This window comes from Rhinopithecus roxellana, chromosome 14 (genome assembly GCF_007565055.1).
Source record: "Rhinopithecus roxellana isolate Shanxi Qingling chromosome 14, ASM756505v1, whole genome shotgun sequence".
In the NCBI taxonomy this organism is placed as follows: Eukaryota; Metazoa; Chordata; class Mammalia; order Primates; family Cercopithecidae; genus Rhinopithecus; species Rhinopithecus roxellana.
The window spans coordinates 73,626,155-73,879,646 of record NC_044562.1 but is presented as its reverse complement, the minus strand read 5'-3'; the positions used below and the strand labels follow the sequence as shown (position 1 = coordinate 73,879,646).

General features: G+C 40.9%; 4 protein-coding genes, 1 long non-coding RNA gene and 4 pseudogenes across 10 annotated transcripts; 5 read left to right on the top strand and 4 right to left on the bottom strand.

The window, feature by feature from the left end:
• Window positions 1-16,781: 16,781 nt before the first annotated feature.
• Window positions 16,782-18,422, bottom strand: LOC104658428 (annotated as a pseudogene).
• Window positions 18,423-24,507: 6,085 nt separating this feature from the next.
• Window positions 24,508-25,394, top strand: LOC115893231 (annotated as a pseudogene).
• A 3,340-nt stretch (window positions 25,395-28,734) lies between these two features.
• LOC104658427 lies at window positions 28,735-29,697 on the bottom strand (annotated as a pseudogene).
• Window positions 29,698-44,984: 15,287 nt separating this feature from the next.
• Window positions 44,985-49,575, top strand: LOC104658418. Of its 2 annotated transcripts, XR_004053302.1 has the most exons (3): window positions 44,985-46,369; window positions 47,396-47,775; window positions 48,226-49,575. It is a non-coding gene; the product is annotated as an uncharacterized LOC104658418 (long non-coding RNA). The 2 variants fall into 2 exon arrangements; XR_747431.2 differs by lacking the exon at window positions 44,985-46,369 and having other exon boundaries at window positions 47,668-47,775; window positions 47,912-49,462.
• Window positions 49,576-53,872: 4,297 nt separating this feature from the next.
• On the top strand, window positions 53,873-57,412 carry SP9 (Sp9 transcription factor). The gene is made up of 2 exons (XM_010352959.2): window positions 53,873-54,026; window positions 55,028-57,412. Exons 1-2 carry the CDS (start codon window positions 54,006-54,008, stop codon window positions 56,456-56,458), a joined length of 1,452 nt encoding a protein of 483 aa, XP_010351261.2. The 5' UTR covers window positions 53,873-54,005; the 3' UTR covers window positions 56,459-57,412.
• Window positions 57,413-66,977: 9,565 nt separating this feature from the next.
• Window positions 66,978-115,142, bottom strand: CIR1 (corepressor interacting with RBPJ, 1). Its single transcript, XM_010358464.2, has 10 exons — window positions 114,986-115,142; window positions 107,068-107,162; window positions 100,997-101,070; window positions 100,104-100,114; window positions 99,951-100,015; window positions 99,503-99,551; window positions 98,227-98,344; window positions 70,870-70,976; window positions 69,914-69,999; window positions 66,978-68,109 (listed from the first exon to the last, which is right to left on the bottom strand). Exons 1-10 carry the CDS (start codon window positions 115,055-115,057, stop codon window positions 67,479-67,481), a joined length of 1,308 nt encoding a protein of 435 aa, XP_010356766.2. The 5' UTR covers window positions 115,058-115,142; the 3' UTR covers window positions 66,978-67,478.
• On the top strand, window positions 115,133-142,401 carry SCRN3 (secernin 3). 3 transcript variants are annotated; one of them, XM_010358462.2, is made up of 8 exons: window positions 115,133-115,251; window positions 117,691-117,857; window positions 119,421-119,602; window positions 120,489-120,688; window positions 122,617-122,829; window positions 135,603-135,765; window positions 137,343-137,517; window positions 140,563-142,401. In XM_010358462.2, the coding sequence occupies exons 2-8, from the start codon at window positions 117,699-117,701 to the stop codon at window positions 140,731-140,733; spliced, it is 1,263 nt and encodes a 420-aa protein (XP_010356764.2). In that variant the 5' UTR covers window positions 115,133-115,251; window positions 117,691-117,698; the 3' UTR covers window positions 140,734-142,401. The 3 variants fall into 3 exon arrangements, with proteins under 3 accessions (XP_010356764.2, XP_030772094.1, XP_010356765.2); XM_010358463.2 differs by lacking the exon at window positions 115,133-115,251 and adding an exon at window positions 116,253-116,558; XM_030916234.1 differs by lacking the exon at window positions 117,691-117,857 and having other exon boundaries at window positions 115,164-115,251; window positions 140,563-141,829.
• Window positions 142,402-145,005: 2,604 nt separating this feature from the next.
• Window positions 145,006-205,295, bottom strand: GPR155 (G protein-coupled receptor 155). 3 transcript variants are annotated; one of them, XM_010358460.2, is made up of 17 exons: window positions 205,083-205,287; window positions 201,224-201,372; window positions 199,731-200,227; window positions 191,236-191,635; window positions 188,673-188,838; window positions 187,227-187,382; window positions 184,893-184,976; window positions 184,133-184,250; window positions 179,973-180,057; window positions 179,787-179,877; window positions 178,258-178,468; window positions 165,630-165,734; window positions 159,138-159,274; window positions 157,623-157,718; window positions 154,655-154,719; window positions 152,981-153,118; window positions 145,006-149,162 (listed from the first exon to the last, which is right to left on the bottom strand). In XM_010358460.2, exons 3-17 carry the CDS (start codon window positions 200,194-200,196, stop codon window positions 148,862-148,864), a joined length of 2,619 nt encoding a protein of 872 aa, XP_010356762.1. In that variant the 5' UTR covers window positions 200,197-200,227; window positions 201,224-201,372; window positions 205,083-205,287; the 3' UTR covers window positions 145,006-148,861. The 3 variants fall into 3 exon arrangements, with proteins under 3 accessions (XP_010356762.1, XP_010356761.1, XP_030772264.1); XM_010358459.2 differs by lacking the exon at window positions 201,224-201,372 and having other exon boundaries at window positions 205,083-205,295; XM_030916404.1 differs by lacking the exons at window positions 201,224-201,372; window positions 205,083-205,287 and adding an exon at window positions 201,082-201,196.
• A 15,300-nt stretch (window positions 205,296-220,595) lies between these two features.
• On the top strand, window positions 220,596-220,961 carry LOC104658413 (annotated as a pseudogene).
• Window positions 220,962-253,492: the final 32,531 nt, after the last annotated feature.

The following is a 253,492-nucleotide window of genomic DNA, read 5'->3' as shown; positions in this document are numbered from 1 at the left end:
CTTGGCTCACTGTAACTTCCACCTCCCAGGTTCAAGCGATTCTCCTGCTTCAGCCTCCAGAGTAGCTGGGACTACAGGCGTGCACAAAGACGCCCAGCTCATTTTTTTGTAATTTCAGTAGAGACGGGGTTTCGCCATGTTGGCCAGGCTGGTCTCAAACTCCTGACCTCAGGTAATCCACCCGCCTTGGCCTCCCAAAGTGCTGGGATTACAGGCATGAGCCACCGCGCCCAGCAGATCTTTTTGTTGAGGTATAAATGACATACGATGAACTATATTTAAAATGTGCAACTCGATAAGTATACACACATTCATTGTTTTGCATATGGATATATGATTTCCAGCACCACTTGTTGGAAAGATTATCTTGAATTACATTTATACTTTTGCCAAAAAATCTGTTGTCCATATAGTGTGGGCCTATATATCTTAACTCTTTTCTATTTCGTTTGTCTATATTTGTGCCAATATGCCTGAACGTATATCTCAAAATACACTCAAATAATTGTCTTGGTTACTGAAGCTTTATAAAGCCTTGAAATCAGATAGCATAAGTCTTTCAACTTTGTTCTTTTCTGGTTGTTTTGGCTATTCTAGTTCTTTTGCATTTTCATGTAAATTTTAGTATCAGTCTGTCAATTTCTACAAAACAGCCTGCAGAGTTTTTTTTTATTGTGATTGCATTGAATCTATAGATCAACTGGGGAGAATTGACATCTTAGCAATGTTGCATTTCCAACTCCATGAACAAAGTATAACTTTTCTTTATTTAGATCTTCTTTAATTCCTTTCAACAGTGTTATGTCATTTTTAGTGTACTTGTTTTGTGGGTCTTTAGACAAAAACATAGTTTTGATGCTATTATAAATGCTTCTTTTTCTTAAAAAGTCAGATCTTTAAATTGTATTAAGTCATCTTTAACTATAGAATATTTGAGTATATAAGAGTATGGCTGTGGCCGGGGACAGCAGCTCACGCCTGTAATCCCAGTACTTTGGGAGGCCGAGGCAGGTGGATCACTTGAGGTCGAGAGTTCGAGACCAGCCTGGCCAACATGGTGAAAACCCATCTCTACTAAAAATACAAAAATTAGCCGGGCATCGTGGTGCGTGCCTGTAATCCCAGCTACTCAGGAGGCTGAGGCGGGAGAATCACTTGAACCTGGGAGGCAGGGGTTGCAATGAGCTGAGATTGTGCCACTGCACTCCAGCCTAGATGACAGAGAGGGACTCCATCACACACACACACACACAAGAAAAACAGAAAAAAAAAAAAAAAAGAATATGGCTGTATGTTGTGGGTGTGGATGTGTTATGTGTTTTAATGTCAGGAATCTGTAAAAATTTCCATACTTCTGGTTCTTTTTTTTTTTTTTTCCAAGACAGGGTCTGGCTCTGCCGCCCAGGCTGGCGTACAGTGGTACAATCGTGGCTCACTGCAACCTCTGCCTCCTAGGCTCAAGCGATCCTCCTCCCTTCTGAGCCTTCTGAGTAGCTGGGGTTACAGGCACATACCACCATGCCTGGCTAATTGTTGTGTGTGTATGTGTGTGTGTGTATTTTGTGTGTGTGTGTATGTATGTGAAGACAGGGTCTCACCATGTTGCCCAGACTGGTTTTAAACTCCTGAGCTCAAGTAATCTGACCGCCTCAGCCTCCCAAAGTGCTGGGATTACAGACGTGAGCCACCATACCCAGCCTGGTTTTGTTTGTTAGGGCTAAGAAGTAGAATAAATAGTTTTGGTGGAAAGGCTTCATCCAAATAGCTAAGCATTCAGACCTTATTTATAGTTATACCTTCCCAAGTATAAAGAAAACTTAATTCTCTTTGCTGTCTCTCTCTCTCCTTCTTCTTCTTTTTTTTTTTTTTTTTTTTTTTTTTTTTTTTTGAGACAGGGTCTTGCTCTGTCACCCAGGTTGGAGTACAGTGGCATGATCATAGCTCACAGCAGCTGACAACTCATGAGCTCAAGTTACCCTCTTGACTTATCCTTTCAAGTAGCTGGGACTACAGGCACACCACCATGCCCGTCTAAGAAGAAAAAGGTCTCCTTATGTTGCTTAGGCTGGTCTTGACTTCCTGGACTCAAACGATCCTCCCATCTTGGCCTCCCAAAGTACTACGATTATAGGTGTGTGCCACCAATGCACCCGGCCTTCTTTCTTTTTCTAACTAAGAAACTCATGAACAATATATGTATATTTCAGTGGGAATTTTGGAGCCAACTTCTATTTTCTATTTTTTGGTTGAATAAAAACATTTCCAGCTTTCCATCCCAATCCTGGAAGGTGCTTAACAAATATTTGTTTTGAAGGAATGTATCATTAGCACATGAAGTGCAAAGGCTCTCTGGGAAGATGCTTTCTGCAGTTGGAGGAGTCAAGTTTTTTTATCAAAGCTCTGCCTGGGTTTTATAATTTCACACAATTTAGTTGTACTCGCTACTTGGTATTTCAAAGAACCTTTAAAATGAGAGACACTTGAAGATGCTTAAATTTTGACGGAAAGGAGCCAGTAGAGAGGGATTAAAGTTAAGAAAAGGAAAAAGCAGTAACAGTTCAAGTTCTCTGAGAAAACAGAGGAGAATGGAATCCAGGGTACCAATGGAGGGGTTGGCATTACATGGGAGGGGAGTGAAGTTGAAGGAACGTGGTTATAGATGCAGTGTAGGCTGTAAGTGTGTTGCCAAAACATTGATAGACCCAGACTAATGGTGTCTCCTTTCTCTGAGAATGAGGAATGGGGTGGTAACGCAGGAGAACAGGAAAGTTCTGTAGGGAGAGTCCAATAGAGAAAAATAGCATCATATTCTACACTATTAATGAGAAGTTTATGTTTAGACGACAAAATCATTCTGTTTTCTTCTCCCCACCGCTATCCAAAACCTTTGCCAAGATGTTGGCCAGAGCTAAAGTCATCTAAAGCTTGCCTGGAGCTAGAGGATGGCTCATTCATACGGTTCTTGACAGAAGGCCTCACTTACTCCTGTGGGAGGTTTCAGTTCCTCACCCAGGAGGGCCTCTCCATAGGACTGCTTGAGTGTCCTCACGAGATGGCAACTGCTTTCCCCAGAGTCAGTGTTTCAAGGGAGAGCAAGGATGAAGACACAGTGACTTTTATGACCCAGTCTCTAACAGCAGGACCCATCATTTTCATCATATGCTATTTGTCATTAAGTCCAGCAAGCTATCAAGGAGAGGGGAATTAAATGACACCTCCTAAAGGGAAGAATTCCAAAGAATCTGTGAAGATATTTTAATATCACCACAGAACTAATATTATTTCCTTACGGTAGTGCAGAGAGCAAAGCTTTGTAAAAGGACTTCTAGTGGCCAGGCGTGGTGGCTCATGCCTGTAATCCCAGCACTTTGGGAGGCCGAGGGGGGCAGATGACCTGAGGTCAGGAGTTCGAGACCTGCCTGGCCAACATGGTGAAGCCCTGTATCCACTCAAAATACAAAAATTAGCCGGGCGTGGTGGTGGGCACCTATAATCCCAGCTACTCAGGAGGCTGAGACAGGAGAATCGCTTGAACCCTGGAGGTGAAAGTTGCAGTGAGCTGAGATCGCGCCACTGCACTCCAGCCTGGGCAACAAAGAGCAAAACTGTCTCAAAAAAAAGGACTTCCTCATTTAAGTTCCTCAGAAATGCCCATAACTTCCCACCTATCTTTTCTGGGGAAGATAGTGAAGAAACTGGCCTTACAGGTAAGGGCTGTTTTGTGCCAGACATGACTTGCTTTTCTACTTGTGAATAGGGAGTAATCCTCACTATGCTCCTCCTTCCCCTCCAAACAGGCTGTGGCTCAGCTAGTGGTTAAAATAGCTCAACAACCTGCAATCGTAAATGTTGTAGAGCTATAGGAAGAGAGAAAAAGCTTGAAGTGGGTGTTATTTTCTCCCTCTGTGGTATACACAGCAATGGAAATGCCAAGTGGAATTACCAGAAGACATTGCTGCATGGCTCCAGGACCTGTTCAACCAGAGGCCAGCACTCCATGGCCCCACAGCCAATGGGCATATGAGCATTCATGTTTTAATAAAAACACCTTCATTTTATAAAACTTTGGACTGTAGCATCCCTTTAAGTAGCCAGAACTATTCGCATATTTAAACTATTTATTTTAAAATTTGATTTATAGGGATACATGAGAGAGATATCGGCAGAACTCTAAGAGCCCATCAAAGTTATACAGCTTCCTACAGCATCTGGTTTATAAGCAGCAAGTAGTTTAAGTAGTGAAAGCATTGGGCTGATTCCAGGGCTGCCTTAGCTGACAATCTGAAGGGAAATTGAGTGCAGTACAAGATGGAGTCAAATTCTGATCTTTCTTCGAATGCCTATTGTCCGTTTTATCAAAGACATTCGATATTGACAGTGCAGGCTCTTGAGTCTCAATAAAATCTATTATTCACTTTCTTCTACCTCATCTGCAGACTGTTGACATTTTCTTTTATTTCAACACTGATGTTTTTCTTTTACATGGGAGATTTTAGCACTGATGTTGTAATTGCTTATCACACAGCTGGCCCCGTTATGATGTTCTCGTGAATGTCCCTTCATTTTCCTGATGGTCCTGTGATCCAATCTACAATCCATTTAAAAACAAAACATGTGCCATTTTATGCGATGACTCTTTTGGAGTTCCATTTCAGCTTCATTAATATTGATGCGGTCTGTCTCCTTGCTTATTTCAGAAGATTCTTTTAAATTAATCTTCAGAATTTGCTGTGATTTGTTGCTGTTTTGTGCGTCAGCCCCAGAACAGCTTGTCTCTCGTTAATTTTGTTTTTCTTTATTTTTATGCGTCTGCTATGACTGTTCTCCTACTTGTACTACTGATGTGTGTCAGGTCCTTTATGGAATCCCGGTTTCGTCTCTGCCTTTCACGGTGATTTTCCATCATTAGGGACCTCTTGAATAAAAATGTAGCCCTTGTTTCTGACAGAGTCCATGTTCCTTTTCTTTTCTTTCTGTGTGATTTTCCATCATTATGGTTCTTAAATTTCTTGAATAGTGATATATACATGAACAAATGGACAGAGCAGTAATGGCTTCATCAGTGTTTTCTAAAACGTATCTGCAACTTTGAGAGCACACAGTGCCACATTAGAATCTACTATGTATGTAAAAGAATTTTAAAGATAGATTTTGTGGTCTGTTGGTGACAGTGCTATGGTGCATTAATAATTCACATTCTTGCTTACAGCATCTGCTTGTTAGAATGCCAGTTCCATGGCAGCCAGATTGGAGATTAGCCTTAGGTCTGAAAGTCTTTGAGGAAAATAGGTACAACACTATCTCTGCTTTTCTTTCTATAACATTTTCAAAGGTAGCCAATATTTCCTTGACCAAGAGTGCTAAACTGGCAATTGTACTAATTTCAAAAAATGAGGTAGATGAAGTCAGCCTTTCCTAATTTGAGATATTTTGTCTGTTGGGTCAGTTAATTTCATTGACCACTTCTGAATAAAATAACTTCCTACCTTCAGTTACAAAGAGGCAAGGGAATATTATAAGTGATAGAAGAACAGGATTTAGATCTAACAACTACTATTGACTAAATCCAAGTCAATAAATGCAATGAAATAAGAGGGTAAAGCTCAAGTATTGGCTGTCCAATCATTGTTATAAAAATGAGAAGAGAAAGTAATACTAAAATAAGACATGTAAAATACGCTTTTTACCATTGGTTAAATATGCTTTCTTCATGTTCAGAAAACCAATTACCAAGTGAAGAATTCAGACTCAGCTCAAGCAGTTTGCTCTTTGAAAATGCCCTGTTTAAACTGTAAAAACCTAGAGCCAGCAGGTCATTCAGAGAGTTATACAACTCTATGATGCTCAAGTGATTACAATTTAAGTGAAAAAGATTTAGTGGTTTCCCTTAGATGAAAACCAGTGTAACTTGGACTTGAACCTAGAAACCAGAAAATTCTGAATCTTCAGTTTTATTATTAATACTGTATTTCATTACAATTATATTAGTTCTTTTATCAATACTTTTCATATTTTAAATAGAAGCAAAAATACAAAAAATTAGCCAGGCGTGTAGTCCCAGCTACTCAGGAGGCTGAGGCAGGAGAATCGTGTGAACCCTGGAGGCAGAGCTTGCAGTGAGCTGAGATCACACCACTGCACTCCAGCCTCGGTGACAGTGCGAGACTCTGTCTCAAAAAAAAAAAAAAAAAAAAGAAGAAGAAGAAGAAGCAGCAAAAATGCCTAGAAAACAAATAGATGTTCAAATGCAAAATAACAAGTTGGATCCTTGTCTTACAAGACATAAAACAATTAATTCAAAATGAATCGAAGACCTAACTGTAAGAGCTGACACTATAAAAGTCTTAGAAGAAAACATAAAGTAAATCTTCATGATCTTGGGTTAGGCAATGACTTCTTAGCTATGACACATAAAGTACTAGCAACAAGAAAAAGTAGATAAATTAGACCTCAACAAAATTAAAAACAATTACGTTTCAAAGGACATCATCAAGAAAGTGAAAAGACAAACCAAAAAAATAGAAGAAAGTATTTACAAACCATATACGTGATAAAGGTCTAGTATTTAGAATATATAAAGAACTCTCACAGCTCAGTAATCAAAAGACAGCCCAATTTTTTTTTCTTTTTTATTTTCTTGAGACGGAATTTCACTCTTAATGCCCAGGCTGGAGTGCAATGGCGCAATCTCGGCTCACTGCAACCTCCGCCTCCCAAGTTCAAGCAATTCTCCTGCCTCAGCCTCCCAAATAGCTAGAATTACAAGCATGTACCACCAACCCCGGCTAATTTTGTATTTTTAGTAGAGACGGGCTATCTCCATGTTGGTCAGGCTGGTCTCGAACTCCCGACCTCAGGTGATCTGCCCACCTTGGCCTCCCAAAGTGCTGGGATTACAGGCATGAGCCACCACACCCGGCTGACAGCCGGTGGACAGAGGAATGGACAGAGGAATCAATAAACTTTTCTCCAAAAAAAATATACAAAAGGGCAAAAAGCACATAAATGATGTTTAACTTTTTATTTTTTAGTTTTTTTTTTGAGACGGAATCTGGCTCTGTCGCCCGGGCTGGAGTGCAGTGGCCGGATCTCAGCTCACTGCAAGCTCCGCCTCCCGGGTTTACGCCATTCTCCTGCCTCAGCCTCCCGAGTAGCTGGGACTACAGGCGCCCGCCACCTCGCCCGGCTAGTTTTTTGTATAATGATGTTTAACTTTAATTGTTAGGGAACTTCAAATCAAAACCACAATGAGACACCACTTCACAACTACAAGAATGGCTATAATAAAAAAGATGGACAATAACAAGTGCTGACAAGGATGTGAAGAAATTGGATCTTTCATACATTGATGGTGGCAATGTAAAATAATATGTCTACTTTGAAAAACACTGGCAATTTCAAACAGTTAAACATAGAACTACCATATAAGCCAGCAATTTCACTTTTAGGTAGATACCTAAACTAATTAAAACATATCTTCACACAAAAACTTGTACCTTGAATGCTTACTTGAAGTAATAACTTTTTTTGAGAATTCTTAAATTATGTGATAAATCAGACATAAGGAATCAGAAAGTGGTGAATACTCTCAGTTCATAGTCCTCCTTTGAAGTTCCCAGGAATGCTCTCAATTCAGTGCTGCAATTCATTTCTTCTGCTCCCAACAGACAAGGCCATCAAATTAGCAGAACAATTTCTGGTGAGCAGCTGAATTCTAGGGCTACCATCTGGGCTTCTGGCTCTTGGCACAAGGTGACAGATTCCTGATGGAGATGCCTCCAATGATCCTAACAGCTCCTCATTGTGGTAGCCTCCATTACTATAGTCCACCGCTAAGTCTGAAGGCCTGAAAATGGGTCTCATACAGCACTCTTCATGTTACCACCCTTTTTTTCACCATTATAACTTAAGGGTCACCTTCCCACCGATGCAGATTTGCTCCTTATATGGGGAGGGTCTGAACAGTAAAGTGACTTACGTGATACTGATCCTTTCGTCTACTGCAAAATAGGCTGCAGAAGGCCAGCAGCAGACAAATTGCAGTCCTGTGTGGAACTTCAAAGGAGACAGGATAGTTGGGTGCAACTTCCAGAAATTCATCCAAATTAATTTGTAGTATTCACCAATCTTCAAATGGATCTTCTAGAATCAAATGCCTCCTGGATATTATCTTTGTGACAGCAGAAATAGAGAACGTGAAGGAAGCAATATATATTCATTATCCTTTAAAAGAAAAAGTCTGCTGGGATAGGAAGGACTGTGGAACAGCTGTTTTCTCCCCAGTTTTACACATAAAAGAATTCTATATGTAAAACGCCTGTAGAGCATGGATTATCTAGTATGTTTACTATAGATCCACTACCCAACATATTGTTTATCCTATCATGAGCCTGAGCAAACACTTACAACATATGAAACCTACCATCTGTAGACCTGGAATCTGGCCACCACTGGAAACATTTGGTAGCTCTGAAAATATTGCCTTTTATTCTTTGATATTGCCTATGCAAGAGTGAATTAATTCTCCCCAACCAATAGAATGAAGTCAGATTAGGAACAGGTTCAGGTTGGTGTATCTAGTTTATAGAAATTTCCAGGCCACAATAATTTTTTTTAATGGGGTCTCATTCTGTCGCCCAGGCTGGAGTGCAGTGACATGATCTCGGTTCACTGCAACCTCCATCTCCCAGACTCAAGCAATCCTCCCACCTCAGCTTCTTGAGTATTTGGGACCACAGGTGCACATTACCACACCTGGCTAATTTTTTGTATTTTTGGTTGAGATGGGGTTTTGCCATGTTTCCCAGGCTGGTCTCGAATTTCTGAGCTCAGGTGGTCCACCTGCTTCGGCTTCCCAAAGTGCTAGGATTACAGGCATGAGCCGCTGCGTCCACCTAAGAAAGACTTTTTAAACTTCTTAAACATGCAAGTAATTTTACCTGGACCAAGCAAGAATACTTAACCCAGAAACTAAAGTATCTAATGAAAAAGGACAGAGAGAAAGATTACCCATCCTTCCCCAAGGAGGCAGACTTGAGCTCATTTATCCCGAGTGAAGAGAAAGTACCCCAAAAAAGCAAAATGTCTATTTGGAGCAGAAGGTCCTATCATGGTACAAAAGCAAGGAAAATAAAAACTTTCATGTCTTTAATCACAGTGACACCTGCCCACAAAATATTGTGATCTAGTAAGTTGCTCAGAGTCTGGCTAAAGTATCAACTCCTTCTCCCTGGAGAAAGGGGCAGGAGATTTCCCTTGCCCTTTTAAGAGTTTGGAGGCCAGGAACGGTGGCTCATACCTGTAAACCCAGAACTTTGGGAAGCTGAGGTAGCCCGACCACTTGAGGCCAGGAGTTCGAGGTCAGCCTGGCCAACATGGAGAAACCCCGTCTCTACTAAAACACACACACACACACACACACACAAAGCTGGGCGTGGTGGTGTGTGCCTGTAATACCAGCTACTTGGGAGGCTGAGACACAAGAATCATTTGAGCCTAGGAGGCAGAGGTTGCAGTGAGCCGAGATCCCACCACTGCACTTCAGCCTGGGCCACGAAGTGAGATTCTGTCTCAAAAAATAAAAAAAAAAAAAAAAAAAAAGTTTATAAAACACAAATTCCTTATCGAAAAGACTAGCTTTCAACCCAGGTTGGCTTTGACTAACACAGCCCTTCTTCCATGCTTTGCTCCTGCCCAGTCTTAGTTAGATACTTGGTGAAACGGCTCAGACAGCTAGCCAGTGCAAGATCTGGCCAGGTACCAATACCAGAACTGACAGAAATTTCTGTCTCTTCCAGAAATTACCTGCTGGTTCTTATCACAAGGTGTAGGTCCAAGGCCCTAGCCAGTTTCACCAGCCGCCTTGTCTCTTGAGTGCTGCCTTTTGCCAATCCCTAGAAAAGGAAGGGAGAAAATTCCTTCTCTGGTTTCAAAATTTCTTGTTTGAGTTGATTTTTGTGTATGGCATTTGATAAGGATCTAATTTCATAATTTTGCACATGGACATCCAGTTTTCTCAATACCACGTATTGAAGAGACTATCCTTTCTTCATTGTGTATCCTTGGCACTGTTGTCAAAAATCGTACATATAAAGTTGAACAGAAAAAATTTACATGTATGAAATACATGTAAATTTACAAAGTTTATATGTATGAAATAAGTTCATACATATAAAGTTGATTTTGTATGTGATTTTATATGTATGAATTTATTTCTTGACTTTTTTTGAGATGGAGTCTCGCTTTGTCACCCAGGCTGGAGTGCAGTGGTGCAATCTCGGCTCACTGCAAGCTCTGCCTCCTGGGTTCATGCCATTCTCCTGCTTCAGCCTCCTGAGTAGCTGGGAAAACAGATGCCCACCACCACGTTCAGCTAATTTTTTTGTATTTTTAGTGGAGATGGGGTTTCACTGTGTTACCCAGGATGGTCTCATTCTCCTGACCCTGTGATCCACCCACCTCAGCCTCCCAAAGTGCTGGGATTACAGGCTTGAACCACTGCGTCCGCCCTCTTGACTCTTTATTCTTTCCATTGGTCTATGTCTGGCTTTAGGCCAGTACCATACTGTTTTGATTACTGTAGCTTTGTAATATATCTTGAAATCAGAAAATGTGAGGCCTCTGGCTTTGTTTTTGTCACCCAAGATTGCTTGGTTATTCAGAGTCTTTTGTGATTCCATACGAATTTTAGGATTTTTTTTTCCTATTTCTGTAAAAATAAAAGCCACTGGGATTTTTTTTTTTTTTTCTTCTGAGATGGAGTTTCACTCTGTTGCCCAGCTGGAGTGAAGTGGGATGATCTTGACTCACTGCAACCTTCACCTACCAGGTTCAAGCGATTCTCATGCCTCAGCCTCTGGAGTAGCTGGGATTACAGGCATGTGCCAGCACACCTGGCTAATTTTTGTATTTTTAGTAGAGATGAGGTTTCGCCCTGTTGGCTAGGCTGGTCTCAAACTCCTGACCTCAGGTGATCCACCTGCCTTGGCCTGCCAAAGTGCTGGGATTACAGTCGTGAGCCACCATGCCCGGCTGCCATTGGGATTTTGACAGGGATTTCAATTAATTTATAGATTGCTTGACTAGCATTGACATTTTAATAACATTAATTCTTCCAGTCTCTAAACACAAGATATCTTTTCATTTATTTGTGTCTTCTTTAATTTCTTTCATCAATGTGTTATAGTTTTTGGTGTACAAAGTTTTCATCTCCTTAGCTAAGTTTATTTCCAAGTATTTTATTCTTTTGATGCTATTGTAAATGGAATTGTTCTCTTAATTTCCTTTGTGAATAGTTCATTGTTAGTGTATAGAAATGCAACTGATTTTTGCATGTTGATTTTGCATCTTGTAAATTTCCCAAATTCATCTATTAGTTTCAATAGATTTTTTGTGGTCTTTAGGTCTTTAGTGCCTACTATATATAAGATCATGTCATCTGCAAACAGAAATTGTTTTACTTCTTCATTTCCAATTTGGATGCCTTTTATTTCTTTTTCTTTTTCTTGCATAATTGCTGTGACTAGGACTTCTAGTACTGGTAAACTTTACTGTAACTCTTCTATTAATAGTACTATTCCAGTACTCTCCCACTATGGTGAGAGTGGGCATCTGAAACAATAATACTTCTAGAAGAAAGCATAGGGGAAAAGCTTTTGGACGTTGTTCTTGGCAATGTTTTCTTGGATATGACACCGAAAGCACAGGCAATAAAAGCCAAAACATACAAGTGGAATTACATCAAACTAAAAAGCTTTTTCACAACAAAGGAAACAATCAACAAAATGACAAGGCAACCTACAAAAAGAAAAAAAGTATTTGCAAACCATATATCTGATAAGGGGTTAATATTTAAAATATATAAGGAACACCTACAACTTAACAGCAAAAACAAAAACTAAAAACAATTCATCTTTAAAATGGGCAAAAGATCTGAATAGCTATTTCTCCAAAGAAGACATACAAATGGCCAACAGATATATGAAAAGGTATTTAACTTAACTAACCATCAGGGAAATGCAAATCAAAACCACAATAAGATATTACTCACACATATTAGAATGATCATTATAAAACAAAACAAAACAAAAAAACAAAGGTGTTGGTGAAATAGAGAGAAAAGAAGACCCCCATACATTGTTAGTGGGAATGTAAATTGGTATAACCACTGTGGAAGACAGTATGGAAATTCCTAAAAATATTAAAGAAAGAACTACCATATGATCCAACAATCCTACTTCTGAGTATATATTTCTAAAGGAACTGAAATCAGTATGTCAAAAAATCTGCAAATATGTACATATTACCATATATCCAAAAAATATATATGGAAGTAACCTAAATATCCATCAGTGGATAAACGGATAAAGAAAGTATGGTATACGCATAAAATAGGACATTATTCAGCCTTAAAAAATAAAGAAACCCTGCCATTTGCAATAATATGGATGAACCTGGGGCATATTATGCTAAGTGAAATAAGCCAGACATGGAAAAACAAATAACTGCCTGATCCCACTTATATGAGGAATCTTGGATAGGAACGCTCATCGGAGCAGAAAGCAGCATGGTGGTTCACAGAAACTGGTAAAAGGGGAAATGTGAAGTTGTTGGTCAAAGGGTACAAATTTTCAGTTACACAACATGAATAAATTCTGGAGATGTACTATACAGCACAGCGCCTATAGTTAACAGTACTGTAATGTATACTTCGATATTTGCTAGGAGGGTATGTCTTATGTTAACTGTACTTAGCACAAACAATAATAATAAATAAATAAAGGGAGAGGAAGAAAACTTTTGGAGGTGATAGATATGTTTATGGCCTGGATTGTGATGATGGTTTCATAAGCGTATACATATTTCCAAATTAATTATTATATACATTTAGTATGTACAGTTTTTGTGTCTCAATCATACCTCCATAAAGTGATTTTTAAAAAATCCTTAGAGGAATCCTGTATTGACTGGCTAGTCAGTCCTTTCACGCTGATGAAAATGGGCTGTACCTTTGTCATTTGACCCTCTTTCTCCTTCCCTTTTGGGGTTTCTGAAGCCCTTTGCTGGTGTATTGTGGAGTCTTTTAAGGAACATTTGCTTCCTCAGCAATGTCATTCATCCAAGTTTCCATAGTGAGTGTTCCATCTTATGTCAGCATCCCACCAATGCAAGCAGAAGAATTTATGACCCTTCAAGTTCAAAGTTTATGCCTCTGTGTTGGTTCATCCACTCAGTTCCTCATTTTTATCTCTCGGAAACCTCAAACTCTTCACTCATGTGCCTGGGAGAGATCAGAGGCAAGTTCTTAAGCCCAAAGAACAATCTCACCTTTACCTACTATATCAGGTCTACCTATTACCCGGAATCTCTTTGATGACTCATCTCACCCAATAATAATGATTGACACTTTTCTCTCTAAAGTTAACATGAGAGTTTGGGAAGTGGTTCTCCCATATGCACTAAAAAACAAAATTAAGCAACAGTATCAGAAAGTTCATCATATCATAACGGAAACTGAAAAACAGGGTGCCATCAAGCAACAGATGAAAATTAAGGTATTTAAAACTACGGTGGGGCTCAATCTCTTTCAAAAACATATAAAATCTGATATCATACCAAAATTCTTGAAGCACAAATGAAAACTTAGGCAATCTGTGTGGTGGCCAGGTGCAATGGCTCACGCCTATAATGCCAGCACTTTGGGAAGCTGAGGTGGGCGAATCACTTGAGGTCAGGAGTTCGAGACTAGCCTGGGCAACATGGTGAAACTCCGTTTCTACTAAAAATACAAAAATTAGCCAGGAGTGGTGGTGGCCGCCTGCAATCCCAGTTACTTGGGAGGCTCAGGCGGGAGAATCGCTTGAACCTGGGAGGCAGAGATTGCAGTGAGCCAAGGTAGTGCCACTGCACACCAGCCTGGGCAACAGAGTGAGACTCAGTCTCAAAAAACAAACAAAAAATCTGTGTGGTAGCTGAGCTCATCAAAAACAGTTCCAGCTGGGCACAGTGGCTCATACTTGTAATCTTTGGGAGGCTGTGATGGGAGATTGCTTGGGCCTAGGAGTTTGGGAAGAGCCTGGGAAACACAGGAAGACTCCATCTGTCCAAAAAATTTGAAAATTAGCCAGGTGTGGTGGTGTGCACCTGTAGTCCCAGCCACTCAGGAGGTTGAGGTGGGAAGATTGCCTGAGCCTGGGAGGTTGTGGCTGTAGTAAACCATGATGGCTCCACTGCCCTCCAGCCTGAGCAACAGAGCAAGACCCTGTCTCAAAAGAAAACCAAACAGGCCGAGTGTGGCGGCTCATGTCTGTAATCCCAGCAGTTTGGGAGGCCAAGGCAGGTGGATCACTTAAGGTCAGGAGTTCGAGACCAGCCTGGCCAACATGGTGAAACCCCATCTCTAACTAAAATCACAAAAATTAGCTGGGCGTGGTAGTGTGCACCTGTAATCCCAGCTCCTCAGGAGGGTGAGGCAGGGGAATCACTTGAACATGGGAGACAGAGGTTGCAGTGAGCTGAGATTGCACCATGGCACTCCAGCCTGGGCAACAGAGCGAGACTCCATCTAAAAAAAAAAAAAAAAAAAAAAGACAACCAAACAGCTGGCCACAGTGGCTCAAGCCTTTAATCCCAGCACTTTGGGAGGCCAAGGTGGGTGGACCACTTGAAGTCAGGAGTTAAAGACCAGCTTGGCCCAACATGGTGAAACCCCGTTTCCACTAAAAATACAAAAAAAAAAAAATTACCCAGGTGTGGGGGTGCACACCTATAGTCCCAGCTACTGGGGAGGGTGAGGCAAGAGAATCACTCAAACCTCGGATGCAGAGGCTGCAATGAGCTGAGAACACACCACAACTCTGCAGCGTGGGCAAGAGAGCAAAACTCTGTCTCAAAAAAAGAAAAAAAAAGACAACCAACCAAACAAAAAACAGTTCTCTGCCCAAGACATGAGATGTGTGTGGCATCAGGGTAACAGCTAGCTCCTGTCTGATAAGCTAAAGTGGGGGTGCGGGATGATTACACCCAGAAGAATTGCTATAAGGATATAAACTGGCATTCTGCTTCAAGATGGCATCTCAGCAGAACAGTGGAAAAACATCAGTGACAGTGCTTCCTGAGAAAAGACTTGGAGTGGAGGATAAATATTAAGGGACAAAGTTACAAATAGTAATAAGGACTGTGAAGGGTGGTGACTGCTATACATTTTAAAAAGAACATGTGAGCCATATGTGGGAAGAAATGCTTTGAGCATTGCTGTTATAGAGAATGGTCATTTCTTTGGCAGAACTAGTGATTGGTCCTGTTAAGGAGGCTTTTCTCCCCTATCTTTCCACCTAAAAAACACCATAGCACCGAATAGCAAGGGTTTGTATTTCACTATAAGATGCATGATTCTGAAATTGAAAGCACGGTGATAAAATCTGAAAGGATATTACATAGACCACCAGGTTGGTCTTATTTGAATGCTGGGATCAGAACAGTCTATTGAATTATTTCTTCATTCAATGTGTCTCTTTTAATAACTGTGGAAGATTGCATTTTTGTTCTTGATTATTCCCCACACTTCCCGTAAGAGAATTTTATATCCTACATATTTCCATGTGAATTGCAGTGCCTTCCTACAGGTGCGGACTTCCCCACTCTCTTAACGTTAGGTTTACCCACGCGATTTCCTTCAGCCAGTGAAATGTGAGGCATAAGCCACGTGTACCATCTAAACAGGAGTTAAAGAGACATTGCGTGGCTTAGCCGTTGTACTCTTTTCCTTCTGTCACGGTAACAAATGTCTTTAATCGGTGTTATTCTGTCGACCTAGATTCTGAAATGAATACCCATTGAGACAAGCTGCAGCTGACATGTACCAAGAGGGAGAAATAAACCTTTGTTGTCATAAACCACTGAGATTTGGGGGTGTTTCTTATTGCCACATAAACTAGCAAGAGCTCATTAATACAATAATCTTACAAATTAGCACAGGAGCCATCCACTCACAGTAGTTATCAAGTATACAATATACATATTCCAGATGAAGTGCCAGAGTCCAAATTGCTAAGATAAAAACATGCCTCACAAAGAAATGTAATTGATATTAATCTTAATTTTCCACCTAGGACTTTTTTTCACCTATTTGGTAGGTTGATAACAGGTTGTAGAGTATAATATTTCCAGCTTCTCCATGTTCATTAAAAAAGATCTCCATTGGACTCCATCAAATTAAGACTGTAATTAACCTAACACGTCTCCAAATAAAAACCAACTTTTTCTGCTAACTTTTAAGGAAATTTTCACTTACATTCAAAGATTCCTAATTCTAGAGGTGAGAAAACAATTTGCATTTATGACTTTGAATAAACAATTCAGTTGACCTCCAACCTTCCCAACAGTTTCAAAAGCAAAATCATATATTAGAATACAACACAAAAGCACTAGGAGCCAGACAACATTCCATAGGTTTTAACAGCCAATGAAACTCCAGACCATAATTAGTCCCTCTCTCAGTATTTTATCCTAAGAGCCTAAGAAATTTTTACAATTTCTAGGCTTGACATCTTTTAAGGCCAAATAATGTAGCCTCATTTATTTTTACTTTTATTTTTTTATTTTTTTGGAGGGAGGTATTCATATAGTTGACATTTGAAAATCACTTTTCTTAACAACTATGATAGTGGTTTCTAGACTTTGTCCTTAAGCACAAGCCATTCTTCCTACATGACATGACCCGTAACACAAAAACTGAAAGCTCCACAGAATAGTGAGATTTTGCTGTCTTCTGATGGATAATATCAAAGTTGAAGGCTAAAAGACCCTTTGGTGGTACAGCTTGGGAAGATTCTCTTTCCTTAAGATCTTCAATATAGGCTTTCATACATTCTTGTTTCTTTCAAGACGGAGCCTCACTCTGTCACCTGGACTGGAGTGTGGAGGCACAATCTCGACTCCCTACAACCTTTGCCTTCTGGGTTCAAGTGATTCTCCTGCCTCAGCCTCCAGAGTAGCTGGGATTACAGGCGTGTGCCATCACACCCCACTAATTTTTTTATTTTTAGTAGAGACGGGGGTCTCACCATGTTGGCCAAGCTGGTCTCGAACTCCTGACCTCAAACGATCCGCCCACCTTGGCTTCCCAAAGTGCTGGGAATTACAGGCGTTAACCACCGCACCCACCCTCATAAATTCTTTATCAAGGCTCACGCTTGTATTTCTAACACTTTGGGAGGCTGAGGTGGGCGGATCCCTTGAGTCCAGGAGTTCGAGACTAGCCTGGCCAACATGGCAAAACCCTGTCTCTACTAAAAATACAAAAATTAGCTGGGTGTAGTGGTGCACACCTCTGGTCCCAACTACTCAGGAGACTGAGGTGGAAGAATCACTTGAACTCAGGAGGTGGAGGTTGCAGTGAGCTGAGATCGTGCCACTGCACTCAAGCCTTGGTGACAGAGGAAGACTCTGTCAAAAAAAAAAAAAGGTGGGGGGGGGATTGTTTGTAAGGCTCACAAATTTTAAAGATGTGGAGGAGTCACAAAGGGCAGTTGAAAGCTCCACTAAGTGGTCCCCATTGACGACTAACAAAGCGCACTTCTTCAGGTTAAGCAAGGGGTAAGGAAGGTAGGTCAACTTGCTTTTATACAGGAGAAAGCCCTGCAGCTCTCCCAGCCTGTCTTGCGGTGGGTCGGTCAGGTTATTGTTGCTGATATCCAACCACTGCAAATGGACATCCTCAGGACACAGATTGGGACACTGGAAAACTTGTTTGCTGAGATACCTACAAATGCAACTAGCTTCCAATTACTTAATTCAAAAGGCAGCTCTGTGAATTCTAGATTTCCAGAACAATCCAGTCCCTCTGGATTTCACAGTCTCCCAGCTCTGGAGGAATGCTCTTCAGATAGTTGAAACTCACGCTGAGTTATTTCAAGTTCTTCAAACAACTGATTTTAGCTGGAAAATGTGAGATTTGTTTCTTTGGCAGATCCTGAATTCTCATCGCTTGAAACAGCTCAATATATGTAGGAGTGATTTGAATCGGGGTGTCCATACATGCCATTCTCTCAGGTGCGTCTGCTCCTTCAACAAATCTGGCAGCTCCATCCAGTGCTCCCCAGAAAGTCCAAACACAAATGCACTGCTCCTTTTGCCTCTGTCCTTGGGAAGTGAACTCTGCCTTGTGAGAGCCTTCCTTTCTATCTTTTCAAGAAGCCACATGCTGTGAATGTCTATGAAGCCATTCTCCCAGCCAGTACTCAGCCTGGGAGATGACTTTCCTCCTGCACTTGGCCTCGAGGGGCCACTCCTCCTTTGTCTTTTCCGATGCATTCTTCTCAAGACTTTCTTCCTCCTTCTTCTGCCAAACTTGTGCTTCTTGACACAATTTTCCCACAAGGCTCTGACAACAGAATGTCAAATATGACCACTTTGTGTCCCATTTTGGGAGCATGAAATTACCTGTGGGGAATGCGGATCTTTTCGGTGGGTTCTGGTCCTTGGGTGAGATGGGTTTTTTTGTGGCTGAAAGGCTAGGCTGAAAGGCTAGCACCCTGGAGTTCTGGGCTGTCCTCAGCCCAACCAATACCAACATCACCAGACTGAGGGCCTCGGTTCCCTTCTCTCTTCTTTCTTTTTTAGAGACAGGATCTTGCTCTGTCACCTAGGCTGGAGTACAGTGGTGCGATCATATCTCACTGTAGTCTCAAACTCCTGGCCTCAAGTGATCCTCCTGCCTCGGCCTCGCAAAACACTGGGATTACGGGTGTGAGCCACTGCACCTGGCCACTCAATTTTTAAAGAAAGAATTTATTTTAAATCCTGTATCTATGCAATATCCAAACAATTCATCAAATCAATGAAAATGTTAGGCAATTCAGTTGTTTGATGCAACGTTGGCACAAAGTGAGTCTCCAACTCCTGCCTTCAAGCGATCCTCCCACCTTGGCCCCCCAAAGCACTGGGATTATAGGTGTGAACCACTGTTCCTAGCTCTTTTTGTTTTCTTTAGGAAAAAACAAACAAAACAAACAAAAATGGCTTGGTTTTATAACTACCAAATTGGAAAATTGGCTTGGCCTCTAGGCCAGACAGGTGTTATAATACTTCTACTGAGTTTAGTGTACTATTCAGTCACAGGTAGAGATCCTGGGGAATGCTGAACCCCCTTAGCATCCCCTCCAAACAAACCAATGCTTTGTCCTATTGGTGTCTCACATTTTACTTCCATATATGCTGTAAACCTCATACTCTATTATTACTTTTGTTTAAACAATCATTTTTTTTATTTTGGGTTTTCTTTGCTTTTATTATTATTTTAAATGGACACATAGTAACTGTACACATTTATGAGGTTCAGTGTGATATTTAGATACATGTATACAATGTATAATGACTAGGTAATTAGTGTATCCATCACTTCAAATATCTATCATTTCTTTGTTTTGGGAACATTCAAAATCTGCTCTTGTAGCTATTTGAAAATATACAATAAATCATTGTTAATTATAGACTCCCTGTAGTGTTATAGAACACCAGGAATTATTCCTCCTACCTCGTTGTAATTTTACTTCTGTCAACCAACTTTTGCCTATCTTCCCCTCCCCACCTACCCATCTCTGCCTCTAGTAACCACTATTCTACTTTCTACCTCTAAGAGATCAACTTTGTAGCTTCCACATATGACGAAGAACACACAGTATTTATCTTTCTGTGTCTGGATTATTTCACTTAACCTAATGTCCTCCAAGTTCATTCAGGTTGCTGTGAATGACAGAATTCTTTAACTTGTTATGGCAGTATTCCATTGTGCATATATACCATGCTTTCTTTCTTCTGTCTTTTTTTTTTTTTTTTTTTTTTTTTTTTTTTTTTTTGAGACAGAGTTTTGCTCTTGTTGCCCAGGCTGGAGTGCAGTGGTCCGATCTCGGCTCACCGAAGACTTCACCTCCCAGATTCAAGTGATTCTCCTGCCTCAGGCTCCGAGCAGCTGGGATTACAGGCATCCACCATCACGCGCGGCTAATTTTTTGTATTTTTAGTAGAGATGGGGTTTCACTATGTTGGCCAGGCTGCTCTCGAACTCCTGACCTCAGGTGATCCACCTGCCTCAGCCTCCCAAAGTGCTAGGATTACAGGCATGAGCCACCACCCCTGGCCCTATACCATGCTTTATTTATTTTTATTTTTATATGAGACGGAGTCTCACCCTGTCACCAGGCTGGAGTGCCATGGCCCAATCTTGGCCCACTGCAACCTTCACCTCCCAGGTTCAAGTGATTCTCCTGCTTCAGCCTCCTGAGTAGCTGGGATTACAGGCGCCTGCCACCATGGCTGGCTAATTCTGCATTTTTAGTAGAGATGGGGTTTCTCCATGTTGGTCAGGCTGATCTCGAACTCCTGACCTCAGGTGATCTGCCCGCCTCAGCCTCCCAAAGTGCTGGAATTACAGGTGTGAGCCACTGCGCCCCGCCTGTACCATGCTTTCTTTATCCATTCATCTGTTGATGGGTATCTAGGTGGATTCCATGTCTTAACCATTGTGAATACTGTTGCAGTAAAACATGGGAGTGCAGATACCTCTCTGACATATCAATGTCCTTTCCTTTGGATATATACCTAGATGTGGGATTGCTGGATCGTATGGATCATATATGGTAGTTCTATTTTTAGGGATTTTTGTTTTGTTTTGTTTTTGTTTTTGAGACGGCGTCTCGCTCTGTTGCCCAGGCTGGAGTGCAGTGGCGCAATCTTGGCGCACTGCACCCTCTGCCTCCTGGGTTCAAGCTATTCTCCTGCCTCAGCCTCCTGGGTAGCTGGAATCACAGGCATCCACCACCACGACTTTTTGTATTTTTAGTAGAGATGGGATTTCACCATTTTGACCAGGCTGGTCTGGAACTCCTGACCTCAAGTGATCCACCTGCCTTGGCCTCTCAAACTTCTGAGATTACAGGCATGAACCACTGTGCCTGGCCTATTGTTAGTTTTTTGAGGAACCTACATAATATTTCCCATAATGACTGCTAATTTATATGGCTACCAACAGGGCATAAGAGTTCTCCTTTCTCGCCGGGCGCGGTGGCTCACGCCTGTAATCACAGAACTTTGGGAGGCCAAGGCGGGTGGATCACGAGGTCAGAAGATCGAGACCATCTTGGCTAATACAGTGAAACCCCGTCTCTACTAAAAATACCAAAAAAATTAGCCGGGCGTTGTGGTGGGCGCCTGTAGTCCCAGCTACTCGGGAGGCTGAGGCAGGAGAATGGCGTGAACCCGGGAGGCGGAGCTTGCAGTGAGCTGAGATCGCGCCACTGCACTCCAGCCTGGGCGACAGAGCGAGACTCCGTCTGAAAAAAAAAAAAAAAGGTGAGGTGTCCTTTCTCCACCTCCTTACAAGCATTTGTCAGGTATTTTTTTGTTTTTGTGTTTTTGTTTTTAATAGCCTTTCCAACTGGGGTGAGAGAACTTACTTTGGTTTTGATTTGCATTTCTCTGATGATTAGTAATGTTGAACATTTTTTCATATACCTGTGGGCCATTTGTATATCTTCTTGTATGAGATATATCAATTCAACTCATTTGCCTATTTTTAAATTTTTGTTGTTGTTATTGTTGTTGTTGCTGCTGTTAAGTTGTTTGAGTTCCTTGTATATTCTGGCTATTAATCCCTGGTTGGATAAATAGCTTGCAAATATTTTCTGCCATTCTGTAAGTTGTCTCTTCACTCTGTTCATTGTTTTCTTTGCTGTGCAGAAGCTTTTTCATTTGATAGAATTCCATTTGTCTGTTTTGGCCTTTATTGCCTATACTTACGAGGATTTTTCCATAAAACTCTTTGAGCAGGCCAATGTCCTGAAACATTTCTCCTATCTTTATAGTTTTTGGTCTTACATTTAAATCTTTTTTTTTTTTTTTTGAAACGGAGTTCCACTCTTGTTGCCCAGGCTGGATTGCAGTTGCAATGGCGTGATCTCGGCTCGCTGCAACCTCTGCCTCCTGAGTTTGAGCAATTCTCCTGACTCAGCCTCCTGAGTTGCTGGCATTACAGGCACCCACCACCATGCCTGGCTAATTTTTTTATATTTTTAGTACAGACAGGGTTTCACCATGTTGGTCAGGCTGGTCTTGAACTCCTGTCCTCAAGTGATCCACCTGCCTCGGCCTCCCAAAGTTCTGGGATTACAAGCATGAGCCACTGCGCCCAGCCTACATTTAAATCTTTAATCCATTTTGAGGTTTGTTTGTTTGGGTTTTTTTGAGATGGAGTTTCGTTATTTTTGCCCAGGCTGGAGTGCAATGGCATGGTCTTGGCTCACTGCAACCTCTGCCTCCTGGATTCAAGTAATTCTCCTGCCTCAGCCTCCTGAGTAGCTGGGATTCCAGGCAGGTGCCACATGCCTGGCTAATTTTGTATTTTTAGTAGAGATGGGGTTTCTCCATGTTGGTGAGGCTGGTCTTGAACTCCTGACTTCAGGTGATCCACCCACCTCGGCCTCCCAAAGTGCTGGGATTATAGGTGTGAGCCACCGTGCCTGGCATTTTTTTTTTTTTTTAATATGGTGAGAGACAGGGGTCTAGTTTTATTTTTTCACATACAAATACTCAGTTTTCCAGTACCATTTATTGAAAAGACTGCCCCTTCCGCAATAAATGTTCTTGGCATCTTTGTTGAAAATAAGCTAACTGCAAATATGTGGATTTATTTTTGGGCTCTCTATTCTGTCCCATTCATCTGTGTGCCTGTTTTTGTGCCAGTGCCATGCTGTTTTGTTACTATAGCTCTGTAATATAATTTGAAGTCCAGTAGTGTGATGCCTCCAATTTTGTTCTTTTTGCTCACGATTGCTTTGGCCATTCAGGGCTTTTTGTGGTTCCATAGAAATTTTAAGATTGTTGTTTTTCTATTTCTGTGAAGAGTGTCATTAATATTTTGATAGGGATGGTATTAAATCTGCAGATCACTTTTAGTAGTATGGTCATTTTCACAATATTCTTCCAAGTATATTGGAGACATGAATATGGGATATCTTTCCATTTTTGAGTGTGTCCTTTTCAATTTCTTTCATCAGTGTTTTATAGTTTTCCTGTAGTTTATAGAGAAAGATCTTTAGCTTTCACCTTCTTTATTAAATTTATTCCTATGAATTTTTTTGGTAGCTATTATAAATTAGATTGCTTTCTTGATTCCTTCTTCTGCTTGCTCATTGTTGATGTATAAAAGTGCTACTGATTTTTGTATGTTGATTTTGTATCCTGCAACATTACTAAATTTTTTAAATCAATTCTAAGAGTTTTTGGTGGAACTTTTAGGGTTTTCTATACATAAGACCATGTCATTTGCAACAGGGACAATTTGACTTTGACATTCTCCTTCCCAACTTGGATGCCCTTCATTTCTGATTGCTCTGGCTAGGCAATTATCTTCTTTTTTTTTCTTTTCTTTTTTTCTTTCTTTTCTTTTTTTTTTTTTTTTTTTGAGATGGAATCTCACTCTGTTGCTCAAGCTGGAGTGCAATGGCGCAATCTCGGCTCACTGCAAGCTCCGCCTCCCGGGTTCAAGTGATTCTCCTGCCTCAGCCTCCTGAGTAGCTGGGACTACAGGTGAGTGCCACCAGGCCCAGCTAATTTTTTGTATTTTTAGCACAGACGTGGTTTCACCGTGTTAGCCAAGACGGTCTCGAACTCCTGACCTCATGATCCACCTGCCTCAGCCTCCCAGAGTGCTGGGATTACAGGTGTGAGCCACTGTGCCCAGCTTATCTTTTTAAAATATTGAAATAATAAGATAAAAATTGTGTATATTTACTTACATAGTTACCATTTTCAATGCTCTTTATTCCTTTAGGTAGATTTGTATTTCCAATGTTCTTTCTGCCTAAAAGATTTCCTTTAGTATTTTCTGTAATGTGGATATGCTGGTGAGTCCTTTCAGCTTTTTAATATCTAAAAAGGTCTCTATTTTGTCTTCTTTTTTTTTTTTTTTTTGAGACGGAGTCTCGCTCTGTCACCCAAGCTGGAGTGCAGTGGTCGGATCTCAGCTCACTGCAAGCTCCGCCTCCCGGGTTTACCCCGTTCTCCTGCCTCAGCCTCCCGAGTAGCTGGGACTACAGGCGCCCGCCACCTCGCCTGGCTAGTTTTTTGTATTTTTAGTAGAGACGGGGTTTCACCGTGTTAGCCAGGATGGTCTTGATCTCCTGACCTCATGATCCGCCCGTCTCGGCCTCCCAAAGTGTTGAGATTACAGGCTTGAGCCACCGCGCCCAGCCTTTTGGCTTCATTTTTAAGATATATTTATTTATTTAGAGATGGGGTCTAACTATGTTGCCCAGGCTGAACTCAAATTCCTGGGCTCAAGTGATCCTCCTATGTCAGCCTCCTGGATAGCTGGGACTACAGGCATGCACCACCATGCCTGGCTTAAAAGATATCTTAATATACAATTGTAGGCTTTTCCGTGCTACCTACAGAGGGGTCCATACGGCGTTATTGTGGATTCCCATCCCAACTTAAAGTGAAACTTCCACAATGTCTGGAGCCCTTGATGTCCTGCAAATGAAGGAGGAGGATGTCCTTAAGTTCCTTGCAGCAGGAACCCACTTAGGTGGCACCAATCTTGACTTCCAGATGGAACAATACATCTATAAAAGGAAAAGTGATGGCATCTGCATCATAAATCTGAAGAGGACCTGGGAGAAGCTTCTGCTGGCAGCTCGTGCCATTGTTGCCATTGAAAACTCTGCTGATGTCAGTGTTATATCTTCCAGGAATACTGGCCAGAGGGCCGTGCTGAAGTTTGCTGCTGCCACTGGAGCCACTCCAATTGCTGGCCGCTTCACTCCTGGAACCTTCACTAACCAGATCCAGGCAGTCTTCCGGGAGCCACGGCTTCTTGTGGTTACTGACCCCAGGGCTGACCACCAGCCTCTGATGGAGGCATCTTATGTTAACCTACCTACCATTGCTCTGTGTAACACAGATTCTCCTCTGCACTATGTGGACATTGCCATTCCACGCAACAACAAGGGAGCTCACTCAGTGGGTTTGATGTGGTGGATGCTGGCTCAGGAAGTTCTGCACATGCGTGGCACCATTTCCTGTGAACACCTGTGGGAGGTCATGGCTGAGCTCTACTTCTACAGAGATCCTGAAGAGATTGAAAAAGAAGAGCAGGCTGCTGCTGAAAAGGCAGTGACCAAGGAGGAATTTCAGGGTGAACAGACTGTGCCAGCTCCTGAGTTCTCCGCTACTCAGCCTGAGGGTGCAGACTGGTCTGAAGGTGGCAGGTGCCCTCTGTGCCTATTCAGCAGCTCCCTACGGAAGACTGGAGTGCTCAGCCTGCCACGGGAGACTGGTGTGCAGCTCCCACTGCTCAGGCCACTGAATGGGTAGGAGCAACCACTGACTGGTCTTAAGCTGTTCTTGCATGGGCTCTTAAGTAACATGGAAAAATGGTTGATGGAAAATAAACATCAGTTTCCAAAAAAAAAAAAAATTTAGGTGGACAGCTTTTTCTTTTTAAGTACTTTAAAGATGTTGTTCCACTATTTTCTTTTGTTTACCTTGTCTCTAACAAGAAATGTTCTGTCATCATTATCTCCATTCTTCTGTACACATCATATCTTCTTTCTCCTCTGGCTGCTTTTTCCTTTTTCTTTTTTTTTGAGATGGAGTCTCACTCTGTCACCCAGGCTGGAGTGCAGTGGTGCGATCTCGGCTCACTGCAACCTCCGCCTCCCGGGTTCAAGCAATTCTTCTGCCTCAGCCTCCCTAGTAACTGGGATTACAGGCGCCCACCATCACACCCAGCTAATTTTTGCATTTTCGGTAAAGACAGGGTTTCACCCTGTTGGTCAGGTTGGTCTTGAACTTCTTACCTCAGTTCATCTGCCCACCTCAGCCTCCCAAAGTGCTAGGATTATAGGTGTGAGCCACCGCACCCAGCCCTCTGGCTACTTTTAATATTTTTTATTTATAATTTATTTTAAGTGACTTGATTATGATTTTGCCTTGGTGTAGTTTTCTTCACATTTCTTGTGCTTATGGTTTGTTAAGCTTCTTGGATCTGTTGGTTTATAGCTTTTATCAAATTTGTAAATGTCATGGCTTTTATTTCTTTCGAGATTTTTTTTCCGTCACCCCTTTTCTTCAGGACTCCAACAACATATATGTTAGGCCACTTGACGTTGTCCCACAGTTTACTGATGATCTGTTTCTTTTTTCTTATACCCCAGACTTATATTTTGAGTTTCATTTTGCATGGCTTATATTGCATGTTTTAAAGTTCACTCATGTTTTTCTGCAATGTCTAACCTGCTATTGATCCTATCCAGTGTATTTTTAATCTCAGTCATTGTCATTTTTATCTCCAAAAGTTCAATTTGTATCTTTTTCATATTTCCTGTGTCTTTACTTAACATATTCAATCATGCCTCTAGATCAGAGTTTCTCAACCTCAGCACTTCTGACAATTTGGGCTAGATAATTTTTTGTCATGGGGGGCTGTTCCTGTGCATGAAGAATGTTTAGCAACATTCCTGGATTCTACCTACATTATGCCAGTGGCACCACTACCCCCAAATTGTGACAATCAAACTGTCTCCAGACATTGCCAAATGTCACCAGGGATGGGGAATCATGCTTCTACTGAAAACTATTACTCTAGATTTTCAGATATAAGGAATACATTTATAATTGCTGTTTTAATGTCCTTGTCTACTTTTTTTTTTTTTTCACACAGGGTCTTACCCGTGATAGAGTGTAGTAATGCGATCTTAGCTCGCTGCAGCCTCGCTGAACCTCCTCAGGCTCAGGTGATTCTCTCACCTCAGGGACTACAGGCATGTGCCATCACACTTGGCTAATTTTTGCATTTTTTGTAGAGACGGGGTTTCACCGTGTTGCCCAGGCTGGTCTCAAGCTCCTGGGCTCAAGGGATCTGTCCATATTATCCTCCCAAAGTACTAGAGTTACAGGTGTGAGCCACCACGTCCAGCCCTTGTCTACTAATGCTATCATCTATGTCCATTTTATGCAGTTTTGATTGATTAATTTTTTTCTCCTTATAATTTTCCTGCTTCTTTGCATGCCTTAGAGTTGTCTTTTTTAAATTAAATGTCAGACATTATAAATTTTACTTTGTTGGGTGCTGGATATTTTTATATACCTGTAAACATCCTTGAGCTTTGTTCTGAGACGCAACTAAGTTAACCTGGAAAAAGTTTGATCCTTTCGGTTCTTGCTTTTAAGCCTCATTAGGTGAGATCAGAGTAACATTTAATCTAGGGCTAACTTTCCCCCACTATGGAGGCAACAGCCTTCCGAGTACTCTACCCTAATACCTCATGAATTACGAGGTTTTCAAGTCTGGGTGGGGGAATTGGCACTATTCCTGGCCCCACACGAGCTTCTTATGTTCTTCTTTAGTTATTTCCATGTGTCGTTTTCTCCTGTGCATGTGCTGATAAGCAGTCAGCTGAGTACGTGAGGGAGAACCTCTGGACATTTTGGTGATTCTGTCTTTCTCTGAGACCCTTTCTCCTCTCCGGTGCTTTGTTCTGCAAGCTCCAACAGCTTTAGTCTTTTTGATCTTCCCCAGCTTCATCTCTTCAACTCTCAGCTCTTCTCCTTAAGTCTGGGAGGTCGCTGCATCTTGCCTGGGTTCCCCTTAACTTCTGGTGCACTGCAGCCTGGAAATTCTCCTCAGGCACTAAGCCCAGACCATCACTTGACTAGCTTCTCATTTCTCAGGGATCACTCTTCTTCACTGTGTCATGTCCAGTGCCTTAAAAACCATTGTTTCATAGATTTTGTCTTATTTTTTCAGTGATTTCAGGCCGAAAAGTAAATCTGGTCTCTGTGACTCCATCTGGGCTGGAAACAAATCTGTACCACACTTAAGTTTTTAATTTACCTGGAATTTATATGACTGTTAAATCTTCTGAGTTATTAAATTTCTGAGAATAACTGTGCTTTTACTCTCACTCTGGATTGAAAAGTTTGAATGGAAATAAAATTTTACTCTTAAAATAACTTTCACTCTAAACTTTGAAGGTATCTTTTCTGTTTTTGAGCATCCAATGTTGATAGGAAATCTGATGTTTGTTTGATTCTTGCTCCTTTTTTTTCCAACATAATTAAATTGTTTATTGATTACACATGATAATGGATGATACACAAGCTTCATTCCCATCTATAATTTTATCTGGTACCATTAATCAATTTAGATATATTGCATAGGATGTGCCAACAATTATTTTTATAACCAACAATTCCATGATTTTGCTTGGGTAATCTCTTTTAATGGTGAACTTCAGGTCACAAGAGTAACTATCAGTTCAACTACACCAAGGTTTCCGAAGACAATGGCTTCTCCACCCAAGCAGGTTGTATATAAATTCCAAATAGAACCTGGCATCACCCTGAAGGGATTCTAACTTCACACTGTTGGGGGAAATTTACCAAGATGGCTTCAGAGTAGACTAACTTTAAACAGCACATTAAAAAAAAAAAAAAAGTCATTTATTCAGCGTCATGATCAGACTATTACATTTAGCAATCAACAGCATGGGTGCAAAAAAAATACAGTCCTCGAGTTTTTTGCCCATACACATGAGTATTTGTCTAAAACATGTCTTCTTTGTAGCAGCTAGGCCCTTCCACCACTGTGCTTGACTGAGTTCACACATCTGTTGTAACCTGTGGCTTCCCCGTCACTTCTCTGGCTCTCTTCTCCTGCTAAGCTTTGTGTCCTAATTAAAATCTTCTGCCACTGCCATAGTTACTGCTGCTAGTGGAACCGCCATAGCCACCTTGGCTTCGTGGTTTGGCAGAGTATTGGCCTCCACCGCCACAGGGGCCAGAGCTTCTGTCTCTGAAGTTTCCTCCCTTCATGGGTCCAAAATTTGAAGACTGATTGTTGTAATTGCCAAAATCACTGTAGCTTCCACCACCTCCAAAATTGCTTCCATCATCACCAAATGCATTATAGTCATCCCCACTGCCACCATATCCACCACCACCACGGCTGCCACCAAAGCCACCATGACGACTAAAGTTTCCTCCACGACCGAAGTTGCCATTCCCACCGAAACCACCTCCACGACCACCATCAAAGTTTCCAGAACCACTTCGACCTCTGTGGCTGGATGAAGCACTCGCCATCTCTTGCTTTGACAGGGCTTTCCTAACTTCACGGTTGTGGCCATTCACAGGATGGTATTTCTGAATGACAGTCTTATCCACGGAGTCATGGTCGTCAAAGGTTACAAAGGTAAAGCCCCTTTTCTTGCCACTGCCTCAGTCAGTCATGATTTCAGTCACTTCATTTTTTCCGCACTGTTCAGAATAATCTCTTGGGTGATGTTCTTCAGTGTCTTCTTTAATGCCACCAACGAATATCTTCTTCATAGTTAAGTGGGCACCTGGTCTTTGAGAATCTCCTCTTGAGACGGCTCTCTTGGTCTCCACAACTCTTCCATCCACCTTATGTGGTCTTGCATTCGTGGCTGCATCCACCTCCTCCACAGTGGCATACGTGACAAACCCACAGCCCCTGGAGCGCTTGGTGTTTGGATCTCTCCTTACCACACAGTCCCTGAGCGGTCCCTGTTGCTCAAAATGGCTCCTCAGGCTCTCATTGGTTGTTTCAAAGCTCAACCCTCCAATGAAGAGCTTCCTTAGGTGTTCGGGCTCTTTAGGAGACTCTGACTTAGACATGACGCCAAGGAGAAGAGAGACTTTAACGATGCTTCTTCAGAGGCGTCTGTGATTCTTGCTCCTTTGTAAGTAACTTTTTTTCTTTCTACAGGATTTTAGAATCATCTCTTATTTATAATGCTCTGAAATTTCAGTGATCTATCTAGGTAGAGGTTTTTAAAAAATAGTATCTGTGATATTATGAGTTTGACAGTCTAATTTTAATTTTATAACCTATTATAAAATAAACATGTTTATTAAGATAAAAGTATTTGTCCATGCCACCTAAAATCCAGTATCACCAGTGGTATGTTTATCACCTTTTGGGAAACTTTGGATTAAAGAATAGCATTAAGAAAAATTATAATAAATTATCAGGGAAAATTCCGAATGGGTGATGACTGGGTATCGTTTCAGTGGGGGTTGTATAAGAGATCCTTTGGAATTATCTGACTATATGGAGAATTGTAGTTTTCATCACAGACTGATGGTTATATGCAACTCTGTAAGTTGTTGAAAACTTATAGTAATGCAAGACCAGGGGCAGTGGCTTACATCTGTAATCCCAGCCCTTTGGGAGGCCGAGGCGGGTGGATCACTTGAGGCCAGGAGTTCAAGATCAACCTGGCTAACATGGTAAAACCCTGTCTCTACTAAAAATGCAAAAATTAGCCAGGCATGGTGGTACATGCTTTTAATCCCAGCTACTCGAGAGGCTGAGGCATGAGAATTGCTTGAACCCAGGAGGCGGAGGTTGCAGTGAGCCGATATGGCACCACTGCATTCTTGCCTGGACAACAGAGCAAGACTCTGTCTTAAAAAAACAAAAAACAAACTTTATAGTAATGCAAATGAGTCTTGTCCATAGACATGGGAATAAGCTGTGTCCAGTGAAGATGAAAGTGATGACCACTCTGTGGAAAAGATGATTCCAAGCATTATTCTATTTCTTGTAAATATTGATCAGTTTTTTCTATTGACAAATTCATTTTGGCATTCCTGGTTGCCTCTATATGTGTTTGTTCTTTTAATCCCCTTTGAACTGGTTTTAATGTATTGGTGTTTTCGTCACTAATTAGTGTGTTAAATAAAATCTTTGACTTTTTAAATTTTATTTTATTTTTGAGACAAAGTCTCACTCTGTCATCCAAGCTGGAGTGCAGTGGTGGGATCTTGGCTCACTGCAACCTCTGCCTCCCAGGTTCAAGTGATTCTCCTGCCTCAGCCTCCCAAGTAGCTGAGACTACAGTTGCAACCCCACGCCTGGCTAATTTTTGTATTTTTAGTAGAGACAAGGTTTCACCAGGTTGGCCAGGCTGGTCTCAAACTCCTGACCTTAAGTGATCCACCCCCTCAGCCTCCCAAAGTGTTGGGATTATAGGCGTGAGCCACCGCACCTGGTCAAATCTTTAACTTTTAAAAATATTTGTATGACAGTCACACTTTTGCCTTATTTAAAAAAAATTTTATTAGTAGCATATATTAATTATAATGTATATCATTATTATAATGTTGAGAGGATTTGGAGAACAGACTGGCCTTTGGAACAGAGTACATTTTAGGTAAGTCCTGGCTTCTTACCAAATCCTCTATGACAAATCTACCTGGTCACCTATTTCTATAAATAAAGTTGTGTTGGCACACAGCCAAACTCATTCATTACATATTTTCTCTGTTCTACAAAAACAAAACTGAGAGTTGCAACAAAGACCATATGACCCACAGGCCAGGGAGCAGAAGCTCCCTCTACCCCTGTAGAACATTGGAACCAAAACGTGACAAAAGGATTTTTGAGTCCCTACTGCCTCCTGTTTGGTAACAGTTGTTAATGGAACAAAGTCTGAGTGCTGCTAGAGAATGCACTGTTCCTTGGGACTGCAACAAGCAGTGATGTAATGATACTGTGGCATGATTTTCCTGAAGTAGCTAAAAAGAGAGCAACATTCTCCTGGAGTCTCTGCTGTTTCCCTTGTGATTTTGCAGATGACTGTGCCTTTATCTCCTCCACCATACTGGAACTCTACCACCTGTGTCGTGTTAAGTGAGTCCTTTAATTGCTCTGGGCTCAGTTTCCTCATACATAACATGAGGTTATTGGATGACTTCCCAGGTCTCTTCTGTCCTTACGAGTTCATGTCAGTTTCATATACTTTTTGTTTCTTAATTTTGTTCTCACTTATCAAACATTTATTTTATATCTATTATGTTCCAGGCATTTTACCAGTCACTAGAGATACAGCAGTGAATAATGCGACATGGACTCTGGCCTTACATTAATAAAAATGACAGCAAGCACATTATCAGCAATATCTGATATCACACTATATTATAGGTTCTGAAACACTTTCACAGGCATTTTTATACTTGGCCTTCAGTACAGTGCTGTTAACTGGTTAGGCCAGGTATTATTATTTGCATTTTACATATGAAGAAACTCAAACACAGAAACATTAAATTGGCCAAGGTTACATGGTACTGATATTACCAACTAAGATTTAGAAATTTTGATCCTGATTATTTACAAAAAAGTTTGTTTACTGGAACATTTCAGGCCAGGAGTGGTAGCTCATGTCTGTAATCCCAGCACTTTGGGAGGCCGAGGCGGGCGGATCACGAGGTCAGGAGATCGAGACCATCCTGGCTAACATGGTGAAACCCCATCTCTACTAAAAATATAAAAAATTAGCCGGGCGTAGTGGCAGGTGCCTGTCCTCCCAGCTACTCGGGAGGCTGAGGCAGGAGAATGCTGTGAACCCGGGAGGCGAAGCTTGCAGTGAGCCTACATCACGCCACTGCACTCCAGCCTGGGCGACAGAGTGAGACTCCGTCTCAAAAAAAAACCACCAAAAAACAAAAAAGGAACATTTCAAACATACTAAAAAAATAATAGTACAATCAATCCCATGTACTCATACCCCCAATTTAAAAAAATAATTTTTTTTTGAGACCAGGTCTCATTCTGTCACCCAGGCTGGGGTACAGTGGAATGATCCCACAGCTCACTGCAGCCTTGACCTCCTGGGCTTAGCTGATCCTCCCACCCCAGCCTCCCAAGTAGCCAGGAGCACAGGCATGCACCACCATGCCCAACTAATTTTTGTATTTTTTGTAGAGATGGGATTTTTGCCATGTTGCCCAGGTTGGTCTCGAACTCTTGGATTCAAGGGATCTGCCCATCTCAGCCTCTGAAAGTGCTAGGATTATAGGTGTGAGCCTCTGCCCCCAATCCCAAATTAGCAATGATCAAGATTTTGACTATTTTTTTCATCTTCCCCCTTTTCTCTTTGTAGAAGTTTTTTGTTTTTGTTTTGTTTGGGGTTGTTTGTTTGAGAGAAGGTCTTGCTCTGTCACTCAGGCTGGAATATAGTGGCTTGAGCACAACTCACTGCAGTCTCAACCTCCAGGGCTCAAGCAATCCTCCCACCTCAGCCTCCCCAGTAGCTTGAACTGACTAACGTGTGCCACCACGCCTGGTTAATTTTTAAATTTTTTGTGGAGACAGTGTCCCACTATGTTGCTCAGGCTGGTCTTGAACTTTAGGACTCAAGCGATCCTCCTGCCTCAGCCTTCCTAAGTGCTGGGATTACAGGCAAGAGCCATTGCCCTTGGCCTGTAGATGTATTTTAAGTAAATGCCAAAGATCATGTCATTTCACCCCTTTATCCTCAATGTAAATCTTTAAAAAGTAAGGGCATTTTCCTAACACCACCACAATGCCACTTTCACCCTTAATAACATCAAAAATAATTGTTTTGTCTAATTTAAATCTAATTCTTGAATTCTTGATGTTCATTTGGGTAGAATAAAGTTTAAAATCATTTTGCTATTTGGTCACACACTGACTAGCCAAGCATCATATAAATTTGTTTCACAACAGTTTTTTGGTTCCTAGATCATCTGTCCTTTCCTAAAAGACTTATTTTGTGTCGGGGAATATTATATGTTACCTCCCCTTTTTCCTTAGTGCCTTAGTCTATTTGTGCTGCTCTAACAGAACACCTGAGACTGGGGAACTTATAATAAACAGGTATATATTGTTCACAGTTCTGGAGGCTGAGAAGTCTGAGATCAAGGTGCCAGCAGTTTTGGCATCTGTTTAGGGTCCAGTCTCTGCCTCCATGATGGTGCCTTGAACTCTGCATCCTCCAGAGGAGGGGGAACCCTGTTCCTCACATAGCAGAAGAGCAGAAGAGAGAGAGCCCACTCCTGCAAGCTCTTTTTTTATAGCAGCATTAATCCACACACAAGGGTAGAGCCCTCATGACTGAAATGCCTTCCATTCAGCCCCCACCTCTCAACACTGTTGCAATGAGGATTAAGCTTCCAGCACATAAATTTGAGGGGAACAAAAACATTCAAACTGTAGTATTTGGTTATAGATTTTTTTAGATAGAAACACGGCCACAGGAAATAAAAACTGTACGTCCCAACCTTCCTCGCAGCTAGATATGGCTTCTGAGTAAATTCTAGTTCATGAGATGTTAACTGAATTGTTGAGTTTCTGGGAAGTGTTTGTAAGAGTAAACGGCATGTTTTCTTTGCCCTTTCTCCTTCCTGCTCATTAGAATAGAGAAACAGTACCTGGACCTGAAGCATCTTGACCTATGAGGCTGTGTACTAAGAAAAATAGGTAAGACATTAAGAGAGAAGCACTCAATGAGGATGCTAAGGCATAAAAATAATACAGTGCACTTTGGAGACTCAGGGGAAACGGTGGTAGGGGGTGAGAAATAAAAGACTACACGTTGGGTACAGTGTACACCGCTTGGGTGATGGGTGCACCAAAATCTCAGAAATCACCATTAAGAACTTATCTATGTAGCCGAATGCCGCCCATTCCCCCAAAACCTGCTGAAATAAAAAATAATTTTTTAAAAATCATAGATGACACAAGGAAATGGGAAAAAAGAGGGAGAGAAAAACACTCAGATCCCTGATGATCCATGGAGTCACCTTATCAGTTTAGAAGTAAACTTTTTTCTGCACTTCGAGCCAATGTTCTCTATTTTGGTTTCTGATTGCTTTCAAACCTGTAGCCAAACAAACCCTAACTTATACACATTACTGTATACTTCTTTCCCCATCACTCAATTATGGTAGAACTAGACACAGAGAAAGCTGGATTTGCTCTAAGCTAAGGCCTCCTCATCTAACATAACTGGTAACTGAGATGTATTCCATTAAACTTAATTTTTTTTTGTTTTTGGGTTTTGTTTTAGAGACAGGGTCTTGCTCTGTCACTCAGGCTGGAGTGCGGTGGGGCTATCACAGCTCACTGTACTCTGAAACTCCCGGGCTTCAGTGATCCTCCCACCTCAGCTTCCTGAGTAGCTGGGACTACAGGTGCACACCACCATATCACCCTAAATTTTTTAAAACTTTTTTTTTTTTTTTTTTGGTGGAGATGGGATCTCCCTACATAGCCCAAGCTGGTCGCGAACTCCTGGCCTCAAGTGATTCTCTTGTGATTTGCTGGGATTACAGACGTGAGCCACAGCACCCAGCCAAACTTATTGTTTTAAAATGAAAAATGTTCAACTTTCAAAATTCCTTTCCCTTGGGTCTGTCCTTGCTATATAATCGACATCTCTTCCGCCTTCTTAATTGATTGGCTACTCAAATATAGCAGTTTCTTGGTTCTTAAAAGTAGTGTCCTGGCCAGGTGCTGTAGTTCATGCCTGTAATTCTAGCACTTTAGAAGGCTGAGGCTGATCACTTGAGCCCAGGAGTTTGAGACCAGCCTGGGCAACATGGCAAAACTCCGACTCTAAAAAAAATTACAAAAATTAGCTGGGCATGGTGGTACGTGCCTGTAGTCCCAGCTACTTGGGAGGCTGAGGTGGGATGATCACTTGAGCCTGGGGAGGTTAAGGCTGCAGTGAGCTGTGATCACGCCACTGAGTGACACGCCAGCTTGAGTGACAGGATGAGAACTTGTCTCAAAAAAAAAAAAAAAAAGTAATGTTTTGTTCATACGGTTTGCAAAAAAGGATTTGGAGAAGGCTAGAAAAGACCTGAAATGTTGAATGAGTAACAATCACTGAATGCTGGAAAAAGCCCAGCCTTGTTACCTTCTCTGATCTTTGAAAATACATCAGCAATTGCAGAACTAGTGCTGGTGAGCTACAGTGAGCTGTCACAATTGATGTAGTCATTATTAGAAGATCACAGTATATGCACAGAAGTTCAAATATTGCTAACAGGTCTACATTTAAAAGGTTTCTTATGTAATTTTACAGCTGATAAACCAAGCCCTGATGACACAGTGAAATAGGACCAGGATATTAAAGCATTTAAACATAGGTTTTTAATGTATTAACCAAACATCAGGACAATTCCTCAGTCTCTTTTCATATTTAAAAAAAGGAAAAGAAAAAAATACTTGCAGTAACAAAGAAAAGCATTAAGGTTTCTTTCAAAGATGCAGGCTGATTTCCAATATTCCAAACCTTTGAATTACATAATGAAATGGGTGCTAATAAAAAAGAATGTACACCTGACAGATCGAATATTTTTTCTATGATCAATAATTCTCTATTAAAGCAATCTATTAAATTTTATTTTAAAGAGATGTGAGTGATCGAGTTATTAGATCAGCACCCTCAATTTTAGGCCAAATGAGAAACTCCTATAGATTTTGTAATTCCGAACATCTCGTGAGCTGCTGTTCATCTGCTCATGAGATGTTTAAAGAATTGCAATGCACTAAGTTGTACATGTAAAAGCAAGATGTTAATTAAAACACTGGCCAGACATGGTAGCTCATGCCTGTAATCCTAGTACTTTGGGAGGCCAAGGTGGGTGGATCACTTGAGGTCAGGAGTTCGAGACCAGCCTGGCCAACATGATGAAACCCCCCCTCTACTAAAAATACAAAAATTAGCCTGATGTGGTGGTATGCACCTGTAATCTCAGCTACTCAGGAGGCTAAGGCATGAGAACTGCTTGAACCTGGGAGGTGAGGTTGCAGTGAGCCAAGATCAAGCCACTGCACTCCAACCTGGGTGATGGAGTGAGACTCTGTCTCAAAAATAATAATAATAATAATAAAATAAAAATAAAGAACAAAAAAAAAAAAACCTCTGTAAATCTTACACTTTCAAGACATTTATGGAAAATAATTCCTAATAAAGAAGCCATAGGGGATATGTAAAATTCTTCCTTATATCTCAGTCTTTGAGGAAATACTTTAAATTTCAGCCACCATAGATGTGAAAAATAACTCTCAGATGCCTATTCTTTGCACTTTGTTAGATGCTCCCTTTATGTATTCATATATGTTTTATTGGAGATTGTATTTTCTCAAAGTGGCTGAAATAGTATCTCCTATTCCAAGTGCTCTTTTTATAATGTGACCTTAACATTTGTCTTATGGAGAAGTGGAGTTTATGTCTTTTCTCCTTAAACTTGGGCAAACATTTGTGACTGTCTCAATAAAAGAGGACTGGAGTGTGATGCTATGTAAATTTTGAGGCTAGATCACAAAAATGCCATGTTTCATTTTGCTGTCTTGGGACACTCAATACAGAAATTCAACTGTATGCTGTAAGGAAGCCCACACTCACTCATGCAGAGACCACATGGTAGGTGTCCTGGTTAAAAACCAGCATCCTTCTTGATGTGGTGACTCACACCTGTAATCCCAGCACTTTGGGAGGCCAAGGAGGGCAGATGACCTGAGGGCAGGAGTTTGAGACCAGCCTGGCTAACATGGTGAAACCTCATTTCTACTAAAAACGCAAAATTAGCTGGGCATGGTGACACATGCCTGTAACCCCAACTATTCGGGAGGCTGAGGCAGGAGATTTGCTTGAACCTGGGAGGCAGAGGTTGCAGTGAGCTGAGATCGTGCCATTGTACTCTAGCTTGGGCAACAAGAGCGAAATTCCACCTAAAAAAAAAAAAAGAAAAGCCGGCATCCTCTGCCAGATAAGTGAGTGAAGTCATATCCAGGTGATTCCAGCTCCCAGTCGCTGAGTTACCCACAGCCTTTGACTCTTCCTGACTGAGGCTTCAGATAGAGTGGAGTGAAGAATATCATCCATACCCACTGTACCCAATCTGAATTCCTGACCCAGAGAATCTGTGAGCATAATAAAGTGGTCATTTTATGCCACAAAGTTTTAGGGTAATTTGTTACACAACAATGGTAACTGGAACATATATGTTACCTACAAGCCATATTAATGACAATACTTTCAATTTCTTATAAATTTCCCCTGGATAAAACCATACAATAAGCCTCATGTATTTTCGAAGTAGTCTTCAAATGTGAAAGAAGAATAATAGCAAATGACTCTAAAGGGAAGTTACAATTCATATATTAATAGAATCACATGCCTTTTCACTGGCCGGAATTAAGACCTTTTGCCTTTCAGAATTAGGCTTTTCCTCAAAATCCATGTCCTCAAACAAATTAGTCCCACTTAATTTTTTCTTCTAATTGCTATCTTTCTGAGTAGTCTCTTTCTTGAGTTTTAGATCCTTGACTGTCAGTCTGCTGCGCTCTTTTTTTTTTGGTTTTTGTTTTTGTTTTCATTTTTGTTTTTGAGATGGAGTGTTGCTCTGTTGCCCAGGCTGGAGTGCAGTGGCATGACCTTGGCTCACTGAAGCCTCTGCCTCCCAGGTTCAAGCAATTTTCCCACCTCAGCCTCCTGATGAGCTGGGATTACAGGGGCACACCACCACACCCGGCTAATTTTTGTATTTTTAGTAGACAGGGTTTCACCATGTTGGCCAGGCTGGTCTTGAACTCCTGACCTCAGGTGATCCGCCCGCCTAGGCTTCCCAAAGTGCTGGGATTACAGGCATGAGCCACCGCACCCGGCCGAGCTTTTCTGCTCAGACATTCCACTTTTTTCTCAAACTTAGTTGATCTCAAACCAAACCCACGTCTTCTTTGAAAATCTGAGAATAGTATAAATAGAAGTGGCTGAAGTCCCTGCCTTTTACCCTTCTGGAGGACAGCAATCTTTGGGAACTAAGTCAGGAAGGGACTCTGCATCTTCAGAGCTGCTTCTCTTCCTCTTGCCTGTTCTGACTTCAGGACCTGGACCTACCTCAATTGCCTTTGCTGCTTGTTCTTTTGCTTCAAATTCCACAAACACAAATCCCTTTGGATCTCCAGTAGACTTATAATGTGGTTTACTTATATAAACAACATTGCCACATTTCCCAAAGACTCTTTCAATCCAGCTGTGATTAACATTTTTGGGAAGTAACTCCTATGATAAATTAAAAGCAATATTAAATAGTTTTTCACAATCCTTATATTTTCAGAATGTCAACAAATTTTTAAGTTAAAAAAAAGAAAATCTGAATCTTCTGAGAGAGTAACAAAGCAAATGATGCAAAATGTTAAAACCTGGCGAATCTGTTAAAAGATAAACAGGAATGTTTCTTTGTAAGATTCTAGCAACTTTTCTGTAAGCTTCTAATGATATTTCAAAATAAGGAGCATGTTAAAATAGAAAAGAAAAGGGATGAGGACTGGAAACAAGAACTGAATTTACTACACAGTTCTGTAATTCTGGTAGCAATGTCTGTTGTTACTGGTGCTTAAATACTTCAGAGTAATCCTTCATTCCAGATTTCCTCAGCTCTTCTGATTAATCAATATTAATTTGTCTTTCTTTTTTTGCTATCTGTAGTTAATATTTCTATTTCTCTCTTCCCAATATCCAGTACCCCTTCTTATGCTAAAAGTGTCAAGATTTTCCTTTGGATAGCCATTCTTCTCCAGTTTTAGATCTTACATAAGGGTGGGATTCAAGAATGAAAATGTAACCCAGGTACAGCATCTTGCAGATGGTCAACAAAGAAGGAGCAAGTTCCTTTAATAAAGTTTAAGTAGTTAAGAAAAAATCCTAACTGATCTTGCTGGTTTTGCTGTCTTTTACATTTTGCTTTTAAAAAAATGTGCTTATTAGGACTATATATATATGTGTGTGTACACACACAGAGGGAGACAGGGAGAAGGAGAGAGTGCAGGGTGAGTTTACTATAGAAAAATTACATTTTCTGCAAGAAGAGTTGATTCTCTTTCTGTTTTTTGAGTTCTCACCTTGGCTCAATATATAATTCCTCAAGTCAAAATATTATACTTAGGTAGGTAGGGCAATCTAAAATAAAATCCCAAGGATGAGAACCTTCATTCTTTCAAACTTTGTTGAACTGTTATATTGCAAAGGATAACCTCCTGTTTTGGATTTTGGCTTATTTTGGTCCTCTGCAGAATGACTACATAAATGAGCCCCAGGAGGCCCATGAAAGGCAGTATGTTACTAACAGGGGCAGAACCACCCCGTACTTCTTTTGCCATCTATTGATTTACCCACACTATAGCTCCAGGTCTTAAAACCTTCTATTCAAGAGAAAGGATGTGGATATTTTTATAAAATCAGTTTGTGTGTGTGTTTTAAGAAAAGAAACCTAGAACTGTCTGCATTACAAGCATGACTGTGAAAGGGATTTTGTTCAGAGGAAGTGAATATTTTCGGCAACATTCAGAGTCTAGTTGCTCCAAGAAGTCCTAATGTACATCTTTTTTGCCTTGCTGAATCTTATCTACTTCACCTCCTTAAAATGCCAACCCATGGGCTGGGTGCGTTGGCTCATGCCTGTAATCCCAGCACTTTGGGAGGCCAAGGGTGGCAGATCATGAGGTCAGAAGTTCGAGATCAGCCTTACCAACATGGTGAAACTCCATCTCTACTAAAAATACAAAAGTTAGCTGGGCGTGGTGGCGCGTGCCTGTAATCCCAGTACTCAGGAGGCTGAGGCAGGAGAATCGCTTGAACCCAGGAGGCAGAGGTTGCAATGAGCCAATGAGCCAAGGTCGCACCACTGCACTCCAGTGCTCCGATCTGGGCGACAGAGGAAGACTTCATCTCAAAAAAAAAAAAAAAAAAAAAAAAAAGCCAACCCATGGTTTATCAAATCTACAAAACTCAATGCAATGTGCATCACTCCCTTTCTTCTTCCTTTTTCTCATTAACTAGCATCATTGCCCTCTTTGGCAACTGCACAGTTAGCAGGTATTGCCAGAAAGATTCTATTATAGACTGTTGACTCTTCTGCTCCCTTTTTCGTCTTGCTAAGTTTTTTTTTTTTTTTTTTTTTTTTTTTTTTAGATGGAGTCTCACTCTGTTGCCCAGGCTGGAGTGCAGTGGCATGATCTCAGCTCACTGTAGCCTCCGTCTCCCAGGTTCAAGCAATTCTCCCACCTCAGCCTCCCGAGTAGCTGGAATTACAGGCGTGCACCACCACGCCTGGCTAATTTCTGTATTTTTAGTAGAGATGGGGTTTCACCATGTTGGCCAGGTTGGTCTTTAACTCCTGACCTCAGGTGATCTGCCACCCTTGGCCTCCCAAAGTGCTCAGATTATAGGCGTGAGCCACTGCGCCTGGCCTCTTGCTAAGTTTTTAGGGACTGTTCTAATACCCTTTAACCATCCCTCCTCTTTTTTTTCTCCCCTCCCTTTTTTTTTTTAAATAAATGAAGCCTTTAGATTGGTTTTAGTTTTTCTTCTTACCTACAAGTTCCACTGGCAGGTTGAGGCCCTTGTATGGTATCCAGTGATAGACGTTGAATCCATCCTTACTGGTATTTGCTCCTTGGAGGTGAAAAAAATAAATGTTTTATAAAGCTCAAATTGGCCTTATCAAACAAAACATCTGCTAGATCAGTGAATGACTGGTGACAGCAGGAGACAGCAGTGCTGGCCTCTCCAATAGAAGTCACTGCAGTTAATGGAAGCTATTATGGGAAAATTCTGGCACGAAGTTTTCTTTTTCTTTTTTTTTTTCTCCTTCAGACAGCTAAAATTTTTTAAAGAAAAAATGTATTCAGTTGCTAGGGTAACTGTGGTTTCAAAACTACCATTACAAAAGCCAGATATCACATATCAAACTACCAAATTGTTAATTTGACTGGTATTTTAAAATAATTGCTTGAAAGAGATGTTTTCTCCTTATCTTAGCTATAGAGAACAGAGGGAAAGGGAGATCAGGAAAAAAAGAAGAAAAAGGGAGAAAAAAACTGATAGATTTGTTTAAGAAATGTTTTTGCCTTGCTAAATATTTGTTGGAAATAAAAATTATTTTACGTTATGGATACATTTGCATGCAGGATTTATTTAGTCAGATTCAAAACATAAGGAGGATACTGGGTTATTGTGCTTTCAATTTCTCTTCCCGCATTTCAAGCCTTGCCTGGGTTTTAAGTGAACAGTTTTCCATGGGTACTTGGTAAAGGAACTGGTTACTTAGGGGAGTCGTGCATGTTCTGAAATCTTTTATGAGTGATTATGTTTTTTCTGTGTCTTGCTTTTCATCACTTGATTTAAAGTGAATATAATAAAGCCATTAAGTGCTTGGATTCTGGAATTGGTCATATCTTGGACTAAATTCCTTTTCTATCCCTTACTAAATTCCTTCAACCTCTCTGAGTTTCTTCATTTGTAAAAAGAATAAGGCCAGGCAAAGTGGCTTACACTCAACATTTTGGGAGGCTGAGGCGGGTGGATCGCTTGAGCCCAGGAGTTTGAGACCTGCCTGAGCAACATGGTGAAACCCTGTCTCTACTAAAAGTAAACAAATAAATAAATTGCTGGGCAAGGTGGCATGTTCCTGTAGTACCAGCCACCTGGGAGGCTGAGATGGGAGGATCCATTGAGCCCGGAAGGTCAAAGGTGCAGTGAGCTGTGATTGCACCACTGTTTTCCAGCCTGGGCGACAGAGTGAGACTTTGTCTCTAAATTAATTAATTAATTAATTAAACCTTTACATATAAAAGAATATCAGCTGAGGGCTGTGGTGTGCATCTGTAGTTCCAGCTACTGGGGAGGCTGAGGTAGGAGGATTCTTTGGGACCAGGAGTTTGAGCCTGTAGTGCATTATGATCCCACCTGTGAATAGCAACTGGAGTCTGGCCTGGAAAACGCAGTGGGACCCTGTCTCTTAAAAAAACAGGGTGGGGGTGGGGGGAGGATGATATCAGAACAGATAAATTGCAAGGAAAGGAAAAGAGAGAGAATAACATATAGATTGAAAGACACTTGGGAGGTATATTAACTAAATGCAATGTGTGCATGTTTAGATCTGATTTGAAAAAAAATAGTAACTAAAAAAATCATTTATGACACAACTGGGGAGACTTGAACATTGATTAGATATCTAATAATATTAAGGAATCATTTTAAATGTGTTTAGATATAATTATAGGAAAACATGGTATTGGTGGATTTTTGGTGTTTTTTCTTTGACATTTGGATGCATACCGTAATATTTACAAATAAAATAATATGATATCTGAAATTTGCCTCAAAATAAGGAAAAGGGAAATGGATGGGATAGAGATGAAACAAGTTTGGCCATGAGCTGAAAACTGTTGATACTGGGTGATGGAGATAGAAGGGCTCATTAAAATATTCTATTTCTAAATAAGTATTTGATTTTTTTTTCAATTTTCAGACAGGATCTTGCTCTGTCACCCAATCTGGAGTGCAATCATGGCTCACTTCAGCTTCGACCTCCCAGGCTCAATCTATCCTCCCATGTCAGCCTCCCCGGTAGCTGGGACCACAGGCACACACAACCACGCTCAGCTAATTTTTGTATTTTTTATAGAGACAGGGTTTTACCATGTTGTCTAGGCTGGTCTCAAACTCCTGGGCTCAAGGGATCTGCCCTGCCTTGGCCTCCCAAAGTGCTGGGATTATAGGCTTGAGCCACTGTGCCCAGCAGGTATTTTCTACAATAAAAATTTTTAAAAAGATATCAGTAAGACTCACCTGGTAAGGTTACTGTGGGGATTAAATGAGATGCTGTGTGTAAAGCACTTGGCAGAATTCCTGGTATATAATAATTGCTCAATAAATATTAGCTATTATTTTTAGAGACAAGGCCTCCTCTTCCCCTCCTGCAGAACTATGAAAGCCAGACCATGAAATTTGTGGCTGACTGGAGCAGCTAACCTTACTCCTTCCAAATCAGGCAGCTGCAGGCTGTCATTGCATTCATCCTCATCCAACCTTGCTTCTGTACTAGGCCCTGTGCTTCCCACACACACACTAAAATTCTGTTTTATAGCGGCTGTTGGCTTTGCCTTTAGTTTCACTGTAAGTTTTAGCTGGGAATGCTATTTCAGTGGGAAATGGAAGGCAAGAACTTTTTTAGCTCAACTATTAATAAGTATTGAGCACATTGTTAGGAATTTTCCTATATAGTTTTATTTAACCTTCATAACAATCCTTCAAAGTCGAAATTATTAGCTTCATTTTAGAGAGGAGGAAAGACAAGTTTCAAGGCCTGCCCAAGGTCACAGGGCCTTAAAGTGGTGGGTCTTAATTCACACCCAGCTCCTGAGACCTCCAAAGGGCTTGTGCTTACCCAGGAGCCCTGGCTATCAGCTCTCTTGCCTTTCTCTTCCTTATCCTAGCTTAAAAACAACTGCCATTCAGAAAAGGTTAAGTTGACATTCCTAATCAAAAGAGTCTGGACCAGGCGCAGTGGCTCACACCTATAATCCCAGCACTTTGGGAGGCTGAAGTGGGTGGATCACGAGGTCAGGAGTTCGAGACCAGCCTGGCCAAGATGGTGAAACCCCCGACTCTACTAAAAATACAAAAAATAAGCTAGGCGTGGTGGCGGGCGCCTGTAATCCCAGCTTCTCGGGAGGCTGAGGCAGGAGAGTCACTTGAACCCGGAAGGCGGAGGTTGCAGTCGGCCGAGATCGCGCGGCTGCACTCCAGCCTGGGCGACAGGGTGAGAGTCTGTCTCAAAAAAAAAAAAAAAAAAAAAGAGAGAGAGAGAGTCTGACATCATGTTTATCTGTACTGTAGAGGCAGAGGCAGCACTGGTTTGCAGCCCAGTGGTAAGAGGTCTGCCCAACTGATGGGGAGAGTTACAGGCTTAGGAATAGCTTAGGCCGGTCAGAGGGGAGGCTCTGAATGTAGAAATAGAAAGAAAAAGGTTTTCGGGATTGCACTGACATTTGTGTTTCATTTCCCTCTTGTTCCAAATGCTATTCAACTTAAGGGAAGAAGAAAGCAGGGAGAGATACCCTATACGAAAACTGTTCCATTCCGAAAATTAAAAACAGCCAGCTGCCATCAAATACCATGGGCCCTTATATTCAAATTTCAGCTGTAATTTAGTTGGGAGGTTGCAATGGCACCCTAAACTGTCAAATGATGAGTTGACCCCAGAATCCTGCTTACATAAAGCAGGATAATTCCATGCAAGGCGGGTATCTGGTTACAACTGAAGTTATTGGTTGTTTATGTCCGACTTGTCCAGGAATGGAGCAGAGAAAGAGGAACCAGAAGAAAGAGAAACTCGCGACAACAGAGTTGCCGAAAGAGAAGTGTTGGCGCCTCAAACTTGAGGATCAGCTTCTTGGGCCCCACTCCAAGGTGTCGCGGCGGTCGGGTTCTTTCCGCCGCCCCCGGGAAGATTCTCAGCTAACCCTTTCTCCGCCGAGACCCAGAGGGCCTCGCTCTGACACCACTCCGGGAGCCAAGCTACTGTAAGGAGCTGATACCACCCCTCGCCGGCGCGAACCGCCCATCTCCCCAGACCCGCCCACCCCCTGCTGCGCATCCCTGACGTTCTAGCCCGGCGAAGATCCTCTTAAATTAGGAAACAATAGCTAGTTAGGAAGAAGGGCAAATAACCCGCACTCTGCGCGCCCAATCGTGGCATTCTTGGGAGTTCCCCGCCGGCAAGGAACTCTGCTGCTCCCGGCAGCTGCGGAAGAGAAAAGGGAGCCTGCGTGCTGGGGCAGGGGCGTCGCGAACTTGGGGCAACCCACCTCCAGGGCCCCGCCCCCGCTTTCCCGCCTGCCGGGGACCCGCCGAATGGGGAACCACCCTCCTCCCTGAGGCAAATTTGGAAGGGGAGGGGTCCAGAAGCTGTAGAGCCGGGGCGCCAAGCGCCAGATTCTGCCGCTCAGAAGTCGGGGGCAGTCCCCAGTCCCGCCTGAGGCCCCCGCGCTCACAGCGCGCTCCGCCGAGGGCGCGGGCCAGGCGCGCGGTGTCACCGCCACGAAGTCTTTTACTTGCCCTTAAGGAGCCGGCCCTCGACCCCTTGGAGGGTGGACATTCCTCCCATTCCCTCCTCCCCCTCCCCCGGGTCAGCGAAGAGACGAGAAATTGAGCTGGAGCGATGATTCCGCGAGCTCTGTAATTACGCACACACTGAAATCTTCACCGTTGACTTAAGTTACTTGGCGCTGCGAGGACTGGGGCCCTGCATATTGATTAAATGCAGCCTCTATTTACCTAAACAATAAATGTAGAGATTAGCAACGTTCACTTGATCACAATAATGGGATTGACAATTAAGGGTCAATGCATCCCAGATGTAGCGGAGCCTATGGGCTGCGTGCAGCGGGCAGAGGGCTTCTCGGAGAGGGACGCTCGGGCAGTTGCGGCGGCGGAGGTGGTGCAGAACAGGAAGCGGCGCGGAAGCACAGCGGGAGGCGGAGGGGGACGCCCATCCTCGTCAAGGTCTTCAGCCACCCCGCCCGGGAGGCTCGAAACTGGCTTTGGGGTACCTGAATGCCCCAACTCCCAGGGAGACATCTGGAGCTCGGAGCCACCCTCCCTGCGGCGATGGCACCTGCCTCAAGGCGGTCTCGATGCTGATGCCTGGCTGGGAAGGAGGATGGACGCCGCTGGCATGTGCCCTGGTAAGTGTGTCTGCTTGTCATCAGTGTACATTCTGCATGTCGCAACGGGGCGAGGGAGAGGAGCACGTGTCTAAAGTGCACGGAGCCTTCCTCTACCCCTATGTATATACCCTTCAGTCAATGTTCCAAGAAGCGGGTCAGGACGGAGGGTATCCTTCTGGATTTGGAAGGGCGTGGGTTTGACATCGGTGGGTGTGACGGGAAAGTCCAGCCTGTCAGGGTTGGGCTCTACAGTGGCCGAAATCAAGAAAGCATGGACGTGTCGGCCCAGGGCTGGCCTGTTTCCGGACATGTCACGGGGGTGCTTCGGTCCTCGAGGGGAGTATTACGATCTATCTTTTTTTCTCACCCTCTCACTGAACTGTAGGGTTCTGAGAAGAGGTTCTAGGAAGGAGAGAGCTGAAAGGAACTAACTTAGAAAAGAACCCAGGAGAGTGGAACATGGGGTAATAAAAGACAGATGAGCACAGTTGGGTGTGTGTGCGAAATCATGATCCACCTGGAAGGGGTTCCAAACCCTGGACTGCCATCGCATACTGCCTGCAAAAGACACACGCATGTTGCTTCTCTGATATTTCCCTCTTCTCTCTGAGCCCCATTATCAACCTGGAAGGCTTCTCATTCCACATTTAGACACAAACAAAAGGATTTGTCCCAGACACTCAAGAACAAGCCAGGACGAAGCCCTTTCCCGCCAAACCACGAAGGCCTGGAAATAAACAGCGCCTGCCCAGGCTCTGGGCGCGCGAGTCCGAGAGAGGACTTGGGTGGGAAGAGGCTCTAGAAGATCGGAAGGGGTGGGGGGAGAAGCTTGGAAAGAGAAGAGGGAGGAGGAAGAGGAGGGACCAGCAGGGCAGAGTGGGACCTGGGGTTCTGTTATAACCGCCCTTCCCCGCCCACGGTCTTTCCATCCCCTGTTCCCCTCCCCCATTTCAGAGCTGAAGGCCGACTGTGGGAGGAGGAGGTTAAACAAAGGGAATCCTCCTCCTCTGGGACGGGTGAAGTGCGTTTGTCCTCTCCTTGCAGGCTCTGGAAAAACTGGCAGGAATTTCCTTGTCGTGAGAAGATGGACGAGTGTGTCTGCAGTCGAGGAGACAACTACAAACAGACTTTGGGCAGGGAAGGCGGGCGGGCGGGGGTGGGGGTGGGGGCGGGGGCCAGCTTTGATCACTCCAGCTCTGTTGTAATTTTGTCTTCGCCAGATAGATTAGCTGGAACCGCCAGCCCTAGCTTGGAGTTCCGTTCCACGGAGTACCCTCCCTCCCCACCCCCCGCGTCGTCTCGCGCCTGGAGCCGGGTCGCCGCTCCTTCCGAAGTCTCGCTGGAAACTTCAAGGGCTGATGGTTCTGTGTTCCTGACGTAATTAGGAGGCCACGCAGCTCCCCAACACTCCGTTAAACAAATATGTAAGTCGTCCTCCCTCTCTCTGGGGACAGACTCTAGGGAAGGAGGCAGCTGGGCCCGCTCCGGGTGGTGTCCTTGGCTAGCGGAGTGGCGTCGCTGTGACCTTCCGCCGCCCCTCGGGGCCTTGGCCTTTCTAAGTTCTTCCTTAGGAAGCGGAGAGAGAGAGGCAGAGAACGTGCACCTCGCCACCCACCGGACAAGCTGAGAGGACCTTGTCTTTGCTTGAAAAGTTTTCTAGATAAATCGCTCGGGTGGTTCTAAGCTATGATGAACCAGAGGCTGGGCCCGGTTCTTCTCCAGAACAGCGTGTGGATGTAAAGGAGATGAAATCGTCCTCCCCCATTGCTTTCTTTTTCTTCCCCATATAAATCAGTCATATAATTCATTCGCATTGTTTAAGGTACATTGATCAATCTAATGGCTTGTAATAGGCTCCTAATTGCCACTTGCAGAATCCTGCAGGCTCGCATTTGAACAGGGAAGGTTCCAGGCAAGTCCACCTGAAGCTTGAGTTTGGGCGATTACAGAACCCAGGAAGAAAGTCTAGATGGCACGGTCACTCCGGTCTCAGTTCTACAGGGGAGGGAAGAAAGGGGGTGTTAGTGGGGATATTTGCTGTTCATTTTTCCCCCAATCTCCCTTCCAAATCTGTCACGATTAATGAGCAAAGCCCATGCCACAATTTATAGATTATTGTGGACTGAGGATCATTTTGTTGATATCAGACAAGAAACTTTCCTTACTTGCATCCTTGTGTCTGTATTTACAGTAAAAACTTCCTTAGTCACAAACAGATATGCATTTAGCCATACCTTTTCTTTTTACTTACTTATTTTTAATAAAGCAACATCAGGAGTTGTGATAGGAAATAACATGGGGGAGGGTGTGTTAAAGGGAAGGAAGGAAAAGCCAATCTTTATCCCAGAGTGTCCTGGAGGTATGCCTACACTCCTGTTTAACATCTTGTGGTTGTAGTGCCTTCTCCAAGCCCTGGATGGAGGACGAAAGAGTTGGAAGCCTCCTCAAATCTGCCTATGAAAGGGTAAAACTGAGGAAACTGGTACTCTGGCTAGGAGAAACTGAGTAATGATCAGAATCCTGGCCTCTGGCTTTTCTTGATATTGGTTCAGGTCTATGTGAAAAGATTGCTTTAATGTCTCCAAAGGTGGCTCCATTAGAGTTGGCTGAGACAATACGTGTGCATTATTTTGGAAGAGATGCTCTTAAAAAGAAGAAAGTCGCTACAGAATGCCACATTTGTTTAGGTCTAAGACCCTTCTTTGGTAGTTGCTGAGGGAGGGAGGAAAGTAAAACCCCAAGCTGAATAGGCCCCCCATAGTTTCCGAGTGATGCAGTAAACAAATCTATGATGCTTGTTGAATAATCTTCCAATAATTGCAGTCATTAAAATCATCACACAGTCTACAGTCACCTTCCTTCCTTTGACACACCAGTCTTTCCCTTAATTGTTAATGCATTTTGGGCTCAGATAAACAGATCAAGGCAAGCTTAAAATATGTGGGCCAGATACATCTAACAGCAGAAAATTAGTTGTGTAACAAATGTTTGGACTATACTTAATAGACTAGGGGTTTTCAATTTCTTCAGCAGACCCTACAGAGGCAAGAAAGATTTGCATCTTCTACCACTGCTAAATAGCAGTGACGCCTCTGAGATACAAAAAAAAAAGAAAAGATGAAAGTCCCATTGGCCTATTGAATCTTCCTTGCTCTTTCATTTGCAAGGGTTGGGCTGGAATTAGGACATTACAGAACAAATATTAAAGGAAAGCTCAACAGAAACTGTGGGAGAGTTCCTCAATTCTTAATTAATTTTCTCCATCCATTTGATCTCAACAACTGGTCCTTTAAAAAATATAAATATGTGTTAACTATAAAAGATTCCCTGCTAATCAAAGGCTGTATTTCATTTTCACCCACCGCTGACAAGACTCCAACTGTGGAAAGGATTCACCCGACTCAACAGGCACTATGGACCTTCCTGGGCTTCCTTCTCCCTTGCTCATGACAGGCAACATTGGTACACAAGGGCAGCTTTTTCTTTTTTTAACTCAAGTTATTAATGTATCTCTGCAACTCCCACACTGTGCTGACCTGATAATCACTGCTCTAGTGAAGATCATGCAAATGAAAAGCATAATTAATTGCACAAATCATTTAAAAAGGAGCGCTGTGGCTTAGCAAATAAATAAAGGCAGTAGGGAGGACAGGTCAGATAAATGCTTTTTATAGGCTGGGCTCCCTTCACCCCCAACCCCTCCTCCTAGTCCCGGTGGTCCAGACTTTGACTGCAGCCAGCCTGGCCAAGGCGAGCACCTTCCGTTCCTCCTCCCCCAATGCCTCCCCTTCAACCATATTCCAGAGTCCCCCCAACTCCACCTCACCCCACCCCAACCTCATCCCACCCCAGTGGTGTATATCCACTGCTAAACTCTGTGCTAGGTCAAAGCTCCGGGGAGACTGGGCAGTCACTTAATATTTAACCAACTACTATATCTAGTTATTCAGAAAATAACTGGTCCTCCCAGTCGCCACTATGTTTTCTGCGCATCAGGGAGAAGCATTTTATCTGTGGCTTAGGAGGTCCAATCCTTCCTATCAGCGCTAATGACCGAATTGTTTCCCTGGCTTTGCCTTCTAAACACAGCAACTTGAGCAGTTGCTCAGATCAAAGCTCCCGGGAGAGGCTAGATGGGAGAAACAATATTTGTTCAAAGGAAGTGAACTCTTCCCTTTAATTACCCTATTCTTCTTTATTAGGATTCGTATTGAATTTTTTTTGCAAAAAAATTATGTTGATTTAACCATAGTGTATTTATGATGTAAATATATTCCAAGATGAAAACGTCACGGATCAATTGTAAAGGACCCGGATACATAATTTTAAAAAATCAGTTTCAGTGTATATGAGGTTCTCACCCCACTTTCGCTGCTCAGTCAGATTTGTTTATGCAGAATCGACATTTAATAGTGCTAATTGCACTCCAGTTAAATTGCCCTGATTGCAGAAAGGGAAGCAATTTTCGTGCTCTCTGTCTGGGTTTGGAAGAAATTGTTTTATATTCACCTCTTTATAAAGAAGTGGAGATAAGGCACCGGGGCCTTCGCACAAATTGCACTTAGGGGCTGACTGGCAGCATTCAGGCGCTATAATAGAGCATTATTTGGCCGTTTTGAATAATGTAAAGCGTTTGCTGAAAGCTATTCTCCTGAAAATTGCTTTAACTTTTAAAAGGGTGATGATTCACTCCAAACCAGGCCTTTGTTACATTGTCATTATTTCCCCAAATGTTTTAACAGTCAGCTCAACACTTTAGCATAACACATTGATCTTTGTTTAAAAACTAGATTTTTTTAGAGGATGAAAAAAATCTGTCAGACGAAAAAAATCTGGACTTCCTCCGAAAGATTTCCTTGGGGCCCCACCTTAGAGTTGAAGTGGCCCGGGTGTTTGCCTGCGTTCGTTTGGAAGATTTCCCTAACTTTTATTGTGATGCAGACGCGTGTATCTAAAGGAATATGCGAGTGCCCACGTCTACAGTCTGACAGCTGGAACTACGGGAAAACGGCGGGAGGGGGAGGGGAGGGGACCCGAGGGGAGGAGGAGAAGAGGAAGGCGAGCAGGGCGCCGGAGCCCGAGGTGTCTGCGAGAACTGTTTTAAATGGTTGGCTTGAAAATGTCACTAGTGCTAAGTGGCTTTTCGGATTGTCTTATTTATTACTTTGTCAGGTTTCCTTAAGGAGAGGGTGTGTTGGGGGTGGGGGAGGAGGTGGACGGGGGAAACCTCGGCGTTTCTCCTCCCCGGGCTGCACAGGGTGAGTCGGAAACGCCTCGCTGCCACTTAACAATCCCTCTATTAGTAAATCCACGCGGAGACTCTATGGGAAGCCGAGAACCACTGTCTTCTTCCAGGGCAGAAGTCACCTGTTGGGAACTGCCCCCGGGTCCCCCTGCTGGGCTTTCCGGCTCGTCTAGGCGGTCTGATTTCTCCTCAACCCTCCACCCCGCGTCCCCCAGGGACTTTTCACACCTCCCCACCCCCATTTCCACTACAGTCTCCCAGGGCACAGCACTTCATTGACAGCCACACGAGCCTTCTCGTTCTCTTCTCCTCTGTCCCTTCTCTTTCTCTGTCATAATTTCCTTGGTGCCTTCGCCACCTTAAACAAAAAAGAGAAAAAAATTAAAGAAGAAGAAGAAAAAAGAAAACATTCTGAGCCAAAGTATTTTAACAGGAATCCAAGAAAGCGACCCTCATAGCCCTCCCCACCCACGGAGTGCGCCAAGACGCACCCAGTCTCCATCACAGGGCCGAGAGCAGTGCCACTCTGGTCATACTTTTAGGTCAAGAGATCTTGCAAAAGAGAAGAGAAAACACGGGTGGCACAGTTCCACATCCTTGTCATTTGCACCCGCTCCGCGACAACTCATCGTTTGCACTCGAGGGTTTGGGGTTGGTAGTTTAATTTTTTTTTTTTCCTAAGAAGCAGGGTGTGGGTTTGGTGGGGAGTGTGCTGTGTTAAAACCAGCGCCCAGGTCTGCCCGAGGGCGCTGGTATTTCTGGTTCAGAAACAGCTTCTGGTTACCCTGGAGAAGAAAGAGAAAGCGGGGCCCAGAAAGAGAAAAACAAGCAGTTCAGCGGTTGCTGGGGGACTCGAAGACGCACCCTGGTCTGTTTGAGGACACCTCTTTTCACATTGACAAGGTCCAGGGAGGACTTCAGGATGCTTCCAGCCTGCAAAATGTGGGGGCGCCCACGTGTGGCCTGGTCCTCAGCCTTCCCGGGTGAAAATCCTGGAGAGATTTCTTGGGCACGTCCGTGAAAGCAGGGCACTAAGGTGGACCCCACCTCTTAACACGGCGCACTTGCCTTACAGACGAGACTCTAGGCCTTGGCAGTCTGGAGTGGGAGTGGGCTGGAGCTGGGACAAGAAAATTCCACTCCAGGATGAAACGCGACATGCAAATCTTCACCGGGTTAAACAAACAGCCCAGCAAGCCGCAGCTTCAGCGGAGGTGGAGGTGGGGGCGGACGCCGCTCGCTCGGGTCTCTGTTTCCAAAGTTGTTACAATGTGAAAATAAGCGGCTTCGTGCAGCGTGTTGTATGGGCTGATGCCTCCCACCCCCACGCCAGCCCCCAGCAAAACCCGGCAGATAATCAGCACATCCCACTGTTTAGTCATATTTGACAACTGGGTTAACCTGGTATCTTAGCGCTGGCGAAACCGTACAAAGGGTGCCCTCAATTACCACCAGAAGCCTCTAGCGTGAGTGGCACTTGTATTACCCCCCGGGTCAGAGGCCAGAGCGACAATTAGGAAGTCACTTATACCGCTGGGGGGAAATGGCGGGATACAGCAGGCTCCAGGCCCTCCCAACAAATCTGTGGATGTAGATCTGTACAGAGAGGCCTATTCCGCTCCTCTCGGAGGAACTGTCCCTTCGTGCCCACTCCCCAGTATAACCGTGAGAGTAACATTGAATCTAGTGGAATAAGGAATTGGGTAGAAGACACACGAAAATGATTTAAAAAAAAAAAAATCCCAAGCAAGAATGATAGATACAAGCTGAAGTTGTGTTCTGTAGGCAAGAGCCTGGACACACAAAGTGAGGGCTGACATTTCCGTCTCCACTTGGGCCCTGCTGGTGCGGGCTGTGCCTGGGTGTCTCCTCCTCTCCTGCCTCCTTTCCTACAAGTGGGGAGTCGAGTAGGACTGTCAGCCCTAACTTGCAACATCTCGGGGTGGTTTGTGTGTGGGGGGGTGCTTGTGGCCCGGTTTCATTGGTACTTAAACCTGGCTTGGTGCGTGTGTGCAAATTTTTAATTGCACTGTAATTTCTTCAGTCCCCAGCCCGCCCTCGCCCCCCACCCAAGTATTCCCCCCTTACTCCCCCCCACCCCCGCCGCCCTAGCTAGCAGACTTGACTGGCACGCGCCGGGAGCCCGGGCCCGGGCCCCTCGGCGCGTCTGATTGGCTGCGGGGCAGCTCCCGTCTGCTCTGCCTGCGCCCTCATTGGGTGAGAGGCGCAGCCAGCGGCACTTCAAAGCGGGTGCTCCTAGCACTTAGGCTGAGTTTAGCCGGCGGGAGCCCGGAGTCCGCTCGGCGCGAGCGCGGGGACGCGGGAGCCGCGCGGGACCCAAGCAGTTTTTCCGAGCAGCCGCCAGGCTCAGCCCCGCTCCCAGCCTCGCTGCGCAGCCAGAGACCTGCTATGGCCACGTCTATACTCGGGGTAAGTCGCAAGCGCGGCAATGCATTTGCTTGTTTTAACCGGAGTAATTTTTCGTTATGGCTTCTGGGGTCTGCGGCTCCCGAGAAACTGTTGCTGCTCGACTGCAGCTTCAGCTTCTATTAGCACTTTCCACATTTCTGGGACTGATTTTTTCCCAAGTTTTTGGAACCCAGCAGATGCCTTTGCAAGAAAAGGTCTTCTTAATGAGGTCCTTTTTTACTTGGTTTCAAAGAAAAGCTAGAGGTTTCTTTTCTTCCCCTCGTGATTTATACCCCACCCCCCGCCTTGCTTTGGGGATTTTGTTGCAATTATGCGACAGTGGTGTTTCCAGAAAACAGTCTTAATCGTTTTGCAGTCCATCTAGTCACGCTAATAAATATTTACATTTCTGCGGCTCCCCAGTTCGCCCGTGACTTTGAAAATACGTCTCTGGCCGCTTATCCTCGGATTGTTGTTTTCATAATCGCTGTGTTTGTGTGTGTGTAAACTTTAAAACCAAACGTTTTCTATTAATAAAGAAAAGTCAAGTCGTAGCCACCCTGGGAATGCTGCAAGTTTCGCCCGTCCCTGGCTGCTGTTTCGGCCGCCTCCGCCCTCGCCCGGTGTTTGTTGTCTCTGGTCTCTGTGTTTACCTTCGCGCTTCACCCCGAAGGGCGACTTGGGGTCTTCTGGGAGAGGAGCCGGTTTACCGCAACAACCCAAGTCCGGTTGTAGTCAGGGTTGCAGTGACTGAGGCAGGGAACACGGAGGCATCTTTGATTTACAGCCTCAGCGAAGAGCAACTTTCCGGCCCCCGGACCTTCGCCGCGGTGATGGCCACTGTCCCGCGCCCGGTGCAGTGACTCTTCCGCGGGCGCGTGGGGAGGAGGCGCGAGACGGGGAGCTAGGGCCCCCCGGGAGCAGCCGCAGGGGACGAGGCTGCTCACGGGTGCACTTTCTTTCTTCCCCACTTCCTCCTGCCCTCCTCCTCCTTGCTCCCTCCCCCATCCTACCCACTTTAGGAAGAGCCGCGCTTCGGAACGACCCCGTTGGCCATGCTAGCGGCGACCTGCAACAAGATCGGCAACACGAGCCCGCTGACGACGCTGCCGGAGTCGAGCGCCTTCGCCAAAGGCGGCTTTCACCCCTGGAAGCGCTCCTCGTCCAGCTGCAACCTCGGCTCTAGCCTCTCGGGCTTCGCGGTGGCCACCGGGGGCCGTGGCTCGGGCGGCCTGGCGGGCGGCTCGGGCGCCGCCAACAGCGCCTTCTGCCTGGCCTCCACGTCGCCCACGTCGTCCGCCTTCAGCAGCGACTACGGCGGCCTCTTCTCCAACTCCGCGGCTGCCGCGGCGGCAGCGGCCGGAGTGTCCCCGCAGGAGGCGGGTGGCCAGTCGGCCTTCATTTCCAAGGTGCACACGACGGCGGCCGACGGCCTGTACCCGCGTGTGGGCATGGCGCACCCGTACGAGTCGTGGTACAAGTCGGGCTTTCATTCGACGCTGGCGGCCGGCGAGGTGACCAACGGCGCGGCGTCGTCGTGGTGGGACGTGCACAGCAGCCCGGGGTCGTGGCTGGAAGTGCAGAACCCCGCTGGGGGGCTCCAGAGCTCGCTGCACTCGGGCGCCCCCCAGGCCTCGCTGCACTCGCAGCTGGGCACCTACAACCCCGACTTCAGTTCGCTCACGCACTCGGCCTTCAGCTCCACCGGTCTCGGCTCCTCCGCCGCCGCCGCCTCGCACCTGCTCTCCACCAGCCAGCACCTGCTGGCCCAGGACGGCTTCAAGCCGGTGTTGCCCTCCTATTCGGACTCCAGCGCCGCCGTGGCAGCCGCCGCCGCCAGCGCCATGATCTCGGGCGCCGCGGCCGCCGCCGCCGGGGGGAGCTCAGCACGCTCTGCCCGCCGCTACTCGGGCCGCGCCACCTGCGACTGCCCCAACTGCCAGGAGGCGGAGCGGCTGGGCCCGGCCGGGGCGAGCCTGCGGCGCAAGGGCCTGCACAGCTGCCACATCCCGGGCTGCGGCAAGGTGTATGGGAAGACGTCGCACCTGAAGGCGCACCTGCGCTGGCACACGGGCGAGCGGCCCTTCGTGTGCAACTGGCTCTTCTGCGGCAAGCGCTTCACGCGCTCGGACGAGCTGCAGCGGCACCTGCGGACTCACACGGGCGAGAAGCGCTTCGCCTGTCCTGTGTGCAACAAGCGCTTCATGCGCAGCGATCACCTGAGCAAACACATTAAGACGCACAACGGGGGCGGCGGGGGCAAAAAGGGCAGCGACAGTGACACGGACGCCAGCAACCTGGAGACGCCCCGTTCCGAATCCCCCGACCTCATCCTGCATGACTCCGGAGTCAGTGCAGCCCGGGCGGCGGCAGCGGCAGCAGCTGCGGCGGCGGCGGCGGCGGCGGCCTCCTCGGGAGGCAAGGAAGCAGCATCTGGCCCCAACGACTCTTAAGAGACCGGGCGAGAGGCGCGAGCACGCGAGCGAGTAGAGACACCGAGAACGAACGAGAGGTTCGGAGGGCGAGAGAGTGGGGGACGGGAGGGCAGGGGCTTCAGTGACGCCCCCGGGGCACCGGCTGGGCGCGAGGTGGAGCCGCTGAGGGTTCCCGGGCTGCGGTTCGCCCGCCGTGCGAGGAGCTCCCCTCGCCTTCCGCGCTCGGATGAGAATCGAATGCGTGGTCCGGAAACAAAAGCGAACCATCCTCCGACACAAACACTTTAAAAACTGTACTCCCAGACGTACACATACACCGGAGACCTGCAACCACAAGCACGCACACTCGCGCGCGCACACACATACCACTCGCCCAAACTTCTCGAGCGAAGAGCAATACATAGAAAGGCTCCCTCTTTGCCCACTATCCACCTCCCTCCAACACCCGTCTCTTTCCTTTTCTCAAAAACAAGCCACCACCCAGCCAAGGACTGTCAGAACATTTGAAAACAAACGGGACCGATAAAAACACCCTTTGTGTGGATTATATTATATATAAAATGCTCCAAGTCCTGCCTGATGTCTACTTACAATGAGACTTTTCCTAAAAAAGGAAGCATCGAAAGGCTTAAGGTGAGATATTAAACTGGAAGTCTAGCGACAGTTTCTCTGTATTTCATAACATCTGTATAAATAGGGTTCAAAATATTGTGTTCTCTTTTATTTTCTTGTAAATGTTCATTCGAATAGAGTTTTTTTGGGTGAATCCCTGAAATTCAGGGAGTTTTTTTAATTTTCTGATGCACTTTGTGAAAGTCAGTATATATGTAAAAGATATTTAAAATGTTGAGTTATCATTTCACTCACAAACACGTAAGTTAAGGTCATCTAAAGAAATTAAATGCGTTTATCTGTATGAAGAAAATCTTGACATATTTTCATTTTGGTATTATTAAAGGACTCTGAACAATACATTTCCTTTTTTAAAAATCCTGTTTCCCCCTCAATAACCTTTTCGTGGGTCGATATTTTTTTTTTTCGGTTGGGAAAAAATTCCCTTAATGTTAGTTGTAGGTAATGTAAAGTTTATGTGGGTTATAAAAGCCATACTACATATACGTTTTTGAGAAGTCAAAATTATTTATTTGTATATCAACAGCATAAATTAAATTGGGTTATAAGGACGTGTAGTAGCATTGCTTAATGTGAAGGCTCTCAAAAGGTGACATTTTAAAACTCTGGAGCGCCTAAAAAATGCAGAGGTCCTTGGCAGCTTTAACTGGGGAGGTGCCTAAACCTCTGGGAGGTGTCAGAGAAAATTCTGGTGGGTTTGTTTGTTTTTAAAAAGTGATTTAAAAACAATCTGTGAAAGGAAAACGCTTTAAAAAAAGAAGTCTTTAGCTCCCAAGGCCCTGTATGTTGGAAGGCAACTCAAGGGAATAAATCGCTAGAGTCAATACCCCGGAAAAGACATTTCATGCCTAAATGAAAATCTTGTTAAATGTTATTAATTTTGACTTAGAGCACACAGCAGCCCCCTGTGCCTTGTATTCCCTTATTAGGGATTCATGTCTTATCAAATATCTAATTAATCTCCTAGACATCATTTGTTCTGGCCAACTTTATCTCAGCTGGTCCGCGGGGAAAACTCCAAATATTCTCTGTGACAAAGCTCCCTTGAAGATCTTTTTAATTGTCTAAATTAACTGCACCAAATTTGCATGTCAAACGGTAAAGGGCAACCTGAGATAAAATGTAAACGTTTTAAAAGCTCCCAAACTAAGCACTTGATTTGATAACTAGGCTTTTTAATGTTATGGAAGACAACTGCTCCTTTCCTTTTCAAAGACGGCTGATCTATGCAAATAGTGAATTGGAAATGCCTAGGTCCCCGCGCCGTCAAATGGCCCTCGCAGGTTATTTGAATATCAGTGGCGCTGCTTCTGAAAAGGTTCAAGGATGCTCTCTGACTTCTTTGTGATTACTCAGTGCGGCGTCTTATTCTGAAGAAAAAAACTCAGGAATAATTAAAGGCTGGGATCAGGCCTGGGAACACATTTGGGACAGGAATCTCATTTAGACAGTCTCTTTCAAAATAAGGCACAGTTAAATTGACCAGAAGGCAATTATTGAAATGAAAATTATTTTCACTCTCTTTGTCTTCTGACCACCAACTTAACAGCCCTAGTTTAAAAGAGGGAGAAAAGAGGGAGAGACAAAAAGAAAATTGGTAAATGAGATAATTTCGCAATTCGAAAAAATGTTAATTTAGAAAATAAAGTACATATTTACAGAATAAAAAATATTTCTAAAAGACTTCCCACACAAGAGGAAGTACAAGCGAAGTCAGCACCAACATAATTTTTTTCCATTTTTGATTACTGTCCACCTTGGGAATTTGAGCGAAGGTTTTGATTTTTAGGAAAGAAAAAATAAATTCTTGTTATTAACAATCATCAAAATGTTTTCTCGGAAACTGTTCTGAAACACCAAGTCGCAAAGTAGCGATAAAACAGAACGAAGGTCCCCAGCAGGGAGTTTGCAGCGTGACATTCAATGGCTTCTTCCTTCTCCTTCTCGAGCTCCCCGCAGCCAGGCTGCCCCGCTCTTCTTCCTGGAGTTTTTCTTCACTTTGGCCTTTTTCTCTCCCGGATCAAGCTGTTCATAACCGGGAGCACCCCACTCCCAAAGCGCCTCTGGTCGGGAGATGGTCTTCTGGAGAGCCAGCTGGTAGGGGCGCGTTTCCTGGAGGGGCTTCGGGCCGGGGCACTGGAGGCCCAGAGGGTGCCTGGCGCGTTTGGGGGCCGCGGGCTGGCGGCGCGGGGTAAAGGGTGTGGTGGGTCTCCCCAGGAACGCGGGCGCCCGGGCGTCGGGCCCAAGCAGCTTTGTTTGTGGTTGATAATAAAGGCAGATCAAAGGGCCCGGCTGTGCAGGTCCCGCTGGCCGCGCGGCTCCCTCCGCAGGCCAGTGATCAAGGCCTGTGAGCGCTGCCTCTGCCCCGCGGGTCAGCGGACGTCCATCACCCAGGCTCCTGGGAGCGGCGGGCGGCTGCCCCGGCCCGAGCGTCCAGCCGGGAGATAGCAGTACACGGAACCTGAGCCCAGAGGGAGCGGGGCCCCGGGGCCCCGGCCGAAGCCAACAGGCGAAAAGAGGGCCTAGGCCCCCTGCCTGTCCTCCGCCCTGCCCTAGGCGCCCCTGGGGGCATCGGGAACCTTGACTTGAGCGGGTGGCGACCGGCCGGCCGGGGTTGACCAAATTGGAGACAGCGCGCGTGGGAGGCGAGAGCCCCCCAGTTAGAACACGAGTTCGGTCCCAATTGCGGTGGGTCCGCGCCTCCCCAGGGCCACTTCGGGGCCCCAGAGGCCTGTGCCTCTCCGGCTCAGGGGCCAGAAGGAGCTGGAGGCGGTGGCCAAGGGCCCAAACTCAGAGGTGGGTAGCGGCCTGGAGGTCCGCGCGGGCGGGGGCCGCGGCCTGGGGGCGCAGAGTCGCGCCTGGGCCCGGGTGAGGGCAGTGCGATTTCGAGTTCCCCAGTTTCCCTGGCGTTTCCTGTCCCATAGCTTCCAGCGCAACAGAGGAACGAAAAGCAAATTTTCCTCCGCCCTGCGCCCACCCAGCCACGATCCACACCATTCTCCGGCGTCTCCTTTTCTGACACCAGTTTTCTCCCCTTAGAATGAATTGGGTTCTACCTGACAAGGAAAAAGAAAAAGAAAAGAAAGAGATTTTCTTTCCTCGAGGCGGGAAACAACATTATTTTGATGAGATTAGATTGTGCACCTGAATGGCGTGTCTGGACCTTCCGTCAAATCGTTACAAGTCGTGTAAAATTGAATTTCTTTTTATTCGGATGGAAACTTTATTTATTTTAACTCTAATCTTATTTGCATCTATTATCTGTATTCACCAAGGCTCTCTTCCACTACAAAAATGCAGATGAAGTAAATCTCACATAAATCCCGCCCATTTGTGTAATTGGTATACTAAGTGTTTATTTTAAGTGAGAATAATTTAGCTACAAATTTTCTTAAGGAATAACATTCTTAACACATTAAAAAAACTGAAAACTCTGATTTGCTTTTATGTTTGACAGTAGCTCTTGATTCCCATAAGAGGAGCTTGGCGAGTGCGGCTCGCTGGCGCCACCTAGAGCTCCGAGGCGGGAAGGCCGCCGCCTGCCCGGCTTGCGGCTGTCAGCGTGTGGAGACCGGCTTTTGCCGCGAGCAGCAGCAATCAAGCGGATCCTGCGAAGAAACGCGAGGGTTTGCGTTCCAGCGGGGAACGAACCCTGCTATTGGGGGTGGGGAGCACTACTTGGCAGTGGCTTCTGGGCAAAAGGGTCGTTTCTGGAACGTGCTAACTGAAAATCCAAACAAAACAAAATAAGGACCGGTTGGCCCTGGTCTTAGAATTGTCGCATTTAACATCCTTTTCAAGGCAACTTCAGGGTCTTCCAATTTAAAGTTGAGAGCGCTGAAGCGTTATCGGCAGCGACGTGGACCCCAGGATGTGGGGATCCAGCTGTGGACGCAGACCCCTACGACTCTGCATCCGCGGCTCCCGGCCGGCAAGGCCCGCGTGGACTATCCGGGGCGGGCTGGAACCAGGCCGATTCAAACAGGTCACCAAACCATCCCACCCTACCACCCTCCCGTGGACCATCAGGGAGGCAAGGGACCCGCTGCTTTCGCAGCCCCAACCCGAGGCGGGCCAGAGCAGCCTTCTGCCTCGCCTTCGTCCTCCGACGGACACCCCAGCCAGAGTGGGGCGCGGGGGGCTGCTGGGCAGGCAGGAGTCGGGTCTGGCGCGCAAGGCCCCCGAGGCGGCGAGAAGCCCCCAGATGCCCCGCTCCAGGCCTCCCCGAAGGGTGCGCACATCCTCCCGGAGCAAAACGACCCCTTTTGTCCTCTCCTTTTCCCTTTGAAACCCAAATCTGAAATCGGGTAAGAGTTGGGGGCGTTGGCCAATTTTCTCTCCTCTCAGTGCATCGTCCTACCCCCGCCGCCCCTTTCCGTCCTCTTCCAGTCCACTGTCTCCCTGACCCCAACCTGTCTTCGGACTACGTGGAGTGACTTCCTCCTCCTCCATTTTTGTGCCCCCCACCTCCCCAGCGCGTATTTATTGTATTTTAATTTAAAAAGCGACACCTTCAAACCCTGCGCCCGAGGCGGCTGAGGCGCCGTCACCCGCAATCGAGAAAGCCCGGCCAAGGCGCCTGGGTGCTGGGCTCCCTGAACTCGCGCCGGGGAGCAGCAGCGCGTTTCCGGGGACTCGCAGCCACCTTTGCGGCGGGTAACTCGGCTGGGTTTGTATTTGCTGTTTTAATACAAACCCCGCCGCACTGCCTATTTCAAAGATGTGCTAATTACTACTTGGATAGCAGGGCGCAAAGTCCTTGTCCATTTCCCAGTACAAAGTAGGTTGCTAGAAAATTTGAAATTGCCTTTCAGCCTAAAGCTGCCTTACCTGAATGTCATAATTACAGTAATTATGTACATCCAAATTACATGCTAATTAAATTAGAATCAAATCGTTCTAAATCGAAATCAAATGAGGTAGTGAAGAATTAATCAATGACAACATAAATAGAGAGCTTCCTTCAGAGATATTTATTGTAACGATACAAGGAGGAATTTGATCTGAAAAAGTCACCTGTTTGTTTACTTTCAAATTAGTAATCAGTTATTATCCCTTCTCCATAATTTTAACCGTTCAGTGTTATTTACCCCCCACCCTTCCCAGACGCTGGAGTGTATAGAAATATGTATGAAGTAAATATATACAGACATGCCTCCCCCATATATTGTTGATACAAATATAGACTGTGTGTTTGCAACTCCAGTTAAGGAAAGGGTTTCCTTTCCTTAAATGTCCGTGGGGATGTCCGTGGGGACACGTCCCTCCAGGGCCGGCTGTCGAGGACCCGGAAAACCACAGCCCCTAAGAGTTCCAGATTTTCCAAGACCCTTATCTCTCTTCCTTTAGAATTTCACACTGGGGATTTTGCATTGTTTTGCCGGCGTGTAACGATTTCAGGGTGATTCATTTATTTATAAAGGAAATGCAAAGTGACAGGGTGTCTCCCCCAGTCTACATTCTGCTTGCAGATTGCTGACGAAAGTTGATATCTTCATGTTTGTCCCAAGAGCTTCAGAAAGCGCCCTCTTCACCTGTGGAGCGCGAGCGACCAGAACAATTCGCTCGCTTTCCTAACTGCTGAAGGCGAGTCCGACCCGCGCGGGGGACTGCGCCCGAGGCCCGGCAAGCTTAGGCGGGGACTGGCAGGGCGCTTGGCGGGCGGGCCCCCAGCGGAAAGGCCTGAGAATTGCTTCTAGGGGGTGGCTTGGGCCAACGTGGGGCCAGGGAGCCACGCAGAGGGCCGGCCCCGACCGTTCCCCGCCGCACCTTGTGGGTCGGGTGTCGGGCGGCCTCCTGGCGCCGGAGGCGCAACTGCTAAGGGAAGGGTGTGCGCCCCCTCATTCTCGGCCTCCTCATTTAGGTTTGGGGTGTTTTCGCAAGGTTGCCAGACGCGCATCCAGAGAAGGAAACCACCAGAGCACGCAGAGGGGCGTCGCCTCGGGATGGGAAGGGGCGACCCCAGCCAGTATTCATCCCGTCACCCTACTCCACCCCCCATTCTGGCTTCCTTTAGGTTTAGGGCGACGTCCTCCTGGGAAGCCCTGCTCTATCAGTCCAGGAACCCTCGGACCTCCACTTCTTCCACCCCCTCGCAAAGCCCTTCAAGCCGGAGGGACTGGAGAAAGGCGACTCCGGGGCAGCTTGGACGGGAGGGTGGGTTTCTTTTCATTCCAGGCAGTTCTCCGCGTTCATCCCGCACATTTTCGTCATTATTGTTACATTCTGGGCATTCTGGGGGTGATGTTAAGTGTGGCGTGAAGGGAGGAGAAACGGGGAAGGTGCTGTGGAGTTACCTCTTCCTTTCCCGTCATCAGGAACCGGATTTTAGGAGCCTCGATCAGGTAGGAGAGCTCTCAGCGGCCCCCGCTTTCCCAAACCTTAGTTTCCCCGGTCTGACTTGTTCCTCACAACTTTTTAAAGGCCTTTCGCCTTTTTATCAGAGAATGCTCCCAAGGCCTGCAGGTATTGCATGCTTTTATCTCTTTTCAAGAAATGACAACTATAGTAGAAGTTTTCTTTTTCAGAAAACCTAAATAAGATTTTTAAATATCATTCAGCTGCTGAAGCTAAAAGTGCTACTTTCTTCCTGGTCTTAGGACCGGAGGGTGGAGCTGCGGCCCTCCGGAGCCGCCTCCACCAGCGTCTTGGCCCAGTGGTCATTAGGTAAGGAGAAGAGTGAAATGGCTCAGGTGGATTTTGAACTGTTTGAGCTTCAATGCCAAAGCATACCAAATGTTCGGTGATTAAAACTGGGAAACGCCTGCTCCCAGCAGCGTGGAATGATTTGATTCACTATGAGCAAGCAGTCTCATGGAAGAACAGCAAGAAAGGTCTCTCCAAACCTTTCGGATGAAAAGCTTTCTTAAGATTACAGCCCTAAGGTTCAAAACAAGATCTCCGCTTCATAATGCAAGGTAAGCAGACCTGCCACTATGCTGCAGAAACCTCTGCCCATTTTGGCCTTTATTAAAATAAATTATGACTAATTTACCACAGAGACGTTCAGATAAACAAGTTCTAACCTAGCAACTTGATATTTCTTGGTTATTTATAAATCGACAGCACCTCCTACAGGAATTAATTTGCTAGTGTTATGTTAAATGTTAGGTTAGGAGAAAAGTCCCTGCGGAGGCAGAGGGAGAAATGCCTCCAAAATGTGTCCTATGCGCGTGCAGTTCCAGGCCCATGGATGAATAAGAAACATGTAAGTCTGCCAGCCTGGATGAATAAGAAACGTGTAAATCTGCCAAGATTTCTTTAAAGGAACTTCTCTATTAAGGGTAAGAATGACAAATTTCACCAGGCTGGTTTTCTAAAAAATATCCCCATTGAGGACTTTTGTTTGGGTTCTTAAGTCATAGATTCACTAACTGTGGAGGATTCTTCTTGGGTTTTAGGTACTGAGAGTAATCTCTACACATACTAGACATCCCTTTTATTATGAGGTTTATCTTATGAGGTTCATCTCCTTGGTTTCTACCTTATATTTCAAAAGGCAAAAGCAGAATTACATGTCCAATATTTTTATTTTAAAGAAACTTCCAATTATTTTACCCATCATTAGGGTATGTGGAACACATTAGCTAAGCCTCTTGAAAGCTCTTTGTTATCATGGTATGATTTTGTGTGAAAATGCCTCTCTTCCGTTTTTAAGTTTACAAAGTTAGAATGGTAGTTCATTAGGGCTGTTGAGCACCCTTGGGTGACCAAGGCTGAAAGCCAGACAGAAAATCAACATCTTCCATAACTACATGGAAATTTTTTCTCAGAATTAGATGGGTAAAAATATTGGAGCTTCTGGCAGTACTTTCTAGTTTCTCAATCCTAACAATAAGGATAATTAAATCAGAGACTAAAAAAATCTCACTTTATAAAGTTAAAAGTGGACCACATTGGCCAGGCATGGTGGTTCACGCCTATAATCCCAGCACTTTGGGAGGCTGAGGCAGGCAGATTGTTTGAGGTCTGGAGTTCAAGACCAGCCTGAGCAACCTCATCTGCATTAAAAAAGTGGACCACGGTGTGTGAGTCAAATGAGAAAAGTGTAAGAAATAACATATTTAATTCATTTTGAATTACAGGATGCATTTCAGCATTTCTCTTCATGAACACTATATTGCTTCAGAAACCCTTTAAGGTAGTATTGCATAGGTTTTGACATTATAAAAATTATAAAGCCTAAAAAGGCAGAAGATAGAAAATAATCACTGCAACACTGATGAACTCAAGGTGTAAATTAGCAGTCTTTATCAATTTCAAATGCATGCTTTTTTTTTAAGTGAAGAAGGGATCTTTGAGGTGCGCTATAGGTTATTAAACAATACTGTGGAAGGAATTGAAGTTCCTCCCCCCTTCGTCTTAAAAATCTAAATAATCAAGGGTTGTTTACCTCTTCACTTAGTTTTTCTTAGAGGACATTTGTTTTCTGTGTGTGCACAGACAAGGCAAAGACATATATATCAGATGATGTGGTTTTACTTCTTTAAAATGTTACTCTCTTACAGAATGTATGAAATTGTGACTGCCAACTATCGAAACCATCTAATCAATATTCGTTTTGTATTAATTAGCAGATGGTTAAAAAATATACAACACTGATAACAAAAATACTTGTGTCCAAGATGTGAAGTTTTTTGGAACTGTGTTACTGGTGATTTGTAACAGTTCTTTCTGTAGTTTTCCCTTACCACATCCTTTGAAACACAAGGGAAAATTTGCAGCTAAATTTAAATATGCCTTATATACCTATACTGGTGAAATATCAAAGCAGTTTGTTTCATTTGAAAATCTACCCCCTGCCCCCCCGCTGCCGGCCACTGGCAGGATCAACCAGGTATGAGGTAAAATCTTTAATAGTTGTAAGACAGTAATAGAAGGGCCATTTGTGGAAGGCACAGTAATAGTCCCTCATAGATGTACATATCCTAACCCCTGGAACCTGTGAATATGTTACATTATGAAGAAAAGGGGAATTAAAGTTGCAGATAGAATTAACATTGATCTTACAATTGGGAGATTATTGCATGATTCTTCAGGTGGGCCCGATGTAATCACAAGGTACTTAAAATTGGAAGAGGGATGCAGAATGTCAAAGTGTCAGAATGATTAGATTTGAGAAGGACTTGACTCCTCTTTGTTAGCTTTGAAAATGGAGGAAGGGGGCCAGGAGCCAAGAAATGCAGGCAGCATCTAGAAGCTGGAACAGGCAAGCAAACCTATTTTCCCCTTGAGCCTCTAAAAAAAACATAATTCTACTGACACCTTGACTTTAGCCCAGTGAGACCCATGTCAAACTTCTGACCTCTAGAACTGTTAAGCTACTACAGTTGGATTGTTTTTTGTTTTGTTTTTGAGATGGGAGTCTTGCTCCATCACCCAGGCTGGAGTGCAGTGGTGCGATCTTGGCTCACTGAAACCTCCTCCTCCCGGGTTCAAGCGGTTCTCCCACCTCAGCCTCCTGAGTAGCTGGGACTACAGGTGCATGCTGCCATGCTTGGCTAATTTTTTTTTTTCTTGAGATGGAGTCTCACTCTGTCGCCCGTGTTGGAGTGCAGTGGCATAATCTCGGCTCACTGCAACATCCAGCTCCCGGGTACAAGCGAATATCCTGCCTCAGACTCCCGAATAGCTGGGACTACAGCGAGTGCCACCATGCCCGGCTAATTTTTGGTATTTTTAGTAGACATGCAGTTTCACCATGTTGGCCAGGCTGGTCTCGAACTCCTGACCTCAGGTGATCTGCCCACCTGGGCCTCCTAAAGTGCTGGGATTACAGGCATAAGCCACCGTGCCTGGCCCAGCTGGACTGTTTTAAGTTTGAGGTAACTTGTATACCTGCACAAAAAACTAGTATTATCCAAATGTAAACAGCTTATTCTATAGAACAAAAGGTTAAGGGGGCTTAAAAGTCTTAAAGATTTATTAATCCATTGTTTAATTTATACTAGTGAATTTGGATAATGATTACAATTCACTTCAAGCAAATTCAAATCCTTGAATAACAAATTTGAATTGAAAAAATTAAATTATACCCATTCAATGTACTGTCATTCTTTTAACGATGTTTCAGAACAAAGAAAATGTCACAGAGTTATATGCAGTTTTTATCTGGTATGGGGCACAAGAAACAGTTACCAACAGAAAATATTTCTACAGCCCCAAAATAGCTTACTTACAAATATTTGCAAAATTCATTCTTATAGTACTCATGTAGTTTTGTACTTGAATTGACAGTTTACAGAGATGAAAAATTAAAACTGAGCTTTTTTATTAGAAAGACAATAGTACACAATTTAGCCCTTGCTGTAAGTATTCAATAAAAAAGTGGAGATATTTTTACTCCCAGGTAATTGTCACATACAGTCTTTCTTCTCTACTTCTGCCTCATTCTCTCTGTGTCACTTTAGTATGCGTATCTCCTGTACATTTTTTCTCCTCTGTACACATCTGTGCCATGGCTTCTGGTGTCATTTCTTCTGCTTTGCTCTGCACTGGGACTCCGCTGTGGCCGTTTTCTTATCTCCCTTTGCTTGTAACTACCAGGACTTCTGCTCCGGCTTCTGCTTCTTTCCTCCCTGCCATGGCTTCTGCTGCTCCCCTCCTTTCTTTCAGAGCCTCTCTTCTCTGGGCTATGATTACGGCTTCTGGACTTTTTGTCAGAATCAGAATGGCTCCATTTGCTGTTCTCCCTAGAACTCTCGCGTTTTAAGAACCTGGGCTTTTCCTTGGATTTTTCCTGGTTATGGTGACTGCTAGAAAGTTCTTCATGAAGTTTTCTCTTCTTAGACTTGTCCTTCTCTTCAGAATCACTGTTGTTATGCCCTGAACACTTGCTTTTCTTTCTTTTCTTCCTTTCTATTTTTTTTTCTTTATTGTCACTCTCACTCTCACTACTGCTTTCTGAAGTCTCAGTAGAGGAAGAGGAGGAGGAGGAAGAAGAGGACTTATGTCTTTTGTGCTTACTTCTGCTCTTCTGAAACTTTTTCTTTTTTCTATCTTTTTTCTTTTTTCTCTTCTCCAGTCGATCTAATTTCCTGTAATTGGGAAACAAATAGTAACAGACTGTGTGAAAAATAGCTATTTCATCAACTGTAAGTTATGAACAAACAATATATTTTCTTAGAAGTTATTAAAAATCGTATCCATGGCAGGGCGTGGTGGCTCACGCCTGTAATCCCAGCACTTTGGGAAGCCAAGGCGAGCAGATCACAAGGTCAGGAGTTCGAGATCAGACTAACATGGTGAAACCCCATCTCTAGTAAAAGTACAAAAATTATCGGGGAATGGTGGCACATGCCTGTAATCCCAGCTACTCAGAAGGCTGAGGCAGAAGAATCGCTTGAACCTGGGAGGCAGAGGTTGCAGTGAGTCAAAATCATGCCACTGCACTCCAGCATGGGCAACAGAGTGAGACTCTGTCTTAAAAACAAAACAAAACGAAACAAAACAAAAAACTCATATCCATATATGAATGCATTGTTTACTAAATGACAACTCATTTTCTTCCTTTAAAATTATTCAAAGCATGTATACATTAAATTTAAAAAAATGCATCAAGCCAATTTTCTGACTACACTTCAATAGTAATGACTACTTTTTTGTTAAATTCTTACTGATATGAAATTATATAGCACTCTAAATGGTCATCCTAAAGAAAGTCTGTGAAAGGTGTGTAACATCAGTTGGAACTACTATAAAAGCAAATACATAGCTATAATCAGATGAAAAATTAATTTTATGTACTATTTTATAGTATGTAAATATTAATCAACATTCCATTATCAAAATTCGAGAATATTCTCCAGAAATTCTAGGAGTACACATTAAACTTTTGAAATATTACTTTTATAAAATAATATAGTTAATACTTGTTTTCAACAATTCTTTAGTTTTTTTTTTTTTTTTGAGACGGAGTCTCACTGTGTCGCCCATGCTGGAGTGCAGTGGCCGGATCTCGGCTCATTGCAAGCTCCGCCTCCCGGGTTTACGCCATTCTCCTGCCTCAGCCTCCCGAGTAGCTGGGACTACAGGCGCCCGCCACCTCGCCCGGCTAGTTTTTTGTATTTTTTAGTAGAGACAGGGTTTCACCGTGTTAGCCAGGATGGTCTCGATCTCCTGACCTCGTGATCCACTCGTCTCGGCCTCCCAAAGTGCTGGGATTACAGGCTTGAGCCACCACACCCGGCAACTGTTTAGTTTTATAAATATTAGGACGATCCTATTAAAACGTTCTGAATTTCTAAAGAGTACTTCACATTCTCGGAGGAGTAACTTATTTATATGGTATGTTTGAGTTACTCTGAAAATAAGTCTCTAGGTTCTGTCTAGCCATTCTCAAAACTGTACATACTGAAAGCATCATGAGCTCCCTCTATTGGACTCAGCAGACATTTCTTGGATTCTTTAATTCGGAGGTAGTCTGTTTAACAAAATTCACGTTTACCTTAAATTTAAGTATTCTTTCTGCATTCTCATAAGATTTTACAAAACATTAAAAAAAAAAAGGCCAAAAATGTTTCCTAAGAACAAATTGTGTGTGAAGATACATACAAATCTATTTTGAAAAGTAAAAGTTATAAATAAGTATAATTCTAAAACGTTCTGAAAAGTGCAATAGTTTTGTGGTATAATCTGAGTATACAATCTTACATCTGAGTATACAATTTCCATGTTACTGAAAAGACAGACAAAATTGTATTAGCTATGGGTGAAGAATAATCAATAAATGTGATGCATGGTTTAAGTACCTTCATGAGCTCTTAGGATCAGAGTTGAATACGATACTGAGATGAATACTAAGGAAAAAATAAATCTATTAAATATACACTTTTAAATTACCTGAGAAGTTTCTGTTTTTGTTTGGTTGTTAGGGACTTTAAAAATTCAACTTCTGGATCTTCTTCACCCTCACTTGCAACATACTCCTGAGTCAACAAAGACATCATTAAATTGCTAGATTTCAAGACAATGTAGTTATCAGATAAAAAAGAAAACATTTATAAATAAGTTTTGTATCAGGAACACACTGTAGATGAATATGGTATTTTGGATTGGGAAATGGGAGGGAATTAAAAATTTTTCTTGTAGTCTCCCTGCCGAAGTGGATCATACGGCACTAAGAGGTTAACATGACTGCTTTGCCAGCATTAGGAAACTCTTCCAGGAAAAGGATGATAGACAAACACAGAAAAAATGTTTAGAGTGTGACTTCCATTCTCTATCTCTTGAATGTTAACACTTGCCAGTTTAAATACTTTATTTTTAATTTAATGAAATATAAAAAATAAGATTATGAATTTTAAAGGCAGGTCAAAATATCCACAGTTTTAGCCTTTATAATTTATCCAGCACATTATCAAATATATAATAATATAGCCCTTCAAACTCAATCATTTTCTGGACCTATGTATAGTTTAATAAAATGAATAAGTTTAAAATATTTTCTACAATTTTTAGGGGTTTTTACATACTTCTAACCATTGGTTCTATTTAATGTCATATCAGGGATAATTTAGCAGGAAGGAAAAAGCAACAGCCTCATCACCAGTTCAGTTAGATATTTTATCCACATAAACTCAGATGAGCAGTTTCATTTATTAAAATACAGGTTTGTAAACAATTTCTCATTTAGGTTAAAATAATAAAGCAAAATCAAAATACATTTTGGGTATTTGCTTTGCTCTATCTTACTTTCCTATGGATATATGCATATTGGAAAACATTAAGTAGCAATTCACAAGCAATCACATTTAGATTTATAGACATTTTCAGCTTACCGATAAAAAGATCATTACCTGTGATGGATCATTTGCGGTCAAGTTTCTCCCCAGCACATTTCGTTTCAGTGCAAACCCACTGTTTCTCATCTCCGCTATTAGCTCCGAGGGGTGCATCGATGGCCCTGTTCACAAAAATCACAGTTTGAATGTATCATTTATATCTCTCTACCTTTTTCGGACTCCACAGTAGGAATGCAGTTGAAGCTTTGTTAAGTAAAATCACAGCTAAATCAACTCAATAATCTTCTGCTGAGCAAATAATCAGATATGATTTTCTAAAATAGCAGTCTGGAGATTCAGAATAGAAAATAATTGCATTTTTCTTTACGTGCAAGGGGAGTCTTCTTATGTAACTTTGTCATATTGAAAAAGATACATTTAGATGTTATCTGGTTGGCAGTTTTTAGTATAAAATCAAAGTAAAATATTATAATAAAAAACTACAATTAAACTTTTAGTAGTTATTCTCTCAGTAAGAGTTCATTTAAAAGATATATTTTTAAAGGTACATGAGGAATTTATTATCCTCATTTCCAAATCAAAATTCCTTATCCTTATTTGTCAAATAACAATACTGAATACATTGCCATGTGGTTGCTAATCACACATGCACGCACGCGCGCACACACACACACACACACACACACACACACACACCCTATGGGTAACCACCAAGTACTTTAATTAATCTTGCTTTTATTCCCAGATTTTGAAATTTTTAATTACTAGCTTAGGCTGGTAACAGGCAGTTTTAGGCTGGCTATTAGTACGTATGTTTTATATTTTTTTATAAGACACTACACTTCCATTTTTGCAAAATGTCAGACTGAAAAGTGAGCTTTCTGGTCCCCAAATATGAACTAACAATAAATTTTTAAAATTTTCAGCTGGGAGTGCTGGCTTATGCCTGTTATCCCAGCATTTTGGGAGGCCAAGGTGGGAGGATCACTTGAGCCCGGGAGTTCAAGACCAGCTTAGCCAACATGGCAAAACCCTGTCTCTAAATAAATAAATTAATATACGTTTTTAAAGGTTTGCCCCCTACCCTCAAACATAAGGTTTATGTAAGGTAAGAGAGACTCTTCACCTCCTTTTGTATATTCCTGTTTCATTTTGTTTTCCCTGCCACTAGCAAACTAATGACAACATTTCATGGCAGCTATTGAAAGTTGCCACCCTAAATCACCTACACTGGCTTAAATGAACTACCCCAGCTGATGTGTCTGTCATTTACGGAAGAATAAGAAAGTTACTGCCAACAAGGAGTTCATAAGGGAGGGTAGGGGGATAGAAAAATATTCAGAAATGAGTTCTTTAGTTTGTTGGTTACTTTGTCTATTTCTTTGAACTGCTTCATTGGTCTTTTACCACTTATTTGCGCGCTCACCTGCATGTTATCATGGAAAGCAAAAGGCAATCAGTTCAAATTTGTTTACCTGTCAATAGCAGATGTGGTTAAAAATTTGGTGAGAAAAACTCAGTTACAATATATTTTACTGGACTTTTCAGGCTTTACCATTCCATTCATATTGTCAAGAACAACTGAAAGTTTGCTCTAGGTACAAGGGGAGATGATGGGAAAAAACTGTCTATTATCGGAGTATGGGGGAAGTTATTAATGATGTCATAGTTTTAGGGAAAAAAGGCTTATTTAGTTAAGAACAAACAAAAACACCTGTCTTACATTAATATTTCATTTCAAACCAAGAGGGTTTTTAATTTGATTTTTTTCTATACAAAATTTTTAATTCCTATATGTATTACTTTAATGGCCCTTTAATTATTCAGTCTGATTGCTAATGTTGATAATACAATCTTAAATAAAATTGAATTTTAAATATTAATACTGGTTGCCTCTAAATGGCATAAAAGTGCTCAACAATTAACAGCTTTTTTTTTTTTGAGATGGAGTCTCGCTCTGTCACCCAGACTGGAGTGCAGTGGTGTGATCTCGGCTCACTGCAACCTCTGCCACCTGGGTTCAAGCAATTCTCCTGCCTCAGCCTCCAGAGTAGCTGGGATTACAGGTGCCTGCCACCACACCCGGCTAAGTTTTGTATTCGTAGTAGAGACGGGGTTTCACCATGTTGGTCAGGTTGGTCTCACACTCCTGACCTCGTGATCTGCCCGCCTCAGCCTCCTAAAGTGCTGGGATTACAAGTATGAGCCACCGTGCCCAGCTCAATTAAGAGCTTTAAATGAATAACAAAATGTTTACTTTGGCGGCTTCTCAAATTTCACATGTAGGAACTTAATATTATAAAGTAGAAAATGTCACTTCTGACGTGTCAAAACTACATTTCCATGTCAACAATTTTATTAGATATCAAATGAATTCAGACACCAAACTTGTTAAGAATTAGAATAAAAACCACTCCAGTAAAGGGTCACAAAGCTTGGCCATCATGAGAGGTTATACTAATTTCATCAGTTTTCAACACAAGATGGGTAATTTTAATAAGATGTTATAGAAAGTGTGCCTTCTTTAAAAGTACTTCCAACTACTTCAAGAAAATGATGTATTTCCCCAGTGTTACAGAGATTATACAGATTATTAAACATTACTCTTCTAGCATTTACATTTTTCAAAAACCCCAACTAAAAACTCTGTGTAGTATATAAATTTAGCACACTTTCACAATGTATGACTGCAAATACAGTGCTTAGTAAAGTGCTTGACAAATAGTACTTAATAAAGACTATTATTTTTACCAGTAGCTATTCAACTTTCTTATATAAAGAAATTATGTCTTTTAATATATAACATATATATATATATGTAGAGATGGGGTTTTGCCATGTTGCCTAGGCTAGTCTTGAACTCCTCAGCTCAAACAATCCACCTGCCTCGGTCTCCCAAAATGCTGAGATTACAGGTGTGAGTCACTGTGCCTAGCCACTATCCAACTTCCATGACTATCTTATGGTACTTTTCATAATTCAAAAAAGTGCTCTCAGTAGTAATACTTTTCATAATCCAGTCTTATTCACATTTTTTTTTTTTTTTTTTGTACTTAAACCTTCTCCTATCAACCAAAGTTCTGGGCTTAAAGTTCTAGGTTTAGGAGATGAAACAAGTCAGGTTTAATTAAGATATATTTAGCAAGTATCTTTACACTTTCACATTATTATGACAGAGGCTATGTAGAGTTACATTGACAGAAATGACTCCAGATCATTTGAGAACTCAAAATTTAGTTGATACAATAATTACAGATATGTTGATAAAATAGGTTACACAAATATGTTCAAATGCAAAATACTTTTATGTATGGTGCCTTAATAATTTCAATTATAGCTGGAGTTGGATCTTAGAAATTGTTTGGCTTATTCTTAAATTTGCTATGGTAGAATAATACTAGAGAATTCAGAAAGAGGGCATTTGTTCTAAAATGCAGATTTGTGAGGGCCCCTTTCTAGATCATCTCAGCCAACCCTTCGCAGCATGCAAACCAACGTCCCAACTTAGAAAAGCAGGTCCGCTGAAGAAACTGCTTCCAACATTCATTTATTTTACAAACTTTTCTTTGCTGTGATATGGCTAAGTGTCAAAATACCAATTGTGTACAGTTCCATGTTCTGATTAGACCACAGGCTCTACTAGAAAAATACCATGAAATCAGAGTCTCAGGAAAGAAAAAATTCCTAGAAGGTAAATTATGCCATACAAAATTATGTGTGTAAAGCACTTAATCTAATCACTAAGAGTATTCATTTTTTTTTTTTTTTTTTTTTTTTTTTGGAGACAGAGTCTCGCTCTGTCGCCCAGGCTGGAGTGCAGTGGCGCGATCTCGGCTCACTGCAAGCTCCACCTCCCGGGTTCACGCCATTCTCCTGCCTCAGCCTCCCGAGTAGCTAGGACTACAGGCGCCCACCACCGCGCCCGGCTAATTTTTTGTATTTTTAGTAGAGACGGGTTTCACCGTGTTAGCCAGGATGGTCTCGATCTCTTGACCTCGTGATCCACCCGCCTCGGCCTCCCAAAGTGCTGGGATTCGGGCGTGAGCCACCACGCCTGGCCAAGAGTATTCATTTTTACAGAACAAAAACGATGAAAGGTAAAAAAAGAATGTCCTGTTGTAAAATAGGTATTTTATCAAAGAATAATATATAAACTCAAAAGTTCTGGCTATGAGGAAATGTCATACAACTGACTCCACAGTTATAGTATGGCAGTCCCAGGGGAACGCCACAAATGGCATACGAGGGAGACTAAAGCTGAAGGCAAAGACACTTGTGTTTCACTGCAAACACTAGGTCCATCTGCTCCATTCAAAGTTCATCATTCTTTTTTTTTTTTTTTTTTGAGACTTTGTCTCCCTCTGTCGCCCAGGCTGGAGTGCAGTGGAATGATCTCAGCTCACTACAAGCTCCGCCTCCCGGGTTCATGCCATTCTCCTACCTCAGCCTCCTGAGTAGCTGGGACTACAGGCGCCCGCACCACGCCTGGCCAATTTTTTGTATTTTTAGTAGAGACAGGGTTTCACTGTGTTAGCCAGGATGGTTTCGATCTCCTGACCTCGTGATCTGCCCGCCTCAGCCTCCCAAAGTGCTGGGATTACAGGCGTGAGCCAACCGGCCTGGCCCATCATTCTTTTCAAACAATGCATTATCACCTACAATTAAGTAGGAGAAAAGGGGGCAGTGAGTTGTAGGTTAAGGTAAGGCTGATTATAAATGCCTTTCCTGGCCAGGCGCAGTGGCTCATGCCTGTAGTCCCAGCACTTTGGGAGGCAGAGGCGGGTGGATCACCTGAGTCCAGGAGTTGAAGAGCAGTTTGGGCAACATGGTGAGACCCTGTCTCTACAAAAATTAGCTGGCCGTGGTGGCACACATGCCTATACTCCCAGCTACTAGACAGGCTGAGGTAGGAGGATCACTTGAACACAGGAGTTGAAGGTGCAGTGAGCTGTGATCTCACCACTGCACTCCAGCCTGAGCACCAGAAGTGAGATCCTGTCAAAAGACAGACAGAAAAAAAGACACACAGACGGTAAGAAAGAAAGAGAAAGAGAGAAAGGGAAGGGAAGGGGAAGGAAAAAAAGAAAGGACAGACCAACCGAACAGCCTCTCTCTCCTTCTCCCAAATTTAACACATTATGTACTTAATTTATAGAATGCCACTGTTGGCTGAAACTAAATGGCTACCCTAAAGTCAATATAGTTTTGCTTTCTATTACAGTGATGATCTATTTTTTTTCCCTTCTCATCGTGTGTGTTTTAGCTTTATATTATGGAAAACTGCAAACCTACATCACATAGCTTCAACAATTAATAATATTTTGCCATTCTTATCTATTACTTCCAAATTTATTTCTTTTTTCATAGAATACTGTAAATAAAATCTCAACCTCAATACCTTTATTATGCCTCTCAGCACTGATAATTTTAAAATGTCATCAAATAGTCAACGGATTTCTCAAACTGTCTCAAAAGTATCTTTTTACAGTTGGTTTGTTCAGATTAGGATACAAAGTCCACATATTGCATTTGTTTATAGATCTCTTAATCTAAAACATGTATCTAACTTCCCCTCCCTATTGTTATTCATTTGTTAAAGAAACTGGGTAATCTGTCCTGTAGATTTCCCACATTCTGGACAGTGATGCCATTTAACATGTTTCTCTAGCTCTTATATTTCCTATAAATTGGTAGTTAAGTCTAGAGGTTTATTATTAAATCATTTTGATATTTTATACAACATACTTTGGGGGAATATATGGCAAGTTTTGTAAAGTTTGGATTTAGGAAAATGACAGCTGAAAATACACTTCTGGCTAATGAAAACATGTTTCCAGCTAAAGAAAAAGGAGGCCAAGACTGCTTATATGTTCTTGTAATCACTTTCCCATGTATTTATTACAACCAAACTAACAGTAGTATAACCGTAAAAGGTTTTAAAATAAACCCCAAACATTATCACAAATTAAATATGATTATTTCCATGAAAATACAATCTTCTGTCCCTTTTTCTTTCCTAAAATTGGCTATATCTAGTGAATAAGCCAGTCTCTGTCACTAAATGTAAAAAGGACAGTTAGACACTTGAGTATGTGATCAAGAGGGAGATCTGTGTCTAATAAGACTTATCAAGAATTATCTTACACTTACATTTGATTCCTAATATTACCATAACCTTTCTGCTTTTAAGAAAGCTTAGAGAAAGTTATCTTTTAAAAAGACTAAAAAAAGGGGCTCAGTAGGAACATGCAGCATAACACCCAGGAAAAAAGTGAACAAAGCTATTAATAAAGTGTGTGGGTGATTTTTATTTATATAGATGAGAATGTTTTATGTATGATTTTCTAAAGGTTATGCAAGAACCAATTGTACTGAATTGTAATAAAACTGCTTCATACTGGGAATTTTCCTGACACACTGCCAGTTCATCTTAGTGGAGGGTGGAGACAATAGGGTTTCTTATTGCCCTTATCCCAAGTTCATACTGAAGACAGCTAATTGATGTCTATTGAAACACACAATGTAAAGGAAAAATTAAACATTTTGTTTTAGTCTATGTGTCTGCAAAGTACACAAAGGCAAAGAAATATGAAACTGTCTTTATTGTATGCTAGTAAAAAAAAATCGCTGTTTATTAGAAACTTTGCCTTACAGAATGAATAGATTTTATTTTTATTATTTTTATTTTGAGAGGGAGTCTTGCTCTGTCGCCCAGGCTGGAGTGCAATGACGCCATCTCAGCTCACTGCAACTTCCACCTCCTGGGTTCAAGCAATTCTCCTGCCTCAGCCTCCTGAGTAGCTATGATTACAGGTGCCAGCCACCAAACCCGGCTAAGTTTTGTATTTTAGTAGAGACGGGGGTTTCATCATGTTGGTCAGGCTGGTCTCGAACTCCTGACCTCAAATGATCCACCTGCCTTGGCCTCCCAAAGTGCTGGGATTACAAGCATAAGCCACCGTGCCTGGCCTAGAATGAATATAAAGATGTATGACTTATATGTAATTACTTATATTTTCTTTTTTTTTTTTCCGAGACAGAGTCTCGCTCTGTCACCCAGGCTGGAGTGCAGTGGCGCAATCTCAGCTCACTGCAAGCTCTGCCTCCCGGGTTCACACCATTCTCCTGCCTCAGCCTCCCGAGTAGCTGGGACTATAGGCGCCCGCCACCACGCCCGGCTAATTTTTTTGTATTTTTAGTAGATACAGGGTTTCACGGTATTAGCCAGGATGGTCTCAATCTCCTGACCTCGTGATCCGCCCGCCTCGGCCTCTCAAAGTGCTGGGATTACAGGCGTGAGCCACCGCGCCCGGCCTACTTATATTTTCAACTTAATTTATATGCAAATATTTTAATGATGATATATCTGGCAATAATAGGTAATTCACAGCCCTAGAAGACTACAAAAAATCATTTGTGCTGTGATGAACCTCAAGTATTAGAAGTCAGCATTATTATTACTATTAGTTTTTGAGACAGTCTCAGTCTGTTGCCTTGGCTGGAGTGCAGTGGCACAATCTCGGCTCACTGCAACCTCTGCCTCTCAGGTTCAAGCGATCCTCTCGCCTCAGTCTCCCAAGGAGCTGGGATAACAGGCGCACACCACCATGCCCAGCTAATTTTTGTATTTTTAGTAGAGACAAGGTTCACCATATGGCCAGGTTGGTCTCGAACTCCTAACCTCAGCCTCTCAAAGTGCTGGGATTATAGGCGTGGGCCACCGTGCCCAGCCCAGAAGTTAGCATTATGTTTTAAATGAGTTATGGGAATATTGATGCTCTTGAAAAGTTACGCATCCATGAGCCTCAAAAAATTGTTGAATCAAATAAATGAGATACAAAAGAGTACCTACTGTATGATTTCACTTACATGAAGCTCAAGAACAGATAAAATTAATACACTGGATTAGGAATTAAAAAATTGGTTGTGGGAGGAGAAGGCAGCCTGGAAAAGGATAGAAGGGCATTTTCTAGGGTGGTGGCAATGCTCTGTATCTTGTCAGGGATGTTGGTTACCTGGGAGTATACATTTATCAAATTCCAACTCTACATTTAAGACCAGTGCATTTTACTTAAAAAAAAAAAAAAAAAACACATGAGATTTTAAATCCATAAACAGTGATTACTGAGTAACTATGGTACTGTATCCACTCATTATATCTATACATTATATATCTCTCTATGAGAAGACCTCTCCAAAGGGAATTCAAACTTATATATCCCAAGTATATAACACAGAAAATCGTTTAAAAAATTAGTGTGTAATACCAGTCAGAATGGCGATGATTAAAAAGTGAGGAAACAACAGGTGCTGGACAGGATGTGGAGAAACAGGAACGCTTTTACATTGTTAGTCAGAATGTAAGGTAGTTCAACCACTGTGGAAGACAGTGTGGCAATTCCTCAAGGATCCAGAACTAGAAATACCATTTGACCCAGCAATTCCATTACTGGGTATATACCCAAAGGATTATAAATCATGCTACTATAAAGACACATGCACACATACGTTTATTGCAGCACTGTTCACAATAGCAAAGACTTGGAACCAACCCAAATGTCCATCAATGATAGACTGGATTAAGAAAACATGGCATATCTACACCATGGAATACTATAGAGTCATAAAAAAGGATGAGTTCATGTCCTTTGTAGAGACATGGATGAAGCTGGAAACCATCATTCTGAGAAACTATTGCAAGGAGAGAAAACCAAACACCGCACGTTCTCAGTCATAGGTGGAAATTGAACAATGAGAACGCTTGGACACAGGGTGGGGAACATCACACACTGGGGCCTGTCGTGGGGTGATAGAATAGGGGAGGGATAGCATTAGGAGAAATACCTAATGTAAATGACGAGTTGATGGGTGCAGCAAATCAGCATGGCACATGTATACATATGTAACAAACCTGCAAGTTGTGCACATGTACCCTAGAACTTAAATAAAATTAATTAAAAAAATTAGTGTGTAATATTGAGATTTTATTTTATCTCCTTAGTACTTCAGAGAGCTTGTTTTTTGCTTCAAGTTTATAATATTTTGGGGAAAATTTTTCATAGGAAAGAATTTAAATTGCAAATTTTAATTATACATTCAGAAGAGATGATAAATGGTAATGTTTAGAATAGTTAGCAAAGCCTTTCCATTCACTTACTCACTAAACCAGTTAGTGGAACACGGAGGTTTGTGTTAAATTCATTAAGAATGATTTGGGTAGAAGAATTAATATTTACTATGCGGACTAAATTTCATTGATTCTCCTTTTCTCAGGTAATCACAAGCTAATTTCTTCACTTGAAGCTGATAGACCTTGAGTAGATGAAATGATGGTAATAGGAAGAGTCATGTAAAAGAGAGTTATGACTGTGATTGGAGAATCATAATACCCCTTTGAGATTATGGGAGATGTAGCCTCCACTAGTACATGCCTTTAACCAAGCAGGTTCATTTACTGACAGAACAAGATTGTAATTAATTTGTTCAAGTCAATGAAATTTCATGGAACAGCCATTCTAACAACAAATTTAATTACAAACTTATCATAATGTGTATAAATAATTTGAAATGACTTAATCATTGGTAATACCTAAAATAAAATAGCCAAAATGTGAAGTACTAATAATGAGCATCATTTTGACCTTTGAAGCACTATGACTGGACAAGTTTTACTGAAATACCTTGTTAATAGGCCAGCATTTCTTTTCAACTAACTAGTTTCCTCTCGCATAAAAAAATTTCAAACATCAAATCACCTACATATTATAAAGGAGAGACTTACAATGAACTATAATCAAGTACAATCAAGTACGATCAACTGTGTATTATAAAAGAGGGAAATGGTGCCCAACTTCACTTCTTTATTTTGAGGTCAGTTCTTCACTTACTAGTTTCAGTATTTGCCTGTTTCAGGAGTTTAGCTTTAATAAAATTCTGGTAACACAAATGTTTTTCTGCAGTAGAATTATGTTGGAGGATTAAAAAGAAGTCTGCCATTAGATGCAGGGCCATGAGTAGCTATCTTGGGAGGACTTCACCACTCCAAGGAGTTGCATAAGGGAGCTGCTCCACAACAGATTCAGGTGGCGTTGCCAGAAGGGCCACTGAGTTTATCATCTTTCTTTCTACAGGAAGTTCCTCTGGTGTGCTCCTAGCTGTCTTCCTAGCAAAGATTATGATCAGACAATTATTTTGGTAAATTTCCCGAATGTGTTCCCAAGCAACAAAAATGTCTTCAACACAAAAGGCTTATGAAAAGATGGAGGAGGAGCATGTGCAGCGCTTGTTGCAGAAAACTTCTATCAGTACCATGGCTTAGTGCAGCATTCTTCAAGAAAAATTAAATCAAGAATTAGGAGAAATTAGGCAAGGAGAAGAACACTGATACGCAAAAAAATCTTTGCAGCAAGTGTAAAATAAAACTTCCTTAAACTGTTCATTTTCATATGGTTAGAACACAATAAAAACTACAGTGTAAACAAGATTGGATAGAAACATTTGAGATATTGAGTCCCTATCATATTTTACCCATTTGTGGTGTGTCTGGAACTCAGACTCAAGCAATTCTTACTTTTTTTTAAAAAGCAATTTTGTATATGTATAGTGTATCCAGTGACATTATTTTGATTTGAAATTTACTTTTATTCAAATCATGAAATTCACCATATTATCCTATCTACTCAGTCCCAAATATTTGAAAAAATTATCTAAATTTAAAAAAATTATGGCAGGGCTGGGCATTGTGGCTTATGCCTCTAATCCCAGCACTCTGGGAGGCCGAGGCCAGAGGAACGCTTGAACCTGGGAGTTTGAGACTAGCCTGGGTAACATAGTGAGATCCTGTAAATTTTTTTACAAAAAAATTTGAAAATGATCCAGGCATTGTGGTATGTGCCTGTGGTCCCAGCTACTCTGAAGGCTGAGGTGGGAGGACTACTTGAGCCCAAGAGGTCAAGGCTGCAGTGACCTGCGACTGTGCCACTGCACTCTGGCCTGGGAGACAAAGTGAGACCTTTTCTCAAAAAAAAAAAAAAAAAAAAAAAAAAAAAAAAATTATGGCAAAGTATAGATAGATAATAATTGAAAAATCCAAAACTCAATTAGTGAAATACAAAATAAATATTAACAAATTTGGAGTCAATGTTTATTCGCTTTTTGTTGCTTTTATAATTTCTGAGGTTCAGTCCAATACAGAGAGCTTGAAAGTCCTCTTATTCTCATAACAAGAAAAAAGCTGAAAAACAGAAAATTTAAAAATCTTAAATTTATCAGAGAATTGAGGTCTGAGGGCAAACCGCTGCCCTGAAAACTGGAGAGATAGGTGATACAGACTATTACAGTTTGCTGGTATCAGAAACTACTGCTAGAGCCAGCCATTGGTAGGAATACTTAGAGTAATTTGACTAATTGTTGGAGACTGAGCTGGACTAGCTTGACAGATAATATCTCCTAGAGGCCCAAGCATAGTAGAGCCCCCTTTCATGAGTTTTACTTCCAGAGTCTCCAGCAGGTTCTCATTGTGAACAGCAAAGCACAATCTCCGTGTGCTTCCCTTTCCCCAGTGCAAAGGGAAAAGTAACCATTTCCAAATATGCCCAGAGCATTTTGTTTTCCTTAACAAATGCTTACTCTCAAGGGAAACTATGTCACCATAGCCGAGCCTACATGGGAAAATAAAGCTGAGAAACACACGTGAAGGTTACAGACCACAGGCACAGGCTCACTAAAAGACTAAGACTTAATCATAGAATAAGAGAATGCTTCCTTCTCCCCCACATCTTACTACCACATGAGGAGCATTCCTGTATAATATCAGGGGATTAAAAAGGAAAGAACTGCAAAGCTCAGACTCTTAATACTCAAAGAGGAGTCTTTTGGGAAAGCTAAAGATAAGGGCAGACAAAAACAAGGACACTAGAGGAAATTTTAGTCTCTGACATCTACAGTGACAGCAAACAGTAGATACAGTCTAAGGCCTAGCCAGATAAACATAAAACCTCACCTTACAGGCCTGTTTACCTCAGTTCCTTTTACCTGATACACCATGTCCAGCTTTCAACAAAAAATTACAAGGTATGCTGCATTAGTCCGTTTTCATGCTGCTGATAAAGACATACCTAGACTGGGAAATTTACAAAAGAAAGAGGTTTAATTGGACTTACAGTTCCTCACAATCATGGCAGAAGGCAAGGAGGAGCAAGTCACATCTTACCTGGATGGCAGCAGGCAAAGAGAGAGCCTGTGCAGGGGAATTCCTCTTTTTAAAACCATCAGATCTCGTGAGACTTACTCACTATCACAAGAACAGCATGGGAAAGACTTGCCCCCATGATTCAATTACCTCCCACCGGGTCCCTCCCACAACACATGGGAATTCAAGATGAGATGTGGGTGGCGACACAGACAAACCATATCATTCCACCCCTGGCCCCTCCCCAATCTCACATCCTCACATTTCAAAACCAATTATGCCTTCCCAACAGTCCCCCAAAGTCCTAACTCATTTCAGCATCAACTCAAAAGTCCACAGTCCAAAGTTTCATCCAAGACAAAGCCAGCCTCTTCTGCCTATGAGCCTCTAAAATCAAAAGCAGATTAGTTACTTCCTAGATTCAGTGGGAGTACAGGTATTGGGTAAATTCAGCCATGCCAAATGAGAGAAGTTGGCCCCTTTGTTTCCAAAGGGGCTACAGACTCCATGAAAGTCCGAAATCCAGCAGGACAGTCAAATCTTAAAGTTCCAGAGTGATCTCCTTTGACTCCATGTCTCACATCCAGGTCATGCCAATGCAAAAGGTGGGTTCCCATGGCCCTGGGCAGCTCCACCCCTGTGGCTTTGCAGGGTATAGCCTCCCTCCTGGCTGCTTTCATGGGCTGGCATTGAGCGTCTGCAGCTTTTCCAGGCGCACTGTGCAAGCTGTCAGTGGATCTACCATTCTGGGGTCTGCAGGACAGTGGACCTCTTCTCACAGCTCTACTAAGCAGTGCCCCAGTAGGGACTCTGTGTGGGGGCTCCAACCCCACATTTCCCTTCTGCACTGGCCTAGCAGAGGTTCTCCATGAGGGTCCTGCCCCTGCAGCAAACTTCTGCCTGGACATCTGGGAGTTTCCACACATCTGAAATCTAGGTGGAGGTTCCAAAATCTCAATTCTTGACTTCTGTGCACTTATAGGCTCAACACCACATGGAAGCTGCCAAGGCTTGGGGCTTCCACTCTCTGAAGTCATGCCCGAGCTCTACGTTGGCCTTTTTCAGACACAGCTGGAGTGGCTGGGACACAGGGCACTGAGTCCCTAGGGTACACACAGCATGGAACCCTGGGCCTGGCACACAAAACCACTTTTTCCTCCTAGGCCTCTGGGCCTGTAATGGGAGGGGCTACCATGAAGACCTCTGACATGCCCTGTGGAAATTTTCCCCATTGTCTTGGGGATTAACATTTGGTTCCTTGTTACTCATGCAAATTTCTGTAGCCGGTTTGAATTTCTCCTCAGAAAATGGGATTTTCTTTTTTATTGTACTGTCAGGCTGCAAATTTTCTGAACTTTTATGCTCTGCTTCCTTTAAAAACCTGAATGCTTTTAATAGCACCCAAGTCACCTCTTGAATGCTTTGCTGCTTAGAAATTTCTTCTGCCAGATATCCTAAATCATCTCTCTCAAGTTCAAACTTCTACAAATCTCTAGGGCCAGAGCAAAATGCTGCCAGTCTCTTTGCTAAAACACAAGAGTCACCTTTGCTCCAGTTCCCAAGTTCCTCATCTCCATCTAAGACCACCTCAGCCTGGACCTTACTGTTCATATCACTATCAGTATTTCTGTCAAAGCTATTCAACAAGTCTCTAGGAAGTTCCAAAGTTTCCCACATTTTCCTGTCTTCTTCTGAGCCCTCCAAACTGTTCCAACCTCTGCTGTTACCCAGTTCCAAAGCTGCTTCCACATTTTCGGGTATCTTTTCAGCAATGCCTCACTCTATTGGTACCAATTTACTGTATTAGTCTGTTGTCACGTGCTGATAAAGATATACCCCAAAATTACAATTTACAAAAGAAAGAGATTTAATTGGACTTACAGTTCCATATCGCTGGGGAAGCCTCACAGTCATGGCGGAAGGCAAGGAGGAGCAACTCACGTCTTACATGGATGGCAGCAGGCAAAGAAAGCAAGCTTGTGAAGGGGAATTCCTCTTTTTAAAACCATCAGATCTCATGAGATGTATTCACTGTCACAAGAACAGTATGGGAAAGACTTCCCCATGATTCAATTACCTTCCACTGGGTCCTTCCCACAACACGTGGGGATTTAAGATGAGATCTGGGTGGGGACACAGCCAACTCATATCATATGCCAAAAGGCAAAAGCCACAGTCTAAAGAGAAAAGCAAGCATCAGAACCAGACTTAGATATGGCAGAGATTCTGGAAGTATCAGATTGGGAATTTAAAATAACTAAGATTAATATGTTAAGGACTCTAATGGAAAAACTGGACAACATGCAAGAACAGATGGATAATGTAAGCAAAGAGATGGAAGCTCTTAGAATCAAAGGAAATGCCAGAAATCAAAAACACTTATCAGACTTAGATTAGTTGTAAATTCATATTTACAATGCCTTTGATGGGCTCATCAGGAGGAAAGAACCAGTGAGCTTTAAGATATGTCAGTGGAAACTTCCCAAACTGAAAAGAGAGAAAAGAAAAAGAATATTCAAGAACTGTGGGACAATTATGAAAAGTGTTACATGTGTATAATGGAAATAATGGAGAATGAAAAGAGAAAGGAACAGAAGAAATATTTGAAATAACAACAGCTGAGGATTTCCCAAAACTAATGATATATGCCAAACCACATATCCATAGCTCAGAAAACACCAAGATAAATACCAAGAAATCCATACCTAAGCATATCACATTCATACTGTAAAAAAACAAAGATGAAGAAATTTAGTATCTAGTGCAAGTATCCTTCAAAAGTGAAGAAGAAATAAAGACCTTTTCAGACAACAAAAATGGAGGAAATTTTGCCAGTAGACTTGTCTTTAATGAAATATTGAAAGAAGTCACTTAGTGAGAAAGAAAATCATATAGGCCAGAAACTCAGATCTACTTAAAGAAAGGCAGAATGTTTGAGAAAGAAATGAAGTATGTCAAATACAATCTTTTATTTTTAATATTCTTAACTGACCTAAAAAGACAAGTTTGTTCAAAATAATGAAAACAACAATATACAGGGTATTATAGCTTAGATATGAATGAAATGTGTGGCAGCAATGTTATAAGAGATGCGAGGGAGCTATTCAGTTGTAGAACAGGGACTGGGTTACTCTGTTATGAGTTACTTGTACTAACCTTGAAGTTGTATAGTATTATTCAAGAGTGAACTTACATTAGTTGTAAATTTATATTTACAACTGTGGCATACACATACAAAAGTGGTTCTAGGGCAATCACTCAAAAAATTTTTAGAGTATAATTAATATGCTAAAAGAGGAGATAAAATGGATTCCTATAAAATGCTCTATTAAAACCAGAGAAAACAGAAACTAAGAGACAAAAAATGAAACAAAAAATTACAGCAATGAATAGAAAACAATTACAAATATAGTAGATATTAATCCAACTATTTCAATCATCGCTTTTGGTAAGAATGGTCTTAACATACCAATTAAAAGACAGAGGCTGGGTGTGGTGGCTCACACCTGTAATCCCAGTACTTTGGGAGGCCAAGACAGGAGGCCAGGAGTTGAAGACCAGCCTGCGCAACATAGTGAGAGTCTGTCTCTACAAAAAATATTTTTAAAAATTAGCTGGGCATTGGGCACGGTGGCTCATGCCTGTATTCCCAGCACTTTGGGAGGCCAAGGCGGGTGGATCATGAGGTCAAGAGATCCGAGACCATCTTGGCCAACATGGTGAAACTCGGTCACTACTAAAAATACAAAAATTAGCTGGGTATGGTGTTAGACGCCTGTAGTCCCAGCTACTTGGGATGCTGAGGCAGGAGAATCATTTGAACCTTGGAAGTAGAGGTTGCAGTAAGCCGAGATCACGCCACTGCACTCCAACTGGGCAAGAGAGCGAGACTCTGTCCTCACCCCCCAAAAACAAAAAATTTGGTGGGCATGATTGTGCATGCTTGTCATCCTAGTTACTTGGGAGGCTAAGGTGGGAGGATAGCTTAAGCCCAGGAGTTTGAGATCACAGTGAGCTATGACCTTGCCACTACACTCTGGCCTGGGCAAGTGAGAGAGATGCTGTCTCTTAAAAAAAAAAAAAAAGGGCTATTTGAGTAGATAAAAAAACAAGACCCAACTATAGGTTATTGGTGTCCACAAGAAACCCACTTTAGAAATAAAGACACAGATAAATTAAAAGGACAGAAAAAGATATACCATGCTAACACTAATTGATAAGGCTGGAGTAACTACATTAATGTCAGACAAGTAGATTTCAGAGCAAGGAAAATCATCAAGGATAAAGACAGACATTACATAAATTGTAAAGGGGTCAATTATCTAGGAAAGATACAACAATCCCATGTGTACATGCCTAACAATGGAGCATCAAAATATATGAGGCAAAAACAGATATAAATGTTTTTAGAAACAGACAAATCCGCTATAATAGTTGGAGATGTCAACACCCCTCTATCAGTAACTGACAGATCCAGCAAGCAGAAAATCAGCAGGATATACAACTGAATAGTACCATCCATCAACTGGATGTAATAACATTAACAGAATACTTCCTCTAACAACAGCAGAATATACATTCTTCTACCATTTGTATAGAACATTCACCAAATAGACCACATTCTGGGCCATATGAGACACTTTAACAAAGGTAAAAGAATAGAAATCATACAAAGTATGCTCTCAGACCATAATGGAATTCAACCAGAAATCAGTAATAGAAAGACAGCTGGAAAATCCCCAAATACTCAGAGATCTAAAAACACACTTATAAATAAACACAGGAGTCAAAAAAGTAGTTAAAAAGAAAGTTAAAAAAAATTTTTTGAACTAAAGAAAATGGCTGGGCGCGGTGGCTCATACCAGTAATCCCAGCACTTTGGGAGGCCAAGGCAGGAGGACTCCTTGAGCCCAGGAGTTTGAAGCTGCAGTGAGCTATGACTGTGCCATTGCGTTTCAGCTCGGGTAACAGAGACCCTGACTCTAAAAAAGAAAATGAAAATACAATTGCTGTGTAGTAAGTAATTTGGCTGGCCTTTGTCCCTAGAGTCTTGGGTCACTAGGTGCATAGTAAATAAGCAGTAAGATTTTAAAAGGCATCTTTTTTCCTGAGCAGCAATTCTCAACGATGGGCTTAAAATCTTCAGTAAATCATGCTGTAAACAGATGTGCTGTCATCTAGACTTTGTTCTTCCATTTACAGAGCACATGCAAAGTAGATTTAGCATAATTTTTAAGGGCCCTAGAATTTTCAGAATGATAAATGAACATTGGCTTCATAAATTACCAGCTACATCAGCCTCTAACAAGGGAGTCAGCTTGTCCTTTCAAGCTTTGAAGCCAGGTACTGACTTCTCTTTGCTAGCTATGAAAGTCGTAGATGGCATCTTTTTCCAACAGAAGGCTGTTTTATCTACATTGAAAATCTGTTGTTTAGTGTAACTACCGTCATCAATTATCTTAGCTATATTTTCTGGAGAACCTGCTGCAGCTTCTACACCAGCATTTGCTGCTTCACCTTGCAGTTTTGTTAGGGTTGTGGCTTCTTCCCTTAAACCTTATGAACCAATTTCTGCTAGCTTCCAACTTTTCTTCTGCAGCTTCCTCACCTCTATTAGCCTTCACAGAGTTGAAGAGAGTTTGGGGCCTTGCTTTGGCTTAAGGGAATGTTGTGGATGGTTCGATCTTCTATCCAGATTACTAAATTTTTCTCCGTATCAGCAGTAAGGCTGTTTCACTTTTTTCTCATTTGTGTGTTCATTGGAGTAGCACTTTTGACTTCCTTCAAGAACTTTCCCTTTGCATTCACAAGTTAGCTAACTGGTGTAGGAGGCTTACCTTTCTACCCATCTCAGCTTTCAATATGCTTTCCTTATTAAGCTTAATCATATCTAGCTTTTGATTAAAGTGAGAGATGTGTGATTCTTCCTTTCATTTGAACACGTAGAGGCCATTGTAGGGTTAATTGCCTAAGTTCAGTATCATTGTGTCTCAGAGAACAGGGAGGCCTGAAGAAAGGGAGAGAGATGAGGGAAGAGGCAGTGGGTAGAGCATTCAGAACACACAAAACGTTTATCCATTAAGTTTGCCGTCTTCTATAGGTGCAGTTTGCAGCGTCTCAAAACAATTACAATAGTAATGTCAAAGATCACTGAGCACAGACCACCATAATGATATAATAATAAAAGTTTGAAATACTGCAATAATTACCAAAAATGTGACCCAGAGACAAAGTAAGCACATACAGTTGGAAAACTGGTGCTGATAGATTTGCTCAGCACAGGCTTACCACAAACCTTCAGTTTGTAACACAGCATCTGCAAAGGGCAAGAAAGTGAAGCATGATCAAACAAGGCAAGCCTGCATTAGAGTTTCAGGGCTGCTTCATCCACTATCACTGCTGGTGCAGAGCTGAGTTCAATGGTGGGCATAATGGCTGGTTGAGAAGCAGGCTAAAGGAGAGCTAGCACTCCCAGCAACCCCAGGTCTAGTTTTCCTATACAGTAACTGTTGATTTATTTATAAAAAGTTTCTGTAGCAATAGGGTCTTGCTGTGTTGCCAAGGTTGGTCTCAAATGCTGGTCTTGAAGTATCCTCCCCTCTCAGCCTCCCAAAGTGAGGAGACTATGGGCGTGGGCCATCACACCTGGCCCAGAGTGACTGTTTAGTGTTACCTGTTTGCTTCCTGAAGAAATAAATCTGCAATTCAAACATGGAAAGATGTGCAAAATCTTTGTTTGCTTGGGAAAAAGAATTATTTAATTGATAGAATTTTGCTTTATACTTATTGTGACAATCTTACATTCATTTGCTTTATAGGTACCTATACACAAATTCTTATCCCCTTGGGGGTTAGAAGTTTTAATTATTATAAGGCTATGCATTCTTTTGTGTGTATGTTTAAGCATCATAGAAAAATACATTCCACGGGCTGGGTGCAGTGCTCACGCCTGTAATCCCAGCACTTTAGGAAGCTGAGACGGGCGAATCACGAGGTCAGGAGATGGAGACCATCCTGGCTAACACAGTGAAACCCAGTCTCTACTAAAAAAAAATATTAGCCAGGTGTGGTGGCAGGCGCCTGTAGTCCCAGTTACTCAGGAGGCTGAGGCGGAAGAATGGCGTGAACCCAGGAGGTGGAGCTTGCAGTGAGCCGAGATCCCGCCACTGCACTCCAGCCTGGGCGACAGAGCGAGACTCTGTCTCAAAAAAAAAGAAGAAAAAAGAAAAACACATTCCATGGACGAACGTGGGGCAAGTATCGGTGGTTTCAGTTGTATTACACTGTGAAATTCAAAGGCAAAGAAAATGGTATTAAAAGCACATTATTTACCCCATATTATATGATTCTATTTGTATAAAATGTCCAGACTAGGCAAATCTATAGAGACAGAAAAAAATTAGGTGGTTGCCTGATGCTGGGGCCTAGAGGGTGAGGGCTAAGGGATATCTTTCTTGGGTAACAAAAATATTCTAAAATTGACTGTGGTGATGGATGTATAACTCTGTGAATATACTAAAGGCCACTGAATTGTATGCTTCAAATAGGTAAATTGTATGGTATGCAAATTACAGCTCAAAAAAGTTGTTAAACTTGCTGTTGATATAGCCCACTGTGGATTTAAAAATGTTTAATTTCAATATACATTAAAAACACAAGTAGCTGACAGATGTTAAGAGTCAATGATAAGAATAAGGGCTATAGAATATAGATAAAATCCAGGTGGGCTGGCCATTTAATTGTATTCTAGTATAAAAATATTTTACAAAAATTCAGTCAGCACTGAAGCTTACAAGTTTTATATATAATTTTGAGTATCTGGAGTGGATGAAAACTTATAAAGTTAAGATGATCTTATCAGTAGAAAAGATATTCTAAACAATTTTAGCCCAAAGAAGCATTTTGATTGCCTAATTTATCTTTGTAAAGGAGAAGTAAATCTTATAGCTGGTCTCTGTAAACCTCACAGCTGGAACATTCTAACAGCACCTTGCAGTTTCCAGTGATCAAAGTAAGTTACTTTATATACTAAACTAAGAATTTCATAATAGAAATAATGCAACACCAGGGGATGCGGTTATCATGAAATAATTACACTCCTGAGAGATTACAGGCACAAGGCTGTACCCCAGGGGTGTGATTATCCCATGATAACCACATCCACTGAAATTGCCTTATTGCAAAAATAATCTCTATTCACTGGTGAGACATTATTCAATAGGTGATTTTTTTTTTTTAATGAAAAGGCTTTTTTTTTTTTTAGCTTGAATCAGCAAGTGGATTAGAAAATTGGTCAGTCTATTTTTCATTGCATTCAAATTCAGAACACAACATCATTATTATTTGCTTTCCTATTTGACACAGTAGAATTTTGATTTTGTTTTTGAGAAATCTTTCAGAGTTTCTATTTGCTTTAGTTAACTACTACTGCTAAATTTATGTCAAACTTTAAAGGCATTAATTGAGCAATTCAATTTTAAATAACTTACTTCTATGTACAGTTTTTAATTCTTCTAAAACAATGTTCATTTAAAAAACTTATAAATGCAATGTACCTTCACTAATGGAATTACAGGTAAGCCAAAAAGATGAAACCAAAAATCTCAAGTAATCCTACCACCCAGACACAACCACTGTTAATAATTGTCTATCTCCTTCCAATCCTTTTTCTAAAAGTATCTGTCTCTGTCTACATGTCTACCTAAAGATACAAAGAGAAACACAAACGTAACTACTCTGTTTTACAACCTGCTTTTCTTATTTGACCAGAGATTGTAAACAACGTCCATATCATTAAGAAATCTTCATATCACTTAAAATAGCTACAAGGGATAGTATTCCATTGTAACAATATTCTATAATTACTCACTTAATATCATTTTATTAGACATTTAGGTGTTCTTTATTTTTTTTCTCTGTAGTCCAGGATGGAGTGCAGTGGCACAACTTCGGCTCACTGGCAACCTCTGCCTCCCAGGTTTGAGCGATTCTCGTGCCTCAGCCTCCTGAGTAGCTGGGATTACAGGTGCACACCAGCACGCCCAGCTAATTTTTATTTTTTTAGTAGAGACGGGGTTTCTCAATGTTGTCCAGGCTGGTCTCAAACTCCTGACCTCAGGTGATTTGCCTGCCTCGGCCTCCCTCACCTGTTGGGATTAGAGGTGTGAGCCACCGAGCCCAGCCTCTCTTTTACTGTATACATAATCCTTTGTGACTAAATGTTTGAACATATCCATGATTATTTCCTTAGGGTAGATTCATGACTTTGTAATAAGTAAAACAAAGAAACAGAAAAAGGTACTTTGCTCCCAAATTGTCAATTGTTCTTACATACAGTTTAAGCTGATGGTTCTCAACCTTGATGATGCCTAAGAAATAGATCAGTAACTTTCATCATTTTATGTGGCATCACAGATGGTAAAAGTTACTGATTTTTTAAATCATAATTTTATCATAGAGTTCAGATATTCTAAGATACAAGATTTAAGAAATTAAAATATCCAATGTATTTACAAGTATTTGTTCTCATACCATGTCAGTTTGAATGGAAAAACTGGAAATGGAAATTTCCCTAACATCTTCTTTTATAAAGACTGAGGCAAAGAATTAATTCAGTCTGCTAGTTATTTCTCATCATGAACATAGCCTTTACAACACACCAGTAACTCTGCTTTTTTTAGCTGTTCCAATTATTCTGAAAATAAGTTTAATATGGGAGTACAAAGGAAAACATTAGCCTTCTGAAGAAAATCATGTGACATTCAATGTTTGAAAAGCCTAAATTTTAAGTTTCTTTTTAATCACACATTTTAATATAAAAATAAAATTATCTGTAATTTCACCTAATTAACATACTATTTTCATGTTTGTTTCCTTCCAGTCCTAATTTACATTCCCACAGATTTATATTAGAATCATAGCATAGATTCAATTGTATTACTTAGTTTACTTAAGATATCAACAGTTTACTTTGCCATTCCCCTAGTGCTGGATATTTAGACTGTTTACAATGGTGAAAAATTAGAAATGATGTTGAAAATGTCTTCACTCACCTTAAAAAAAAAAAAAAGCTCTTTCAACGCATTATCACCTTTCCTTTTCCTTAATACTATCCCCCTGTGTGTGTGTGTGTGTGTGTGTGTGTGTGTGTTTCTTCTTACATGCAAAACACACACCCACACAGCCTTCCATGGCATTAATTTTGCTTACAGTAGTTTCACCAAACTTTCAGATCATGAACATCATCTTGGAGAGTAAGATGCTCAGACTTCTCCCTCCTCTCAGGACTCTTCTTCAACAGCCCCTCTGCAACAGGGGCTTGGGAACCAACATTTACACAAAATACTTAAGTGAACCTTTCCATTAGGTAAGTTTGAGTAAACACTGGCTACAGCATTAGTGGCCAAACCCTTTCGGCCAGCTTTTTGAGAGCCATTTAAGTCTGTTGCTATCATTTAAAGTCATCCAAGTTAAAATCTTCTGTGCTTATGTTTTTCTTCTAATCTTTCTTCTTTGGTCAACCTTTCTTTCTACCTAAGTTTTAATTCTTCAAAGCTCATTTTAGTCCCACCTCCTCTATTAGCTACATAATTTAACATTCAGTTACTCTCTATTAAATAGAGCCTTACATAATACCATACTTTGTTTTCCTGACTAGGTTGTAAACTGGGATTACTCTATGTTAATTTGATGTGTCTGATTAGACTGTAAATCAGGCGTTGAGCCTGTATCTTCTATGAGAGCTTGGGTTCAAAAAACAAAACTTACTGGCTGATGTGCAAGATGTCAAATACAGAGTTGGCAAATACAATTATTTCACAAAGTAAGCAAAAAACTTCAGTTCTAAGAATTAAGCAAATGCAGGCAGAGAGATGTTAAGCAGCTTGCCTAAAGTTACACAGATACTAAGTAGCAAACACTTAGCTATGTATGGAGCTACACAGATGCCTGGCTGTAAACCTGGCTGCAAATGAGGCATCTGTGTAGCTCCACAGCTCCTCAGTCTGTGTGCTTAACCACTAAGTACATGGCTTCTCAGAACTGATGGTTTTCTCTATATGAAAGGTTATTCCTTTTGCCTAAGATACTCAATGCTCTTTTCCCATGTCTTGCATGCCATGCCAGCATCTTTCCTGTCATTTAGGTCTCAACTTAATGTTGCTTCCTTAGACGAGCCCTTCCTGACCACTTTTCTGAAGTAATGCCCCATTTAGTTCTTATCACAGTATCCAATTAAACATTCATCACAGAACTTATAAATACCCGATATTTTCTTATTTATTAGTTTACTGTGTGTCATTCCCAATATAATGAAAGGTTTTGGTATTGTGTTCCTAGAGCCTAGAACAAGGTCTGGCACAGAAAAAGGGCTCCATAAATGATGATTGAATAAACATGTTTATTTTACCAACCACTGATGAACATTTAGGGTTGCTGCCAATCTTTCACTACTATAACTCTTTGAAAATCTGCCTTATCACATTTTTATTATAAATTACTGGAAGGCAAATTTCTAGGTAAAAAGGTATGCATGTTTTTCAGGCTTTTGATATACATCAGCAAATATATAACCTTTCCAGAAAGGTTCCTCTAATTTATCAAGAGAGGGTTAAAATGTTCATTTTGTTTGGGTGCAGTGTCTCACACCTGTAATCCCAGCACTTTGGGAGGCTGAGGTGGGATGATCATGTGAGCTCAGGAGTTCAAGACCAGCCTGGGCAACATGATGAAACCCCATCTCTACAAAAAAAAAACAAAAATTAGCTGGGCATGGTGGCTTACGTCTGTAGTCCCAGCTACTCAGGAGGCTGAGGTGTAGGGATTGCTTGAGCCTGGGAAGCAGAGGTTGCAGTGAGCTGAGGCCCGCATCACTGCCCTCCAGTCTGGGCAACAGGATGACACCCTGTCCCAAAGAAAAACAAAACACAAAATAAAATGTCCATTTTACCACACTTGTGAAAATACTGGATGCATACCTTTTAAAATCTTTACTAAGGTTTGACAGGCAAAAAGGTAACATATTGTTTTAGTTTTCATTTCTTTGGTTATTAATGTTGTTGAAAATATTCTCACATGTTTAATGGTCATCTGAATTCCTCTTTTTGTAAACTATCTTTAGGTCCTTTGCTCCTTCATGTTTGTGTGTTCATCTTTTTCATATTGACTTGAAATAACACTTTTGTTTTTCAGACAGAGTCTCGCTTTGTCACCTGGGCTGGAGCACAATGGTACAAACCTGGCTCACTGCAGCCTCAACCTTCTGGGCTCAAATGATCCTCCTGCCTTGGCCTCTCGAGTAGCTGGGACTACAGGCGCAGACCACCAAGCCCAGCTAAATTTTTTTGTATTTTTTGTAGAGATGGGGTTTCATCATGTTGCCCAGGCTGGTCTCAAACTCCTGAACTCAAGTGATCCTCCTGCCTTGGCCTTTCAACATGCTGGGATTACAGGCATGAGCCACCATGCCCAGCCCTGAAAGAACATTTTATATATTGGGGTATCAGCCTCATGCAGAGAAACCATACTGTTTCCACAAAGGTAATGCTTCTCATCTTCTCCCACCCAGGTGCTCAATTCATTTAGATAGAGAAAGACTTCTTAAGCCTGGTTACATAAATGTTAAAAACTTGATAGGAACCAAATACTTGAGCATTTTTTCTACTTCATTAATTTGATCCTGAAAAAGTTCATTTTACTAAGGAACAGTACCACAGTAAAACCCCACCATAAGAGGGTTCCAAAAATGTTAATTGTATAGATTGGGTGACTGAGTTATTATAAGGTTAATGAATAGAAATGGAGGGCTGGAGGGCCGGGCACGGTGACTCGTGCCTGTAATCCCAGCAGTTTGGGAGGCCGAAGCAGGCAGATCATGAGGTCAGGAGATCGAGACCATCCTGGCTAACACAGTGAAACCCTGTCTCTACTAAAAATACAAAAAATTAGCCGGGCATGGTGGCGGACACCTGTAGTCCCAGCTACTCGGGAGGCTGAGGCAGGAGAATGGCATGAATCTGGGAGGAGGAGCTTGCAGTGAGCCAAGATCGCACCACTGCACTCCAGCCTGGGCGGCAAAGCGAGACTCTGTCTCAGAAGAAAAAAAAAGAAAGAAACGGGGGGCTGGAGAAGAGCCAATAACCAGCTTTGTTATATCTGAATTCACATAATTGTGGGCATGTTTTTTTGAGGTTTTCGTGTTTTCAACACTCTTAAAAACAGGTTAACTATTCAGTTAGCACAAGTTCTTTTGATTGTTAGCAGACTTTCTAATATAGACTTGAGAAATCAAGTCTATTGATTATTAAAAGAAAGCACTAAGTCTGGAGTCTATGCTACTCAGGATCAGAGTTAGACAAGGCTGAGGCATAAAGACAACTACTACTTCTGCCTGTCCCAAGTCAACCATGAGTCATGCAGTTGTAGGGGCACTATAAGGTTCGAGTGAAAGAAAAGATAAGATGCAACCCCTTCCAGAAAACAGGTTGTACTTCGATATAACAAAAAATCCCTGTGACTAAAAAAGAAGTGGTCAGAAATATTTGAGCCAACAGGTATATAACATACACCACTTCATTTCCTTTGGGGCTTTATTTCCTTTGAGGCCTTTCTCCCTTCTTCTACTAGTTAGCTGGGGGCAAGGGAGGAGGAGGCATTAGGTATATAAGTTTTTAAGGGTACCTGTACTGTGGTATCAGTGGGATGTTCTTTTGTCAGAGACTGCCAGACCTAAGTCCCTATCAGTATTGTCTCACCTAATTAATACTGAGCGAATAATTTCCTTCTACTTAAACTGTGCAGCTTCCTTCTACTTAAAAGGTGGTTACTGGCCAGGCATGGTGGCTCATGTCTGTAATCCCAGTACTTTGGGAGGCTGAGGCAGGTGGATCACTTTGAGCCCAGGAGTTGGAGACCAGCCTAGGCAACATGGCAAAACCCTAGCTCTATTAAAAAATACAAAAACTAGCCAGGCATGGTGGTGTGTGTTGGCAGTCTCAGCTAGCTACTCGGGGGGCTGAGGTGGGAAGAGAGCTTGAGCCCGGGAGCTGAAGGTTGCAGTGAGCCAAGATTGCGCCACTGCACTCCAGTCTGGGCAACAGAGCCAGACTTGGTCTCAAAAAACAAACAAACAAAAAAACCAAGCTTATCATTCAAATTCCTAAACTCCTAATAGGAAAACTGGCACTTTGAATCCTATAGCCTGAATCAGCTTGCTGAAGAATCTCTAGCTATCGAATAGAGGCTAAAGATTGTGTGTTGATTGAGGGTAAACCCTGGGGTCAGACTGAGGCAGCAGTGAAAGCCAAAGGGAGTCTAAGGAGGTGCATCACAGGCCTTGGTGGCCTGAGAGGACAGGGCTTCATGCCCAGAGCATCTGCTTCAATAGAGCAGCCCCGCTTTTATATGTTCTGTATACTGAGGTTTCATGTAAGATTTCTTAAAAGAGAAAAAAATGGTTCTCTAGCTGCTTTAAAAATGCAGAAAATCTCTGAGTTATACTATTATCCTTATTTTAAAATAACGAGCTGAAATTCATAAAAGTGAAAGGACTTGCTTAAGGTTACAGGATTAAACAGATTATTTCTATTATGATCTATTACAAGCTAGAGTTGGATTATTGTGCCTGTTTCAATAATATACTAACAAAGCACTGATAAATTTAAGTTAAAACTTCTCAGTTTAGTATCTCTTTAGAAAAAGAACCAAAATGATCTAAACCAAATTAGAGCAATTTTTTTGAAATAGACGGTAATATGCAGGACAGTAAGTGAACTTTAAGTAAAAAACAATTTTAACATACTCAGTTTTGTTTTTACCTCTGTACTAAAAAGAGATGGCTTCTGAGGCTTTCAGTACAGTCTATTTTTATAATTCAGGAGGATATGAATACGAGAAATAACTATTTTTTCCTTCCATTTTTAGGCTACTAGCCTGATAAACTATGTTTAATGTATTTTACTTTAAGATTTAGTTCATAGGGCCTTTGGCTGGAAAAATTTAACTTAATCCTATTACACAGTATTGCAATTCAACATATATGATCAGATTTTCCCATTAATCATATTTTGGGAATGGTCTTAGTCAAAAACAAATAAACAAACAAACAAAAATAAAAACCACACACACAAACCCAAATAAAACAATACCCAGAAAGAGCAAAGAAAAATGTTGTTTTATCTTTCCTTGTTTGTCCTCTCCCGAAACAAATCATGTCTAGTGCCTACCTGAGCCATCAGTAGGAACCGAACTTGCATTGATTCCAGAAAGACCAAACAAAGGACATTCTCGATCTGTGTTGACATGACCCCATTTGTGACATTTAATGCACCTCACATTTCGAACCTGAGAAATAATGAATGTGATTTTGGTTACTGAAAATGTAAGAATCTAACCAATGTTCAAATTCCCATTCCTTGATAGAATTTAAGTTAAATTACATTTTTAAAAGATCTCCAGGGAAAAAGACTCCAAACTATGTTTGGTAATTGAATACAAAGACTAAAATATTTCACTATAAATTTTGCCTAGAAACTAAGCTGAATCCCATTTCTTTTTACCTCTCACTTGGTGGCAATATAATGTCATCCAAAAAGAAATGGTAAAATACCAAAAAGAATTATGTCATTATGTGAAGAAATTAAGCTTAAATTCTCTCATTTTAATAAGTTAACCTTTAAAGTTTCAAATTTTGAAACCCAGAGCTGGTAAACATTTTCTGTAAAGGTCCAAATGTAGTAAATATTATTATAGGCTTTTTGGGACAGATGTTGTCTATTCTAACTACTCAACTCTGCTTCTGTAGTGGGAAAGCAGCCATAGCCAATAAGGAAATGAATAGGCAAAGCAGTGTTCCAACAAAACTTTCTTTACAACAAGGATTTGCCCTCTGCTGATAGTCTGCCCTGATTCTAAACCAATAATAGATTTAAATCTTTTCTTGACATTGAGCTGATTCTCCAAATTTTTTAAAAACTACAGAGACCAATATCATTGTAGCTCTCACTATAAAAGTTTGATTCCTGTCTCTTTTTTTTTTGTTTTTTGAGATAGAGTCTCACTCTATTGCCCAGGCTGGAGTGCAGTGGCGCAGTCACGGCTCACTGCAACCTCCACCTCCTGGGTTCCAGTGATTCTCCTGCCTCAGACTCCCGAGTAGCTGGGATTACAGGCACCTGCCACCATGCAGGCTAATTTTTTGTATTTTTAGTAGAGACAGGGTTTCACTATGTCAGCCTGGCTGGTCTCGAACTCCTGACCTCATGATCCGCCCACCTCGGCCTCCCAAAGCGCTGAAATTACAGGCATGAACCACCACACCCAGCCTGATTCCTGTCTTTTATCAGCCTATTACATTTTATGTTTTCTCCTCTATTCCTTATATTATCTCATACAAATCAAAACCATAGTGCCCCTTTTCAGCTTAAACACCTTTCAGACAACAATATAAAGATATATTTATTAAATAAAAATTATTCTTACAGAGTAAAATATGTTACTTGCCTGAATACCAAAGGGCTGATCTCTGATGTTCATGTCATCTTTCGCATATCTATTAAATAGAGGAAATGTACAAACACAATATTAAGAATAATTTAAAAATTAAACAGCAGTTAATCAGAAAAATAGTTTTACAGTTCTAAGAACATTATGAAATATATTACTTCAGTAAGAATACAGAACTGTAAAATCTATCTAGTATTTCCAAACACCATTTAGTTATTATGTGTCTAGTCTGATCATCTGTGATTTTAAAAAAATGAAAAAGTATATGAAACAAAAGACTATGATCAAGCAGATTAGTTGAATAAGACAGCTAATTAAAATCATTAAAAATAACTTTTCACATCAGTTGCCTCCTCTAATGACTGAAAAAGCAACATAAAATGGGATATCAGTAAATGTAAACTTAATGATACACATCTTGTCTTAAAAGTAAACCAGTCCTTACTTTTCTCGTGGGGCTCCTTTCTGCCATTCAAATTTGTATTCGGTCTCTCCTTCTGTTTCTTCTTTCTAAAAACATTCATTGAAAATTCTTTTAATTTTTCCATATAACACAATCAATTGCAAGTAAATTCAGACACAGAAAATAGTCCTTTACCTCTTTGTTTTCTTGATTGCATATCAAAAATATGGAAGAAAAAAGGTAAGACAAGTTAAAAACATCAATATAAAAATCTACTGTATTCACTATATCATGTTATTTAATTGTCACATAAGAATTCATTGGTTTGACTTTTTTTCTTCTTTCACAAGATAAAAATTCAGACCATTGCAGGATAAAGTACAAAATTAAAATTAATAAGCATGTTAATTCACAGTTTTTAAACTTTTTACTGTTCATTGACAGTGAATATTATGTTTTTTATTTACAAATGCATTAAATATTTAGTAAGAAGGACTAAAGATACATATACAAATTATGAAAGAATAAGTGTACTTTGGACATAAAGGTTTTTTTCCTCCTCAAGAGCACATTACGAAATATTACCAGATTAGAAAGATTTTTTTTAGTATTTATTCTGTTGTATGATTATAGTTTTTATTATCTTCACAGGATAATAGCAATTTTAAAAGATGGAGAGCAACTTTAAAAAAATATCTGTCATAGTACTTTTCAATCTTTCTTTAGCTGCAAACACATCCAAGACTTAAAAGAAAAGGAAGGAGGCCAGGCGAGGTAGTTCACGCTTATAATCCCAGCACTTTGGGAGGCTGAGGCCAGTGGATCAGGAGGTCAGGAGTTCAAGACCAGCTTGGCCAACATGGTGAAACTCTGTCTCTACTAAAGATACAAAAATTAGCTGGGTGTGGTGGCATGCTCTTGTAATCCCAGCTACCCGGGAGGCTGAGGCAGGAGAACTGCTTGAACCCAGGAGGTGGAGGTTGTAGTGTGCCGAGATGGCACCACTGCACTCCAGCCTGGATGACAGGGCAAGACTCCATCTCAAAAAAAAAAAAGAAAAAGAAAAAGAAAAGAAAGGAGGTAAGTACCTTTTTTAGCTCCTGGTGGGGCTTCATACATGAAATTAAGGCCATTCTTTACACGTTCATCTCCCATAAGCAATCTAAGTGAAATAAGACAAAGTTAACGATTTTATGTAGGACAAAAAAAAAAAAAAAAATTATAGAATAATCCACTCCCCACCAAAAAACCTAAGGGAATTAAGATGAAATATTTTTGTTAGGAACAGAGTTCCAAAACTTTACTCCACTAACTAGATTACATCTGAATGGAAATTAAACAGTGCTGCCTCTTTAGTAACTGGTTATAAGCTCTGAGACTTTCTTACTACCTGAGAGACCCTAGCCATCTTAACAAAAAAGAGGAAAAATAATATGGTTATTTTTCTTACAGGATTTTCTCAAACCCTGAAATGCTGTGGAAATTATGACAACTTTGAAATCCCATATGCCATCACAAATTTACAATTAAGTTAAATAATGCCAACACTTTTTCTTAATTGTAAGGGATCAGATGGTTTTGTTTTTTCCCAGCAAAAAAAGAAAAGGCAAAGGGATCAGTTTTGGAAAAAATGAGTCTCTCTGGGATTTCTTTAGGAAGTCAAATCCAACCAGGGCTTGTAAGAGTCACAGTAAATGAGAAAATAAAATTCTTTCATGAGGCCAGTGAAAAAAGAATAATTGAAAGAAAGTCTATGGCTGGGCACAGTGGCTCACACTTGTAATCCCAGCGCACTGGGAGGCCGAAGCAAGTGGATCACCTGAGGTCAGGAGTTTGAGACCAGCCTGGTCAACATGGAGAAACCCCATCTCTACCAAAAATACAAAAAATAGCCAGGCGTAGTGGTGTGTACCTGTAATCCCAGCTACTCGGGAGGCTGAGGCAGGAGAATCACTTGCACCTGGGAGGCAAAAGTTTCAGTGAGCCGAGATCGTGCCACTGCATTCCAGCCTGGGTGACAGAGCCAGGCTCTGTCTCAAAAACAACAACAGCAGCAAAAAAGTCTACACATGCCAATTAATATGATGGACTCAGTGTCTGGTGCATGACAAAAATCACATTATTTATAGTTCTGTTTTAACACTGAAAGTTCCCTGTTTGAGCTCTGTTTAAAAAAAGATACGCTAGGTTTTTTAGAACAAAAAGCTCTGTAATGAATGGAATGACTGGTTGAGTCAAAGTTCTAATTCATAAGATCCAAGTAAAAATAATAAAGAAGGAGGCTAAAGAGTGAACATAATTTTTCCTTATATTTGGAAAAGACAATCACAAAGGATATATGACATGATTATAATTCCTCTCCTTACAGCCACTGGATTCTATAAAGACCTGTAAAAAATTAGCAAAAGGCCGCAGGGATCTACATCCAATAGATATAGATATAGATAGACTGATATTCAGCAATAAAAGGGACTGAAATACTGATATATGCAATACCAAGGGTCAACTTCAAAAGCATTACGCTATGTGAAAGAAGCCAGTCATGAAAGACCACATGACATATGATCTAATTTATAGGACATGTCCAGAATAGACAAATCTATAGAGACAGCAAGGAAATTAGTGGCTGCTCAGCACTGAGAGGTAGAAGGGGGACAAGGCAGGGGAATGAGAAGTGACTGCTAAAAGGTAGAAGATTTCTTTTTTGGATAATGTAAATGTTCTGAAAATAGATTACAGTGATGGCTCCAAAAGTCTAAATATACTTAAAAACAACAAACCCTTTAAACAGGTGTATAAGTTATATCTTAAATTCACATCATTAAAAATATCAAAATTAGCCCGGCGCAGTGGCTCACGTCTGTAATCCCAGCACTGTGGGAGGCTGAGGCAGGTGGATCTTAAGGTCAGGAGTTCGAGACCAGCTTGGCCAACATAGTGAAACTATGTCTCTACTAAAACTACAAAAATTAGCTGAGCGTGGTGGCAGGCGCCTGTAGTCCCAGCTACTCGGGAGGCTGAAGCAGGAGAATCGCTTGAACCTGGGGGGCAGAGGTTGGAGTGAGCCAAGATCACGCCACTGCACTCCAGGCTGGGCGATAGAGTGAGACTCCATCTCAAATAAATAAATAAATAAATAAATAAATAAATAAATAAATAAATAAATAAAATCAAAATCAAATACACTGAAAGCCAAGCTCAGTATCACTAGTTATTAGGGAAATGCAAATCAAAATCACAATGAGATATCACCTTGCACCTATTAGATGTCTATCTTCTGGAAAAAAAAAAAAAGGAAGATAACAAATGTTAGAGAGGATATGGAGAAACTGAAACCCAAGTCCATTACTAGTAGGAAATGTAAAATGGTGCAGTCACTGTGACAACCAGTTTCGTGGTTCCTCAAAACGCTAAATATAAACCTACCATGTGATCCAGCAATTACACTCCTAGGTATATACCCAAAGGAACTAAAAACAAGGACTTGACCAGGTATTTCTATGCCAACATTTATAGCAGCATTATTCACAATAGCCAAAAGGTGGAAGCAACCCAAGACTCAAACAGATGGATAAACAAAATGTGGGATGTACATACAAAGGAGAATTATTCAGCCACCAAAAGGAATACAGTGCTGATACATATTACAATATATATGAACCTTGGACACATTATGTTAAGTGAAACAAGCCAGACACAAAGGAACAAATATATGATTCCATTTATATGAGGTATTTAGAATAGGCAAATTCATAGACAAAGAAAGTAGAATGGTGGTTGCCAGGGGCTGTGGGCCAAGGGGAATAGGGAATTATTCTTTAATGGTTTAATGGTTTCAAAGTTTCTGTTGGAGATAGTGAAAAAGTTTTGGAAATGATGATGGTTCACCACACTGAATTTAAGGGTACACTGAATTGCACACTTAAAATGGTAAATTTTATAAAATACGTATTTTACAAAAAACCCACAAACAATTTCATTTATATGTGCATTTTTTAATTTATTTCTCTCTCTTTCTTTCCTTGTTTCTTTTTGTTTTTTAGAGACAGTCTCACTATGTTGCCCAGGCTGGTCTCAAACTTCTGGACTCAAGCAATCCTGCCAAAGTGTTGGGATTATAGGCATGAGCCATCGTGCCCAGCCCAATTCATTTATATTGAAACAAAAATAATAATAAAACCCAAACTAAAAGATTGTTTCCCACTTTATGCAAAATTCAACAAGTATATAAAGTAAAAGGTATGGGTATAATATTGGTATTTTTGTTTTAACCTCAACTAAAAACTTACATAGTTTTTTTGACATCCCATAAATCTTTGTATTTACCTAGACAGAATAATAAATGTGATTTTCAGCTGGGCGTGGTGGCTCATGCCTGTAATCCCAGCACTTTGGGAGGCCAAGGCGGGAGGACTGCTTGAGTCCAGGAGTTCAAGATCAGACTGAGCAACACAGTGAGTGAGAGACCCTGTCTCTACAAAAAATAAAAAATCAGCCAGGTGTGTTGGTGTGTGCCTGTAGTTCCAGCTACTCAGGAGGTTGAAGCGGGAGGATCACTTGAACCCAGAAGTTTGAGGCTGCAGTGATACAACTGCACCACTGCACTCCAGCCTGGGCAACAGAGCAAGACCTTCCTCTCAAAAAAACTTTTTTTCATCTTAGGAAAAAAGTATAAAGTGACTAAAGTGATTGATATAATAAACATTAAGAAATCTCTAGGACAGTAAAAACTTAAAAGAGAAACAACAGATTACTGAAGAATGAAATTGGCTATCAAAAACAGCACTTTTCAAAGAGGAAGAAATATTGAGTACCTACTCCATGCATGGCAATAAGTGATATTATAGGGACCTACTGGCAAATGACCAATTACTCACAAATTTGCACTCAAATGACCAAACCTAGAAGTAATAACATCTTAGTGGCAATGAACACACTTAGTGCTCAGATCCTGGTTTCTAAATATCATTCACCAATGAAAGGAACCTGGGTGCCTTGGAAAACTGGTTGATTCCAGTGTTGCATCAGGGAAAATAAAAGACAAGTCTGACCATATCATGGGACCAGAAGCAGCATTAAAAAAAAAAAAACAAAAAAACAGGGTTGGTGCATGTTAAATGGATATATGAGCCAACCTAATGAAGCTCTCAATGGCCCAAACTGAAACAACTGGAGCAAGAAAATAAGTAACAATAGTATTATATTATAATCCAAAGAATAAATAAACAGCCATGAGTCCATATTGATAGAAAATAAATAACTAGATAAGGGAAATTCTTCCTTACAGAGGAATTCAAATTAATAAATGTAGAAGGAATGATAGAAATAGAAAATAACCATGAGAACATCCCAGAAATAAATAATTGATGCAGGCAAGATCTACTGATGAATACCAAAATTAGGCAAAAGTCCAAGGAGAAACAGGGTATTTGCAGGGCTTCAAATATTAATTAAAAGGGAAAATAGTATCTTTTTTTTAAGATAAAGAATAAACATGAACACTGTGATCTGTTTCAAACCTAGTTTTCCACCTCCAGTCTGTTTCTATCCCTCTAACTCAACAATTGTTTCCTGAACACCCTCTCCATTTTCCAATATGTTTCTACTATTAATAATATAAAAATTAGGTTTTTTGTTTGTTTGTTTATTTGAGACAGAGTTTTGCTCTTGTTGTCCAGGCTGGAGTGCAATGGCGTGATCTTGGCTCACCGTAACTTCTGCCTCCCAGGTTCAAGCGATTCTCCTGCCTCAGCCTCCCGAGTAGCTGGGATTACAGGCATGCACTACCACACTTGGCTAATTTTGTATTTCTTAGTAGAAATGGGGTTTCTCCATGTTGGTCAGGCTCGTATCGAACTCCCGAACTCAGGTCATCTGCCCGCCTTGGCCTCCCAAAGTGCTAGGCATGAGCCACCGCGCCCAACCAAATTAGGGTTTTTAAACAGTGATGCTATTGACATTTTGGACTAGATAGTTCTTTGTTGTATGGAGCCGTCCTGTGCTTTGTAAGCTGTTTTGCGGCATCCATAGTCTTCACCCACTAGATGTTGATAGCAGCCCAGTCCACAGTTGTGACAATCAAAACATTATCAAAACAATGTCTCCAAACATTGCCACATGTTCCCTGGGCAGGGTTGGGGGGTGAGGGGTGTGTGCAAAAAATGATGCTCAGTTGAGAACCACCTATCTAAATCCTTATCATTCTTCAGAGTTCAGCTTAAATGTCACCTCGTCCATAGTCTTTCGTTATCCTAAATGGAATTATTCTTTCCTATACTAACATGCTGTATTTTTAAAAGCAGTGTATGCTTTTAATATATCAGTTATTATATTTGGCCTTGAACTATATGTATGTATCTCTTACTAGGGTTTCTTAAGGGTAGAGAGAAACTACACTTCACACAGTTTCATAGGTCCCTATAATACCACTTACTGCCATGCATGGAGTAGGTACTCAATAAAAGTTAAAAGATTAAATAAAATTAGTGAGAAAGCTATTTAACTTTTATTTCTTTAACTTTCCTCTCAATATATTATATTTTAAAAAGTAGTAATAGTTTAGTATTACTTTGCTAAATTCCGTATTTTGATTGAAAACTGAACTTCATGGACAATTTACCAAAACACCACTATTCAGTTGCTTGATTAACCAAGAGAAACCAGTTTCAGTGTTAAATCTGCATATACAACACAATCGCTAAAGCCAGGTACCATGTTGGAAGACACCAATTAAGAACCCTAGCCACAATACAGCTTTTAACAGAACGATGACAGGCATGTCAAATAAAGTCACTTTACTTTTCCTCTTGAAAGTGTCCTGGGTATCTTCTCATTTGAGTGTGTTAAAGAAATAAGTATGTAAGAGGTCTCAGCAGTTCAAGTGTAGCCATGATTGTTCTTCTAAGTTTTGCCTAATTTGAGACTTGCCCAAAGACTGTATATGAGTCACATGAATCTATATTTTACATGAATTATGGGTAAAGCCGGAAAAAGTGGCCATCTACAGGTATGAGAGTAAAAGAGACAGCCCTCAGGGAAAGAAAAGAATCCTATAGTTGGGTATTCCATCCCAAAAAGCTGACTTAATATATCATTCGGTAGGAAATTATTCCCATGAAATTGATAATTCTAGATATATTGGCATAACAGAATTTCTTACCTATTATCATATGATTCTTGTTCTTTAAGATATTGCTGCATCAATTCTTCTTGTTTCTTCTTATCATATGATATTTTCTGTTCTGCCATCCATACCTAGATTAGTGAAGTAAAAATGCAAATTAAATTGTTGGATTTAAATTGTTAAACAAAGTTTGCTTTTCTTGTATAATAAAATATAAAATGCAATTGCTTAAAGTAGGAGTGCCCAATCTTTTGGCTTCCCTGGGCCACAGAAAACATACCAATACACAGTGGAAGAAGAATTGTCTTGGGCCACACAAAATACACTAACGATAGCCAATGAGCTAAAAAAAAAAAAAAAAAAAAAAAAAAAAAAGAGGACAAAAAATCTCATAATGTTTTAAGAAAGTTTACAAATTTGTGTTGGGCGGCATTCAAAGCCGTCCTGGGCCACATGCCACACACAGGCCAAGAGCTGGATAGGCTTGGCTGAAAGTTTATAACATAATCCAATTGGGCCGTAATCACATCATTACAAATTAACACCTGAAAAATTGGAAGTGCCTTGATACGAGTTCTTTTTATTTTTGAGACGGACTCTGGCTATCACCCAGGCTGGAGTGCAATGGCACGATCTCGGCTAACTGCAACCTCCGCCTCCCAGGTTCAAGTGATTTTCCTGCCTCTGCCTCAGAGGTAGCTGGGATGCTGGGATTACAGGAGCCTACCACCACACCAAACTAATTTTTTTTGCATTTTTAGTAGAGAAGGGGTTTCGCTATGTTGGCCAGGCTGGTCTTGAACTCCTGATGTCAGGCAATCTGCCTGCCTCAGCCTCCCCAAGTGCTGGGATTACAGGTGAAAGTCACGGTGGACTGGGCAAGTTTCGGTTTTTAAAAGCTGTATTTATAGTTTAAATTACGTTAACTATATTCATAGGTAATGTTACACATTTCTTACATATCCTTCTGAGATGTTCTAATACATGTATATGCAAAAGAACATATACAACATTCTTCTTATATAAATGGTAACATACTTTACGCAAACACACACATGCACACAAAATATGTATGAAATAAAATTATATACCATGGAGATGTGATATTGTTTGGCTGTGTCACCACCCAAATCTCATCTTGAATCGTAGTTCCCATAATCCCCATGTGTCATGGGAGGGACCCGGTGGGATGTAATTGAATAATGGGGGCGGTTACACTCCATGCTGTTCTCACGATAGTGAGTGAGTTCTCACAAGATCTGATGGTTTTATAAGGGGTTTTTCCTCTTGCTTAGCACTTCTCTTTGCTGCTACCATGTGAAGATGGACAAGTTTGCTTCCCCTTCTGCCATGAATGTAAGTTTCCTGAGGCCTCCCCAGCCCTGCAGAACCATGAGTCAATTAAACCTCTTTCCTTTATAAATTACTCAGTCTTGGTTATTTCTTCATAGCAGCAGTGAGAATAGACTAATATAGTAAATTGGTATAGGTAGAGTGGAGTGCTGCTAAAAGGATACCTGAAAATGTGGAAGTGACTTTAGAATTAGGTAACAGGCAGAGGTTGGAACAGGAAAATGTGGGAAACTTTGGAATTTCCTAGACAATTGGAGGGCTCAGAAAATAGGAAGATGTGGGAAAGTATGGAACTTCCTAGAGACTTGTTGAATGGCTTTAACCAAAATGCTGATAAGTCCAGGATGAGGTGGTCTCAGATGGAGATGGGAAACCTTTTCGGAAGTGGAGTAAAAGTCACTCTTGCTATGCAAAGGAACTGGTGGCATTTCGCCCCTGCCCCAGAGATCTGTGGAACTTTGAACTTGAGAGAGATGATTTATGGTATCCAGTAGAAGAAACTTCTAAGCAGTAAAGCATTCAAGAGAAAGCACAGCATAAAATTCTGGAAATTCTGCAGCCTGACAATGCAACAGAAAACAAAACCCTATTTTCTGGGGAGAAATTCAAGCCGGCTGCAGAAATTTGCATAAATAATGAGAAGTTGAACGTTAATCAGGAAGACAAAGGAAAATGTCTTCAGGGTATGTCAGAGACCTTCACAGCAGCCCCTCCCATCACAGGCCTGGAGGCCTAGGAGAAGGAAAAAAGTGGTTTCCTGGGCTGGGTCCAGCCTCCCACCTGCTATGTACAGCCTTTGGACTTCGTGCCCTGCATTCTAGCCACTCCAGCTATGGCCATTGCTTCAGAGAATGCAAGCCCCAAACCTTGGCAGCTTCCATGTGATGTTGGACCTGCAGGTAAGCAGAAGGCAAGAACTGAGGTTTGGGAACCTCTGCCTAAATTTCAGAAGATGTATGGAAACACCTGGATGTCCAGGCAGATGTTTGCTACAGGGGTGGAACCCTCATGGAGAACCTCTACTAGGGCAGTGGGGAAGGGAAATGTGGGGTCGAAGCCCTCACACAGAGTCCCTACTGAGGTACTATCTAGTGGAGCTGTGAGAAGAGGGCCACTGTCCTCCAGACTCCAGTATAGTAGATCCACCAACTTGCACCGTGTACCTGGAAAAGCCACAGACACTCAGCACCAGCCCATGAAAGCATACAGGAGGGTGGCTATACCCTGCAAAGCCACAGGGGCAGAGCTGCCCAAGGCTGTGGGAGCCTAGCTCTTACATCAGCGCACCCTGGATATGAGACATGAAGTCAAAGGAGATACTTTTGGAACTTTAAGGTTTATTGACTGCCCTATTGGATTTTGGACTGGCATGAGGCTTGTAGCACCTTTGTTTTGTCCAAATTGTTCCACTGGGAATGGGTGTATTTACCCAATGCCTGTATTCCTGTTGTATCCAGGAAGTCACTAACTTGCTTTTGATTTTACAGGCTCATAGGTGGAAGAGACTTGCCTTGTCTTACATGAGACTTCGGACTTTTGAGTTAATGCTGGAATGAGTTAAGACTTTGGTGGACTGTTGGAAGGGCATGATTGTGTTCTGAAATGTGAGGATATGAGATCTGGAAGGGGCTGGGGTGGAATGATATGGTTTGGCTGTGTCCCCACCCAAATCTTATCTTGAATTGTAGTTCCCATAATCCCCATGTATCGTGGCAGGGACCCAATGGGAGGTAACTGAATCATAGGGGCAGTTACCTCCATGGTGTTTTCGTGATAGTGAGTGAGTTCTCATGAAATCTGATGGATAAAACCATCAGAAAAGGAGCTTTTCCTCTTGTGCTCAACATTTTTCCTTGCTGCCACCACGTGAAGAAAGACGTGTTTGCTTCCCCTTCTGCCATGATTTTAAGTTTCCTGAGGCATCTCCAGCCCTGCAGAACTGTGAGTCAATTAAACTTCTTTCCTTATAAATTACCCAGTCTCAGGTATTTCTTCATAGCAGCATGCGAACAGACTAATACTAATACAAGACTAACACAGATCAGTAAACAAATGCTTTCTTCTTTTGGGTGGTAAAGTTGCATATTTTTCTATTGTGGGGCTATACCATAATTTGTAATTTATTTAAGCAGCCTCCTACTGTATAAATGGGCACTTAAGAAATTTCCAATATTTTGCTATTAAAAACTTTGCCGCAAGAACTCAATACACAGGTAATTTCACACACATTTGGTAGGGTTTTGAAAAGGATCAAGGCATTGCCAAGGAAAAGAACAGGGCAAGATATTACTGGCAGAGGGAACGACTCAGGCAAAGGCCCAAAGAGGCAAAATAGAACGTAAGTAGTTCAATATTACTAATGTATAAAATCTGAGGTTGGTCCGAGGTGGGCAGATCACTTTAAGTCAGGAGTTCGAGACCAGCCTGGCCAACATGGTGAAACCCCATCTCTACTAAAAATACAAAAAGTAGCCAGGCATGGTGGTGTGTATTTGCAATCCCAGCTACTCAGGAAGCTGAAGCAGGAGAATCACCTGAGCTCAGGAGGTGGAGGCTTCAGTGAGCTGAGACTGCGTCACTGCACTCCAGCCTGGACAACAGAGTGAGCCTCCATCTCAAAATCAATCAACCAATCAAATAATCAATCAATCAATCTAAGGTGGGAGAATAGTAGGGGAGAGAAGGAGAAAAAAGACGGAGTGAGATTACTTGGACTCAATCCTGTAATATTTTAATAAGGGGCTGAAAGAGATCAGATTTGTGCTTTAAAAAAAGACCATTCTATCAAAATAACTTACATCCATACAATGGAATATTATTTAGCAATAAAAAGGAATAAAGTGCTGATACATGCCATACCATGCATAAACTTCAAAAACATTATGGTGAGAGTAGCCAGTCACAGAAGACCACAGATCGCATGATTCCATTTAAATGAATTTCCAGAATAGGCAAATCCACTAACAGAAAGTAAATTAGTGCTTGCCTAGGGCTGCAGAGAGGGAGGAGAGTTAAGGAGAAATGGGAGTGACTAACAGGTATGGGGGTTTCTTTTTATTTTTTGAGACAGTGTCATCACTCTGTCACCCAGGCTGGAGTGCAGTGGCGCAATCTTGGCTCACTGCAACCTCTGCCTCCTAGGGTTCATGTGATTCTCCTACCTCAGCCTCCTGAGTAGCTGGGATTACAAGCGCCTGCCACCACACCCAGCTAATTTTTGTATTTTCAGAAGAGACAGGGTTTAATCATGATGGCCAGGCTGTCTCGAATTCCTGACCTCGGGTGATCCAACCGCCTCAGCCCCACCCAAAATGCAGAGATTACAGGCATGAGCCACTGTGCCCGGCGGGGGTTTCTTTTTGGGGTGACGACAAAGTTCTAAAATTGTTTGTGGTAATGATTACTTAACTCCATGAATATATTTTAAAAACCACTGAATTGTACGTTTTACATGTGTGTTTATATGATATGTAAATTTACCTCAGCAGAGCTGTTAAAATAAAAAATGACTATTCTGATGGCTGGGTAGTGAATGGATTTGAGAGGATTCAAGATTGGAGGCAGTGGAACCCCTTAGGAAATGCAACAATATAGGGGAAAGATGATGAAGGTCTAAATTAAGACACACGCAGTAGTGACAGAGAGGAAAGATAGATTCAAGAGATATTTGGAAGGTAAGACCAATAGCATTCAGTGATTGACTAGATAAAGGAGTGATGGGAAAAGGGATGAATCTTGAGCTTCTGGTTTGGGTAATAGGATGAAGGATTGCTTTACTATCTATATTTCCACCCATATGAGATAGCAAGTATAAAAAGGGCAAATTTGGGGTAAAAAACCTTTCATTTCAGATATGTTGAGTTTGAGGTGCCTATAGGACATCAAGACGCAAATGTCTAGTAGATAGCTGTCTTGAGCCACATCAAAGTTAAGAAGAGAAAACTGGTACTGCAGATTTGAGTCATGAGTAAACAGGCTAGTTAAAACGGGCTAGTTGGATGTGATTGCTTGGGGCAAGCATACTAAGGAAGCAAGAAGTGGGCCAAGGATGAAACTCTGGGGAACACTTATATTTTAGGAGCAGGCTAAAAATAAAGATCCAGTGAAGTTGATGGAAAAAGAAGTCTACTAATAGAGCGGGAAAACTAGAAGAGAGTAGTTATTACAGCTAAGAGAAGAGAGAGTTTCACAAAAAAAGGAGTTTACAGTGGTGCTATTGTCAATAGCCGGTTTGTAAAGTGTTTGCCAGTTCACAAGAAGACAAATAAGGAGCTTGGACCACAATGTAAATTAACTGCTTCCTTCATTAACAATATCAAGAAAAAAAAAAGAACAGCTGAACTAAAACAGTGTATCCTGTGACATAAATGACTGAGGCAGCACATAACAATATATAAGAGTAACCAGCAGATGTATAGCATTCACTCTTATTTCTGAACAAATGAGACCTTAAAACCTACCGGACTCTTTGTAAGCTTGGGAAACTGAAAACGAACAAGGAAAAAAAGAACCTACTGGACTTTAATAAACCTAACATGCTTAATTTTACAATTAGAATTTTCTTTCTTTCTTTTTAAATATAGATGGGGTATCACTTTGTTGCCCATGTTGCTCTTGAATTCCTGGCCTCTCAAAGTGTTGGGATTATAGGTATGAGCCACCATACCTGGCCCTTAAAATTTTCATGGTGGAACTCTTTTGCACTCTTTGATCAAACTCCTTTGTTTCTTCCACTTCTACTTCTTAAAAACAAACAAACAAACAAACTTTACTGGAGTATGACATATGAAAAGTTGTACATATTTAATGTATACAGCCTGAGTTTGGTGACAAGTATATCCCTGAGAAACCATCACCACAATCCAGACTATAAACATATCCATCATCTCCAAAAGTTTCCTCCTACCCGAATACATTTTTCTATTTATCTTCATTTAATATAGTTCCTCTATCCTTAGTTAATTAAGAATGTTACAGGTTACCCCCTCTCCCCATAAAGTGTTAACTATCTAGAAAGGTCTGCTAATCAAAAACATTTCATTCTTCTCCTCTATCCTGGGAAAGGTATAAAACAGATCACAAAGGCCAACAGTATTTGGTACATTTTACATAACACTTTACATGGATGAGAAGAATGTAGGTTCTAAGCCTATAACTGCTTTACTGAATTTCTCATAGGGGATTTGCAAAAGTTATTCTCCGTGGATTTCTTTTTTCTTGTAAGAAAGCTGATTCAATGACTTTTATAAGGCTAAATGTCAAAAGTTCCAGTAAAAATTTATGATTTCTCAGGTATATTTGTCTCTAAATATAAACAGCAACTAAGCAAGCAACTGAATCCCATCTAATCTCTTCATTCTTGTAAAAATAGCAACAGCTGACCCCCTGAGTATGCAGAGAAAGGAAACGACTGTGTTTGGTGTCAACAGTTATTGAGCCAACCAAATACAAGAAACCTCTCCCTCCCACAGTTGCAACCACGCAAACAAAAACTGGTGCGGTGGAAAAAATCACTAGGTTAATCGGGTGTTCCAGATTCTAGTTCTGGTACAACATTTAACTAGCTGTGTAACTCTTGGCAAATTCGTTTACTCATTTATAAAATAAGGAGATGGAGCTGGATGATTACCAAAGAGCTTTCAAGGTGTATCTGTGTTATTAAAATTTCATGGGGGAGTTATTAAGAAAAAATGTTTAATAAGGCTCCTTAGGAACGTAACAGTGAAAAAAAGTTGAGAATCACTGGTCTAGAAGTGAGAGTATATAGCAATATCTCATCACCTCAACTCGTTCTAAAAACAAATAAAAGCTTAGTTATTTTCACAACTTTCTATATAGGGACAATCAACATTTTATTGAGCACCTCCTCTCTGTAGTGAACAGTGATAGATGCCTACGTTGTTACAAATCCTTTATCTCCACTATTTCACTTAATCCTCACAATGAAGCCAATCATCGTTAATTTACAGATTAGGAGACTGAGGGTCAGATACTACCAATATTTTGTGCAAGGTCTTAAGGCTAAAAGTGACTGCTCGAATAACTAGAATCCAGATTTGACTCCAAAGCCTGATTTCTAATTCACTCTTCTGCTTTTCATTACCATGATATTCACACCAAGGTATTACACCTGGTAGACCTGTAATTATGTAAAACACTAAACTTCAACGAGGTCATTAAAAAGACACTAGATTATTGGGTAAATTTTTAAAAGATCTATCTTAAATAAACGGGGAGACTTCTTTGTACAGAAAAGTAGAGTGCAAAAGCCGTGATCCCTGGGATCCGAAAAGACAAAGAACCAGAATCAACTGAGGGAAGTACTAAGGAATTTTGACACTAGTCTTCACGTATTACGGATTTACATTCCGGCCGACAAAGATTCTCTAGGCTGCCGGTCTCCTCGCTGTTGCAGAATAAACGCTGAGGACCCGCTGCGTCAGCGAGCTGCTCAGCAGAGAAAGGCGAGACTATCCGGGCTTTAGGCCTAGAGAAGCAGGGGCTGTCCTACGGACCTCAGAGACATCACCACTTTCACTTCCAGCACCTCTGGGAAGGCAGTCTCCGTGGGCCTGATCCCTCCCCGGGTCTCTTTACTCACTTTTTTGATGTTGGATTTGGAGGCAGGATGAAAGTCTTTCTTACACATGAAGTTGGCGAAGGATTTCCCCATCTTGGAACTGGAGCTAGGGAAAACAGCACCTAGATCTGTAAGTAACGTAAACAAACTCAGCCTCCTAACCGGAACTGCATTTCCAGCGGCAGGGGGAACTTCCGAGGTCAAAGGTAACAGCTTCCGGCAACTGATGCCTCCACTGGCCAATCTTCCCTCCGTCCACCTGTCACTTCGGGTAGTTTGGAGGCCAGGTGAGGGGCGTGCACGGGGGAGCGGGGAGCATTGTTGAGACAGAAACCGGGAAGACCCAACTGTGGCGCGATACTGCTTGACCGAGGGGCTGCAGAGCCCAGCTGCACTGGCTGCGATTTGAGCGCCCAGGGCCGGGGTGCGGGGTGGACCGCGGCGGCCCTTCGACCAAAGGTGCTTGAAGCTCGAGCCAGTTACTTTCTGTGAACTCTGACTCGAGCTGCAAAAACTTTTCTGCACTGTTTTTCTCATCTGTGTTATGGAGATAATAATTCCTGCCCTAACTGTAGTTCGTTTGCGAGAATCCAACGATATGTTTCTGAAAGCGCCGGCTGAACTAAGAGCGCGTGAAATAGAATGAGACAGCTTTGCAAGAACGGAGGCCCTTGCCCCAGCTGTACGGTGCTGGCGCCGAAAGTCGTTCAATAAAGACTTACTGAATGACGAATACACGTTAGGAGTTAGTAAAATCTCTCAAGGCTTCACCTCCTCAATGGGCTAAGTGCCATTCTGACCAGGCGGCAAGTTTCCTTAGCTTTCCCTACGACCCCAGTTAGGCAGCTCAGATTACCTATTGCAGCTTGATGGCCCTTGGGACTCCAGGTTTTTGAGTGGACGTGGCTGCTACTGCCGCAGGTGACCCACCAACCAAGTTCTCTATCAGGGTAATGTTAAGAATAAACTTAAGCCGGGCGCGGTAGCTCACGCCTGTAATCCCAGCACTTTGGGAGGCCCAGGTGGGTGGATCATCTGAGGTCAGGAGTTCGAGACCAGCCTGGCCAACGTGGTGAAAACCCGTCTCTACTTAAAATACAAAAAATTAGCCGAGTGTGGTGGTACGCGCCTGTAATCTCAGCTACTCGGGAGGTTGAGGCAGGAGAATCACTTGAACCCGGGAGGCGGAGGTTGCAGTGAGCCGAGATTGCACCATTGCACTCCAGCCTGGGCAACAAGAGTTAAACTGTCAGAAAAAAAAAAAAAAAAAATAAGACTTTATGAGAAATTTTCTCTCCTACCAAATAATAACAATAACAGCTTTCACGTGAATATCTAATATGTTCTATGCACTGTGCAAAACACTTTACATGTTGCCTTATTAAGTTCTAACAGCCCATCAAACAGTGTCTTTTATTTTACTGGTGAGGCAGAAGGCATAGGGAAGAGAGAGATTAAATAGTCTGCCAAAATTATATAGTGATGGAACTAACTATAAAACACAAATACAAGGAGATCCAGGACATAAGGGTTGAAACACAGAAAGAAAATAACAGAAGCCATCAAGACATCAGACTTCTCACTAGGAGAACAGGTAAACCCTTAGGAGTTTCAGGCTGAAGTTTTTCTTTAGTCATTTTGTTTTCTTTTTAAGGAAACATTTATTATATTTAAATTTTGTTTTTAAATTGCTAGCATCTGCCTGTGTAAAGCCATTCTAAGGTTTTGTCATTATTGAAGGAAAGAAGGAAACTCTGTAAAACAATGTGTCCATTCTGGCAGCGAAATAAGGATCTTTAGGTGTTCTATTGTAAGTGAAGATGTAAGATTTTCCAAATTACAACTGAAGAGGTAACCTAGATATTAAAGTATATAATTGCGATTTATAAATTAAATATGTGAACTTTCTCCTAGAAATGCCAACAATTTGAAATTATATTGACATATTTTTGTCTGAATCAATGAGTCTGTTTCAAAATTTCAGTCTCATCAGAATTATAATCTGTGTGTATTATTTCCCAGCTCAAATAAAACCCCTTCTTCCTCCCCTTGAGGAAGCACTGGACACGTAAGATTTTTTTCCATAAGACAAGTTCCAGCAATGAGAATACAAAGATTAGTAAGACATACTCCCAGCCCTCAAGGATCTCACTGTCCAGTAAAGGGACTTATATATACACAAATGTAGTAGAATCTAGCCTTTACAACAATAGAGCTAGGTACAGGGATTCCCAAATGTGGAAATAGTGAAAGGAAATTCAGGGAAGACTTTAGGAGAGAAAGGTCTTAGAGAATAAATGTGAATTATAAACTATAAGAAGGTAGTTTTCATTGCCATTTTCTTATTGAGTTGTAGTACAAGATTGAGTCCCAAGTTATAGTCTTACTGATTTTTAGGCTATAGTATACAAAATGTAAAACTTTAATGAACAACCAAGCACGGTCACTCATGCCTGTAATCCCAGGGTTTTGGGAGGCAGAAGGGGGAGGATCTCCTGAGCCCAGGAGTTCCAGGCTGCAGTAAGCCCTGATTGTATAACTGCACTCCAGCCTGGGTGAAAAAGCTAGACCCTGTCTCCAAAAAATAAAAATAAAAAAATCAAAGCTTTAATGAACATCCTTAATTAAATATGACAATAATATCCTTTGGTCATTGAGTAAAACTCTTCGTTTTTATATACTTACAGTTTTTTTTTTTAATTTTAAAACATCTGTATAATTTTTAGTTTAAAAAATGGAACCTTTTTCCTGTGACACTTTCGTGGCATTACCTCCAGCAACAGTCGATAACAGGATTATTTTTGGAAAAAATTCAGATAGACTCTGTGATGAAGTACAAGAGGTAGTTTATTTTCCTGCTGCAGTTCATGATAACCTGGGAGAACATCTTAAGGTAGGTGAAATAAATGTTTTGTTAGCAATATGCCTTTAAAAAATATCATAAAGTTATTTCTATAAATAGGAATTTGGAAGAAACTATAAAAGTTAAAATTGAGGAATTTACATTTGAAAAATAAATGAGTCAGAAATAAACTGTAATCTTTTATTTCGGTGATTTGGAGGAAGTTGAAATAATAATAAAATTATCCATTCTTTGAATAAATATTTGAATGCTTTCCATATGCAAGCATGTTAGATAGGGCAAGAGATTTAAAGTCAGCTGTCAAGACTCTGACTATTCCAGGAGCTTAGAGTCTAGTATAGGAATAAGATGTGTATGCATTATACCCCATTATAAAACTGGATGGTTTAAATGCTAAATTTAAGTAAGAGTAGCATGCTGTGGCAGCAGAAGAGAAGGAACATTTAATGTGGCTTGGAGTTCGCTGGAATTTGATGGACAAAAAGGATTCTGATTCTGAATTGGTATAGGTTCTTCTTGATGTAGAATAGGAAAGTCATCCCAGACTCTGGGAATGACAGTTTTATGACACATCAGAAAAGGTTTTTTAGGCCCTATGTTAACACTATCAGTATACATTTTATGCAGTCACTTGCTAGTATACACATTAATTATTAGGAATGGACCTTGTCAGGTTATTTTTTGTTACGTTTTATGCTATAGACCTTTTAAATTAATTTAAAGGTCTTTATGCTAAAGACCTTTAAAAACTTATTTTAAAACCCATTTAATGTGGAACTTAAAATGAGAGCTTCAAATTATGCTATTGTTGCTAATTCATACTTTTTAGATTTTATTTTATTGATATTCTAATATTAAAACATATTAAATATTAGACTTTTTTCTGTATCCTATGTCATGTTTTTTTCTTTTGCTAAGACCACTTATTCATCTGTGATACCATTTCCACTTTATTTCTTCAGATGTAAATCTAGCCTGTCCTGTAAACCAGTGGTTCTCATTCTTTTCATTGCTGTGGACATACCTAATAGATGACTTCAAAATGTGACGTGAGATTCCTATGACAAAACTCTTGTATTTGAAGGCTACCAGATGGGTACCTATATCACTAATTAAGAAACACTGGATATTGAGGTTGAGAACTACTTCCTTAGGCTTCAACTCACACATCTACAAAAATGTTTCAAGATATTACAGCTAGAGACCATCTTTCTCCTGAGCTTCAGTAGCACCTTGTCTTCACCTCATGACCCTAATACTTTATACTTTATTTTATCTTAATTAATGTACAACTTTTAGTTTCTCAAAAGTGAGATCTTTATCTGATTCATCTTTGTAACTACCATATCTCTTGGCAGAATGTTTTATAATAGGAAATGCGCAGCAAATATTTGAATGAATAAATACTTTCGGGTTATTCTGGATATGTTTTAAGGGTAATGCCTTTATTATTGAAAATTTCAATTTACTTGTATTTCCTTTACCTCTTTCATAACAGTCTTGTCTTCTGACTGATTTTTTTAAATTCTGGATTTTGATAACTTGTCTGGTTTTGTGGTTCTTGCTATGACCTTTTTTTTTTTTTTTTTACAGTGTACGTATATAGAAATTGATCAAGTTCCTGAAACGTACACTGTTGTCCTGAGTCGCCCAGCATGGTTGTGGGGGGCAGAAATGGGAGCCAATGAGCATGGAGTTTGCATTGGGAATGAAGCTGTATGGGGAAGAGAAGAAGTTTGTGATGAAGAAGCACTATTAGGAATGGACCTTGTCAGGTTATTTTTTGTTACGTTTTATGCTATAGACCTTTTCTAATTTGTAATTTTTGTGTAACTCTTACTTGTTTTATTTTCCTATTTTTGAGGGGGCTTTGATACTTTGCAGTTTGTGTCAAAATGTTTTAAAGTACCACATGCAATTTCATGACTCTCAGTTTTGTTTGGTTTTTTAAATTAATTAATGTTTGGTTTTTTTGAGATGAGATCTCACTGTGTCATGCAGGCTGGAGTATAATGGTGTGATCATGGCTCACTATGGCCTTGAATTCCTGAGCTCAAGCAGTCATCCCACCTGAGTCACCCAAGTAGCTTGGATCAAAGGCACGTGCCACCACACCTGGCTAATTTTTAATTAAAAAAAAATTTTTTTTTCAGAGACTAGGGTCTTGCTATGTTGCTTACACTTGTCTTGAACTCCTGGCCTCTAGTCATTCTCCTGCCTCAGCTCCTGAGTAGCTGGGATTACAGGCACAGGCACTATGCCAGCTTTCAGATATTATTATTTGGGAGAAGGGAAGAAGTAGGAAATTATGATTCATTGGAAGTGCCTAACATATTTTAATCACACCTTAACTAATTATCACAATAACCTCATGGGCTATCATGCTCATTTTACAAATGAGATATCTGAAGTTCAGAGATAAAGTAACTTGACAGTGAATTACCAACTTTGAATTTGATAGGTTTGTTTGACTCTAGAAACTTTGTTTCCATGATTCCAAACTGACTTCAGAAGGAAAAATTTCAAAGTTAGATGTCATTTCATCTGTTAACTTGAAAGAAATTTTACTTGGGGAATTTAAAAAATCTCATGAGCATGAAATTATTTAACAAAAATAATGGAAATTTATTTTAATCTGAGAACTTTATATTTTTGTTTTAGACTTGGCCTTGAAAGAGCTGATACAGCTGAAAAAGCCCTCAATGTCATTGTTGACTTATTAGAAAAATATGGCCAGGGTGGAAATTGCACAGAGGGTAGGATGCTATTTAGCTATCACAACAGTTTCCTAATAGCTGATAGGAATGAAGCCTGGATTCTGGAGACTGCAGGGAAGTACTGGGCAGCAGAAAAAGTACAAGGTATGGACAACTTTTTGTGATTTAACTTGTTTTTGCAATTAATAAAATATACCCTTACCTATAGGTACTGCATTTAAATGCTTCCACGATTAATAATCTAGTATAATGAAAGATTGAACTGTAAGGGAAATTTAAAACTTTGAAAGAACAATGGAAAAAGTTCCATAAAGAACTTTCTTGAAAAATATAAAAAGGTAGCATTACCTCTGGGAATATGAATTTCATATAACCTGTATATACTTTCTTTGCTGCAGCTCTTGGCCGTTTCATCGTACTTTTTCACTTTAATAATCCCTTACAATTTCTTCTCCTTTAAACTTTGGGCTGCACTCCAAAATCTTATTTTAGTGTGGAGGTGAGGAAATGAGAGTGGGGTTAAAGACAGGTGTTTGTGAGTTGGTGGTTGGAAAAGCTATGTTGATACAATAGTAAAACACAGAAGTTTGATATCTTTGAATAAAACAACATTATTTAATTGTTTTAGAATGCTTTGATTTTTCATTCTCATTTCCTTTGTGATCGTATATTCCTCTAATTTTTCAGGTGAGGAAAGCCAGAGATGTAAAGTGATTTAAGGTGGTAAATGAAAGACCTAGAATTTAAAGCTTTTCATCTTGAATCTCGTCACTAGAACATAGCCTTATGTTTAAGCATAATCATGTCCATCTTGGGTATTTAACTCCTGGACTCCTAGTTTACTAGAGAGATAAGATACACATGTGAAAATGTTAAATGGTGCATGAATGATACAGACACATAGATGCTCTGAACATTTAGAGAATAGAAAGCTTATTATTGTGAACTAGAGGAGTTCAGAAAGGCTTCATGAAGGTAGCCTTGAACTTTGGAGGATTTGAGTGTTATTTTTCGAAACAGGTCATTACCAGTTGTTTTGATGGACATTTTGTTTTATGTTTTGCATATAAGTTTATTAATGTATAACATTGTTGTTAGAAGTTTTCTTTTTGTGATAATTGGCTTGATAATACCATTGAGCACTTTTATTTTATTAAATGTACTACGTGCAAGAGAGAAATTAATAAATACGTTTTGTTGAAAAAGCCCCACCTGGCCATCTAAAATGAACACCTTCATTGGGTCTCCTTGTCTAGCTGTAGATTAACTTAGCCAACTGGTTTCTCTTTCTATTACTAACTAAGCCCAAGAACTAAATTGTTAAATGATAGGGAATTATTTATTAGATGGAAAATTATTGGCTGGGCTCATGCCTATAATCCCAGCACTTTGGGAGGCTGAGGCAGGAGGATCACTTCAGCCCAGGAGTGTGAGACCAGCTTGGGCAACATAGTGAGACCTCAATTCCACAAAAAATACAAAAATTAACTGAGTGTGGTGGCGTGTACCTGTAGTTCCAGCTACTCAAGAGGCTGAGGTGGGGAGGATAGCTTGAACCGAGGAGGTCGAGGCTGCAGTAAGCAGTGGCACAATGTAGACATTATGGACATGTCACAGTGCTGCAGAGATTTTGTTTATGGCCAGTTTTGGAGCCTGTTTATGGCCAGATTTTGGGGGGCTTGCTCCCAACAGGTGTGGCTATAAAAGGGCAACATTAAGGATCCTTGTAGTGATGGAAGTATTCTTGATCTTGACTATAGTAATACCAATATTCTGGTTGTGATATTATACTACAGTTTGGCAAGATGTTACCATTGGGGGAAACTGGGTGAAGGGTACACAGTTTCTCTCAGTATTATTTTTTTATAACTGCATGTGAATCTATAATTATCTCAAAATAAGTTTAATTTTTAAAATAATTCATTTGTCTTTTTGAATATGTAATAGATGCCCATGGCACAAAATTTAGAAGTCTATATTTGCATTTACATAGTGATTAGGCATCATAATGTACAGATACGTGCTTTATGTTAAATATGACTTTTCTTCTTTCTCCTCTTCTTTGAAAATAGAGGGAGTTCGTAATATTTCTAATCAGCTTTCCATAACAACCAAGATTGACCGGGAACACCCAGACATGAGAAACTATGCTAAGCGGAAAGGTTGGTGGGATGGTAAAAAGGAGTTTGATTTTGCTGCAGCATATTCCTATCTTGACACAGCCAAGATGATGACTTCATCAGGCAGATACTGTGAAGGCTACAAGCTTCTAAAGAAGCACAAAGGTAATTTTATCATATAAATAATATTAGGATGACAAACTATGTTTTATGTAGATGTAATATGGGAATGACAAAATCTATTTTGGAGAATTAATAATTAGTAAAAAGATTGTTCTATTAAAATGAAAACTATTTATTTGTCATAAAGCTATTTTTTGAGATAAGTATTATACAATTGTGAAAGGGTCATGATTCTTTTGAAGGTAAAGTTCAGATTTTCCATGCTCAGATGCATTTTTTCAGTTCTTATTAATATTCTTAAAACAAAATTGAGATTACTTTTCTTCTGAGAATTCACTGCAACCTGGAGACAGGCTTCTTTGACTATTGCTGCTGCTGCTGTTATTTATTTTTGGGTAGTACTCTTATTGATTATTTTCTTATATATAGAATTTCTGGCCAGAAGACAAACTGAGCAGATATACAAATTCCCTCTTTCCACTCCAAAACTTGAGAAATGTTGGATAAAATATTTAAACATTAAAGACATATATAGCTAAGTTCAAATACAAGAAGAGAAAATCACCAGGTACCAAAAATGAACAGAGGGCCCACACAATCCTCCTCATCTCCATGTCAGTTGGGGGATTCTGGACCAGATACACACGTTAGACGCTAGAGTGTTAACATCCATGAGAATGTACGTGTATAGGTGAAAAAGATCAACATTTGGGGAACAGGAACTGGACTCCTTATTAAGGCTACGATCTGAAAAATGCTAGTCCACTCCCTACCCAGAGTTTAGGATGGAATTGAGCTGCCTGCTGCTCCAGGATATGGATCAATACAGTTTCTTGTAAGAGATTGAACTCTGAGCCACATTCATTTTGGGGGCTCACCTGGAGCTACCTGGTGAGAAACAAACACGGTTTATAACCAGTAAACCAGACAAGATCCCAGCATACCTGTATTTCTATACCCATTATATAAATATTTGATATGACAAATGTTTATATTTTACTCCAATTTCCCATCCAAATGGGAAATCTGCTATAATGAATCTACGTGTATTTGCCATTGAAAATATTTGTTACATGGGGGTTCAGGTGAAGATGTAGCTTCTACGACTATTATGATAGTTTCTACTGTTATGTCCTCAAGTTCACTCATCTTTTCTTCTGCATTTAATCTGCTATTAATCTCATCTAGTAATATTTTAATTTATTATAATTTTAATCTCTACAAGTTCCATTGGTTCTTTCTGTATAACTCCCATTTCTCTATTCTTTACTTTCAAGTTTTAAAAAAATCCTTAAGCATGTTTAGCATCTTTATAATAATAATTATAAAGAGTGGCTGGACGCCGTGGCTCACGCATGTAATCCCAGCACTTTGGAAGGCCGAGGAGGGCAGTTCATTTGAGGTCAGGAGTTCAGGACCACCCTGGCCAATATGGTGAAACCCCGTCTCTACTAAAAATACAAAAATTAGCCGGGTGTGGTGCAGGCATCTGTAATCCCAGCTACTTGGGAGGCGGAGGCAGGAGAATCACTTGAACCCGGGAGGCAGAGGTTGCAGTGAGCCGAGATTGCACCACTGCACTCCAGCCTGGGCAGCAGAGCCAGACTCTGTCTCAAAAATTTTTTAAAAATTAAAAATTAAATAATTAGAGTATAGTTCCTTAACATTTAATGGAGGCTGGTTCTGGTTGCAGGTAAGATGGAATAAGTAAACTCTACTCTGTCTTTCTCTCTCTGAATATAACTAAAAATCTGGAAAGAATGCATGGAGCAGCTTTCTGAGGAGTCTTAAAAGTAAAAAGGAGCAGTCAGCAGGGCAAAAAAAGCAGAGTCAAAGCAGGAATGATCCAGGAGTGAGTTTCATGGTTATGGTTGTTGTTGTTGTTTTTCTCATTTCTTCCAGCCTAGTGTTAAACAGCATGAATCCCAGAACTATGTTCTGGGTGTCAACAGAAAGAGCTCCAAGAGATACCTTCTTTTTCTTGTCTGAGGAGAGGGAAGGTGGACACCAACAAGACACAGCATGGGAGAAATCTCCTGGGAATTTTTATTTAACTAAATTTAATTAATGAATTAATTAATTTTTTTGCTGCTTTCTTTCTGTCTCGTCCCAGCTCCCAGGCAAACTCCAGTCCTGAATCTGCAATCTTGTGATGGTTATGTGATGATGGTAGCAGCTGCTGGGAGGCATCTAAACTCTAAGGGAAGGGAATTCTCTCCCACTAGAGGAATTGTGGTCCAAAGACCATAGGAGAAATTCTGTTGCTTTTTGCCCTCTCTCTGTTTTCCTGCCTCTTGGCCTCAGAGGCAGACCCAGATGTGGGAAGCAGTTGGGCAAAGAAGGGAGACCACCAAGGCTCTGTTGTTCTAGCTAGAGGACCTGGAAGGGGGATCCCTGGAAGCCAGAACGTCAGGGAGAACTGAGAAGCAGAGGTAGCTCAAGAAAGAAATCCCATGAAGTTGTATAAGAATACCTGGGCCTACCCTAAGCTGTACATAGGTATATCTGACCCTAAATAGCACACCAAAGCCTTTGAGAGCTAACCTATAGAGTAGACAACTGCTCAGTTTCCATACTGGCCACTGGATAGTGCTCTTTTAGGACAGTAAAAGAGCACTGCAAAAAGGTTTTGTAAACAACTGACATGGGAATCTAGCCCATAGAAGATGGCTCAAAACTATAATCAGACATACAGTAACATGGAGGAAATGAACCAGTTCCTTGAAAGCTACAAAACACCAAAACTCACCTAAGAACAAATAGATAATTCTTGTTTTAGCAGATACTTTAGTTGGTTGTACTCAGCCTGCAAATTCTGTCTCCTGCTTGGCAACTCAAATTTCAGTTTAGCTCTTTTATCCTTAGCTGAGCTGTTTGCAGTCTGCCCCACACATGCTTAATCAGCAATCAGATGGAGATTTGAGCAATTCTTTTACACAGAATTTGGGAGTTCTCTCTCTCTGACTCTCCTTTATGGGATTGCCCCCTCACTTTCTTTTCTTTTCTTTTTTTTTTTTTTTTTTATTTTTTTGAGACAGAGTTTTGCTCTGTCACCCAGGCTGGAGTGCAGTGGTACGATCTCAACTCATTCTGGGACTACAGGCGCATGCCACCATGCCCGGCTAATATTTGTATTTTTAGTAGAGATGGGGTTTCACCATATTGGTCAGGCTGGTCTCGAACTCCTGACCTCAGGATCCACCCTCCTAGGCCTCCCAAAGTGCTGGGATTACAGGCATGAGTCACTGCACCCAGCCTGCCCCCTCACTTTCTACTGCTTGTGGTGGAGGTCTGGTTCTTCAGGCCAGAAACACCAAGGTTTTCTATTGCTGCCTGCATAAAATGACACAGCATTGACCATGGGCTTCCCTCAAGCCAAAGCCATAACAAAAATAGACTTACCCTATGCTTCATTCTGTCTCCCAACTTTCAGCTTTCCTCCAGAATGTTACTTCGGTTGTTAATTGTAAAGAGCCTTCAGGTAGTTGTTTTTCTGTATTTTGTCCCAAGTTGATAGTTATCTGCAGGACGATTGACCTGATGGGAGCTCACTTAGCCCCATTGAAAGTAGAACTCCTTCCCATGTCATTTAATATTCTATGATATTATTTTACTTATAAAAATTAATATATGCATATGATTCAAAATTCAAAAGTACGCAAGATTATACAATGAAGTCTCTCTTTCCTACCCTGTCCCGAGATATTCAGTTTTTTTCCCATATGTAGTTCCTTATGTGTTCTTCCAGAGATGATATATGCTTAATGAAACAAATATGTAATTTTTCTTTTTTTACAGAAATGATAGCATGCTATTCATGCTATTTACACTTTTCTCCACATAACTTTAGTTAACAATATACAGTGTAGATGAGTTAGCAATATATAATGTAGATCATTCTGTTTCAATATATACAGAACAGAACAATCTCTTTTTTTTTTTTTTTTTGAGACGGAATCTCACTCTGTCGCCCAGGCTGGAGTGCCGTGGCTCGATCTCGACTCACTGCAAGCTCTGCCTCCTGGGTTCACGCCACTCTTCTGCCTCAGCCTCCCGAGTAGCTGGGACTACAGGCGCCCGCCACTGTGCCCAGCTAATTTTTTGTATTTTTAGTAGAGATGGGGTTTCACCGTGGTCTCAATCTCCTGACCTCATGATCCGCCTGCCTCGGCCTCCCAAAGTGCTGGGATTACAGGCGTGAGCCACTGCGCCTGGCCAGAACATTCTCATTTTTTAAAACAGATGTGTAGCATCCTATTATTTTGTTATTTCTTTATGGTAGTATTTTAATCATTGTATAATAAAGATTGCATGAATCATACTTTAGCTATCAAATCCCTGTTATTTAGGTTAGTTTTAGTTTTTCATTATTGAAATTATATAACATGCTTATAGTTTATTTATATTCACACCCCTGACTATTTTCTTTTCTATTCTTTTCTTTTTTCTTTTTTTTTTTTTTTTTTGGACAGAGTCTTGCTGTGTCCCCCAGGCTGGAGTGCAGTGGCACCATCTCAGCTCATTGCAACCTCTGCCTCGTGGATTCCAGCGATTCTCCTGCCTCAGTCTCCCAAGTAGCTGGGATTACAGGTGCCTGCCACCACGCCTGCCTAATTTTTTTATTTTTTGTAGAGACGGGTTTTGCCATGTTGGCCAGGCTGGTCTTAACTGACCTCAAATGATCCGCCCACCTAGGCCTCCCAAAGTGCTGGGATTACAGGCGTGAGCCACTGCACCGGGCCAAGCCTCCGCGCCCAGCCCCATGACTATTTTCTAAAAATGAGTTTTTGGAAGTAGAATATCAGGTCAAAGCTTATGCACATTTGAAGGTTTTTGAAACACATTGTTAAATGACCACCAGAAAAGTTACATAAATTTAAATTACTGCCAACAATATTGGAGTACCCATTTTCTAACATGCTTATCAATACAGGGTTTTTTCAACCTTTATAAATTTTGTAGGCAAAATGGCATGTAAATATATACACCTACTATGTACCCACAAAGAGAAAAAAGAAAAAAATGGCATGTTATAATTTTAATTTTTTTTAGTGAAATTAGATATATTCTTACATTTACTGAAAATTTGTAATTGCTTTGTAAGTTGTTTATTAATGTATCCTTTTCCCATTTTCATGTTGGGTTATTACTAACTCTTAAAAAATAACTTCCAATGTATTTTTTTCCTTTGCTTCTGAATAATTCCAGCAAAGTAAGTTTTATTTAGATTACTGAGTGGCAGATAGTTGCTAAAAGGGTCATGCTACTAATAAAAAATGTGACTAATATACCCTCCTTCACTTGAAGGATAAAATGTTTCTATTAAAAAAAAAAGTGTTTTGAGACAGTGTCTCGATCTGATACTCAGGCTGGAGTGCAGTGGCGTGATCTCAGATCACTGCAACTTCTGCCTCCCAGGTTCAAGCGATTCTCGTGCCTCAACCTCCTGAGTTGCTGGGATTCCAGGTGTGCACCACCATGCTAGGCTAATTTTTGTATTTTTTTGTAGAGCTAGGGTTTTACCATGTTGCTCAGGGTGGTGTCGAATTCCTGGGCTCAAACCGTCTGCCCACCTTGACCTATCAAAGTGCTGGGATTACAGGTGCGAGTCATTGTGCCTGGCTGGTAAATGGTTCTATAAAGCAGTCAGAAAGCAACTACTCTGAGATGGATCAGTCAGTGATTGATATTTGCTTCTCATGTATTCATTAAACAAATTATATGCTAATTATGAGGGTGTGGCCAAAACATTAAGGAATTGATTACAACAGTACAGGATGGCTTGGTCTGGGGTCCAGGGCCACCAAGCAAATCCAGCCCCACTATCTGCCCCAAAGAAGAGGCTCCTTTCTCTAATTTTCATAAGGGTTAGCCAGCCCAGAAATGGCAGTGGTGGCATGGAGATGGAGCAAAGTGGACAGATTTGGCATATACTTTTGTGGCAGAATGGACAGGACTTAATTAATTGGAGTGAAGGTTAGAGAGGGAGAGAGAGATGTCACAAATGAATGCCAGGTTTCTGCTGGGAACCAATGAACAGTTGGAAATGCCATTTGTAGAGATAGGCTAGATGGAAGATTTGAGGGTAAAGAGTGTAGTTTTCCATTTTAGAAGAATCAACTCCTCGGAGATAATAACCTAACCATCCCAGAGGGATGATTTGCATCTCCCTTTGTCTGAGAGGACAACTCATCCTCTTCCCTTCCTGGGTTTAGAACTTCACCCAAAAGGTGGTGGTGATTGAGGGTGGAGCGTGGGGTAGGAGTAGTCTCAGGAGGTAGGCACTCCTATCCACTTGAAATTCAAGATATTAACTCAAACCTGTAGCAAAAATAGAGTAAGATTCTAGAATAAAGCTGATGCTGTTGGATATTTTCAGTCTTTGATTGATAGGTACACAGGAAGTGGCGAAGGATTTTTTTTTTTTTTGAGACGGAGTCTCGCTCTGTCGCCCAGGCTGGAGTGCGGTGGCCGGATCTCAGCTCACTGCAAGCTCCGCCTCCCAGGTTTACGCCATTCTCCTGCCTCAGCCTCCCAAGTAGCTGGGACTACAGGCGCCGGCCACCTCGCCCGGCTAGTTTTTTTTTTTTTTTGTATTTTTTTAGTAGAGACGGGGTTTCACCGTGTTAGCCAGGATGGTCTCGATCTCCTGACCTCGTGATCGATCCACCCATCTCGGCCTCCCAAAGTGCTGGGATTACAGGCTTGAGCCACCACGCCCGGCCGGATTTTTTTACATGATGTTATAAGTACATTCCCCTGTATATATGTTTCTTTTACTTTTTATTATTAATGTTGTTTGGTGCTAATACAGCTATTTAAATAAATCCAATCTCAGTATAAAAAAAGGAAAAAGTTTGACAGAATATTTGTAGAATGCCTTTACATTATTGTTTTCAAAGTAGTTAATATTTATATTTTAATTTCCAAAAGAACATGTTATAATATGAAAAGTTTTCTGTAAAGTTTCTTAATGTTAGTTTATAGTTTTACAAATAGGTTATCTAAACTATCTTTTTCCCCCATGTAGATAGATAAGTATGTAGAAAATGCTAAAGCATGTTATACTAAGGATTTTAACTTTTGACTTACTGTAAAAGGACAGCATCAGGAAAAATAGCTAAAGCATGCGAGGCTTAATACCTAGGTGATGGGTTGATATGTGCAGCAAACCACCATGGCACACGTTTACCTATATAACAAACCTGCACGTCCTGCACACGTATCCCAGAACTCAAAATTTAAGAAAGAAAAAAAAAAAAGTAGATCAGGAGTGGCTGTTGCAGCAACACCTACTCCCATTTATTAACTGCTTTTATCAAGGGCCAGATACTGAACTAAATGATTTAATTATATTATTCTTTTTTTTATTTTGAGGCGGAGTCTTGCACTGTCCACCAGGCTGGAGTGCAGTAGCAAGATCTCAGCTCACTGCAACCTCCACCTCCCGGGTTTAAGTGATTCTCCTGCCTCAGCCTCCCAAGCAGCTGGGATTACAGGCACCCGCCACCACGCCCAGCTAATTTTTTGTATTTTCAGTAGAGAGAGGGTTTCATTTTGTTGGCCAGGCTGGTCTCAAACTTCTGACCTCATGATCCGCCCACCTTGGCCTCCCAAAGTGCTGGAATTATAGGCATCAGCCACCACGCCCGGCCTAATTATATTATTCTTTAAGCAACCATGTGAAATAGATATCTTCATTTTACAAATGAAGAAACCACCAGTGTTTGTGCTCTTCTCTATGAAATTGAAAAAAATGGACTTTCTTATTTGTCATATTTTTCTCTCAGCACCTAATTCACTATATTGTGTGTTCTTAGTAAGTATTGAATAAATTAAAGTATTGTTAGTTGATTTGAATTAAATTGTAATTGTAATTTGCAGATAGTTTAACAAAGATCACAGTTGTGTACTTTTTACTAGTAATAAATTTAAAGGCTCAGGAAATACATTTAGCAGATATTCTTTAAAAATAAAGAACAACAATGCATAATTAAGATGGAGAGGAAAATGCCAAGAATTCTAAGGTTTAGGGTAATTGGACAAAAGGAAGGAAAAAAGATAGAAATAATTATAAGCCAATTAGCTACTGTATCATAATAATAATTCAGTTATATTTAAGAATAACTGAATCATAGATTTGAATTACATATGTGATTATAGGAATAGATGCATCTGACATGAAACGTACTTTTTCTCAAGTGTGAAGTGTAGTTCATCTAGCTTTCTGTGCTTTGACAAAAGAATATGTCTTTCTAATACTTTCACAGAAAATTGTCTACCAGTACATTATAGTTAATTTTTCCTATGATTTTTCTAGATAGAACAGCCTGCCTCTCTTCTTTCCAACTATCCCTACCTGATAGCTATTAACTGTGCTGCATGTATATCCAAATTGAATCTATATTCACTCATGTATTTTAAATAACTAGCTTAAATTACAATGAAATTTACACCCTGTGTTTTGCATTTATTTTACTGAACCCTGCCACTGCAGTCTCAGTACTTATTCAATGCTTGCTAGTGGATTACTTATAGCTATCCTACTCAAGTGATCATGTAAATCCTCCTTTCATTTTGAGAATTGTAGGTTTCGAATACAGAAAGTATTTTCATAATACCTGTATTATCACAGTATTATGGTTCTGACACTGTTTTTATTAAAACTTGCCATTTGTAGGAATTTGGATTTGAATCATTTTAAAGGCTCACTAGGTGTTGAAACTGTGTGCCTGATATATAGGTGTGGATGGCAGGTTTTTGCTTTATTGTTTAGTTTTAATATTAAGGGCTGCTTTTAGGCACACCTTCTTTACTGTGTTTTTCAAAACTAACAGAAATATATTGCTTCTGTAACAAGTTATCTATAAATTCAATAAGTTATTTTTCTTGATTTTGAAGTAATGGCTATATTGTGGAGAAACTGGATAAGACAATGTAGACTTGTATAAATCTATTGTCATTAACATAAAATGGTAACCTGCATAATTAACTGAGGGCAGAACATTATATTATTTTATATGGAAGTCAGTTTTAATTTGAAATATTATGAATTACAATTTGGACACAGGCTTGCCATGAGCTTTTTCTTTTAATTCCCAATTATGGGAATAGTGGGGCGGGGAGTGGAGATTCTTGTTTTTCATGCTCTCTTTTTTTTTTTAACAGTTACTTCATTTTTTATTCTTTTACTGTCATTTTAGGGTTTTGAGAGAGAGGAAGGAGATACCTGTGGTTAATCAACCATGTTAAGTGAAAGTTTTTTGTTTCTTTAGAACTAATTGAAATATAATAATTAAACATTTCCATATAAAGTATCAAAAATATCTGTTGGCAGAAACTATGTTTTGTGATCGATCGACTGATTGATTGACAGGGTCTTGCACTGTCGCCCAGGCTAGAGTGCAGTGGCACGATCATAGTTCACTGTAACCTCAATCTCCTGGGTTTCAACAGTCCTCCTGCCTCAGCCTCCTGAGAAGCTGGAACTAAAGGCATGCATTACCACATGTGGCTACATTTTTTTTTTTTGTAATAGATGACAGACTTGCCATGTTGCCCAGGCTGGTCTCAAACTCCTGGGCTCAAGTGATACTCCTGCCTCAGGCTCCCATACTGGTGGGATTACAGGCATAAGCCACCATGCCTGGCCTGTTTTGTTTTGTTTTGTTTTTTAACTGTACTTGTTACCTGGATTCACCACATTCATTACTGTTATTAAGAAACTGGTACTACTTCAGGGTAAAAAGAGACTGATGTATTTAGTAAATGGGAGGCATAATAGTGCAGTGGAGTGTTAAAAAGCACAGGGCTGGTTATGAAGGAGTAGCTGGTATTAGACCAACTTCCTTCCAAGAATAACTATGAGATCTGGAGGGAGAAAACCCCTGTTGTTGGAAGACATGGATGAATACCCAAAAGAGTACACAAAAGAGTAGAGATGAGGAGCCTAGATCCTGAAGACTGAGAGAAGACTCTACACATTGAGAAGACCTTGACTTTCTATATCACAGTTTCTTAATGCAATTGCCAACTTCTAAGCAGCACTAAGCAGTAGGTAGGATGAGACATGACACTGTGAAATTAAGCAGAAAGTAGCTGCTAGGAGCCCTAAAAGCTAAGCAGAGATTTTTGGCAGTCTCACAAGGCCTTAGGGACAAAAATTTGATTGGAGGGCCAACCAAGAAGAAGGTACCTGGGAAATACCCCTGAGCTTTCAATTGAGATCCCAGAAATGCTACTCCTTAGGAAGAGTAAGAACAAACAAGGGGTAGACTAGTCTCAACACTGGATCAAGGTAATCTATGTATATTCTATCTGGTTGCCAGAAGAATATTAAATGCTTTGTGAAAGAAAGTATCATGCAGAGCCTCTATAAAATTTCCTTCAATTGGAAAGTATCAGGCATGCTAAGAAATAAGACCAAATGACTGAAAACCAAGAGAAAAAGTAGATGGTAGAATCTGACATATAGGCTGTCTACACATTAGCTTTATTGGAAACAGACTTTAAAATTACCATTATATATTCAAAATAATTAGATGAAAAGATGGAGAATTTCATCAGGGAACTGGAGTCTGTAAAAGAACCAAATGGAAATAATACAACTGAAAAATTATAACTGAAATTAAGAATTCAATAGATTGATTTAACAACAGATTAGGTATAACAGAAGAAAAACATTAGTGAACTGGAAGATCAGTAGAAAAGGTTCCAATTCAAACAGAGATAAAAGTTTAGAAAATATAGACAAGGATCTGAGAGGCATATATAGGACTCAGTGAAAAGGTCTCATATACATAAGATTGGAGACTCAACAGGAAAGGAGAGAGAAAATAGGGAAGGGCAAAAGCAATAGTTGAAGGATATTGGCCAAGAATTTCCCCAAACTAATAAAAGTCATCAAGCAACAGCCTCAAGAAGCTCTACAAATCCTGAGAAGGACAAACAAGAGGAAACCACACCTAGGCCCATATAGTAAGATTTCTGAGGGGGAAAAAGGACAGAGAGAAAAATCTGAAACACATCCAGAGGAAAAAAAATATCTTCAAAGAACAAATATAAAGCTGACAGCTAACTTTTCAGCAGAAGGGAGGGAATTCTAAAGACTGTAAAATGACAACTTTAAGGTGATGGAGAAAGATAATAACTACTAATTTAGAATTGTGTAGCTAGTGAAAATATCCTCTAAAAATAAAGGTGAAATAAAACGATTACTAGACAATTGGCACTAAAAGAAATGCTAATGGGCATTCTTCAGGCAGATAGAAGCAAGGTACGCAGTAGCAGATGAAGAGCAGCAGAAACAGTAAATACATAGGTAAAACTAAACATTGTTGAAAATAATAATAACTTCCTAACCAATGGCCATGGCTGCAGTGCTTAAAGTCTATTGTGCATGGATTTCGTGGAGCACTATATTTTCCACAGCATGCTTTTGACCAGTGACTGAGAGCGGCAGGAGGATAAAGGCAGGCCCATTCTAGGGATACACAGGACTCCTCTAATGGCTAACGTGGATCAAGGACTCCTTGACAGCCTGGCCAGGCTTTCCTTAGATGGCATGGCAGCCTGGGATACTTCTCCAACTTCTCTTCCTTCTCTGCTAAATTCAGACTTCAGATTGTATCATAGTCTGATGATTCTCTGAGGCTTTCCAGGTTCCCTCCCCATTTTCTGTCACAGGCATTTCCCCTAAAATATTTGATCCCATGTTGTGGCATCTGCTTCTCGGAAGACCCAGACGAACACAGTAGAAATTAAAATGCATTAGAATAGCACAAAAGATAGGCAGTAATTGGAGCTAAGTTCTGTATGGGTCCTTCTTGCATTGATTGGTAAGTGGTAAAGAACTAATTTAAGGCCAACTGTAGTAAATCAAGAGAAAGTAATAAGATTTTTTAAAGTGTATAAATAATAAGCTGATGGGAGAACTGTAGTAATAAATACTTGATAAGTTAAAAAGAAGACAAGAACAGAGAAAAAGAGACCAAGAATAGATGGAATACATAGAAAACTAATAATAAAATGGTCTACTTAAATCCAAATCATCAGTAACTATGTTATATTTACTTAATTTTTTCAATTAAAGACAAAAGACTAGGCACAGTGGCTCATTCCTGTAATCCTGGCAGTTTGGGAAGCTGATGGGGGAGGATTGCTTAAGGCCAGGAGTTCGAGACCAGCCTGGGCAACATAGCAAGACCCCCATCTCTGCAGAAAAATTTAAAAATTAGCCAGGCATAGGCTGGGTGCAGTGGCTCCCACCTGTAATCCCAGCACTTTGGGAAGCCAAGCTGGGGAGGATCACCTGAGGTCAGGAGTTCAAGACCAGCCTTGTCTCTACCAAAAATACAAACATTAGTTGGGCATGGTGGCACATGACTGTAGTCCCAGCTACTTGGGAGGCTGAGGCACGAGAATCACTTGAACCTAGGAGACAGAGATTGCAGTGAGCCAAGATCACACCACTGCACTCTAGGCTCATAGAGCAAGACTCTGTCTCAAAAAAAAAAAAAAGTTCTGTAAGGGCAATGGGATTGAATATATTTTTGCATTATTAATTCCTTTTTCTAGGAATTTTTTACCTGTTACAATGGCTTTGAGACTTTGCATATTTATATTTAAAATAAAATACCTTTCTTGTGATAGTGGAATGAATCTAATTGTAGTTGATACAAAGTTTGTTTATAGTCAGTCTCTTAATTGATGTCAAGACTAATAACTCATATATTATCAGTAGAGAAAGCAGTTCATATTTGCAAGGCATCTGTATATGCATATGTATTTGATGATTTTAAAAATTATTTCCCTAGGAAATATAACTTTTGAAACAATGATGGAAATTCTTCGAGATAAACCAAGTGGCATTAATATGGAGGGAGAATTCCTGACCACTGCAAGCATGGTTTCTATTTTACCTCAAGACTCCAGCCTTCCTTGCATTCACTTCTTTACAGGGACTCCTGATTCTGAGAGGTGAACCACAAAATACTCTAAACCAGCAAGGGGTCAGGGGATGGAGTAAAGTCATTAGTATGTTAATAATTTTGTCAGGATAAATTTTTCTTATACAACTAGGATGATAATTTTTAATATATTTTCTGTTCAGGCTTTAATCTGCAACATTCACATATGCGCAACTGTTCTGTTTTTATGGGGAGGAAATGTGAATAGTTTCTTGTATGCGTTATCCCTACTCCTTCCTACAAATAGATTTAACATTGTCAAGAAAAGAAAGTAGATTTTCTTACTCAGATTTCAGATATGATATTAGATAATTCATAACAGTACAAAGGTTAAATGATGTAGTTGTGCAGGATTTACTTATGCACTCATATCTAGAAAATACATATGAAACTTAAAATATCAATAGTTCCAGTTTTATTTAATTATTATTATTATTATTTTGAGACAGAGTCTCACTCTGTCACCCAGATTGGAGTGCAATGACATGATCTCAGCTTACTGCAACCTCTGCCTCCCAGGTTCAAGAGATTCTCATGCCTCAGCCTCCCTAGTAGCTGGGATTACAGGCGTACGCCACCAAGCCTGGCTAATTTTTGTGTTTTTCATAGAGACAAGATTTTACCTTGTTGCCCAGGCTGGTCTCCAACTCCTGGCCTCAAGTGATCCACCTGCCTTAGCCTCCCAAAGTGTTGGGATTATAGGCATGAGCCACTGCATCCAGTCCAGTTATATTTTAGGTAATACTTTTGTTGACTATCTTGATTTAAGTCACTAGTATCTCACGAAATGCACATTACATTTAGAAATGATTTTATATTCACTATCTCTTAGTGTAGCAGCCTTTCATATTATTAAAAATATCTTCAAGAAAATGGAATAAAACATTTGAGTCTTCCTTTTTTTTTTTTTTTTTTTTCCACACGGGGCCTTGCTCTGTCGCCCGGGCTAGAACGGAGTGCAGTGGCACAGTCAGCACACTGTAGCCTTGAACTCCTGGGCTCAAGTGATCCTCCCACCTTAGCTTCCCTAGTAGCTGGTACTGCAGGTGCATGCCACCTTGCCTGGCTAATTTTTAATTTTTTTGTAGAGATAGGGTCTGGCTATGTTGCCCAAGGCTGTTCTTGAACTCCTGGTCTCAAGAGATTCTCCTACCTTGACCTCTCAAAGTGCTGGGATTACAGGCATGAGCCACTGTGCCCAGCATGTGTCCTCCTTACTGACACTGGCGCTGATGTTCACCCCAAGTCCTAATCCTCGGTCTATGACATTAATGGTTGCTCTTATCCTCCAACTGTAGAATGTGAAGTAGGAAAGGCAAACTATTACTTTGCTGACTCTGTTTATGTGCCAGGTCCTCTGTTAAGTTCATGGGAACACAAGACTAAAAAAGTATGGTTCCCTGCCCCCAAGGAGATCCCGGTGTATCAGAGAAGACAGGCATGGGTATAACTAATGTGACAGGAACAAGTTAGTATGTAACATCATTAACAGAAACATCTAATTAGAGAGAATCTTGGAAGACTTAGAATAACACTGAATATTTTTATATATTGACATGATAATTTAATAAAGACTCTTTCTTCTAGATCTGTTTTTAAGCCTTTCATATTTGTGCCACATATTTCACAACTATTGGATACCAGTTCACCAACATTTGAACTTGAAGATCTAGTTAAAAAGAAGTCACATTTTAAGCCTGACAGAAGACACCCACTCTACCAAAAACATCAACAGGCATTGGAAGTGGTACATAATAATGAGGTAAGATAGTTTGTATTCTTTGTTATATCATTAAGTATAAAGTTTGATTCAATCTGTATTTTGAACTTTGGAGTATCAGCTTTCCTCCCTTCTTTTAAAAAATAGGTTTAGAATTAGTTTAGATCTTCAGACTATACTAGAGCTGTATTATTATTATCTTTGGTTATGAATACATGTATTGTGAATCTTGTAGAGAAATTTAGTACATTAAACATAATAACAATAGCTAACATTTGTTGAGCACTTACATAGTACTTTTACATGGTTTACTTTAATCTTCACAACCACTTTATGAAATGGGTACTATTTTGATTCCTACTTTCTGATAAAGTATCTGAGTCTAGGAGAGTTTAAGTAACTTGCTTAGTATATATCCCACACCAAAAATTACAAAGCCACTGGAGAGCGGTTGACCTGGTTTCTTAATGTAATGTTCTTAATCATACAGGCCTAGATTAAAATTAATTGAAAGTGACTTAAAACCTCAGAGACTTAAAATAATAATTAGTTTTACTTTTTAAAAAGTGATACATCCTCATTATTTTAAAATGTAAGCATTATAGAAGAGCAATATATCACTCAAACTCCCTTCTCTAGAAATAAGGATTTATTTTTTTCTGGTATAGATAGATAGGTCATTTTATAATGTCTATACCTATTCAGCTTGCTAAAGAAAAATAATAGGTAAGAAGGGAATGGAAGGGCTGCCTAAAGCCATCCATCCGTTGACCGCCTGCAATGAAATAAAACATTAACCATCTTAAATCTTTTCTCGTCTGTTTCTACCTCCTGGTTTTTCTTGCCTATAATTCCTTTTACTTTGTCAAGGCATATACATTTACATTCTATTCACACTGAAACGGATTAAATGAATTTTCCTCCAGGTAATAATTTATTTTTGTCTGCAGTGTTGGCATTGTTGCTACGTGGTTTTTTTTCCCTCACCTATTTCACTTAGGCTCAAAGCAACAAGCTCTGCCAGACTTCCTATTTTTACTTGAAAAATTTTATTTACATTTTTATTTTTAAATAAAAATTCTAAAGTTGTAACTATTTTAGACTTTACTTAAAAATCATAAAATATTGATTGACAACATAAAGTAGTGGAAAGATAATGGAATTTGAGGGAAGAAGAGTGAAAGAGTTGGGTTCTGGTCCTGGCTCTGTAAATAACTTCTTTTGTGTCTTAGGGAGAGTCAGTCCTACTGGTAGTTTTAATTTACATTTCTTGATTACTAGTAAGATTGAAAACCTTCTCCTATGTCTATTGGTCATGAATATTTTATTTTAAATTTCTTGTCTATTTTTTCCCTTAGGCTGTTTTTCCATTGATTTTGGGTTATTTTTATTTTTATATTTTTTGCTTTAAATAGGCAAAAATATGTGAATATTAACTGTTTGTAATAAGGCAGAATTTTATTCCAGTTTATTGTTTGACATTTAACTTTTTTGTCAGACAAAAATTTTAAACTTAGTCAATTATATTTATTAGTCTTTTGCTGTAAGGCACCTTGATTTCATGTTTCAAAAGGCCTGCCTCACCTCCGTATAAATATAACTTCTAGCACATATATGTGTGTTTTAAAAATGTAGTTCTTTAGTCCATCTGGAATTTACTTTTGTGTCTTTCATGAAGTAGGGATTCTAACTCTGTTTTCCCAAAAGGTGACTAATTATTCCAATACCATTTATAGACAAAATCCATTTTTTTCTCATTAGTATGAAATGTAGTATTTCCTCAGATGAAAACTGCATACGATTTCATATTGAAGTCCATGTTAAGTTTATTTGTTTTGTAGAGTTCTACCCCATAATGGTTCAAATTTTAAAAATTATGCTCACAGGCCAGGTGCAGTGGCTTACACCTGTAATCCCAGTACTTTGGGAGGCCATGGCGGGTAGATCAGCTTAGGTCAGGAGTTTGATACCAGCCTAACCAACATGACGAAACCCCCTCTCTACTAAAAATACAAAAATTAGCCGGACGTGGTGACGGGCACCTGTAATCCCAACTACTCAGGAGGCTGGGGCAGGAGAATTGCTTGGACCTGGGAGGTGGAGGTTGCAGTGAGCTGAGACTGTGCCATTGCACGTTAGCCTGGGCGACAGAGTGAGAGTCTGTCTCAAAAAAAAAAAAAAAGTATGCTCACTTTTTAGTGACTTTATTTATTTATTTATTTATTTAGAGACGGAGTCTCAGTCTGTCGTCCAGGCTGGAGTGCAGTGGTGAAATCTCGGCTCACTGCAACCTCTGCCTCCCAGGTTCAAGTGATTCTCCTGCCTCAGCTTCCTGAGTAGCTGGGACTACAGGCGTGCGCCACCACGCCCAGCTAATTTTTGTATTTTTAATAGAGACGGGGTTTTGCCATATTGGCAGGCTGGTCTCGAACTCCTCCTGACCTCATGATCCACCCGCCTTGGCCTCCCAAAGTGCTGGGATTACAGGCTTGAGCCACGGTGCCTGGCCAAGTTTTTTCTTACATACTTTTTCTCTAAATAAGTACCTTATAACTGATAATGGTGATTCATCAACAATTTAAAAATTACTTTCTGTTAAGAATCATGGACGTTTTTTCTCCCTTTATTGAAATAAAGATGAAGTAATAGAGGAAATGTCTTCTTTTAGTTGATTTTTTCCTGGACATTACTGTTCTATTTTATTAAGCTGATAATACTGGTTTTAAACGTAAAAGATCTAAATTGATAAAAATATTTCAGCCTCAGTTTTCAGCAGCCTTCCACATAGACAGTTCATATGAGATTTTCTGTTGTCCTGTTGTCTTTTTAGGTATTTTACTTATAAACTACTCTCATAATTGTTTTTGTCTTTTCTACTAAAAATAATTTGGTATTCATGCATTAACTCAATCTAGAGCAATGATTTTCCCAAAGAATTTCATTCTTTCTGTCTCTAAAGAACAGGAAGGGAACCAAACCACAATTAGATGCCAGAATGAACAATCCTTATCTGTAGAGGTGGGTTGAATTTGGTTAGATTTATGTGTATGTGTATATATATTTATCTTTATATTTTTAATTGTTTAGGAAAAAGCCAAAATAATGTTGGACAACATGAGGAAACTGGAGAAAGAACTATTCAGAGAGATGGAATCAATCCTTCAAAACAAGCATCTTGATGTGGAGAAAATTGTTAATCTCTTTCCTCAGTGTGCAAAAGATGAAATTCAAATTTATCAGTCAAATGTTAGTTCTTAGTGATCATATGTTCAGCTAATATTAGTTCTTAGTGATCAGTGGTCAGCAATCTTCAAAGTCAGAATCTCTCACCTTGGTAAATTATAAAAACCTAATTTGAGCAGATCTGATTATTCTTGGATAGTATTCAAGTGATATCTTGACTATTAAACTACATACAGTGTTGCTGAAATACTCAGAAAGAAAACAGCATTGGAATTGGATTCATGTATCGTGGGATACAGGTGTTATTTCAGGTGATGTACTTGCATATTTTCTTTAGCCATAGTAACTTTTTGTCACAATAGCTAAGTATTCAATTATATATAAAGAAAGAAACATTAAAATGATACATGGGTTTATATTTATTATAATTATGTAGTACCCTCAAATCATTTTGTCTGTTACATCAAGAAAGCAGATTTTTCTTTAGTCATGAAAAATATCTCAAGTGTTAAGTTGTTTGTGCTTTAGGCAAATATTAACCAGCTCTAACAAGAAAAATGTCTAGATTTACACATTGTCAATACAGTATATTAGTTCTGCAAATGTACTTTTGGTAAACTCAAACATGCTCTTTGTCAAGACTTGGCTAACCAGTGAGCTTGTAGCTCTGATTATCTAGCATTTTTAGGGTCATTCTCCTTAATAGGCTTTTACGTTAATAAGATATATTTTTAGAAGAGCTTCTTTGGGAGATTAGAGAATAAGATAAAAGAACTAAAACCTTAGGATATACTGTTGCTGGGTCTGAAATGTCTCTCATTGTTTACTTCTGTTTACTCAGTGAAAACAGAAACAAGAATGAGGTAGTGGCAATGAAATAGAAGTATTAGTATATTATGAACATTATAACATTTTGAACACTATAATGCATTATATATTATGAACTTTATACATGAGTAATATCTTCCTAAAGTTTATAAAACTTTATGTTTAGGTTACATAAAGATTACCAAGACTCAAAATTGCAAATATAAACAAAAGAAAAATCCAACTGAAAATAACACTAAGTATTTTTGAGTTTCTAGAATGTCCATTTTGGTATTTGGTTACATTATCATATTTACTAGTCACTATCAGCACAATTAGGTTAATAAAGAAGTGGGTCATTATATTTAAAGTGTTCAGGAAGTTATGTGTTCAAAGTTCTCTCATAAATACCATCATCTGCCTGATACTGCTCTTGTCTAATATAGGGTTGACATTACAAAAGAAAAGATGTCTGACTCAAGTACTCAGTTGATTCGGTTTGCTTTAAGTTTGGTTCAGTGATAGGCTGTCTTCTAACCCCTATACTCCTCTTCTCTCCTTTAATAGATGAGGAAACTAAGGGCAAACAGTTCATTACACTTACGGGAATCTTATTTCCTTCTCTAGGGGCAGCATGTTTTCACCTTCTCCTTTGCTGCCACCTTAGACTAAACTAGCACCATCTTTAGCTAGACCATTGCATTAACTGTTCTCCTACACCCATTTTTATTCTTTATTTCTACCCACATGAGTCACTATGGCCAATCTATTACAAATTTAAATCTGATTGTGAATTCCCCTCCTAATACTCTTTTTTAAAAGAGACTTTATTTTTTGGAGCAGTTTTAGGTTCACAGCAAAATTGAACAGAAAGTACATAGTTCCAATATAGCCCCTATCAGCACACATGCATAGCCTCCCCCACTATCAACATCCCAGCCCCCGAATGGTACATTTGTTACAATCGATGGCCCTACACTGACACATTATCACCCAAAGTCCATAGTTCAAGTTAGAGATCACTCTTAATGTAGTACATCCTATAGCCCTTGATAATTATAAAATGACATGTATCCACCATCATAGTATTATACAAAATAATTTCACTGCCCTAAAAATCTTCTGTGTTCTGCCTATTTATCCCACCCTCCCTCCAACCCCTGGCAACCACTGATCTTTTTACTATCTCCATAGTTTTGCCTTTTCTGTATGTCATATCATTGGAATCATATAGTATGTGACCTCTTAATATCATCTTCTTTAACTTACTTAGTAATATCCATTTAAGGTTCCTCCATGTCTTTTCGTGACTTGATAGCTCATTTCTTTTAGTGCTAAATAATATTCCATTGTCTGAATATACTACTACTGAAGGACATCTTAGTTGCTTCCAAGTTTTGAAAATTATGAATAAACCTACTGTAGACATCCATGTGAAGATTTCTGTGTGGACATGTTTTCAACTAATTTTATGTAAATACTAAGGAGCACAATTGCTGGATCATGTGGTAAGAGTATGTTTAGTTTCCTAAGAAACTGCCAAACTGTCTTCCAGTGGCTATCATTTTGCATCCCTATCAGCAATGAATAAGAGCTTCTGTTGCCCTGTATTCTTGTCAGCATTTATTGTTGTCAGCATTTTGGATTTTGGCCATTCTAATAGGGTGTAATGGTATCTTGTTTTAATTTACAATTCCCTGATGATATATGGTGTTGGACATCTTTTCACATGCTTTTATCTGTTTATTTTCCTTGGTGAGTTGTCTGTTCAGATCTTTTGCCCATTGTTTACTTAGGTTGTTTCTTTTCTTATTTTTGAGTCTAAAACTTTTTTTTTTTTTTTGAGACAAAGTCTCCCTCTTGTCCCCCAGGCTGGAGTGTGATATTCCGTTCTCAGCTCACTGCAACCTCCGCCTCCTGGGTTCAAGCGATTCTGCTGCCTCAGCCCCCCCGAGTAGCTGGGATTAGAGGCACCTGTCACCACACCCGGCTAATTTTTGTGTGTTTTAGTAGAGATGAGGTTTCACCAGGTTGGCCAGGCTGGTCTAGAACTCCTGACCTCAGGTGATCCACCTGCCTCAGCCTTCCAAAGTGCTGGGATTATAGGTATGAGCCACTGTGCCTGGCCTAAACCTCTTTAAATACCAAAAAGATCCCACTGATCTGCCTCATCTATGTCTTATTACACCTTCGACCATTGTTTTTTAGGTTTCTACTATGCTACTCTTTCATGTCCTTGAATGTGCCTTCCTCATGGCCGTATTGTCTGCTTGCACTATTCATTCCATGTGCTCCCTTTTATATAAGTAATACTTGACATCCTTTAGAGTTTTACTAAAACATGACTTCCTCGGGGGAGTTTTCTTCACACCAGAAGGTCTCTCTTACATACTCTTGGAGGCACACATGATCCTGGTCACAGGTCAATCATGTTTAACATCTGTTTTTCACAGAATAGAAGCTCCATGAGGATAGGAATCATATTTGTTCCCACTGTTGTGTGCTCAGTGTTCAGATTGTGTCTGGCACATGCTAAATGTTCGATACATATTTGTTAAATGAACATTTAAGTACTGATGGGAAGAATTTACACAGCCCCCTTCTCTACCTATAGAAAATGCAAATTTGAAGAAACTAGCTAGACAATCTATCTGCACAACTTGATATCCTTTGGTAAGTCTCAGGTCAACCTGTCACCTCTTAGATACTGTGTAGTATTTACCATTACTTAATAAGCCAGGGGAATAATATGAGTATTCTAGAGAAGACTATTTTGTTTGATCTTTGATGAAAACACCAGTTTATATATGTTAATCGTGAACCAAAAGTTTTGCTTTAGAAATAACTAGTAGCCTAGTTAGTTAATTCAGCCTCATTAGTTAATTCAACCTTTTGTCATACCAGTTGCAGAAATTTATAATCTCATCTTTTCTTGAAGAATGGTGATAACATTTATGATTCTGAACTGTTTTCCAGCCATCGATCATGATAGGACTACCTATGTGCAGTGGCCTAAAACAATTTAATATTTTACATGATGAGATATGAAGGGGCAAACACTAAGAGCTGTATTCTGCTGCATAACAAACATATAAAACACTAATTTCACATTTTTCTTGCTTTAGAAATGTACTGACCATTAATCGTTGTTCTCAAAATGCCAAATATACTTTGTCTTAGTCTAAAAATATTGAAAGCTAAGCACAAGCTAGGCATGGAGTTACTCATTGAGAGTTAAGAAAACAATTAACTATGCTGAAGAAAAAGAGATAGGTTTTGAGCAAAATTTTATCATCTTTTTTCTAGCTGTCACTCTACATATTGGAAATGATGAAATGTATGAAAAGGACTCTAATGTTATATTGACTCATTCATAAAAGTGTGTATAGAATGCATAACTGGGAAACCCTGTTTGCAGAGCCCAGAGTCATGAAGAATAGAACTCAGGAAACACATTTAAGAAAACAGTGAGAACGTATAGAAAGACCTCTATGATGGCTTCTGCATTATTCAGATTACTCAAAGAAAAGATGTCAGCAATGCAAGTTAAAACAGGTATTTTATTGAGAAATTTGCTTTGTCAGTAAGAAAGTAACAAATATTTTCATTTAATAAAATTAGCATATTTTTAATTCTAAAAATGTCCCTTAAAAGCCTATATTATCTGAAACTGCAGATCATTCTGATCCAGGGTTTTCTTTTAGTGTCTCCCATGGAAAAAGAAGTAGCAGATTCCATTCATGCAAATAACAGAAGATAAGTAGTATGACTTGTTCACAAACAAATTTTCCACTCGAGTTTCAGTTGTCTGCATGCATGTGAATTAACATCTTTATTACTGTAACTAGAAAAATCTCCTGGTAACAGCAGTGGGGCCTTAGGCTTACCCCTGAGCATTCAGAGTCATAATATGGTCATATTAAAAAAGGGAGGTTCTGCAGCAAGACAGTTGAGCTTAAAAACATCCCCATTCTCTGATCACAACTTAAAATTGGTACAGGTTAATAGTACACTAAAGTATAATTTATTTGTTATTAATAAATATACTAGGCTTCCATGCAGTTTTTTGTTTTTTGTTCTTTTTTTCTTTGAGATGGAGTCTCACTCTGTCGCCCAGGCTGGAGTCGGCTCACTGCAAGCTCCGCCTGCTGGGTTCACGCCATTCTCCTGCCTCAGCCTCCCAAGTAGCTGGAACTATAGGCACCCGCCACGATGCCTGGCTAATGTTTTGTATTTTTAGTAGAGACGGGATTTCACCATGTTAACCAGGATGGGCTCGATCTCCTGACCTCATGATCCACCAGCCTCAACCTCCCAAAGTGCTGGGATTACAGGCATGAGCCACCGCACCTGGCCCCCATGCAGGTTTTTAAAAAATTGTTTGTTTCATTAAAAGGACAATGACTCTAACCCTATAAATTATTTTATAAATAACTTTTACATATGAGACACTACAAGTATAATTAAATAAATATCTGAAACATGTTTAAAATAAGTTAAACCAGTACTGACATCTAATAATTAAGATGCTCAACAGACATCTAAATAGATCTCTTTAATTTACTGAAGATAAAGTTTATCTGAAGATGCTATGGTCTAAATGTCTGTGTCCTCCCATAATTCATATGTTGAAACCTAATCCTCAATCATGTTTAACATCTCTTTTTCACAGGAGAATAGAAGCTCCATGGGGATAGGAATCATATTTGTTCCCACTGTTGTATGCTCAGTGTTCAGATTGTGTCTGGAACATGCTAGATGTTCAATAAATATTTGTTAAATGAACATTCAAGTACTGATGGGAAGAATTTACACAGCCCCCCTTCTCTGCCTGTAGAAATGTAAAGTTGAAGACACATCCTCAATGTGTTAGTATTAGGGGGTAGGGCCTTTGAGAGGTTATTAGCTCATGAGGGTGGAGCCCTATTGAGTGGAATTAATGCCCTTATAAGGGGCTGATGAGACCAGTTCTTCCTATCTACTATGTGGGGACACAGCAAGAAGGTACCATCTATGAGCCAGAAATTTGGCACTTAACAGACACCAGATATGTTGGTGCCTTAATCTTGGACTTCACAACTTCCAAAACTGTGAGAAATAAGTTTCTGTTGTTTATAAGCTATCCAGTTTATGATATTTTGTTATAGTAGCTGAAATAATAGACTGAGAAGGCAACATTTAGTGATTTTAAAAATTATATATTTTTATACATGGACACTTTAAAAAGACTAAATTCTAAATGTAATCTTTAGAATTTTTTTTTTTTTTTTTTTGGAGACAGAGTCTCACTCTGTCACCCAGGCTAGAGTGCAGTGGCACAAGCTCAGCTCACTGCAACCCCTACCTCCTGGTTTCAAGCAATTCTCCTGCCTCAGCCTCCCAAGTAGCTGGGATTACAGGCGCCCGCCACCACACCTGGCTAATTTTGTTTGTTTGTTTTTAGTAGAGATGGGATTTCACCAGGTTGGCCAGGCTGGTCTCGAACTCCTGGGCTAAGCAATTCACCTGCCTCAGCCTCCCAAAGTGATGGGATTACAGGTGTGAGCCACCACCATGCCCAGCCTAGGTTTAGAATTTTTAAATATTGGCTTGAACTATATAGTTTTTATTTTTTTTAACTGCAGGGAATAAAGTAAAAGGGTTATCCTGCATTATGATGCTTTGTTCAAATACAGAAATGATACATTATATGGCAGTAATTTTTTTCAAGTTCAAATTAATCTGCTCAAATTAGTATTTGTAGCATAAAAGTTAAAGATCAGATTGTACTTCTGCAGAAGGACTGTGGAGATAATAATACATATGGAGGTTTTTATTCCTTTCCTTAATGGCATAGATTAGTAATTTGGGTAGAAAAGAAAAGACAAACTTAAAAAAAATAGTGCCTCTAGGTTTTTTTGCTTGTTTTTTTTTTTTTGAGACTGAGTCTCTCTCTGTCACCCAGGCTGAAGTGCAGTGATGTGATCTTGGCTTACTGCAACCTCCGCCTCCCAGGCTCAAGGGGTACTCCCACCTCAGTCTCCCAAGTAGCTGGGACTACAGGCATGCGCTACCACACCCTGCTATTCTTCTTTTTTTTTTTTTCTTCCCTTTTTTTTTTTTAGTAGAGACCGGGTTTCACCGTGTTGCTCAGGCTGGTCTCAAACTCCTGACCTCAAGCTATCTGCCTGCCTCAGCCTCCCAAAGTGCTGAGATTACAGGCGTGAGTCACTATGCCTGGACCTCTAGGTTTTAAATGAGTACTATTTGTCAAAAAAATGGAAAAAAGAAAAATAACCTCTTATTAGAATCATTAAAATTCTTTTTCAAGAGGTGCTATCAAAAATTGTAAAGCTGTCATAATTTAAGGTCTATTTCCTGCCAGCAATATACTTGCCAAATTTGATAATTTAAAGGAACAGTTAAATAGGATGTTAATTTTGAAATTATAGTAAACAGTTGCAGAAAGCAATGACTATATAATGTTGGCATATTCATGTTATTTATAGTACAGCTGACCCTCCATATGCACAGGTTCCACATCCACAGATTCAGTCAACTGCAGATAAAAAATGTAATTAGGCTTACAATGGTTGCATCTGTAGTAAACATGTACAGACTGTTTTTCTTGTTGTTTTTCCCTAAACAATACAGTATAACAACTATTTACATAGCATTTACATTGTATTAGGCATCATAAGTATCTAAAGATGATTAAAGTATATGGGAGAATGTGCATAGGTTATATGCAAATACTACACCATTTTATTTATTTATTATTATTAATTTATTTTGAGACAGAGTCTCACTCTATTGCTCAGGCTGGAGTGCAGTGGCATGATCTTGGCTCACAGCAACCTCTGCCTCCCAGATTCAAGCAATTCTCCTGCCTCAGCCTCCTAAGTAGCTGATTACAGGCACCTGCCACCACGCCCAACTAATTTTTTGTATTTTTCAGGAGAGAGGGGTTTTGCCATGTTGGCCAGGCTGGTCTTGAACTACTGACCTCAGGTGATCCACCTGCCTTGGCCTCCCAAAGTACTGGGATTACAGGCATGAGTCACCACGCCCGGCCTACACCATTTTATATAAGGGACTTGAGTATCCTCAGATTTTGGGATCTTCAGGAGTCCTGGAACCACTCTCCTTGGATACCGAAGGATGACTATATTATATTTATTATCAGAACTTTAATTTGGTTTTCTCTTTTTCCTAAGTCAGCTTCCTATGTGTTTTACATACATGTAAAATCACAGACGCTGAGCATGTGGTGGGAACACATCTTGTCACATTTTACAGAAGAGACAACTGAGGCTCACAGAGATTGCCTCTGTTAACTTGCCCAAGGTCACCCAGCTAAAAACTAATGAATATGGGGCTAGAATATGATTCCATATAGGGTTCTCCCCTTCATAATTTAGGTCTTAGGGGAATGTGAGGGTGAGGACAAATGCTCGATTTCTTTATATCTTTCCTGTTGGAGAGTGTTTGCATTAATAGCAGGAGGACTCTGTTCAGGACTTCTTTGAAGAAATCTGTAAAACAAGTACTCATCCCGGAATTCATACTCGTTGGTAATATGTTGGATGACTCCCCCTTGTACCAGCCTGTCTCCGTATATCACAGCTTCACCACGGTCGGAGGCAAGGCCAACTTCAATTAGCCAGTTCACCAGGTCACAGCCACAGAAAGTTCCAGCAGAAGTTGTTGCACCACACCTGTGTCAAAGGAATGATTCACCCATATGTTCTGTAAATCTGGTATCAGCACTGCATGATAGAGGACAAGCAAGAAAAAATAGAAGGAAACAAGGAAAGACAGCGTGATAGTTAAAAGCATGGCGGGAAGGAAACTATTCTGAATAGAAAGGGTTTGTTAACTCTCCTGAACCTAGAAAGACCCACTGGAGAAAAAGAAAATATGCCAGTAACGCTTGTGAAAACAGAAATGCTTAAACAATAGCAAAAGAAGTCATGGATAATATAAATGCACTTACAAAGAAATACTCTTTTTATAGTAGCCTGTTATCAGATCTGTCCTGTAATAGCTGAATATGATATATTTTATAATTTATACTTTTAGTTATACTAAGTAATTTGTTTCAGGAACACTACATATTTTTCACAAGCTCTTAAGAAGTGATTATTTTCACTAAACTATTCAAATCAAACTTTATTTTTAGCTCCATATACATCATGTATACATATGCACTGCATACATCATAGTGCCCCACAAGTAGCCTTTCTTCTTGCCCTCAGCAGGCAAGACAATCCTACTGGTATGTTTGTCAGAAATGTGCTTCAATAGGAAGCAAGGAAAGAATAAGTGAGATCTAACTAGCTACAAATCTAAGATTTTAAAAATGTGCTTTGTGAATCTACTTCTTGAGTATTTAAAAATATGTCTTCCTGATGCAAATATGGGATGTCTTCAGTATGTACAGATAAACAAAGGATAGAGAGATACAGGGAAAAAATCCAATTACACGAGAGCTGTACATTTCACACAAATGCACCATAGTTAGACAACATGAATCTGTCCACAAGCATCATTCAGGCTACAAAACCTAAAGTGCTTGACATGGGAAATGGTGGATGAAGATCAATGTGAAGGGAGAAATAGGTGACAAATTTAAAAACATTTCACCATAAATGAATATTCATTAGAGTTTATATAAGAATTAGAAAAAAAGGTTAATACTCATGAAAAGTTTTCTCAAATACATAAAATTACATTATTTTAACATCAGTATTTCATTTAGAGATAAGTTATCTTAATTTAGGCCTTGCAACTAGAAACACCACATACAACAAAAACCTGGATATTATACTGTTAGCCTTCTTTTTGCTTGTAGATGTTTTATGTATCGCCTAATACCTTTTTTTCTTTTCTTTTCTTTTGAGACCAAGTTTCACTCTTGTTGCCGAGGTTGGAGTGCAATGGCGCAATGTCAGCTCACCGCAACCTCCGTCTCCCGGGTTCAAGTGATTCTCTTGCCTCAGCCTCCCGAGTAGATGGGCTTACAGGCATGTGCCACCACGCCTGGCTAATTTTGTCTTTTTAGTAGAGACAGGGTTTCTCTATGTTGGTCAGGCTGGTCTCGAACTCCTGACCTCAGGTGATCTGCCCGCCTCAGCCTCCCAAAGTGCTGCGATTACAGGCGTGAGCCACCATGCCCGGCCTATAGTCTAATCCCTTCTATTCCAGACACCAACAGAATATTTATTTCCTGATGACTGTGATGAGGCAGCTATAATAACAGCCCATGGCTGGGTGTGGTGGCTCACGCCTGTAATCCCAGCACTTTTTTTGGGAGGCCGAGGTGGGCAGATCACTTGAGCTCAGGAGTTTGAGACCAGCCTAGCCAACATGGCAAAACTCCATCTCTACTAAAAATACACAAAAAATTAGCTGGGTATGGTGGCGCACACCTGTAGTTCCAGCTTCTCAGAAGGCTGATGTGTGAGAATCACCTGAGCCCAGGAGACTGGGGCTGCAGTGAACTGAGATTGCACCACTGCACTCCAGCCTGGGCAACAAGAGTGAAACTTCATCTCAAAAAAAGAACAAAAACCAGCCCATGGAGCTGTGCAAAGTCGCAGAGAATGTGACACTGTAGAACCTGGAAAGGGGCAGGGAACAGGCTGGCACGCTCCCAGCTGGTGTCCATCCAACCAAATGGGACTGAGGCAGACTGGAAGCCCTGCAAATTGCAAAAGCTATGCTTCCTTCCCAAGAGTTGGCAATCACACTGGGCCTCAAAGAGCTAACATGGAGTTCTCTTTTTTAATTTTAAAAAAGCAGGGTTTTTTTTTTTTTTTTTTTTTTTGGTGGGTTTTTGTTTGTTTGTTTTTGAGACAGTCTTGCTCTGTTGCCCAGGCCAGAGTGCAGTGGTGTGATCTCGGTTCACTGCAACCTCCACCTCCCAGGTTCAAGCGATTCTTGTGCTGCAGCCTCCTGAGTAGCTGGGATTACAGGCGCACGCCACCACGCCCAGCTAGTTTCTGTATTTTTAGTAGAGACGGGGTTTCACCATGTTGGCCAGGCTGGTCTTGAACTCCTGACCTCAGGTGATCCTCCCACCTTGGCCTCCCAAAGTGCTGGGATTACAGGCATAAGCCAGTGCACCTGGCCCTAAAAAGCAGTTTTAAATTGTTGAAACTATTCATAGATGGCACTTTGAAATAATTGTGCTCAAAAGGGTGAAAAACTAACTTTTCTTCATAGTTTACCATTGCCAGAAAGTGGGCTATGCCCATCACAGACATTCTGTCATCTAATTCAACAATCTCAAGAATTAGATTATTTTAAAGAAGAGGAAAACTAAAATTTAGAGAATTGAACTTGCCCAGTGTCACACAGCCAACAAGCAGCAGTTCAGGAGCTGAGTTCTAGTATTAGTCCACATCCACGGCGGCCCCTTTTCCACTCTCTGTACCAGGCTACCTTCTGATTATAATTATATATATGTTAAATATAGTGGCATAATAAATGTAAATAAATTATCCTCCATACAAATTTTCATACATTCCATATTTTCAGTTATAGACATAAAAGTATTTGGTTCTTTATATTTTGTTTTGTTTTCCCTTTTATGACAACCAGAAATACTGGTAGTATAGTATTTATTCAAAGTTCATAATTTCCTGCTGTATACTTCATTTATAAAAAAAATTTTTTTCCTCATCCAAAATTAAAAGAGAATCTGCTATATACTTCGTACCTTAAGGATTCGAATAATAAATATTATGTCACAGACTAAAGGTTAGAACTTGAAGCGAAACATAAGCAACAAAATTAAGAGGCAGAAATTTCATTTCATTTTCTTGACAAATGCATTTGTCAAGAAATGCTGAGGTGGGAATATAATATCACTTCTAAATCCAATGTATCTCAAAGTTTTGTGAGAGACACTACTGGCCAACTTGAAATGAGGGTTAATATTCTATGACATTTTGGTTCATTCTAAACTAAAGTGTTCACATTTTATATGGCAATCAGAAGTTATATGACATTTTAAAAATATTAAAATCAACATAGGCCAGGCACGGTGGCTCACGCCTGTAATCCCAGCACTTTGGGAGGCCGAGGCAGGTTGATCACGAGGTCAGGAGATCAAGACGATCCTGGCTACACGGTGAAACCCCATCTCTATTAAAAATACAAAAAATTAGCCGGGCGTGGTGGTGGGCGCTAGTAGTCCCAGCTACTCAGGAGGCTGAGGCAGGAGAATGGCGTGAACCCAGGAGGCAGAGTTTGCAGTGAGCCGAGATCACGCCACTGCACTGCAGCCTGGGTGATAGAGTGAGACTCGGTCTCAAAAAAAAAAAAAAAAAAAAAAAAAGAAATCAACGTAATATGACTCTTTTATATGCCATTTCTGAAACTATAAACTGACCCATAATTCCTTTAACTTTTACATGCATATGTAAAAATAATCATGTAATCAGTCACGACCACCTCATTTAGCCCATTACAATCCAAAATTAATCATTTAAAATATAATTGTCTAGAACTGTACTGGCAGTTTGCTTACCTTCTTTCTTTGACAATGTTTCGGATACAGAGATCACGGTGATAATGGATAAATTGTTGACAGGTCATTTTTATTTCCTCTGAAACAGGAGAATCCCTGTTTTCTGCTGTTTCTTTATTGTTCCATAGGAATTCAAGTCTGAAAATCAAATTTAAGGCCATTTTTAAGTAAAGAAAAGCACTGAGAGAGAACTCTTCCTGCTTTATCACTCCGTCAAAATGGCTGTTCCAAAGCTGTCGATCACCAAAGCTGTCATCTACAATACCCAGACATCTTTAGTCTCAGAAGCAAAAACATTCTACATTCCAGACATCCTTAGTCTCAGAAGCAAAAATTCTACATTCAGTTTCCTATTCAGAGCATACTGGGGTGGAAGACTTAATCATTTTATAAACTCTCCAGACATGTTTGACCCATTTCAGGTTCTACTAATAAATGTTCCTTACTCTACATTCTACTGTTTTGAAATGCAAAGATAAATTAGAGATCAAATATTTTGTTTAATCACTTTTCTATTTTAGTACCACAGAGACAAATAGCAGAGTACTCCAAAAACAGTTTTGTTTCAGCCAGTCTAGACAATAGAATTATTGATTGTTTTACCCAATCAGCATTATGAAGCTGATAACTAAGTTCAATGACTTTCCAATTATGCTTTTCTTCTTTCATGAAATGATTATGAACCTAGCAACTACATCTTGATGATAATGATAAAGACGAAGAAGAAAGAACCATTACAATTTACTGGGTACTTTTCATAGATGTGGTAGGATTCATTTCTTTAGCACTCCCAGTTTCCATAAATTTCGACTTTGAAAACACAAGAAGAAGTACAAAGATTTGCCCCCACCTCTTCCTCCTACTCCCATGTTGGAGTATTACTACTTGTTATTTCTCATAAAGAAATCCCTGATCTTAATTCAAAGAAACCCTTCAATAAGCTGATAAAAAACCAACAATTTAGAAAGAAAACTTGAGTTTTCTGTAAGCTGTCAGTTTGATAAAAAGAGAAATTGTGTTGTCAAAGGAGACAGACAATCAAATATAGACCATGGGGGTACACCACCTACTACTTCCATTTCCAAAGACATTTTCAAGTTTCTTTTAACTTTATGTAGTTAATGGCATAGACAGAAATCAATGTCCATCAATTCTTGTTAAAGTGCAAATCAATGCCAGATTTATAATAGTTCCTCTAATTTTTTTTGCAATTGTTTATTTTTTTAGCAGTTACTAAAAGTTTAAAAACATCAGTATCTTAATGTGTGTGTGTGTGTGTGTGTGAGAGAGAGAGAGAGAGAGAGAGAGAGAGAGAGACAGGGTCTTGCTCTGTCACCCAGGCTGGAGTGCAGTGGCACAATCTTGGCTCACTGCAACCTCTGCCTTCCAGGTTCAAGCCATCCTCCTGCCTCAACCTCCTGAGCAGCTGGGACTACAGAAGCATGCCACCACACCTGGCTAATTTTTTTTTTTTTTTTTTTTTTGTAGAGACTAGGTTTCACCATGTTGCCCAGGCTGGTCTCAAACTCCTGAGTTCAAGCAGTCTGCCCACTCTGACCTCCCAAAGTACTGGGATTACAGGCAGCCACCATGCATGGCCCCATATCAGTATCTTAATATAATGGCTTTGTCATCACATTTACAGATACAGATTTATTTCAAAACTTAATTTACCTTCTTTTGAAAGGTAGGATGATTAAATGTTTATCTAATCCAAAGATTCCAAAGGAAATAAATCCCTGGGGAAGAAAACAAAGTTATTTTTTTCAGAATTCAACAATAACATTTTAAAACAGAGAAGTTAAGGAAGTCAACAAATTTAGTGTTTGAGGAGGCAAACCTATAGTGACGAGAGCAACATTTTAAGTGAAACACACAAAGCAGGCCCTTCAAAGGCAGGTGTGATGCTTTGCTGCCTTTTCCCCATCATTCTATCCTACTCATTATGAGGGGTGATACAAACCAGGGCTGAGCAGCCGCATTTACATGATAGTAAAATGAAAACATTTGAGGGCATATATGTCTTTGTTTCCCCTTTATAAAAAGAAAATATTTCCCACTGTGCATAAGTATTTATTATTTTTCCATGACCTCACAAATTGTATATTTAACAAGTGTTGCAGTATCTAATAATAATGCAATAATTGAACAGAATTTATGTAAAGTGAAACTGGCTAGTGGTTAGGGGAAGAGTTTGAAGGATTTGTGAGTGACAAGGCAAACGCCTAGCACCAGGTATCAGCCACAGGTTAGGACAAGTTAAGACTCTTTTTGAGAGGCAGGGAGTTGGGAGCTGCCATTTGTGGCACACTGGGATAAGGATCTGAGTGCAAGTTGGTGGAAGTAGAATGGAGAACGCAGAAGGACGCACATTTCTTCATCCCCCATACTATAACCAGCCAGAAGGGAATGATCTTACCACACCACCTCCCCAAGAGGAAAATGGGATGGGAATGGGGTTTGCGTCTGTCTTGCTCCATTGAACCACTTCAGCCTTAAGCTGTGGGGCAGCATTTTAAATGCAACATTCCTGGCATTAGCTGCTGTTGATGACACAGCCCTATGGGATGAAACTCATCCCAGTCCCAGTTCTGGATAGCTCAGCTTAGAACGGGCTTCCTGAATGCAAAATGCTAAGTCAGAACATGATTTTTCAACTCAGTATTTTATAGATCTTAGACAGAAAATCAGATCTTAAACAGTATCACAAAAGTGAGATATCAAGTAGGATGCTCATGTCTGTCTGTAATAAATGGATAAAGGTCATTTGTCTCTGTGGGCATAGCCATTTTTGCTCCCATCACAGTGGCCAAACTGTAAATATTGTAAGAAATTAGGAAAAACTTACAGCGGCATATATTGACAAATGTTAACTAATTCATATGGCAAATTATTTTAGATTTAATAGGCAAACTCAGTGATTTCAAATGAGTGTGTTTTTTTTTTGTTTTTTGACCTGATACTCAATCTGTGGACTAATATTCTCTAATGAAAAAGTTAAGGGCTGGGCGCAGTGGCTCATGCCTGTAATCCCAGCACTTCGGGAGGCCAAGGCAGATGGATCACTTGAGGTCAGGAGTTCAAGACCAGCCTGGCCAACATGGTGAAACCCCGTCTCTACAAAAAATAAAAAAATTAGCCAGGTATGGAAGCAGGTGCCTGTAGTCCTAGATACTCAGGAGGCTGAGGCAGGAGAACCGCCTGAACCCAGGAGGTGGAGGTTACAGTGAGCTGAGATAGCGCCACTGCACTCCAGCCTGGGTGACAGAACGAGACTCAGTCTCAATTAAAAAAAAAAAAAAAGTAAAAAAAAAAAAAAGTAAGGAGTTAAAGGTGAGAATTTGAAATCTGCACATAAAAATATTTTCCCAATATGTAAGATATAACTTATCCTTAAGTATCCATTTTGATAATGACATAAACATACACAATAGCACCTATCATATTACTTGTTTATGGAATTTTAGTTTCCTAATTTATAAACTGGGGGTGACAATATTACTTTTCAGGTGTTGTCATGATGTTTAAATGAGATAATGAATGTAAAATGCTTAACGATGGTTGGCACATAGTAGGCTATCAAGGAATGGTAACTGATATCCCTAGTCAAAATTTATTTATACACCACATGATTCTTCTTTTTAAGATTTAAGTATCTATTGTTCAAGAAACATCAAAATGTAAATGAAATGATGTCCATTAAGGAGATGGCCAGGAGCGGTGGCTCATGCCTGTAATCCCAGCACTTTGGGAGGCTGAGGTGGTTGGATCACCTGAGGTTGGGAGTTCAAGACTAGCCCGACCAACTGGAGAAACCCCGTCTCTACTAAAAATACAAAATTAGCCGGGTGTGGTGGTGCATGCCTGTAATCCCAGCTACTTGGGAGGCTGAGGCAGGTGAATCACTTGAACTGGGGAGGCAGAGGTTTTGGTGAGCTGAGATTGCACCATTGCAACAAGGGCAAAGCTCTGTCTCAAAAAAAAAAAAAAAAAAAAAAAAATTTAAGGCGCTAAATTAAAGGTTCAGGGAAAGTAAGTTATTTTCCCAAAGTGACTTTTTTTTTTTTTTTGAGACAGTCTCATCTTGCTCTGTCACCCACGCTGGAGTGCAGTGGCACAATCTCAGCTCACTGCAACCTCTACCTCCTGGGTTCAAGTGATTCTTGTGCCTCAGTCTCTGCAGTAGCTTGGATTACAGGCATGGACTACCACGTCTGGCTAATTTTTTTGTATTTTTTGTAGAGACGGGGTTTCACCATGTTGGCTAGGCTGGTTTTGAACTCCTGGCCTCAAGTGACCCACCCACCTTGGCCTCCCAAAGTGCTGGTATTACAGGTGTGAGCCAATGAGCCCGGTCCCATTGTGACTTACTAAGATCACACCAAAGTTACCACCTGGTATTTTTCTGGTGGAAGCACTCAGTGTACATTCTGATGACTTTAACCAGTATAATAATTCATCTCTACTAGAAGACAAGCAGCAGCTGTCAGCTGCCATGCATACCAGCAGCTGGCAAACAAACTAAATACTTTTTATGTGAAAGAAAACAACATCCTAATCCACTCCCCATTTCCCCCCACCCCCTACCAATCAACCTATCTAGGAAAACAAAAACCCCTCAAAGTTCTCCATAAATAAATACCTGGCCAAAGTTAAATACGGCACAGAAAAACTGTAACTCAACATAAAGTCTTCCAGGCTCTTGGTTGAATAACCACCATAAACAACTGGAAAGATTCTATAAAGGAAGGAGGAAAGAGTATTTCAAAATCAAGCAAGCTAATAATTCCTCTCCATCCACAGCATAGTACAATAACTTACCTACTTAATAATTACAGGGAAAAAGACTAGAGGGAAAAACACTGAGAGAATACAGAGGCTTTATCTTTTTAACAAGAAAGTTTCAACCTCTCCTCCTGACAGATGTCATTCAAACAGTTATCTATTCTGATCAGATTTGAAGCAAGAAGACATGAGCCATAATACAGAAGCTTACATAATGTATCAAGATTGCCAACTAGCCTAAGACAGGCCTGATTTTAAATTTAGTTCTACACAATGAGAACAATTACATCACTAAGCAATTCTTGGCAGCGTTTCTTATTTTTTTATTTTTGTTCTTAAACAGCACTTAATGTGGTACTGGCTGGTATCACACTATCTCACAAGCATCCCAGTGTGCAAAGCGTTCCTTCATAGGTTATTCGGTCCATCTCCTACCTCTAGATGAGTTACACTTGAACCATCTCAAATAATTATATAATAAGAACTGATAATTCACAAATAGGACATTTAGTAACCAAAGAAATGCATGTAGTCTAAAAATAAAATACTGTATTTTACTTTTCTCTATTTTGTAAGCATCTATTATATGAAATGGTTATGTTATTTTGATAATTGCAAATTATTTTTTGAAATTTATCTGAGGAATATGTTCTAAGAGGTTTTTCAGTTTTCTTTTTTTTCCGGTGGACACTGAGGTTTCATGTTCTGAGAGATTAATGTAGGCATTTATCCACTTTGGTCAGTCAGGTATGTTAGGAATAAGTGGCCCTGTGTACATTATTGAAATAGCTGCTTTTGGGCCAGGTGTGGTGGTTCACGCCTGTAATCCCAGCACTTTGGAGGCCAAGGAGGGTGGATCACCTCAGGTAAGGAGTTCAAGACCAGCCTGACCACCAATATGATGAAACCCTATCTCTACTACAAATACAAAACTTAGCCAGTCACGGTGGCACGTGCCTGTAGTCCCAGCTACTCGGGAGGCTGAGGCAGGAGAATCACATGAATCCAGGAGGCGGAGGTTGCAGTGAGCCGAGATCGTGCCACTACACTCCAGCCTGGGCGACAGAGCGAGACTCCGTCTCCAAACAAAACAAAAAAAAAGCTGCTTTTACCAAATTCTAGGTTCAGAGCATAGAATGAATAAATGATTCTAAGCAGAATAAGCTATTGGAGCACTTAGACCTCAGAGTAATGTGAATGATTCATCTCTTCCCCTCACACTCCCAAATATTTAGCTCAAGATTCAAATTCAGGTGACCTAGCTACCACACTTCTGGAAAGCAGCAACTACGTTTTTCCCAGATGCCTGAATAAAACCTTTGCCAAAAATTTAAAGAAATGGGCCCAAAACAAAACCAGAAAAAACAATTACAGCAAACAGGCCAATGATGAGAAGTAAACACAGCAACACATGTCGGGTCAGCTGCTGGTCCCCACTCTGTAGATACTGCTCTTCTTCCTGGGCTAATATGCAGCTCTGGGAGTTACAGCGACTCACACAATGATCATCTATAAAATAGTAAGCACAACAATTTGTAATCAGAGCTTTTTATCTAAATGCATTTTAAATTTGTAATGACTTCCTAAGAGAAACAACAGAAAAGCACATTCAGCTAAGAATCAGTATATTATTTTAGATGAAATTGGAAGAAAGCTCCTTCATGTTGTTTTAGAAGAATTCTAGCTGAAATGTTTTTATCTCAAAAAAACATAAGTAGAATACAATCGTTCCCTTTTACACTATTCAACAATGTTATATATATAATTATCTAACATCAGTGATATAATTTGACCTTTAAAAATTATACATAATTTGGCTGGGTATGGTCGCTCATGCCCATAATCCCAGCACTTTGGGAGGCCGAGGCAGGTGGATCACTTGAGATCAGGAGTTCAAGACCAGCCTGGCCAACACAGTGAAACCTCGTCTCTACTAAAAATACAAAAATTAAACTGGTGTGGTGGCGTGCACCTGTAATCCCAGCTACTTGGAAGACTGAGACAGGAGAATCGCTTGAACCTGGGAGGCAGAGGTTGTGGTGAGCCAAGACTGCGCCACAGAGTAAGACTCTGTCTCAAAAAAAGAATAATAAAATAAAATAAAAATTATATATAATTTTTATATAATTAATATAATTAAGTATAAATTATATAATTTTTATTTTATATATTAGTTATATAAATAATATATATAAATTATATATAATTATATAAAATATATTATATTTATATATTACATGTTATAAATGTATATTATATATAATTATATATTATAATCATATAAATTTATATATAATTATATTTGTAATTTGTATATATATTTATATAAATTACAAATATATAAGCATATGTAAGTAAAAATTATATATTTAATTATATTTATAATTTACACATATAAGTTATATATTAAATATCTAATATATATTAGATATTATATATACACTAAGTGAATTAACACAGGAACAGAAAACCAAGTACTGCATGTGCTCACTTATAAGTGGGAACTAAACTTCAGATACTCATGGACATAAAGAAGGCAACAATAGAAACTGGGGACTACTAGAGGTGAGGAGGAAGGGAGGGGGACAAGGGTTGAAAAAGTATATAATATAATATTTTTATTTTTATATTGTATATATTGAAATTATATACATATGATTTTAAAGGCCAAATTAATAACTGAAGTTTTATCACTGATAAATCTATATGTTAGTCATGAATACCCTATTTTGGCTAACTGTAAAACAAATTACTATTATCTGTTACCTCTCGTTAAAGAGTTTACAATTAGCCTTAACCCCTGCCTTTCACCATATACAAAAATTAACTCAAGATGGACTAAAGATTTCAATGTAATGTCTTGGCCGGGCATGGTGGCGCATGCCTATAATTTCACCAATTTGGGAGGCTGAGGTGGGCAGATCATTTGAGGTCAGGAGTTCAAGACCAGCCTGACCAACATAGTGAAACCCTGTCTCTACTATAAAAATTAGCCAGGCACGGTGGCGGGCACCTGTAATCCCAGCTACTTGGGAGGCTGAATCGCTTGAACGTGGGAGGCAGAGGTTACAGTGAGCCAACATCGTGCCACAACACTCCAGCCTGGGCAACAAAGCAAGACTGTGTCTTAAAGAAAAGAGAGAAAAAAAAAAGTAATGCCTCAAACTGTAAGAATCCTAGAAGAAAACCTAGGAAACACCATTCTGGACATTGGCCTTCGGGAAGAATTTATGACTCAGTCCTCAAAAGCAATTGTAACAAAAACACTACACTGGGAAGTTTTAAGGTAAAAACAAAAACAAAACCAAAAATTGGCAAGTGGGACCTAATTAAACTAAAGAGCTTCTGCACAGCAGAGGAAACTATGAACAGAGTAAACAGACGACCTACAGAATGGGAGAAAATATTTGCACACTATGCATCTAACAAGGCCTAGTATCCAGAATCTATAAGGAACTTAAACAATCAAACAAACTAAACACAAATAACTCCATTAAAAAATGGGCAAAAGACATGAACAGACACTTCTCCAAGACACAAAAGCAGCCAACAAACATGAAAAAATGCTCCACATCAATAATCATCAGAGAAATCAAAACCACAGTGAAACGCTATCTCACACCAGTCAGAAGGGCTATTATTAAAAAATCAATAAACAACAGATGCTGGTGAGGCTGCAGAGAAAAGGGAATGCTTGTATACCATTGGTGGGAACGTAAATTAGTTCAGTCACTGTGGAAAGCAGTCTGGAGATTTCTCAAAGAACTTAGAATAGGACTACCATGTGACCCAGCAATCCCATTACAGGGTACGTATCCAAAAGAAAAAAAATGGTTCTACCAAAAGACACATGCACTTGCATGTTCATCACAGCACTACTCACAATAGCAAAGACATGAAATCAAACTAGGTGCCCATCAATGGTGGACTGCATAAAGAAAATGTGCTACATACATACCATGGAATACTATGCAGCCATAAAAGGAATGAAATAGGCCAGGCACAGTGGCTCATGCCTGTAGTCTCAGCACTTTGAGAGGACAAGGTGGGCAGATTGCTTGAGCTCAGGAGTTCAAGACCAGCCTGGGCAACATGGCAAAACCCTGTCTCTAAAAAAAACCAAACAAGTCCAGATGCGGTGGCTCATTCCTATAATCCTAGCATTTTGGGAGGCTGAGGTGGGCAGATCACCTGAGGTCAGGAGTTTGACACCAGCCTGACCAATATGGTGAAATCCCATCTCTTCTAAAAATATAAAAATTAGCTGGGCATGGTGGCAGCTGTGAATAGTTCCAGCTATTCAGGAGTCCGAGACAAGAGAATTGCTTGAACCTGGGAGGCGGAGGTTGCAGTGAGCCGAGATCGTGCCACTGCACTCCAGCCTGGGTCACAGAGCCAGACTCCATTTCAAAAACAAAACAAAACAAAAATTAGCCATGCATGGTTGCACATGCCCGTAGTCCTGGCTACTTGGTAGCCTGAGGTGGAATGATGGCTTGAGCCTAGAAGGCAATGGTTGCAGTGAGCTGCTCACTCCAGCCTGGGTGGCAGAGCCAGACTCTGTCTCAGAAAAAAAAAAAAAAAAAAGAATGAAATAATGTCCTTTGCAGCAACATGAATGCATCTGGAGGCCATAATCCTAAGTGAATTAACACAGGAACAGAAAACCAAGTACTGCATGTGCTCACTTATAAGTGGGAACTAAACTTCAGACACTCATGGACATAAACATGGTAATGATGGAAACTGGGGACTACGAGAGGTGGAAGGGAGAGGGGGCAAGGGCTGAAAAACTACTGAGTACTATGCTTAGTATCTGGGTGATGGGATCATTTGTTTGTTCCCCAAACCTCAGCATCATACAATACACCCAGGTAGCAAAACTGCACATGTACCCACTGAATCTAAAATAAAAGTTGAAAAAAACTTTGACTTAGGAAACACCTTTGAGGAACCATAAAAGTATTATACACCATGTTTTGTTCACATACGGAACCAAACACAAGTCACTGGCATGACTCTTTTCTGGCCAAAAATAGAGGTGAGGGACTTTTCACAGGAAGCCTTTGTTTTTCTCTTAGCTCTGCTCTATATATGGGAGCAAAAGCAAAGAAAAACATTTTTTACAAAATAGATGTCTAGTCCAACATATAGTCTTATACAAGTCAGTGATTAAAGACCACAATTCTATAGCTCTTGCCCTCAAGCTAAAAGAAAAAATTTGTATTTCCTAAAACCACATTTTAGAAAAGGCCATGTATACCGATTAAACATGGTCTAGCACAATTGCTGATGGCATGGGGAAAGGTTCATAATGTTGCTAAGTAAAAAGAAAGTAGGTTGCCAAACTGTCTCTGTAATATGATCCTATTTGAATAAAAATTATTTGTATATATGTGTGGAAAAATCCTGGAAGTATACCTATATATAATAAATCTGGTTTTAAAATATTGTGTACAAACCGGGAGTGGTAGCTGACACCTGTAATCCCAGCACTTTGGGAGGCTGAGGTGGGCAGATCACTTGAGCTCAGGAATTTGAGACCAGCCTGGCCAACATGGTGAAACCCTGTCTCTACTAGAAACACACACACAAAAAAAAAATTAGCTGGGCGTGGTGGCAGGAGCCTGTAAACCTAGCTACTTGGGAGGCTGAGACAGAGAATTGCTTGAACCCAGGAGGCAGAGGTTGCAGTGAGCCAAGATCGCGCCACTGCACTCCAGCCTGGGCGACAGAGTGACACTCCATCTCAAAAAAAAAAAAAAAAAAATTGTGTACAGATATTACAAAAATGGATAAAAATAAATCTTACTATCTTTCATTTGCTTTTTCATACATTGTTGCCATTCAACAATCTAAATGTGACACTTATTTTTGCCTTTGTACTATGCCAAGGGGTAGAGAATAAATTATATTGTCAACTCTAAAAATTCTAATTTGCCCATGGTTTAATTTCCCTCAGGCTTTATTTTAGGCTTAGGGATGGTACTAAATTGTATGATTAGATGAAGTCCCTATACAATGGCTCTCATTCTATATGATTTTTATAAAATATGATCAGAAAATCCAAGCCCCTATAATTTAAGAGAATTTTCAAGAATCAACTTTTTGTTTGTTGGTTTTTGAGACAGGGTCTTGCTCTGTTGCTCAGACATGATCATGGCCTATTACAGCCTCAACCTCCTGGCCTCAAGTGATCCTCCCACCTCAGCCTCCTGGGTAGCTGGGATTACAGGCATGAGCCACTACATTCAGCTAATTTTTTTGATTCTTTGTAGAGACAGGCGCTGGCTATGTTGCCCAGGCTTGTCTTGAACTCCTGGGCTCGAGCACGATCCTCCTGCCTTGGCCTCCCAAAGTGCTGGGATTACAGGAGTGAGCCACCAACGCTCAGCCAAGAATCAACATTATTAATGAAGAAAATGACAGATAAGCAAAGCCTCAGGAGATTTGGGGAGGGAAAATGAAATTTGCCAAATCAGATTACATGTTGAATTTGTTAATAGATTTTACTATTAGGTATATTGTGTAGGGTGAAAACAATAAGGAGGACAACCTTGGGTTTTCTGATGTAAAGAAACAATTTTAGAAAAAAGGCAGACAGATAAAACAAAGATGGTTTAACTGCCAGAAAGGGATTCTTGTAAAAGAAAAAAAAAAGTCAGTGAATGCTTGATATCTGATATGTTTTCACTACTTTTTATGGAAACGTGAATTCTATTATTATTTAATATTCATTCCTTGCCAGCAGATAGCAGCCAAATATAAATCCCATCTGAATAACAATAATTACTACTGCTACTACATATTTTAATGAGCATTTACTATGTATACCACATACTGTGCTAAGTGATTTGCATACATTGTTTTCTATAATCCTTACATTTCTTATAGAAAAACATAATGCCTTTAGCAATAATATAGTTGACATATGCCTTATCAAAAAGAGCATTTTGGGGGGTTTCCCTTTTTAGTTTGATTATAAATAAGTATAATCAATGAAAAATGCATTGCAATTCCACGCAAGTATGAAGTATGTTTGGTTGTTTTGAATAATTTGAAATTTAGGCCACAAATGTAATTCAATCTCTTAGTCAAAAGGTTATTACTTTTTTTTTTCCGAGACAGTCTTGCTCTGTCACCCAGACTAGAGTGCAGTGGCATGATCTTGGCTCACTGCAACCTCCGCCTCCTGGGATCAAGCAATTCTTCTGCCTCAGCCTCCCAAGTAGCTGCGATTACAGGCGCCCAGCACCCCACCCAACTAATTTTTGTATTTTTAGTAGAGACAGGGTTTCACCATGTTGCCCAGGCTGGTCTCGAACTCCTGACCTTGTGATCCACCTGCCTCAGCCTCCCAAAATGCTGAGATTACAGGCGTGAGCCACTGTGCCTGGCCAAGAGGTTATTACTTTTAAAGGTGTTTGTTCCTTATTTTATAAGAATGGCCATATTTAAAGCATACAGATTCAAAACATAATTAAGAACAAATTAATTAGTCCTGGTCCTGGGGGATGAGAATGGGGGAAAAGTCTCGGTTTCTAAAACAAGAAAAAAGCTTCCCTCTCCCCACCTTCCACCAAAATGCCCTTTAGGGCAAACTTCCTGGATTTGTCACTTGGATTAAATTTATTGGAGAATGTGTATGATACTACCTATTATTACTTTGTGAGAACTTTATTTTTTAAAGTGAGTATTCTGTCTATGCACAATTATTCCCTATTAGCACTTCTTTGCTCTTAATTGAGAATCTATATTCTTGATGTTTGCAGCTTCTGTAGATATCCTATGTAGAGTTCTTTTGGGGGATAAGAATAAGGAATCTTCTGTCCCTTAATCCCATCCTCAGTCCAGAGGCACTTACTTTTCTCAAATGAAGGAATCACAGGCTCACTGGTGCTTGCGTTTGCTATTGGCTCTATTGATGGGCAGTGTAATTCACCATTTCCCATGGAGCAGGAGCAGCAACCTGTATCAATCAAACAGTACGTGAGAGCAGAGCCCAACCAAAACAGAAATGGACAATTTCAAGAGATGCCAAAGAAAACAAAACAAAATCCACTCACACACACTTCCCATGTAGCCTCAATAGTTTTCACATGGTATCTATCCAAAAGTGTTCAAATCTTCTCATTCATATACAAAATATAAAAAACTTAATATCATCAAAGTATTGAATGTGGCCAGGCATGATAGCTTACACCTGGTGCTTCGGGAGGCTGAGGTGGGAGGATCACTTGAGGCTAGGAATCTTTTTTTTTTTTTTTTTTGAGGTGGAGTCTCGCTCTGTTGCCCAGACTAGAGTGCAGTGGCGCAATCTCGGCTCACTGCAACCTCCGTCTCCCGGGTTCAAGTGATTCTCCCGCTCCAGCCTCCTGAGTAGCTGGGATTACAGGCACCTGCCACCACACCCAGCTAAGTTTTAAATTTTTAGTAAAGATGGGGTTTTACCATGCTGGCCAGGCTGGTCTAGAACTCTCGACCTCAGGAGATCTGCCCGCCTCAGCCTCCCAAAGTGCTGGAATTACAGGCGTGAGCTGCCATGCCCAGCTGAGGCTAGAAATCTAAGACCAGCCTGGGTAATAGAGCAAGACTCTGTCTTTACAAAAAACTTTTTAAAAAATAGCTGGGCATGCTGGCATATGCCTATAGTCCAGCTTCTTGGGAGGATGAGGTGGGAAGATTGCTTGAGTCCAGAAGTTCAAGGTTACAGGGAGCAATGACTGCACCAGTGCTCTCCAGCCTGGGGAAGGAAGGAAGGAAGGAAGGAAGGAAGGGAGGGAGGGAGGGAGGGAGGGAGGGAGGGAGGAGGAGGGGAGGGGAGGGGAGGGGAGGGGAGGGGAGGGGAAGGAAGGAATGAAGGGAGGTAGGAGAAGGAAGGGAAGGAAGGGAAAGGAAGGAAGGATGAGTAGTAGTTACCAGATACTTGGGCGGGTAGGGGGTGGCAGGGATGGGGTCAACAGGTACAAAGTTACATTAGAGTAAGTTCTAGTGCCCTATCATACAGTATGGTGGCTATAGTCAACAAAAAGATACTGTACATCTCAAAATAGAAGAGAGGATTTTGTATGTTCCTACAAAAAGAAATTATAAATTTTGAAGTGATAGATATGCTGGTTACCCTGATTTGATCATTATACAATGATCTCCAGCCTGGGCAACAGAGCGAGACTCCATCTCAAAAACATAAAAATAACAACAACAACAACAACAACAACAACAAAAATGACCAAATAAAGAAATTAGTGAGCTTCGGTTTTAAAGGCTCTGAAGTAAAGGCATGACGAGAAGTGATAACACGAGTGCTGAGTGCGGGTGTGGACCAAAGAATGGAAGGTTCACTGGGTAGCTCAGGCAGCTCCAGGGAGAGGAGGCAGAATAGGCTCGGAGAGGGATGTAACCGGCAGTGGAAGGGCTTGGGCACTAAGTGCAGTTCTTTGGGCGTCATGGGCACTGCAAGGCCCTTGCAGCCTCTGAAGCAGGAGCCTGATGTGGCCAGAGCTCTGTGATGAAGATTAATTTGGCCTTTTCCCTTATAAAACAGACTGGACCAGAGTGACAAGAAACAGGCAGTTTGGTTAGGAGGGAATTACAAGAATCCAGCAGTGAGACTGGAGGCCAAAGTGGGGAGATGGGAGATCAGGGGAAGGAGGGGGACCCTGCAGAGGGAGAACTCCATGCCCTAAATGACTAATTCACCTGAAGGGGAAACAGCAGAGATGTTGCTGAGCCGGGAAGTTCTAAAGAATGATGGAACCACTAAAAGAAAGATAATTGTTTAAAAAGGTCCAGTACATTTGAAAAAGAGAACAAGTAAGTGCTGGCCACATATTCAGAAAGATATGTGTTTTTTTTTTTTTTTTTTTTTTTTTTTTTTTTTTTTTTGTGAGGCGGAGTCTCGCTCTGTCGTCCAGGCTGGAGTGCAGTGGCCGGATCTCAGCTCACTGCAAGCTCCGCCTCCCGGGCCCACGCCATTCTCCTGCCTCAGCCTCCGGAGTAGCTGGGACCACAGGCGCCCGCCACCGCGCCCGGCTAATTTTTTTGTATTTTTAGTAGAGACGGGGTTTCACCATGTTAGCCAGGATGGTCTCGATCTCCTGACCTTGTGATCCGCCCGCCTCAGCCTCCCAAAGTGCTGGGATTACAGGCGTGAGCCACCGCGCCCGGCGAGATATGTATTTTTTTTTTTTTTTTTTTTTTTATTTTTTATTATACTTTAAGTTCTAGGGTACATGTGCATAACGTGCAGGTTTGTTACATATGTATACTTATGCCATGTTGGTGTGCTGCACCCATCAACTCGTCAGCACCCATCAATTCATCATTTAAATCATGTATAACTCCCCAATGCAATCCCTCCCTCCTCCCCCCTCCCCCCTCCCCATGATAGACCCCAGTGTGTGATGTTCCCCTTCCCGAGTCCAAGTGATCTCATTGTTCAGTTCCCACCTATGAGTGAGAACATGCGGTGTTTGGTTTTCTCTTCTTGTGATAGTTTGCTAAGAATGATGGTTTCCAGCTGCATCCATGTCCCTACAAAGGACGCAAACTCATCCTTTTTTATGGCTGCATAGTATTCCATGGTGTATATGTGCCACATTTTCTTAATCCAGTCTGTCACAGATGGACATTTGGGTTGATTCCAAGTCTTTGCTATTGTGAATAGTGCCGCAATAAACATACGTGTACATGTGTCTTTGTAGTAGACTAATTTATAATCCTTTGGGTATATACCCAGTAGTGGGATGGCTGGGTCATATGGTACATCTAGTTCTAGATCCTTGAGGAATTGCCATACTCTTTTCCATAATGGTTGAACTAGTTTACAATCCCACCAACAGTGTAAAAGTGTTCCTATTTCTCCACATCCTCTCCAACACCTGTTGTTTCCTGACTTCTTAATGATTGCCATTCTAACTGGTGTGAGATGGTATCTCATTGTGGTTTTGATTTGCATTTCTCTGATGGCCAGTGATGATGAGCATTTTTTCATGTGTCTGTTGGCTGTATGAATATCTTCTTTTGAGAAATGTCTGTTCATATCCTTTCCCCACTTTTTGATGGGGTTGTTTGTTTTTTTCTCGTATATTTGTTTGAGTTCTTTGTAGATTCTGGATATTAGCCCTTTGTCAGATGAGTAGGTTGCAAAAATTTTCTCCCATTCTGTAGGTTGCCTGTTCACTCTGATGGTAGTTTCTTTTGCTGTGCAAAAGCTCTTTAGTTTAATTAGATCCCATTTGTCAATTATGGCTTTTGCTGCCGTTGCTTTTGGTGTTTTAGACATGAAGTCCTTGCCCATGCCTATGTCCTGAATGGTACTACCTAGATTTTCTTCTAGGGTTTTGATGGTATTAGGTCTAACATTTAAGTCTCTAATCCATCTTGAATTAATCTTCGTATAAGGGGTAAGGAAAGGATCCAGTTTCAGCTTTCTACTTATGGCTAGCCAATTTTCCCAGCACCATTTATTAAATAGGGAATCCTTTCCCCATTTCTTGTTTCTCTCAGGTTTGTCAAAGATCAGATGGCTGTAGATGTGCGGTATTATTTCTGAGGACTCTGTTCTGTTCCATTGGTCTATATCTCTGTTTTGGTACCAGTACCATGCTGTTTTGGTTACTGTAGCCTTGTAGTATAGTTTGAAGTCAGGTAGCGTGACGCCTCCAGCTTTGTCCTTTTGACTTAGGATTGTCTTGGCAATGCGGGCTCTTTTTTGGTTCCATATGAACTTTAAAGCAGTTTTTTCCAATTCTGTGAAGAAACTCATTGGTAGCTTGATGGGGATGGCATTGAATCTATAAATAACCTTGGGGAGTATGGCCATTTTCACGATATTGATTCTTCCTATCCATGAGCATGGTATGTTCTTCCATTTGTTTGTGTCCTCTTTGATTTCACTGAGCAGTGGTTTGTAGTTCTCCTTGAAGAGGTCCTTTACATCCCTTGTAAGCTGGATTCCTAGGTATTTTATTCTCTTTGAAGCAATTGTGAATGGAAGTTCATTCCTGATTTGGCTCTCTGCTTGTCTGTTGCTGGTGTATAAGAATGCTTGTGATTTTTGCACATTAATTTTGTATCCTGAGACTTTGCTGAAGTTGCTTATCAGCTTAAGGAGATTTTGGGCTGAGACGATGGGGTTTTCTAAATATACAATCATGTCATCTGCAAACAGGGACAATTTGACTTCTTCTTTTCCTAACTGGATACCCTTGATTTCTTTCTCTTGCCTGATTGCCCTAGCCAGAACTTCCAACACTATGTTGAATAGGAGTGGTGAGAGAGGGCATCCCTGTCTTGTGCCAGTTTTCAAAGGGAATTTTTCCAGTTTTTGCCCATTCAGTATGATATTAGCTGTGGGTTTGTCATAAATAGCTCTTATTATTTTGAGGTACGTTCCATCAATACCGAATTTATTGAGCGTTTTTAGCATGAAGGGCTGTTGAATTTTGTCAAAAGCCTTTTCTGCATCTATTGAGACAATCATGTGGTTCTTGTCTTTGGTTCTGTTTATATGCTGGATTACGTTTATTGATTTGCGAATGTTGAACCAGCCTTGCATCCCAGGGATGAAGCCCACTTGATCATGGTGGATAAGCTTTTTGATGTGCTGCTGAATCCGGTTTGCCAGTATTTTATTGAGGATTTTTGCATCAATGTTCATCAGGGATATTGGTCTAAAATTCTCTTTTTTTGTTGTGTCTCTGCCAGGCTTTGGTATCAGGATGATGTTGGCCTCATAAAATGAGTTAGGGAGGATTCCCTCTTTTTCTATTGATTGGAATAGTTTCAGAAGGAATGGTACCAGCTCCTCCTTGTACCTCTGGTAGAATTCAGCTGTGAATCCATCTGGTCCTGGACTTTTTTTGGTGGGTAGGCTATTAATTGTTGCCTCAATTTCAGAGCCTGCTATTGGTCTATTCAGGGATTCAACTTCTTCCTGGTTTAGCCTTGGGAGAGTGTAAGTGTCCAGGAAATTATCCATTTCTTCTAGATTTTCTAGTTGATTTGCGTAGAGGCGTTTATAGTATTCTCTGATGGTAGTTTGTATTTCTGTGGGGTCAGTGGTGATATCCCCTTTATCATTTTTTATTGCATCTATTTGATTCCTCTCTCTTTTTTTCTTTATTAGCCTTGCTAGCGGTCTGTCAATTTTGTTGATCTTTTCAAAAAACCAACTCCTGGATTCATTGATTTTTTGGAGGGTTTTTTGTGTCTCTATCTCCTTCAGTTCTGCTCTGATCTTAGTTATTTCTTGCCTTCTGCTAGCTTTTGAATGTGATTGCTCTTGCCTCTCTAGTTCTTTTAATTGTGATGTTAGAGTGTCAATTTTAGATCTTTCCTGCTTTCTCTTGTGGGCATTTAGTGCTATAAATTTCCCTCTACACACTGCTTTAAATGTGTCCCAGAGATTCTGGTATGTTGTATCTTTGTTCTCATTGGTTTCAAAGAACATCTTTATTTCCGCTTTCATTTCGTTATGTACCCAGTAGTCATTCAGGAGCAGGTTGTTCAGTTTCCATGTAGTTGAGCGGTTTTGATTGAGTTTCTTAGTCCTGAGTTCTAGTTTGATTGCACTGTGGTCTGAGAGACAGTTTGTTATAATTTCTGTTCTTTTACATTTGCTGAGGAGTGCTTTACTTCCAATTATGTGGTCAATTTTGGAATAAGTGCGATGTGGTGCTGAGAAGAATGTATATTCTGTTGATTTGGGGTGGAGAGTTCTATAGATGTCTATTAGGTCCGCTTGGTGCAGAGATGAGTTCAATTCCTGGATATCCTTGTTAACTTTCTGTCTCGTTGATCTGTCTAATGTTGACAGCGGAGTGTTGAAGTCCCCCATTATTATTGTATGGGAGTCTAAGTCTCTTTGTAAGTCTCTAAGGACTTGCTTTATGAATCTGGGTGCTCCTGTATTGGGTGCATATATATTTAGGAGAGTTAGCTCTTCCTGTTGAATTGATCCCTTTACCATTATGTAATGGCCTTCTTTGTCTCTTTTGATCTTTGATGGTTTAAAGTCTGTTTTATCAGAGACTAGGATTGCAACCCCTGCTTTTTTTTGTTCTCCATTTGCTTGGTAGATCTTCCTCCATCCCTTTATTTTGAGCCTATGTATGTCTCTGCATGTGAGATGGGTCTCCTGAATACAGCAGACTGATGGGTCTTGACTCTTTATCCAGTTTGCCAGTCTGTGTCTTTTAATTGGAGCATTTAGTCCATTAACATTTAAGGTTAATATTGTTATGTGTGAACTTGATCCTGCCATTATGATATTAACTGGTTATTTTGCTCGTTAGTTGATGCAGTTTCTTCCTAGCCTCGATGGTCTTTACATTTTGCCAAGTTTTTGCGATGGCTGGTACCGGTTGTTCCTTTCCATGTTTAGGGCTTCCTTCAGGGTCTCTTGTAAGGCAGGCCTGGTGGTGACAAAATCTCTAAGCATTTGCTTATCTGTAAAGGATTTTATTTCTCCTTCACTTATGAAACTTAGTTTGGCTGGATATGAAATTCTGGGTTTAAAATTCTTTTCTTTAAGAACGTTGAATATTGGCCCCCACTCTCTTCTGGCTTGTAGAGTTTCTGCCGAGAGATCTGCTGTTAGTCTGATGGGCTTCCCTTTGTGGGTGACCCGACCTTTCTCTCTGGCTGCCCTGAAGATTTTTTCCTTCATTTCAACTTTGGTGAATCTGGCAATTATGTGTCTTGGAGTTGCTCTTCTCGAGGAGTATCTTTGTGGCGTTCTCTGTATTTCCTGAATTTGAATGTTGGCCTGCCCTACTAGGTTGGGGAAGTTCTCCTGGATGATATCCTGAAGAGTGTTTTCCAAGTTGGTTCCATTTTCCCCCTCACTTTGAGGCACCCCAATCAGACGTAGATTTGGTCTTTTTACGTAATCCCATACTTCTTGCAGGCTTTGCTCATTTCTTTTTCTTCTTTTTTCTTTTGGTTTCTCTTCTCGCTTCATTTCATTCATTTGATCTTCAATCGCTGATACTCTTTCTTCCAGTTGATCGAGTCGGTTACTGAAGCTTGTGCATTTGTCACGTATTTCTCGTGTCATGGTTTTCATCTCTGTCATTTCGTTTATGATCTTCTCTGCATTAATGAGTCTAGCTGTCAATTCTTCCACTCTTTTTTCAAGATTTTTAGTTTCTTTGCGCTGGGTACGTAATTCCTCCTTTAGCTCTGATAAGTTTGATGGACTGAAGCCTTCTTCTCTCCTCTCGTCCAAGTCATTCTCTGACCAGCTTTGATCCGTTGCTGGTGATGGGCTGCGCTCCTTTGCAGGGGGAGATGCGCTCTTATTTTTTGAATTTCCAGCTTTTCTGCCCTGCTTCTTCCCCATCTTTGTGGTTTTATCTGTCTCTGGTCTTTGATGGTGGTGACGAACTGATGGGGTTTTGGTATAGGTGTCCTTCCTGTTTGATAGTTTTCCTTCTGACAGTCAGAAGGACTCTCTGTTGGTCTGTTGGAGATTGCTTGAGGTCCACTCCAGACCCTGTTTGCCTGGGTATCAGCAGCAGAGGTTGCCGAAGATAGAATATTGCTGAACAGCGAGTGTACCTGTCTGATTCTTCCTTTGGAAGTGTCCTCTCAGGGGTGTACTCCACCCTGTGAGGTGTGGGGTGTCAGACTGCCCCTAGTGGGGGATTTCTCCCAGCTAGGCTACTCAGGGGTCAGGGACACACCTGAGCAGGCAGTCTGTCCGTTCTCAGATCTCAACCTCCGCGTTGGGAGATCCGCGGCTCTCCCCAAAGCTGTCAGACAGAGTCCTTCGCGTCTGCACCGGCTCCCGCTACTTCCCCTGTTGGTCTTCAGCTGTGCGCTGTCCCCAGAGGTGGAGACTACAGAGACAGGCAGGCTTCCTTGAGCTGCTGTGAGCTCCACCCAGTTCGAGCTTCCCAGCGGCTTTGTTTACCTACTTAAGCCTCAGCAATGGCGGGCGCCCCTCCCCCAGCCTCGCTGCTGCCTTGCGGATAGATCGCGGCAGACTGCTGTGTTAGCAGTGAGGGAGGCTTCGTGGGCGTGGGACCCTCCCGGCCAGGTGTGGGATATATTCTCCTGGAATGCCTGTATGCTTACAGCGCAGTATTGGGGTGGGAGTTACCCGATTTTCCAGGTGTTGTGTGTCTCAGTTCCCCTGGCTAGGAAAACGGATCCCCTTCCCCCTTGCGCTTCCAGGTGAGGCGATGCCTCGCCCTGCTTCAGCTCTCGCTGGTCAAGCTGCAGCAGCTGACCAGCACCGATTGTCCGGCACTCCCTAGTGAGATGACCCCAGTACCTCAGTTGAAAATGCAGAAATCACCGGTCTTCTGTGTCGCTCGCGCTGGGAGTTGGAGACTGGAGTTGTTCCTATTCGGCCATCTTGCTCCGCCCCCCGAGATATGTATTTTTTATATGAAGTTTTGCTCTGTCACCCAGGCTAGAGTGCAGTGGCGCGATCTCGGCTCACTGCAACCTCTGCCTCCCGGGTTTAAGCAATTCTGCCTCAGCCTCCCGAGTAGCTGGGTCTACAGGCGTCTGCTACCACAGCCCAGTGATTTTTTTGTATTTTTAGTAGAGATGGAGTTTCACCATGTTGGCCAGGCTGGTCTCAAACTCCTGACCTCAAGTGATCTGCTTGCCTCGGCTTCCCAAAGTTCTGGGATTACGGCTGTGAGCCATCACGCCTGGCTGAGATGTAAATAATATATGTGTAGACAGCAGGAAATCTGGGATTGGATCTATATAAAGGGGTCAGGTTAGAGATGTAACATTAGGAACAAAGTACAAAGGGTTCACATTAAAGCCATGGGAACTTACCTATTTCCTGACTCAGAAATTACCAACCTAGGCAGATTTTTTTTTTTTTTTTTTTTTTGAGACCGTGTCTCTCGCTGTTTCCCAGGCTGGAGTACAGTGGTGCACTCTTGGCTCACTGCAATCTCTGCTTTCCAAGCTCAGGTGGTCCTCCTGCCTCAGCCTCCTGAGTAGCTGGGACTACAGGCATGTGTTACTATGCCTAGCTAATTTTTGTATTTTTTTGTAGAGATGGGTTTTGCCATGTTGCCCAGGCTGGTCTCCAACTCCTGAGCTTAGGCAATTCACCTGCCTCGGCCTTCCAAAGTGCTAGAATTACAGGCATGAACCACTGCGCTCAGCAACATCCTAGGTATAATCTTGATGTATCTTGATGTATACTCAAGGAGATGTGAATAAAGCTGTTCATTAAAGTATTGTTTCTAATAGCAAAATATTTTAAAGCAACGTAATCCATCAGTAAGGAAATTAATAAATAAAATTTGGTATATGCATACAGTTGATTACATCTACAAAATGAATTCAAAAATATTGAGTGCAATAAGACATCTACAGTATAAGATTTATATAAAAATGTAAAAGCATATAAAAATACTATCTATTGTTGATGGAAAACTACACATATTATAAAAGTATAGTAAAATTCTGCTCTGGAAGGATACAATCCAAATTCATAATAGTGGTTGCTTCTGGAGTTAACAGGAATGAAAGATTCTAACAAACATTCTGACTTTATTGGTAAGTTTTATTTCCTTCAAAAAAGAAAACTGGGCCAGGCGTGGTGGCTCATGCTTGTATTCCCAGCACTTTGAGAGGCTGAGGCAGGCAGATCAGTTGAGGTCAGAAGTTCGAGACCAGCCTGGCCAACATGGTGAAAACCCACCTCTACTAAAAATACAAAAATCAGCCAGGTGTGCTGGCACACACCTGTAGTCCCGGCTACTTGGGAAGCTGAAAAGGAAGGATTACTTGAACTCAGGAGGTGGCGGTTGCAGTGTGCCAAGACTGTGCCACTGCGCTCCAGCCTGGGAGACAGAGAAAGACTTTATTTCAAAAGAAGAGAAGAGAAAAACTTTGTTTCAAGAGAAGAGAAGACAAGAGAAGAGAAGACAAGAGAAGAGAAGAGGAGAGGAGAGGAGAGGAGAGGAGAGGAGAGGAGAGGAGAGGAGAGGAGAGAAGAGAAGAGAAGCAACATATAATAAATAAGTTGACAAATTTGATTACAAATCAAGGCACAAAGAAATCTCAGTCCTGAAAGGCTTAGGCAAATACTGAAGTCCTGTCTTAGACTTTTTTTGAGACAGAGTCTTGCTCTGTCACCTGAGGTTGGAGCGCAGTGGCACGATCTTGGCTCACTACAACCTCTGCCTCCCTGGTTCAAGCGATTCTTCTGCGTCAGCCTCTGGAGTAGCTGGGATTACAGGCACCCACCACCACAGCCGGCTAATTTTTGTATTTTTAGTAGAGATGGTGTTTCACCATGTTAGCCAGGCTGGTCTCAAACTCCTGGCCTCGTGATCTACCCGCTTTGGCCTCCCAAAGTGCTGGGATTACAGGTGTGGGCCACTGCACCCAGCCTAGACTTTTTTTTTAAAGACAGGATCATGTCTGTTGCCCAGGCTGGATTGCTGCAGTGTGACCATGGCTCACTGCAGCTTCAACTGCCTGGGCTCAAAAAATCCTCCTGCCTTAGCCTCCTGAGTAGCTAGGACTACAGGTGTGCACTACCACGTACAGTTAATTTTTTTTTTTTGTAGAGTCAGGGTCTCACTATGTTGCCAGGCTGGTCTTGAACTCCTGGGCTCAAGCAATCCTTCCAAAGTGCTGGGGTTACAGGTGTGAGCAACCATACCCAGCCTTGCCCTAGACTTTTAAAGGCCAGATGCAAAAATTCAGGATTGGAGAGAAACTGTTCAGTAATGTACTGGGGTGGGAGGCAGGTTTTTAGTTGCTCATAAATTCAAGATGAAATCATCAGAGTAAGTTAATGTAATGTTAGACAGAATTAAACGTTTCTTTTCTAAGTAAGGACAGGAATGATTCTCTTTATTCTTCACTCAGTCAACAAGCATTCATCAAATATTGAATGCTTACTGTGTCCTAGGACCATGGTAACTGGAATGCTATATTCAGATATAAGCATCCCATTTTAAGAGGTACACTGAGAAACTAGAATGAATCCTTGGTGTCTCATGCATCTCAAACTTAGAAGGGTCAAATGGAACTCATTATCTTCCCCTACAAATTCTGTTCTCTCTGAATTCTCCTTCTTAGGTAATACCCACAATTACACATTCACTTAAACCAGATTTCTAGAAGTTATTCTCAGTTTTTCTCTTAGCCCTCACTCAGCTTCTAATCAGTTACCAAACCCTGTCAATACAACTTTGCCTGAGTTTGGCCTCACCTGTTTCTCCAATACCTACTGCCCTAGTATAGGCCCCAAAGACTCAACTTTGCCATTATAGCATGAAAGTAGCCATAGATGACATATAAATGAATGAGCATGGCTATGTTTCAATAAAATTATGGACATGAAATTTAAATTTCATGTAGTTTTTAAGAGTCACAAAATATTTGTCTTTTAATTTTTCTTCAACCCTTTAAAAATGTAAAAAACATTTTAGGCTGGGTGCAGTGGGTCACACCTATAATCCCAGCACATTGGGAGGCCAAGGTGGGTGGATCACCTGAGGTCAGGAGTTTGAGACCAGCCTGACTAATATGGTGAAACCCTGTCTCTACTAAAAATACAAAAATTAGCCAGGCGTGGTGGTGTGCGACTGCAGTTCCAGCTACTGGGGAGGCTGAGACACGCGAATTGCTTGAACCCGGGAGGTGGAGGTTACAGTGCACCAAGATTGCACCACTGCACTCCACCCTGGGTAACAGAACGAGACTCTGTGGCAATAAATAAACAAACAAACAAAACATTTTTAGCTGGGGGACCATACAAAAACAGGTGGTGGGCCAGATTTGGCCTATGGACTATAGTTTGCCCAAACCTGACTTACATCATTAATCTGGATTCAAACAGGCCTCCTTTAGTTCATTTTATTGATGGTGCTTGCCTGATACAATATTGTTAAATTAACTTATGTATGTGCTTAGTTTGCTAGTTAGGGCCTTCCTTCAGTTATTACTTTTTTCTATATTCTCAGGTCCAAGGAAGTTTTAGAATTTAACAAAAGTGTATACTCACAATAAGACTTATAAACAAAACTCTAATGAATAATTTTACAAGTGAGTTTGTTGACTGTGATTCAAATTCTTCATTTGACAAGTACTCATGATATTCAAAATAGTTCAAGGAAGTTTCCCTAAAACAAAACATTCAGGATACATGCTACAAAGGCATGTAGCAGTTTCTTTATGTTTAAAGATCAGGCTGGCTCACACCTGTAATCCCAGCACTGTGGGAGGCAGAGGCGGGTGAATCACCTGAGCTCAGGAGTTCAAGACCAGCCTGGGCCACATGGCAAAACCCCATTTCTACTAAAAATACAAAAATTAGCCGGGCATGGTGGCAGGCACCTATAGTCCTAGCTACTCTGGAGGCTCAAGTGGCAGAATGGCTTAAACACAGGAGGCAGTGGTTGCAGTGAGCTGAGATCATGCCGCTGCACTCCAGCCTGGATGATAGAGCAAGACTCTGTCTCAAATAAATAAAAATAAAATTAAAAAGATCATACTTGTTTCTGGAATAGAGCTTGTAAAAAGTTCTGGTTCATTTATTGGTGCTGGACTCTCCTCAAAAGCAGTATTTCCAGGCTCCACCACTTTGTGGCTCTGAGACTGATCAAAACCTTCATAGCTTCCCGCTTGGGTAGTCCGGTTCATGCACATGAGTGATATGCCAGCTATCAGGATGCTGCAGAATAGGGTGACCGCTGTGGTGATCATCTGCCGACATGAAAAAAAGGTACCAGGTCACTTTTCACAACTTCATCTTGATAATCTTAGGGCACATGTTTTGTTTTTGTTTTTGTTTTTGTTTTTGTGATGGAGTCTTGCTCCGTTGCCCAGGCTGGAGTGCAGTCGCGCGATCTCAGCTCACTGCAACCTCTTCCTCCCAGGTTCATGCCATTCTCCTGCCTCAGCCCCCCGAGTAGCTGGGACTACAGGCGCCCGCCACCACGCCCAGATATTTTTTTGTATTTTTAGTAGAGATGGGGTCTCACCATGTTAGCCAGGATGGTCTCAATCTCCTGCGTGATCCGCCCGCCTCGGCCTCCCAAAGTGCTGGGATTACAGGCGTGAGCCACCGCGCCCGGCCATCTTAGGGCACATTTTTGATGGACAATGTATCTCCACAGTTTTAAATACCCTAGAACAGTGGCACTTTTAAAAAGGTAAGTATATATAAGGAATATAAGTTACTTGGAGAGAAATTAGGGTTTGCTTGTAATCACACAAGGTTTTTAGATGCTTCTTTCATTATATAGCAATTGGTTACCAACACAGCCACTGGTTTCCTTTACAAGGTATCCAAATGATTTCTCTCAGATGTTTTCTTTACTTCTAAGTTTCTGCTCACTTTCACGTATAGTTCATGCATACTTCAGTCACTATGATGTTTTTATGGTAATTATATTAAAAATAATTATAGCTAATATTTATTGAGCACTAATCAGATGCCAAGACTAGTCTAAATCTTTTATATGTATAATCTTATTTATTCTCACAAAAATGCAATAAAATCCAAAACTGCAAAACAGAAAAAAGAGTAAGAAATCAAAATTATGTGGAGAAGTTTTTTAAAAACACACACCTTTGGACTCTACCCTTAAAGAATTCTGCAGGTCCCACAAGCCACCTACTCTATAGCTTTTCAAGCATACTTTTCCTAGATATGTTTTGTCCTGAAATTTATATTTATATAGGATTAAGAGTCAAGAATTTGACCTTTATTATCACCGCTAACTTATTAAGTAGTTTTAAATTAATCACTCTTTTCTCCAGCAGAGGAAACACAATTCCTAAGTATGATTGAGAACATTCAATGAGTTTTAAGCAGTTAGAAATCTTCAGCTAAAAATGGACTTAGACATGTAAAACGTTAATGTTCTAGGTGAGACAAAGTGATATAGAATCACCAATCTGATATGCAATAAATTGAAATAGATTTTCAAAGTTAATTTTAATGTAAGTCTAACAAGGCACATTAACAAGCTAAAAGGAGACATTCACAAGAACAGAACTGCCGATAAACTCTTCCCACCTGTTCTTTTCCATAAAAGAAGGCTGAGTCAATGCTATCTCCATTGTGTTTTCCAGTTATCAAAAGAACACCAACAAGGAGAGCAGGAATTCTGCAATCACAAGGGTTATTGGGAGAGAAAAAGAAAGGATGAATAGTAACTGTGTATATGGAAAGGTGTAAGCAAACAGAGAACTACCAACTTACCCCCAGCCAGATATTATGATGATTCCAACAGGAATTTGTACCCTCTCTCGCTTTTTCAAAAGAAACAAAGAAATTGCTAGAAGGCCTAAGAATAAGAAGATGGAAAGAGAGACAGTTACTCAACATTGATCAGACTTCATGAAACTTTATTTCCTTTTTACTTTTTTAAACCAAGCTTATTTCATAGTAGTCTGTGATTTTTGCTTTAGAATTTATTCCTTCTAAATAAATGCTATTCTCAATATTTTGAAGCAAGTTTTAATTCAAAATCATTCATTGTTTCCCTCATATATTGTTTCTTTACTCAATTCTTTTTATCTGTGAGGATTTGTTTTATTTTCTCTCTGGTTTTGTTTGTTTGTTTGTTTGTTCTTTTGGATAGGGTCTCGCTCTGTTGCCCAGGCTGGAGTGCAGAGGTGTGATCACAACTCCCTGCAGCCTTGACCTCCAGGGTTCAAGTGATCCTTCCACCTCAGCCTCCTGAGTAGCTGGGACCACAGCCACATGCCACCATGACTGGCTAAATATTTTTTTTTGTAGAGACAGAGTCACGGCATGTTGCCCTAGCTGGTCTTGAACTCCAGAGCTTAGTGGGTCCTCCCACCTCTGCCTCCCAAAGTGCTGGGATTACAGGCATGAGTCATTGTGTGTGGAGAAGTATTTCTTTCCAAAAGCCCTAATTATTTTATTGTTTTGACTCGTGTGTTTGGAATTTAAGTATAATTGAAAAACTTTTTTTTTTCTTTAGACAGAGTCTTACTCTGTTGCCCAGGCTGGAGTTCAGTGGCATGATCTTGGTTCACAGCAACCTCTGCCTCCTGGGTTCAAGCAATTTTCATGCCTTAGCCAAATGAGTAGTTAGGATTACAGATGTGCACCACCATGTCAGGCTAATTTTGTATTTTTAGTAGAGATGGGCTTCACCATGTTGCCCATGCTGGTGTTGAACTCCTGGCCTCAAGTGATCCACCCACCTAGGCCTCCCAAAGTTCTGGAATTATAGGCATGAGCCACTGGGTCCAGCTGAAAAACATTTTCTAACTGAATACAGAACAATTCTAAAAATAAAAACACCCCCCTCTTCTGGTGCTAAGAAGTATGGGCAACTCTTACCCAGGTTACGTTTTTAGAAAACGTCCTAAGTGTAATGATAGTGCTTAATACAAACACACACTGAATTTAATACAAACACAAATATTTTGAAGTTCTTAAACTTTCCTTACAGCTTATATGTAATTATGTATACAAGTAACATTTTATCTAATAAATTCTACATAGTTATAGGATCTTAGAACTTTAAAGTTGAAAAGGGACCTCTATTTTAAATTAGCACCTTCATTTTATAGATGTGGAAATGACAGTTTGCCCAAGTCATATAGCCAGCAGAGGGCAGAGTGGGACTAGAAACCTAGCCTCTTTACACAAGCTAAATTATTTGTTTCTTGAATCAGTTTCTCAAACTCAGATTTGTGGACCCCTAGGGTGCCTAAGACATATTCTTCAGGATCTGGGAATTTCTATGAGAAATTTTAAATCTTTCTTTTTTTTTTCCAATGGTAGTCAGCTGTGTATCCACCTTGTAACCAACATGCAGTCTCACGATTTCAGAATTTACACTGGGTTTATTTTAATTTTATTTTAGAGATGGGGGTCTCACTCTGTTGCCCAGGTTGGGGTGCAGTGGCACAATCATAGCTCAAAACTCTGGGCTCAAGGGATCCTCCTGCCTCAGCCTCCTGAGTAGCTGGGACTACAGGCATGTAGTCCAGCATGCCCAGCTAATTTTCACATTTGTTATAGAGAGAGGGTCTTACTATGCTGCCCAGGCTAGTCTCGAACTCCTGACCTCAAGCAATCCTCCTGCCTGGATCTCCCAAAGTGTTGGGATTACAGGCAGGAGCCACTGTGCCTGGCCAGAGCTTACAGTGGATTTTATATTAAGTTTGAGTCAAGTGAAGGCCAAATGATATTACAACACACAGTCCAAATGAAGTGGTAGTTTGAAGAAAGAATATCAGTGAGATAACAAGGTCAAAACCCCACATACGGAAGTAAAGGCAAGGCAAAAAAGCCATAGCAGTGAGTTCCATTTTATGTTTCAAGCTATGATTTACAATAGCAAAACAAGATCCTTTGTCGTGTTAATTGATGTTGCTAATTAGAATTACTGGGTTTGTAGTTTTGCTTGAATAGAATCTGTGAATTTGCTTTGGTTTTAGAATTGCATATTAGCTGTATATAAAGAATACATACCTAGATTTAAGATTGTACAGATAAAATAACACTGTGCTAGATTTAATATAAATTGACATTGAAGTCCTTGAGAATTGGTTTTCTTTACCACTATTCTTCCCTCAATCCATTTGTACACTGTATAGTTGCAGTGCCAGGGAAACAAGTAACCAATCATGAAAGGGTACCATCTGTGTTACAGTAGCAAAAGCAGTCTTTAAAATTCTAATGTGCATCACTCCTGCCTTGTGAAAAGAACTATATACAAACAGGCAGAATCCAGCTAGCCCTGGATCTCTCACTGAAGAAGCTGTGAGAGCTCCTGCCTAAATCAGTCTAATTTTTTGGGCCTATTTCTCGGTTTGCAAAATGAAGGATTTAAATTAGACCAGTGTTTCCTAAGGTGTAGAGATTATAGGTGTCACAAAGGTGAAAATGTTTTGACTGGTTAAGCGTTTATTTTAAAGTGTATTTGAAAAAAATAATTAACAAATGAAACCTGGGATTTTATTGATATAAGGCTCAACTGATTAAAGTTTTTTTAAAAAGTAAATCAATTTTAAGGAAAAAAGAACAAGTAGTATGCAGTTATGGCAAAAATTGTGAGAATGGTATGAAAATGAGTAAAACTAAAAATGATTGAATGGGATGACTTAAAATGACATTTTCAGGTCTAAAATTCTGTCATAGCATAATAATCTCATGGTTAAAGGGCACCTTTATTGGGTTTTGGGAATTCAGAACAACTTCTTTGAATAGACTTTGGCATGCATGCTTGAAGAGGGTTTCAGAGATACTTAGGACATTTTAATTGATTGATCTAGTTGCTGCTCTCTTATTCTGATTATAAAGTTAACCTGAATAAACCTAGTTATTAGAGATCAAGTTGGTCCATCGATATTTTGAAATATAAACTCTTAGGCTCTTTTAATTTGACATTGCATAAAAACCCATGCTATGCAAGATGTACTTGCCTTTAAGAAGCACAAACCATCTTCTGTTTGTGCTGAATTTTTCATTCCGTGATTCCTCACCACATTGTTGCTTCACTTCAAAAGGCTGTTGACTGAAATGGGACCTGCTTTTGATCCTGAAGGCATGAAATCAAAGGGCTATCCTTTGCAGTCACTTCCTGACACCTGCCTCCTACCATTCTAGTATTTCCTTTTATGTGCCATTTTACAGGTTCAAATTTGTAGGATGAATACAAAAGAGCCACACAGAATTTTTCACAAACGTACCAGAATGTATGCATCCATATAAATATTATACTTCAAAACAGCAATGTGCTATAACATTTTGAATATCCTTTTTGGAGCCAGTTGAAATGAGAAACAGTCTTTCTCACTGGGTCCTTTTCTATTTCCATACCCTTTTATTCCCCTCGTTTTCTTGTTCTCTTATTACCTCTAATCCTTCTATTTAATAACTAACATAGTTCCGTCTCATTTTTGTCCTCAAAATAACTCTGTAAGGTGCTGTAACCTAGTTTTACAGATGAGGAAACTGAGGCTTCAAAAGTTAAGTAATTTGCGTGAGGCAGAGCCAGAATTTCCCTGTTCAGCAGGACTCGATAGTGAGCTCTGGAACACACCTCATGCATCTTGCCCATTCCCTCCTTTCTCCATCTGCCTCCAGTATCTTCCCTCTTGTCTCCAAAAGGGAGCAGCACTGACAGCAGCCTAGAGCCACAGGTCCTGGGGGAAAGGACCATGTGACTAGACAAGGCCCTAAGCCCAGGCAGGACTAGACTACATTAGGAAACAGAACTCAGCTTTGCCGACGGCCTCTGTGGGTGGGCTGATCTGCCTCAGGGCATGCCTTGATCTTGTACAACCAGACTTCAAATAGATCACTAGAAGCTCAGGTTATTAGGAATGGGGTGGGGTGGGGAACAGACCTCAATTTTCATTCCTAATCCAACTCACCTGTCCACAGGTAGGTGCTATAGAGGGAGCTGTACAATAGAACAAACACCAAAATTTGTCCAACAAAATTTTTTTCTTTAACAAAATTCCATATCATCATTCCAGCACAGACAATAGACTAAGGAAAGAATTATTAAAAGACTTTGTAAATAGCTAAGAAAACCATATAATTCAATACCGCAACAGAAAATTCCAATTAAGCCAGCCATATTCATCTTTCATTCACAGCAAATATAATTATTCATTTAAAATTGTTTTGTGAATAATTTTCAAGTATTACACACGACTTATACTAAAACTTCAAACTTTATGTTAAAAATCCAGTTTATACCAGAGCCTTTGACAACATACATATTCAATTGAAACAGATGACTACATTCTAAATGTTAATCTTACACCTGTATTTAGTAATGGCTTATATTAAAATTGCTAAAGTTCTTTCTATTATAATTTGAGACATGCAAAGATTAATTAGAAAAATAAGATTGTGAAAGTTCAATTATTAATGATTAAATTGTTTCTATTAAAAAATGCAAAGTTATCATCGAATGCCATTATTAGCCTCAACTTTAGATAGTTTAAGACATTTTGCAATATTAAATATGTTAGGCATCTACTAATTGTAATCAAACTGTAATTGACTGCATTTGGTAATACTTCTGACTTCATAACTGGAAAAACCTAGCAAAGTTATTTTCTCCTCTACAGTAGAATAATCCATTAGAAAAGCATAGTTCTAAATACCAGTAGTTTCACTAACCTGAGCAATGAGTAAATTAGTTGTAAGCATATGAGGAAGCTGTTTATACTTCTTACTCAAAAGAAGAATAGCCAGAGACCAGACCTTGAAGACAAAAGGTTCAAAAGTTATTCACGTTTCTTAATCTTTACAATTACTTATTAAATAACACAATGATTAGCCTCTTTAAATAACCTTCTTTGTCCTGGTTCAGAAAGAATTTCCAATATTTTACTTAATCTGTCTAGTTCCAAAAAGGTAAATTATTATAGCCAATGTAAAATAACAAGCGTGGAGAGATCCCATAATAAATTAACTCTCCAAAAATTACAGGGTCTTTAAGAACTAATGCGGCCAGGCATTGTGGCTCATGCCTGTAATCTTAGAACTTTGGGAGGCCAAGGTGGGTGGATCACCCGAGATCAGGAGTTTGAGACCAGCCTGGCCAACATGGTGAAACCCCGTCTCTACTAAAAATACAAAAATTAACCGGGTGTGGTGGCGGGTGCCTGTAATCCCAGCTATTTGGGAGGCTAAGGCAGAAGAATTGCTTGAACCTGGGAGGCGGAGGTTGCAGTGAGCCAAGATTACGGTTTAGCCTGGGTGACAGAGCAAGACTCCATCTCAAAAAACAAAACAAAACAAAAAACTAAAGCCTTGGCCAGGTGCAGTGGTTCACACCTGTAATCCCAGCACTTTGGGAGGCTCAGACAGGGAGATCACTTGAGGTTAGGAGTTCGAGACCAGCCTGACCAACATGGCGAAACCCCACCTCTACTGGGTGTGGTAGTGCATGCCTGTAATCCCAGCTGCTTGGGAGACTAAGGGAGGAGAACTGCTTGGACCCAGGAGGCAGAAGTTGCAGTGAGCCAAGCAGAGATCATGTCACTGCACTCCAGCCTGGGCGATAGAGGGAGGCTCTGTCTCAACAAAAAAGAACTAATCCCTTGACCAGGGCCATGTTCTAACTATGCCTACCTTCCATGTCTGGGGTGGGACACAGGGTCACAGACAACTATTCAAGCTTTAGTGGGAGATAGTTATAATAATGCACTATTCTAAGTTTTCTTCCTTTCCCATCTCCACCATATTGTCTCATGGGATATCTCAATGGCAGGCTGTTTTACTTCAAACAACACATACCACCCACCTTTAAGATTAATCATCTTACATTCCTCATTTTTTATTCTTTTTGTGTGTGTGAGACAGAGTCTTATTGAAGTGCAGTGGTGTGATCTCGGCTCACTGAAACCTCCGCCTCCCAGACTCAAGTGACTCTTGTGCCTCAGCCACCCAGGTAGCTGGGATTACAGATGCACACCACCATGCCTAACTAATTTTATATTTTTAGTAGAGATGGGGATTCTCCATGTTGGCCAGGCTGGTCTTGAACTCCTGGCCTCAAGTGATCTGCCTGCCTCTGCCTCCCACAGTGCTGGGATTACAGGCGTGAGCCACGGTGCCAGATCACATTCCTCATATTTTAAAGGATTGGGCTTCCATTCTACCTACATAGTGGCCAGGTAAGTATCCTGACTGATTTCCTTCTTTCCTTATTGCCAACTGAAATGTATATGGTCTCTTTCCCCAAACTGCCCTGTTATGAATGGGTGTAGCAGATTTTAAGAATATGTGACAGAGGTAGAATTTCTTTAAAATTAATCACACATTTATTTGTTACCAATATACATATTCATCCCCCACCTCCTTTCCTTTAACTGTACACATTGTCTTTTTTTTTTCAGCCAGAATATCCGTAGTTTTCCTAACATGAAATCAATAGGTCATTTGATCTGTAAGATACTCTAGCTGTTATATACTTAATTATTTAATTTTAGTTAGACATATTCAGCTTGAGAAGTAACCAAAAGTTTCCTTAACATTAAATAGGCCATTGGACTTGAACTCAAAGATACCTTCTGACCCCATGATTCCAGAACAGCTAGGAATTCTATAGTGATTCATCATTTGCAGAATGCTTTTTACATATATTATTTCATTTAGTCCCTTAAAAATCCCATGGAAATATGTGAAATTATTGTCATTATTTTATGCTGGAAAACAGAAGTTTAGAGAGGGTAAGGTAACTCCACAGGGACATGCAGCTAGTTTGTGAGAGGGCCAGGAATAAAATCCAGGTCTGACTAAATCTCATGTCTTGTCTGCTGTAGAACTCTAACTCCCAAAAGGAAAGACAAAACTCAGTTAATCAGAAAGATGATATTATATTTTATGGGCAGGCTTTAGCTTTCTTTATTTCATAAGAAACTAGATTTTTAAATCCCTTTCTATCAACAATCTATTCTCAAAACTCACTCTGTGGTTTCCATTCATTTTGGCATGCAAGGTGCTTACCAAGGAGATCAGGCTGACAATACTTATATCAAAACTAACATTCTGGATGGCATATGCCAATGGCTTAGGGTCCATAGTGGGAAAGGTCAGTAACCAGGCAGAAACATACATGATGGGAGCAGACACAAACGTGCTTATCACCATCCCTGAGGTTATCTGCAAAAATGAAATTAAATGGAGGAGTTATAATCTCAATTAAACGATATTTTAAACTTTAAATAACCATGGCACACTAAAGCATTCTACAATAAAAATGAGACACAGTAAAGATATTATAAAATCCAGCATGTTATCCAATACCATACTTCCCCTGTCTGAGAATCCTTAATAGAAAATACAATTAAGTTACCTTGGTTCCTCTTCTAATCTATGCTTAATTTATATCCATGCATAATAAATACTAGAAATTCCACTGTTGATGGTTAGTTATCCTCTAGGTTATAGAAAGTAAAACATAGCAATGATATAAATAAACCTATTTCACAAACTATACAGCAAAAAAAAGGAATTCAGAAAAAGAAAATTACCATGCAAATATTTATTTTACAGATTAAATAACAGAATTGACCTCCATTAAACAACTTAGTTCCTTCGTATTATATTTAAAAATCATTTACTCTGATGCACACTGTTAATAATTTGGTGTCGATTTTATCTATCTGCTGCAGTTGATTATGTGGTATTTTGCATCTGGTGCTTGAAATTATCAACGAATAAAATAGGCATTTTTTTCTTCAAAATGTCAAAGTTACCCTTCTGTAAATAATTTTTAGGTTTCTGTATAAGTACAGAAATAAAATAGTTAAAACTAAAAAAAAACTAATAAAAAAAGTCATGGCTGACTAAAGACCCCAGATTAAATGACTGTTGTTACATTATGTTACATGATGCCTATTTCCTTATAATGAGATAGCTTATAGACACCAAATTCTCATAAAAAATAGTGTTGCTTGCTCTATCACCCAGGCTGGAGTGCAGTGGTACAATCTTAGCTCACTGCAACCTCTGCCTCCTAGGTTCAAACAAATCTTGTGCCTCAGCCACCCGAGTAACTGGGATTACAGGCCTCTACCACCACACCCAGCTAAGTTTTGTATTTTCAGTAGAGACAGAGTTTCACCATGTTGGCCAGGCTGGTCTTGAACTCCTGGCCTCAAGTGATCTGCCCACCTCAGCCTCCCAAAGTGCGGGGCCTCATAAAGAACAACATTGCTTTCTATGTCTAGAAATTAAAAATGGGCTGGGCATGGTGGCTTATGCCTGTAATCCCAGCACTTTGGGAGGCCGAGGCAGAAGGCAGGAGTGTGAAATCAGCCTGGGGCAACATAGTGAGACTTCCGTCGTCTCTATTTTTTCATTTTTAAAAAAGAATTTTAAAAAATTAAAAATGAATTTTAAAATTTGTTTCTACTAAACACACAAACTTAGAAAGTGCTATAAACATACAATTTCTACTTCCATGTTGAACTGTGTTGCAAAGATAGCCACTCCTGGTGCTACAGGAAAGACGCCATACAGAAATGCATAATTTGATAAACTTGTATGGTTCACCACATTGTCGCCTTTGTCCAAGAGTTCCACCATTTCTCTGCACAGAAGTGGCAGCACCAGACTGAAGAAAAAAGAAAAACATCATTTACTTGATATGAAAGCATGGTGGTCCCCAGTAGCAGGCTGCTCTGGTGAATTTGGAGTCAGGTTCTCCTGCCCAGAAGGTATGTCTATTTGCATGCACACATTCTATGCATGTCTACCTGGGCACATTTTGTTGAAAGAATCAAGAATTCAATTTGAAGTCATTTAAAGTGTAACAATATTCTGGAAATACCTCACACATCAGGGATTAGGAGGGAAAAAAAGATTTTTTTGATTCTACAAATAATTTTTTTTTTGCCAAAAGATCATAAAAGTTGCAATTCTAGCTACTTTCTTGCTTCCTCTTTCGGTTTACTGAAATGTTCAAAGAAAGAAAGAAGGTTGACAATCTGCATAAAAACTTTCAAAAGAATTACTAAACTCTTTCTCTTTCTTTCAAAGTATTCTAGAGAGAGAGAAACTCCTTTTTTGAAAGAAAAAAAAAAAGCTGAACTTTATCATGATTAGGGGTTGAAATGGTTCAGTTAATAACAACATTGCTTAATAAGATTCTAAAATACTGCCGGGCGTGGTGGCTCAAGCCTGTATTCCCAGCACTTTGGGAGGCCAAGGCAGGTGGATCATGAGGTCAGGAGTTCAAGACCAGCCTGGCCAATATGGTGAAACCCCATCTCTACTAAAGATATAAAAAATTAGCCGGGCATGGTGGTACGTGCCTATAATCCCAGCTACTCGGGAAGCTGAGGCTGGAGAATCACTTGAACCCGGGAGGTGGAGGTTGCAATGAGCTGAGATCATGCCATTGTACTCCAGCCTGAGTGACAGAGCAAGACTCCAGCTCAAAAAAAAAAAAGATTCTAAAATCCTGTAGAAAAATAGATATCGTCAAGTAGCTCTTCATCTTTGTAAATACAAAAAAAAAAAAAAATTAGCAAAGGAACTAAAACAACTGAGATGGAGCAGAAAACTAGTGAAATGCAGACCTGCTGAAGAGCCAATTATTAAACAAATCCTTCAGGATTCCATAGAAACTGCAAATCCACAGTAGCTGAGCAAATGGGGCTCTCCTTTAAAATCAGCAAGACCAAGATTGGTAACATTTTCACAGCAGCACCTAGCAAGGCGCTCTGGGATGGAGTAAAGAACTACTTTTATCTGTATTTTTTTAATTAAAAAACTTAAATATCTAATAAGTATCAAAGACCCCCTGAAAATCTTTAAAATTAGAATATTTAAATTTTACTGATAAGCAGAAGTTGATAATACCATTATTGTTAAAACTATACTTATTACTTCGGCAATACTAATACTTTGTTTCTGAAGAGCATGACATCACCATAAATAATTTTCAGTATTTATATTCATTATTATCATTATGAAAATATAAATATTAGGTTATGTTGCACTGGTCTCATGAATATAACTGTCTATACATGAGGGGAATGCCATAGTTAAGTATGCTTCAAGTACTTTGGGATAATCTTGCAGTAAAATTATGTCACCTGCACTATCAAGTACAACTCCATGGCTAATGGACCAAGTAAGCTGAAGAACTATTAACTAAGAAGTTGAGGCTGGGCACGGTGGCTCATGCCTGTAATCCCAGCACTTTGGGAGGCCAAGGTGGACAGATCACCTGAGGTCAGCAGTCTGAGACCAGCCTGGCCAACACGGTGAAATCCCGTCTCTACTAAAAATACAAAAATCAGCCAGTTGTGGTGGTGCGCACCTGTAATCCCAGCTACTTGGGAGGCTGAGGCAGGAGAACTGCTTGAACCTGGGAGGCGGAGATTGCAGTGAGCCAAGATCGCGCCACTGCACTCCAGCCTGGGTGACAGAGCGAGACTCTGTTTCAAACAAAAACAACAAGAACAACAACAAAGAAGTTGGTGAGCACTTTTCATTTGGCAAGCCAGGATCATATGGCTGATAATAATCATTCATATTGACTTAGCTATATTTAGAAAGTTTGGCCAACCTCAGAACTACAAAATGCTTTTCCCAAATTCATGAAAAAAAGTTTGTGTTAGAAATTATTGTTCTGGTTGTTACTAAGATGCTTTTGTCTTTAGGATCTTTATGGATTGGGAAAAGTCAGAAATGCTGCAAAATTTATTTCAAAATACTGTCAAACTGGGACATGAGGAGATACTGAGTAAATTTTACATAAAAGCTGAAGGGAAACCCATCATCTTTATCCTCTGACAGTAAAATGGAAAGAATAAGCTACAAGGAATAAGGAAATGACTTTCCTCAATACACCAACATCACATTTTCCTTTATCTCACAACTATTCTACAGGGAGGGGTTATTAATAGTCAAAGGGGAAAATGGTTGCAGACATACCGCTGACGAATTGGCTAAATACGGCTTTCAAAAAGTACAATTCTAAAGTTAAGTAAGTGATACTTACAGTTTAGCTGTGATGAGAAGAATTAGTACAACAAATGCTGACTTCTTCAGTCTCTTTATTTTTCCTACCATCGTGAGACCAAGGTAAAATAGGGCTGATCCAGAAAAAGAATTTCCAAGTCCATCAAGAAAATTTTCGACATATACAGGTACCTTTCGATCAAGAATAAAATTGAAGGCGATGCCAATGAAGACCATAAATACTATTGGGTTCTGTAATACACGCAGGAGTCCAAGTCCCACAATTTTTACTTTATTTTGAGAAGCATTTTGAGTGTCTTTCCACTTTTGGATTTCACAGAAGATAAACCCTATAGGGTTTAACATCATAAGAGATATTGGTGCCACCAAATAAATGTACTGGAGATATTCTGGGTATGTAGTTTGATATAAAGCTTCAACTGCAAAACAAGAATATTGATTTTTAAATGACCACAGAAATATAGATATGTGTTATGTATATAACATTTTCTGTACTTTATAGCAATGATAAATCTGAAATTTTCAAAATGACCCAAATAGCCTATTTTGGAAAAGTACATTTTAGTAATAAATCTGAAAAAAGAAAAATGTAATAAATATCATATAGCTTATAAAATGATAACCAAGTTTACACATTATTTTTAAACCTAATTTTTAACCATCTAAGGGTTAAAATTGGTCTCCAAAAATGGGCAGAATTGTAGAATTTTTAGAAGAAACAATTCAAAGTAAAAATCTAGGGACAAACTAAACATTTAAGTAGTAATAGCAAAAATGTGTTTATTGGTATCCATGGAGAGAGCAGTTTTACTGGAGTGGTAAGAGAAAGAAGTCAGATCACAGAGGGTTGAGGAGAGAGTAGGAGTTATTTAAGGAACTAAAAAGGAGCACAGATGTGACAGAGTCCACGCTGTGTAAGAAAAGAAATGAAGATGGGAGATGTTTGGAGGCCTCTAGGAATTAGGGGCAGTTGGAAGTGCAGGATTTCAGAGTAAAACAGGTAATGAGCTACTGAGTTAAATATTTTCCAGATGACAAGGTCCAGAATGTGGCTATGGGACTTAGTGGCTGAACTGGACTAAAGGAAAACATCACTGGAGATGAGGAGGTCAAGGAAATGACGGGGCAGAGAATTTCATGGTAGTTCACAAGATAATGACAAAACTTGGGATAAAGGTGAATGAGGGGGAATGCCCAGAATGAGGTCAGCAGGTTAACAGCAGACGGGATGAGTGGTCTAGCCAGAAAGCATGAACCTCAAAGTAGTTTTTAACAACATAGCAGAGGGATAGTCTAGCAATGGTCCGCAGTAGCTGTGAGGATGCCAGTCCTACCTTCCATTGCTCATGTGGCAATGGGAAAATAAACATCTCCATTTGAGAGGAATGAAAACGAAAGAATGCCTTCAAAGAAAACCAGTGGAGATACTTAAGGAGTAGAGATAGAAAGGTGGATCTTACAATGCTTGGGAGGGAAATACAGTAGAGTCACATCAATGCACATTTAATTAACACAAATTCAACCATACCTTCTTGGGAAAACAAAAGCTTCATTCCCGCCCCCCACCCCCACCCCCCGCATAGCATGTTTCCAAGTGCAAACAAATTATTTCAACTGCTGTTCATTGAAAAACAATGCTGGCTAAAAAAATCTGGCTGTGTTACACTTATGAAAAATGGTACAATATAGACAAAGTATGCGTGCTGTATTTGGTGAGCATTTTCAACAGTTTGAGTATACAAGATGACTTTAGGACCTAACCACTGAGTAAGATGCGTTTTTTTATCTCATGAGGGAGGTGAGTGAGTGGGATCAGACTTCTAGCAGTTTCTTGGTAGACGTGAGGGTTGGTGACCTAATCTTGAGTTCATTAGAGCAACTTAGGGCCTTTTAGTAAACAAACTGGTCTCCAGCCATTTTGGCAATGGGTCCTGAAATTATACAATCTAATGCAAACAAAGGCTGATTTATAATTGATTTGAAGTTGAGAAAGATAAAAAAGAACAGCCACAATTGCTCACAAGGAAAGAAGCAACCATGTGAAAACATGTAAAAGATTAGGTTTCTCAATTTACACCAAGATCAAGTGATACAGGCAGGAAAATACACTTGTTTACTTACTCAGGATATGTAAGTTCAGTTAATGTCATGCACATGTCCCATTAAAGTTATATAACTAGATTATATAACCTTTAGAAGGTCACGTTTTTCTTAAAAGCTAAAACCTATTTTTTAACAGATTCAATCCCGATTTTCTCAGCTAAGTAAATTCAAGATCTATAATATCCCCAAAATGAAGCAGTGGCTAAAAAATATTTGATTACATAAAATTTTATAAGTTCTTTCCACTGATTTCCAAATTAGATATGCTAGTTACATAAGTTAGTGGTTTTCTTTCAGGTTTCATAGGCTTCATCTTTTAAACAAAAAGCAGCACTTTTGATAACTATTTTTAGATAGCTATATTTCTGATTCTCTTGAGATATTTTATCTCAAGAGAAAGATATTCAGACCTGTCTACCACTCAGTTTTTATAATAGAGCATATATTTTGGAAAAGTCTTATATTTTCATCTGAGTATCAGAATTTTTCCTAACCAGCCACAATAAGATGCATAACATGTTTTCCTTTGACAACACAGCTATACAGTTCTATGATCTACTCAGAGCCCCTTATATTAATGCCTTTTTCCAGAAATTTACTTTCCTGGCACACTAGCATTTAATCACCACCACATAATGAACTTTACATTGTTTTAAGAACTCAGTGCAAATTTAAGCAACAGTTTTTATATCTGGCCATTCACCATATACTTTCCTTCTTTGGAAGGATTTTCTCCTCTTGATTGCTACTATAATCATTAGTCAGAAATCTCAAAATTAGATTACTTCATGTGTTTACCAGCCAACATTCTCTTGGATTTTCTCAACCACCTTCTTCATCCATTTTATTCACTGCTAACAGTACCATCTAAATCTAAACTTTCAAAAGGGAAGATTTTCTCACAGTTCTCACTGCCCACAGGAACAGCTACAAAACCTTTCTTTTGCCTGGTGTGGTGGTTCATGCCTGTAATCCCAGCACTTTGGGAGGCTGAGGCAGGCGGATCACAAGGTCAGGAGTTCAAGACGAGCCTGGCCAACATGGTGAAACCCTGTCTCTACTAAAAATACAAAAATTAGCTGGGTGTGGTGGCACATGCCCGTAGTCCCAGCTACTTGGGAGGCTGAGGCAGGATAATTGCTTGAACGTGGGAGGTGGAGGTTGCAGTGAGTCAAGACTGCACCATGGCACTACAACCTGGGCAACACAGTGAGACTCTATCTCAAAAAAAAAAACCAAAACACAAAAAAACCTTTCTTTTAACATTCAAAGTCCAGTCTCCACAATTGGCCCCTTACTTATCCATCCCATTCTTAACACAAAGACTCCATCAGCCAGTTTAATAACAGTTATACCAGACAACCACCACATTCATAATTACTAGTTCTTTATGCTGTTCATACTGTCACCCCCTAACTTCTCACTATCTCCTTTTTTTACCTAAATCTCACCTACTACTTAAGGCCTGTCTCTGGCACTACAGTTTCCATCAAGTCTTCAACCTATGTCATTAATCTCCCCTTCTCTGATATTCTGTAGTACTTTGTTTCATAGTAGTGCCACCTCAACAAATTCTAAGTTCCCTGAAAGCATCACTTTAATAGCCTACAGTCCCTGGCATAATGCTTGAGAAAATCTGAAAATACTTGCTGAATTGTATGAACACGTCAATGAACGCCCAAAGTTTCAGATGTAGTAAACATGTATTTTCTAATACACAGCTCTTTACATCAAATTGTTGTCAATGAATCCATTTTTAAACTGTATTTTTACTTTTAAAAACATTTGTTTTTAATTGACAAATATAAATTATATATATTTATAATGTACGTTTTAAAATATGTGTACATTATAGAATGACTAAATCAAGCTAATTAAAAATATGCATCTCACATATTTATCATTTTTTCTGATGAGAACACAAAATCTACTCTCAGCGATTTTCAAGAATCCGCTGTTATTAACCATCATCACCATGTTGTACAATAAATGTAACTGAAATTTTGTATCTTTTTTTACATTTTACACATTATGAATATTTATAAAGCAGGTTACTATTGAGGTATTTTAAGTCAGCTGAACAAGCATACAAAGGCAGAAGTGTAGTCCAGAGGGAACACACAAAAAAATTGTGATTAAATAAATACAGGTTAAATTACTAGAGTAGGGTTCAACATGGGAATTTCAGTCTACTTCTGCCATTCATTTGCATAATTAACATCACATCTTTATCTATAAATTAGCAGTGCTTTTTTTTTGAAGATGGTTTTTCAAACCTGAAAAAATATACACTAAAGCAGTATGGTATAGCATAGTAACTAAAATTAGGTTTACAATCATTATATCGACTTTTAAGTTCTAATGAATTAATGCTTATAAATAAGGCTCTTGGAGGGCGGGGGGAATCCCATTATGAGGAGTTATTATATAGCTTTGAAGAACTAAGAGACAAAATTGGCCACCCACTGTGCTTCCTATTTTGATTCCTGCAGGGTTTCAATCCCTAGCATATAACACAAAGACCCAGACAAGATCATTCTATTATGTAATGGCATATAGTTAAATGCTTCATTTCCTTTCTGTTTACAGCTCAAACACTAGACCATAATTATGATTAGTCAGGGTACTTATGCTATCAGCATTGTTTGAAGAATAAATTATAGGACTTAACTATGCCCTATTAGTATCTTTTAATGACAGAGGCAGGGTACCATTCTGATATGCTGAAATCAACATTTTGCCACAGGAGATTCTTAGTTTCTTCTCATACTTGGATTTTTTAAAGTACTTTAGAAAAGAATTGCTCTAAAACACAGTGAGCTTCTTTTGTTTTTATTTTTTTAGAGACAGGATCTCACTGTCACCCAGGCTAGAGTATAGTAGTAATCATAGCTCACTGCAGCCTTGAACTCCTAAGCTCAACAGATCCTCCTGCCTCAGCCTCCCAAGTAGCTGGAACTACAGGCTTGTGCCACCACACCTGGCTAATTTTGCTGTTGTTGTAGAGACAAGGTTTTCACTATGTTGTTCAGGATGGTCTCAAACTCCTGGACGTAAGGAATCCCTCCGTCTCAGCCTTCCAAAATGTTGGGATTACAGGGATAAGCCACCATGTCCAGCCTTCTTTTTTAGTTGCAATATGCACTATTCTGTTACTGGAGTAAAAATACATCATTTTAATGTAATGTCATAGAGTGTTATAGTTGTCATAGTATGTAGCGAAAGAAAATGTGACTATCCTTTTTCTTTATTCATTAATTCCTTGCCAGCATTTCCTGTGTTACCTGTAAATTGGACAGATGTCAAACAAATGCAGTCTTAAAAAGGACATTTCTTATAACCCATGATTGATGCTTATCTGTGAGCAAGAGAGTGGGAATACTTTGGAGAGGCCAGGAAACGAAAGAAAGGTCTTCTCTCCGGACACAGTATTCTTTCTCTGTTCACCAAGAACAAGGCCAGAAGGCAGATGGGCACAGCAGCAGTAATAAGTTACCTTATCAGGCAGCAGATTCTCACCCCTAATAGTTCTATACCACACCTTCCAACGTCTAGATATATGAAAAAGCACTTGTCTAGTATATTGGTTTTTAGCAAAGTTATATTCTACAACTTAATGTTACAAGAGCTTTCATTATTGTGATTAAAAAAAACAAAAACATAAAAACAAAAATTATACCTCGAAATCAACAAACAACCATCAGGGAAATTTGGGCTGGCACATGGCTAGAAACATGGTTATCACCAGATTCACTGATTTAATGTGGGACGTAAGAAAAGCAGTGATAAAATGCTGATTACATTTTTTTTTTTTTTTTTTTTTTTTTTTTTTGAGACGGAGTCTCGCTCTGTCGCCCAGGCTGGACTGCAGTGGCCGGATCTCAGCTCACTGCAAGCTCCGCCTCCCGGGTTCACGCCATTCTCCTGCCTCAGCCTCCCGAGTAGCTGGGACTACAGGCGCCCGCCACCTCGCCCGGCTAATTTTTTTTTATTTTTTTAGTAGAGACGGGGTTTCACCAGGTTAGCCAGAATGGTCTCGATCTCCTGACCTCGTGATCCGCCCGTCTCGGCCTCCCAAAGTACTGGGATTACAGGCTTGAGCCACCGTGCCCGGCCTACATTTTTTATTTGGAAAGTCTGCCTCAATATGACAATAGATTAACTATTCTAATAGGTCTTTTTCCACTACTACTCATTTTACAGAATATTTTAGAGGAAAAAACCCTTTGATTTTTTTCTGAAACTAGTATATTACAAGGCTGGTTGGGTCTTCTGAAAATTGAACTGGCACATTATGTAACTGCATGGCATAAGAGAATGCCCAGGATTTGCAACCAGAAGACCTAGGTTTGGGTGTCAGTCACCTGCTAGTTGTATGACCTGGGATAAAATAATTACATCTCTGTAAGCCTGTTTCCTTATTTGAAAATGAGGATGATAATGTCTGCCTTACTCAAATGAGATAAGTATATAAGAAAGTACTCTGTAAACTATATAGTTACAAATGTTAGTTCTGTTTCATTATCGGCTTACTAATCTATGGGAGCATGAAACTACATACTTCTAGTTTATGTCTAAAGTAAGATATAGCAATATTTATCAGATATTTAACACTATGGTACTGAGTCAGTTCTATGGTCCTTATACCATAAATACCTTGACAAGTGTACCTTATTAATTCTCCTGAGGAAATGGACAAACATGTTAATTCCTTGCTGTTTTCTTTCAAAAGTCTTTATTTCCTTTTAAAATTCAATAACCTTAAAGGAACACCTATCTAGTTTCTGACTATTTGTAGCTCAATTATCTATGAGCCCAGTTTTTCCTGTCTCTTAAACCTCCAGCTTTCCTCACAGTTATTTAACTTCTTAGGTGTTTCTCTCTTTCTGGTAACAAGATAGAGGAAAGTCAAAAGTAGAGACAGAGGTGAAAAGTATAGTTAAATAGAATCTTTTTGGTACCAGTAGTGAAATAAGTCGGGGTTTGAGGGGAGAGGATAAAACTGCTAGATAAGAAACTTGAAAGTTAATTGTAGATTTCAGTTGTATCCTTCGATAGGCTCACGTCTCTGCTCAGAAGACATATCATCAGAGAGGCCTTCATTGACCACCCTACCTCAGATAGCACCTCCACATTCCTATCCCTCTACATGACTTGATTTTTATGGCCCTTGTCACCACCTGACATGATTTTAATTTTATTATTCTCCCATTACAATGTAAATTTAATATGTGCAATAACTTTGTTCACAGCTATAATCCCAATGGTTAGCACAGCCACTGGTATGAAACAGTTCCTTATTAGTGAATGAATGAATGAATGAATAAATGAATGAATATATCGATAATATTCAGGTCCTCATACTTGATAGATGATCAAAGTATATATAACTTTAATTTAAAATATACAAAAGTAGCTACTAGGTATACATTTTCTTGGTGACAGAGTGTTCCGAAATATAGAAGGTTTCCTTTCAAGATATGTCAATATCCCAAACTGGTATGTTTACTGTTTCATTAGGAAAACATATATGCATAGAAACATAAAATTAGGCTGCTGAAAGAGTTAGAAACATAAAAAACGAAAAGTTAGAAAGGTAAAAAAGCTCTCACCATTTTTGTTCTTAAACAAGAAATTAACTGCAACTAAAATACATTAAAATTTTGAATAACAAGCTCAAAAACAATTTTTTAAAAAATTTGAGACAGGGTCTCACTCTGTCACCCAGGCTGGAGTGCAGTGATATAATATTGACTCACTGCAACCTCTGCCTCCTGGGCTCAAGCAATCCTCCTGCCTCAGCCTCTTGGGTAGCTGGGACTACAGCCCTGTGCCACCGCAGCTGACTAATTTTTTGTTGTTGTTGTTATTTTTTATAGAGATGAGGTTTCGCCCTGTTGCCCAGGCTGGCCTTGAACTCCTAGGCTCAAGTGATCCGCCCGCCTCGGCCTCCCAAAGTGCTGGGATTATAGGTGTGAGCCACTGCATCTGGCCCCAGAACAATTTCTGATATAAAATAATACGTATTCTAGATGGTAAGAAAAATAAATTCCTTTCACAAATGCTTAATAATAACTATTTGTATACAGACATAAATCTACTTTTTTAACATAATTTAAATCAGAATCGAATCCTTTCTAAAAATTAAGCTTCTTTCATATGTGCTTACTGGGAAGAAAAAAATACAATTAGGACTATTCACAAAAGTTATTAGAATATGACCATTTATTTTAGGTAGATGTTTAAAGGATCCTCAAACTCTGAAGTTTAGGAAAAACTATGATTCATCCTAAGACATATTTGAGAAAAAAATGAAAAACTTCTTAGATATAAGAGTAAGAATCTGTCACTAACAAATGCCTAAATTAAAATTGAATGTTTTAAACACATGAAAAATAAAAAATAACTTACCTATAGGGTATCCCAATGCAAAGTCATTACTTTGTGTAGCAAAAATAGGGAATAGTCCAGCTTTGCTAAATCGACTATCAGGACTAGCAACCAATAAGGTTAATACACATACAATGAAAAATACAGAAGCTTTGGCAATTAAGATACTATATAGAAAGGACCAATCCACATTGGAAAAATTAAGTACAACCATGTTTTTGAATAATAAAGCTGGAAGCGCAAATCTAGAGACAAAATTTCCCAGTCCTTTGGCCTGTGTTGATGTTATGACATTGGCCCTTCCTGCTATGTAGCCACAAAGGACAATGCCAAAGCATTCCAGTAAGGCTGGAAAAAGCCTTGTAATTGACATTGAAGGTGGGTCATTAGTGGAATTAAATCCGTGCGTTAAAGCTGTAGGCAAAGTCTTGGTCATATTGACTGCAATGGTTAAGTTCTCTGCAGGTAAATTAGAAAAAGAATTCATTTTCTTTCACCCTCCAACTCCAACCAGCTCTCTGGAAAGAAAGGAAGAAAGATTCAGTATGGCCATCAACAAGAATTCTAGTTGAAATAATACACTGGCAAACCTAGATTTATTTACTTATTAAATGGCCAAATAAATATACATACTTTCTTCAACTACCATCAGGGAAAATACAATGGAAAAAAAGTGGGGGGTTCCTAACAATAATCGCTTCACTCTCAAAGGCAGGTCAGCTCAAAATATTTATGTTGCTGTTCTATATTCAGTATTAGACACAAGTAAAATAAGATCTGCAAATATTAGAGCTGCAGTGATGCCCTGTGCTTCTCTCCAGTGATTCTCTCCATCAGTTGAGCTCCGCCTGGTGGATAAGGGCCTCGGGACCACAGAGTCTCCACTGGATGTTCCCATGCATCCAAATTCTCTGGAAATTTCAGAAGTTCTTAAGGCTGCATTGAGGAGTCACCCAGGGACCAGAGTCCTTTCCAGCCCATGGTCATACTTGAGTATAGGATGGGAAGAAGAGTATAGTAGAGCACCACTAATCAACTTTAAACCAATAATTTTTTTTTAAAGATAGGGTCTTGCTCTGTCTCCCAGGCTGGAGTGCAGTGGTGCAATCTCAGCTCAGTGCAACCTCTGTCTCCTGGGTTCAAGTGATTCGTGTGCCCACCATAACCAGCTAATTTTTGTATTTTTGTAGAGACAGGGTTTCACCGTGTTGCCTAGCCTGGTTTTGAACTCCTGACCTCAGATGATCTGCCTGCCTTGGCCTCCCACAGTGCTGGGATTACAGGCATGAGCCACTGCACCCGACCTGAACGAATTAACTTTTCTGTGTCTCACCTTCTTCACCTGTAAAATGGCAATAACAGTAATACCTACCACATGGGAACTTGAGATTATTCAACTGAAGTCTTTAAAATCACATCTGGAACAGAGTAATCACTTAATGATGGTTAAATATAACTTTTGGTAGAATATGAGAGAGAGAGAGAAAAAAAAAGATGACATCCCACCAATATACCTTTAGTTCCTTCTATACCAGCCACACACACTGGCCCCAGGGACTTTGTGCCACAGGGACTTTGCACATTCAGTTCACTCAAGTGTCACGGAAGCAGGGACTAGGCATGTTTTTGCCCACTGTTGTGTCCTTAACATCTAGGACAGTACCTGGCACACATGAGACAGAAAAAAAATATTTTTTTAATGAATAACTATAATAACTTATAGTTAAACCTTTTACCCTTTCATGGATCAATGTTCTCTTTCAGGCACTATTTAGTTTATGGACAGAATTTTTTGTTTTCTGAATGATAAAGTATTACAAGTTTTTCACTACAGCAACAGAACCAAGAACACAAAATGTGTCTAAAGGTGTTCATGAAATGTTGAAAAATACAAAATGCTTTGTAAAATGTTCTAAAGCGGTTCAGAAAATGCTAAAGCATGGAACAGATTCAAAAAACGAATAGTACAATAATTATCAGACTCCCTCTTGCTGCCAGGAACACAATGAACATGAGGTCTGGATAACTCTAAAGCTAATCGGCTTTTATTAGTATCTTGAAATTAAAATGATGACAATTGCCAATTTCTTTTTCTTTTTTTTTGATGGAGTTTTGCTCCTGTTGCCCAGGCTGGAGTGCAGTGGCGTGATCGTGGCTCACCTCCACCTCCGCCTCCCGGGTTCAAGCGATTCTCCTGCCTTAACCTTCCCGAGTAGCCGGGATTACAGGCATGCGCCACCACGCACGGCTAATTTTGAATTGTTAGTAGAGATGGGGTTTCTCCATGTTGGTCAGGTTGGTCTCAAACTCCCAGCCTCAGGTGATCCACCCACCTCAGCCTCCCAAAGTGCTGGGATTACAGGTGTGAGCCACCACACCCAGCCAACAATAGCCAATTTCTAAGTGATTACTCTGGGTTTACCATCTAAAGTAGACTTACATACGGTAGAAAGTAAAAAGTTCATGCTTCTGGAAATTTACAATGCTCAGGTTAAGTCCTCAAACATCAACATCACGTTAAAAAGACTTAGATGGCAGCCCAGAGATCACCAACAACTGATACCTGGCAGGGGTATAAGAGAATTTTCTCTGTGCTACCCTTGTATAAACCGAACCATTTAAAAACCTTATATTTAATCTGGATTAGGACAAGTATTTTTCTACTAGAATTAGATAGGAGTGGTCAATATAGTACATGAAACCTACAATACTCACATACTTGAAGTTTACCAAATAAGCATCAGATTATATCTTGGGAAAGCTACCGGTTGGTACAAATACCCATACTTGAAGTAAGGAGCTGGTAAACAATTAAACACAGGTGTTAAACATTTGGAGCCCTTAAGAAAGTGTGTACTTGGAAAAGCAGTGCTAAAGAAGAAAGTGATAAATAAGTCCAGTTTTCTATTCACTTTCAAAAGTGCCTAGAGTATTAACAACTCATTCTGCTTACAATCCCTTACTTGTACCACACAAGCATGTCAAGGCATTCCAGTAATTTCTTTAACCAACAGTTTTAACTAAACTAGTTGAAGTTCAGTGGAGAGTCAAACAGATTCTGGGCTTTACAGCTTATCAACTCATAAGTTACTTAGCCTTTTCAAACTTTTGTTTCCTCAACTGTAAAATGAGAGTAAAAACCTCCCTATAGGGGCCAGGCATAGTAGCTCACACCTGTAATCCCAGCATTTTGGGAGGCCCAGGCAGGTGGATTATGTGAGCCCAGGAGTTTGAGACCAGCCTGGCCAACATGGTGAAACCTTAGTCTCTACAAAAAATGAGCTGAGCACAGTCATGCATGCCTGTTGTCCCAGCTACCTGGGAGGCTGAGGTGGGAGGATCACCTGAGCCTAGGAGGTCTCTGCAGTGAGCCATGATCACACCACTGCATGCCAGCCTGAGTAAGACCCTGTCTCAAACAAAGATCTCCTTAGAGAGATATTGTGTGGATAGAATATTTTATATACAGCTTATCACAGAGTAGGCCTTCAAGAAATGGCAGCAATTGCTATTAGGAACTGTTGTCTTACTAACAATGATAAAAAAGTAAACATGTTAGTTCTTCAAACATACCTGGTAAAATATCCACCAACTAAAAAAAGAGGGATGGGATGTGTCACAAATTTATCAGTTTTTGTTTTATACCAAACAATTAAGACAAGTTGAATTTAATTTGGTTTGATCGTAAATGGTTAACAGTGAAGGCAGAGCTCTTCATTTTTCTCAGGGTGATGGTCAAATAGTTGTAGCAATGTCCAGGATTAACTTTTAATTCGTTGAAAAATTTTTAAAAAGCGGGGGTGGGGGGGTCGGGCGTGGAGACTCACACCTGTAATCCCAGCACTTTGGGAGGCCGAGGTGGGCATATCACCTGAGGTCGGGAGTTGGAGACCAGCCTGGCCAGCATGGTGAAACCCTGTCTCTACTAAAAAGACAAAAATTAGCCGGGCTTGGTGGCAGGTGCCTGTAATCCCAGTTACTCAGGAAGCTGAGGCAGGAGAATCGCTTGAACCCAGGAGGCAGAGATTGCAGTGAGCCGAGATCCTGCCATTGTCTTCCAGCCTGGGCAACAGAGCAAGACTCCGTCTCAAGAAAAAAAAAAAAAAAGTATTCTGCCCTCCCCATGAGGTTTATTTTAGTGTTTTTCAGTATTATAAAAGAAATACCTGCTAAGGTAAAGTCAAAATTATCAAAATGACTTAAAAAGTTTTAAGTCATCCTAATCTTTTTTAAACGGGAAGATAATATGCTTTCTAAAGCATAGTTTAAAATGAACAGGAAACACAGCAAGGGAAGTTTTAAAAAATTACATCTAGCCTTTTCATCTATAAAAACAAAAGCTTGTTACAGAACAAACACGTTCACAGTAAAAAAAAAAACCACTCGCTGAGGCACGAACTGGAGAAATGCTACTGTACTTACAAACCGCTTCTAGCCACATCATACTTGGCTTAGATCACATAAACGAACCACTGATATTGTAAATAACTGCTATTAAGTGAAAATGGGAGGGTGGGGGAAAGGAGAGGGTTGACTAACTTCACAGAGAAAGCTTTAAACTCTCAGGCTATTTCTCAAACAGCCAACATCCTTTATCCTGTGGGATAAGTGTAATACAGTGTGGTATTATTAAAGCACTCTTCAACATCAACAGTCGCACCATTCACCCACTCCCACCTACTTGCTGGGCACCAAATGTTCTCCCCAGAGACCCGGGTAGGGAGCGCTGAACACTGCCTCCTTGCCTCATCTGTAGGGACAGACTGTGGCCCTCCAAGATAAGGGGCGCAGAGAGTTCCTAACCGAATAGGCTGCTCGGAGAGCAGCTGCCAGCCAACGCCTGGAAAGGCAGCAGTGGAAATGGAAAGGCAGCCAGGGGTCTGTGCCTGGCGTAAGAAAAAGGTGGTCGCTCGTCTTCCCAGGGCACGGGAGTCACAACGTCATGGTAACTAACATACCCCAAAAATGGTTAACGGAGAAAATTTGGCGCAGTGCTCCAGGTGCCTGGGTAGAAAGAAGCCTTCGGGAGGGCCAGATACTGAGGGTACCCTCGGGATAAAGGGAAGAGTCTAAGAATGACAAGGTGGATGCCCGTGCAGTGAGGAGCTTCCCAAACTAGGGATGGCAGTTCTGTCTCCGGAGGGTACTAGACACCCCTTCCCCCGCGCGAGCCTTCCCGGGTGATCTCACACATTCCAAAGGCAGGCGCTGCGGGGCAGAGACAGCAGGTTCAAACAACGGGCCGCGGGGCCAGGGCGCAGAGGGTCGGCAGCTGCCCACGTGCCCAGGCCCGAGGGGTAGGGGTGGGGATACACCGTGTCCGCAAGGGAGAGCCAGGACCGGGCAGGTCTGCGCTCCAGGGGCCCATCTCACCTGCTTCGTCTGCAACCTTGGGGTGGCGAGAAGGGAGCTGGCGCTCGCAGGGGGCCAAGCAGGGAGAAGACCACCGTCATCTCCCACCCCCACCCCTCTTCGCTGAGCGCAGACGGGTGCCAGCTGCAGCAGCTTAGGCACGTTCCGATAAAGTGAGGTGGGGTAAGCCTCTGCGGCCCTGTCAGCTCAGCCCCGTGCCGGCCGCGAGGCCCCGCCCCGCCCCGCCTTCGGGGCCCACCCCCTCCCAGCCCCGCCTTCAGGCCCCGCCCCCAGCTCCGAACTTCCAGCAAGACGGGCCCCTCCCCGCCCTCAAGCCCCGCCCACTTCCACGAGCCTCGAGCCCAGAGTCGCGGTCCAACCCTCAGGCCCCACCCACAGCCTCGGGCCTCCGAGCCACACGTTCCCCAACCCCGCCTTCCGTCCCCGCCCCCTCCTCCAGCCTCGGAGCCCCGCGGTACCCGGCCCCGCCCTGCCGGCTGGGAACCGCCCAGCCGCGATCCTCTGGGGCGGGACTTCCGGCCTCCCACCTCCCACAAAATGGTAGTCGTCGTGGGGGATGTTCAGTTTATTTTTCCTCTTCTTAAGCACAGACGCAGAGCTGGCTTGTCTTTCCGCTTAACCCCCAACCTCGTGTGATCTGCCAGTTTCGCTTCTGATTAGCCCAGGACTTTTTATAGCATAGAGTTTTAAAGCAAGGGCTTAGAATCAGACCTGGGTCAAAATCCTGCCTTCCACTTTCACCAAGGCAGTGTGACCTTGACGTTCCTACATAAGAGATTCAAATGTAAACGCTTAGCCCTGGGCTTGCTTTAGAATCTGGGCCCTGTCCATAACTGCTTCTATTGCGGGGCGGGGGTAGGGGTGGGAGTGGGGAACTACATGCATATCCTCTCAGTATACTGAAAGGAAACTGGTGGCGTTAATGGAAAACTTACGAAGCTTCTTGAAATAAAGGTATTGAAACCATCCTCAGGGTTTATAAGAATTCTGGACAAAAATAAAATTAAGCATTAATCAGGCTACACTTTGGCCCACTTCCTTGTAACCGAAAGTCAGGTAGAGCTAGATAGTACATTTGCATCCCCGTTGTTCCTATATATAGGTTTTCTGATGTTAGAGTCATAAGGCTTTTAAGAATTGCTCAAGATGTTTTTCAGACCCCAAATTCCAGCGAAACAACTGATGCCAGCTAGCTGGAAGACCCCTGCCACAGAAGAAGGGAATCAGCATGAGAATACAGCTTCTTCATCTCCCTGTCCCATGACTTCGCCCTGCAGTCTTCAACCAATTAATGATCTCCACACTTCAGAGCACTCCAAAACCCTTAAGAACCTGAGCCTCAAAGTTTTCCTGGAGACGAATTTGAGGTTTCCTCCTATCTGTGTTTGGTGGCTCTATGATTAAACCTCTTTCTCTTCTGCAACCTGGTGTCCCAGTGTATTAACTTGCCATGGGCATCAGACAACAAGCCTATATACAGTATCCCAAATATAGTGCTCCACTTTGAAATCGGAAGAAATCCTGCATGAGTTAGTCTTTTGAAATAAAAATTATTTCAAATTTTAAAATATTTATATATGTTCCCACTTAAGATACCCACAAGTATTTGTTTACAACCTTTTACCTTGCTTTGCATCTTAAACATTTTTGTATGGCAATTTCTATGTCTTCCTATCATCTCCGCCATCTTAGTGCAAAGATACAAAATTGTGTGGCTTACTAAGAAAAATTACGGTAAGCTAAGGGTAGGTTAAAGGATCTGAAACTTAGCAGCAAAAAAATGAGCAAAAATTGAAGCTATAAAAAGGCATGGATCCTGCTCCAGTTCTCTTTGCTTCTCCTTTGTTCTCTTTCTCACTTTTAACTGCCTTCTTTGTTTCCCTTGAGCCTGACTACTTAAAAAAAAAAAAAGAAAATCTGAATATCTCAATTATCTCGAGGCTAAAAGGATTTTTATTTAGGAAGTATGAAGATTAATTCAATTAAATAAATAGTTCTTGAGCATTGACTACTAGGGGAATACTGGAAGATAGGCCTGGAAAGTTATGGTCAACCTGTAGGAGGATCCTTGGGTTAGCCTTAGAGTTTGAACATTATCCTTTGGCCACAGTAAAACATTTAACTTTTCTTTTCCCACAGGAACATGTCAGAATGATTACACTATTTGTGGGTGTGTAATCTGGAAGCTGTACCACGATTTTGAAAGAGAGACTGAAGGCAAGAAAAACAATGTGGTGACTTGGGGAAGAACCAAGACATAAGGAAATGAAGACTTACTCTTGGGTGATGACAGTAAAAAGAATGGAATAGGCCTGAGAAACAGGAAAAGGGAGAACTGATGGGACTCAATTACTGGTAGGGCTAAAGAGGAGGAAGGACAGGGTGAGGAGGAAGGACAGGGCGAGGTGGCTCACGCCTGTAATCCCAGCACTTTGGGAGGCGAGGCAGGAAGATCACTTAAGCCCAGGAGTTCACCAGCCTGAACAACATGACAAAAACCCATCTCTGCAAAAATTACAAAAATTAGGCGGGGCGCAGTGGCTCACGCCTGTAATCCCAGCACTTTGGGAGGCCGAACCGGGTGGATCACCTGAGGTCAGGAGTTCGAGACCAGCCTGGCCAACGCAGGGAAACCCCATCTCTACTAAAAATACAAAAATTAGCTGGGCATGGTGGTATGCACCTGTAATCCCAGCTACTTGGGAGGCTGAGACAGGAGACTTGCTTGAACCCAGGAGGCAGAGGTTGCAGTGAACTGAGATTGTGCCATTGCAGTCCAGCCTGGGTGACAGAGTAAAACTCGGTCTTAAAAAAAAAAAAAAAATTAGCCAGGTGTGGTGGCACACACCTGTGGTTCCAGCAACTCAGAAGGCTGAGATGAGAAGATTGCTTGAGCCCAGGAGGCGAAGGCTGCAGTGAACCGAGATCGCACCACTGCACTTCACCCAGAGCAACAGAGTGAGACCCTGTCTGAAAAAGACAAAAAATAAAAATAAAAGAGAGAGAAGGAAGGATTTAACAAGCTTATGTATTTCCTCATCCGTTAAAGAAAAGAAATTGAACTAGAGAGCTTCTGGTATCCTGTCCAGCCATAAAATTTTGTTGTTTTCTATTATTCTGTTATCTGAAAATGAGAGGAAGAACTATTTCAGTGGGAGAAGCAGTTTCAAGGAGAAAATAACAAATTTGATTTTAGACCTCAAATCTAAAACCTTGAGAAATTTTCTAGTTCAGTTTTCTTTCTTGAAGTTATCGTCCTCTCCATCTGAGATTCTAGGAGATTAAGCAGTTGGTCTAAGAACACCCAACTAGTCCATGACAGAGAATGACAATAAAAGCCCTCCCTGTCCTGTAAACGAACTGCTTATAAAGGCATCAGCACATGTATGTAGAGATTTCCGGTAGACCCCTAGGGAGAAAACAGAAAAGAGAGAGAAAGAGCAGAAATAAAGACATGGTTTGAGAAGACATCCGTTTCATGAAGACATGAAGACATGAAGTTTCTTGTGGAAACCTCATTGATGAGGTTTCCTTCCACAGAGCAGCTTGTGGAAGGAAACTCTAAGAACAAAATGTATACAAAGATGAAAGACTTCATTAAAAAGTCCCCTTAGAGAAGTAATTACCAATGAATGCCACGAGAAACTAATTTAATTCCACTGCCATATCTTCTAATCATTCTGTGAGATGCTGACTAATTCTATACTATTAACTGGAAAAAAGTGATGAAAAGCTAAAAGTAATGCAGAATAATGGAGGGAAAACTGTAAATTAATCATAACTTTCATTTACACGTAAGAGGGACCTATAAACTTCAAGCACACTGATATCCCCCTTTCCCTCAAGTCTCGCTGATCAAAGTTGACAGGAGAAACAAACCAAATGGTTTGATACAATGACAAAGGTCATGTAGGATATATGTTGAGGCAATATGATGTACATGTGGATTCCTGGTGATTTTTATTTTTTCCAAAATGAAGTACTTCTAATGTTTCTTTCTATGAAAGTAATAACTAACAATGATAACATATTCAGATAATACAGAAAAGAATGAAGAAACCGAAAATCATGCCTGTGGATAATTTCTTTAATATTATACCATATATGTATCATTTTATGCAAATATAGATTATTTAAGAAAAATAGGATTATGCATATGATTTTCATACACACAATTTTTAGTAACTTTTTATTTAATAATACCATTATAATCCATAAACAATTTAGTCATATAGATTTATATCATTTTTAATGCCTATTAAATATTCCCTAGCGAAATTTTGAAGATGATCTTCCTTGAAAAAGGGGAAACTGGGCCATCTATAAAGCCTAATCAAAGTTGAGTAAAGAATAGAAAAATAAAAGAGAGTGACTTAAAATGTGCTGTTTGAACATGTCTAGTATGATGCCAAAGTTTGTTTAAAAACTTTTAGTTTCTTTAAAACTCCCCTTCCCCTTCCCAATAGCATCATTTTCTCTTTAGGGATTCATGTTTCCAGAGAAGTTGACTTCACTGTCCCTTCAGAGGTGATGTAACTAATGCAGGCTGTCCAATCAGTATATTTCATCCCTTTGCACTTAATGATTAGTCAGGGTGGGCATTGATCCTAAAGTAGCTCAGTTGAATAATTCTCAGGACTTTTGCAGAGAGTGCTGATATTCTCTTTCTTGCTAGACAAGAGGAAGATGCTGACAGCCATTTTAGAACCATAAGAGAAGCCAGTCTTAGAATGGTGCAGAAACCAAGAGAGGCACAGCAGAGAGAAGGAAATTAACAGGGACCTTGATGACATATTGAGTTGTGGGATCAAGCCCCACCCGAAGCAGCCTCACGGGTTGGCCTGTGGACTCTTCTTTCATGTGTACCAATCAGTTTTCTTCATTGTTTAAACAAGTTTGAGTTGGGTTTTCTATTACTTAAAATCAAATGCACAGGAAAAAATGCTAAAGGAAAATGCAACAGTAATTCTGTCTGAGTGGTAAGAATACACATGATTACAATTTTTTTTTCTGTGCAGAAAAGTTTCCCTTTTTCTTGATAAAATTAATATACAAGTATGTATTTTGGCTTTTTGGAAATCTTCTAAAACAAATTTTAAAACCATGATTATGTATTAAACCAGGAAGATATATGAAATCCACCCATAAAATAGAATGACTTAAGAGCACAGATATGATGACCTTAGAGAAGACAAATGACCTATGACCTTAGAGAAGACAAAGACCTTGCTTTTGTTGATCTTTGTATTCTCAGCATTTAGAATAGTGCTTTCCCTGACATATGGTAAGCATTCTGTAAATGGTTTTTGAATGATTGAATAAAACATAATTGCCTATCAGCTATCTAGGAAGTTGGATTGTAACTATGGGAAGTATTTGATACAAGCAACTGTGACATAGCTCTTTTACTGTAACTGGATTTCTTGTTTCCAGCTTTTCACTTGGCCTAGTTTTACAGCTTTATTTAAATATTCCCCCAGGCCAGGCACGGCAGCTCACGCCTGTAATCCCAGAATTTAGGAAGCCTGAGGTGGACAGATCATGTGAGGCCAGCCTGGCCAACAAAGTGAAACCCTGTCTCTACTAAAAATGCAAAAATTATCTGGGTGTGATGGCGCGTGCCTGTAATCCCAGCTACTTGAGAGGCTGAGGCAGACGAATTGCTTGAACCGAGGAGGCGAAGGTTGCAGTGAGCCGAGATCGTGCCACTGCACTCCAGTCTGGGCAAAAGAGCAAGACTTCATCTCAAATAAATAAATAAATAAGTATTCCGCCAAATTGTTGACTTCTTTTTGTGATTGTAAATGCTAGAATTAAATAATTATTTCTGATCTGTCAAATTAAAACACTATTATCTTTTAACATACATATATATGTTTATGTGTGCATAAATATACAATAGCTTTTTTCTCTTTCAATTTACTACTGAAATATTCTCACAAAAGCAATAAAGTGGAATCTAAACATCTCATGTGGCTATTGATCTTGTTATTGACCCCAAGAAAGGCTCAAATGTGATTAAATGGGCAGAGGCTTTTGTCCAGGCCAGCACTTAAGAAGTTAAGCAGAGGCCGGGTGTGGTGGCTCACACCTGTAATCCCAGCACTTTGGGAGGCCAAGGCAGGTGGATCACTGAGGTCAGGAGTTCAAGACTAGCCTGCCCAACATGGTAAAACCTTGTCTTTACTAAAAATACAAAAATTAGCCGGGTGCAGTGGAGTGCGCCTATAATCCCAGTTACTGGGGAGTCTGAGGCAGGAGAACTGCTTCAACTTGGGAGGCAGAGGTTGTGGTAAGCCCAGATCATGCCACTGCACTCCAGCTCGGGGGCCACAGAGCAAGATTATTTAAAAGAAAAAAAAAAAAAAAAGTTAAGCAGAAAAACAATGAAACCAGAATTAGGTTATGAAACTGAAAGTTAACTCGGTGACTTACATAAGATAGGCTGCAGAAATCACAACAGAAGCATGGTAACTTTGGGGGCCCCACCAGTTTGTTTCAAGACTTAGCTTCTTGATATTTGTGGTTTTGTTTTGACCACTTTTTTTTTTTTGAAAGGAGTGAGAGAACAGGAACATGAAAATGAAAAACAAAAAAAATACACTTGTTCCTACTTCTAAATTGTTAATTTAAAAGTGGGCTCACTAACATTTATTTAATAGGCAGTCTTTAAAGAAATAATATTTTAACTGTGCAGAGCATTTTCTAATTTGAATAACGCCTAAGGTGAAAAATTAAAACTAACCAACGTTGTAAAATACAAACAGGAAGTGGAGAAATCTCAGATTTTAACCTTGACTTTAGATTAAGAATGTTTTTAGCTGATTCTAGTTAAAACATTTTTGAGTAAATAGCTAGCTCAAAAAAAGGCTATCATATCCTCAGCACAACAGTGAAGCACATACCTCAGATGCATTCTTCTAGAAGAGGAAATGTTTCAGGGGTTCCAGTCTCCTTCCCTCCTTGAAGGGGCAGGTCCTCTATCTGTGTTGATTTCTATAGTCGCCTCAGTGTCAGAATAGTATTTGGTAGAATAGAAAGTAGAAACTTGATCAACTTTTGTTGCCCTACTAACTCTTACAATAGAGCTAAATAAGTTGGTGACATTTTTGTATTTAGAGAATCACTCAAAACAGAAACACCTGTTCTTTTTTTTTTTCCTCGAGACAGGGTCTTGCTCTGTCGCTCAGGCTGGAGTGCAGTGGCACGATCATAGCTCACTGCAGCCTCAGACTCCCAGGCTCAAGCGATCCTCCCACCTCAGCCTCCTGAGTAGCTGGGACCACAGGATGCGCCACCACACCTGGCTGCTTTTCGTATATGTTTTTGTAGAGATGGGGTTTCGTCATGTTGGCCAGGCTGGCATGAAACTCTTGGGCTCAAGTGATTCTCCCACTTCAGTCTCCCAAAGTGCTGGGATTATAGGCGGGAGCCACCACGCTGGGTCCCTGCTCTTTCTTAGACTGCTTCTTTCTGCTTTTAACAAAAGTAACTGATAGAGAAGAAGTATCAACACTCAAATGTCTACATGGCAGCAGAGAAACTAGACAATTTTTATAAATGACAGTGGCTGAAACAGAATAAATCATGGGGAATCATCATTGGTATTATAGAGACTAAATATGATAGTGTTCCATTAATTAATTCTACAAATATTTAAATGTTCTCAGAATTCCAAACATTATTTAGACTTTTCTTTACCTTAACTCTTATGCAAGCTTTCCCTAGACATTTCCCAAAAAGTTGAGACAGGAAAGGAAACTTAAGACTGCTGAACCATAATAACATTCACCAGGCCTACTCACAAAGAGGTCTGGACACTAGATTGGAGATTGTTATTCTTGGAGAGCAACATTGATGAAACTATGCTTCTCAGTGCAGTGTGAATTGGGGTCTCGGTCTCTATAGTCTATAGCTAATAGCATAATTACATCAAATCTGACCTATTATTAGTCCAAATGGCCTAAACCAAACACTGTCCCATAGGTTTATTGTACTCATGTATTTTGGAGACAATAAGATGTTTATAGTAATGTTAAAACTTGAGGCCAGGCACAGTGGCTGACACCTGTAATGCCAGCACTTTGGGAGGCCAAGGTAGGAGGATTACTTGAGCCCAGGAATTCAAGACCAGCCTAGGCAACAAAGTGAGCCCCCGACTCCACAAAAAGTAAAATAATTAGGCAGATGTGGGAGTGCATGCCTGTGTAGTCCCAGCTACTCAAGAGGCTGAGGCAGGAGGATTGCTTGAGCCCAGGAGTTTGAGTTGCAGTGAGCTCTAGTCACATCACTGCACTCTAGCCTGAGTGACAGAGTGAGACCTTGTCTCTAAAAAAAAAAAAAAAAAAAAAAAAAAAAAAGACAAAAATTCCTAGAGGATTCTTAAAAATTTCATTTCATGTATTGTCTCAGTGACTGGTCAAGGATTTTGTTGTTGTTGTTGTTTTAACCCAACAGTCTTTGTCAAACCAAGAACTGGTGTTGAAAATTTCAGCCCAACATTTGCCATAGTGAATAAACCATTTATCTTACAGGCAAAAGAAGATCAAATCTGAGGGCACTTGAAGTAGTTTTTAGAAATCTTCAAACCACAAGCAGACATCGCAGTGAAATTCAGAAGTCCCTGTCTGAATCTGTCCTCACAACCACTTTAATCTCACCCATCCAGCCATGAGTGTCAAAAATTAGAGTCTGTAGGTAATGTTTGTCCAAAACAAATTTGTCCAGATTCCCTCTGTTAACTTCTGAAGGTGGTAAGCAGGGAAGGAGCATGAGCTCCGTTACAGAGAACTTAGCCTGTGTGAAGGTTAAAGAGGAAAAAGCCCTCGTGGGAATAGCTAGACATTCCAAACAGCATAGAACATCAGCAAGAGTAATAGCAAATGAACTGAAGAAGAGGCAGTTGTCTCCTCAGCTCTCGGAAAGGGAAATAACAGAAGGTTTATATCAGTCCCATTGAGGCTGGCGACCAATGGGAAGCGGTTGCTAAGGAGATGGCTGGTGCAGGGATTACTATAGGCAGGATGAGGGGGGAGGAAGGTATAGGTTTATGCATTTGCTCCCATTCCTTTTTTCCTCTTTTAGGCTTGATATGCTTCCAGGTTCTCCATCATTCTTTCTCTTTCTCGGCGTTTTCTCACCTTCTCAGTCTTCTCACTTCATTGTTACTACATGCTAGTGACTTGGTGCTACCAGGCTATCTGCTTGCCCCACATATTATTTGTTCAACATGATTTGCATGTATAGGTTACTCGTCAAGAACCTAGGAAGGTCAAGTGAGCAAACAGATGGAAGAACAAGGGGATGGGGACAGTCATAAGGATTGAGGGCTATTACAGAGCATTCTGCAGAAAGCTTAATCACAGTGAAGAATCCAAAAGTTCTGTCACAGTAGTTCTCAACTGGAGCTTCATACCAGAATCACCGGGGGAATATAATTTTTAAAACATGGATGCCAGGGCCCAGCCAGACTTTACTCAATCAGTGTCACAGGAATCAGGTCCAAGGCCTGTATTTTTTCCACCAGATTCTGCAGATTATTCTATTGCAAATTCCTAGTTAAGAAATTCTCATTTAGGGAATAAACTAGAAATTATGTCTTTTTTTTCTTCTTTGAAGAGACGAGGGCTTGCTCTGTCACCCAGGCTGGAGTGCAGTAGTGTGATCATAGCTCATGGCAGCTCCAAATTCCTGGGCTCAAGTAATCCTCTCACCTCAGCCTCGGAGTAGCTAGGTGTGCACCATCACACCCAGCTAATTTTTTTTTGTAGAGACAGTGTCTGGCTATGTTGACCAGACTGGTCTTAAACTCCTGGCTGCAAGGAGTCCTCTTGCCTTGGATTCCCAAAGTGTTGGGATTATAGGTGTAACCCACCGTGGCCAGCCTGTTAGTCTGTTTTAAGAGTAAGCAGGAATATTTATCTTAGAGGAGGGCAAAAAAATTTTTCTACCGGCTCAGTGCTCATTGGGAGAGATACATTTTCATTATTTAAAAAGGGCACATTGGGTCTGGCATTTTCCATTAGAAATCCATTTCAGTAACTATTTTCCTATGACATCGTTCCTCATGTGAAACCCATTTCTTTTGATTTGCTCTTTGTGGAGAAAAACAAAACAGTTGGCTGTCTTCGTTCCTTGTACATATACACCGTGTCTTCCCTGTGATGTCATTTCCAAATCCCAGTCAGAAATTTCGTATTATAGGTAAAACTGGGTAAGGTAATTTTCTGACACATTCAATAACTAAGCCAATACACTGAATGTGTTGTCGATTATGTAGTAAAACCCCAGTGCAGTCTTTTCACAATCTCTTAAAGCTTTGGTTTTTGAGAAACAATTATAATTCCTCTTATCTTTCTTCAGAGATGTTATTTCTAAAATTTGACTTTTTAATAATCTTTTCCTTTATAGTTTGTGCATTTGGTATTTTCTTTTTTTTTTTTTTTTGAGACGGAGTCTCGCTCTGTTGCCCAGGCTGGAGTGCAGTGGCCGAACCTCGGCTCACTGCAAGCTCCGCCTCCCGGGTTTACGCCATTCCCCTGCCTCAGCCTCCCGAGTAGCTGGGACTACAGGGGCCCGCCACCTCACCGGGCTAGTTTTTTGTATTTTTTAGTAGAGACGGGGTTTCACTGTGTTAGCCAGGATGGTCTTGATCTCCTGACCTCGTGATCCGCCCGCCTCGGCCTCCCAAAGTGCTGGGATTACAGGCTTGAGCCACCGCACCCGGCTACATTTGGTATCTTTTTAAAGAAATCCTTCCTTGCATCAAGGTCATAATTATATTTACCTATGTTTTCTTCTGCAAGCTAAATGTTTTGTAAAATTGTTTTTCTTTGTACCAGTTTTCAATTCTCATCCGTTATTAGAGCCCCACTCTAGATCCAGAATGTAGAAAGTTTCTGTCCCACACAGAGAATAATACTTCTACAGCTCCTGCTAGAGTCTGGATCAAAAAACTCTCAATGTAGAATAAAGTAAAATAGGAGTATTCAAAGAGACTTTAAAATTTATAAAATGTGGTAAAAGAAGATAGCAGATGGCTGGGCGTGGTGGCTTGCACCTGTAATCCCAGCACTTTGGAGGCCAAGGTGGGAGGATTGCTTGAGCCCAGGAGTTTGAGACCAGCCTTGGCAACACACTGAGACCCTGTCTCTATATATTAAAAAAAAAAAAAAGTGGGGAGGGGGGCCAGGTGCGGTGGCTCACACCTATAACTCACTTTGGAAGGCCAAAGCGGATGGATTACTTGAGGTCAGGAGTTCAAGACCAGCCTGGCCAACATGGTGAAACCCTGTCTCTACTAAAAATACAAAAATTAGCTGTGCGTGGTAGCACATGCCTATGATCCCAGCTACTCAGGAGGCTGAGACAGAAGAATCATTTGAACCCAGGAGGTGGAGGTTGCAGTGAGCCAAGACCATGCCACTGTGCTCCAGCCTGGGTGACAGAGGGAGACTCTGTCTCAAAAAAAGAAAAGATAGCAGAGCAGTAAGGGCAGTATCAGCTAATGGAAATATAAATTATCTTAAAGCCAATCCTCCAGAGATACTGAAGAGATGAGGCATTAAGCCTTGAGAAGAGTGAGCAAAAGCAGTATATGTGGTCTAATGGCCACTAGCGAAGTTGTGGATAAAGTTGTGGATAAACTTATCGCATGTTTGTCAAATGTCTAGCAGAGATATGCTTATCATATATTTGTCAAATGTCTAGCAGGGCCTTGAAGATACCCTTGAAGAAAAGTCACTTCACAGTCTCATGTCATGGCTAATAAGTAACCAGCCACTCAGGGTCAGGTGTCAGGTGAGGCGCTTCATGCCTATAATCCCAGTAACTCAAGAGGCTGAGGCAGGAGGATCATTTGGGGCCAGGCATTCAAGATCAGCACGGGTGACAGAGTGAAGCCCTGTCTCTAAAAAAACAAAAATCAAAAAACAAAGTCATCTCAAAGACAGAACTCTTTGGTGGCACACTCCTGTAGTGCTAGCTACTCAGGAGGCTGAGGTGGGAGGATCACGAGCCCAGCAGTTCGAGGTTGTAGTGAGCTATGATTGCACCACTGCACTCCAGCCTGGGTGACAGAGTGACGGTCTGTCTCCAAAAAAATTAAATTAAAAATAATTAAAAATAATACAAGAAAGAAATCCTTGGATACAGTTCCTAGAAAGTGTCCCACACAGCTGAACCCTGCTATGGCTCTGGCCTCCCATGTCCACCTGCTCCCTCAGGTCCTTGGCTCAACTTTGGAACTGGTTGTTGTACTTTGGGCTCCAACCCTTGTGCCGCTCTGTGAACATCTATCACCTCCTGTCTTCTACCTGCCCCAGTGGTGCTGCTCTATTATTAACTTGGCTCACTTGTATACTCAGAATCAGAGGGCCTTCATGATCCCTAATATCACCTCAAGCTGATACGAGTAAGCTTCTAGCCTTACCTGACCTGCTGTTACCTGATGGAGACTATTGCTTGTACTGGTAAAGCCAAACTGTTATGAGGGCTCCACATACTCAAATGGTCTTAAGGTCCATTTGACAGTCCTCTAGCAAAGGAGGCATTTCCATAGACATGAAATCATCTGTTTTCAAAGGTGTGACCTGTGTTAGGCTACCCTGGGCTGAGTAGGCCCATCCTTTGTGGGAAGACCTGTTTTCCTCCCACCAAGTGACTCTGATAGTTTGGTGGGTTCAAGGGATGATTCCCCTCCTCACCAGCAGCCGACTTCCCTGCTGTCCACTACAAGAAGTGTTACTTCTGGCTGGGTGCAGTGGCTCATGCCTGTAATCCTAGCACTTTGGGAGGCCGAGGTGGGTGGATCATCTGAGGTCAAGAGTTTGGGAGCAGTCTGGCTAATGTGATGAAACCCGGCCTCCACTAAAAATACAAAAATTAACTGGGCTTGGTGGTGGGCGCCTGTAATCCCAGCTACTGGAGAGGCTGAGGCAGGAGAATCGCCTGAATCCGGTGGGTGGAAGTTGCAGTGAGCCGAGATCATGCCACTGTACTTCAGCCTGGGTGACAGAGCAAGACCCCCTCTCAAAAAAAAAAAAAAAAAAAAAGAAGTGTTACTTCTGTCACTGCAACCCTGCCCAGGACTGCCTGGGCTTCTGGACGTGGGAGTGAACTGACAGCGCTGGCTCAGCTGCCTCTGCTGGCAGGGCAGATGGCCCTTCCCTCCCTCACTATTTTGTGTACTTTTCCCCAAAGTTTACCTCCTCAATAAAAAGACACTGCCTGACACGCTTTCCTTTCTGCCACTTCCAAATTCTCTTTGCCCTGGAATAGCCCAGGAATCTCAAATAGTCAGGCTCTGACATCTTGGATCCCCTAAAATCATTCCCTGTGGGCTCTCCTTTGCACGATGCTGCGAACTCCCCAGTGGTTAGCATTCTACATGGAAGCAAAGTTTGTCCCTGGGGAAATCTCAGGCCATAGATCTGACCTGTCACCAGAGTCCCTAGAGCAGCATAGGGCCCTGGCCACCATAAAAGCCATCGAAGCTTCGCTTCAAGAATTATAGGTCTAGAGGACTCTCCTCCTGCTTCCTCAAGTCCCAGTAGACTATTAACACTCCTGGTATTTCTTCTCTGAAGATAAACCTTGTAAACCAACAAGTATCTCAGAGAGGTCTCAATCAGTTTAAAGGCTTATTTTGCAAATGTTAAGGTCCATGGTCTGTGACACAGCCTCAGGAGGTCCTGAGAACATGTGCCCAAGGTGGTTTGGTTACCGCTCAGTTTTATGCATTTTAGGGAGACAGAAGTTACAAGTTAAAAACATAATCAATACATGGAAGGTATATACTTGTTTGGCCTGGAAAGGCAGAACATCTTGAATGAGGTGGCTTCCAGGTTATAGGTGGAGTCCAAGATTTCCTGATTGGCAACTGGTTGAAAAGTTAAGCTTTGCTCCTTAAGAGTTTGAAGTCAGCATAAAGAAATTATCGAGTTAAGACAAGGGGAGGTGTGGAAGCCAAGGTTCTGATCATGTAGATGAAGCCTCCAGGTAGCAGGCTTCAGAGAGAATAGATGGTAAATGTCTCTTATGGGACCTTAAAGGCGTCAATCTCTCTGGAAAAGATCTAGTTACGGAAGGGGATTCTCTACAGAGGACACATTTCCCACAAGAGACAGCTTTGCAGGGCCATTACAAAATATGTCAAAGAAATATATTGTGGGGTGAATTACTTTGATTTCCTTCAGGGCCTGTGATCTGCCATGGGATGCTATACCACAGTCAAGCTGGAATTTGGTATCTTACTGCTACAGAGTCTGTTGTCAGTCTTTTGAGTTAGTGCTGGTCAGTTAGTGCTTTTTGAGTTTTGTGCCTAAACTCAAAAGGCAAGAGGGTAAAAGGAGGTGTATTCAACTTTGCCTTTCCCATCATGGCATGAAGGAGTTTTTCAGGTTTCTTTGGGATCGTGTTGGCCAAGAGAAGGGTCTATTTAGCCAACTGGGATGCTTAGAATTTTATTTTTGGTTTCCATTCTCCCCTTTCTGGCCAAGATTTGCCAGAAGCAACATCAATGGCCAAACTTTTATTTTGTTGTGTATTGTTGCCGCAGTGGTGTGGCTACCTGGCCTGCATCCATCCTGTCCCTTGCTGGGACCCCCATAGCCAAGACACTTAGATCCAAAAGACTCATAGTCAATGTAAGCATTCTAGGCCAGGCAGGAGTGGAAGTGTGCAGGCATTCATCAAACCTTTAAAATCTTCTAAGTAGTGTTAGAGCCAAAAAGTCAAAAGGCAAGTTTACAGAACTGATTTATCTATAAATTTTATGCATTGAGCTACTGCAGTCTTGGTTTTAGTTACAGACTTGTAGGAATTAGCTGTGCAGAACATAAGCATTTTGTTAAAACCATTTAAACTAGGGAGTTTAGAGACTTTTGTTGTATTGCAATGCTTTTTGCAGTCTTTTTAGTAATTTGTTCTAAGATGGCTAATAAAAAATAATAAGATCTCCCCAGGCACAAAAACTATGCATAATTGTATCTATCTATCTTCATAAATCTCATAACTGGGAGTACTATACTCAGGAAGCTTTGTTACTTGATATCCTCTGGGCAATTTTCTTTTAACTCTATAGGAAGCAGGAAATTCTTTATGGTTGGGGTAGACAGAAAGGGGCCACATAATGACCCAGGAGGAAAAGTCTCTCATTTTGTCAGCTGTTTAGGCATCTGAATACCCGCCCTTGATGTGGAGGGTCTGCACTAATTCTATCCCTCAGAATCCATACTTACAATCCCACATGTCCACTGCTTCTGCAGTAGTCCCTGGGCCTAGAGGAAAGATGCTTATATTTCCCCTAGAGGTAAGTTTTACCAGTGGGACATTAGCAATGAAAGTAGATTCAGCCCAGTGGGATTCTAAATAAGTTTTAAATTTTGGAGCTTTCAGGTACAGAGAGAAAGGGAGTATTTGTTGCTTTACCCAATTTTGTAAGCTATAAATAGCTCAAAAAGAAAAAGGGGTTTTTTGTGGGTTTCCCGCCTGCCGCAGCGTTGAACCATAATCATGGTGGACACGATGGAGTTGCCCAGGTTGCGCATCAATGCCGGAATGCTAGCTCAGTTCATCGACAAGCCTGTCTGCTTTGTAGGGAAGCTGGAAAAGATTCATCCCACTGGAAAAATTTTTATTCTTTCAGATGGAGAAGGAAAAAATGGAACCATCGAATTGATGGAACCTTTTGATGAAGAAATCTCCGGAATTATGGAAGTGGTTGGAAGAGTAACCGCCAAGGCCACCATCACGTGTACATCTTATGTCCAGTTTAAAGAAGACAACCATCCTTTTGATCTTGGACTTTACAATGAAGCTGTGAAAATTATTCATGAGTTTCCTCAGTTTTATCCTTTAGGGATTGTGCAACATGATTGATCTTGATGGAGTTTCAAATGAGCTATATTAAAGACTATTAAAGGAAGCCCCTCTTGTTTGAGGGAGAGATTTCTGTGCTTTCTGATGTTTAATTTGCTCTTTTTAAGGTATTCCAACCTAGAGTTTTTGATGGAACTGATATATTGACGGTTCTCACCTAAGCCCTTTTATAAAGAATTGCTACTCCAATATATGGTCAGATTAGATGCAAGAATAAAGCAGTTGTCTGAGTTTAGGTTTCTATTTTATTAATAAAAACTGAAATGGTAAAAAAAAAAAAAAAAAAAAAGAACAGAAAAGAAAAGAAAAAGCGGTTTTTGTTTGTCTGTTTTTTCAACTGTGGAAAACAAAACAAAAGGACATAAGCCCTGCCTGGCTCTGACAATGACAGGAAAGGGAAACAGACAACTAAGAAGTAAACATTTAAATTGTGTAGTATTAAGGCACAGAACAATGATTTTAATTTGGATAGAGGACTGTTGCCAGGCTGGAGTGCAGTGGCGCAATCTCGGCTCACTGCAATCTCTGCCTCCCGGGTTCAAGTGATTGTCCTGCCTCAGCCACCTGAGTAGATAAGATTACAGGCGTGTGCCACCACACCCGGTTACTTTTTGTATTTTTAGTAGAGATGGCATTTCACATGTTGGCCAGGATGGTCTTGATCTCCTGACCTCATGATCTGCCCGCCTTGGCCTCCCAAAGTGTTGGGATTACAGGTGTGAGCCACCGCACCCGGCCGAGGAAAAATTATTAAATTAGTATTTATGCTTTTGAATATAGGTCTTGTCCAGTGTGATTAAAAAAATTTTTAGCCAAATTAAATTTAAAAGTTTAATTGAGCAATGAATGATTCACGAATCAGGCAACTTCATGAGCCAGAATAGGCTCTGAGACTCCAGCACAGTCATGTGGTGGAAGTAGATTTGTGGACAGAAAAAGGAAGGTGATGCACAGAAAATACAAGTGAGGTAGAGAAAAAGCTGGGTTGGTTACAGGTTGGCATTTGCCTTATTTGAACAGTTGAACAGTTGGCTACATCTGATTGGCCAAAACTCGGTGATTGGCACAAGTGTAGGCTACAGTCTATACCTCCATTTGTTCACAATATACAGAGAAATCTTCAGGCCAAACTTAAAATATGTAAGGAGGCAGCTTTAGGCTAAACTTGATCTAACAAGTGTAGCCTGAAAGCAGTTTATTTTGGCTGTTATCATCTCTCAGTTCTGAGGATGAGGTTTTGGTTAACTTAAGTTTGCTGCCAGATAACAGCATTGACATTTAAGATTTACTAGGAGTCAGTGCTCCTTTGAGATGAGATAGGAGTACCCAGGAGTCAAACCCCTTCAACTTAACAGCACAAGAGCTAGTTAACATATTTGATAAAGACCCTATTTAATGGGAATGGAGGGAGTCTCTCAACTGATGTCTAACCGTCAGGCTGGAGGTGATGATACTAAAGTTTATCTTAATTGGAAGCTATAGAAAGATTCTATAACCTTGGGGTGATTAATTTTTATAGTTCTGATAAGCCTCCAGCAATAAATCTAAGTCAGAGGCTTAAGTTAGGATTTGATTTTTGAGACTGTTTGTCAAAATATGTTAAAAGACTCAAAACATTTTATTGAAACAGAACCACAGATCATTATAAAATAATAGTTATTCACTTAACCAAAGTGATAATAAAAATACTTTATTTTTATTGTTATTATTTTTGAGACAGTCTTACTCTGTTGCCCAGGGTGGAGTGCAGTGGCCTGATATTGGCTCACTGCAACATCTGCCTCCCTGGTTCAAGGGATCCTCCCGCCTCAACCTCCTGAGTAGGTGAGTTTACAGGTGCAAGCCACCATGCCTGGCTTATTTTTGCATTTTTAGTAGAGATGGGGTTTCACTATGTTTCCCAGGCTGGTCTCAAACTCCTGGCCCCAAGTGATCCACACATCTTGACCTCCCAAAGTGCTGGGATTACAGGCATGAGCCACCATGCTGGCCAAAAGACTTTAAAAGCTGTATAGGAAGTTATATGGATGTAAAAACCTTAACTCTTTTAATGTTTAGTTTTTAAAAGTAATTTTTAAAAAACCTAATAAAAACAACATAGGAATTATCTTAAAATTTTTGTTTCTTAGGCTAGTTGCCAAAAAGGAGAAAAAAAAAAAACTCTTCTTTTTTTTTTTTTTTTTTTTTTTTTTTGAGATGGAGTCTCGCTCTGTCGCCCAAACTGGAGTGCAGTGGCCTCAGCCTCCCGAGTAGCTGGGACTATAGGCGCCCACCACCTCGCCCGGCTAGGTTTTTTTTTTGTATTTTTTTAGTAGAGACGGGGTTTCACCGGGTTAGCCAGGATGGTCTCGATCTCCCGACCTTGTGATCCGCCCATCTCGGCCTCCCAAAGTGCTGGGATTACAGGCTTGAGCCACCGCGCCCAGCAAAAGAAAACTCTTCTACAGTGATTGTTTTGAGAGAAGAGAGACAGACCCTCTCATATTGTTTTATATTGTTTTATACTCAGAAAAAGAAAGAGAAGCAAAATTAAAGGCAGGTAGCCTGGTGCCTGGGAACCAGACCTGAAACCAGGCCTGGGCCTGCCTGACCTAAGCCTGGTAGTTGAAGATCAACCACTGACCTAACCGGTTATGTTATCTATAGATTCCAGACATTGTATGGAAAGGCATTGTAAAAATCCCTGTCCTGTTCTGTTTCGTTCTGATTACCGGTGCATGCAGCACCCCCAGACACGTACTCTCTGCTTGCTCAAATCGATTATGACCCTCTCACATGGGCTCCCTTAGAGTTGTGAGCCCTTAAATGGGACAGGAATTGCTCACTCGGGGAGCTCGGCTCTTGAGACAGGAGTCTTGCCGATCCTCCCGGCCGAGTAAACCACTTCCTTCTTTAACTTGGTGTCTGAGGAGTTTTGTCTGCAGCTCGTCCTGCTACAGTTTTTCCTTATGGGAAGCCCATTTGGATAACCTGAATGTCAGACTTGCTAAAAAGATAAATTAATCAGACACACAGAAAGAGTGTGTCCTGGATTGAGTGACCACCATATTATAGAGGCCTTGAGGAGGGACATATGTGACTCTTAGCTACAGCATGGGAAGTTGTCTGGTTATGTTGACCACTTTAGACATACCTTGGGGTTCAGAAAACAATACCCCAGAGTGATAATTATGAACCCAGAAAATCTGAGACAGGTCTCAGTTAATTTAGAAAGTTTATTTTGCCAAGGTTGAGGACCTGCCCATGACGCAGCCTCAGGAAGTCCTGACATGTGCCCAAGGTGGTCAGGGCACAGCTTGGTTTTATACATTTTAGGGAGACATGAGACATCAATCAACGTAAGTAAGAAGTAAGAAGTTGCCTGGAAAGGCAACTTGAAGGAAAGGCAGGAAGACTGGAAGTTGGGAGGGAGCTTCCAGGTCACAGACTGGTGAGACACAAATGGTTGCATTCTTTTGAGTTTCTGATTAGCCTTTCCAAAAAAGACAGTCAGATATGCATCTATGTCAGTGAGCAGAGGGATGACTTTGAATAGAACGGGAGGCAGGTTTGCCCTAAGCAGTTTCCAGCTTGAGTTTGCCTTAATGATTGTGTGGGGCCATGGTATCTTCCTTTCACATAACCAAAGGAAGCAGCCTCAGAAGTGAAAGTTTCTGTTTGGCCTTCTCCTGCCCTCCTGTTTCTCAGTGCCATTTTCCCTTTAGGCTGGCTATAAAAACTAGAATCTCTCTTCCCCAAGCTGAATCCCAGAAACCAGAGCCCCTTTTTCTCAAATCCAGCCATAAAACTTAAAAATATTTCTCTAATTTTTCTCCACTTTTCTCTGGCCATGAAGAAATTCTCTGAACTTCCTTGTTGGACTATAGGTTGTAAGACTCCTATACCCAGAAGGAAGGAGATGCATACTCAGGGAGGTGAAGAAGAATCTAGACAGACAGGCCTTGCTCCTTTCCCCACACCGTCTACTAGCATTCAATTACATCCTTAGTTTTTTACATGGCTGTTCATACTTTGTTGAACCTAAGCATAAAAATGAACAATTTTCCCTGTATCTTGGGTCTTTACTCTGAAAATTCTCACATGTATATACTAAACAAATCTATATGCTTTCTTTTCAACCAATCTGTCTTTTGTGAGTTGATTTTTTTCAGCAAACCTTTGGAGGGCTCCTGGCCCCTAAATATGTTAGAAAAAGCCAAGAGTACAGAGAATTAAGTTATACTGGAGGAAAATATGGCCTTCTTTTTTAATTATTATTTTTTAATTTTTAATTTTTTTGAGACAGGATCTTGCTCCGTCACCTAGACTAGAGTGCAATGGCGTGATCTTGGCTCACTGCATTCTTGACCTCATGGGACTCAAGCAATCCTCCCACCTCAGCCTCTTGAGTAGCTGGGACTACAGGCATGTGTCACCAGGCCTGGCTAGATTTTTAAAAAATTTTCTGTAGAGATACAGTGTTACCATGTTGCCTTTGCTGGCCTTGAACTCCTGGGCTAAAGCATTCCTCCTGCCTCGGCCTCCCAGAGTGGCTGGGTTTACAGATGTGAACCACTATGCCCAAAATATTGCCTTCTTTAAAAACTTACAGGATAAAACATTTTACATCAGGCCATAAAAACAGATTTAGAACTGGAAGAAAAAGAAAAAAAAAGTCACAGAAGCCAACAAAATTTGAAGGAGAGCATCCCAGGCCTTTCCAAAGGGATAAAAAGCTGAAAGCAGCAGAGTACGGCAGAAGTTGAACTTCTGAGATATCAATCTGAGAAATTTTTAAAAAGAAGCAGATTAGGGAAGTGGAGCAAGATGGTCAAATAGAAGCATCCAACGATTGTCTCTCTCACAATCCCCTCAGGAACAACAAATTGAACAACTATCCACACAAGAACACCTTCATAAGAACCAAAAATCAGGTGACTAATTATAGTACCTGGTTTTAATACCATATTAAAGAAAGAAGCACTTAAGAGGGTAGGAAAAACAGCCTTGAATCACCTACATCACCCTTACTTCATCCCCTGGCAGTGCATAGAGAGACTCTGTGCACTTGGAAGAGAGAGAGCACAGTGAGTATCGGGGGCTTTGCATTGGAACTCAGTGCTGCCCTGTCATAGTGGAAAGCAACATGGGGCATAACTCAGCTGGCACCCACAAAGGGAGCATTTAGACTACCTCTAGCCACAGGCAAATCATCCATCCTAGTGTTGGGAACCTGAGTTCTGGCAAGCCCTGCCATTATGAGCTAAAATGCTCTGGGGTCCTAAATAAATATGAAAGGCAGTTTAGGTCATAGGACCTCAATTTCCAGGCAAGGCTTGGGCTATGCTGGCTTCACGTCTGACCCAGCATTGTCCCAGTGGTGGTGACCACAGGGGTGCTTGTGTCAACCCTCCCCCAACTCTAAGCAGTCAGCTGAGAGAGACTTCATTTGTTTGGGGGAAAGTAAGGGAAGAGAGGAAAATCTCTGCCTACTAATCCAGGGAACTCTCCTGGATCTTACCCAGGTGTTGTGCTGGGCTCAGAGCCAATGGACTTAGGAGACACACAACCCAGTTAGATACCGGTTGGGGCAGCCAATGGAGTGTTTGCACCACCGCTCCCCCAACCCCAGGCAGCACAGCTCGCAGCTCCAACAGAGACTCCTTCCCATTGCTTGAGGAGAGAAGGGAAAGTATAGAGGACTTTGTCTTGTAACTTGGATACAGCTCAGCCACAGTAGAATAGGGCAACAGGCAGAGTCCTGAAGCCTGCATTCCAGTCCCTAGCTCCCAGACAATATTTCTAAACACACCCTGGGCCAGAAGGAAACTACTGCCTAGAAAGGAAGGACCCAGTCCTGGCAGGATTCATCATCTGCTGACTAAAGAGTCCCTGGACCCTGAATAAGTGGCAGCAGTAACCAGGTAGTACTCTCTGCAGGCCTTGGGTGAGACTCAGAGCTGTGCTGGCTTCAGGTGTGACCCAGCACATTCCCAGCTATGGTGGTTATGGAGAGAGATGCCTTCTGCTTGAGGAAAGGAGAGGGAAGAGTAAAGAGGATTTTGTCTTACAGCATGAGTACCAGCTCAGCCACAGTTTGGTAGAGTACCAAGTGGACTCCTAGGGTCCCTGATTCTAGGCTTTGGCTCTTGGACAGCATTTCTGGCCCTGCCCTAGGCCAGAAGGCAGCACACTGTCCTGAAGGCAGAGACTAAGGACTGGTAGAATTCACCACAAGCTGACTGAAGAGCCCTTGGGCCTTGAACATGGTGATAGCCTGGTAGTGCTTACCATGGGCCTGGGAGTGAGTGGGCCATGGTGGCCATGGCGAGAGACTCCTCTTCTTGAAGTAAGGGGAGAGAGATGTGGAAAGGACTTTGTCCTGTGGTTTGGGTGCCAGCTCAGCCACAGTAGAGTAGAGCACAAGGTAGATTTCTAAGGTTCCCAACTCAAAACCCTGGCTTGCAGACAGCATCTCTGGATCCACCGGGACCAAGGGGAACTCACTGCCCTTTAGGGAAGAACACAAGCCTAGTTGGCTTTGCCACCCTGATGATTGTAGGGCCCTTGGTGCTTGAGTAAACACAGGCAGTAGCCAGGCAGTGGTCACTACAGGCCTTGGGTGAGACCTAGGGCTGTGCTGGCTTCAGGTCTGACCCAGCACTGTCTTAGTGGTGGTGACCACAAGGGGTGCTTGTGTCAATCCTCCCCTAGCTCTAAGCAGTCAGCTGAGAGACAGACTTCATTTGTTTGGGGGAAAGCAAGGGAAGAGAGGAAGAGTCTCTGCCTACTAATCCAGGGAACTCTCCTGGATCTTACCCAAGACTACCAAGGTGGTATCTCTATGAGTTTGCAAGAGCCACAGCATTACTAGGCTTTAAGTGCCTCCTAAAGCAGATATGGCTGCAGTGACCAAAGACTTAGATCACAACTTTCAAGTCCCTTTGAATACCTGGAAACCCCTGCTGAGAAGGATGTGTACACACATGCCCAGACTGCAAAGGCTATAATAAATACCTCACTCTTCAATGCCCAGACACTGACAAACATCCACAAGCATCAAGACCATACAAGAAAACATGACCTCACCAAACGAAGTAAATAAGTCACCAGAGACCAATCCCAGAGAGACAGAGATATGTGACCTTTCAGAGAAATAATTCAAAATAGCTGTTTTGGTAACATTTAACAAAATCCAAGTAACACAGAGAAGGGATTTAGAATCCTATCAGATAAACTTAACAAAGAGATTGAAATAATTAAAAAAGAGTCAGACTGGATGCAGTGACTCATGTCTGTAATCTCAGAATTTTGGAAGGCCGAGGTGTGTAGATCACATGAGCCCAGGAGTTCAAGACCAGCCTGGGCAACATGGCAAAACTCTGCCTCTACAAAAAATACAAAAATTAGCAGGATGCGGTGGTGCACACCTGTAGTCCTAGTTACTTGGGAGGCTGAGGCAGGAGGATCTATTGAGCCTAGGAGGTCAAGGCTGCAGTGAGCTGTGATCATGCCACTGCATTGTAGTCTGGGCAACAGAATGAGACCCTATCTTAAAAAAAAAAAAAAAAACAAGCAGAAATCCTGGAACCGAAAAATGCAATTGACATACTGAAGAATTCATCACAATCTCTCTTTTTTTTTGAGTAGTGTGGCATGATCTCAGCTCACTGCAACCTCTGCCTCCCAGGTTCAAGTGATTCTCCTGTCTCAGCCTCCTGAGTAGCTGGGATTACAGGCGAGCACTGCCACACCCAGCTAATTTTGTATTTTTAGTAGAGACAGGATTTCACCACGTTGGCCAGGCTGGTCTTGAACTCCTGACCTGAGGTGATCTGTCCACCTTGGCCTCCCAAATTGCTGGGATCACAGGCGTGAGCCACCATGCCTGGCCAACATCACAATCTCTTGGCAGCAGAATTGATCAAGAGAAGAAAGAATTAGTGAGCTCGAAGACAGGCTATTTGAAAATACACAGTTTGAGGAGACAAAAGAAAAATGAATAAAGTAGAATGAAGCATACCTACGAGATTCAGAAAATAACCTCGAAAGGGCAAATCTAAGCTATTGGCCTTAAAGAGAAGGTAAAAAGAGAGATTGGGGTAGAAAGTTTATTCAAAGGGATAATAAGAGAGCTTCCCAAACTTAGAGAAAGATATCAATATTCAAATACAAGAAGGTTATAGAGCACCAAACAGATTTAATCCAAACAAGATTGCCTCGAGGCAATTAATAATCAAACTCCCAAAGGTCAAGGATAAAGAGAGGATCCAAAAAGCAGCAAAAGAAAAGAAACATGCAAAGGAGCTCCAATATCTTTGCAGCAGACTTCTCAGTGGAAACCTCACAGGGCAGGAGAGAGTGGCATGACATAGTTAAGGTGCCGAAGGAGAATGCAACATTTAAGACTTCTTATAATTTAATTTTATTAAGAGTAAATTAACACTTTAAAAAAATCTTGGGCTGGGCACAGTGGCTCATGCCTGTAATCCCAGCATTTCGGGAGGCCCAGGCAGGTGGATCACTTGAGGTCAGGAGTTTGAGACCAGCCTGGCCAACACGGTGAAATCCCATCTCTAATTAGCCAGGCATGGTGGTGCATGCCTGTAGTCCCAGCTACTCAGGAGGCCAAGGCAGGGGAATTGCTTGAACCAGGAGGCAGAGGTTGCAGTGAGCTGAGATCACACCACTGCACTCCAGGCTGGGTGACAGAGCGTGACTCCATCTCAGGAAAAAAAAAAAGAAAGAAAATCTGTTGCTCTAATCAATTATTTAGTGCCTTAGTGTATTTTTAATATCAAAGCCCAATCTCTAGAAAGATGATTACAATTTCCTTTTAATTATAGACACCTTAATCACATACAAAATTTCTTTCATAAGTTCTTTTATGAACCTGAATGTGATTTACACAGACCATTTATGACATGCTCAGACTTTCTGTTTTGTCCTAAGCATCCCTCTTTTTAAAATAACCAGTCATTTTACCATTTACCAGGGTAAAAGGAGGCATGTCCAACCTTGCTTTTTCCATCATGGCCTGAAGTAGTTTCTCAGGTTTCTTTGGGATCCTGTTGGCTAAGAGAGAGGCCTGTTTAGCCAACTGGGGGGCTTAGAATTTTATTTTGGTTTACAACCTCCACTCAACTAACCGCTGAGTTAGAGTTGCTCTGTAAGGGCCATGTGACATTCTACTTACAGTTCACAGCTCTGTCCTGGGCTTACAATTGAGGCTTAGGTCACAGGCACATGCTAACTTCTGGCAAAAAATGCAGAAGGCCACTGAGGGTGCCCCATGGTGTGATGGCCACTCCTGACTGTGGCCTGTAAAATCTGGTCCGTGCACTGTAAACTCCTAAGGTTTATCTGCAGAGAAGGAACACTGGCCACTGGCCACTGGCCACAGTTCATTTAATTCATTCTTTGTTTGTTTGTTTTCAGATGAAGTTGCACTCTTTTTTTTTTTTTTTTTTTTTTTTTTTTTTTTTTTTTTTGAGACGGAGTCTCGCTCTGTCGCCCAGGCTGTAGTGGCGTGGCCTATCTCAGCTCAATGCAAGCTCCGCCTCCCGGTTCACTCCATTCTCTCCTGCCTCATCTCCGATAGCTGGGACTGAACAGGCCCGCCCGCCAGGTCGCCCGGCTAGTTTTTTTTTGGTATTTTTAGTAGAGACGGGGTTTCACCATGTTAGCCAGGATGGTCTTGATCTCCTGACCTCGTGATCCGCCCGTCTCGGCCTCCCAAAGGCTGGGATTACAGGCTTGAGCCACCGGTGCCCGCCGACGTTTCACATCTGTTGCCCAACTGGATCAGTGATGTGATCTTGGCTCACTACAACCTCTGCCTCCTGAGTTCAAGTGATTCTCCTGCCTCAGCCTCTCATGTAACTGGAATTACAGGTGCCCACCACCACGCCCAGCTAATTTTTGTTTTTGTTTTTGTTTTTGTTTTTGTAGTAGAGATGGGGTTTCACCATGTTGGCCAGGCTGGTCTCAAACTCCTGACCTCAGGTGATCTACCCACCTCAGCCTCCCAAAGTGCTGGGATTATAGGCATAAGCCACTGCACCTGGCCCATTTAATTAATTCTATCAGTGGTAATAAAGGTAAATTCCATGTTCTTCCTCATAATAAGGTCTTGTATTGTCTTTACATATGTTTTTAGTGTTTTTACCTTTTAACTGTTACCTTTTGCATTTAACTAAACCTACAAAGCAACCCAAAAAGCCCAAAGTCCAAGATTTATCTCTGATCACTTCCTGGACTTTCCACACTTACTAGAGAGCAAAGCTCATTCCCACTTTTCTTCCATTTGCCTTGTCAGTATTGCCAAGAAGTTTAATTTTGTTTCTTAAAAGAACACATAAGAATTCAATTCTCTCAAGTTTTACAAACATATTACCCTCATATTGTTACTCATTTCTGTGCCTGCTGCTCTTTTCCTGAGTCTGACTCCTTCCCCTAGTCTCTGGGAGTGGTGAGAACATACACAGGCTTCAAAACCAGGCTGCCTGGTGTAGAGCCTTGGCTCTGCCACTTTATAGCTGTGTGATCTTGGATAAGTAACTCAACCTTTCTGTGCTTCTCTGTGCTTCAGTTTTCCTTTGTGTAAAATCAGGGTAATTATAGTAGCTCCCTCAAGATTGATGTGAGAATTAAATAACTTTTGGGCTTTGAACACTATCTTTACACATAGTAAGTATTCAATAAATGTTTGCTGTTATTGTTATTTTTCTATACTATGTCCTTTTCATCAATGATCTTCCAGTTACATTTCTCAGCTGCTTTTAAATGATAGTTTATGTGGGTATAGATTTTTATGTGGATGGTTATTTATCATCAGCACTAACTTCCATTATTACCTGTTGTCCTCTGGCACTTGTTTTTCCTGATGAAAAGTCTGCTGTCCATCTAATCGTCATACCTTTTAAGCAATCTGTACTTTCTCTCTGGAAGATTTAAGAGTTTTCCTCTTCAGCTTTGGTTTTCTACTGTTCCATCATAATGTGTAGGTGTAAGTTTACTTTCACCTTTCCTGCTCTGTACCTCCTGTTACTTTTAATCTGAGGGATTCTGCCTTTCTCAAAGTCTATCAGTGTATTAGCTATTATCTCTTCAAATAGCACTTCTCTTCCATTTCCTTTGTTTACTTCTGGGACTCCTGTTTGAAGTAGTTTGGAACCTCTTCACATATTGTCTGTCTCTTAATGGCTCTTTTCATATTTGATTACATTATCATGTTTAATAGTCACTATTAGCACAGTTAGGATAATAAAGAAATGGGTTGTTTTATTTAAAGAGTGTTCAGGAAGTTATGTTTTCAAAATTCTCTCATAAAAACCATCATCTGCCTCATATTGCTCTTGTCTAATATAGAGCTGCTATTACAAAGGCAAAGGTGTCTGACTCAAGCATTCAGTTGATTCTGTTTGCCTTACATTTGGTTCAGTGATAGGTTATCACTAAATCATGAAGACCTCTGGTCAGCCCCCATACTCCTCTCTCTCTTTTAGTAGATAAGGAAACTAAGGGCAAATAGTTCATTGATTTCCAAAGAGACACGTCTGTGAATCTTATTTCCCCTCTAGGGCCATCATCTTTTCATCTTCTCCTTTGCTGCCACCTGAGACCAAACTAGCACCATCTCTCACCTGTACCATTGCAGTTAACTGTTCTTCTACACCCATTTTTGTTCTTTATTTCCACCCACGTGGGTCAGTGAAGCCAGAGTGACCTCCTAAAACTAAAAATCTGATGATGATTTCCCCTCCTAAAACTCTTTTTAAAAAAATAGACTACTTTTTAGAGCCAGTTTTAGGTTCACAGCAAAATTGTCTAGATGTTCCACACTTTACTTACTCAATCACTTACTGAAGGACATCATGGTTGCTTCCAAGATATAGCAACTATAAATAAACCTGCTGTAAACATCAATGTGCGGATTTCCGTAAGGACGTAAGTTTTCATCTCCTTTAGGTGAATACCAAGGAGCACAACTGCTGGATTGTTTGGTAATAGGATGCTTAGCTTTGTAGAAAATGACTAAAACATCTTCCAAAGTAGCTGTATCATTTTGCATTTCTACTAGCAATGAATGGATAGATCCTGTTGCTGAACATCCTCACCAGCATTTGGTGCTGTCAGTGTTCCAAAATTTTTTATTAGTATTAACATGGTATGTCTTTCTCCATCTGTTACTTTTAATATGTATGTGTCTTTATATTCAAAGTGGGTTTCTTGTAGACAACATGTTGATAAGCCTTTTTTGGTCCACCTTGACAATCACTGTCTTTTGATTGGTATATTTAAGCTATTGATGTTAAAGTGATCATTGATATAGTTTGATTGACATCTATCATATTTGTTACTGTTTTCTATTTGTTAAGCTTATTTCCTTTCTTCTCTTTCTTTTCCATGCCCCTTGCCAGCGGGGATCTATTTTTTGTCTTTCATTCTTTTTCTGCCTTTTACTGTTTTAAATAAACCTTTTATGTTATTCCATTTTCTCTTAGTTTTTGGCTATACTTCTTGTCACTTCTTTATAGTGATTGCTCTAGAGTTTACATTATACTTTTACAACTAATCCAAGTCAACTTCCAAATAACACTCTACCATTTCACAGGTAAAGTGAGTACCATATAAGAGCAAAATAATCCTAATTCCTTCCTCCGGATCTTTATATCATTACTGTCATTTATTTCACATATATAAGCATATATAGACTATGATATATATGTAATACATAACGTGCATATATGTATAATATATAGAACATAGACATAAGCATACACAATTGAATGCATTATTTCTGTTATTATTTTGAACCAACTGTTACTGTTAGTTCAATTAAGAATAAGAAAAATATAAGTTGGCCAGGTGTGGTGGCTCATGCCTGTAATCCCAGCACTTTGGGAGGCCGAGGCAGGCAGATCACCTGAGGTTGGGAGTTTGAGACCAGCCTGACCAACATGGAGAAATCCCATCTCTACTCAAAATACAAAATTAGCTGGGCATGGTGGCGGGTGCCTGTAATCCCAGCTACTTGGGAGACTGAGGCAATTCTCCTGGGAATCGGGGAGGCAGGGGTTGTGGTGAGCTGAGATTGCACCATTGCACTCCAGCCTGGGCAACAAGAGCAAAACTCCAGTCAAAAAAAACAAAAAAAAGAAACAAGGAAAGAAAGAAAAGAAAGAAAGAAAGAAAAGGAAAGAAAGAAAGAAAGAAAGAAAGAGAGAGAGGAGAGAGAGAGAGAGAGAAAGAAAGAAAAGAAAAGAAAGAAAGAAGGAAAAAAGTTGTTTTTTTTTTTGAGATGGAGTCTTGCTCTGTCATCCAGGCTGGAGGGCAGTGGTGCAATCCCTGCTCACTACAGTCTCCACCTCCCAGGTTCAAGTGATTCTATGCCTCAGCCTCCCAAGTAGCTGGGATTACAGGCATGTGTCACCACACCTGGCTAATTTTTGTATTTTTAATAGAGACAGGGTTTCACTGTGTTGGTCAGGCTGGTCTCAAACTCCTGGTCTCAAGTGATCCACTTGCCTTGGCCTCCCAAAGTGCTGGAATTACAGGCATGAGCCACTGTGCCTGGCCTCTCCTTCACTTTTGAAGGATAATTTCTCTGGGTGCAGAATTTTAAGTTGGTGGTCTTTTTCTCTCAACACTTTAAATTTTGCACTCCACTATCTTTTTGCTTGCATAATTTCTGATTAGAGTTGGATATAATTCTTATCTTTGCTCTTCTGTAGGTAAGAATATTTTTCTCTCTGCTTTTTAAGAATTTTTCTTTCCTTTGATTATCTGTAATATAAAAATGATATGACAAGGGGTGGTTTTTTTTTTAGCCCTTATCCTGCGTGGGGTTTTCTGAGCTTTCTAGATCTGTGGTTTGGTATCAGACATTAATTGGGGGAAATTATCAGATACTGTTGTTTCAAATATTTTTTCTGTTCTTTTCTGTCTTTCTTCTCATTTCAGTATTCCCATTATGAGTTTGTTATACCTTTTGTAGTTGTCCTAGTACTTGGATATTTTGTACTGTTTTGGGTGTTTTTTTTCCTCCAGTCTTTGTTCTCTTCACTTTTCAGTTTTAGAGGTTTCTACTGACATAGTCTCAAGTTTGGAATTCTTTCATCAGCCATGTCCGATCTGCTAACAAGCCCTGCAAAGACATCCTTTATTTCTGTCACAGTGTTTTGAACATCACTAGCATTTTTTTTCTTTTTTTTAGACAGAGTCTCGCTCTGTTGCCCAGGCCGGAGTGCAATGGGGTAATTTCAGCTCACTGCAACCTCTGCCTCCAGGGTTAAAGTGATTCTCCTGCCTCAGCCTCCCAAGTAACGGATTTACAGGTGTGCGCCACCACGCCTGGCTAAGTTTTGTATTTTTAGTAGAGATGGGGTTTCACCATGTTGGCTAGGCTGGTCTTGAACTCCTGACCTCAGGTGATCTGCCCGCCTTGGCCTCCCAAAGAGCTGGGATTATAGGTATGAACCACTGCACCTGGCCTGTTTTTGTTTATTTTAGGATTTCTGTCTTGCTTACATTGTCCATCTGTTCTTGCTCACCGCCTGCTTTATTCAGTATAGCCCTTAGCATATGAATTATTATTTGAAATTCCTTCTCTGGTAACTTCAACATTCCTGCCGTGCCTGTTTTTTCAAACTGTGTTTTTTGCCTTTTAGTATGCCTTGTAATTTTTTCGTGATATCCAAACATGGTGTATTGAGTATAAGGAAGTGCTATAAACAGGCTTTTAGTGTTGAGGTGGTGAGGTGTGGTGGGCAAAGGAAGTTATATTTCTTAAATTTTTCTCTGTCTCTTATTTAACAAGGACATTCTGGTCACATTGATATAGATTAGACTTCCAAATGAATTCTCCCCTTGCAGTGACTCAGGCTGTCCCTCTTCTTCTCACTGCCATCTCATGTCTTATCACTTTGTGCCTAGTCTCCTGTCTGCTCCAGTTCCCTTCAGCATTTCCCCATTTCATGTGATTTTGCTGTGACAATGAAATACTTTCAATTTCAAGGGATAGATAACTCAGACAAATGGAAGCAATGGAAGTGATTTATAAAAAGTCCAAGGTAGGATAGGCTTCAGGGTAGGTTTAATTTAGTTGTTCAGCCATGTTATACAAGACTTGCCTTCTTTACCTTTCTCTTCTCTGTCTTCATTCTTGTCAACTTCATTCTAGATCTTGCTTCTCTTAGGATGGCAAAGTGAGTCTAGAGATTCAGGTTTCATATCCTTATACCATCCTGCCCAGAGAGGGAGAGAGTGTCCTCTGTGGTGGCTCTCAGAGAAGTGAGAAAGTGTCTTTCCAGAATCCCCAGTGAACATCCTTTGCATGTTACTGGACAACATTTGCCAGATGCCCTTCCTGAACCACCATCTGTGCCTGAGAAAGAGCATGCACTAGTTGGCTTAGGTCTGGGTTGTATGAACCAATACTGTGGAAAGAAATAGGATAACCTGATGGACTTTGACTCACACAGCTGAGAGTGCAATCACATTCTCCTTAAACATGTGAGAGAAGTAGGCATCTGATGGAAAACCTGGACAGGGTGCGGACCAAGGACAGGGAAAATAGATGCTAAGTAGCTAAAAATGCCCACTACACTTGTACATGGTTATTTCAAAAATCCTAATAAAACACCATTTTTATTTTATTGCTCTACTGCTCTAGCCCAAAGGCCAAGTCCAATCTGCCACTGTTTGTTGTTGTTGTTGTTGCTGTTTAATTTTTTTATTTTTCGAGATGGGTTCTCCTTCTGCCACCCAGGCTGGAGTGCAGTTGTGTGATCATAGCTCACCACAATCTCAAACTCCTGGCCACAAGGGATCCTCCCACCTCAGCCTCCTGAGGTCATTGGGACTACAGGCATGAGCCACCATGCCCCATGGCCACCTGTTTTCTTTTCCTTCCTTCCTTCCTTCCTTCCTTTTTTTTTTTTTTTTTGATGGAGTCTCACTCTGTCACCCAGGCTGAAGTGCAGTGTCACGATCTTGGCTCACTGCAAGCTCCGCCTCCCGGGTTCAAGCAATTCTCCTGCCTCAGCCTCCCGAGTAGCTGGGACTACAGGCGCGTGCCACCGCACCTGGCTAATTTTTTGTGTTTTTACTAGAGATGGGGTTTTACCAGGTTAGCCAGGCTGGTCTTGATCTCCTGACCTCGTGATCTGCCTGCCTCAGCCTCCCAAAGTGCTGGAATTACAGGCGTGAGCCACCATGCCCGGCCCACCTGTTTTCATTAGCAGCTTTATTGAAACAGCCATGCTCATTTTCAAAGTTTTGTGTATGGCTGCCTTCACACTACAATTAAAAATTTGAGAGTTGAGATAAAGATTGCATGGTCTGCCAAATGAAAAATATTTACCACCTGGCCCTTTTCAGAAAAAGCTTACAGATCCCTGGTCTAAAAGAGTAAATTTATTTTGTTTTATTTATGTATTTATTTTTGAGACAGCATGTTGCTCTGCTGCCCAGGCTGGAATGCAGTGGTGCGATCTTGGCTCGCTGAAACCTCTGCCTCCTAGGTTCAAGCGATTCTTGTGCCTCACCCTCCCGAGTAGCTGGGATTATAGGCACCTGCCACCATGCCTGGCTAATTTTTGTATTTTTAGTAGAGTTGAGGTTTCACCGTGTTGGCCAGGCTGGTCTTGAATTCCTGACATCAAGCGATCCCCCTGCCTCAGCCTCCCAAAGTGCTGGGATTACAGGCGTGAGCTTGCCCCCAGCTTAAAATATTAAATCTAAACTCCTCCTGGATTTCAGTCCTCTGTCATCTACCCTCACTTTACTGACCTAATTTTATTGGCATTATTTACTGTATTTAAGCTCTCTAATTCAATCAAATCAGTTTATTCATCCACCCTAAATATTGCACAATCATTGTTCACTTTTCTCTTTTCTTTCGTTCATACCTAATCCACCCTGGAATGCTCTCCTTCTGTCTCATGTATCTTCAAAGGCCCATCTCGAGTCCATGTAGCCTTCCTTGTTACCTTTGTTGGCACAGAGGCCTTCTTTCCTACCTTTATTGCCTCTATCAATCACACACTGAGGCTGTCTGAGTCTTTATACATTTTATAAATATGTCATATGTATACCATCTTTTTTGTTCAATTTAATGTAAGCCTCCTGAATGTTAGTCTTGGTGATATAATAGTTTCTATAAGGTATCCCTTATAGAATTTCAAGTAACGGTGGGCCAAGAGAAGGCACTTAACTAATAATTACTAGTCCTGTCAAACTCTACCTCACACATATCCACAATTAGCCCACTTCTCTCCAGCTCACTAACTACTTGATTCTGAGCCCATTTACTCTCATCTGGCCTGTGCTAGCCTCTCACATGCCCCCTACCCGCTTTGCCCCACTGCAGTTTTGTTCCCACACAGCAGGTGGACCGACTAAATGTTTAAATCAGTAGGTGTTACTTTCCTACTTAAGATTCTCTGCCGGGTGCAGTGGCTCACGCCTGTAATCCCAGCACTTTAGGACACTGAAGCGGGTGGATCATCTGAGGTCAGGAGTTCGAGACCAGCCTGGCCAACATGGCGAAACTCCGTCTCTACTAAAAATACAAAAATTAGCCAGGTGTGGTGGCACACACCTGTAGTCTCAGCTACTTGGGAGGCCGAGGCAGGAGACTCACTTGAACCCAGGAGGCGGAGGTTGCAGTGAGCCAAGATGGCGCCATTGCACTCCAGCCTGGGGGACAAGAGAAAGACTTTCTTTCAAAAAACGAAAAATAAGATTCTCCACTTCTATGATGTGTCTTAGAAAATAAGTCATGAATTGTCTCTGCCTACATCGTCTAGTTCATCTCCTTCTGCTTGTCAGCAGTCCCTCTGCTCCAGTTTCTCTCTGCTCCCTCTGCGTGGAATGCCCTTCCCTTAGCTCAAGAATGTCTGACTTCTCGTGATTGGGTCTTGGCTCTCTTCTCCTTGCCTGACCACCAATCTGAATGGGCTCCCCACTTCCTGTCCATTAGATCACATCATCCAGCTTTGCTCTCCTCCTGGCCCTGATCTCAATCCCAGTTTGTCTTGTTTACTGTTAACCCTCTGAGTATAAGCCCTCTGAGATTAGTGATTCTGTTCCATTGGTTCACACCTGTATTTCCAGGTCCTAGAATGTTCCAGCACATAAGAGGGACTCAACAGCTCTTTGTGGCATAAATGAACTAAACCATTCATAGATTTATTCTCTTTTGAAATAAAAAGGAATACACTGTCACAAAATGTATTCACTGTCACCAAATACATTTACCATGTGCCTATTCTCATGGTTTTACTTCTTAGGGTTTTGCCTAAAGAATCTGCTCTTAGGGGTTGGATTACGTTCACTGTCACAAAAATGCATTTGTATTCACTATCACAAAAATGCATTTACCATGTGCCTATTCTCATGGTTTTACTTCTTAGGGTTTTGCCAAAAAATCTGCTCTTATGGGTTGCATTAGGTTCCAATGGCTGCCATAGCCAAGTGGCACAAAATGAGTAGCTTAAAACAACAGAAATGTATTCTGTCACCATTCAGGAGGCCAGAAGTCCCAAATCAAAGTGTGGGTAAGCTTAGTGGCTCCTGGAGGCTCTGAGGGAGAAACCTCCCCATGCCTCTTTCTTAGCTTCTGGTGATCCCGGCAATCCTTGGTGTTCCTTGCCTGGTGGGTGCATCGCTCCAATCTCTGCCTCCATTTTCACATCACTTTCTTCTCCGTGTGTCTCTGTGCATGCTGTTTTGACTCTTACAAAGACAATCATTAGATTTAGGGTCCACTCTAATCCAGTGAGGTCTCATCTTGATCCTTAACTAATAACATCAGCAGTAACTCTATTTCTATACAAAGTCGCATTCTGAGGTTCTGCATGGATATGCACTTTTCAGAGACACTATTTGCGCCACGCTACAGCTTTAGAATACAACACTGAAACTTACAATCTACTCTTGCTGTAATGTAATGCACATACGTTGTTTTTTGGATGGCCAGTGACCAGGATCACCCTTCCCAGGAGCACCCCAATTTCCTATTGCATCTTCCAGTTGGAGGACAATCTTGACTGGAATGCAACTCAATATTTCTCATCCCCTCTCTGCAACCAAGGAGCTACATGTGACCCAAAGTAAGACAACTGGACTCCTGGGATGACTTCTTCTTCCAAATTTATGCTATTTTATGTTTTGGCAACCTTTCAAGAGAGCTTTCATTCCATACTAAATTTCCTTTTTTTTAGAGAGAGAGGCTCTCTATCAATCACCCAGGCTGGAGTACAGTGGTGCGATCACCACTCATCGTATGCAGCTTTGAACTCCCGGGCTCAAGCAATCCTTCCACCTCAGCCTCCCAAGTAGCTGGTACTACAGATGTGCACCACCATGCCTGGCTAACTTATTTATTTATTTATCTGTAGAGACACTGTCTCACTATGTTGCCCAGGCTGGTCTCAAATTCCTGGGCTCAAGTGATTCTCTTGCCTTGGCCTCCCAAATTGCTGGGATTACAGGCGTGAGCCACTGCACCTGCTCTCACATATTTTTAGTACTATAAATCTGTGAATGCCCAGAAAACATCAAGCAGTCTGGACTCTTGGAACTTTTCATCTTGAGTGGAGGCGCATAAGGAATGGGAAAATATTGGAACACATATACGGGAGGAGCAGCACCCAGATAAGATCCTTCAGTTGTTCATGCTGCCTGGACTCCAGGAATTGCCTTCATTCCTGGCTTGTGTCCTGATTTGGCTCTCCAGCCTCCCACCTATCCTCTGAGTTCCTAGCTAGCACCCTGTTAAAGTCTCTTTTTGCTTCAATTAATCAGAATCCATTTCTATCATTTGCATCCAAAGACATTCAACTATTACACCGAGATCCAAGATTTTTTCAGCACTGTCGCTGTTTTGCATATTTAGCTCTGAGTTCTGACATGCTGAGTTTACTACTATATGAGATACTACCTTCAAAATGTCAATTTCATCCAAACCCACACATTAGTGCAATTACAAGACAGTATATTAGCATTATTATTAATTTATTTATAACCCAGCTTGTTCCAAAAGGATTTCATTGTGTTAAATTATCCTACAGAGGTATGACAAGAAAAAAATACATTTAAAATAAGGAAGAAAAATGAGACAAAGGAAGAATAAGAGGTAGAAAAGTGAGACGAAGCCACAAGAGAACCTAATCCATAAAATGGTTACTGCCAAGGCTAGACAATAGGTAGGGGAAAGATGCAGTATCGTGAAAAGGTCTGCAGGCTACAGTTGTTGCCATGGTATTTGGCAACAATATTTTCTATTTTTCATAGTTCCTTCTCAACCCGAATTTCTGTTAAAAGCTTGCAATCTCTCGACATTAAAATGGGACCATGAGAGAATTAAGCAGTTGCCAAATGGGAACTAACTGAATCACAGAAAAGAATACATTTGCTTAAAGTTTTTATGTTATTATTTTAAAAAAGGTAAAAACCCTGAGATATCTGCTTTAATCTTCATCTCTCTTTCTTTCTCTTTCTTTTGTTCCTTTTTGGTTAATATTAGTCAAAACCTTGAAGCTGTAGTGCCTTATTTCAAGTTATGATTTTTAAAATTTTGCTTTACACAATAGATGGACCTTGAAAAATTTATTCCGTTATCTGTTTTTACAAATTCAAACACTCTAAATGGAAGACAGAAACTATTTAAAAGAAGATTTATAGTCAATCTTTTTGCAAACCAGGCATTACATTTTCATTTATTATTTTAGTCATACAGGGTTTTCACATATTATAGAAATGTCAGTTCCCTTCTTGCAGTTTTTATCAAGAAAGCGAAGCCAGATTTTAAATGCAAATACTGCATAAAGATATTGCTCATACATAGTAACGTAGTAAACACAATCATACTGATCTTCATTATTGTAATGACGATTTTCCCATTTTAATATTTATTGCATTTTTTTCTCTCAAACCTTTTCCAAAAAGAGCTGAGGCAACTATCGAATACATCAAAAGTGCCACCTAGTGCTTCCTTTGAAAATAACGCTTTTTTTTTGGTCTTCAGAAATAAGAACAAAACAAGATATAGAACACCCATGCTCGTAGGCTGGATCTTGCTTAAGTAGTTCTGCTTCCTAAAAATGAGTGCATTTGTTTTCAGCCAAAACATATTTTGAAAGAAGAATTTCGAAGTCAGTTTCCTTGACTGCGCTCAGACCTCCCAATAATGCTTGGTTTTAATTCTACATAGGTAGACATGGCATTAAGTAAAGGATGCTGAAGAAAGGAAACATAAAATGAGGAATTTCAGTAAACAAGAAGTAGCAGTAATTATTTCAAAAAGTATTTTCTTCCATCTCCCAGTAGGAGCTGGCATCTCACTAAGTTTAATTTCCATCATCATCATTATTATTATTTTTGAGACTGAGTCTCGCTCTGTCACCCAGGCTGGAGTGCAATGGCACAATCTCAGCTCACTGCAACCTCCACCTCCCGGGTTCAAGCAATTCTCCCGCCTCAGCCTCCTGAGTAGCTGGGATTACAGGTGCCTGCTACCATGCCCGGCTAATTTTTGTATTTTTGTAGGGACAGGGTTTCACCATGTTAGCCAGGCTAATCTTGACCTCAGGTGATCCACCTGCCTCAGCCTCCCAAAGTGTTGGGATTACAGGCATGAGCCACTGCTGCACAGCCCCATCATCATTATTTTATGCCCCAAATTACTCCTCTTCCCCATTTTCCCCATCTATAAAGCACTGCGACATCATCATCACCACCACCACCATCAACTACACGCATCAGCTCAGTGCCTGTGGTGGTAGGCCTCAGAGCTGGTTGTCAACAAAACACACCTAAGCTTTAGTCTCTGCCCTCAAGGAGTTTAAAATTAACCTGCTGAGGAGGAAGAGGAAAGGAAGAAGGAGGAGGACAACAACGAGGCTGAAAAGTATGTGTGCAATGATCAAACAGCAACAGTTAGATAAAAGCTTTCACCATTTTCCCAGTTCACAGACCAGAAAACTTTGGAACCATCCTCTCTCCTCTATACAGTCCTGGTACTTGGATCCTATAGCGTCCTCCTTTGGAATGCCTTCCTGATTTGTTTTTTCCTTCCCTATTGTGGGTTTACTCCTCTACCTCACGCCTGGAAAATGGCAACAGACGTACTACTTGGCCTCCTTCCTCTCCTACTGCCAGGCTACCTTGCCTAAAATGCTGCCTTTAACTTTTCATTCTCTTCCTTAAGAACAAGTTGTGGTTCTCTGGTGCTTTTCAGACCATGGGTACGCATCTCAGAGCCTAGTTTTGAAGACCTTTACTAATCTACACAGACTATTCAATTCGATGAGCCATTACACTACAACACTAAATTTTCACTCCTAGAGTACAGGTCTCTCTTTACATTGGAAGCAAGGGGGCACATTATGCTTTCATTTCCTTTAAAAAAATTATGGGGTTTTTTTTTTTGGTTTTTTTCTTTTCTCTTGAGATGGAGTCTCCCTCTGTTGCCCAGGCCGCAGTGCAGTGGCACAATCTCAGCTCTCTGCAACCTCCACCTCATGGGTTCAAGCAATTCCCCCACCTCAGGCTCCCGAGTAGCTGGGACCACAGGTGCCCGCCATCACGCCCAGCTAATTTTTGTATTTTTTTTTAGTAGAGATGGGGGTTTCGCCATGTTGGCCAGGCTGGTTTCAAACTCCTGACCTCAAGTGATCTGCCCACCTTGGCCTTCCAAAGTGCTGGGATTACAGACGGAAGCCACCACGGCTGGCCGATGGTTTTTGTTTGTTTGTTTGTTTTTTGTTTTGTGGTATTTCTAGTTGCCTTTTATTTTTTTGGTCTCTTGTGTCATTTGCCTTTATAATATTTTCAACCTTTTTTCAGTTACTTCATTTTATTACTTACAACCATTCTCCCCATCCATGTACACTTTTTTTCCACTGGTGACTTTCCTCCTGGGGCATCACCTTCTCCTCCAATCTCTACTGGTTACTCTTTCATCTTGCCTCATAGCAAGTCACATTGCAACTTCTCTTTCCTGCTTTTTGGGTTTGTTTCACTGTTTCTTGAATCACTGGTCTTCCCCTTTCTTCGTTTTCTCCTTGTTTTGCCGCAACTTCCCAAAAATGGGCAAATGGGAGGTAATTGTTTCAAGTCCCTGCATGTGTGAAAAATGTCTTTATTCCACCTTCATACTTAATTGTGCTTGCCTGGCCACACTATTCCAGTTTATAATCATGTTACCAATAACAGTAGCTATTTCCTTATTGTGTTTTAGTACCTTTGTGTTTTAGTTCAATTGTGCTGCTATAACAAAATATCATAAATTGGGTAATTTATAAAGAACAGAAATGTACTTTCTCACAGTTCTGAAGACTGGAAGTCCACAGCACGGAAGGGTCAGTTGTCTGGTGAGGGCTGTCCTCTGCTTCCAAGATGACCCTTATTGCTGCATCCTCCAGAGGGAAGGAACGTTGCGTCCTCTCATGGCAGAAGGCAGAAGGGCAAGAGAAGTGAAAGCTGCCTGAAGCCTCTTTTATAAGGGCCTTCATCCCATTTGTGAGGGAGGAGCCCTTATGGCCTAACCACCTCTTAAAAGCCCCACCTCTTAATAGTATCACATTGACCAACAAGGTTTAATCTAACATCTGAATTTTGGACGGGGACACATTCAAACCATGGCATAGCGTTGCTGATGAGAAGTCCAGTGTCAGTCTGACTCTTGTTCTTTGTAACATGGAAGATAAATTGTTCCTGTTGCAGTACTGTCAAGTCAAATCCTAACAACCCATTTCCCATTTCTAAAATTGAGACTCACAGGTCGCATTCTGCTTTTAGTGTTAACTAATGACATATCAGAGTCTGGCTCTGAAAATACAGAACTTCATAATTAAAAAAAAAAGTCTAATAAAGAGGTGAAAAAGATGTTTCTTCTCCATAGCAACGAGAGAGAGGGAGAGAAAGAGATCGTTTCATAGCTTAAAACTTTGTAAAAGAATCTGATGAGGTAAGATGTTAAATGAACTCTCACAAGACATCAGTCTTATTTCCAGGGTGATATAAAGTCTTGCACAAATATTCCCAACTTCTACTAGCTTTTTCTGTTTTCTTTAAGTAAATTTATCATTGAAATTATTATTTGAACAAAGAAGTCTTGTAGGTGCTAGAAATTTTAGAAATTGTTGCCATATAGCGTAAGCATGACCTTCAACAACATTAGTAATTCTGGCTCATAGTCTTACTTGTTGGTTTGTTGCCCTGGTGCTAATGTAGTTGACACCTATGTCCCCAGTTATATAAACATTAACAGGGTTTCTCAGTCAAATGAAAAAGAGGATTGGCTTTCTCTCCTTTTCCTATTTGCATAATGGACAAATAAAAGTCTATTCTGCTAGAGTCTTCAACATAAAAAAAAGTTTAAAGTCTTGGCCTCGTTACATCTCCACAGAGATACCAGTTGCTTCAGCACTGTGACTTCTCAAACTAAGTGTTGGTTTTACAAGATGTTTTATTTAGGATACCTGAGCACTATTCACAACATGGTACCTTTTCAGTATTATTTGCAAGATGTCGTTTAGATGTCCTTAGGAAACTTTGGAAGGGGGAAGGAATATTTGATATCGATGTAAAAAGGCGAAGTGGGGCCGGGCATGGTGGCTCACACCTGTAATCCCAGCACTTTGGGAGGCTGAGGCAGGTGGGTCATGAGGTCAGGAGTTCGAGATCAGCCTTACCAACATGGTGAAATGCCATCTCTACTAAAAATACAAAAATTAGCAGGGTGTGGTGGCAGGCACCTGTAATCCCAGCTACTCAGGAGGCTGAGGCAGGAGAATGGCTTGAACCCAGGAGGCAGAAGTTATAGTGAGCCGAGATCACGCCACTGCACTCCAGCCCGGGTGACAGAGCGAGACTCCGTTTCAAAAAAAAAACCGGCAAAGTGGAAGTTAAAAATTTGCCCCTCTCTTCCTCATCCACACACATAAACCAAGGTCCAAGAGGATGATGTCCCAGAAAATGCTTTGAAATATGGTAAAAAATCTTCTTAGCAAAACCAAAATCATTTTCTATATTACTGTGGTATTAAATCTTTACTAAATGTATTGTTGTAAAGAGTAACTAGCTCCACAACATAGACTAGTAGAAAAAAATAATGCTGTGGAAAGAAACTTTTTTCAGGTCTATATGAACCTTTATATCATCACTGAAAGTGATATAATAGACATTAGATAAACAGAATGGAATAGAGTCCAGGCATAGACCCGCACACAGAGGATCACTTAATTTATCACAAAGGTGTCAATGAAATTCGATGTGGAAAGGAAGGGCTTTTCAATAAGTGGTGTTGGTTCAAAGGATATTTGCATTTGAAAATTGGATAAATCTTATGAAATTATTCATTAGAAAGCTTATACTAATTTATAGTCTCATCAACTTGATTGAAAAGTGCTCTGTGGTCTATTCATGTAAATGTTCAAAGATGTTTGCAAAGAATGGATATTTTGTTTATTAAGCACAAAGTCCTCTTTCTATGTGTGTGTATAATGCATTGTATTCATTATTCAAGCAACAAAGGTTTATTGAATGCCTTGTACACGCTAGGTACTGTTCTAGGCCCCAGGGATTTGGCCGAAGGCAAAGTAACCTACTTTCTTGGAGCTTACATTCTTGTAGGGGAAGACAGATAATAAGAGACAAAAATAATATAGTTTCACATGGTTGTGTAAGTTGTGTGAGGGAAAAACCCATCAGTTTAAGAGGATAAAGGGAGTCTGGGGTGAGGGCTCTATTTCAGATCAGGGAAGGCTTCTCTGCATGTTGAGAAGGAGGGAGCCAGGTGGTCTGAGGGGAAGGCATGTGTCCAAGCAGAAGCGCAGGGAGTATGTGCGAAAGGGTCAGAGGGAGGCCAGTGTGGCTGGAGAGTGTAGGGGATGCTCAGAGAGGTAGGTAGGCAGGGGCCATATCACACTGGATTTACTGAGCACAGCCTGATGTTTAGGCTTTATTTCAGTGAAATGGGAAGGCATGAGAGGCTCCTCAGTCCTAGTGTGGCATGATCTGGATTTATGCTTTTAAGAGATAATTTTGTGCTGTGGGGAAATGAATTGGAAGGGGACAAAAGAAGCAGAAAGACTGAGTTGTGGCCAGAGTGACAGTAGCATGGACTAGGTGGTAGCTGGGGAAGTGGTAAAATGTGACCAAACTTAGGATGTATCTGGGTGATATAACAAGATGTGCTGATTGGATGTCAGAAGTGGGGTGGGGCCAAGGCAAAGAGAGGAATCAAAGGTGACTCCTAGGTTTTGAGCCTAGTACCTGGGTCAGTGGTAGTGCCACCAGCTGAGATAGAGATGACTGGGGAGGAGGAGAGTTGGGGCTGGGGTGCAATGGGAAAAAAAACTTTGGTATGTTTTGATGGAAACAACCCAGTGTGTCCATCAATAGATGAATGGTTAAACAAAATGTGGTATAGCCTATACAGTGGAATATTATTCATCTATGAAAAGAAATGACATACTGATACATGCTACCACATGAATGAACCTTGAAAGCATCATGCTAAGTGAAAAAAACCACACACAAAACACCCCATGTTGTATGATTCCACTTATATGAAATACCCAAAATAGGCAAATCTGTAGAGATAAAAAAAAGCCAGGGGTTCAGGTCAGTGAAAGAGTAACTGGCAATGATTGATTAATAATACGGAGTTCCCATTTGGAGTGATGAAAAAGTCCTGGAGCTAGACAGTGCAGCTGGCTGAACAGCCCTGTGAATGTACAAATGCCATGGAATTGTACACTTTAAAATGGTTACAATGGTCAATGTTCTGTTCCATGTATTTTACCATAATAAAAAAGAATCTGAGACAACCAAAACCTTTAGGATGTATGTAGTGAAGCTGAGAGTTTAGTTTAAGATATACTAAATTTGAGATGCTTATCAGATATTCATGTGGATTTAGATAAAGGAATCTGAAGCTTGGGTGAGTTCAAGACTGGAGAAATCAATCTGGGAGTCAACAACATGGGGATGGCACTTAAAGACTGAGGACTGGCTGGGCACGGTGGCTCACAACCGTAATTCCAGCACTTTGGGAGGCCGAGGAAGGCAGGCAGATCACGAGGTCAGGAGTTCAGACCAGCCTGGCCAATATGGTGAAACCCTGTCTCTAATAAAAATACAAAAATTAGACAGGTGTAGTGGTGCGTGCCTGCAGTCCCAGCTACTCAGGAGGCTGAGACAAGAGAATAACTTGAACCCGGGAGGCAGAGGTTGCAGTGAGCCAAGATTGCACCACTGCACTCCAGCCTGGGTGACAGAGTGAGACTCTGTATCAAAAAAAAAAAAAAAAAAAAAAAAGACTGAGGAATAGTGAGATCCCCTAGGAAGGCAGTGTAGAGAGAGGAGAGGAGAGGAGAAAGGGAAGACTGCATCCTGGGCTATCTCAACACTAGGAGGTCACAAACAGGAGGAGGCATCAGCAAAGCAGACTGGCCATACTGGACCCATAAGTAGCAGAAAAGTTAGGAGAGCATGGAATCTCCAGAGCGCAGTGCCAAATGTGTCCATTGCTTCCTGGAGGTGGAGTAAGGCGAACATAGTTGGATTTTGTGTAATTAAGGTTCCTGCCGTCTTTACAAAGTTGTTCAAGGTGATTAAATGTACTGCTCAAATATGCTTGATGACCTTTTTTGTCTATCAATTTCTGAAATAGATGTATCACAGTTTTCCCCCATCATTATAGATTGATTTTAATTTCTTTCTTGTATTTTTAACATCTTTGTTTTCTGAATTTTGAAGTTCTATATTGAGTGAATAGAAGTTCTTGACTCTCGTGTCTTGTTAGTGAATTGTGACTTTCATCATTTGGAAATAGCCTTCCTTTCTGTTAATATTTTAGGTATCTGTTTTGTAACCAGCATACACAGTAGTCCCCACTTAGCAGAGGGGAATAGTTCCAAGGTCCCCCAGTAGATGCTGAAACCTTGGGTAGTACCAAACCCGATTGCCACCAATCAGAACACATTTATTACCTTGTCTTCCACCCATAAACTTAATGCCATTTCACTTAACAGAGGGGAATAGTTCCAAGCCCTCTAGTGGATGCTGAAGCCTTGGGTAGCACCAAACCCAGTTGCCACTGATCAGAACACGTTTCTTTCCTTGTCTTCCACCCACAAACTTAATGCCATTTCCATCTTAACTAAACACTTAGCATACACTGTGGCTGAGACTTTTGCAGTTTGAGGTGTGCCAGCAAAATTAGCATGATTTTTTTTTTCTTTCTTAATTTCAGGGATAGAAAATGCATTCGTAACGCAGATCTTAACCTCAGCATACGATTTGTTTTTCTTCCCTTAAGTCGAGAACTTTCACCTTTTCACTTAAAGGAAGCACTTTACAGCTTCTCTTCGGCATATCCAAGTTACCAGCATGACTAGTCTTTTAAAATAAGGGTTACTTGGACACAAACCCTGTGATACCATGACAGTCAATCCGATAACTGAGAAGGTCAAGTGACTAAGGGACGGCTAGTATCTCCAGCATGGATATGCTGGGACAGAGGGGAGGTTCATGCCCCAGGCAGGGCTGGGCAGGGCAGTGTGGGATTTCACCATGCTACTCAGAACAGCTCACAACTGAAAACTTAAGACTTGTTTATTTCCAAATTTTCCATTTAATATTTTAAATGGACCACGGTTGACTACGGGTAACTGAAAATGCAGAACTGCTGCAGATAAAAGGGCCTACTGTAAATGCAGTCTTTGTAACCGAAATCAAGACTAAATTTTTACATAAAGGAGCACAGAACATGCAGCCAATTTTCAGTTGGGCCGAAAATTAAATTGACATAGAACAGATTAACAGGGGAAAAGTACACAAATTTATATAAATTTTACATGACATGAGGACCTTCGTGGAAACAAAGGACCAAAGAAGTGCTACACCTACATACTAGAGAAGCAATTGTAGAAAAGTAACCAAGTTGGCCGGCATGGGGACTCACGGCCTGTAATCCCAGTGAGTCCACAATTGGTGGGTTCTTGGTCTCGCTGACTTTAAGAATGAAGCCATGGACTCTCGCGCTGAGTGTTACAGCTCATAAATGCAGCATGGACCCAAAGAGTGAGCAGCAGCAAGATTTAGTGCAAAAAGCAAAACAACAACCCTTCCACCAGGAGACCCACGTGGGTTGCCTCCGCTGCCTCCGGCAGCCTGCTTTTATTCCCTTATCTGACCCCACCCACATCCTGCTGATTGGTCCATTTTGCAGAGAGCTGATTGGTCTATTTTACAGAGCGCTGACTGGTACGTTTATAATCCTTGAGCTAGACACAGAGTGCTAAAGGGAAAAGTTCTCTAAGTCCCCACGAGGTTAGCTAGACACAGAGTACCAATTGGTGTATTTACAAACCCTGAGCTAGACACAGAGTGCTGATTTGTGTATCTACAATCCCTCAGCCAGACATAAAAGCTCTCCAAGTCCCCACCAGACTCAGGAGCCCAGCCTGCTTCACCCAGTGGATCCCTCACCGGGCCGCGGGCGGAGCTGCCCGCCAGTCCCGCGCTGGAGCCCAGCCGGCTTCACCCCGTGGATCCCTCACCGGGCTGCGGGCAGAGCTTCCCGCCAGTCCGGCGCCGTGCACCCGCACTCCTCAGCTCCTGGGCGGTCTATGGGACCGAGCGACACGGAGCAGGGGGCGGCGCCCGTCGGGGAGGTTTGGGCCGCGCGGGAGTCCCCGGCAGTGGCGGGGCTTGGGCATGGCTGGCTGCAGGTCCTGAGCCCTGCCCTGCGGGGAGGCAGCTGAGGCCCGGCGAGAACTCGAGCGCAGTGCCGGCCCTCGGCACTGCTGGGGGACCCGATGCACACACCGCAGCTGCTCGCCCGGGTGCTAAGCCCCTCACTGCCCTGGGCCAGCGGCGCCAGCCGGCCGCTCCGGGTGCGGGGCCCGCTGAGCCCGCGCCAGCGCCCGCCGGAACTCGCGCTGGCCTGGACGCGCGCGGCCCGGGTTCCTGCCGCGCCTTTCCCTTCACACCTCCCCGCAAGCGGAGGGAGCCGGCTCCAGCCTCGGCCAGTCCAGAGAGGGGCTCCCACAGTGCAGTGGCGGGCTGAAGGGCTCCTCAGGTGCCGCCAGAGTGGATGCTGAGGCCGAGGAGGTGCCGAGAGTGAGGGCTGTTGCACATTGCCACCTCTCACTAGCACTTTGGGAGGCCCAGGCGGGCGGATCACCTGAGGTCAGGAGTTTGACACCAGCCTGCCTAACATGGTGAAACCCCGCCTCTACTAAAAATACAAAAAATTAGCCAGGCGTCATGGCGCACACCCGTAATCCCAGCTACTCAGGAGGCTGAGGCAGGAGAATGGCATGAACCCGGGAGGTGGAGCTTGCAGTGAGCCGAGATCGCGCTGTTGCACTCCAGCCTGGGCGACAGTGCGAGACTCCGTCTCAAAAAAAAGCCTACAAGAAGATAAAAACTATTTTGACAAAACCTGTTTGTACAGGATTCTCTTGGCTATAACTCCCTGTTGAGTGTTTCTTTTCTCCTGGTACAAGGAGGACATCTTTCATATGGGAGTTTTTACCTCCTGTTTCCAGGAAGAAAAAGGGAGATGAGAATGTGCATTTTTCATCTGCTATTTTTCAAGTGCCTTTAACTTAAAAATAATCCTTAGGCCAAAGTGGCATTTGTTTGCATGGCATATTCTGCCACACTTCAATATTTTCCTATTAAACAAAAAGTTTACACTCTCTGACTTCCTCCTTCCTCCACTGCTATCTCTACAGGGTAAGCACTTTTACCAGATTAGTTTTATTCTTAGTTCAGTATAAGTTTTACAGTTTGTTTTTTTTTTTTTTTTTTGGTGGGGGAGAGCGGGGTGGGGCAGGCGGCACTTACCCTTTTACTTGTATCCCACACTATATTTTTCTTTGGAGTATTTTTTGTCATTATTGTTTTGTTATAGCACATTTTGTAATTATTTTGGAGACTGTGTTTGTGGCAAAACTTCTGAGTCCCTGTATGTTCAAACATGTGTTCAGTGTTTTCACATTTGATTGTAAGTTTACCTCCATATAGGGGGACTTCCAAGTCAAAAACTGTTTTCCTCTCAGAATTGTGAAGATAATGTTCTGGTGTCTTCAGCAGCCAGGATTGTTGGTGAGAAAGTCTGATGCCTGTCTGCTTGTTGTTTATTTATGTGGAAATTTTCAGAAGGATTTTCTTTATCTGTGGGTTTCTTAAATGTTACTAGTACTTGCCAGTGGGCCCCCTTCATCTAAAAGTGTGCTTTCTTCAGCTCTGGAAAGTTTTATTTAATTTTTTCCTTGATGATTTCACCCTCCATTGATTCTTTACTTTTGTTCTGCAACTGCTGTTAGATGGATTTTCAATCACCTGGATTAATTCCGCATACTGCTCAAGTTCTTTCTTGTATCTCCCATTTACTTTGTCCTTTTAATTTCTTTTTCTTTTTCTTTTTTTTTTTTTTGAGATGGAGTTTCATTCTTGTTGCCCAGGCTGGAGTGCAATGGTGTGATCTCGGGTCACTGCAACCTCCACTTCCTAGGTTCAAGCGATTCTCCTGCCTCAGTCCTTCCTAGTAGCTGGGATTACAGGTGCCTGCCACTACGCCCAGCTAATTTTTTTTAATTTTTACAAAATATAAAAATACACCTTGGCCTCTCAAAATGTTGGGATTACAGGCGTGAGCCACCATGCCCGGCCTAATTTCAATTTTGAAAGTTTCTTACCTTTATTTTTCAGATCACTAATTTTATTTTCCATTGTATAGGTTCTACTGATCTTTCATTCATTCAACAAATATTTAGTGAGTTCCTAGCATGCTCCTCCACACCTGGATAATTTTAAAAAATTTTTTGTAGATATAGGGTGTCACTATATTGCCAAGTCTGGTCTGGAACTCCTGGGCTCAAGTGATCCTCCCACCTCAGCCTCTCAAAGTGCTGGGATTACAGACATAAGCCACATGCCCAGCCTGTCAGTCAACATTCTTGATTATAAATAACAGATACTGGCTCTGGGTGATTTATGCAAGAAATAATTTATTGGCAGGCCTTAGGTAGCTCACAAAATTAACCAGAAGACTGAGAATCAGGCTTGGAAACCAGCAGGAACCAAGGAGGCCACAGTCTGGTCAAGTCATTGTTGCCTTGGCTGATAGCACCTCAGACTCAGGTCCTGAGGGGAGCAGCCTGTGCTCCAGCTGCCAAACCATGGTGCAGGTCATCTGCCAGGCAGCCAGTGACCACATGTGGGGGCAGAATAATGGCCCTGAATCCCCGGAACCTGTGCACATGTTCCCTTATGTGGCAAAAGGGACTTTACAAATGTGATTAAATTAAGGCATTTAAGATGAAGAGATGATCCTAAATTATCCAGGTGGGCCCACCCCTAGTGATTCCTTAAAAATAGACACTCTTCCCCAGCTATGGCCAGAGGAAGACATGACTGTGAAAGAAGGGTCAGAGAGGTGCAACACTGCTGGCTTTGAAGGTGGAGGAAGAAGGCCAGGAGCTAAGAAACCTGGGTGGACACTAGTAGCCAGAAAAGCCTCC

Bases quoted from the DNA above. Each gene is read 5' to 3' on its own strand.
- GPR155 (XM_010358459.2), bottom strand. From the start codon at position 200,196: ATGAATTCTTTTTCTAATTTACCTGCAGAGAACTTAACCATTGCAGTC. The intron at 188,839-191,235 runs GTAAGTATCACT...TTTTTTCTTCAG, and splicing joins CTTCTCATCACAGCTAAACT to TCTGGTGCTGCCACTTCTGT. The intron at 157,719-159,137 runs GTAATTGTTTTT...CTTCCTTTATAG, and splicing joins TCATCATTGGCCTGTTTGCT to AATCTTTCCAGTTGTTTATG.
- CIR1 (XM_010358464.2), bottom strand. From the start codon at position 115,057: ATGGGGAAATCCTTCGCCAACTTCATGTGTAAGAAAGACTTTCATCCT. The intron at 70,977-98,226 runs GTAGGCACTAGA...TTTTGTGAACAG, and splicing joins GGTTCCTACTGATGGCTCAG to GGCCATCGATGCACCCCTCG. The intron at 68,110-69,913 runs GTAATTTAAAAG...TCCCAATTACAG, and splicing joins CAAAAACAGAAACTTCTCAG to GAAATTAGATCGACTGGAGA.
- SCRN3 (XM_010358462.2), top strand. From the start codon at position 117,699: ATGGAACCTTTTTCCTGTGACACTTTCGTGGCATTACCTCCAGCAACA. The intron at 117,858-119,420 runs GTAGGTGAAATA...TTTTTTTTACAG, and splicing joins ACCTGGGAGAACATCTTAAG to TGTACGTATATAGAAATTGA. The intron at 120,689-122,616 runs GTATGGACAACT...CTTTGAAAATAG, and splicing joins GGCAGCAGAAAAAGTACAAG to AGGGAGTTCGTAATATTTCT.
- SP9 (XM_010352959.2), top strand. From the start codon at position 54,006: ATGGCCACGTCTATACTCGGG. The intron at 54,027-55,027 runs GTAAGTCGCAAG...TACCCACTTTAG, and splicing joins TGGCCACGTCTATACTCGGG to GAAGAGCCGCGCTTCGGAAC.